The sequence below is a fragment of the Caloenas nicobarica genome, chromosome 10, assembly GCF_036013445.1.
Source record: "Caloenas nicobarica isolate bCalNic1 chromosome 10, bCalNic1.hap1, whole genome shotgun sequence".
Classification (NCBI taxonomy): Eukaryota; Metazoa; Chordata; class Aves; order Columbiformes; family Columbidae; genus Caloenas; species Caloenas nicobarica.
Window position 1 is genome coordinate 2,197,527 of NC_088254.1, and position 234,593 is coordinate 2,432,119.

Here is a 234,593-nt window from a genome sequence, read left to right on the forward strand (position 1 = left end):
CTGCGTTTCACCAAAACTTCGTCCCTGCGCGGTAATAACTCCCAGGAAAATGCTGAAAAGACTCGAAGCAAGCCCGCCCTGACAAAGACCAGGATTATTTGCTTCCTGTGCTAATTAAGCAAAACCCAGCATAACATCGCAGAGTTCTCTCAGTGTTTGGAGTGGTGTTTTCTTTGTACTTTCTATAGACTCGGAGGCAGAAGATGCGCAGCCTGCGGCAAGCGGAGGAGGACACTAAAGGGTGGAAGCCAGGAGCAGCAGCGGGTTTTCATCAGACCCCGAGGAAGCCGCACAGGCGGAGGGAACATCCCGCCTCCTCCGCAGCAGGAAAACCCCGCCGCAAGCAAAGAGCTGCCGCATCCATCGCACCGGGACAACAACAGCGGCGGCCACGACCGGCGGTTCATTCCATAGGCGAGTTCATCTTGTTGCTGTTGGGCAAGAGACAAGCATCTTGCTTGCGTGGCCGTACGTGGTGGCAGTGTCTCTACATCCCAGTGGCTTGGAAGTCCCTTTGATGTCCCCATAAACATCACACCCAGGCAGCCTCTCCCCTGCTAAAGCACCGCGTGCTTCACACATGGAACCCTCAATGGTCCAACCAGCTGCACCGGGAGACGGTTCCTGCCCCCAGGGTGGACAAAAGGTGGGACAAATAAGCAGCCACTGCCACCAGCTTGTGCAGGTGAGCTGGAAAACTGGGACATCTCAACAGTGGTTTTGGCTGTGGATTTTTTTTCTTTGAGTGGTTCTCCACTTCCACATGGAGGTGCTCAGCTGTGATCAGAGGAACCAGCGCAGGACCAGGGGGACACTTTGGCTTGACCTGTGCTTATCCAGGTTTTACAGAAATGTGTTTTTACCACCAACACTTTTCACCCAACAGCATCTACCTGTGCAGTCTAGCCAAGCATCAGAGGCCCTCTCCTCATCACCCCACATCCACAGAGATGCTATTTCACATGTAGGGATGGGCAGCACACACAGCTGTCCCTGTCCTCAGTTGTCTTGCCATGATGTCCCGTGCAAACAGCTCCAGCCATGCCATCCTGCCTGTAAATGATAGAAACTGCCACGTCTCACCAAGAAGATGCAGTAAAAGCTGCAAGGTGCTCACAACCATCAAGCAGGTCCTAGTGAGGGGGTTACTTAAGTGCTTGAGATAGAAACAGGTTGTCATCAGCTGAGAAATCAAGGTGGGACTTGAAATGACAACCACCTGTAGGCAATCTTGTGTTTTCACACAGTTGCTTCACATTTTCCAAGGGCTCCTTCTCACTCTTGAAGGAGCAGGTCACCGGCACAGGAGATGGGATGTAGGTGATAGCAGAGTGATGTCTCTCTCTGGTTGGCTTCTTGAATCCTGTATCTGCTGCCTGTTCATTTTGTGATCCTAGGACTCACCCATCTGTATAGAGGCAGCAAATTTCATTTTGGGGCTCGCGGTGGTTGTCACAGGGGGTACTTTGGGTCCCTCACAGGCTGTGCCACGCTCTGGACGAGGCGCTGGGTTGTTTTGCTGTTTCTCGCTGCTTACCTGGGACAACAGCTGAGCCTTGGTGCCTGTCCCAGGGCAGCGAGGATGCTCCCATGCCACGTCCAACATGTTTGAGGTACAGCAAAGGGAGGATTTCCTCTGCTCACCACGGCACCAACTTCTCCTCCTCCCGTCCTTGCCCGGGAGGCCCCACACGTCCCTGAGACACCCCTGCACAGCCCTCCATCCATCCCAGCTGCTCTGCCCTTAGTCTTGCTGGTTAATTATTCTGGGATTTGCAATGCTGGTCGGAAAGAGGCTACTAACCATGGGATGTGGAGAAACCCTGATTTCCAAGCGGGCTGCGCAGACCAGGTGGCCCCACTGTGCCGTGGGGCTGACACCGCTGTGGCGAGTGACGGGCACGTGCAAGTGTCACCGAATACTCTTTACAAGCCCTCAGATGAGTTCTCAGAGACCTTTCTGGCCACAGGGAGGAGAAGGCTTTAGGGCTGAGACGCTGCTTTTGGAATGGAGCATCACCCAAACATCTGGAGGCTTGTTAGAGCATCAGCCAGCAGTGGTGGGAAAGCACCTCTGGAGTCTCCCATCCAGCAGCCTGCAGGACTCTCACCAGCACTGGACTGGGTTGGTCCTGCCTTGAAAAGCCTCAAGGAGAGAGCAATCCCACCTCTCCAGGTGTCCGTCCCACCACCCCTGACACCCAACCTGACCCTCCTAAGCTACCATCCATGGCTGTCACCCCACGTTATATCATCTGCCGCTGTTACGGAAAGCGTAGCTCTACCATCTTTGTAACTACCCCTCTGGGAGTTGTAAGCTGCTAGTAGACCCCCCTTTGAACCTCCATGTGACGAGACTAACCCAGCCCAGCTCCTTGGTGATGCCTCACTGTCCCCATCAGTGGTTCCTCCATCTCCTTGGTGACCCCTCGCTGTCCCCATCAGTGGTTCCCCCATCTCCTTGGTGACCCCTCGCTGTCCCCATCAGTGGTTCCCCCATCTCCTTGGTGACCCCTCGCTGTCCCCATCAGTGGTTCCCCCATCTCCTTGGTGACCCCTCACTGTCCCCATCAGTGGTTGCCCCACCTCCTTGGTGACCCCTCGCTGTCCCCATCACTGGTTGCCCCACCTCTTTGGTGACCCCTCGCTGTCCCCATCAGTGGTTCCCCCACCTCTTTGGTGACCCCTCGCTGTCCCCATCAGTGGTTCCCCCATCTCCTTGGTGACCCCTCGCTGTCCCCATCAGTGGTTCCCCCATCTCCTTGGTGACCCCTCGCTGTCCCCATCAGTGGTTCCCCCATCTCCTTGGTGACCCCTCACTGTCCCCATCAGTGGTTGCCCCACCTCCTTGGTGACCCCTCGCTGTCCCCATCACTGGTTGCCCCACCTCTTTGGTGACCCCTCGCTGTCCCCATCAGTGGTTCCCCCACCTCTTTGGTGACCCCTCGCTGTCCCCATCAGTGGTTCCCCCATCTCCTTGGTGACCCCTCGCTGTCCCCATCACTGGTTGCCCCACCTCTTTGGTGACCCCTCGCTGTCCCCATCAGTGGTTCCCCCATCTCCTTGGTGACCCCTCGCTGTCCCCATCAGTGGTTCCCCCACCTCTTTGGTGACCCCTCGCTGTCCCCATCAGTGGTTCCCCCATCTCCTTGGTGACCCCTCGCTGTCCCCATCACTGGTTGCCCCACCTCTTTGGTGACCCCTCGCTGTCCCCATCAGTGGTTCCCCCATCTCCTTGGTGACCCCTCGCTGTCCCCATCAGTGGTTCCCCCATCTCCTTGGTGACCTCTCACTGTCCCCATCAGTGGTTGCCCCACCTCCTTGGTGACCCCTCGCTGTCCCCATCACTGGTTGCCCCACCTCTTTGGTGACCCCTCGCTGTCCCCATCAGTGGTTTCCCCACCTCCTTGGTGACCCCTCGCTGTCCCCATCAGTGGTTCCCCCATCTCCTTGGTGACCCCTCGCTATCCCCATCAGTGGTTGCCCCACCTCCTTGGTGACCCCTCACTGTCCCCATCACTGGTTGCCCCACCTCTTTGGTGACCCCTCGCTATCCCCATCAGTGGTTGCCCCACCTCCTTGGTGACCCCTCGCTGTCCCCATCAGTGGTTGCCCCACCTCTTTGGTGACCCCTCGCTGTCCCCATCAGTGGTTCCCCCATCTCCTTGGTGACCCCTCGCTGTCCCCATCAGTGGTTGCCCCACCTCCTTGGTGACCCCTCGCTGTCCCCATCACTGGTTGCCCCACCTCTTTGGTGACCCCTCGCTGTCCCCATCAGTGGTTCCCCCATCTCCTTGGTGACCCCTCGCTGTCCCCATCAGTGGTTGCCCCACCTCTTTGGTGACCCCTCGCCGTCCCCATCAGTGGTTCCCCCACCTCTTTGGTGACCCCTCGCTGTCCCCATCACTGGTTGCCCCACCTCTTTGGTGACCCCTCGCTGTCCCCATCAGTGGTTCCCCCATCTCCTTGGTGACCCCTCGCTGTCCCCATCAGTGGTTCCCCCACTGACGCAGAGCCTACCCAGCCTTTCCTCCCGGACCCACAACCTCCTTCGGCCTGTCCGTCCCCAGACAGCAGGGATGGCACTTGGCCAAGGCCAGGCTGAAGAGCAGCTCCCAAACCCCTCCATGCACTTGACCAAATGCCGCATGGCTACACTGGTCCTGAGCACCGCAAAGGTTCAGGGGGCAGAGAGCTGCTCCTGGCCAGTCAAGCCATCCAGCTTCCTGCTGGTGCCAGTTCTTTTGCTGTATTTAACCATGATAGTTGCAGGGCATGTCACTCCTCCTGGGAGAAGGGGATGGGCAGCCCTGGAGCATGTCACCAAGGTCATGGTAAGAGGTGTGAGGGCTCTAGAGCAACAGGAGGATGCTCGGAGGCAGGAGAGCAGCGGGTCACCCCATGTCATGGCCAGAGCGACCTCTCGGGGCAACCACTCCCTGCGCCAAATGGATCAAAACCTTCCCCTCCGAAACCCGGGACATCCCCAGGACTGATTCAGCAGCACCGCTAAAGGGCAGGAGGTGAAATCCTGGCAGGAAAATTGGCACCGCAGACTGGTGATATTTGAATACCGAATGATGGGATGCAAACAGCCCCATCCCGGGGGCTGCGCGGGTTTTCGGGTGGCCCGGTGGGTGCTGGGCAGAGACGAGGAGCGGTGGAACATCAGGTCTCATCCAACATCACATGCTTGGAGTAGCAGCTTGGAGGACGGCGGTGAGCGCTTTCAAACTTTAATTCCTTTCTGTACGTCACCACTCATCTTCTCCAGCTCGGCCTTCCCCCAGGAGGACGAGCTGAAGCTAACCGGGAGAGACAAGGGCTCGGAGGTGCGCAAATGTTTGCTCAGATGCATCACATCGCTGCAAAGCTGCTTTTATGGGCATTTCGGAGCGGGTCCTGGCAGCGCCGCCGCAGCCGAGCGCCGAGGACACTTCGCCGCGCCCCGTGACGTGAACCCACTGAGTTGGGCTTCGGACCAAAAAGGGGTGAGGAGAGCTGGTGTTTACAAGATTTGAATAATAAAAAAAAAAATGCCGCCAAACTGAAAAGCCTGGTTGGAGCCAGGAGAGGGAACAATAAACCCGAGCGCTTCTTTCCTCTGATGGGTTGCAGATGCAGCGTGCTGGCAATCTCCGGGTGGAAACAGAACGGCTGCGTGCAGGGCTTTTGCTGTTTATTCACCTAGGAAATGAAGACAATACTTTAGTCTGCCCTGAAACTCTTTGGTTTTTTGCCTTGAAGATGAAATACGGAGGAAAAAAGGGCAGCGCTTCTCCTTGCTTGTGCAGTGCTTGAACGGTGCGCTGTTATCTCTTTAGTTTCATAATTAATGTGTCGTTTGCACTGTCCGGGCACATTAATTATGGGGGAACAAACCAGTGCGAGCCTTTTATACAGGAATTTGTTAAAGCCCCCAGAGAAAGCCAAGCGCGTGGTTGCACGCCTGGCTCCGGCACCCTCCTGCACCAAACCGCTGCCCAAGGGACATCGTTCACTGGTCCCCAACGGAGGCAGAAACGCGGCTGTGCCGAGCGGGTGGCGGCTGTCCCAGCACTGGGGCTGTGCGATGTGCCCAGACCTTGCAGACACGTTGGAGCATCAGGGTCTCCCTGATGGAGACTCCAACAGACTCCAACTCCATCAGACTCCGTCCTGGACACTCCCTCCGTGTCCATTCCCTGCAGCTCCTTCCACCACCGTTCAGCCGGGAGAGCAGCCGAAGCCACCGCGGTGCTCTCGGGGGTCAAAATGCTCCCCGTTGTTGCAGCTGGAGCTCACCAAGGAGGCTCCAAACCTCTCCGGGCAGCCTGTTGCTGTGCTCTGGCACTCTCCAACTGCAGAAGTTATGTGCTGGTGGAGGGACGGGCTCTCAGCTCCACGGGGGAAGGCTCCCCCAGCTCCACTATCACCAGCTCTGTCAGCGAGCGCAGCTCTGCTTCGGCATCTGGCACTCGGCGCTGACAAAGTGGCACCGACGGTCTCCAGATCTGTCCCGGCGGTCGCGGTGAGCCCTTGCCAGGCCAGATCCTGCCCCTTCCCACCCTCTGCCACTGTTTGGCTGAGGTTTTGACGGGGTGTTCGGTGAGAACGTCGGCCCATGGGGGTGGCTGGAGCAGCAGGGACGGGACGGGGCTTGACCCAGGGCATTGAAACAGGATCAACGTCATCGGTGTCCTGAGCCCAGGACCCGGTGTCAGCAAACCCAGGTTGCCCAAGGTAGGATCACTCAACCAGGTGCTACCAAGTGGAGAAGCCATGTACCATCCTGCTCAGCAGACCCACCTCTGACCATCCACATGGCTTCTCCAGCCCTTCTCTTAATCCTCTGCTAAATTATCTTCGTACCTAATTAGCAGATGTTATGGATCATTTGGAGGGCAGAAATGCTCCCAAATTTTGCCGTTAAGCATTTAGAGAGTCAAGAACGGGCACATTTGTAACGGAGCTTCGAGCCCTGCCACGTGACATGTTCTCTGGTCACCACAGAAAGCATTACCCAAACTCTCCCAAGAAAAAAGGCACCCCATTTTCACAAAGGTTATTAACGTCCAGCTCTTCTACACACTGGAGACCTTGTCAAATAAAACAAAAGGACTTGTTGTGGAGGAATCCTTGGCAACACGACCAACATACACATGACCTTCTTACTTGGAAAACAAATGGCCCAAAACCCAAGAGAGGGATCCCACCTCATGCGGCACAGCCCGGCTCCCTGATGCCACCGCGGTCCCCAAAGCCTGACGGAGCAAACGGTGAGCGAGAGGGGACGTGCGGGACGAGCATCGCTCCGGCCTGGATGCGGCGCTTTCTCTGTGGCAGCCACAAGCTTGGAAAAGCCCTTTATCAGCTTGTTCATCACGTCCTTCCCCAGGACACTCCCTGCTCACACGGGTTCCCCTCGGCCGCCCCGGGGGTACGTGTCCATGGGTGGCTTCAAGGGTAGGGAAGAACCCTGCGTCTCTCCATCATCAGACCCTGCGTGCTGGGAAGATCCCAACCTACCAAGTGTGGCACGGAGAAGATCTGCTGACTCCAGCCTTCTGTCTCCTCTGGTCAAGGAGAACCCACGGTCTCCACCTGGAGACAGTTGCTGGCCAAGGGTGCAACCTGCTCTGTAAAACCCGGCGTTTTGAAGGCTGCTCCTCGGTCATGTGGATAACGAGAGGGATTAGCAAGTCAGGGGAGGATGAGAGCTCAGTGAAGCGTTGCCTCGCAAGAGGCGGCTCCGTCCATCCCGTCTTTGGGTGGAGAAGGGAAGGCAGAGGGCAGCGCCAGCAGGCAGCATGGCTCCGCCATCCCTCTGGGACACGGGGCTACGAAATGCACCCCAGCAGCACCCGTCCCAGTGCCGTCCGCACGCAGGGACGCTCACCGCAGCTCAGGAGCCTGCATGACCTGCGGGGTTTTCCAGGGCTCCTTGGCTTGGGCAGAGCACGGGGTTCCCGTCGGGCACAGCATCCCCATCCCCAGGGCACCCCAGATCTCACCCCTTGGAGCCTCAAGCCTTGGCAGCGAACCAAAGCCATAGATCTTCCCGATTCTCAGTGGCAGAAGCGCCAGACTTGTTTAAACTGGACTGTTTAGATGAATTTGTGTATGTTGGTATGTTGGACACCCAGCATGAAAGACTGGAGCTCATGATTAAAGTTTGGCAAAGCCTTGAAACCACAGAAAACAGAGGGTTTTATCATGGGAAGCACCGGTCCGTGGGACGAGCTATAATTATTTCTGTTCTGCTTCAACCACTGTGTGTAAACACCGAGGATCGATGACCGATTTTCCAGAGGTGGTCACTGCTGATGGCTTCGGCCGAGGAGACGGGAGGGGACGCGCCGTGGTGCAAAGTGTCCGTGTCCCTGCAACCACCATGCTGGGCTCACGCCTGCAGTCCAGGCATTTCCCCCAAAATTCCTGCGATTCCATTGCATCACTGCCCATCGCCAGCGCAAACTTCCCAGGAAAAATTCATTTTCAAGAAGGAAAAATTCCAGCCTTGGTGGGGAACAACAAGCAAGGGCCTGTGATGGAAACTGCTTTGCATCTTTAATTATTTCACCCCAAACTCCAGCAGCCCTGGCAGCGCCTCTCGCCCCGTAATCTCATTAGTCTCCTTGGGAACGCCTGCCCCACGAGAGCCCCTCTTGCCCTCTTATCACTCCCCGTGTATGTCTGCTCCCCTCCAGGCACCGAAAATTGCTCCTGGTGAAGCTCGGGGGTCTGGCGAGCCCCCCGCGCGCGCACCCTGCCAGGCAGGTCCCGGGAATGCCTGATTTATCGTCTTATGCCTCGTTGTGTTTACGCCAGGCGAGTTATTTAAAACGAGGAGAGCGAGAGGAGCCCGGGTTTTGTTTAAAAAGTCCAGCGAGGAGATTTGCCTTAAATAGTCAAGAGCCGAGGTTGGAGGGGAGGCCGCCCGGCAGCCCAGACCTCCAGGGTGGGAGCTGGCTGGCTGAGGGGAGGTGGCAGGAGTGTCCTGATGAACGCAGGGAATTAAACCACCCCGCGGGATCGCTCGCAGGCCCGGCTTTGCATGTCCTGTGTACACCTCCCCAACAAGAAAGACGTGAAACAGCAGTCTCAGCAGAAACGCTGCCGGTCCTTGCAAGCCAGCGTTCACTCTGAACCCTAATGATGGCAATTCTGGTGTTCACTCTGAACCCTAATGCTGGCTCCACGGCTAGAACTGGCGCAGCCGGCCCGCCTGGCACAGCTCCAGTGCTGAGCCCCCCAAGCAGTCCCCCTCCGGTCCTCGAGCCCTCCTCCTTAGGTGTGAGGATAAACGTCAGGCCACGCTGATGTAAGAGCATCCCGGGAGGGAACATCCCACAGGGGGACAACACAAGCTCAGTTTGCTTGGTGCTGAGCACAGAGCTGATTGCTCTCTATAAATACATCCGGGGTCAACACCAGGGACGGGGAAGAGCTATTTAAACTCAAGGGGGATGCTGGCAAAAACAAAAGGCTATATATAAACTTTCCATGAGCGACGCCAGGCTGGAGGGAAGGTTTTAACTCCTGGAGCCGGGAGGTGGAAGAAGAGCCCCCCAAGAAGTGGGGTGAGGCCATGGGATGGGGCCAGACACGTCTCTCTGTGGCCCCAGGGTGGGCAACCCCAATTTCTCTCCATCCCCCATCCCCAAGACAACAAAATCAGCGCCCAAGGCTGGCGACCAGCCTTGGCACAGCAGCAACAGCTCCCAACCCCGCTCCAGGCAGGACAGCAAGGGGCAAGAACCTCTTCAGATATTTTTCCACTTTCTCGACTTATTTGGTCATAATTGCTGATGAATTAATCAGAATAATGAGTAACTTGTTCGCCTCGAAGCAACGGTCAGCCGCTGCAAGGCAGAGCTGTTGTGCAAAGCCTGGCAGCCTTTGCCAACCCCGCCGTCTGTGCCCAGTAATCCCAGTTCCTCCTGCCCATCCCTGAACTGGGAGAGGAGGAGGAGAGGGGGGCTGTGTCACGGTGTCACGGCCCCAGCGAGCGGGCAGGCTCGTGGGACACCAACCTGCCTTTTTTTGCAGCTTATCTCCGGGGGACCTGAGCGCGGGGACGTCACCAGCTCTCGCAGAACAGCAGAACCATTTGCGGGGCGGGGGGGATGAAATATTCAGAGAGGTTTAAAGCAATTCGGTGTCTCCCGCGGAACATGCTGATGAATATTTCAGAGGAACAGGCACCCGAAGGAGGCCGGGAGCCGGCTGAGCGCTTCACCAAACAGCCGCCCCGCAACCGCGGCGGCCGCGGTGCGGTCGGGCAGGGACGCTGCTGGGGACAGCAGGTGACACCGGTGGAGATGCCCAACGGAGCAGAGCTGTGGGACAGCCCGCAAGCGGCTGGCCAGGCAGTGACCAAGGAGACATCGCTCCTGGAGGGGTCTGGGGTCTGCCCACACTGTGACAACACTGAGAGCTTGCTCCCATGCACGTGTCTGCCCATCCGTTCCACGTCACTTTGGAGTTGCCTCCCAGCAAACACCCCGTCTTCCCAGTTCCTCCCAGTTGACCTCCCTCCTGCTGATCTCCTCCAAGCAGCTCTGTTCCTGCCCTGTCAGCCCACGTTTTGGGTGGCTGTGGGGGGAAGGTGACAGCGTTTGGTACAGAGGACGCGCACGCCGCCGTGGGAAACCCCTCTCGCAGCACCAGCCGCAGCGATCTGGTCCTTCCCAGGCGATAACAGGAGGAAGCCGACCACAGAGACGGTGAAGAATGGGCTCTAGCGTGAGGCCCACAAACATACATCGCTGTAAATTAAAGCAGAGCTGCCCACATCGGTCACGCTCCCCAATCCCCTAAGCCACAGCCCCGACAGCAGCTCTGCCGGCACCGGTGTTGTAACAACCAGGGGAGTGCGCGGAGTCACGTCCCGGGCAAAAAGTTCAGGTCTGAGCTGGGGAAGCCTCTGGGGCAGAGAAAAGGTTTGAGATGCAACACCCAGGGATGCACCTCGGTGTCCCCGAGCTGAGCTGCCAGCCACCACCAGACACGTGCTCTCTTCGCTCCCAGCAAAGCCACCCGGGACAGGACCCCCATGTGCTGGGAAGGGGCTTTAATTCCTGCTGCATCCCAGGGGGAACAGCGGCAGGGCTGGGAGCCGGTGGGGCAGGGAAATGTGCTGCCGGGAAATTCGGGGCGGCAGGAGGGAACGCGGCACAGCTGTCGGTGCTGCCGCCGTGGGCTGAGCCGGCGCTGAAGCCACATTCCCCAGGGACAGATAAAAGCTACCGTAAAAGGGGAGACCTGTCACTGGGGCTGGCCTGGTTTGTCTCAGCACGCCGGGGAGAGCGGTGAACCACTCAGCGCGCGGGTGCCACCGCGGCTCCCGTGGCTGGGGGCACCTTATCGGCAGCACCCGCTGAGTGATGCCGGGGACGGCACCGACCCACCGGGCACCTCCGAGCTGCGTCCCCACACCGCGACGGCAACCTGCGGCCACGCGCCCGGCTGGAGCTGTCACATCGCGGCGGGGTCTGCCAGCTGCTGTCCCCCCACTCCTCATGCTGTCCCCACTCCACACGCTGTCCCCCCACCGCCGCGCTTCATTGGGAAGCTGCACTGGGCTCATGGGGGTCCCAGCATTTCCAGCCCGTGCCCACTCCCTCCATGCCCCTCGTGCACCCCAGGGCGGGCAGAGCTCCGGCGAAGGGAAGGCAGGAGGGAGCAGCCCCCCCAAAACAGCAAGAACGGCGCCCCTGGGCCCGGCAGGAGCTGCGGGGGGGGGCTGCCAGCTGTGACGGCTTTTGCTTACGCTGGGCAAAACGCTCGAGATCCATAAGCAGGAAGAGGCTTTTTTGGAGTGAACTGCAAAATATTGTCTTTGCAGGGCTAAACTCCCCCGCCCGTGCCTTCTCCTTGAAGTCCGGGCAGCTCTCGGGGAGAAGGTTTCCTTCCTCCCTACCCCTCGTTCCTCCCGCAGCCAATTAGTGAGCCGGGGTCGGGGGTCAAGGGGCTTCCCGAGTTCACGGCGCTAATTGCTGAACCACTGCCGAGCGGAGCCGGCGTCGAGCAGCGCACATGGGGCAGCCCCCACGTCCCTGGGACACTCCACGGACAACCAAGTCCCCCCCCGGCGAGGTCTCCGAATTTCCCCCATTGTCACCCATGGCCGGGTTCCCCGCTTGGTGCCCAGCTCCCCGCTTCATTCCTCCTTGACCTGACAGCCTCCAGCTGCCGAAGCGGCCCCCACGCATCTCTCCGCAGGGCCATCGCGGCTTCATCCCGCCGCTGGCAGGTCTGCGGGGCCGCAGGAGGAGCCCACGTCTCTCCAGCCCCATCTCGGCACCGCCACGCCAGCCCGGGCAGCCCCGTCGCCACCCCCACCAGCCGCCCCCTTCTCCTCCCCAAGCCGCGCTGCAGCGGGCCGGTGTCCGCTATCAAATATTCATGGCCCTGCGTGGTAAATAAGCATTATGAATTTATGACTTGCTGAATTAAACAGGCTCCGTCTATGGCCGGCTGCCGTTCGGTGAGGCGGAAGGAACGGCGGCGTTACCGGCACATGCGGCAGCAAAGGGCACCAGCACCGCTCCAAAAGCTGACCACGGTCACATCCAAACCAAACCCCGGCTTTGGGGATACCCACAGCCCTGCAGCCCCTGAGTGCTTGTTCCAGGCTCCTTCACCTCCTGGAAATCCATCACCGCCCTCTGTGTTTCAGCTCGTCCCGGGGCAGCCGATGGCGCAAACTTCCCCTCCGTGGAGCTGCGGTGCCTCGGAGCCGACGGGAGCGGGCGAATCCAGGCGCGGGTTCACCGGCTTAAACAGTATCGAGCCCAGCCCTACGGTTATGTGACTAACCGGGTTAATGAATAACACGGCAAGTGTTTGCCCAGTGCAGGAAAGAAGCACAGGATGATTTTGCTGGGCTCGAGGAGGCCAGCAGAAAGTTGCCCGTGAAAACCCCGGGCAGCAGCACCGGCGCAGGGAAGGAGCGAGGCTCCGTGTGCTGGCACCGTTGGAAGAAGATGGTTTTCCACGGCTGATAGCACACGTGGCACGCGAGGAGAGGGCGGCACCACTCAGGGCTGCCCCTGTATAAGGGTCAAACCCAGAGGGGGAAACATTTTTGCCTGAGCAAATACGGCACTTCACACCTCCCTGGCACATCGCGAGGCCAGGAGCGTCCGGCCGGTGCCACTGTGCACTGGCCATCCCGCGAGGCCTGGGATGTCCCCATGCCATGTCCCCTGGGACGCGGTGGCAGGGTGTCACCAGGCCCGTGCTCAGCAGATGGGACCCCCTGCCACACTGCTAATAAAGCAAATCATCTTCTCACGGCTCCCTCGTGGTGCCAGGCTGGGGCTGGCTCCTCGGCACTGGCACATCCTCTGAGGAGCCCGACACCCTGGAACGGCAAAGCACCCTGCGCTTGGGTGATCTGCTCCCCCAATCGCCCCCAGCACGTCTCCTCCGAGCTCCTCTCCCTCCAGCGATAACAGCCATGGAAGAGGGTGGCCCACGGGGCTGCGCGATCCCCGCCACCCCATCTCCCTGCCGCACCGGCTGTTCGGCGCTTCCCGGCAGAGCTTTGCCACCCAGCGCCAGCAGGAGCCACGCGCGCTCCTGGCACGCCTGGCTTGTCACACAGCCAGCCACGGCCGGCTGGGCTCTCTCACCGCCACCAAACCTCTCCCCGAAGACCCCTCCTCGCTGCAGTCGGTTCCCAGCACCGGGTGACGCTTCGCTCCCACCCCCACATTTCCCCCGCCATCCTCCCCCAGCTCCTCCCGTCCAGGACAGGACATTCCCAGTGGCCACGCGTGCCCCGGGCGGGCTGGGAGAGGCCACGTTCACACGGGACGGACCCCCTGAGGATGCTCCAGCCTGGCCACCCCCAGCCCCTCGCCGCCAGGGAAGAGCCCACGGGCTTCAGCCTGGGCCCCCCGTGCCCACCACAAGCCAGACCCGCGCACCGCGGTGGCATCAGCCCCTCTCCCCAGCCAGGCTGGGAGCCACAGGGATGGGTTTGGTGGGTCTGCGCCCCTCTCACCCCAAGAAGGTGTTTTGGGGGCTGCCAAGGTGGGGGAAGCAGCTGGGGAAGGGGCTGAGATGGGCAGAGGGGAGGGAAGGGATGGGGAGCAAGCTGGGGGGAGATCCCCCATCTCTGCCATCAGTGCACACCAGCCAGGGCACAGCCATGACTTTATTTTTTTTTTTTTTTCTGCTTTCTAATTACATTTTCCACTGGCCCTTTCAGGATAAATTGAAAGTCTGGCACAAAGGGAAACCAAACATGGGATAAGCCTTCCCCACGGGGATCCTGGCACGGTCCTGGCATCACCCCACGCTCCCCCTGTCGCGGGACCGCAGCGGTTTTGGGGCGCCAAGCAGGAGGCTGTGGTGACCGTGACAAACAGCGTGGCGTGAGCCCGTGTGCCAGGCCTGGGGGTGACACTGCAAGCTTAAGACACATCACTCCCTCCCCACCGACGATCCCACCTCCCTCGCTGGATCCAGACCTAGACAAGCCCAGGGAGCTTGAACACTAATTTCTCGAGCTTTTGAGGCCACGTAAAAAGCTTATTCCTGCGTGGCTGCGCTATTTAAAATTAAAGATATTGCTGACCCCGCGTTCGTCCAGAGAACGTAGTCCCAAGAGCCTGAAATCCCGGCCAGCACAACGTTAGTGGGATGCAACGCTCGGAGCTCGACGCAACTCGAGCTCAGGAGAAAAACGCTCGTTGTGAAAGAGTGACCCCAACCGTCGTGCTGGAAGGAAAGCTCTGCCACGTCCTGGCCCGTGCGGCGCCAGACAGCCAGGGCAGAGCGTGGAACCGCCGTGGGGAGACACGAGACAGGGACAAAAGATAGAGGCTGTTGCAGGTGACGTGGCCTCGTGTCCTTCTCTCGCAGGAGTTTGCCTGGGGGGGGGGCGAAGGAGGGTGGGGAGGAGAGGAACCTGGTTTTGCATTAGAGGTTTGAAGATATTTTTGAGACTCCAAAGTTAGAGGTGTTAGCGGGTGGGATTTAAATGGATCAATCTCTGTATTTTCACTGCCAGCGGCAGCGAGACATTTTGCTGTTCCTGGTGTCACCTTCCTGGGACAAGGAAACGTCCCGGTCCACACCTGCCATCTGTGCCCCTGCGAGGCCACGGGAAGATCATGCAGGAGCTGGTATAAACCTCATAAAGTGGTAAAAATGCAATCACTAGTGGGAAGGTAGGGAATGGAGGAGAAAGAGAGACGAAAAAAAAGGTAACGGGTGGGGTGATGAGTGACACCGAGGGGTGCAGAGGGAGTAGGGTGGCCATAGAGTTTGGTCTGGGGGACATCCCCACCCTGAACTGTTCTCCTCTGGCAATGGGGTGCGGCCCCCTCAGCATCGCTCCCACGCCTGGATCTGCTCCATCGCAGCCCCGTTTGGACACCCCCAGTGACCGGTACCAGCTGGGGAAATACCGAGCAGACTGGGAGAAAAATAATAAGCCCACCAAGAACCCCTGTCCTGAATAATTCCCCCTCCTTGCACGTATCCAGCCCCGCTGAGAGAGAAGGGAGCTGGAAACACATCGAGCGAAACAGCCGGGAGGTGGTGGCTGAGCTGAATATTCCCTAAAATAAAACACAGGGCCATGGGGCGAAGTGTGCCTGATGAGGCCGTGCTTGGGGACAAGGACGGGGCACTGCTAAGCCCACGTTCCCGGGGCTCTTAGAGCACGGTGACAGCCCCAGAAAGTCCTGGGAGAGATCTGGGGGATGAGGGACTCCAAAACACGCCATTTTTCAATCAACTGAGAGCAGAACTTGGCAAATAGTTTCAAAAATTCTTAAAAAAATCCCGCTGACAGAGCCAAAAGTGGCACTTCAATAATTTCCCAAGTATGCAGAGGTTTTAGTAGTCAGAGAAGGCTCCTCACTTAATAAAACGGAGGAAAATATTAAAAGGCACATGGGACATTTCAGCTGGTCCATAATAACCCGGCTCTTTGCTTCACGCAGCGTCCAGCGCCCGCTCAGACGAGGTTACAGCTGGTGGGAGCGACGGCTGAGCAGGGAAGGGGCGACGAGGGGTGCGGAGCATCCACACTGGGAGAGGGGCAGGAATATGTGCGTGGGACGCGTCTGCACACAATGCCGGCCTGCGAGGGACCGTGAGCCCGGGCTGGCGACGTGTGTCCCCCACACAGCCCCGCTCCTGGTGTCACACAGAATCCCAGAATGTCAGGGATCGGAAGGGACCTCGGAAGCTCACCCAGTGCAATCCCCCCGCCGGAGCAGGAACACCCAGATGAGGTTACACAGGAAGGTGTCCAGGCGGGTTGGAATGTCTGCAGAGAAGGAGACTCCACAGCCTCCCTGGGCAGCCTGGGCCAGGCTCTGGCACCCTCACCATGAAGAAGTTTCTTCTCATCTTTCAGTGGAACCTCCTGTGTTCCAGTTTGCGCCCATTGCCCCTTGTCCTTGGTTGTCACCCAGAAGAGCCTGGCTCCATCCTCCTGACACTCCCCATTCCCATATTGATCCCCATGAATGGGTCACCCCTCAGTCTCCTCTTCTCCAGCTCAGAGCCCCAGCTCCTCAGCCTTTCCTCACACGGGAGATGCTCCACTCCCTTCAGCATCTTCGTGGCTGCGCTGGACTCTCTCCAGCAGTTCCCTGTCCTTCTGGAGCTGAGGGGCCCAGAACTGGACACAATATTCCAGACGAGGTCTCACCGGGGCAGAGCAGAGGGGCAGGAGAACCTCTCTGACCTACTGACCACCCCCTTTCTAATCCCCCCCAGGTCCCATTGGCCTTCCCGGCCACCAGGGCCCAGTGCTGGCTGTCGTTTCGCACTCCCGGCTCGGAGCGGCTCAGCCTCCCGTCCCGGGCCATTCCCATGACCCGCTGCCCTTCCTGCGGCGCTGGGACGCGGGGGCGGAAGCGCTTTCCACGACGCGGGTGGAAGGAGAGGCCGAGAGCGGGTCCCGGGCTGGGAACGGCCCCCGCGCAGCGTTCCCCCCGGCCGGCCGCCCGCGCTGGGACCCGCTCGCGGCCAGAACTGCTGTGCCGGTGCCGCGGGGCTCGGGTGATTTCTCAACGTCCAGAGCAAGGCTGAGCGCCCAGCGGAGCCATTAGATGACATTTCGTACAATGCCCAGGGTTGGCTCCAGCCCAAAGCAGCCTCCTCTCCCTCCCGAAGGGCCAGCCGCAGGGGACGCTATCCAAAACCTCAAATCCAAATTATCCAAGCGGCAGCTTCCCTTCGAGAGGATTCACGAGTCCATCCCACAGGACCTGTGGGCTGTAGTGAGGCCATTACATCACTTCCCACGGGTGTAAGACCTTTATCCGTACCCTAAATATGTTAAGGTTGGACTCAATGATCCTGAGGGTCTCTTCCAACTGAAATGGTTCTATGATTCTGTGACCCTAAATCTGCGGGTGAGCCCCAGCAACACGTGTACACCCAACTTTCAGTGCTGTATTTGCGAACATCCTCCACGCGGGCAGCTCGTGAAGCCTTTTATCAGTGTTACAGATGACCTGCACATAAATCCCTTCCTCGGCTGTTTGATGGGCACTTTCTAAAGTTCCTTCTCGTGAAACATTTTGAGCTTTCCTGAGCTTGGGCTCGCTTGGCAGCTGGAACCGGAGCCCCGAGGACAGGCTGCCCCATCCATAAAGACACCAGCAACACAGCCCAGCTGTGCACCTCGGCTTGGTCTCCCAAAGGAACGACGTCTCCAGAAAGATTTTTACCTGTGGGGGTCTTGAAAAACAAGGCATTTGTTTTCTTGGGGACTCCTCTCGCTGGCCAATGCAACCAGATGAATCCAGCTGGAGTCACCTGCGACACAAAGGTGTTTGTCCCCAAGCCACGCAGAGCCCGGGGACGCCCTTTTCCTGTCTCCATCTCCTTTCTTTCCCCTCTCCATTCTTCGTGTTTCGATACAAACTCCCTGGAACGAGGAGAACGGCGCGGTAAGAGGTACGAAAAGGTTTGGCATCTGGACGTGTTCTGAGCTGACAAACCCTCGCCTCGTTTTTCCACTGCTGTTATAACAATGCTGGCAAACAACGTGCCGCACACACCCCGGCAGCCAAGCCGCCAGGACAGACGCGGGCAGGGGAGCAGGGAACGGCACTTCGGGCACCCAGAAACCAAAGAAACACGCTGGAGATCCTGCTCACCCACCTCGCGGCCACACAAAACCTCCCCGGCCGCGTTCCCCGCTCCCACGCGGGTGCACATCCCACCCAGTGCTAGAGATGCGCGGTGACAACCCCCAAAAGGGTTTGCGGTCTCCTTTGCAAGATAATGACCCAGCCATTCAGCATCTATCTTAAAAGGAAATTGCATGAGAAACACTGATTTTACTTTCGTTCTGTCATTTTGCTACCAGAGTTACAGGTGATCTAACTTTGGAGCTTTGGAGTCTCTTTTTAAGGCAGTGATTGTAAAAGAGCTCATGGCATTTTTCTCATTCTTATCACATCCGCTAAATTAAACTTGCAACTCCTCCAGAATCCAAGACGTTTCTCCCCCTCCTCACGCCCGAGAAGTGACTTCTGAGGTTGATTCAAATAAAGAATGTAATTTTGTAAGAGTAAACTAAATCACACCTAAAAAAACCAGAACACAGCCAACTTTGAAACACTAGAGGAAGGTTTATTTGGCGGGTTCGAAACAGGAAAGGATTGCAAGGTTATATTGTATGAAGCAACTTAGCTATCCATATTGTGAATAAATAATTGACCTACATCACTTGGGAAAATATCCGTTAGACGACAATGCACAGACTTCTAGGAGACAAGCACCTATATATATGTACATCCGCAATAAAACTATCCAGAGAACAGTTTTAGCAGTATTTGGAAAATATAAAGGAGCTCATTTTCAGAAAATCAGCTACTTGAGGGCTGGCAGCACCCTGGCTTGTGGTTAACAAGCTGCGGAGAGGAGCCCAAACCGCGCTGCGGGTCCCAGGCCGTGAGCAAGGCAGGCAGATCCACAGGAAAAAATTCCTTCCATCAGCTCTTTGCCTCCGTTTGCAAACGATGCGGAGGGCTAACACCCAGCCAACCTCAGCAGGGAGCCCCCAGCGATTCCACTGAGCCTGCAAATTCCTGCGGGGACAAGAAAACACGAGCTTTACGAATCCAACGGCACGGGAACGGAAACGCGCTGAGCAGAAACCTCGTGTGCACGGAGAAGGATCCGAACCCGCAGGTCTGGGGTTTTTGCAGGGAGCACATCGCCAAGCCCGGGCGGCCAAGTCCATGTTTGCATGTGTGACACGGAAAGAGAGGAATGATGTTTTACCTTTTTGCAGAGGATGGGACAGAGGCAGGATCAGCTTCTAGAAATATCTGCCTATCAGACCTCAACTTAAGCTTTTGAGTGATCCATTGCATTAAAACAGGCCCAGACACATTATTATGGGGGTGTAGAATTGAGAAAAACAAAATTATTAAAGCAAATGGAGGAGGTGTTTTGCCTGGACAGGTCCTCAAGCTTCTTGGCTCTTTGTTTTCAACAAGGGAGTTTTGAGACGGCGCTTTAAGGATTTCAGATCTGCAGGGACTCCAGATGTCCCTTCTGAGATTTTTTCATTTACGGTACAACCCCAGGTTAACATAAATGATACAAAACAAGCTCCCCCAGGACATAATTCTGAATTCTTTCATGTGAAATGTCTAGGAAGCCTCACTCAAATACTGAGAAATGCCGTAAGGAGATGCAAGGCTTTAATTTTCAGATTGTCCTTGCAATGTGCAGTCAGCCTGCGCTCTTACAAATGCAACTCCAAGACGCCTTTTGGGTTTTTGGCTGGACCAGCAGTGGCTCCCATCATCATCGCGCCTTTTCACGCCAACACATCCTTTTCCACAACCCCCTTTCCATTCATGGGAACAGATCCCAAACCACCAAAACCACACGGAAAAGTAAAACCAGCTTGCGAGCAAGTCCCGTTGCACAGAGGTAGGACACGGGCACGATTTCGGCTAAATTTGGGCAGCTCTGTTAGAAACACCTCCAGCTCCATTCACCCCATCTTCACGCAGCGTCTTCAAAGCACCAAGACACCCTGCAGGCACCTGTTTTTCTGCAGGGACAACACACGGAGCTGCCCGTTCCCAGCTCACACGCGGATGGCTGAAGGGACGTGAAACGAAAACTGCCGTGCCTGTATGAAACGAGCAGCGATGTGCCAGGAAAGATGAGCTCATTGAGAAAATAATTGAAAGAGCTTTTACAAAAATCAATACAAAGACCTAGCGGGGTTCAGATGTGCAATGACAGACACGACGCTTTCCTTTGCGCTTTTTTTTACCGATTTGTCCTCAGATTTTCCCCCCTTTTGTCTCTTGGTGCTACACACCAGTCCTGGAGTGTGACTTGCTCCATGGGAAGCCAAGGAAAAGAGCTGCGGGCACAGAGGAGCGGGGATGACGCAGAGAAGAGGCTACGGGCAGGTTTCCTTCGTGGGAAACAGAGGTGGGGAAACACAGGACCATTGATTTTGGCCAAGAGTGATCTCTGGACTTACCTCGGGAGGTCACCTCTTGGCCAAAAAGTCATTTGGACTACCCAGCTCACTTTTCCCAACACACCTCGTTCCCAGGTTCTGTTACACCAGAAGATTACGGGGCCGCTTTTTTCCCCGGTGTTTGCCGGTAAAACCACGACCTGCCTCTTCAGGGCAACCCATCCTGAGATTCTGTGCTTGGAGGGATGGCAGGTTTGCAGGGACTCGCTCTGGCACATCTTCCGCAGCACCATCTCACCCCGTGTCCTATCGTCCCTCTCTAGTGCCTGTAAAGGTGTTGGCGCTGGCCTGGAGCATCGATCAGGGCGCGGGGCTCATCAGTGACACACAAGTGACAGACCCACTTCGTGATGGGCCACCACGTCGTGTCACCAGCTTTCATCCCACCCCGCCGCCACCCAGCTCCACGTCCCACCCCAGCACGGCCCAAATTCACGCTGCACAAGGACAACTTCGATGCACTGGCATGAAGAAGGATGATGCCTCTTCGGAGCACACACTTGCTGTGATTTCTACATTTTTTCACCCTGGTCCAAGGCCTCGGACACATCGGTTATCGCCCAAACTAAGCTTGATGCTCAGCGTGCTCCGAAACAAGACGTTCCCTGACCTGCTTTTGTCTCATCACTAATTCACACCTAGCAGATTCTCAGCTCATGCGTGAACTCCACGCTGGCACCGCTTAACGGCTAAATATATTCTGACAAAGCTCATTAAAAAAAGAAAGCCATTGATGGCAGCGCCTTAAATCTGACCCCCAGCTTCAGGCAGGTGTGCCGAGGAATCAACTCGTCCTGTTGGAAATATAAAGGAAGGGCAGAAAACTGTATCCACACGGCTTGGAAGGAACCTCTTCTTTTGTGACAGATGTGACGCGCGCAGGAGACACGGGTTGGTGACGCTGAACAGTCTGAGAGTTTAAACAATGAAAAGCCACCTCTGCGGCGGCACCTCGAGGTGCGATTCCAGGCTGACGGCCGCACAGATGGGCTGGGGAATTTATCCGCTGCTCACCTCGAAACGCAGGGAGCCACGATCCCAGGGACGCTCCCGGTGCTGCCGCGGCTGAAACACAATACAGGCGTGTTGGCACAGGACCGCCAAACCGGCAGCTGGGCTGGGAGGACTGAGGTATGAAAACAAAATTCCCTGGCAGCATTCATTTTTATTTTTCCCCTAGCAAAACAAGATCCTCACTTTAAAAAAAAAAAAAAAAAAAAAGAAAAAGCAATCATAGAATGGGGGATGAAAAGGCTGCTGTTGAAAACATAATTACATTCCCAGATACGCGTACAGCCCTAGAAAGTTCTGAATGACACAATTCTCAAGATGTTTTTCTATAACGGCAGGGTATTAATTACATATAAAACTACCAACCCTTTTCCCTCTGTTTTGAAACCTCTGCTTGGAAGTGTTTTCCATGAGGCAACACCTTTCAAACGCAGGCAGCTCCGCAGCGCTGCTGCAGGAACCGCGGCAGAGGCTCCAGCTGGATGCGGCACCCACCACGCACCCCAACGCTGGAAAGTATCGTTTAAGAGCTCTAGAGCCCACAATTAATCACAATAATTAATGAGAATAATTAGGGAGATGCACAACTGCTGTTTGCAAGCCTCTAAAATAGAAAGGTTGCAGACATCACCTGTTCTCCATCTAGAATTTGGGATAATTAATCCTAAAACCCACTGTGATGAACAGCAAAGCTACCTGGAGGTGCCTGTAGCAAAAAAAAAAAAAAAAAGCCAAAAAACATGGCACAACAGCACTTTTCAGTGCTGAAACCCCAGGCAGGGCAATAAAACCATCTCCAGGCCAGGAGAGGACACGGCGGCAATGACTTTATAAAGGAGCGACACGGCGTTAGCACAACCCGAGCACAGCAGAACCAGCCGGCGCTCTGCCGGGCACCGGGCTAAAACCACCGGCAGAGCTCTTGGAGCTGCCTGGAAATGGCTTTTATTCGAGAAATAAAACAGGAGAGAAGTGTGACAGATCAGCGAGGAGAATGGTGACGGCACCGGGCAGAGGGCAGCAAACAGGGAGGAGAAGGAAAGCGGCGCAGGGCCTTGCAGAGCAGGGGATGGGAAAGGGACTGGGCCAGCGAGCAACTCGACGGGTGCTCCTGGGGTTCAACAATGCGACAAGTGACACCAGCGATATCTGGGCTGTTAGGACATCTCTCGCAGCACACGCCACCCTTCCCAACAGGGACACGCAGGCAGAGACACCCACGCCAGCGGCACCTCGGCAAAGCGTTCGAGAGCCGCGAGCAGCAGCCGGAGACCTCGCGCTTTGCAAACTTCCCTCGGCACAGATGGGGACATGCAGCAATTAAAACAAAAACAAAAACAACAAAAAAAAATCCTTCCCAGAGGGATATAAAAATAATACCGTGTACATTCCAGCTTCCCGAACAACAATCGCCCAAGAAGCCGGCACTGTGGGAAAGTCTCAGCTCGCTTTTCCTGGGTATTATAAATAGAACGCCGGCTGCGAGCGGGGCTTTAAACGCGGAGGAAGGGGGAAAGGCCATTTAACGGGCTGTGTTTGAACTCGGGCCCTGGCCGGTGTCCAGCTCTCTGCACAACAGCTGGTGGCTTCCTGCGCCGCGCAGGCCGCGCTGGGAACCGGGCGGCCGGGCCTGTCGGACCCCGGAGGCCGGGGCTCGCGGGGGACAGTGTCACTCGGGAACCCGCTCCGGTCCTGCTCAGGGCCTGTGTTCTCCAGCGTGTTGTGACCAGCAGCAGACGGACAGCGTGAGACCCGGCGAGTGGGTGTGAGACTTCCCCACGGCCCAACCTGCAGGGTTTGCATCTCAAGGGTGTCAAGGGCTTCTCTTCCAGTCTCTGAGCCCGTGGGAAGGTTCGGTGTCCACCAAGCTCTGCGGGACTGACTGGCACTGCCTGGTTCTCCAGGTCTTTGTCCAGGTGACTGTCCTGTCCCTTACAGGTGTGCTGCTCATCACGAGCCCCTGCAGAGCTTTGCCATGGGCGGCTCGACATCCCCTTCACCAGTTTCCTTATTTTAGCTCCTGCTCGTCTGGGTTATGAGCCTGCAGATCCCCAGGCCACCTTCAGTATAAAAAACTTCTCCTTCATGTCCAGCCTGAATCTGCCCTCCTTTAGTTTGAAACCATCACCCCTTGTCCTATCACAACAGGCCCTGCTCAAAAGTCTGTCCCCATCTTTCTTACGGGCTCCTTTTAAGTCCAGAAAGGCCGCACTAAGGTCTCCCCGGAGCTTCTCTTCTCCAGCTGAACCCCCCAGCTCTCTCAGCCTGTCCTCCCAGCAGAGCTGTTCCAGCCTCGGGTCATTTTTGTGGCTCCTCTGGCCCCTCTCCAGCAGCTCCATGTGTGTCCCGTCCAGTCTCTCACCCCCAGCACCCCAAGTCCTTCTCCTGGGGGCTGCTCTCCATCCCTGCATCCCAGCCTGGATTGACACCGGGGGCTGCCCCGACCAGGTGCAGGACCTTGCGCTTGGCCCTGTTGAACCTCAGGAGGTTCTCACGGACCCACTTCTGGAGCTTGTCCAGGTCCCTCCGGATGGATCCCGTCCCTCAGGCGCGTCACCCGCAGACTTGCTGAGGGCGCGCTCCATCCCTTCGCCCGTGTCAGTAACGAACAGCTCTGCGGACGCGCGTGTTTCCCACCACAGTCTTGCTGCATCTGGAATAGCGTGTCCAGTTCTGGGCCCCTCAGCTCCAGAAGGACAGGGAACTGCTGGAGAGAGTCCAGCGCAGCCACGAAGATGCTGGAGGGAGTGGAGCATCTCCCGTGTGAGGAAAGGCTGAGGAGCTGGGGATCTGGAGCTGGAGAAGAGGAGACTGAGGGGTGACCTCATTCATGGGGATCAATATGGAAAGGGGGAGTGTCAGGAGGACGGAGCCAGGCTCTTCTGGGTGACAACCAGCGATAGGACAAGGGGCAATGGGCGCAAACTGGAACACAGGAGGTTCCACTTAAATATGAGGGGAAACTTCTTCCCGGTGAGGTTGCCAGAGCCTGGCCCAGGCTGCCCAGGGAGGCTGTGGAGTCTCCTTCTCTGCAGACATTCCAACCCGCCTGGACACCTTCCTGTGTAACCTCATCTGGGTGTTCCTGCTCCGGCGGGGGGATTGCACTGGATGAGCTTTCGAGGTCCCTTCCGACCCCTGACGTTCCGTGATTTGCAGGAGTTGAAGGACCTTTTAGACGACAAAAACCCCGTTAACACGCAGACACGCCGCACCGGCCGTCCCGCGCTGGCCACGGCCAGGTCCCCGCTGACACTCCGTGGTTCCGTGTGCCCTGCCCACCCTCCTCACGCCCGCTCCCGCCCCCGGGGCCCGGCTCCCCCGCGGCGGGCAGAGCTGCCGGCCGCCCCGCACACGGCCCCGCCGCCCCCGCTCCCGCCACTCGGGGCACCGGGCGGGAGCCGGCGAGCGGCGGTGACGTCACTACGCACGGGGCGGGGGGGGAGGGGGGAAGAGGAGCGCAACGCGCCTGCGCGGCGGGTGGGCGTGGCGCGGCGCGCGCCTTTGTTTGGGGCGCGGTTTCCCAGGCTGCCCCGCGCGGGGGGCGGGGCGGGCGCGGGCCCGCGGGGTCAGTCAGAGCGCGGCGGCCACAGAGGCGGGCGGACGGACGCACGGACACGGACATACGGACACACACACACGGACACACGGACACGGCCCGGCCGCGGCGAGCCTGAGCGCAGGATGATAAACACCCAGGACAGGTGCGGGGAGGCGGCGGCGCCACCGCCGGGCCCGCCCGCCGCGGCCTGAGCGCCCCGCGGAGCGGCCGCCGGGCCCGGGCTGCGGGTGGAGGCCGGGACGGGGGGAAACGGGGGATTTGTCGCCTCTCCCGGGTTAAAATCTCCAGCGGGGCGGCCCTTCTGCCCACCCCCCCCCACCGGGGGGGTGTTGGGCTGGGGGGGGCGTCACCTCCGCGGGTGTCTGAGGAGATTCGTGCTAATGAGCCTCTTGCTAATGAGCGTTTCGCGCCCGGGAGGGGCCGCGTCTCCCCCCGCAGCCCCAGGGAACGCTGATCTTTTTCCTGGCCGCTCGGTTATCATGAACTTACACCATTTGGGGTTTTTTTTCTCAGCTGACCAAATTATCTCGCGTGTCTCTGCCTTGTTTAGAGGCCGAAAAGTGTCATTTCCTGAGCCTCTAGATAAGCGTCTGTAGAAACCATCCTTGTTTCTTGGCCGCTGCGTGTCTGTAGATGCCTGAGCCGTGCTCTTATTTACAAGTTGCTTTTTAAACCAGGTTCCTTAATATACGACTTGCGGTGGCTGGCAGCGTGATATTATTATGGGCGAAGCGCAACAGCATCTCAAAAGCCTATTTTGAAGAGGGGCAAAAAAAAGAAAACAAGGAAAAAAACTTCATTTTTGTAGTGCCAAGGGAGCTGCGAGGATCCTTCCATCTGATCGAAACGCCAAAAAGCAAGAAAAAGCGCGGGTTTTAGCCCCCAAATGGGTTGTTGTGAGGGCAGGGCTGGCTGCAGGTGCTGTGGAAGAGCCGCGGGGTGCAGGAGTTGCCGACTTGTCCTTTGCGCTGCCCAGGGACGGGACACGGGCTTGAGATGGCTGGAATCTTAGAGAGTTAAAATTATACCCGCCGGCTGAAAACAAACACGCGCTTCCAGCTCCTGTTTCAGGCAGGGATCCGTCAAGAGGCTTTTGCTCGGGAGTTTCTTCAGGGAAAAGCCCTTGGTGATCTAAATGCACCTTAATCTCAACCAAGCTGCTGGAAAGCGGCTTCTCCAAAGAGCAGAGAGGGCAGAAGGGAGCACATTCCTAATTTTTAAGCTATAAAGAGGCCTCGGGGAGCAGAGTCGCTGGTGCATGGATGCACGAAGGGCTCAGACTTTGTCGGGCGCTCACACGAACTTCTTCCCAAGGTGCTAATGTGCATCTGGAGGAAGCAAAACCCCGTTTAATTTCTGTTCCTTGTGCCAGACGGCACCGTCTTGCTCTGGGGACTCCCCCCAAGTTTTGGGGCTGGCCCACAGGTCTTGGCTAAGCCGGGCTTAGCAGCTGAAGGGGTTTTGTGTTTTGACTTCTGCATGTGCCAGAGGAAGCAAAACTGGGAAGTGCCTTGAAGTGCTTTGCATGTAAACTACAGCCCGTCTCTTTTTTTTTTTTTTTTTTTTGGTATTTTTTCCCACAACTACACTTCATTATCCAGCTTCTCGATGCCTTGGCGGCGAGTTGGAGGGAGCTATCAATAGTACATTGTTGGCCGGGGGGGTGGTGAGGGAGGAGGGAAGGGAGTAACAAAGCTGCCAACAGCTTTCTGGGGGTGGGGAAGTGCAGAGCAAAGTGCTTTGTCATGGCTCTGCACATCCACTACTCTGAAATACACACTGCTCCATTGATACCCTGCGAGAGGAGGGACCGAATCCACACAAAACACCACCGAGCAGTTGCTCTGGCTATTCCTGGGGTGCTTAAATGCCTCCCCTCCAAGCAGAGGCTGCTCTAGGCTACGGCAACGCTGCTGAAAAGCTCGGAGGAGGAGGAAATATATAGAGGAAAAATATTCGTGTTTCCTGAGTATTTTGGTGTGAGGTGGCGAGCTGAGATCTTAGCAAATTCCGCCCGCGCCGTAACTGTGAGGTATTTTTTTTGGCGTTCAGAAATGCCAGGTTTTGGCGGTTCACTTGCAGACGTTCCAGCGTCCTGCGGAGGCGGCTCAGGTGGTTCCCAGAGTGTGGTTTGGTCCTCGGTCTTGGATATTTCAGCATGTCTCCCTTGCAGAGAGGGATTAGAGCAGAAAAAGTCTTGGGAAACAGCTCCAGTGAGAAATTTTAGGACAGACAGTAAGTTGTCAATACATCTCCAGCATCTGTCTCTTATAGCCTTATTTCTCACTCCGTGTGCTTATTGAAAACCCTTTATTTTGGTGGTGTTTCCATAGCTTTGTGCTGGCGCGGTTCGTAATGGGAGCGCTGGGGAGCAACTGGTTTCTCGGCGTCGCTTTTGCAGGCTTTGTTGGAGGAATATTGTTGCTGTGCCTCGGCAAAGAGCTTCTGTGGCACCGCTAGAGGAAGCGATGCTCCAGGAGTGAAGTAATCTGCTTTCGTTAAGTTTCTAAAAGCAGATATTAAAGTATGTGTTCAAAGCGATCCTGAAAGACCTTGCGTAGGACATCCAAACAAACTTAGAAACTGCAAGGGAAACTTAATTTCTTGCTCTTAAAAGTAGATCTGTGGGGCGCGCTTGTAAACTTTAGGGTTTGAGTGAAGGATGCGTGTATGACATTGCATATGAAAATGTCAACTCGGGCGTTGTAGAGCGTGTTGCAAAAATACCTGAAGAATCGGCCCATTTTTGCTCCTCCTCATTTTGAAAGTGTGAAACTGAAGCCTCCTCCTGCGGGGTCCTGTTGTATTTGCAGAAGGTGTGTGCTGGTCTGGCCGCGCATCCCCCCCGTTAGCACCAGGTTGCTCGGCGCTCACGCCGCGTTCCCGGCCGCAAAGCCCCCTCCTCCGTTCCCAACAAAACGCCGCCGACACGACGTGGGCAGCGACTTTTCAATGTGGATATCGGGGCTCTAAAGCCTCCGACGCGCGGGGATACGAGTGGTGTGGGGTGGTGAGGAGCTGTAGCGTCTGAAACGTGATTCCTACCTATGTAACCTTGTTTTTTTCTCTCTCTTTTTTTTTTATCTTGCAGTAGTATTTTACCTTTGAGTAACTGTCCCCAGCTGCAGTGCTGCAGGCACATCGTTCCAGGGCCTCTGTGGTGCTCCTGATGCCCCTCACCCACTGTCGAAGATCCCCGGTGGGCGAGGGGGTGGCAGGGATCCTTCTCTTTCAGCTCTGGTCTACAAGGTGAGAAAGATCTCGTGTCTAAATAACGACCTGTACCCGCGTCGCAACTGCGTTCGGTTTCTTTCGTGGTCTGATGGGAATAAATGCAAACAACTTCAGGGTAAGAAGTGGGAGAACGCTTAATTTTTCAGCGACAGTTAATTTTTGGCTTAAGTATCACCTATTTATTAAGAAATCGGAGACCTTTCTCTCAAAGGTGCGCAGCAAATAATTCACTAGCCCTGTTCCCAGAGGCCTGTTTCAGCTATTGTACGTGGGGCCAGGATTATCAAAACATCAAACAACTTCTTAAAAGTCTTGCAAGAAGCGGGAAGCAGAAAGGTAAAATGCCGAGAACAGTTGATAAGCTCCTTCCTGTGCCCTGGTCCGGAAAAACAGAACTGTCAGCGTCTGAACTGACGCACGGAGGAAGTCGCGGCTTCACCGAGGTGCGGAGTTGGCGACTGCCTCGCAAACGGGGACATTTCTGGAACACGGACACCGGCTGAAGCAGATCGGGGAGGCTTTGTACCTGCAGACACTTGCTCAGGAGCACGTGGAGCTGCGCAGCTCTTGGTTTGGTGTTTTTTTTGGCCTCTTCACTCTACAGGGTCTTTCCTTCCACACGAGGAGACCTGGCTGGTCCTTGCTGAGGAGTAACAGGCGCTCATGTTGTGTTACGGGGGGAAAACATCTGCCTGTCTCCCTTTTGGGACACGGGGTTGCTCTCCCACACACCGGGGAGGGAAGCGCCATCGGATCAGGCAGCCTAAGGTTCTGCTCAGCTCACAAATTTGACTGCTCACACAGGGGTGTTGTCATAGGTGTTAGGCTTGATTTTTAATTACCCTGTGGGAGGCACACAGTGATGAAAAGATACAGAGACTTTTGGGTCACAGCAACCAAAGTCTCCGCTTGAAATTGGTGAGAGAACCACAGACCTCACGGCTGCTTCCAGAGGCCTTTTCTTTAATGCAGCCTCGGTGAATTTTTAGCACGCGCCTCACCCGCTTACCTTGTGAATAAATGTCACCCTCTGTTGCCTCTTAATAATAATGTAACGTCGGCTTAATGCCATCGAGTTGAATTGTCACAAGTGGTACAAAATCCAGAGAAGCAGCGGAGAGGTAGGAAAATTGCACAATGGGCTTCCTGACAGATAACAAAGATACATAATTGGCTTCAAGAGGGGCTCAGGACAACTAATTAATTCCCTCAGGGAAGGGATAAGAAATAAAGGACCCTGCACCTTGAACTCCTGCTTTGCTGTGCCTTGGACCAGGCAAGGGCCAAAGGCAGAAAACAGGCTCAACGTAGAAAAAAAAAGTCACAGTTTGGAGGTTTTGAAGGGTTTGGCTTCAGTATGGCCTCGAAGATTTTGGCGGTGGCGTGTGGGCAGGGGGGATGTCACCTGCGAGCCGCACCTTGGAAACACGGCTGTGATTCTTTCTGGGTCAGAAAATCAACCCCTTCTGTAACGGCACATCCCAGAGCAGGGGGGCTGGGTTGTGAGTGCTTTAAAATCCAACCCCAGACGGGGGTTCCTGGGACTCTGCCCCTCTCAAATCCTGCTGGAGTTGGACCGGGCTGAGATTTTCAGCCAGCGAGCTCCGCCGTGACCTGGAAAGGCACCCGGGCCCAAAAGCTTCGGTACTTTTTCCAGCTGTATCAGCTGCTCTGGTTCAAGGGGTGACCTTTCCCTGTGCAACCGCACTATCGATTCGGCAGCTGGGGCTCACCGTGGTCCTTGAGATTTTTGTGTTAAGAGCAAAGGAGTTTTACTGGAGCTGGGAAGGCAGCGGTGATCAGCGGTTGTGTGAACGGACATGCTCTGGCTGGCAAACTTGGCAGGATCCTGCAGGTGCAGCACATGCCAGCGCGGGTTTCTCGAGTCGCTTGGCCGTGGTGGATCATAACATCCTCTGTTCGGACGCTGCCAAGGCGCCGGGGCTGCCCCCGTCCTTCTCGGGACATCAGAGCTTGGAAAATGGAATTGTAACCAAGTGGAAGCTGCTCCTTGCGGCTCGACTTCCCTGAAACGGAGCCCGAGGCTGGAGAGCTGGTGGTTTCGGCAGCTGCCTATAAAAGAGAACCTGGTGGGGTTTTTTTTCTTCCCCACAGGGATTTTGCAGGGGTTGAACTAAACCCCAACGTTTGTTGCGTAAACAGGATTTTGCTTTCAGCAGCTTCCCGAGAATTCTGAGCTGCTGCTTCACAGGAACAGCTTCTCACCCCAGCATCTTGCTGGCTGGATGTCTAGAAATCAAATATCAGCTGCTCAAGATGGGCTGTGGAAATGTAATTCCCACCGAACCGGGGGAACTGGTTCTCTTAATCTCTGCGGTTTCGCTGCCTTTGGTTCGTGGGCTGTCGCGTTCGGGGGCTGTGAAGTGGCAAAGCCTCGGCCGGTTTGGAGCGCGGGGTGATGCTCCTGGTGACACGAGGGCCAAGCCAGACGGCTCCCAAAGCTTCTCCCTCCTGTCACGGGCTCCCCCTCCCGTGTGTCGCTCCCAGCTGCTTTTCTCAACTTCCTCGCTATGTTTTTGTTTTCGTGAAGTATAAGAAAAGCATCTGTGAGCTTTTCTGGAGAGGAGGATCTTTGCTGAAGCAGAGATGCGTTCTGCACAGCAACAACTGTCAAAGGCTCCTAGAAACTGGAGGATGTGCAATAATCCCCTTGTTGGTGTTTTTTTGGGTTGTTTTTGTTTTCTGTAGCACGGAGCTCTCACTGAGCTCAGATCTAACTCTTGCGGGTGGCTTTAGCAGCAGCAAGCCTGACTTAACTTGGGCAGCTGCCTGTGACTTCCTTCATGCACTTGGCTTAAAACTGGAGTAAAACCTGACAGCGGGCGCGACCACAAAAAACTTCTTTCAAACTCTGTGAATAAACTTATTTCCTACAGGATATTTATTCTGATGAAGTGTAAACTTGTTTTTCAGCTCAGCTTTGTGGGCTTTAAACAAATGGTGGCTTCCTCTGCTCCGCCAGCGTTAACATACTTGACGGCGTCTTCCTTGTCACAATAGTGAAACCACAAGGGATTTATTTTAATATATGTGGTTATAGGAATTAAAGCACCGGCACACAGCCTTGAGGAGCCTCAAAAGGTTCTCGGAGATATTTTTTCTGAACCAGCAATGCTTTTAATAGCTTAAAATACCTACAAGAAAAGATCAGCTTGAAAGGAGCGATTTTGGAGTTTTCTACCCTCTGACTGGGCACTGTTGGCTGGGATGTGTTTGTAAATGTTTCTTCACTGCAGATCCAAACAGAACTAAGTTTTCTTTGCTGTCCTGGCTCCCTGTGTGTGCCACGGTCACAGATGAGTATTTGGAGTTTCCCTGTGCCCTTCGGAGCTTTGCAGGTGACTTTGTAAATGTGAGTCTGTGTGCACCAGCCTGTACGGAGCAGTCGGGACAGCTCACCCTCCGCTGCCGACAGCGGCGACACCGTGGAACTGCAGGAATTTCTTGGATGTTTCGCTGGGGCTCCTTGCAGCGAAATGTGGAAATCGTTCCTGGGCAAACCGGCTGCCTGGAAAAATTGTCCGGAGGAGGAATGGAGCTTAACCACGAAATGGTTTTCTAGGAACAGCGGAGCTGAGCAGGAGGTCTCTGTGCGGTTGTGGTCTCTGGAAAAGGCATTGTCACAATCTCCGTATCTCTGTAGCTTCTGTCGCTTTTGGGATCCTCTGTGCTTTGTATTTTATAGAATCGTTTCAGTTGGAAGAGACCCTCAGGATCATCGAGTCCAACTATAACCCAACTCCAGCACTAACCCATGTCCCTGAGAACCTCATCTAAACACCTTTTAAACCCCTCCAGGGATGGTGACTCCACCACTTTCATTTTCTTCCCTTAAACCAGTTGGCTGTAAAATCTGGGAAAGCAATTTGTGGGCATCCCTTAAACATAAAGACCATGTTCAGGGTTGGGGATATAACAAAGTTGGTGAGACTGTGGCAGCAGATGCTCCGGTTCATGAACCGCCCTCCAAAGATGCGGCTGGGACCTGCAGTGAATGAACAGACTCGCTACCTAGATATTTAATATAATGTAAATTTGCAAAACTGCATTGCTTTGAACAGGAAAATGTGACTAGACAATCACTCCGAGGTCTGAGCACTCATTGTGGTGTGTGTCCCGAAGAGGGAAAAGTATGATGTTTGTAGTAATTTGCCATTTGTATCCCTCTAGTTATACTCCCCTGGCTGTTTATAATGCAGGACTTTACTTTTTTTGTTCTTTATTTTTGTGTTCGGTTAGAACAAAACAAAGTACTCCAGGTGGTTCAGAACAATAGCTCTGAACCTTTTGCGCTTGTGTAGAGCTCTGCGGCTCGGACACGAACCTCGGTGAGCTACGGCGAGTCTCCCGCTGGCAGCTTTAGTCTGTGATTCTGGATTTACAGGGCTGGTCCTTACTCAGGAGGGCGCTCCCATTGAAAACACCATCCCTTTGCATGCTCATTTAAGCACGGTTGCTCACCGTTTTTTAATCTACAGTCTCCTGGATAGTTTTCTTTACCCCTGAACCGTGTTTCATGAGCTCTCCTCCCTCCCCGGCGCAGGACGAGAAGATCACTGTTAACCAAGATGTCCCGGTGCACGAAGGGAAGCCTCATCTTGTCCACTTCCAGTACAAGGTCACAGAGGTGAAAACCTCCTCCTGGGATGCCGTGCTCTCTAATCAGAGCCTCTTCGTGGAAATCCCGGATGGATTATTAGCCGATGGAAGCAAAGAAGGGTAAGTTCGGCAACCCAGAGCTCAAGCCACGGGCTCTGGTCCTGCTCTGTGTATCTGAACTCTGTCCTTACTCCTGTGTCCTCCTGTCAGTCCTCCTTATATATTTTCCTTCCCCTCAGATGGGTTCCTGTTTTTTCAGTCCCTATGCTAATGAAAAATAAGCAACAGATTTGCCTGCTTTGGTATGGAAAAATCTACAAGCCTCTCTCCATTTTTTTGTTCTGCTGGCCACTTGGCAAGCTTCTTTTGGCGGCCGTTTTCCTCTTTTTTTCAAGGGGACAAAAAAATAAACCTCCATTATATTGATGCGCTCCTCATCAGTAGGTGGATCTGCGCTTGGAGTGCGGCCACGCAGGCGCCAGGCTGTGCCAGAGCCTCTGGTTTCTCTCTGTTGGCAGAACCGGGCGGTGTTTTGTCCAGACAGCTCTGCTCTGGGAAGGCTGTGTAAACGCAGCTTCCAGAGCAGCTCCCGCTGCCAAGCGCTCCCAGCTTCACCGAGTCCTCTGCGAGCTCACCCGAGTCCTCCTAAACCTCCCAGTAGGCTTCATCCATCAATTACACAAGCTAATTAAGGAAAAAAACCTCATTAGGCACCGTCAGTAAGTGCCAGTATTCTCGCTGTCTCACATTTGACTCCGAGTCCAGGTAAAGGTTTGTATAATTTCTGCAGTCGGCCCATAAATCCTTCAGCTGTCCGAGTTCCTAGGGAGCGGAATCTTCTGGGAGGGGATTTACCCGCCTTTGTCACTGTGACTTAAAGCGCAGTTCCCCAAGATTATTTTGAGCTGCATAAAACAGCCTTGGAGAGGCTATAATTAAAATAATTCATTACCGCATTAACAAAACCCTTGCAAACTTAATTTCCCTGCCTTCTCTCCTGTCCCTTCTTTTTTTCCCATCCTGTCCCCTTTTCTTTTCCTCTCCCACATCCTGTCCCCTTTTCTTTTCCTCTTTCTCTCCCGTCCCTTCACTTTTTTCCCCCATAAAGCACAAAACTTGCGGATCCCCCTGTGTATGTTGTGGCCTGGCCGGGGACCAGCTGCGGTTTTCAGCTCCTGTACAAACCCCGGGCTGGTGTGACGGGTGCGGGGACAGTGACCCGCGGGTGACTGCCAGCTCGTGGCTGCGCAGGGCCGGACAGTGCGGCAGGAAGCCCATTGTTCCAGCACCCATTGTTCGCTGGAAGGGGCTGTAAACAAGGGATCTCTCTGCCCAAAAACATCGGAACAGTTGATAATGCTCTGAGGCTTCCTCAGGCCAGGACTTCCTATCGCTGATGTTCCTTTGTCTTCTTCCTCCTTGGCAGGTTATCAGCACTGCTGGAGTTTGCCGAAGAAAAAATGAAAGTAAACTACGTCTTTATTTGCTTCAGAAAAAGCAGAGAAGACAGAGGTGAGAACTCGCCCCCGCTGTCAGGTTTGCTCCCTCGATCTAAACCGGCGCTGCTGAACCCGTACTAAAGTCTGGTAATCCCGAGGCCAGGCTCAGTAGACGCTGCCTACTGCAGGGAATGTTACATGCGTCGTTTTCCTAGTGTTCTTACAAAGTAGAAATAGGTTCTTATGGAGAAAATAAACCCTTTCTTGAGACAGAGAGAGGGAGTAGTTCTGGTTTCTGCAGCAGGTAGGCTTTGCTGTCCTGCCGTTAAATAATTGCTAGTACTCCCGTGGAAAGCGGCTCCTGAGCAACCTGGAGCATTTTACTGTCCAGAAATCGGTGACTGTTTCACCTTTGGTGAGGAGTGATGGTCTGAATTTGATACCAGGCTTCTGGGATTTGGAAGGAGAAACCAGGGAGAGGTTATTACACGGGAAATGACCTCTTGTAGCTTGTTGCCCTGATGTTCAGCTGCTATTTAAAGATCTCCTGGCACTTTTGCCCTTCCTAGACCTCCAGGTAATCCTGACCCTGGCGCTAGACGCTTTGGCTTAAGGAGGCTGCATTAGGATCTAAAGATAGATGTGTCGGAGGAGTGATTACAGCACGGAAGTTGGAGGAGATTTGTGCTGAGGTTCCGAGCTGTGGATGTGTCACTTTAAATCCTCCGAGACACAGGCGAGTAACCAAGCGATCGCCATGGCAGGAGTAATTCAAACCTCAATTCTAATTTTACTCTGCTGCTTCGCAAGCTGCAGCGTCTCCTCTGAAACAAAGCACGTTATCAGAGCTAAGCTGTGCTGAGTCCGCAAAGATGTCACTCCCTGGTACGATGCCAGGAATAATTTCCAGATTAAGTTCTTGCCATCGTGTCACTGTGACCGCAGGTTGCACAGGTAACCCCCGCAGCGGCTGCTCACAGGAGACACCTGATACTGGGGTTTGTTTTTAAAAACGGGCTCTTGGACTGGGCTTATGAGTTCTGGAGTGCTCCAGATCCTGGGTCCTTGTCTGTGCAGCTGGAATTTCAGCGCTGTCTTGAAAAATACGTAGGTGCTTCTCCATGTGGCTGGACGCTGATTGCCACAGGATGCTGTAGGGATGAGATGTGGCACCGGGGTCACCTCATGGACCACAGGGAAGCAATCGCTTCGTTACAAGTGAGGATGCATCTTGTCGCTGCATCGTGTAACCTTGTCTGACTGAAACAAGGTGTGTGGGCGCTTCTGGAGTCACCCCGCTCAGGATTTCCGTGCGTAACCCGCGGTGGCTTTCCTGGGGGAGCTTCCACTGAGCTCCAGCTCCTCACAGACACACAAAATTTCTGCCTAGACCTGGAGTGAGGAGATTCCCATTTGCTGCTGTTTGACCCACTCACGGAGTGCTGAGAGCAGCCGCCGTGCAAGTACGGAATAAAAGCTAAAAGCTTGGGCGTGCTGCAGGCGCGTCCTGGCACCGCTGCTTCTGAGGGGCCGGCACAGCCATCGCGGGATAAATGGGGCCGAACCTGCTCTGCTGCACAACCCAAATCCCCCTCGCGCTTAGTGCAGCTGTGGTGAACGCAGGCAGAGATGGAACCACCTATTTAAGAGTGCTGTCGGGTTAAAAATGGTTTTTTCTGTGCAGGAAGCTCTGGATGTGCTCACAGAGGGCGTTCGGTGCCCTTGGATATTTGCGGCTTCTTGGGTGACGCAGGTAGGGAGGATTATTTGGTGGTAACCGGTTTCCTTCTCTTTGGTAGCTCCGCTCCTGAAGACATTCAGCTTCTTGGGCTTTGAAATCGTGCGGCCTGGTCACCCCTCGGTCCCGTCGCGGCCAGACGTGATGTTCATGGTGTACCCCCTGGAGCAGAACTCTTCCTCCGATGAAGAATAGCCGCAGCGGGGGACTCCAGCGTGACCCCAAAATGCTGTTGAGGGGAGAGGGGGCGACGCCTCCTTCCTCGAGGAAAGGGAAAACAAGCTTCTGTTGGACTGAAACCGCATTTCTCATTGTTAGGTTGGCCTGTGTATCCTCCGAGTTGACTATCTCATTGAAACGTGTTGCCTAGAGAACTATATATCCACATGTAATCACCAAATAGTAAAGGGAGGTGTTGAAGGGGCGCAGGAGCTCTGTTGGGGTGCGCGCCGGGCCGGGGAGCCCAGCGCCGGTGCAGCGGCAGCTCCTCCAAACCCGCCTGGTCCTTTCCCCGTGTGCGCTCATCTGACCCACTACTTTGGTTTTTATTTTATTTTTCACTCAGACTCTTAAATAGACGTCGTGTTTTGGGTGTTAGGAGGGAGGAGATGTGCTCAAGTTTAACCTTTAACACTACATCAAAACCCCCGCATGTCTCCACTTTGGGGCGACTGATGCTGTTTAAACTGGTCCTTTTTTTTTTTTTTTTTTTTTTTTCCTTTTTAAATTTCTTGCTCTTCCAGCTTTTGTTTTAAGCAGTCTTAACTCCGTTCGATGTTACCACCGCACTATCACAGCGTTCATTCAATAAAAGGGGCATTCGGATGAACTTCACTCAGCTGGGGCTGCTTTTTTGAGAGGAGCGGAGCCTCTGGTGCTGCTGCGGGCTCAGAGCAGCGATACCTCTGCTCGGGGGGGACGTTTCCTTCCTGCTGGCCGTGCGACGGTCCCAAAGAGCCAAAAACCCGACGCCTTCAGCCCAGGGATGGGGCTGGAGCTGTCGCTTCTCCTTCCTCCTCCCCTTCCCAAAGAGATGATCTCGAACCTTGAGACACCGAGTTGTATCCAAACCAAAGGGAGTTGCGTGCAGGGGCAGGTGTGGATGGTGGTGCTCCCAGTCAGTCCCAGTCCCGGTAAGATGCTCTCCCAGTCCCGTGGGATGCTCTCGCAGTCTGGGGCTTTCCCGCTGCGCTGGCCGGAGCTCGTGTTCCACCCCGGCCCCTGCTGCCGCTGGTGAAGGAGGTCGTGCTCTTGTCCCCGGGCTGTCCCCTGCCTGCAGGAGGGTGTCTCTGGAAGCTACTCACGTGTGGCCTTATCCTCGTATGCGTTGTTGTGCTCTCACCCTTCTGGAGAGGGTTTTTTCAAGCAGCTGAAGCGGAGCCATTCCACAACCCTCACGGTCGGCGCGTCCTGTTTGGGGGAGAGAGGTGGGGCTGGGATACGAATTGGTGTGAATAAATCATCTTAAAGTTTGTGTCTCTTTTCCCTCCTTCCCCTCGAAAGAAATCAAAGGGCTGGGGGCTCTGCTCCTTCTTGAATAGTCTGGTTTAAAGTGGGAGCCTGGGCTGTGCTGCTGGGAATGTATTTACTGTGATTTGCTGTGCCCTGTGACGGGTATGACCCTCCCATCCTCTCCACACGCAGTGCAGAGACAGAGGAGGCGTCGCACCCATTCTCCGATTAAACCAACCCTGATTTCTAGTTCTGGCTTTTGAAAAGCCAAGTTTTATCCCTTCTTGGAGCTGGAGCTGCCTCAACCCCTTCCCTGGGCCAGGGATGTTTCTGCCACCGGTTCCTTCGCTGGCACATCCCGGGTGTGATGGAACCGCTTTGCTCCTTCTTTACCCGTCAGGTGGAAGGTCCCGGTCACAGGAATGTGATGCCAGGAGCAGCACATCTGCTTAAACCCTCAGACACCCCAGGGATGGGCACCCCCCACCCCCAAAAAATCACTGCCTGCAGCGTTTGGGGACAAAAGACCAGAACTGGGGGGAGCAGGAAGAAAAAGCCACCCTCACAGGTTTGTGATTGTCTCTTAAAAAGATTTATTCTCTCTCCTTGCCCGAATGTACAAAGGCAAGAAGAGTACAGTTTGTATATATATATATTTATATATATATATATATAAAAAAAACAAGGAACTTGGTAATAATGTACACTTTACAGAAGGGCAGAATCAGGAAGACTGAAATGAAAACCCAACACAGCAACGCCAATGGAAACGAGCTATAAACACCAATGGTTTGACGCCCTGGCCGGCCTGGGGGGGCACAGGGACCCCAGGCAGCGGTGACACCCCACGGGCAGGACCTGACCAGGAAACCCGAAAAAAGGTCAAACCTCAAACCTATTCTGCTGAAACCGTTGTTTCGTTTAACACCTAAAGGGAGATGCAACTGGGACCCAAGTGGGAAGGTGGGGAGCAGCCCTCGGACCCCCCCACGCCCCCTTCCACTGCCAGCGGAGCCGGCGGCCCCCACCCTGGCCATCCCCTCCGTGCCGTGGCTGCCCCGGCCGTGCCGGCTCTGCCGGCCCCCGAGGCCGGAGGTGGGAGCAGCCAGCGGGACCCCCAAACCCCCCTGCCCTGTCTCCGTCCCCGAGGGGCGCGCTGGGCCCGTCTCCTTGCCGAGACAACCAAGAGCGGAAGAAAAATGAGCAGAACGAGAGCGGCCGCCCCAGCGCTGAGCCCAGTGAGCGCCTCCTTTCCAACTGGGTAAAGCGGGATGGAGGGAAACGGAAGGGGAAGAAAACAAAACCCAAAACCAACAGCTTTCAAACAATTGCTTTTTACAGTATGTACAGAGCCCGGCGGGCAGAGCATCCCGGTACAGCCGCCCCTCGGGGCCGGGTGCGACACGGACACACGGACACAACCGAGACCGACGGCTCCCGGGCGGCGGGGGGAGCCGGGGCAGCCGGTGCTGCGGGGCCGAGGTAGCGTTGGCCTGGGGGGAGCCGCTGCGGGCGGGGCAGAGGACCAGAAAGCCCCTGTCCTCGGGCGGGGGGACCGGTGGCCTCGGCGCCTGGAGCCCCCAGCCCCGGTTCGGGGAACCAAGAGCTGGACGGGACCCGGCGTGGCCCCAGGTGCCTCTGACAGAGCCCGTGTGCTTGTTCCTGGCCGGGCTCTGCCCGCAGCCTGGGAAAGCCGATTGAAAAGCAGAAGGTGGATGCGAAGGGCGTCGCAGCTCTCGCCCCAAGCAGGGTGCGCTGCCCCGGGGTTTGGGGAGCGCTTTTTGGGGCGAGGGGGGGCAGGGGAAAGGCCGGGGGTTTGCAGAGTCACAGCTCAGAAACCAGCTCAAAAGCCGCGGGCAGGAGCTTCGGGCAGGTCTGGCCCGTGCAAGGCACTGGGGAGGGACCCTGGCAGGGGCTGAGCCCCCAGCCCCGGGGTGCGGGGGGGGCAGAGGCTGCTTTGCCGGGCCCAAGAGCAGCCCCCGGCTCCCCCAGCCCACCGCACCGGCCATCGCCCGCACACCGGCAGCTCCTGCCCACACACGGGTGCTGTGGGGTGCGGGAGCAGCCACGGAGCTGGGACAGGCTGCGCCCCACGTGCAGCACGTCCCCGTGCCCCCCCCGGCTGCCACCGGTCAGGGTGACACCCCCCAGCTCAAACCAGCCTCCCCAACGTGCCTGAGCCGGCGCTTCCCACCCCGAGCCGGTGAGTCCCGGCGAGACGCGGCCCCAGTCCCGCGGCGCTCGGCCCCAGCGCGAAGCAGCAGCTCGCAGAGACGCGGCGGGGTCCCAAATCCAGCGAGAAGCCTCAGTGCTTCCGTTTCCTCTTCATATGCACCAGGCGGGCGAGTCCCCTCCGTCCCGAGCGCTGGTGCCCAGTAGAATAAATATTTCCGCAGGTACCAGCTCGCCCACGCACCAAAGGGAGGGTGTGGAGGGGGGTCAGTGTGTGTCCGACGGGGGGGACAGGACAGAGTCTGCCTCAGATCACGGCAGGAACGTCAAGCGGAACAATTAACACCATTCAACTGATGTCTAACGAGTCTCCGGCGCTTCCCCATGTGAGCCAGTCACATGTCTCGTACAGCCCAGGCGTCCGGGCGCGTCATGTCCTGCCACGACCCAAGGGCACGTCAGCTCCCGCCGCCGCCAAACCCCAAACCCACTGTCCCCACGGGCACCCCCGGCCCGGCCACCTCCGCGGGGAGCAGGGTGGCCGTGCCGGGGGGACGGCCTTACCGGTCTCACCTCCGGGGAGGTGGGTACAGGGAGGGAGCGGAGCCTTGCTGGCTGGCGACGATGGCTGTGGAGGAGAGACCTGCGGAGGAGAAGCCACGTTAGGAGCTCCAGCCTGGGACAGGAGAGCCGGAAAGCGCTGGTTTTGGTCAAAGCAAAGCTCGGCACGACGGCTCACGCTGCCCAAAAGTGCCGGGGCAGGTTGGGTTCTCACCTGTTGCATAGGGCAGGTTGTACTGCGCCGGCAGCAGCGAGTACCCGAGGTGGTGGTGGTGGTGATGGGTGGAGAGCAGGCGCTGCGAGGGAGACGTGCGGGGCCGCTCTGTGCTCCTCTCTCCCCCGCCGGCTCCCCCGACGCTGCTGCAGCTCCCACCGCCCCCCACCACCCCGCAGCCGCCGCGGTCCCGCTCCTGAGACGTCTTCTCGCTTATCTGGAGAGGAGAAAGCAGACACAGGCTGAGGGATGCTACCTGCTACCCTGGGGCCATGCTGGGCACTCGGGCGGCCCCATGGGGATGATATTCCCCCGCTTCTTGCCCAAAACCAGGGTTTGCTGCCACTGTGTCATCCCAGCCCAGCCCAGGAGGAGCTCGTGACCCTGCACTGCTGTGGGATGGACACAGCTCCTGTGTCGCACCCGCCAGCTCCAGGGCTGGGGACAAGTGTCACCCAGTTGCTGCAGAGCCTGCAGGTTTGGCTCGTCCAGCCCAAAAGGGTTGTGCTGTGAGATGACTCCTCAGCCCCAGGATCCAGGGAGCATCTCGAAGCTCAAGGACAGAGCTGGCCAAAGCCAGCGCCTTCCTGACCCTCACCGTGGGCGATTTGCTCTTGTAGTGGCTGGCGTGCTGCTGCAGGATGTCCAGGGCCTTGGACTCCGAGCTGGATTTACAGCTGACGCTGGGGCTGGCTCGGGACTTGTCGCTGTCGTCGCTGCCGGACGCTTTGCTCCCGTACGGGGAGAAGGAGTAGCTGGAGGGGAGGTATGATCCTGGAGGAGAAAAAGCACTCAGGGCGTGAGGAACCTGCAGGCAGCACAGCCCTGACGTGTGCAAGGGGATGTCCCACTGCCACCCACCGCCCCGGCACGGGGACAGCAGAGAAGGGACGTCCCCGAGAGGAGCCCAGCTCCCTACCTGGGTAGTTCTGCATCATGACGGTGGGCATGGCCCGGTAGCTGGGGTGGTTGGGGTCGTAGGACTGGCTGTAGGAGTAGCCGTGCATGTAGGGGATGTAGGACTGATGCTGCGTGAGGGGTGAGGACACAGGGACGTGGACGCTGGGTCTGGGGTCCTTCCCCACCAGACGAGCCTCCTCGCCGGGGGTCAGCTTGCACTCGGAGCTGCCGCTCTCCTTCCCGTCCTCCTTGGACGCGGCTTCTTTGCTCCGATTCCTTTCTTCCTTCAACTTTCGGTCCCTCTCCTCTTTCCACCGCTCATCCTCGGTCTTGATGTCCGAGTACTTTGCTGGGTACACGTAGGTCCACATCCGCGGCTCAGCTTCCTGTAAGAATCAACCACCATCAGAGCAGCTGCCGCCCCCCAGCCCTGCCTGTCCCAAAACTTGCTGGATTTGGAGACCAGTGAACCCCACTCCCCTTCCCGGGCTCCATCCCCAAGGGAACCCCGTGGATTCCCACCATGAGCAGAGGACCACACGTGTTCTCTGAGGCGATGGCCCCAGCAAACCCCCACGGGCATTACCGAAGCACGGGAGGGTTCATCTGAATGTGAGGAGAAACTTCTTTGCTAAGAGGTGCCAGAGCCTGGACCAGGCTGCCCAGAGCAGGTGTGGAGTCTCCTTCTCTGGAGACACTCAAACCCACCTGTGCGATCTGCTCTGGTGACCCTGCGTTAGCAGGGCTGGGGTTGGGGGATCTCCAGAGGTCCCTGCAACCTCACCAGTCCAGGATTCCATGATTACCTGTCTGTACCAGAGCACGGGGTCCACCTCGGCTTGCCGCCCACACTCAGAGCCAGCCTTTGTCTCGCCGGGTTCCTTCCCGAGGTGGCCGCCCTCACTCAGCTTCACCTTGAGCCCCTCGGCGACCTGGCTGCCCGACAGCTTGCCCGAGTCCTCCAGCTTGGGGATGATGACGGATTTGGCCATGTCGGGACCTCCCGGCTCCTTGGCCTTGCTCAGCCCTGACTTGACGAGGTCTGTGAGGCTCGGGGCCTTGGTGAGCGTGGGGGGCATGGGCGGCTTTTGCTTCCACTCCTCTTTGAGCGCCGCCTCCCTCTCCTTCAAGCCCAGCTCCGCTTTCTTCTCCAGCCCTCGCTGCTGCTGCTGCTCCAGGCTCTGCCGCTGCTTCTGCTGCTCCTCGTACTGCTGCCGGTAGGCAGGGTTGGTGCTCAGCAGGTGAGCATGGTAGCCCTGCTCGTTGTAGCCGTACGGGGGGACGTAGGCGTACTGGTTGTAGTAGAGGGACTGCATGTACATGTTGGGACGCTGCTGGATGACCGAGGGCTGCTGGCTGGAGCCGCCGAGCTCCGGCTTCTTCTCTTCGCAGCCCTCGCTCTTCACCTTCACCTCGGGGTTCTCCTGCTCCTCATCCTTCTTCAGTTTCAAGGCCTGCGTCTCGGCCGCGGCCTGGCTGCCGGGGTTCAGCGGGCCCGGGCTGGCCTGGGGGTAGCCAGGGGAATAGTAAGTGTCGAAGCCTTGGTAGTAGGGAGACTCTTTGCTCTGCGCTTGTGGGGGGAAAAGAGCTTTTTTGGCGCCTTCCTTGACCAGCTGCTCGGGATCCTTGGCCTTCACGCTCTCCAGCTTGCCCTCACCGTCCTCCCCGGCGTCGGAGATGTCGGAGTAAGCCGGGCTGTTGGTCTTCACCGAGCTGGCCTCGGCGCCGTTCTGCGTGACGACGTGCAGCGGGGTGAGCGGCTGGGCCGGGGCGGTGCTCTCCAGCCGGCTGGCACCGCCAATGGAGGGGCTGGGCGCGTTGTCGCTGAAGCTGTAGATCTTATCCGCCTCGGCCTTGATGCTGGCGAGGCGGCTCTGGTGGGGGTCGGACGAGCCGTTCAGCAGCCCCTCGCCCTTCGGCCCCAGCTCGCTGGGCTCCCCCCGAAACGGGCTCTTGCCCTCCTCCGCTCTGCAGGCCTTGCCGGGAGTCAGAGGGTTTTCCGCCTCCTTGGGCTCCTTCTTCTTCTTGTCCTTCTTCTTCTTCTCCTTGGAAGGGGTGAGGGCAGGGTTGACGGCGAAGGGCTCTCCCATCACCGTGGGCTTGGGCTGGATGGGTTTGAGCTGGGGGCTGTTGGGCATGGTCTGCACCACGGTGGTGGCCAGGCCGGCGGAGGAACCGGGGGTGGCCGTGGCGAGCGTGGCCGTCTGGAAGGTGTAGATGGGCTGCGGGGGGATGGCTGGCGCGATAGGTCTGGCCGACTTCAAGCTTTTGGAAGGGATCTTCTCCGACTTGGCCCCAGATGCCTTCTTGGACTTGTCCTTCTCAACGCACCTCTTCTCCAGCGAGTCGAAGCCGTCGTTACTCGTCTCATCGGCCACCGACGGACCGTCTTCAGAGCCATCGTTGGACAGGGCACCTGGGTCGGTGTCTCCTTCCCCACCCAGCTTCTTCTTGCAAGGAACCTTGGCGCTGAACTTGCTGGAGGGGGACGGACTGTGGGGCTCCATCAAGCGCACCTTGGGGGTGGCCGAGCGCGCGGGCGAGAGCGAACCCTTCTGAGCGGCGGCGGCGCCGTTGCAGCTCCCGACGTCGGCGTGCAGGGCGGGCTCCTCGCCGTACTCGCTGTCCACGTCCGCCTCCAGCTTGCTGTCGTCATCCGTGTGCGCGTGGGCCTGGTGGTACTTCAGCCCGTTGATGTGCTTGTACTTCTTGTTGCAGTTGGGGTGGGGACAGTCGATGAGGATCGGAGAGGGGCAGTTTCGGTCGAGGACGGCCGGTTCCACCTTGACGGCAGCGGGCGGCACGGCCGCCGAGCCCATCGAGTTCGTGCGGATGCGTTTGCTGCCCTTGGAATCCTCCGAGCTGGAGTTGAGCTCCATGTCGGAGAGGGGTTTGCTCTTGCGCTTGGTGACGGAGGAGGGACTGGCCTTCACATCCTCGGCCGTGCCCGCGGGCGGCGTGCGGTGGTCCGAGGAGTTCTGGCTCCCTCGGCGCCCTTTGCTGTTGGCTCCCGCCCGCGTCTTGCTGCTGTTGCTGGTCCCTTTGCTGTCCGAGGCGGCCGCCGTCTCGTTGACAGGCGTGTTGCTGTTTGGGCGCATGCGCTTGCCCCTGCCCCGGCCGTTGCGCATCTCCAGGTCACTGGTGGGAGAGTCACAAAACCTGCGGGGAGGAGGACAGGGAGGTTTAAACAGAGAGACGGTCACACTGGGCAACACAATCCCCCTTTCTCCCCTCGCTTCCGATCCCACTGGCTAGGTCCCCAAACCAAACCAGGTCAATCTGCAAATGCTCAACAACCTCTAGCCTCCAGGATGAGGGAGCCTGTGACCTGGACAAGGAGATGTCACCCCCCACGGCAGCCCCACGGGTGTGGGGCAGAGCTCGGCGGGTGCCGGGGGCCCATACGTGGCCGGTTTGCCCGTGGACGCTTACCTGGGAGGTGCCCAGTCGTGCTGCGTGCAGTCCAGCAGCGTCCCCACGTATGTCTTGTTCCTCCAGGTGACGTTGACCACCAGCATACCTGCAAGACGAGGGGACAAAGTCAGACCCTGGTGTCACCACACGGCGTCTTGCCCTTCCCTGGGCATTGGGGCAAAGGGGGATCCCACCTCGAGAGAGGCAGGAGGAAGAGCTCGGCTCTAGGGCTGCAGGAAGGTGGATAAAGGCTCTTGGGGCTCTGGGGAGAGGTGAGATCCTGGGCTTGGGGTTGGGGGGACACCAAGACGGGTGCTGGAGCCCCCCAGCTCCCCCCCCTCTCAGCCTGGCTCTGATCAGTGTCCACCCACTCTTCTCCTTGAGCCAAAACCAGTGACCCCCAAAGCACTGCAGGCTCTGGGGGGGCCTGAAGAGCCACGTTGGCTCCACGTGCGCTCAGGTAGGGCGGGGAAGGTGAAAATCTCTGTGGAGCGAGGGCTGGGAACCCCCGGGGAGATCAGACAGCCCCAGCGAGGCTGTGACCCCAACGCGGCACCGCAGAACCCCAGCAAGGCTCCGACCCACCGTGTGCAGCCATGAGCCCCACAGCCCTCCGGTAAAGGCTGGTTTTGCCACTAGATGGCAAGCTGAGCTCAGCATCCCCACTCCACAGCCCACCCTGGCAGGAAAACCAACTTTGGGGGAATAATCTCGGTCCCTCTGCACCTCACGTGACACCCCGCAGCCTGGAGAACCATCCACGGGGCCACATCTCCTCCCGTCGTGGAGCAAAGGCATTGGGCATTGAGCAAACCTCCTGGTTTCAGCTTTTTCACCCCCATTTGAGAAGAGAAGCAGCCCAGCTCACACCTCATGGCCCCTCAGCATCTCTCCTCGGAGCTGGGGGGTCTTTCACAGCATCCCTTGGCTCTGGCAACACCTCCTCCTGCCGCGAACCGCTCGGATCTACCGCAGAACTACCGAGAGCGGAGCCTGTCGCCCTGAGAACATTTATCTGAGCAAGGTAAAAGCGGAGAGATTGGAAACTCGTTTGCGAGGGGTGATGAGCGCGGTGAGATATATGGCCGGGTGGCCCCGGGAGATGGATGGAGCCTGGAGCAGCTGTGCCTGAAGCACGTTGATAAATCTCAGCCCGTATCCCGCGGTGTGCCGTGCCAGCAGCCAGCTGCAGCCTTCAGGGGGATAATATACGGAGCCAAGGTCCAAAACGTGGCTCTGTTTGGGAAAAGAAATAAAATGTAGGTCTTCTCTTTCTCCTGGGAAATGCTGGGTGCTCTGGAAAGTGCTGGGGACCTGCCTTAGCACGGACACGGCCGGGATGCGATGCTGGAGGTGACACCGGGTAGAAACAAGCAGGAAAACAAACTGCTGGGAACCCCACGCAGGTGGAGATTGATGCATGAGATATTAGAAAGGACGTGCTGGCATTTTATTTTCCCCCGGTGCTGCGATGGCGGGCAGGAGATGAAAGGCGAAGGGCGAAGCGAGCAGCACGCAGCCGGCCCGCCCTCCAACGCGCTCCAGCCTATATTTAACCTGCTGCAACCAATCAGCCCAAATCCCCTCCTAATCCTCCAACAATAACCCAGGACAATTTAAACCCCAGGGATAGATCCTAAGCAGCTTTTTTCACCCGCCGTGTCCTCCTCTCGTGGCAAGATGATGAGCAGAGCAAGGGTGGGCAGGGAGGAGGTGACGTCCTCGCGTCCCCGAGGCTGCAGATGCTCTTGCAGAAGAGGAATCCCACTCGGATAACTCCAGCCCCACCTGGTTTCGTGCAAATCCATCATCCTTCTTCCATTAATTCCTCCTCCAGCTGCATCACGTTTGGGATGCTCCAGCTTTGGGATGCTTTAGGCTGCCCATTCTTCCATGAATTTTTCCTCCCACTCCATCACCTTTGGGATGCTCCAGCTTTGGCATGCCCCTTTCTCCATGAATTTCTCCTCCAGCTGCATCACTTTTGGGATGCTCCAACCTTGCCGTAAGCCCTGCTAAGCCTGGCCTAACCCACAGTGGCTTTGGGACACAACACCCAAAGGTGTTTCACGGCCATCATGAGACAGGAGAGCAGAGGACACCGCGGGGCAGGGGACAGCAGGACAAGAGCCACCTCGCCCAGCAAGGAGAGAGAGATCGGTCACCGGCCAAACAGACTTGGGGAAATTAATTTTGTTTATTGCCGGAGTCAAACCCCATTTAGCTCCCAGGAACATGCGGCAGAGCAGCTCGAGAGCCTCCTCATGAACAAGCCCTTTAACCCAGCACTCGGCAGCTGCAGCAGGAGCTGGTGGCGCCTGAGGCGGCTACGGACATGCCGTAGGGAGATGGACACCAGCACCAGTCCCGTCCAGAGCAGCATATTGCTCACCCTGTGCCGAAACAGCCTCTGCACAAACGCTTTGAGAGCGATAAGTGGTGCGGTAGCTCTCCTCCAGCTCCCACCAGCAGATATTAGACCCGAAGCAGTGGTGCAGGGAATGATGGATAATAAAGCTCAGCTTCCCCAGGCCGAGCTCAGGGGGTTCGCAGCCGGTGAGACCGGACAGGGGTGTGAGGCAGTGACCCCAAACACCAGCAACTCTCACGGTGCCGGAGCTGCCCCGTCCCACGGCGCGGCCAGACGATGCTCCGGGCCCGAGCGAGCTGCCGATCGCTGATCTGGAGACGACAGCGCTCGCGGCTGCGGCTGCCACGGCACTGGGAGACCTGGGGGCAGCGCGGTGGCTCAGCGACCTCGGAGGGGATTTACAACCGCTCGGTACTTTGGGAAATGCCATTACAGCAAAGGAGAAATCCATATTCCTGCTGCTGCCCTTGCTGCTGTAAAAACTCATCTCCCGTGCCTGGGTCTGAGGACACACAGCAGGGAAGACCAGAGCGCGTCCAGGGGACGGTGCAGCCCCCTCTGAAACCCCAGAGCCACCCCGAGCAGTGCAATCCTGGCATCTCCCCTTTTAAAACATCCCCAGAGGCACAGAACAACTGGAGTTGCAACCGAAGGCTGCGGGTAATGGCGAGGCAGCACCTTCAACATGCAAAACCATCAAATTTGGGGTCAGGCTTCCTCATGGTTACGGTAAAACCTTCCAGCGTGTCGGCCGACGGCTTTTTGGTTGCGAACGGTGCCAGGAAGGGCGAGGAGGTGGCGTGCTCGGAGCCAGGCAACACCGGCTCCGCGGAGGGGGACGGAGGAGAGCCAGCAGCTAACGAGGCAGCAAACGGAGCGCTGCTTTCCGGTGTAATTAGATCAGCTAATAGTTCCCGCAGACTGAAATCACACCTAACAGAATTAGGGCAACTGCCGAGACAGCTGCTCGCACCAACGGCGTCTCAATAAACCCGTTCCCTGTGCAGAGAGAACGGTGTCACCAGCGTGGCCACCAGGACCAGGACCAGACCCCGACCCGGAGAGCGGCGGAGCAGACTGATCACCAACGTTTGGTGATGCTCGGGAGGCCATCGCGGGCTCCCAGCAGCTTTTTTAGAGAGGGGAGAGGACAAAGCCGGTGTCGGAGGCAGGAGGGACGACGTGGGGCCTCTCGGAGCTTCATGCTCCCATCTCAGCTGGGTCAGCTCCAGCGTGTCCTTCCGAGGCTGCTGGGCTTTGGCTATGGGAGCCTTTCTCCCTGATTTTGCAACCCAAAAGCCATTTTCTAATAAAAGGGAGCTCTGGTCGAAGCACCACGTTGCCTTTCTCACCCCAGCCCCACGGGAAGGGAAGTTTTGCAACCGCCCAAGCCCAAATGTCCTCAGGTTGGATCAGGAAAGGTTCAGATTGGATATTAGGAAAAAATTCTTCCTGGAAAGGGCTGTTGGGCATTGGAACAGGCTGCCCAGGGCAGTGACGGAGTCACCATCCCTGGAGGGGTTGGACGGACGGAGATGAGGTTCTCAGGGACATGGGGCAGTGCCGGGGTGGGTTTCAGTTGGACTCGATGACCTTGAGGGTCTTTTCCAACCAAAATGATTCTATGATTCTAAATACGCTTTTCCCAGTGAGCACAGAGCAACGCAGATCCCAACATCCCGGGGCACACGGCGTTAACGCGCAGCAGGGAGAAGAGCAGCAGAAAAGGTCCACGTCAGAGCGATTATTGGGGGGTCTAAGGGGCACGTCCGACACAAATCTGATTTTCAAGGAGGCATCGCACCGCTGAGAAGAGGTGCCTGTCTCCCGAGAGGCGCCGGGGGAACCGCTCACGATGCTGCCCGTTGGTGGGGGCCTCGCCGGGACCCAGAAATGCCCAAAACATCCCGCTCGGAAAACTGGGACGTAAGTGGGAGCAGCTGGAATTCTGCACCTCCCCATGGCGACGGCACGAGGAGATTCAGGGATGTCACCCCTGGAGTTTGGAAGCTCCTCCCCACCACCGGAGAGGATGCTTGACGTGAGAAAGAGCTTTCCAAACCAACTGCTTCACCCAATCTCTCGCAATTAAGCGCTGCTCTCGTTAAGCTGGTGGAAGCAGGCGGGATCCGCACACCGGGATCCACCGAGCTGTGGGGAAGGATCCATCCCGGGGTCACTCAGAGCTGCCCGGCGAGGCTGCAGCATCGCGAGGAGTCGGGGAGAGGTGGATCCCTCTTGGTGGAGGTGCTGGGATCCCTCTGGAGATCTTGGGGATCTCACGCCTGCTGGAATCCCCTCGTTTGGGTTTGTAGACATGCCCTTGGTGCAGCTTTCTCCTCCAGGTCCTTCAGGCGCGGGGAGCTGCTCGCTGCAGCCCTCCACATCGCACAAGCTCCAGCTTTGGCCAGGAGGTCCGGTATCTCCTCCAGCATCGCCTTCGACCCCCCGTTAACGACGGGAAGGCAGGAGAGAGGGGCCAAGGAGACAGGGACGGTTTCGCCCTGACTTTTCACTCAAGGACAAGACACAACGCTACGACAGAAGCCAACGCATGCGGCACAGCACAAGTGACCAAAGGCACCGGTGGGATCTGTCTTCTGCACGGTTGGCTGGAAAAGTCATCACTCCCGATGGTGGCAACTGAGCAGCAGCCAGTGGAGAAGGACCTTTGTGCAAGTTCATCAAATTACAGCAGATAAAATCAGCCAGGCTGTGGGAAATCGCAGACATGCTCCAAACCTGCAGCTGGGAAGTGTGGGGTGATGCGGACAGACAGACAGACAGGCCACGGAGATTCGCAGTGGAGTGAAGAGCAGGAGAAAAGGGAGAAGAACCAGAAACCACCCCTGTGGAGCTGCCTCTGAACCAGGATTTGGGGGGAGGATGTTTTTGTGCCCTGTTCATCTCTCCTGGCACAGCCATGTGGGCTCCTCTGCCCACCATGAGCAGATTCTCCTGATTTCCACCCCAAAAAACACCAACCCTACAAGGTCCAAGCTCTCCTGGCTGCCTCAGTTCCAATGAGTTTGTTCCTACCGAACAAGACGAGAGGGCAGATGAGTGTGACACAGCTGGAGGTCCCCAGCAATCACGTCCCAGTCTCCCCCAGCATAGTCCAGGCGCTTTTCTCTTCCCAAACAGCCCATGTCATGACGCTTTTCCCAGCAGGAACAATTTTGGCGCTCACCATCACCACATCGAGGGCCATGGCAGCACTCAGTCCTGCACCAACCGCAGTTTCAAAACCAGTTTTCCCAGTAGGGAGAGCGGAAAGGCAAACTGGGCCCTGTCCCCGTCCTCCCAAAGCGGAGGGTGAGAAGGGAACCCCTGGTAGCAGCTCCTGGGAACATGGGGTTCAGTTCGGCTTCTGTCAGATAACGAAGAGCAGGCAGGAGGTCAAGGACAACACGTGCACCAGCGATGGAAGAGCAGGAGCAGACGTCCAAGAGGTCAAGGGCTGACGTGAACCATCAGTTGGCTTCCACCACCGCTGCTTTTTCTCACCTTGGAGCTTCTGGGCTCTGTTTCTGCTTCCAGAGCTCAGCTGAAGCCAGATCCGAGGCTGAGGAGCTCACCCCAGAGCAGAAACCTCCAGCGTCCCAAGGAGGGTGAAGGGACGGCCAGGTTCCAGCGCTCGCCGTGCTCCACCGAGCCACCTATTCATGCCCACGCCGCTTGGCAGAGCCCCAACAGCAACGAAACCCATCAAAGGAGCTGGGAAAACAAAGCAAGCTGCGCGCAGATGAGAAGAGCTCCAGCGGAAAAAAAAAAAAAAAACAACAAAAAAAGGTTCGATTGGCTTGGCAAGAGAAACGAGCGCCTGATCTCCCGCCGAGTCGATTTTGAAAGCTCCGCTGGGGTTTTTTAATCCAGCGGGAGATTTCTGCCGCCTCGCAGGGTTTGAGCGTTTTTGTGACAGGCCTGCGGGTTGCCAAGCAGAACCGAAGTCGACTCCGTCAAGTTCCCATGCGGGCTGGCATGGCTTCTCCTCCGGCATCGCCACAACAAGTTCGCTCTTGCAGAAAGACGGAGAAACCGCAGCTCGGGTTTTTACCCGCAGTCGGGGCAAGGAGACACCTCAGCACATTGGGCTGACACAAGTGTGATGGGAGCGGCTGAGGGAGCTGGGGGTTCAGCTGGAGAACAGGAGCTGAGGGGAGACCTTCTGATCTCTGACCTGCCTGAAAGGAGCTTGGAGCCAGGGGGGGTCGGGCTCCGCTCCCCAGGAACAAGCGCCAGGACCAGAGGAAACGGCCTCAAGTTGCGCCAGGGGAGGTTGAGGTTGGATCTGGGGAACAATTTCTTCCCCAAAGGGCTGTGGGGCATTGGAACAGGCTGCCCAGGGCAGTGCTGGAGTCACCATCCCTGGAGGGGTTGGACAGACGGAGATGAGGTTCTCAGGACATGGGGCAGTGCCAGGGGTGGGTTATGGTTGGACTCGATGATCCTGAGGGTCTCTTCCAACCAAAATGATTCTGTGATTCTGTAAGTTTTGGCCCTTTACTCCCTTTGCTGGACAGATAAAGGGCTCCTCTGTGTCCTGACCACCCAGACAGGGAGACAAGTCCAGGATGCCCCAACAAGCGACACAGCAGGAACATGGGAAGGAAGGGATGGCCGTAACTCCACAACGACACTGTAAGAGAGCACAAAGCTCTCCAGTGACACTTACCATCCTCCGTCTCTTGCCAGACGATGCCCTCCAGGTTGACGCTGGTCCCGGGCTCGCAGGGGCCCAGGCACTCGGGCTCGGTGGCCAGGGCCACGTCGCAGGTGTTCACTCCCACCGAGCGGGTGCGGACCATGATCTGCTCGCAAGGCGATGAGATGTCGTTGTTGACAACAGGGACGAGGAGGTGCAAGGGCAACACTGCAGGCGTAGACACCGGAGACTCCATCTGTGGGGAAGGAGAAACACGCCGGTCACTGTCAGGAATACGGGAAGGAGAGCAAGTATCAACAGGCATCTCCATTCCTGGAGAACCTCAAGCCTGGGGCTGCCAGCTCCTCAAGGCCTGTGCCAGCGGGCACTTCAGGTCCCACACCCGTCAGAGGACAAGGAGCTCGGAGGTGTCTCCCACCCTCCGTGCCCATCCGCACATAACCCTGAGGAGCCAGCGCTTTGTACTCAGCGATCACACCCAGGAGTACCCCCGCAGGAGATATCTGCTCTCCTGCTCAAAGAGTTTCTGCCAAGCTCCTTCCCCCAGGTAGTCATCCCCGCTCAGGATGCCTTTTGGCTACTGCTCAGATGTTAACACAGACTTTGGACCTGATGGCTCATTAGAAGGAAAAAAAAAATATATATATATACAGGCTTCTGCTCAAGTGGCAGGACAGGACAAACGAGTAGTGGTCTCCCTCCAGCGCCCATGAAAACCAACCTCCTCCTCCTCCCAAATCCTTCCTGTGACCCCCTGAAGAGGCAGATGTTGGGATCACATCCCTCTTCCCTGCGCAAGCCTCTGCAGAGCCGGATCCGGCCGATGGCTGAGCCAACTGAACCTTCCTTGTCCTGCAAACCACATCTCCCGGCCAGAACCGGGCTTGGAAAGCCAACAAGCCCATGCGCCAAGGGAAACCACGGCCAAGTCCCCCTGCGAGTGACAAGCCAAGGCTGGCTGCTCTGCCACGCCAGCAGAGCCCAGAGACGTTGGGACGGCTGATGGGCGGGTTTTGCTGTTGGCCAAGGGACAAGGAGAGTAGAGACCTTCCTGTTATAGAATAATCAAATCAGTTTGTTTGGAAGAGACCGTCAAGATCATCGAGTCCAACCATAACCCACCCCTGGCACTACCCCATGTCCTGAGAACCTCATCTCCGTCTGTCCAACCCCTCCAGGGATGGTGACTCCAGCACTGCCCTGGGCAGCCTGTTCCAAAGCCCCACAGCCCTTTGGGGAGGAAACTGTTCCCCAGATCCAACCTCAACCTCCCCTGGCGCAACTTGAGGCCGTTTCCTCTCTTCCCATCTCTCGTTATTTGGGAGAAGAGCTCGACCCCCTCCCTGCTCCCCCATCACCGAAACCGTTGAAACCGTTCAGCTTCCTTCCACTCTGCGACAGAAACCACAGCGCAGCACAGGAGTGTTTAATTACAGTTCCAGCTCTGCTAATTATCGCTCGGTCACATTCGTAATCTGCATTACGCCACGGCGCATAATAAGCAGCTGGCTGAGATCTCTCTAATAAGCAAGGCGGCTTGATGGGATTTCATATTTCACCCCACGCTGGAGCAAACACGGCCTCGTTCGGCAGCCGCAGGGGGACAGGGTGGCTCTCCCGCTCTCTGCCCAAAGCTCCACAGCAAAATAAAAAGGCCCAGGGTGGCTCTGCAAGGGCAGAACGGAGCCGCCTCACTGGGACACGTGAAAAAAAGCCCAAAGCCAGGCCGGAGGGAGAGGCAGATGGATCAATCCCTGAATTCACCCCGCTGGCGTGTGCCTTATCTCCCAGTGCCACAGCTTTTCATCCTCCGGCTTTACCGAGCAAGGAGATGCACCGGCTGGAGTTCCAGTTCCCTCTGCCGGGCCAGTAGCCGAGGGACACGCTGGCACTGGGGCCACCGGGCAGCAATTGTACCCTTGAGCAGTGGCTTTTGCATCTCCCCCCGCAAGCGGGGATGCAGCCGGAGATCTCCAGTCCCCAAATCAAGCCCTGCGCCTTCCAGCATCCAGCTCCAACATGCCGCTCCCCGAGGAAACGGCTTAATGCTGCTGGGTCCTAAATCTCCATTGCAGAATGGACAATTTATTCCTCTTTCCTTGCTGGGTAGGCTCTAAGATTAAACGCCAGCAAGTGCAAACGCAGCCGCTGCTGGAGGGAGTTGCTGTGTTTGCAGCAGCCCCTCCGCAGGAGTCGGTCGGGGAGAAGCTTCCCCGCGTCCGCGCCACCCACCCCGATGAAAGCCCTTTGTGTTCCTCGCCAAGGCTTTTCCAGCACGGGGAACGTGCTCTCGCCACCGCCGAGGACACAAGTGGAACGGAGCCAAACCCAGGTGGCTGCTCAGTGGGGAAAAGGCAAATGCAGCGAGAGCGTGGGGCGATGGCACCACGCGGGAGAGGGCGCCCAGGGGGTAATTAAAAACCTCCCCCTCGTCACAGCCCTGGCTGGGAGGTGGGAGGGACTCCCAGGTGAAGGGAAGTGTGGGGAGATGAGCACAAAGCAGCTCCGGCCGTCTCAGAGCGGCTTCGTTAGCACCGGTCGCCGTTAAGGGGAATTCACGGCAGCGACTGGCTACCGGGAAAAAGAGAAGAGGGCGCAACGAAAATAAAAACACCACATTGATTTTGATGCCAACCCCTAAACCACTTGCTCATATTTATGAGTATTTTGGTTTGCTCCTGATCATCAAAGCCGAGCAGGCAAGAAAAGTGCGTTTTTGAGCAATAAAAGCCAACAGGGACGCCAGAAACCCAAAGGAGAGGAATTAGCGGAGATATTTGTGGTGTATCTACAAGGGAACAAGCAGGTGGGACAGGGCACCCACCGAGCTGCAGCCCTTGGTCAGCGAGGACCTGGCCGTGGCCAGCGCGGGACCACTGATGCACTGAGATGGTGCTGGGCTACCAGCGTGTCTCCATGTTAACGAGGTTTTTCTCATCTAAAAGGTCCTTCAACTCCTGCAAATCACAGAATCCCAGAATGTCAGGGGTTGGAAGGGACCTCGGAAGCTCACCCAGTGCAATCCCCCCGCCGGAGCAGGAACACCCAGCTGAGGTTACACAGGAAGGTGTCCAGGCGGGCTGGAATGTCTGCAGAGAAGGAGACTCCACAACCTCCCTGGGCAGCCTGGGCCAGGCTCTGGCACCCTCACCAGGAAGAAATTTCTTCTCATCTTTAAGTGGAACCTCCTGTGTTCCAGTTTGCACCCATTGCCCCTTGTCCTATCACTGGTTGTCACCCAGAAGAGCCTGGCTCCATCCTCCTGACACTCCCCCTTTCCATATTGATCCCCATGAACGAGTCACCCCTCAGTCTCCTCTTCTCCAGCTCCAGAGCCCCAGCTCCTCAGCCTTTCCTCACACGGGAGATGCTCCACTCCCTTCAGCATCTTCGTGGCTGCGCTGGACTCTCTCCAGCAGTTCCCTGTCCTTCTGGAGCTGAGGGGCCAAGGCAGCCCCCCACCTTTACTGCTTCAACCAGACCCTCCTTGTTAGCGAGGACGAGATCCAGCAGCGCTCCTCTCCTAGTCGGCTCCTCCACCATTTGCATCAGAAAGTTCTCATCAATGCACTGGTGGAACCTCCTAGACTGAGGCTGGCTGGCTGAGTAGTCCTTCCAGCAAACATCAGGGGAGTTAAAATTCCCCACGACAACCAGGGCCTGTGACTGTGAGGCCGCGCTCAGCTGCCCATGGAAGGCCTCATCAACTTCCTCACCCTGATCTGGTGGCCTGTAATAGACACCCACAACAGTGTCACCCCTGCCAGCCTGCCCCTTGATTCTCACCCACAGACTCTCAACTTGCTCCTCATCTACCCCTGGACAGTACTCTATACATTGTAGTTGCTCTCTCACATAAAGAGCAACTCCACCACCATGCCTGGCTGGCCTGTCTTTCCTGAAAAGGGCATAGCCATCCATGACCACATTCCAGTCATGTGAGCTGGCCCACCATGTCTCTGTAATTGCCACCAGATCACAATCTCCTGACCGAACGCAGGTTTCTAACTCCTCCTGCTTATTCCCCACGCTGTGCATTGGTGTACAGGCATTGCAGGGACCGAGCTGAGCACACCGATTTCACCCCAGGGGATGCGAGACCTCCTGGTCTTCATCAATTCCAGAGCGCCGCCCCACTGGTGCAAGCCCAGCTACAACCCCATCCCCCTTCAAATCTAGTTTAAACCTCTCCAAATGCAGACAGACGATAAAAGCCAAGGGAGAGCCTCACTACCAGTGACAAACTCTTGGCTGCTGTGTGCCAGAAGACAAAACCCAGACCAGAAGTGCTCCATCTCAGGAGCGTTGCTCAAGGCTGCAGCCACCACTTCCCACGTCGCCGCATGGCTCAGCCCAACGTTTGGGAGCTTTCCTGTCGTCACTCTTGTTCTGCTCGGTCACCACATCCCCTACAGCTTTGGATTTTCAGAGCAGGACCTGGGAACGTGAGTTTACAAATCCTTGAAGAGAGATAACCAGGGAGCAGATCCATCCAGTTGGTGGATATATGTGGTGGACATCTCCAAACGCCAAAACCCCAGCACCCGAGTTGCCTCTCGTCCATTGCCAGTGACCTTGGCAGGTATTTCAAAGACTTCTCCAATCTGACCACCAAAGCTGGGTATGGAGAACCTGAAGACAAATCCCATTGTTGACATTGGTGCCCACCACACCTATGATTCAATCTTGAATTTACTTGCAAGCTGCCAGTCACGTCCCCCGGTGACAACAACCTGACATGACCCCAGGCAGCATGGAGGAAGCTTCAGAAGACTTTTGGATTTGTCTTGACCTTGGCAAGGAAGCCACCACCAAGAGCTTCCAGCAAAACCCCACGTGTTGGGAAATACCAGTGGCGCAAGCGGTGGGTCCAAGGATGGAGCAGAGAGTGTGGTCCAGGGCACTGATCCCAACGCTGTTCCTTGTTGTTCTCTCATGCTAGCTGGAGGTTGAGGTTGCTCACATGAAGATGTCAAAAAGCAAATCTGTTTTAGAAGAAAGTTTCCCATCTCTGGAAAAACACCAGCTTAAAGAAATGAAGTTATTTCTCCGGACCACGGGAACATGCTCAGGGAGGACATCGGGTTTCTCAGTCGGCAAATCCGAGCCCACAGGACATGAGGGCAGCTGGTCCAAGACAAAAAGATCAGCATTTCCAACAGCCCCCTCCAGCAAGGGGCAGTAAACGCCACAGCGAGGAAGGATTAATCCTTCCACGTGCCACAGAGCAGAGGGGGCTCAGCACCGCGCTCCCCAAATTCGCTCTGCAGAGGACAAGCAAGTGAGGGACCTCCACCACCAGAAGAGCCAGGCAATTTGGACGGGAACTCGGGATTTTGAAGGAGCAGCGGTTCCGATTTCCCCCTCGGATAACGCAGCTTGTCCTGGGGAGCCGGTGGGTAAATCCCCTTCCCTGGCCGGCAAGTCCCGGCAGAGCGGCAGCAGATGGTGGCCAGCACACCACAGCACGTGCTTTTCAAACCCAGACTCACCTTTATCTGGGTATTTTGGGGAAAATGTGGCCAGGGAAGTCCACCCCAGCCACAGATGAGCACGGCACAAAAACACAAGCCTGGACAAAGACTTCTGCACGAAGCTCATGGTCCTGTCACCAGAATCACTGACAACAGAGCCAGTTGAGATAACAGGTATATCAGGATGTGACGGCTCATCCCGTAACAACCTCCTCTCAAATTGGTGACAAAAAAATTATCCAAACGCCGCTCCCGGGCGATCCAGACAGTCGGATGCGTATCAACCCCAGCCAGGCTGCTGGAGAAATTCAAATATCACCCAGCACGACCTCCAACCAGCAGCTTTCTGTCCTCGGGCTGCCGCTCTCCGGCACAGAGGGGAATCAAATCTCTGCTCCAACACAACGAGTCTTATCTCGGCGCTCGCAGCGTTTCAAGATCAAGGGGAGGCAGACGCCGCAGAGCCACAGTCTTGCATATTACTGTGTCTTCAATAAAGCCAGGAATAGCATCCAAGACAGACGTGCTGGCACCAAGTCACCTGCTCCAACCACTTAGGAGACTATCAGATCTGCTCTAGGAAGGGAAAAAAAAAAAAGGTGTCTCCGGCAGGAGGGAGGTAGCGAAGAACAGCTATGAAAGGGGACAGTTGATGTGAGCGAGAGACACAGGAAAGAAGAAATCCAAGCTGGGACCTCCGTGGATTGATTCCCAACTGAGGACAGACATCTCCAAGTACCCCTCGTGTTGGCCAACCCAACCTTTGGCCCCTTCTCAGCCTCTCTGCTGCCATGCAGGGGCTGCTCCCGGTCGCCGGAGTCATCCTCACCTGTGGCAGTGCTGTCCTGTCAACAAGGCCAACACATGGTTGGGTTCTTAGACTGCTGCTCTGCCTCCAGCATCCCCTGCACCACCACCAGCAGCCACGTGGCCTTCAAGCCAGGATGCTAAGTGGAAGAACCACCACAGGGCAAAGTCTTGCTCTTATTTCTTTTCTTGCCCCCAAACTCAAATATATAACGAGGCAACTCTACCCAAGCAGAAAAAGGATCCTTCCCTGCCACAGGAGACAAAGCAAGCCCCTTTCTTGGGGACCTTCTCAACCACCAGTGCAGCCCACATCTCCAGTGTCCCCCTACAGACACATCTCATTGCTTTCAGGGCTGGAGGCCACCATCTCGTCCCTGGGACTGGCTCCTCAGCAAGATCCCAGCCCCGTGCTCAACCTTCTTGAAGATAACAGCTCTTCAAGTCCCCCAAGCCCCTCCAGCTCACGATGTCCACCTACAACAGGCTCCACCAGCTGCTCTCAACCAACCGCCCCCACCTTCGCCTTCTGCTCCATTCCCACTAGATGTTCACATAGGAAAGACCAGAAGCAAGAGGACCCAAGCCATGATGACAGCAAGGCAGACACATTTTCTGCCTTGGACCACATGAAATTCAAGCCCAAATCCGAGCAGCGCTCAGATGGCCACCATCAATACCAGCAGTCTTTGACCAGCACATCAGAGCAGGCAAAGGAGCAACACCAAAGATTTCATGCACGCCTCGGTGAATCCATCTCCTGAAAGAAGGACATAAATCTGGCAGGCCCTTCAGGAACCTCTCACCGCTGTGGGATGCAGCTCCAGTCACTACTAAGAGCTCACTGATCATCACCAGCTACACAAAACCCACCTGAAGGACCATGCCCATGCCAGGAAGACGCCAGCACAAGACCCAGCCAGCAGGTCCCACTACAGTTAGAGGTCCTTGTACAAACACCCTGGGCCAGATCCTTCTCGGAGAGTACCCAACTCCTTCACCACCCTCAAAGAGGTCAGAAAAACACGGTTCTCCCTATTTGCTGGGCACTAGGAAAGAGACTGAAAACAGGTTTCTGGAGGTGCTGAGAAGCAGCCTTCTACAAAGGAGTAACTACCTCAGTGTACAAAGGAAGGGCTATGGATGTCACCTATCTGAACTTCCGTAAAGCCTTTGACATGTTTCCCCACAACATCCTTCTCTCTAAATTGGAAAGGTGTGGATTTGATGGGTAGACTGTTTGGTGGATGAGGAACTGGCTGGATGGTCACACCCTGAGAGTGGTGGTCAATGGCACAATGCCTGGATGGACACCGGTGACAAGTGGTGTCCCTCAGGGGTCTGTACTGGGACCAGTACTGTTTAACATCTTCATCAACGACATGGACAGTGGGATCGAGTGCACTCTCAGCAAGTTTGTGGGTGACACCCAGCTGAGTGGTGCGGGTGACGCGCCTGAGGGACGGGATCCCTCCGGAGGGACCTGGACAAGCTCCAGAAGTGGGTCCGTGAGAACCTCCTGAGGTTCAACAGGGCCAAGCGCAAGGTCCTGCACCTGGTTGGGGCAGCCCCCGGTGTCAATCCAGGCTGGGATGCAGGGATGGAGAGCAGCCCCCAGGAGAAGGACTTGGGGTGCTGGGGGTGAGAGACTGGACGGGACACACATGGAGCTGCTGGAGAGGGACCAGAGGAGCCACAAAAATGATGCGAGGCTGGAACAGCTCTGCTGGGAGGACAGGCTGAGAGAGTTGGGGGGTTCAGCTGGAGAAGAGAAGCTCCGGGGAAACCTTAGTGCGGCCTTTCTGTACCTAAAAGGGGCCCGTAAGAAAGATGGGGACAGACTTTTGAGCAGGGCCTGTTGTGATAGGACAAGGGGTGATGGTTTAAACTAAAGGAGGGCAGATTCAGGCTGGACATGAGGAAGGAATTGTTGGCCCTGAAGGTGGTGAGAGCCTGGCCCAGGTTGGCCAGAGAGGTGGTGGATGAACCATCCCTGGAGACATCCCAGGCCAGGCTGGACGGGGCTCTGAGCAACCTGAGCTGGTGCAGATGTCCCTGCTCATGGCAGGGGGGGCACTGGGGGAGCTGGGAAGGGCCCTGCCAACCCAAACTCTTCTGTGATTCTATGATTCATTTTTTCCTCCCAATTTTTCTCCACCTCTGTCTTGCAGGTCTAAACCTCCAAGCCCCAGCAGCTGCTGGGCTCCAAGCAATTCGCACCAGGGCAAGTGCGCGCACCAGCATGCCAACTCAGAGCATTAATAATTAAGTGATTTAATTAATTAATGATGCCCATCCAGGCACAGCGTTCTTATCTTTGGAAAGCTGCAGTACACGTAAGTCAAGCAGAGGAGACACAGCTCAGGATTTACTAACGATTCCAGTATAAAACTGAACTCCAGTAAATTCAGAGGGGAGGAAATGGATCCGAGACTTGCCATGAAAACGAGCTGGGCTTAGACCCGCCTCATCCAGGGTTCTGTGGTGCAGGGACCACCCTTTTCCCCATCCATCCCAGTATCCACAGCAACTGCGCTGGTCACCCCTTCCGAGGTGAGAAGGGACAAATCCAGCCCACAGGCCACCGCAAACCTGAAGTCACTGTGCGGTGGGGATACGGAGTTACGGACATAGATAAATCAGCCAAGCGTTACCCTAAGGTGGCCATTCCAATGATTTACAAGGGTATCAGCTCCAAGATGCCATCTTAGCATCATTGAATGGTTTGGGTTGAAGGGACCTTCGAAGACCATCCAGTGCCACCCCTGCCATGAGCAGGGACAACTTCACCAGCTCAGGTTGCTCAGAGCCCCGTCCAACCCAACCTTGAACACTTGCAGTGATGGGGCATCCACAGCTTCTCTGGGCAACCTCTTCCAGTGTCTCACCACCCACGTCATAAAAAATGTGTTATGTTCAATCTAAACCTGCCCTCATGGTCTTTGTCCATGCAACATGGCCTGGGGGTCCCTCTAAGCACAGAGATGGCACAGATGGCAAAGCGGTGTCACCAAGCTGGCTCAGCTACGCTTGTCCTATTTTCTGCAGCCACTGGGAAAGCAGGTAATAATGTGGTGAGACCAGTTTGCAAAAGAGACCCGGAGGCAGAGCCAGGAGCAGCAAACAGGACTTTGCTCAGTCACTTCTACACCAAACCATCCCTGCGTGTCTCAACCCCCATTCAGCTGGGACAAAGTATATTCTGGACAACTCATGACCAAAAACGACAGAGAGAAATTGGAGGAAGTTCAGAGAAGAGGAACAAAACCAACAAGGAGGCTGAAGGGATTGGTTTGGAAGAGGAGATGAGAAGAGCTAAATGTGGATAACGTGGTTCAGCCACAGCTACACGGGGACACAGTCGGAATCTACAAATGGATGAAAACACCAAAAGGAGAGAGGAATTGCGCAGGGTGATGCAGAGGGTGACTGCAAAGAGGAATGGGATGAACTGAAGACGGGAACATTGAGAATGCTGGCCACACCTTCCTGGCAGTGACATCTTCCCTAAGCACACCAAGATTTTCCAAGGGGGAAAATCCTTCATCCTTCATCCTTCCCCCGCTCTCCTCCCTCTCTCCCCACGTCCCTTGGCTGGTACCACGAACACCCACATCTCTCCCCACAACACCCCCTCAGCCCCAAGTGCTGCCGACACCCCAGATCCCCCCGTGCCACGCTCTGAATCACCAACAGCCGCATCCGTGGCGCTCCCGACACTCACCGGCGCTCCTCATCCAACATCCAGCCGTTCCACACCTGCCCAACTTCAGACGAGGCACCAGCAAACCTCAGGCTGGCCAAATATCAGCAGAGCAGGAAAAAAAACCCTTCTCTCATCACATCACTCTACCCGCAAATGGCAGTCGGTGAGCTGAAGCAATTTTCTAAGCACTTCTGTGCAAGAAACCGAACAGCCTGTGGCAACCAACATTTGGTCCTGAAGGTCACGTGGACTTATCTCCAAGGCATAAGAAGTCAATGTGTGCGCTCAGTGCTCGGACCCAGAAATGTGGGTGGTGGGACGGAGATGACAGGAGGTCTCTGCATCTCCTGAGCCACCTGCAAAGCTCCTGGAGCACTGGGGGAGCATCATTTCGAGGACACCAGAGGACTGCAGCCTTGGTGGGACGCCGGGAAGCATCACATCTCAGTCCCCTGAGTGCAGGGTGCAGCCAGCTGTGGATTCGGGGGAAAAAAAGCAAACCCAACATCTTACACACGTGTCATAGCTGGTTATTCGCAGCTCCTGGAGAGGCTCAATTCCAGGGCGAGACACACATATTTCAGATGCAATAAGCAGCAAAGTCTAGGAGGACTTTCAGATCTATTTATCCCTCAGGCAAAAGGAGACATCTTCCTCCCATCTATTTAATATTAAAGACCTATTTTGGTATGATTTGCACGTCCCAGCCCTCGAAGGCTGCACGTTTCGGAAGCCGCCCGCTTGGCTCTCATCAGTTCTTTGTAGGTTTTGCTCAAGTTGTCAGGAGAAATCCTGGTGGTTTCCAGACACAAAGCCAGCTTGGTCTGACGGGAGATGATGGGAGGGGAGCAAACAAACAAGAAATAAGCCCAGCCACGTGATACACGAGGATGTGGGTGAGCAGGAGGAGGGTGGCACCAGGCCGGTGACAAGCGTGGCGCTGCCCTTTGGGGACGCCCACCTGGAGCAGCAGCTTCCAGCATCGCTCCTTGGGTTCTCCTCAGCAACCAAGACAGAAAACTGTCTCCCCCACTCCCCAAATCCCAGCTTTCCAGCCAGTTTTGTCAAAGATGCTATTTTTAAAGCAGCACAAGCCAATACTCCTATTGTGCTCTCCGGAGTCCCTCAAGCGACGACTTGTGCCCGTGTCCACCAGCTCCTGCTGGGAACACACAGCTGTCGGTGCCCGCAGGACCCAGCGGTTTAGATAAGAAGTTTTTCAAGCCAATTTGGGTTTTTTTAATCATTGAAATCAAGCCGCTGTCTCTCTAAGCCCCAAGGAGAACGATGCCCGGTCGCACCCACCGACCCCAAAGAGTCACGGAATGTGTCCGTATTGCCACGAAATCTCTACTGATGAGTTGTGAGGGGAGGAGGAACGAGCTTTGCACAGGCTTCCAGCACCTCCCATCACTCTGGATTTTAAATTCAGCCTCAGAGATGAAAAGCAGCTCTCTCTCCTTCGGCTCAAATGCCTCTTGGTGCCTCTGGTCTGATCAAAGGCAGCTGCCGGGAGGAGGGTGAGCTTGGGGGAACATCCTACCCCAAGTCAGGCCTTGCCAATCAGAGAATCACAGGATGGTTTGTGTTGAAGGGATGTTCCCAGCTCCCCCAGTGCCCCCCCTGCCATGAGCAGGGACATCTGCACCAGCTCAGGTTGCTCAGAGCCCCGTCCAGCCTGGCCTGGGATGTCTCCAGGGATGGTTCAGCCACCACCTCTCTGGCCAACCTGGGCCACGCTCTCACCACCCTCAGGGCCAACAATTCCTTCCCCATGTCCAGCCTGAATCTCCCTCCTTTAGTTTAAACCATCACCCCTTGTCCTATCACAACAGGCCCTGCTCAAAAGTCTGTCCCCATCTTTCTTATGGGCCCCTTTTAAGTGCGGAAAGGCCACTATGAACCGCCCTCCAGTCCAAGTCTGGTTTGTACCCACCGAGATCAATAACCGCAGCTTTGCTTGGAGTTGCCGCATCCGAGCCCGTTTTTAACGCCCCGAGCACGACTGTGTCGAGCCGGTGCCCCAGATGTCGGACACATCTGGGTTGCGGTGCTGGGAGGTCTCGGCCGGCGGGTTTTGTGCCGACAACTGAGCAGGGTGAGTGCAGAGGATCGATGGCTCTGGGGGAAGCTCGGCAGCCGAGCCGGGCCGTGTCTCACCACCCGCGGGCGACTGACGCGCCGGGGAGCGGGGGAACCAGGCTGGGGCTTGCGGCTCATCCCGGGCACCGCAGCACCGCGCCGCCCGCAGCCATGCTCAGAAATAGGAAAAACAGCTTCGAGTGGCTGCTTCAGCGGCTCCTCCAGAGTGTAGCGAGGGGAAGAACTTGGACCTGAAATCTAGAGCGACCCCCACCAAAGGGGAACGCCGACACCACCCGCGGCTGCAGCTTTCTTCCAGCCCAATTAAGCTCCGGGAAGGTTTTTAGCCTCTAACCTCACGTTCCTCAGCCTGCACACAGGGATACCCGCAGGTCACTGAATTCCAGCTAAAGAGAAATCATTCCCCTTCGCCACAAAACAAAGCCCGGTTTGAAACGAGGCAGCAAACGCCATCGCCACGGCAAAACCACCAGCAGCCACTGTGCCTTTTCCACCCAGTAGCACCTTTTTTTTTTGCACGTACATGTGCAAAAATGTGATGCCACGGCTGGCAGGCACACGGGTCAGGGCTGAAGGCCAAGGTTATATCCAGCCAACATGCTGGATTTTTAGCTGGCATCCCTAAAATAAAGCAAAGATGCTGCTAGAAATAGACCCACCGTAAGCAAGCCCAGATCTTCACTGATTTTATTCCCTGTGCTGTTGAAATTTCATTGATTCTTCAAATTAACAACCAGCTAAGGCAGAGCAAACCTGATGTCATGAAAAAGAGCATAATAATAATAAATACAGGAATATTAGCAGCAAGGATGCCACACTCAAGGCTCTCTGCCATGTATCAGCCTTTGTTGGCAACTGCAGCCCTGAATTCGGACACCCATCATTAAAAATCACCCATTCCCCGGGTCTGAGAGGGATCACTGAGCTCTCAGTTGAAACAGGTACCCATGGTAAAGAACACGGGTCCTATTTGGAATGACATGAGGGAGTCACAAGTCACCCCGACGCCTGTGTGAACGTCACCAAGCTCTTCTCTATGGCAGACACTGCAGCCACGTCCCTGAAAAAACATCCCGTAGCTCACGTGCGGACAACCAAGGAGCTTCCCCGACACAACGCAGCCCAGCGGCACAACTCGAGGACACGGTCCTTGGCCAACCCAACCCACTCCCACCAAGAAAGAAGAGGCACGGGGGCAAAAAAGGAGTTAGGAAGCAAAGTCCAGCAGTTTGGAGAAGCCACGGGGCCCCAACCCTGAGACCAGGAGGGATCAAACACACATAGGCATGGCCAATATGTTGGATCCCAGAGATGCTTCTTGGCCATGGAGACTAAAGACAAATCACTGCATCTGAAGGACACTGCTGCGGAGAAGAAAGGTGACGACCGCAGGGATGGAAGCCTTAGCAAAGTTGCACGGGACCAAGAAAGGACCAGGGGCTGGGAGGGATTCAATAGGATGGAAGAGTTAAACCTTTGCAAAACGCCAAGAAATTCCTCCCTTCACGTGGAGGAACATCACCACAGACATGATGGAGAAGGGGGTCTGAAGAATGTCCCTGAATAAGGTAACAGTAACCAGAAGAACACAAATAAGGATGCGAAAAGCCAAGGTGACGCCCCAACAGGATTCTAGTAGAAGAGAAAAGCCTTTCTCCATTATATCAGTGACCTTCCTTCCCACCAGAGCGGAGCAAACGTCTCCTGTGCCCTCTCTGGCCTCCACACCAGCTGCCATCCTCAGGGATCGCTGAGCCTGGAGCCCGTCATCCCCCGTGGTCCACAGCCCTCACTCTTCTTCCCTTGAAAGCCAAGAGACCGCAGCTCATCAGTTGTCCAGCTCAAGACACTCTCCCCACCCGTCATCGTCCCCCAGCCTGGCAGCTGGGACAGAGGCAGGAGGAGGAGCATGGCCAGCGTGGGGAGGCACTGACCCACGCAGACCTCACGGGGACATCAACCCAAGGCTGCGGTACGCTGCTCCAGAGCAGGAGACACCGGACGCAGATGAGCTCCTTCTACTAAAGCCCAACCGCTCGCCCACCCTCCTCCACGAGTCCCGCCTCGACACAGCCAACACTACCAGCTTTCCCATTGGGATATGACCATACTGGGACAACCAGTGCCATTAAGTCCTCCTGGGGACCAGGCCCAGCATTTCACAGCTGTACCAAGGCTGTGAGAGCACATGAGCCACAAGGATGTTCTGGACCATGGAGACCACCTAAAGAAACCAATCCCACCTCCTGCTTCCCCCGCACGGGTCTTCCTCAACCTGGGTAGCTTGATCAAGCTGCCACATAGACCATCACTCTTGCAAATCAAACCATGTCCCCAGGCAAAGGAAAAACCATGTTTGCTGTCACACATCAGCTGCAAGAAGCTCCGTTGGAGCCTGTTTGCATCCTTGGGAGCGGTGGGAGTCAAACAGGCACCTTCTCGGGCCAGGAGAGACATCCCGGCTCCAGCCCTGGCTTCCCCATCTCCAGGGCCCATATGGCCCAACACTGCGGGGACACACCAGCCACTGTGGGGACACACCAGCCCCCACGGTGACCAGAGCTGCTTTCCCCGGCCAGCAGCTCCCTCCTCCTCGCACGCAGGCAGAGGAACCTCGGAGGAGGGAGGCGAGCGCAGAGACTGCAGACACATCTCTGTTTTAATTGCATCAGCAATCGCTAAGCAATTAACAGCAGGGAAGAGGAGGAGGAACAGGGCACTGGGAGAGAGAGAAAGAGAGAGGGATGCAGCGAGCAAGGGGAAACGATTGACTCGTTCCCTAAGGACAGGGGCACTATTTACAGGCACAGCTGCAGTGGCCTCACCCGCTACATCCCGCTCCCAGAGCATCTCTTGCACCGTACTCGGACCGTTAACCTCGTTTTCTTTGTGCTTTAAGCCTCAAAGTCATCTCTTAGCCCCAAATGGAGGTCTCCGACCCTTCCGCACGAGCAAACCCTCCTGCATGCTTTCCAAGAGCCACGAGCTGTGGCAAAATCCCGGGTCAGACAAAAACTATTGCCAAGGACATGCAGGGAGCAGAGGTGGAGCCTCCCGGCACCGCACCGGGGCTCCGCTCAGCAAGGGCACCGCAGCTCCCACCCAAAGTGCTGCCCGGTCCCCATCGTCACCCGCGACCCATCCCACCCAGCGCAGCAAAGCACATCCCTGGGAGATGTTGTCCTTCAAAGCCTCCACGGCTCGATCCCGGAGATCGCAGCTCCCCAAACGCCACCTGGAAAGCGGAGCCGCTAGGATGCCAGAAACGCATCACGGATGAAAACCAGCAAACCAAGCACCAGGAGCCGTGACCAGCTCTGCTGCATCTTTAGCCACGTGGAGCAGACGCTTAAGGAAAAGCCCGAATCCAGCAGCACTGACAGCTGGTGCAAAAACCTTCAAGGACGGGGAAATCAAGCAGGAGCTGCTCATCTGATCCCCAGCTGGAAAAAAAAGGAATGCAGACCAACGAGGAAAGCATCCGTGGGAATTGCCCAGCAGCCGGTTTGCAGCTTTCTCACCTAACCCTCCTCTTCATGGCGCCTGGCAGCCCAGCCCGGCGATGTTGCCGCTCCAGGATGGCACAGGGAGCAGCGATGTCCCCGCCGGGCCGGCAGCTCCGCTCGCCTCTGCTCCCACCGTCGGAATAAAGCGTTACAGCAATTTCTTGCTCTGTTTAGCGAGTGCCAGGGACAGCCAGCACTTGCAAAGCTCAGGGCCTGACTGCATTCCCCGCTGAGCAATTCCTGCTGCAGTTCATCCGGGGACGGAAAATGGCTTTTGGTTCGTTAAAAAGCTTGTGCTGAGATCAGGGGATTCATCCCCCACAGCTCCCTACGATAGACAGGACAGGCTGAGACACCCCAAAGCTCAGCGCTGGTGACCCGTTGAGCATGGAGCCACGCAAAGCCGCCGGCCACATCCTCCTGCTCGTCAGCAAACCTGATGGTGGCTTCGAAGTCCAGCGAGCTGGGCTCCGAATTTAGGTGTGCTGGGAGGAAAGGCACGAGGAATTCCGTGCTGGAGAGCGGCAGCAGCTTCTCTCCAAAACGCCCACGGGAACAGCCCACTTGGCACACCCAAAGGAGACGTCACAACATTTCACTGCATCGATTTCACCATTTTCTAGAGAAAGGACCCAAGGCGCGGAGCCCGATTGCAGCGCACGATTGCTCCCAGGATTCCCGACCGACGGTTCAAACCCTCCAAGCTGGACACGCACCCCAAGCCTGAGCGTCAGGCAACTGCTCGAAATCCAAGCTTTGCTCTAGCAAAACAAAAATAAAAACATTATTCACCCACCGATCTTTGCCTTTTAAAGATTATGGGGTTGGGTGGCAGCCCCGGTGTCTGTAAGGAGACGCGCTCCACGCAGGTAAAGGGGCAAGCCAAGCTGCCAGCATGAAGTATAACAGAGTGATTTTCTCTGCTTATCCCTTGAGAAATCATGTTAAAAGAGGAAAGGAACTGGGCAGGAAGCCTTCAAGGACCACGCTTGCCCAGCAACAAGGAGCGACCAGGCAGCTTTGCGGCGGATACCGAATTTGCCAAGAACCAGGAGAGAGGCACGAAGCGCCGGCAGCGATTTCTAAAGCTGACGTGCCATCCCAGGTCACGTATTGATAGCAGCCTCGCCTCCTCCGCAGGCGGGGAGCCAGGCCGATTATCTGTCATATGCTGCAAGCCGCGGTGCCAACAGCCAAGCCGAGATCACCCAGCTTGTTTGCAAAAAAAAAAAAAATAAAATAAAACCACGCAGATGCAGGCAACAGGCTTTTGTTCAAGCCCGTGCTTGCCGGTGGTGGGTGAGCGAGCACATCAGCCTGCAAAAGCATGTAATGCCTGGGGGCTGATCCTCCCGCAGCTCCTGGAAAGAGCAAGGGCGAGTGGCGCCCGTGGGAGCAGCTCTGCCCAGGGCTGCCCTCCCACCCTGACTCACCCCAAATTTGGCCCCGGGGTTTTGGTGGCATTTCCAGGCTCCGGGAATCACACCGCGGGTGCGACGCTGCCCGAGGACGGAGCGAATTGTCGCTTCTCCTGCTCGCAACGGCAAAACAGCCTGGGCGAAAAAAACCAGCGTTCATGGGGCTGCTCGCACGTGGGTTTTGCAATTAGCCCGTGCTAACAAGCACACCTTAAAAAAAAAAAAAATCTATTTCGATAACTCAGAACTTCAAATTTAACATGGTATTTCCTCCAAATCCCGTCTCCTTTGCCAGACCAGAGGGATAAGCCGAGAACCACCTGCACCTGAGCCAGCCGAGCTGAACCACGGAAGCTTGAAGGACACGAGCTTCTGGAGCTGCCGGCTGCCAGCACCGTATTAACCTTTTCCTGCCTTCTGTTTTCCCAAATAATCCCCAGACGCGGGGACTCTGCACAAGATGCCGTCCGATATTCCTGAGGGAGCCACGAGGCCTTTCCAGCCTCAGGATCCGGAGTGGGAAAAGGTTCGCGGCGCTTGTTTGCCAGACCCGGCGAGCAAGTGTGATGCAAACCCCATCACCTCCACAGCCTGTTTCATCCAGAGGATTAAGAGAAGAAACCAAATTACGTGGGAGAGAAACTCAAGACACACAGATTGAGACTTTGAGAAGCGCTCGCTGATTTTTTTTGGTCCCTTGGGTTCTGCCAAATGCCTCGGAGGATGCAGATTTTCTGAGGAGGGCATATTCAGAGATCCTTCAAAACCAAGACGTGCAATAATCGAACCATCTAACCTAATCACTGACGAAAATACGACCCAAACCAACAATACGACCTTGTGTTTTGAAGGAATAAACAAGCCTGGAAGAGCCAAACTGTCAATGCACCATCAGTGTGAACCAGCGACGCAAAGATGTGAGGGTTTGGGGCAAGCATGCCTATTGAAAAAGCTTTATCTGAGATTTTGAGCCCATTTTGGCCCCACCAGCTGCACAAGCAGCTCATGTAGACCACAAGCAAGGCCCACACATGCTGCCAGGAGGCTCCTTGGATCCAAGGAACATCTTCACCTGCGACTTCAAACAACACGACGCACCGGGAAGCTGGCGTTGGGTCATTAAGAACCGGAATATTTTCCCACCTAAGATCCATTGCTGTGGTGGGGGAGGCTCCGGTGCCGCGGAAAATGGGACCAGGAGCTGAGGATGTAGGAACAGAAATAAAACCCCGGGGTTGTGAGCCAGGCTCCGTCCCAAGTCCAGCTTGCGTGCTACAAGTTGAAGAAGGGGGTTGTTTGCTGACAGATTAAAGGATTTAAGGGCAGGATTAACCACGGCTTTGCTGCTGAGGGAACCGGTGGCAAACTCGGAGCAATCCCATGAGCATGGGGAGAAGCTGGAAGAGGATGGGGAAACGGGGGACGAGCCTACGACGGCAAAACCAACAGGGACGGTTCACTTTGCGTGGGGAATTCAACCAGGAGCTGCTCTTCCAGGCGCTAACGACCTTTGTTTGCCGCTCAGTAATTATGGTGGAGTCCCACCACCTTCATGGGAGAGCACTGCGTCATTTGGGGAACCAAAGGTGCCCACACGCTGTAAAAGTGAGAACATCCCGGCCCTCAGTCGTGAGGAAAGGTGCCCAAAGAGAAGCGATAAGGAGAATGAAGATGGAGGTGATGGTCCTGGGCTGGACGTGACACCCGTCTGGAGCAGCACACAGCACCAAGAGCCAAGAAACCTTCATGTTTGCTGCCTGAGAGCTCCACAAAGTGTTTACAGCCAAATCAGGCTTATATCCAGGTGGACGTCACAGATAATAAGCAGGAGGCGGCAGATCTGCTGCTCCAGCTCGGCTCCGCGCAGGGGAACACGCAACTCGACAGGTTCCTTCCAGCAAGCGCAGAACGGCTGTCGACGGATCGATGGACTCGTCTGGTGACACAGGAGCTGCTAATCCACCCTCCCCAGCCAGCCCAGCCGCTCGGCAAACCTGCACGGTCCCCTTAAGAGAAAGCGCAACCGGCCCCGATTTAGCTGGAAGAGGGTGGGGATATCGCTGAGCCACCGTCTGAACCTTATCTGCTGCTTTAATACCTATCAGTGCTGATACAGATTAAAGGATTGGGCAGGATTACTGCAGGCAACCCCCTGCAGCCCGGGGTGCGGCACAGCCCCCGCGTTCCCCCTGCACCCCCACAGCTGCACGCTTGGGAGAGAAGGAGCCCACAAAAACGTGGCCGGGGGCTCCCCACGAGCCTTGAAACATCAACCCAATCGCCGGGGAGCGACACTGGGCTCTCCGGGAAGAAAACGAAGCCCAGCAGGAGTCAGGTTTGCTATCCCTGCGGTCACCTACCAACGCAGGCCACGTCCAGCAAGTCTTCATGGGCCAGCACCACCATCAGAAGGAACCAGCCCACCACGCTCCAACCACGGCCGCCCATCCCTCCTCCAGCCCAAAGCCCTTCTACCAACACAAGCGTTGGGAAACCGCCTGGTTAAAACCTGCTTTTGATGTTGCTCGGCGTAGCTTTTAATTGGATCATATCCCTGACCCAGTTCCCCACACGGTTGCACAAATTGTTGAGTATCAGTGTGGGAAGAGGTGGCCAGAGGCAGGTAGGACACGTCCCGGTGTTGCAGAGAAGCTCCGATGATCACGCAAGGAAGCACGAAAGCTCCTGTGCCCAAGCTCAGGTTGAACACGAACCTGGTGAGATCTCCCGTCTTCCAAGAGATCATAACCAAATATCTGCTGAGTCCTGATGCCCATCGAGGGGAGCAGGCTACAAGGTGGCAGAGCAGGTGGAACAGTCTACTCCTGATGTCCAGACAGATTTACGGAGGAGATAAGAAAATGCAAACTTGCATTTTGGGATTATTTAGTTGCTCGGCACAGCTGCGGTCTCAGTTCTTCACACCTGGCTTAGGAGGAAGCAATGCCCTGAGATCTGTGCTCGGGTCACATGCTGCTGATGAAAAACATACACAGATAAAAGATTCCTTTCCCCCCATGCAGAGAAGGTTTGAGTAAGAGGAAGGACAAAATTCACCACACTTCAATCCAAAATACACTGTAGGATTGTCTCTCTGTAAGGAACAAGATGAAGTGTCAAGACCTGTAGCTGGACTTTCACAAAAGCCCGATGACGAACCCACGCCGAGATTTTCCTTTGGGTCCAGAAGAAACGAGCAGCGTTTGCCCCCCGGGAAGGCAGGCGCTGCAGAAGCGGCGGCGGGTGCTCGGTGCTGCCGACAGCGAGAAACGTTTCGCTGTAATGGCCTCGCAGCCCCGCGCCAGGACAGGTCAATTAAACCCCTAAGAATTCTTGGCCCAGGCGGAAGAGCGGCTGCTCTGGGCGCCGCTGGGTTCCCAGCCAGCTGGAGCCCTCCGGCGAGGCTCCAGAGCTCGGATCGCGTCCTGCGCCGCTCGCCAGCACGGAGGCGTTCGGTCACCCTGGGGCTTTGAGGAGCCAACCAAGCTCCTGGTGCTTCCCAGAGTTCACGTTTCTAGAGCCACGAGGAGCCCCTGAGAAGGAACATGTTGTCCCACTGACACAACCTCTTCCCGGTTACGATCCAAACTGTTGGTCATGACATGAATCCTCCACCCGCTGGTGGTGGCATCATCCCCTGGTTGCACTTGCCCTCCATTCCTGCTCCCTCCAAAGCCGCTGGTTGTCCTAAAAAGAACCCGAGCGGCCCCATGCTCGAGGTCGGGCTTTGTGCGCTACTCAACGGGACACGACAGCCACCAACGTTCTCACCAGGCAAGTTCCACCTGCAAAACGTGACCACTAAGGCTTGACGTGCAAGCCACCAGCCAAGGGGTTCAGCAGAAAGCCCTCCTACAAGCACGCTTTTCTTAACAGCACCTTAAGAACTGGCTGTATTCGGTTAATTGTGAATTAATACAACCAGACCCATGTCCTTCAGGACAGGCGCAGTGCAGCTCAAAGCCAGGGGAACACGTTAAACCCCCTCCAGCAGATACAACTCCATCCCCTACAAAGCAGATGGCATCAAAACCAATATTTTGCTTTGTGGCCACGTAACTTTTGAGAACACAGGCCGCGTAGACCTCCACGTCTCAGCGAGGAACAAGCAGAGCTCCTTTTCTCCACACAAGTTGTCAAAGTCACAGCGTACGGACGCGTGATTATGAGCGCAAACGCTGCCAGGAGGATGATGAAGGGGCAGAGTTAAGGTTGCTGCACCCCGGCACTTCCCAGGCTGCACCACCCTACTTTTCTGATGGCTTTTCATCCAAAACCCTAAAGATTAGCCGTATCCCGTTGTCACCGTTGCATCCTCAACACTTAATGCCATGCCAGCCATCAGGCTCAGCGTATCAGCTTGTCACAGGATCAGACAGAATCTTGAAGGAGAAAGAGCAAGTCACAGAATCACAGGAACATTTTGGTTGGAAAAGACCCTCAAGATCACCGAGTCCAACTGTTAAGCTCAGTCCTTGCAAGGGTGAGGAAGATGCACGTCTGCAGCATCAAGTTCCAGACGGCTCCCACCAGCCGACCCCGGGCAGATCCTCCTCTCAAGGACTCGGTCACCTCAACCACCATCTCCTGCAACTTCCAACACCTGATCACATCATCTCACGCAGCGTGTGACAAACTCAAACATTAATTTTTAGTCCTGTAACCCCCAGCAGGAACAACCAGCTGGAGCATTTGGGGGCTTCCCTGGGTCGTTTGTTGTCTTCACCCACAAATTGTTTTACATGAGAGAGTCCCGAGAGTGGTACTTAGTCTCAAGCAATGATTATTTTTGGCAGCTTTATCAGAACAGTTCACACTCCCTTAACCTCTTCTTGGATGAAAGCACGTTTAGGAAAACAGTCCAGATGTTGGAACATCAATAAAACAAAAAGCAATGGTAGAATGGCATCTTGAAGAGCCTTTTACAAATAAACACAACTTTGGGGAGTTCTGCTGAGCAGCGCCAGGCCCACGCTCATAAACCAAAATCACATGCTCACCTCACCCGGAATAGGGAAATAAAAGCTGGTTTGGGTTACCCACCTGCAGGACACACACGCAGGAACCGCTCCTGCAACGTTCCTTCCCTAAATAGCCAAGCTACTCGTACCACTCCAGGGATTTTTAATCAAATTTTCCAAAATAACAATTTACAGAAGGAGTTACAACCGAGCCAAACCCCAAAATGAGAAACTTGAGCTGAGATGTTATGGGAAACTCATCATCAGCGGTACACAGGGTCTGGAGAGCGGAGATGAATCTCCCAGCACAGCAACAGGTTTGGACAAGTGAGGAGACACCCCTCACGCAAGTCTCGGTCTGAACCCGAACATCACCTACAAGGGCTTTGAGCCTCCCAGCAGCATTTCTCACTTCCAACAGCATTTACCGTCAACAACTTCACCCCACAGACCCACAGAAGGGTTTGGGTTGAAGGGACCTTCCCAGCTCCCCCAGCGCCCCCCCTGCCATGAGCAGGGACATCTGCACCAGCTCAGGTTGCTCAGAGCCCCGTCCAACGTGACCTCGACCATTCCCATGACGGGGCATCCACAACTTCTCCAGGCAACCTCTTCCAGTGTCTCACCACTCTCATCATAAAAACATTTCTTCCTTAATTCCAACCTAAATCTCCCCCCTTTCATTTCAAAACTGTTGCCCCTTGTCTCGTCACTACAGACCTTGGTAGAAACTCTCTCTCCATCTTTCTTATACATATTGGAAAGCCACAATAAGGTCTCTCCAGCGCAGCTCCAACTGCACAACCCACCTCTCAGCCTTTCCCCATAGCAGAGCTGCTCCAGCCCTCCCACCATCTCCACGGCCTCCTCTGGACCTGCTCCAACACGACACAACTGGCTTTCTGGGCTGCAAGAGCACACTGACAGCCCATGTCCACTTGGTCACCCACCAGTATCCCCACGTCCTCCTCCACAGGGTTGTTCTCAACCCCTTCGCCCCCCAGAGTCTGTATTGATACCGGGGGTTGCCCCAACCCAGCTGCAGGACCTCACGCTTGGCCTTGTTGAACGGCATGAGGTTCACACGGGCCCAATCCTCATGCCTGTCAACACCGACCTCTTGAAGAAACCCAACCGCATCACACAACAGCCCCAACCTGCAAGGCCACAATGACTACAAAGTGAGTTTCTCCAAGCCATGCTGGCCATCTCCAGGCCTGGGACGACTTCCATCAACCGCCCCAGAGGACTCTACCTCATTTCCAGCTGACAGCAAGTCTCTGGCACGTTGAAGACGACTGATTTCTCCTCTCACCCAGCTCAGGGGGTCAGGAATGCTAATGTGATCCCATTAAACAGGCCAGAAGAAACCCAACCCACCCGAGCCATGGCCCCATCTTCGCCCTTTCCATTCATCGGCAACCTCAGTTGTCAGAAGATTTCTCGGGTTTCTCTAAGTTCCTCTGCCAAGTTCTGATTAAAATCCTCCCCAAGTGGTTTTCTCTTTATTCGATTTCCTAGAACTGAGAAGTAAAGAGGACCTGAGTGCCGGAGACAATAGCCACCAACACAGCCGGGCCGGCTGAGCCTCCCACGCCAGCTCGGTAGGATCAATGGAAAATTCAAAGCGATTCTCTTCCCATCTCCTGTATCAGACCATCAGCTCCCGGAGGAGACGGGGTTTTACCAGCCTCGCTGGTTGGTGGGAGGCTGGAACCCTCACTCCACGGGCTGCCCAGGCCCCTCTTGCTGGACGCGGCTTTAGAGCCACGTTTGAAACGGGTTGACCAGGGACAATGGTTCCTGAAGGGTTTTGGGCAACGCACAACAGCAGAACAGTAAGTAAGGAGCAAAGCACAGCACCGTAACACGGGTCTCCATGCCCAGAAATGTCCAGTTTACCAAAACCCCAGTTCCCTGCCGCAACTCGACATGCTCCGCTTCATGGTGGTGGCTTTGAAAGAGGAGCCAACCTCTCACCACAGGCTTGGGATCTGCACCAACCTGGATCCCCCTCTTGCCCAGAAAATCTGGCTGCTCCAGCAGCCTGGAGGATGAAGCTCTTGGTTTCTTGCCCAGAAACAAGAGGCACCTGCAAGTCTGGTCGCTCTCGTTCCTGCGGCCAAAGGCTGGAGAGTGCCAGGACACCAGGAAAACACGGTGCATCTCACCCATGCCCTTGTCCCAGGGCCGGCCCTTCCCTGCGGGCAGGCGCATGCGTTTCACCCCAGGGCTCGAGCACACCGGGAGCGCTGGGTACGGAGGGGGCACAACGGGAACCCCAAAACAGCCGCCGTCCACACAAGAAAAAACAGAGCGCAACCTGCTGCCCTCCGCACCGCGGCCTCGGCAGGGCCCCGCAGAGGGAGGCGCTCCTGCCGGGGGCCACGGCCTAGAAATCCCCAAATTCCCATTTTTTAATGCCACGCGCCTCAGGGAATGAGCAAACACTGAACCTGCTTACAGAGCCCACACGGACAGGACACCCCGTTCACTACCATTGAATTATCCATCACGGGGAACACCACCATCTCCTGCTTTCCTGGGCTGCAGGACGGAGCTGAGACGGCCTTTTCCTGGGACGTGGCTCGTCCACAAACCAGGCAGCGATTGGCAAAGCCACGGCGCGATCGGTCACCGTGACGCATGCAGCCTTTGCTTTTTGGATACAAGATCCAGTCCCTGCAGAACCACCAGCTCTCCCCACTAGCAAAGGGCTTTAACTCTTCCTCCGGGTCAGGGCAGCTGAGAAACGTTCTGCTTGTGGCCGTAGGGTTTGTACCAAAAGGCAGGTTCCCTTCAAAGGGCCATTCAACACTCAGCCTCTCCAGCTCCCTTCACCCTGCACACAAAGTATTAATAGCCGGCCTGGAAGACCATAAAACACTAAATACCTCCAGAGTTCCTGTACCTTGAAATGTTAATGCTCAGCAAAAAATAAACCTTCCTGTTAGCAAACTGCTGGGCTCTGTGATATATATACACGATGCCTTCCTCCCCTCCCAGCCGCAGAACAGCAAACAGCACTCGAAACCCTAAAACGTCGCTCTGCCGACAAGGCCTCCTATAGATCCGCTCGTCTGGCCAGCGCCCGGCCGGGAGAGGCTTCGCCAGCACACGTGGCTCTTCTCCACGATTCGTTACCACCTCAAAGCGTGGCCTGGCGCCCGGCCATCCTCCCGCACAGGCTCCTTTTCAGCCCTGGCCTGTCCTTTCCTTCCCATCCTTCTGCGCTCCACGGCCGGGGCTCAGCTCCGGCACCGACGTCCCCGCTTGTCTCCTGCCCGCGCCGTGGCGGGTCACGGGGACACACAGAGACCTGGGGCCGCGGAGGGCAGGTTGGGATCCCCCGCTGCTGGAAACGCTTGCTCAGAGCTGGAACCATTGCGTTAGCGGCAGCTCTTGGTGCGCACGGTGCTCGGCGTGGGACCACGAGGACGTGGCAGCCCCTTCACCACGATGCGCTATCCTGGCCCCGACGCCGGCTTTAGCAGCACCAACTATCTTGGGGATGTCCTAGAGAACAAACTCCTTTCGGACAACACAACCCCACTGCCGTTCACGCACGGGCTGCTCTGCTTCCTCCAGCCCAAACGTGCTTGAACGCAGGACCGAGCCCCGGCGCCGGGTCCCGTTTCGCGGGCTGAGCCCCAGGCCGGTGCCGCCACAGGGTTCACTCCAGAACCAGCCCCCTCCTGTCAAACGGACGAGCGAGGCTGCTCCTGGCACGGGAGGCCACGTTCCTGCATCTCAGCGAGCGGAGGGAGGGATGGGGAGGCGAGCAGGAGGAGGCTGGGAACAGCCTTCGTTTGCATAGCACCTGGGGAAAAAAAAAAAAAATCACAACACTGCATTTACATCGTTAATTGGGGGAGCGAGCTTCCCAGAATGAAATTACTTGCTGACATGGGGAAAAAAAAAATAAAGGAAACACAACATCAGCACAGGATTTGTAGCTGTAATGGTGTGTTGTTCTCCAGCCAAAGCACTTGGGTGCTTTCCTCGACAAAGTACCTAATGGGGCATCTGATCCGCGCGGAAGATGCGGGAAACTGAGGCGCGGAGGCTCCAGCACTCAGGGAAGGGCAGCCCAGAGCCCTGACAGCTCCTCTTGGTCCCTCGGCACCGGACAAAAAGCGATTTTGAGTTGTATCACATCCCATCCCTTCGACAAGATGTAAAACGTGGCAACCTCCACGTCGTGACCAGAATTAATGCCGCAAAGCAGGCTTGCTCTCCATGGCGCACTTCAAGAGACCCCAAGTGAACGAGAGCCAGACAGTATTTTACAATAAATCTAGACACCGAGTTTTAAACTAATTTCAGCGTCAAGCACAGGGGGAACATCAGCGGATAGAAGCACATGCTGTTACCCCGCCGTACAAAAGCTTTGTGGTTAATGTCTCCCTGCAAAGGGATTTATCCCGCCCGCAGCACCGCTCAGCCAGGGGACAAGGGACCAGGAGAGGTGCTGGCCAAAGCCACCGCCAGCCCTGCGACAGGTCCTTACACCCCAACGCCGGCCGGCAAAGCCGTGTCCCCCGCTGCCCAGGCCCACCCGCGCTCACCCCACTAAACCCCTTTATTTCCACCAGCTCAGCCCCCCGCGCTGCTCCGTGGGCAGGAGTGAGTAACAGGGACAGGAATATCCCCAGCAGATGTTGTCACCAAATACAACATATCACCAGGTTGCTGGTGGCGTTAAATCATTTCGGAGCCCGGCGACGTCTTTCCAGCCCTGGGCTGTGTCTCCCCAGCTCTCCAGCTCCTACGAGACCCACGGCAGCTTTTCTCTTGCAACAAAATGAGGACTCCACGACCACCACGAGGTGGGAAAACCACAATAAGTCACCGCAAAAAGTCCATTGCAATCACCAGCTGCCTTTTATCCCAGCACAAGGACTCACAGGTGGGATGGATTTCAAAGCTCCAGCCCAAAAATCACCATCAGAGGAACACAGCACCGTGTTTTCACGGCAAACATCAGGAAAACAGCGGCACAAAGACGCAGTGCCTGCAGGAAACAGGGAAAAGGCGGTGAATCCCCGACAAGCCGCCCTGAAAAAGCAGAGGAAGGGACAAGCGGGTGGCGCTTTGCTCCCCAGCCCTTTCCAGCGGCTGGAGCAGCTTTGCTCATTAGCAGGTTATTCCTGGCACATCCCCCTACATCACCTCCCCGGCACAGCCGCCGGGTTTTGAAGCTTTCAGAGACGCACGAATCTTCCTTTAAAGCGATCTCACTCGGAGAGATAAATGGCACTGGGTAACTGGGGTCATTAGGCTAATGAGCAGCCACCGCCAGCCTGGAAGCAAAGTAACAAACATGAGTCTACCCAGGTCGATTAGCCTCAAAATCTGACCCATCTCCAGCGGTTCCCATTGCCCTCAGAGGAGAAATCAGGTCCGTGAGTCAGCAGGATCAATCACCCACCGGCCTTTTCATCAACATTTCTAATCGCAGCGTCAGATTTGCACCAGGATCCGGCAGTGCTGGTGGGTCAGGCAGCACAACTAACTCATCCCTTAACCAGTCCTTCCTCACGCTGCCAGCCGGGAAAGCAAACAGGGAGAGATGCAATTTTGCCTTCAGAGGTGGGATCGGCTGAAGCTCCCAGCCTGCTACATCCAGCGGTTATTAAAAAAAAAAAAAAATAATAAAAGCCCGCATATAAATAACCTCTCGGCAGGAGCCAAAACTCAAAGACTAACCCCATGGTTTTAAGTGAACGAGGCCAATTTCCTCCTTTGTAGCTCTTGACACGAGTTGGCCGTGTGCCCCCTCTCGCCTTGTTCCCGCGGCAGAAGCTCCGCGGCTGATAAGAAACCAAGCGGTGTCGTTCCCAAAACCTCCCAGCACGGCCCTGTCAGCAGCTCATCCCAGCACGGCTGGGGATGAAAACCACGGCGAGAGGAGCCGGCAGCTGCCCGCACCCCTTGTCACTGCACCCCGTGTCAACGCACCCCCGTGTCGCTGCCCGTGCCATTCCCTGCAGAGCGAGGGGGACACGGCGCTGGGAGGGCAGGAAAATCACTTTTCCCAGGTACGAGGTACGAGCAGGTCCCTACCCCAAGTGTTTGCTCAAAAAATCCCAGGGGAAAAGGAACAACAGAGTTGAGGCAGCTCTGGAGGGCTGGACGGAGCGAGCTTTGTGGGGAGCTCTAAGGGAAAGGGCGGTTTCACCAAAACGCCTCCATTGGGAAGTTTTCCCTCCCCAAAATCCAGCCGCGAGACAAGCAAACCCGGGCTGGGCGCTACCCGTCACATCTGGTCCAAATCACACACACGTCGCTGAGGAGGCCTCTTCATCCTCGCTCTGATGAGCTCGGGTCAGAGCCGCCTGGGTTTTGCTGAAGCCTCGCGTCAAACGTCTTGACGTTTGGGGTGGGTAAAGCTGGTTTGGTGCGTTTTGGGGGTTTTTTTGCAAGCACGGAAGGCTCGAGCCCTCAGCACGGCAGCTCCCACACGTCCCTCTTTCTTTGAGATACAAACCCAGAAGGAAACGCAACACCCAACGTGCAGAAATGTCCCCAGGAGGGTCTGCGGCCGCCTCCTGTTGGCAGATCCTGGGCAAATCTCACCTCTTCAAGCTGGAGTCATCTCTGCACATCCAACCCTCGCCCCTCCATCCACCACCGAACTTCATCCCTCCTACCAAAAATGGCTTAACAAAAAAAAAAAAAAAGCAGCACCATTTCCAAGGCCACACTGTCCCCCTGAGAACCAGAAATGTATTTTCACACCGCTGCGGTGTCCCCAGCCTTGCAGCACCCCCTCACGCAAAGCCTGCGATCTCTGCTCAGAGCTGTGTTTGGAGGGGGAAATTTGGGGTAAAAAAAAAAAAAAATGCACCCCTGGCTTTTATCCCTTATCCCATGGAGGGACACGACCGAATCCACCCTCCTCACCGCAGCGCACGTGACCCAGAGAGGCTTTTCAGAACTGCCGAGTCTCCAGCAGCTTCTGTTTGCCTTTCCCTTGTTTGCAGCAGCGTCGCATCTGGACGCTCGTCAGGAGGGGAAAAAAAAAAAAAAAAAAAAAGGAAAAAAAAAAAAAACCAATCCATGCGCCCTCCTCCTGCTGAACAACCTCTCAATCAAAACAAAGCCGGAGCAGCAGCCAAGAGCTGGGAGGCTCTTTTGTTTAATGCTGAACGTCCGTGGCCGGGCGAAGCGCCCCAGCGCGCGGGAGCCGGGGCGGCAGCACCGCGGCGCAGGGCTGGCGGGGGAGCGTTCACCGCCCCGGGGAACCCAGCCCGCGGGCACGGGGACGCGGCCAGCGGCACGAACCGGCTCGCCGAGCCCCGCTGCTCCCTGCACGGCCATTTTGCTGAGCGCGGCCGTTCCCTCCCAAACACCCCTGTCCCCCCACACCAGATCCAGGTTTGGTCCCCGTGCTCTGGACACGGGTCCATCAGCACATGCTCGTTTCTCTTGCTCCCGCTGGTGGCCCCAAAAATACCTTTTTGGGGCTCCAGGAGCTGCCGAATCGCAGCCCCAGGGAAACCTGCGCCTGGGGGCTGTCCCACCCCAGAGACCCTGGAAGGTCTCGGCGAGGTTGTTGCCAACAGGTTTCGTCACGATCAGCCCCATCCCTGGCGATGTTATCACTCGTGTCCCGGCGCGCTGGTTGCATCGGGTTCAAGGTGAGTACGTAACAAGCCAAGACATGCCACAGAGCTGGATACAGCCCAGGTATGCGCTGAGAAAAAGGGCGTTCGGGACATTTGGTTCCCAAGGAAAGCGGCGACCACAAGAGCTGTGGGGTCGCACCGGCAAAACATCTCCCACCAAGCCCATGGGCCACGTCCACCAGCAACACCAGGAACGGGAGCAAGGGTGATCTTGCCCGTGGACACCATGGCAGCTCCTGCAGATGTGAAAAACCCCAAAGCAAAGCTCCTTCCTCCACCCAGCGCAGACGGGAGGGCTGCGAAACCCTCCAGCGAGATGTTCAAAGAGCACAAAAGCAGAAGGAGGGGCGAACGGCGAGCGGTGGCACCGAAGCACCGCAGCAAGGCGAAAATACTTGTTGTTCGAGTGCTCTTTAATCCAGCCAGGGAGGTACAATGAAACCGCCCGGCCGGAGGCCGACTGCTCCACCGCACGTATGCACGGGAGAGAAGGTCCCTCCTGCTCCATCCCAGACGCGGAGCTGCCTCCCTGCCCCGAACGGAGCAGGAGCAGCGCCGGGTTACCCAGAGGACACGCTGCCGGGGACCAAAGGTTGGGCTGAGTCACGTTGCGGCCGTTCCTGTTTCGCTCTGAACAAGCTGCTCCTTTCCCAGGCGGGGTTTGTCCCCAGGCCTGCGGGAACCCGTCCCCGCGACGCGCTCGCCGGGAGAGCGGCCCTCCCACGGCCAGCACGTCCCTCTGCTCTGGGCTTGTCCTCCAGACCCGCTGAGCAGCATCTCTGCAGCTTTCAGGAGACAAGGACAGCACAAGGCCGCTCTCATCTCCATCCTCCACACCCTGCCCCGGTCACTGGCCCATCCCCAGACTCTTCTTCAAGAGATAAAACCGTGTTCCCAGACCTCACCATGCAGACACCTTTCTTCTCCTCGCCCATGACCTTCCCAACCCAAGGGAAGTCATCTCGCTGTGCCCAGGAGGCTGACGAACACGGCCAACGTTTCCTCCTAGACCAGACATGAGATGTTTTCCTGCAGATCCAGACCTTAAATCACTTCTCCAAATCGGAATGAGCCTTTATCAAGGTGGTTGTACCTGAATTGGGACAAGTAAAACAGCAGAACTGTTCTCGCAGGGTACGTGTGCAGAGATCATAGACCCACAGAACGGTTTGGGTTGAAAGAACCTTCCCAGCTCATCTAGTCCAATCCCTGCCATGGGCAGGGACATCTGCACCAGCTCAGGTCGCTCAGAGCCCCGTCCAGCCAGACCGTGAACACTTCCAGGGCTGGGACATCCAGAGCTTCTCTGGAGAACCTGTCCCAGTGTCTCACCACACTCACCATGAAACATTTCTTCCTGATGTCCAATCTAAACCCGTCCGCTTTACTTCCCTGGTAAAAAGTCTCTCTCCATCTTTCATATAAGCCCCTGGTATGTATTGAAAAGCCACACTAAGGTCTCTCCAGACCCGCCAGCATCCCCAAGTCCTTCTCCACAGGGTTGTTCTCTGCAGGATGCTGGAGTTGCCTTGATCCAGCTGTGGGACCTCACACGTGGCCTGGCTGAACTTCAGGAGGTTCACACGGGCCCAATCCCCGAGCCTGCCAACACCCATGATGTTTGGTCCCTGTCTTCATAATCCCCACCCTGCTTTGGCATTGGTACCTATAGATGCTCTCTGCACCCGCATCAGGGAAAGAAATAATAGTGAAAACACAGGAAAAGCCCCGTGGGGTACGACCAAAGGTCCAGGCAGCTCCCGTGGCAGCAGGGATGGCCGTGAAGGAACAGAACATCCCAGCACCTCAGGACACTTCCCAAAGCACCTCCCAAGCTCCAGCCCTCCTCAGGCTTTTCCCAGCCAGGAGACATTGCTCCGTACATCCCCACGACGGGTTCCTCCTCCACCAACCCGCTCAGCTGCCCCAGAGCATCGCTGAACCTCCAGCACCCGCAGCTTCTTGTAGTTCAAGTCCATCACGCAAAAGAGCAGCTGCTGCTCTTCCCGGTTTCCTTCGCCGGTTCTGCTGCTGGGAGGGATGAGGAAACAACGCAGCGTTTCCACACCACCCTTCATTTTACAGGCTTCACTCTCCTGCCCCAGGAGCCTTTCTCTTGACGGAGGAAGCACTGACCTACTTAGCAGCTCTTCTCCCACCACTGACCATCCCCACCACCCTTCTCTCCGTATATATTCTATATTTTCAGACGGAAATAAAAAAAGTAAATCTCCCCAACATCTCGCTGGTCTCAGCAACTCTCCTAAATCCACCGAGCGCTCTCCACCCAGCACTGCGGTCCCCACACCAAAGCCGGAACCCTCCCGGGGAGTCGCCGGCTGCAAACACGGGGACACGCACCCGACACCCCCCCAGCCGCTCTCCCGACACCCAGCACGTGGTGATAGTGCCAGGGCTGAGCCCCCGAACGCAGACGGTCGTGGTGCTCACAGCAAACGTGGGGCTGCCCCACCACGTGCAACCGGTGCGGAGGAGCTTCAGCTCCGCGCAACCCCAAAGCGTCCCCCCGCCTGCCCACAGGAATCACGACAGCCACCACGATTCCTAAAAACCAACCGAACTGAGCTGCCGATCAGGCAGGCACATCCACAAACAGCTGTGCAGCCACCCAGAGCCGAACGCCACTCGGACAGACAGACGGACATTCACCCTGTCACCGCACACCACTGGCCGGGCTTTTTGTGTCCCCCATGACCTGGAAAAGGAGCTTCGCTGGCTCGGCATCGCTGCTGCATGTTAGTGCAGAAGCAACATGTAAGGAAATCCCCCCCGCAACCCACCAGGCCAGGCTGATCGTCACCGTGAGCGGGACAAAGCCCACGTACCAACGGCGGAGTAAGAAACGAGGTGGAGCTCCTGTCAATCTCGTGCTTGCCTGCGCCCCCGCGTAGATCCCACATTTACTAACACATTGAGGTCTCCTTTTCTGCAAATGATGCAACCGGAGAGAAATAAGTTCCTCTGGGAGCTGTGGAGAGCTCTGACACGCAAGGTGAAGCCCCTGGGAAGCAGAGCATGGCGGCCAGACACGGTCCTGTCCTGGCAGGATCCGGCACAGGCCACGGAGACCACCTTCATCAGCCCCAGCTGCTCCTGCAGAGCCACAGAAGAGACTCGGACCCGCTCAGCACCGACGAAACCAGATCCTTGAGGGTTCGGCAGGATCACAGCCTGACGCACAGCGACTGCAGGCAATTTGCTGGTGCAAGGTTTCTAGAACACGCCATCGCCACGTCCAGACCCGTTTCTTTCCCATCGCCACGTCCAGACCCGGCACATCGCACGGCCAAAGCGTCCTCATGCCAGAACCAGAAGCACCAGCCACCCACCAGCACTGGCCCCCGGTGGTACCGGACACCCAGTCCTGCTGGGAGCTCCGGCTCCCCGTCATCCCCAGGAGCAGCCGTCGGAGCCGAGCGGCCACGCCACCGCCACCCGCAGCCCTGCACCTTTCTTACCTTCTCCGATTTCACCTTTTTCAGCTGCCGGCACTCACTTTCCCCGTCCTCCAGCTCTGACTTAACTCCCAAGGGGTTGAGCGCAGCTCCCGTGTCAATAGCTATACTCCCGAGCTGCTCGGCAGCAGCAGGCTCTGTCCCCTGGCCCCCATCGTACTGTCCCACCCTCACGGCCAGGGCCAGGGGCTGCAGCACGCTGGGCTCCTTCTCGGCCGCAGCCCCCGCACCCTCACCCCTTTCCTTCTTGCTTTTGGACGAGCCGCCCTCCTTCTCCTTCTTGGAGCCAGCCACGCTGCGAGACGCCTTGGCCGACTTCTCCGAGCCCTTCGGAGTGACAGTGGCCACCAAGCCACCCGAGTTCGCGCCGTCCCCAGAGCGTCCTTGAGTCTCCTTCTTGCCACCAGCGCCCTCGCCGGGAGTGAACAAGGAGGTCCCCGGGGTCGGCTTGCCACTGTCCTTGCCACTCTTGCTCCTTTTCGACTTGGATTTGCCCTCCTTGCCCTGCGGGCCCGGCACCGGGCTCACAAACTTGATGTTATCCGGTAGTGTCGCCACCGCGTTGGGTGCCGGGAGCCCCACCTCTTTGGAGCCCGACATTTCCAATTTCTGCTGATCCTTCTCCAAATCAGCGTCCAGGTCAATGATGAGATTCCCTACGCCAATGTCCCACTCATCCCCGCTGTCGTACGTCTCAACCGGGTTCGCATCGATTCCTTTCCCTCCGGAAGCTCCGCTGCTCAAGGACATCTTAGAGTTAACGGCCCCTCGCGGTTCAAGGCTCTTCCCTGCTCCAGGCCCTGGGGGTCACCTACTTCCTCGGGGGGCTTCCAGCGCTCGGGGTCTGCCCAGGTGACGGCATCGCTGCTGAAACGGAAAGCAAAGAGAACAGGGTTACACACAAAGAATCCCCAGGAGGGCAGATCCGCCTTCACGTGCAGGCAGGAGATGTCAAAGCCCCCCAAAAATATCCCCCATCGCAACATCCTGCTGTCCCCTCCCCGCGCCGTCCCCGCCGCAGCAGCCATCTGGCACCGGTCCCTCGATCAATAGCAGCCCTGGCAGGTCACGGCTCTCGGCTCCAACAAGACATTACTCACACGTTTCCCCGCTCGCCATTTCCCTTTGAATTATCGAGCGCTGCCCCGGGAGGGAGGATTGATTCCTCTCCTGCCGATGCCACCGGGGGGGAAGGGACAAGAGCCGCTCGCCGGGGAAGTCGAGTGCCTCGGTGGGAGATAAATCCCCAGCTTCAGAGCGCCCGTGACACTTGAGAATGGCAGTGGGAAGCACCGGGTGTCCATCTCACACCCCCAGGCAGCACGACACGGCTCCCGGCTTTAGGGTGTGAAACCCATCACCTCCAGCACCACGAGCAGCTTCAGAGGGTGGGAAAGCGAGGCACAGTTGCGCAGGTAACTGGTCTTAACTGGGAAGGAGGGGATCGACCCACGGCTGACCCTGACCAGCCCAAAATTTCTCCTCCCGGCTTAGCCGGGAGGAGAAATTTTGGGCTGGTCAGGGTCAGCCGTGGGCCGATCTGTGTTCCTGCTCCGGCGAGGGGATTGGACTGGATGAGATTAGAGATACTCGCTGAGATGAGCTAGTGGCAATTACACTGACAAGACATAATTAACACGCGAAACAGCTTCTTCCCAGCAGCCACCCAGCCAGCTCTTCCGAAATCCGTCCTGCCTGTCCTCGCCGGGCTCTGGTGCTGTTTATGAACAACGCTTCAAAACCAGGTGACTTAAACAGAAACGAGAAGGGAAAAAGAAAAAACAACACACACACAAAACCCACACAAACACAAATTTCTTCAAACCCCAGCAGGCAGGAGCCTGGAAAGCAGCTTCATGGTGCGTTTCCAGAGATGCAAACACTGTAAAAATGCCAGGGATTCTTTCATCAGACAGCCTGCCGCAGCCAGACCATTTTCCATCTGCTCCCCACAGCATCCTCGGCTCTGTACAGCTAATAATCCGCTCTCTGACAGGTCATTACGGAGATTTTTAACCCCAGGAGCTGGGGGCTAGCATGCAAGCTGGAAATGAAAAGCACTGACCTCTCATTTCAGCGGCACAGAAAGTGCCAAATCAGGAGATCACTTTGTGCACCGGAGTCGCTAACGGCTTCCCAAAGCTGCCCCACGTGCTCCTGTCGCTGCTGCCTCCTCCTCTTCCTCCTCTTCCTCCTCCTCCCGCCCCGGCACCCGCTCCCCAGCCCCGAGCTGGGGCATCCAGCCCGACCCCACAACTCGCCTCTCCGGAGCCCCTCTCCAAACCGCCGGTGGGGTCGGTGACCGGCAGTGACCATCGGTACAGCCCCCCTGGCCGCGCCGGTGCCCTTTGTGCCGCGGATCTTCAACCATTGCTTTGTCCAGATGGGCAAAGCCAGGTGGATGAACCAGATTTTTAGGTGGTAACAGCCCCATCCCGGCACAAAGTCGAGGCACAGCGTCCAGCGACAGCCCAACACGCGGGACCAACACACCAACGACCAGATGAGGATGAGGTTCGGCATCCAGCCTCGAGAGCTGCCCGCTCAAAGGGCCACGGTTGGCTCGGATCAGAGGGACAGACGGACAAGGACATGAAGGCGACGGACAATCCGCAGGGCTGTATTGCGACAGGCACAGCATCACCTGCTCCGCGCTACGCCGGCTCGGCCGGCTTTCAGCTCGCACCGGGGAACTCGCCTCGCTGTTTTGAGCATGCATATGTACATAAATATTATTTATACATATGAAATAAGGAGAGCAGACGAGCAGGACTTTGCTCTGAAACCATGCAAACAGCAGCAGCGTTTCCCAACTCCTACCACAACAAAAAGAAGAAGGAGCCCAGAAGTCCGCTGGGTTCCCGGCGATTAGCGAGCCAGGAACAATCAAAGGGTTAGAAAACAAGAGGAGAAAAAAAAAACTATTCACCCTACGGAGGAGGCGTCGAGGGAGCCCAAGCTCAGCTAACGCAGATGGAACCGCAAACAGGACGGACGAGAACAGGCGGGTTTGCAGGAGCAGAGGGAAGTCACGTCATGCTGAGAGCTCGGGAGAGGGACCGGGGCAGCGATCGGCCCTTTCCAACCCGCAGCTGGGGACCAGGGCCCCGGCGCGCGATCTGGGGGGCGTCTCCTGCAAGTCACCCGTGGCACGTGCCTCTGAGGCACCTCCCGCAGCTCAGACACTGAAATTCCCATCCCAATTCCCCATTTCTGTTCTCCAAAGAGCTCAGCATCTGCAGCCAGATGAGGGGTTCGGGTTCCTCTCCCAAGCAAGACCCCCTGACCTGCGACGCCACCGCTATGTCGGTCGGACCGACCGCAGGATCCGGAGAAGGGGTCCCCTTCCCACCGCCCGGTTTGGCAAAGCCGGAAAAGCCCTGGGTGCCATCCAGATCCTCCCCGTCCTCCTGCCGGGGAGAGCAAAGCCACCACAAATCCCAGCATCTCAGAAAACAGAGCAAAGAGATTGATTCGGCTCTGAACGTGTCCTTCCCCTTACCTCCTGCCATCGCGGGATTGATCCCCGTGCAACATGAAAAGCATGTGCTCACTTGTTGGCCTGGAGACCTGCCAACAAAGCGTTTTAAGAGCAGTCCTGGAGCGCAGATCCTACAAGGAGACAGCTTTCTGCTTGGGAATGCTGCGCACACACAGCACCAGACATGAATAATTCAGCTCCATTAGGTGCCGAGACCTCTACGATCCGCAGATACCGGCTGGGACGGAGCCAAGCATATTAAGAGACAAAACCTGAAAGTTCACTTTCAAACACACCTAGAGAAAGCTATTCAAACAGAATGGGCTCACCTTCAAAACGAGAGCGAGGAAACCGCACGAGCCCCCGGCTCTTTGTGCTAAAACCCAGGCAGGATGCTCGGCAGCAAACCCACCGAGCCCACGTCGCTCCGGCTTTCTCCGCCGCTTACCGGAGGCCAAGAAACCAAAAGCGAGGAAGGACTGAACGCCCAAGGGCGGCGAGATGCAGGAGAAAAGCTCTTCTCCTGGCAACGAGCAGCCCACACGGAGGGAGCCTGTCTCATCGCCATGTGCTCCATCCAGCCTGCAGCGCTCCAGCTTCAGCCTCTGGTGGCTTCCAGACATGACCGACTGCAATTTTCACCCTGATTAACTTTCAGGAATGCCCGCAAGAAGGAGCAGCAAAGATGACGGGGGGGGGTGGGAATAAAAATCCGCAGGACGTGGCGTTACCTCGGGCAGGAAGCTGGGGGTTTGGGGAGATGCTACCCCGGCCCCGAGAGCAAAGAGACCCCTGGGATGGAGCAGAAGGGGGTAAATGCAGCGCTGGCAGGCTGGGGAGAGCTTCACGGAGGAGATGTTGAGCCTCCCCAGTTCACCCAGGCCCTGAAGGGCTCCCCAGGAGCAGCACGAGGTGTCCAGGCCCCTGCTGGCAGCCGGCCGGCCGCTCTCCCCATCCGCCGCCTCTGCACAAGATCCCTTTTTGTTTCCTTTTACAACTAAAGAAACTCGGGGCGGCGGGGGGGGGAAAACGCGCCTGCCTCTCGCTCGGCTCCTACCGCCGCGTTTGTAATTCCCCAGCTGGGCTTGTTTGGGTTGGATTTTTGTTAAGTGACTCCCATGTCTTTTCTGCAGATTTCTTTTTAAGATGTTCTCCTCTCTCCCCACCCCCTCTCTCTCTAGAGATGAGGAAAAAGGAGGGGGGAAAAAAAAAAAAAAAAAAAGAGAAATGTTGAACGCGAGCCAGCTGGCACGCACAAGAGGAGACGGAGAAATCTGCACAAAGGAGCTTCCTCACTCACTTGCTGCTTTCAGCTCAAGAAATCACGCAGGGGAGGAGGGTTCGCTCTCCCCCATCCATCAGTCAAGCTGCAGCAGACAAAGGAGATTTACCACGACCCCCTCCAGAACTGCCACCCAACGGGGGCAGGATCCCCCCATCGCCTGCGCCCGGCAGGAGGCCGAGCTGTTGCAAAACACGCCGGAGTGCGGGGCTTCCAAACAAGCTGTTCGGTGTGGAACAGAGCGAGGTTTGGAACGGAGGAGCTGGGCTCGCACCAGGCGCCGGGACAACTTCGGTGGCTCTCGGGGCCGGCACCGGCGAGCTGCCAGGAGGGAGAAGCCTGAACGCAATTTGAATAAAATGGAGCCACCCTTCTTTTTTTTTTTTTTTTTTTTTAATATGGAGGTGCACCCCGCTGAGACTACATTTTCCAGCATGCACTGCAGGCCGAGCGCGGCGAGGAGCTCATGCCGGGACTCCCGAGTTTCCGTAGGCTGAGCCTTGACACTGGAGATGAACCTGACACGGGGCAGCGCTCGAGTCGTGAGTCATTTGTTGGCGTTCTCGAGAAAAGCCTGAAATACTTGAGTCCAGGAGTTACGAAAGCAGGACGGACGAGGTCACGGGAAGATGCGCAAGGGGAGCAAAGGCCTCTCCGGTGGGGGTGGCCGGGCAACCGCCCTACCTGGAGCAAAGCTCAGGAGATTGAGTAGTTGCAACGCTCACCTGCTACCAAATACACTCACCTGCTACCAAACACACTCTCGAGTGTCAACTTCACATTCATCATCAGGCGAAAAAAATGCAGCTTGGATCAAAACTCAACCCCGCATCCACCTCCATCCGCCCACGACCTTTACGGCAACGTTCGACAATACTACGGGACGCAAAGACGTCCAGCAAAATTGCAGATACAAGATAAGGGCGCACGGTGCCAGATCTCAACCTGGCTGTGTTTGAAAAAACACTTCAGATTAGCTGAGGCTGTTTGCTTCTTCTTGACACTTCTTTAACCCCGGCGCCCAACACGCATTCAGGAGAAACTCCATGTAGAGCTGGAAAACCCAACGTTCTCCAACACGGCTCGATGGCGAAGCCGCCCTCGGCACACCCCAAGGAGCCAAATGCAACTGGCGGCGATGTCGCCGGCACACGAAAAGGGGGACATGAAAAGGAGGAAAACGTTTCAGGCCCTCTTTAATGTCACAAAACAGAGAAAACTGGAACAAGTTCCCCTTGAATCCTCCCATCACTCTTGGAAGTGTCATTCAAAGTCGCGATTTTTCACTTGCTCGCGCCTCCAGAGGCCCCAGTTCTTCAGATTTACAATTATTTCATTTTGATGTCTCTCAATCCTTGCATTTTTTTTTTTTTTTTTCCGAGCTACCTACATCTGTACTGAATGAAACACGACTCGGATTTCCTCTGCCAACACACGGGGAAGTCTAGAGCTTTGTATTTCAAGAAAACTAACAGCAAGAGAAACATCCTTGAAGCGTGTGGTCCCTGGCTCGAGCAGGAGGGGCATCAATACCTACAGACCCACACAAAGGCTCCAAACATCGTTTCTTTCCCGTGAAGGACAGGAGGCAAATGTCACCTTCTCGGTGCTCCTGCTTGTCCTCTGCTGAACACATTTCTCCAGTGGGAAGCTGAGCAAGCACCATCATTATACGTCAGTGGGAACGTACGTGTCAACACGACTCAAGTTGTAGAACTGTAGAGTAGATCAGGTTGGAAGGGTCCAACCTCTGGTGGGAAAGGGAGCCCAAATGAGATTTTCCACCACCCTGTCCATTGAAAACCTGCAGCATCGGGAACTCCACCACGTCCCTGAGGAGGTTGTTTCAGTGAACGATTGTAGAGTTCAAAATCTGAGAGCTGACAACACCCCAGAGCCCGCTCAGCAGCCCCAGCGCTCACATCCACATCCAGAAACATAAACTGGTGCCCAGCGCTCTCAACACTGGGCTGTACTGGGAAAGAGGAGACCAAAACCCACATGCACGGGAGAAAAAGAATTCGGTGGGTAAGGTGAAAGAGCTGGCTTTCTTCCTGCAACCTCTGATCTCTCCTGAACTAGGTGTACTCAACAGTTGTGTCTGCACATGCGGAACTCCACCACGTAATCGCCGTGCCCAAACCTGCAGGCCAAGGTTTACCAATAACGAGAATTACAGCCCCGTCTTCACCCCAAACCAGCGTCCCCATCCGGCAGCACCCAGAGGCATCACCACGGGGTTCGGCCGCCGAGGGCTGACACACGGACCGGTGGCAAAACCAAAAAGCAACCCTGTGAGCAATAACCAGCCAGGATTAAGCGGGGAGCGCTCGGGATGAGTCTCGGCTAGACAAGCCGGCGCTACGGCTCATCGGAGACGCTGCCGGCAGCACCAGCCGCGGCACGGCCGCTCTCCCAGCACCGCAAAGCCCATTCTCGTTGAAGCCGGCCAGCCGTGCTGCTGCCAAAAATAACACGAAACACTCAAAACGGGACCTCTGAGCAAATTTGTTTGGCACCGAGCTCTGCAACGCGATGCTCCCCATAGGGACAAACCTGGGGGTCAGTCGTCCCTCGAGCGGGGAGCTGGTTTCCACCGGGAAAGCAGAGCAGCCGCGCGGATTTAAAACCGGTCCGGTTACACCCTCGCTAAGCCCAGCGCAGAAGTGGAGTGATTTACGAGAGGCTTAAAGAGATTGGAATCAGCGGCCTGTCCTCACGTGCAACCTAGAAGCGGGGTAGAGAGCATGTTAAAATAACCAAAAAGGCTTAGAAATTTCAGATAAAGCTCTGCGTGGGCTGGAAGATTGCCAGGAGTCTGAGAAATTCAACAGCCAGAGGAAGCAGCAAGATGGATGTGACCAGGAAAGATCCCCCGAGCATCAGTCACGGAGACAGGAAGAAAGAAGAGCTGGCGAAGACCAAAGACAACCATGGGGCATAAATAACCACGGGGGTAAATGTCAGAAAAATGGAGCTCGGCCTTTTCCCCAGCTTGCCCAACACTGTCAGTTTTGGCAGCAGCCCAAGCTCCATGGTGCTGGTGAACCTACCAGTCGTACCCTTCCCTTTCGGGGCTCTGGAGGCACCAAGGCTCCCCATGTCCCCGTGGTGGTCCCAGTCCCAAACTGAGGCTCCCGTGGTCGCAGCCGTCTGGCTTTCCAAAGAGGATCCTCCTCCACGGAGCTACATCGGGAAAGGGGAACCGCAGAGGCGGGGAGGGCTCCGTGCCGGTCAGCATTGTGGCTCTGTCTTCTCCATCCAAAGGAAGAGCACCGGAGTGGTCCCAGTGGAGCGAGTCCAGTTGGAACAGCAGGAACATGTGCCAGGGGAGGGTCAGGTTGGACATGGGGAAAAGGTTCTTCACCCAGAGGTGCTGGACACTGGGACAGGCTCCCCAGGGAGGTGTCACGGCCCCAACCTGACAGTGTTCAAGAAGAGACTGGACAACGTCCTCAGACACACGGTGTGACCTGTGGGGTTGTCCTGTGCAGGGACAGGAGTTGGACTTGTTCCTTGTGGGTCCTTCCAACTCAGGACGTTCTATGGTTCTACGAGTCGAGCGATCCCGGTGGAGCAATGCTGCCGGTCACAGCCCCACCTCGACAGCAGCAAACATGGAGAGGACAGACAGACGCGCGCTGCCAGGGCAGGGAGAGCTGCTGGGTTTTATTTTTTCTCGGAGAAGAGCACACAGGCAGCCTTGGCCATTCCCCAGCCTTCAGAAGAGGACGAACATCCCTCTGCTGCTCCAGAAATGAAGGAGCTGCCACTTCACCTATTAACGCCTTTAATTCCCTTCATTCAATAAGCAATTAGGGCACCTTGGCTGCACCAGCTAAGGCTTCATTTGCAGCGGAGGACGGGCCGGGCGGCTCTAATCTCTCTTGCTGTCAAAGCCACCAGCCTAGGAACGATTTGGGGAAAAACGACCAGGCTGCAAAATAAAGGAGGAGGGAAGGCGCCTGCCGACGGGGACCAACGCAAGCAGAGCGAACGCCGCGCCAAGAAATCCCCCTGTTTTTCTTTCCCCGGGAGGGATAATAAATAGGTGTACTTCACAGATTAATAAAGCGCATTTGCAAAGCTACGATATCCATCAGAAAGTTGCTAATTCACGCTAATGACCCATTGCAAATTGCCAAATTTTGTGAATTAGCCAGCATGGAAAGGAATACAATAAAAAACCAGTGAGGAGCATGCATCAAAGTGTACTCGGCTTATTTTGGTCGTTGTAGTTCACTTTTAATTACTTGTGGTGATAGGGAAGGAACAGATTAGACGTGAAACCCAAGCAAAAATAAATGGGAGATCTTCAGGACAAGAAATTTCATCTCGGCATCGGCTCCGACGTCTTTGGGGAAGGAGCAGAAATTCTCCTGGAGATTAGCAAGACGTAGAGTCATTCCACACCTCATTTTCACTCCTCGAGAAGCTGAAAAGCAGACAAGACTCTTCCCAAGTCATCCTTTCTCCTGTTGGAGGAGCACCGGGATAACCCCGACCCAGATCTCTGCAGTCGCGCGAGCCACGAACGCTGCGTTTAATCGAAACCACAAATGGGCTCAGCAAATTTCTCAAAATCCTTCTCAAACTGCCTGGTTTTGTTAGCAATAAATCAGCGCAGCCACACCGTAAACAAGGAAATTAATTGTATAAGTTGAGTGCTTAATGTTTAAATACAAAATATCAAGGTTCTCCTGAAATTATCCTTATTCATCCATAAAAATGCACTCGCATCCTCTTTTATACCCGCACACATCTGAGCTGATGTGGAAGCGGCTACGTCAGTGATTTTTGTGCATGCGAAGGACGCGCAGCTGCAGCAAAAGCAAAACAACCTCTTGGTTTCACCTCAAAACCCGATTTTTCACCAAAAGTGAAACAGGCGTTTCCTTATAGGAAATTATATCAATTGAAAAAAAATAAATCACACAAGCAAGTAGAGTCACAGAGCAAGTTTCCCGGCTGGGCCATTCTCTATTTTCCTTAGACCAAAACCTCACTCCTTCCTCTGCGCCCACGTCACGCAAGGCACCGAAAGCGCATTTTCGACGCGTGGCAAAAGCAGCCGCGTCCCAGTGGGATCTTTCTTCCTTCCCCGTTCCTCGCGTGAGCCGACCCGGGGCCACCAAAGCTCCGGTTCAGTAGCGACATGTGGCCACCGATGGGCTCGCAGGGCAACCACCTGGTGCAGCCATCCGACTTGTGACTTTACCAAATAAATTCCTCGGGGAAGGGACCAGGTCTCCCCGTACCTAGAGAGCCCACACGTGCGTGACTTGCGCTCGTGGAGCATCAGAAGTGTCACACGAGGGCTGCAGACCATCCCCAGGCGCTTCGGAGACACCGGTGCCCCTCAAAAAAATCTTTCCGCAAACCATCGGCTGCGAGGAAACACGGGGTGGGCTTGCGAACAGCCCCGCGACTCTCGCAAACTCAAGGCTGGGGAAACATCGGGCCGTATTCTGCAGAGATCAACACGGACTTCACCTGGACCTCAGGGGGAAACCAGCCCGTCTGCAGAGCGAACCACTCGCCGAGTTCACCGCGTCCAAGCGGCCGAGCGCGGCTGAAGTGTCACCAGCCCCTGGCAAGGTCACCTGCGGCCCCAGCTCCTCTCGGCGCGTGACGCGCCCCCGGCCGTCCCCTGGCCACAAGCAGCAGTGTCAACACTCAAAGGGCAGAGCTGCCCCGAAACAATATACCTGGGACCATAAATACCAGCTGATTTACATAATACTCTGGCTAAAGGGGACAAAGAGGCTTATTGCGTTCCAGCTGGGACTAGGATTGCATCAGCGCCCGCAGGAGCTAATCCCAAGCGCAGCCGAGTCCGAGCAAGGTGCGAGAGCTCTTCCTCTTCCAGCCGGCGCAGAAATCCCCCTTTTGAGCCAGGAAATTCTGAATAAATCACAGCGTCGAGCACAGGACAACGCTCGGGTCCCCAACCACTGAGCCCCGGGATCTCCAACCTCCGGCACGACTCACGGACATTGACGCTGTTTCCGTAGGATGCCCAGAAGTGCTAAATACACAAGGCAGCTTCTGGTTTTCTTTAATGTATGCAATTAAAAAGATAGTGTAAATATAATCTGGAGGCAAACTGCAACTCAACCCTGGCCGGTTCTCAACAAGAACAAACCAGACGGAGCGAACTCTGGCCCTTCCTTCTTGTTCACCCATAATAAAGACACACAAGCTGTTAGTAGCCTGAGAACCCCTCAACCGCCTTTATACGTTGCGAGCCCTTTTTTTCCCCCCTCAAAAAGGCACATTTTCAGCTCTCCTCACGATTTCAAGGGAAAACCTTTAGAGGCAGCAGAAGCTGTGGCCACCGACGTCCAAGTTGGGTGCAGCGAGCGCAAGGGGACTTTGCAACCCCGCAACTGCGGAGAGGGAGAAATTACGGACACCCAGCACGGGGATACGGACAGACAAACGTCCCGTATTCGCAGCAGCTTCTCCACTCCCCCCCCAAAAATAACATTTTCAGCACGCGCAGAGGACACCACGACGGGATAACGTGTATTAAGAGATGCTTAACGAGCAGCCTAATGGCGACTCGCAAAACACACAGACCCTCCGCTGCAAACCGAGCGCCCAGCTTGGAAAGAGGCAAAAAAATAAAACAACCCCCACGTCCTGGCCATACTCAATTACAGATCATTACGACTTGCTTGATAATTAATTTCCTCCGGTGGCTCTAACTGGCTCGTTGTCCTGAACGTGAGGCCAGTTTAGGTGAAACATTAAATCCTTGTCTTTTTGCAGCAGCGAGACGGCCGAGCGCACGTCTCCTTCCTCAGCCAGCTCTACCCAGAGGAGAAAACCTGCCTGGATGAACGAGGGCAGAAAAGGGCAAGGATTTTTTGTTTCCAGAGCGAAACGGCTCCAAAATAATAAATTATAAATTATTTCTGGTCAAGAGCTAATCGATAAAATAAGGCGAGGGGATTTTTCAAGCGCCGCGTGTGTGCAGCCGTGTACTGCCAACAAAGAGCTAGAAATGTGCAGCATAATCCGAGGCCAGAGCCATCCATCGCACAAAGCGTGGAAATAGGTTTTCCTGAGGATGTCCAGGCGGTGAGCGCCCAAACCAGCCCCGGCGCCGAAATCCTTAATGTTCTAGAGGGGGGGAAAAAGGGCCTGTGAGCTCTGTGGTGAGTGCCACGCAAAACGTGTGTGTCCAGCAGCTCCTCCGAGGGAAAAGGCCTTCCCAGAACGGGGGGAAAGGAAAGAACAGCGGAAAAAAAGCTGGAGGTGGAGGGGAGCCAAGTGTGGCTCACCAGAGCTGAACCTGTGACCTTCCCCGGGGTCGCTCCCCGCTCCGCGCCCACGTTGTCACCTGCGGTGTCACCCCCGGGACGGACCCTCGGAGCTGGTCACCCAGCGGGTCCCCCCACGCAGGGACCCCCCCACGTCCTGCAGCTGGGTTTGCCCCACAAACACACACAGTCCTGCCCGCCAAGGGCTTTTGGGAACGGTGAGTCTTCCGCCAGTCGGCCCCGTGAGGGGCTGCGTCCCCACACACCCCCCCAGCGGGGTGAACAAACCCTCGCAGGGTCCCTCCGCTCCCCAAACTCCGCACGAGGAGGGGGGGGACAAGAAGGGGACAAGAAGGGGACACCCCCACACACACACCGGGACACAGCCGAACCCCATCCCGCGTCCTGCCACCCCCCGGCCCCACCGCACCGTGCGTGGTGGCCCCGACCCCTGTCCCGGCCCTGACCCCCCCGCGGGGATCCCCGACCGGGACACGCGGGTCCGCACGCCCGGCCGGGGGATCCGCAGCCCGGCGGAGCCGGTGACCCCGCGGCCGCAGGGGGGTGACCCCGCACCCCCCCCCGACCCCCACCCCGGGGCGGGGCGGGGGGGGGCCCGCTCCCAACGCAGCACGGGAGGGGCTCCCGGGGTCCCGCGGAGCGCGGCCCCGACGCTCAGCGGGGGGAAGCGGCCGAACAACGGCCGCGGGGGGCGGGCGGCGCGACCCGGGCCCAACGGTCACGGGGAGCCGGGCCCAGGCCCAACGGCCGCGGGGGAGCCCTCCCCGCCGCCCCCCGCGCACGCCCCCCGCACTCACCCGGCTCCGCTCCCCTCCCCGGCGGCCCTAAGTCTCCTCCATGGGGCCGCCTGGCCGCTCGCCGGCAGCTACGGGCCGGCCGCCGGGGCCGCCATGCCGCCCAGCCGAGGGCCGCGCCGCGCAGGCCGCGCCGGTGTCCGCCTGGCGGGGCGGGGCCGAGGCCGCTCGGCTCCGCTCGGCTCCGCTCGGCTGCCGGCGGGCGCGGCAGCCCGGAACCGGATCGCACCGGCGGGCGGAGCGGAGCGGGGCGGCGCGCCGCAAAAAGCGGAAGGCGGAGCGCAGGAACGGAGCAGAGGGAGGGCGGAGAGCGCCACCCCCGGCGGGGAGGAAAACTCCGCCCGCACAATGCGGGGTGGGGGGGGGGGGCGCTGGGAAAACGCGGAGACTGGATTTCTGCGCAGGAACGGCGCGGTTTTTTTCCACCTCGGAAAGCGGGGGTGTAAATTTTGGGGCGTGTTTCACACGCTGTGTGAGACTCCGTGGCTGGAGAGGTTCCCCCCCAGTGTTGCGCTTTTGGGGGCGCTGGGCAGCAGTTCAGCTCACCCAGGCGGTTTTCGGGCTCGGAAGGACCCGCAGGGAGCGGGTAGGGGGGGTCACCACCCAGGGTACACCCTGGGGTACCCACACCCACCCCAAAACCCCACAATGTTGTGTCCCACACAATCATTGTTCCTCCCCAGGGGGGTCTCCGGTGCTGGGCGGACAGAGAATCTTCGTTCCCAAAAGCACCCCAGTCCCCAGGGATTGTCCCAAACCCTCCGCGTCCGACCCCAAAGCTTCAGCACCAGCCCCAGAGGAAATTTCAGCTCACCCCCAGCCCTGGCCCCAGGACACCCCAAAAGAGATGAAGAGGAGAAACTCTTATCACTACAGAGGAGAAACCGCCCCCGCGGGGCACAAACCTGAGATGATCTATATCAACAAATTCAGGCCACTTTTTACTAAAATTTTTTTAAAGCGCTGGGTGAAAGGTTTTGCGGGCGCTCAGCGCTGATTTTCAGCGCATCCCAGACCAGGGATGCTGCTCCGGAGGGTGGGAAAACCAGCTCCTGCCGGGAACACACACCAACCCAGGGCCCGGCCGGTGCATCAGCGCTCCTTCCCGACTAAACCATAAATTATGTCATTAATACAGGAGGAAAATAAAAACACTGCCGGGCACCGCGGCTTCGTTGGAGGTGATCTGAGCACCCGATGGCGCGTTTTGCCGCGAGGGTGAGCGCCACGATCCAGCCGGATGCCCGCGGGATGACGAGGGGGAACGTGACATCCTTGGGGCTGGAACCCGCAGGTGACACGCAGCGATGTAAAGGACGGGGAGGTGACACGGCAGCTGCCGCTCTCACCGAGGGATCCTGACGGGATCCTGATGTCCCGGGGGGGGTTGGTGGAAGATCCCACTGTGTCACCGAGGGCGCTGTGGTCCCGGGATGAGGAGCAGGAGCTGCGGCACGTGGGACGCTGAGCGCTCCCGCCGCCCCGGTGCTCGGTGTCCCCAGCATCCCGCTCGCCCCAGGCCGTGCCCGGCAGCTGGGACGCCAGCGGTGTTTTGTGGAGACGTTGTCCGCCATGGAACCGGCGGCTCCTTCTCCATGGATCTCTCTTCTCCCTGGAAGAGCATCTTAGGACCACCTTGGCCAACCCCTTCCACCCCCAGGAGAGACGCTCCAGGCAGCTCGGGCAAAGCGACCTCCATGTCCTGCCTGTCTTACCCGGCCACCAAGGCCAAGTCCTCTCCCGCCCCTGCTCCCCACAGCACCAGGACCCCTGGATGTCACCCCAAGCTCCCTCATCCCCCTCCGGCTCCCCTCCTACGGGCACTGCGGACATTTCCCCTTGTTTTCCATGGCACAAGAAGAAAAACACGTGCAGGGAAGTCACCAGGGGTCCCAGCACTCTACTGGTGCGACACGAGGGACAGGTGGACACACCAGAGGAGGACAGAAGCGCTGGGGCGTTCTCTGTGGTTCTCAGTCCCCCCAGAGCAGGGTGGGCTCTGGGGAGCGAGGAGAAGCACTCGGACCACGTCAAGGCAGAGCCCGGAGCGATGCGGCACAAAGAGCTCACAGCCCAGCAAACACCAGCGCGTAACGCGCACAGACACGGCAATGCGGGGAGCTGCTGGACGCGAAGGGTGGAAGAAAAAAGGAGAAATTAATCTTATTCCAAAGGCAGGGTGGGTTTTTAGCTCGTGCACACAGCTGCTGGGCAGGGGGGGCGCAGCTTTTGCAGGGTGGCTGCTGCTTCGAGACAAATCGGGAGATAAGGACACGCATCCGTGGAGCCCAGCGCTCACCCCGAGCCCTCCGCTTGTTTGGAACCATCCCCCTCACGCCCCATTTCTCCCCCACGCCTCAATGTGTCCGACCCCAGCCAGCCAAAAGGCCCCGAGGGGCACATTTTGGGGAGGGTGGACGCTGCCAAAGCCACCTCGGAGCTGCGGAGACGGGCAGCGCATCCCATCACACTCCACCTCCCACCGCCCGCAGCGCAGCGTGTGACTCGCAGAGCTGGGTGAAAACACGTCTCTTTTAATGCTTTTGGAAAACAAGGGGTAAAGCAATACCTAAGAGCGCTCGGGGATCCATCTTGCACCCGCTTTCCAGAGCCAAGGACCATCCTGTCACCCTTCGAGGACCATTTGTCACCCTTCGGTGGCCACCGGGTGCTGCGTGGGAACCCGTTGCCGCTCACCCCATCGCTTTCTGCTTCATTAACCCCTTCTTCGCTCCCTGATGGATCTTTGCATCCAGCTTCCCTGGAAAGAGGGGAGAAAAAAACCGCAACAAACCCTCATCAGTCTTTATTTTTAAATGCTATTTGCAATGCAAATCAGCTGGAGGCAGCGAGGTCTCCTCGTTAGTGTGTTCCTGTCACATTGGATTATCGCGCTTGAGGAGCCCGGCGCTTCCAGCCGCCGTGGTTTCCCTCCGCAGGCACGACACCGCGGAGCCGGGGGCACAGGGACGCCGAGGAGGGGGAAATTCAGCGACGAGGAGAGGGAATTAACATCCCGCCGTGGCCGAGGGGGGAAATCGATCCCTTCGCTCGCCCGCGGGATGGATGTCGCGTTCGGAGGAGACGGGGGAACATCGAGCACCTCAGCCGGGTCCCTCGGGGGGAGCGAGCCCGGTGTCACCCCCCGGGGTGACACGCAGCCCGTGTGGTCCCTGTGAGAGCCGCGATGCTCCAGCCCCAGCAGATCTCATCCCGGGCTCCAAACCGCTCCCACTTTGGCCACTGCTCCAAAACCCACCGGTAAATGCCCGTGTGCTGTGAGAAGCGGGTGCTTGGCCAGAGAAAATGGCTCCAGACCAGCCAGAAACCATCATCTTCACTTCAAACCAAGAAAACGTCTCCATTTCAGCCAAACGAAGAGTCCGACAACGCTTTTCCCAGGAGGGGGAGGTCACAGAACTGCTTCGCTCACGGATGTCCCGGCAGGACAACCCGGCCTCCCTGAAACCGGTTTCTCCTCCTTCGGCGTTAGTTTTGGGCCAGCCTTGGTCCTGTCTGACCTCCAGAGGGAAGCTCAACGCACCAAACCCACGACAAACGCAAAAAAAAAAAGTGAGCGAGGGTTGACAAGTCATCATGCCGCAGACTCCGAAAGCGATCGGGAGGCTCCTCGGCTCCATCAGCAAAAATAAAGCATCACGTGGGTAACCTTTAGGAAAAGGCTAAAAATCAGGCAACAGCCCCTGTGTCCCTTTCTCTTCCCGCTCAATGATTTAAGGATTCTCGCCTTGCGCTGCAGCTCGTCCTGGTTGGTTTTTTCCCCATCCCCAGGGTGCTCGAAACAACTAACTTGCAACGGAGAAGCATTCGGATGTCACCGCGGTGAGTTCCGTGCTGTCACCTGGCAAGGAAAACGGTTCCAGCTTGGCTTCCCAACATGACAAACTGGCATTTTGTCATGGCTTGAGCCAGGCTTAAATGAGCCCAGGGCACGCAGAGAACTCAGGTGGGGCTGTGAGCCAGTGCCTTTCCCTTTGCTCTGCATCCAGCTTGCAGAATTAAGCTTTCGACCGCCTGGATGTAATGCCAGCTCCTCCGAAATCAGTGCCTGACCCCCACGGAAGGTCAAAGGCTTCCCTGCTCCTTCCCCCAGCTGTCACAAATGTCACCTGGACGGACAACGTCCCCTTTGGGGAACGTGCAGCTTCGGAGCTCTCCCCGCCTTCCTTCTAGGATAGACCAACCCTTTTCCAGGCAGGAGAACGTCACAACACAAAGGAGACGACGGGAAAGAGCCGTCCCGTGGAGGACGGTGCTGCCCGCAAGATCTGAGCATCGTCTGTCACCATGGGCCCAACGCACCTCGCAGACATCGCTGCAAAAATCAGGGAGGAAAGCGAATTGTTTCGCCCTGCTCGATAGGCCCAGCAGGGCAGGAGTCAGCCCAGCACCCAGGGAGAGACCGATGCTGTGGGAGAACGGAGAGGGGGAAGAAAACCTCAAAACCAACAAAAATAACCCCACGCTGTGCTTCATAACCCTTATCAACCAGTCCCGAGAAATCCTGCCGCTAGAGAACTCCTCCCAGCGAACCGCGCTGCAAATGAGACGGAAAACCCGGGCATCAGCTCTGCTAAACGAACAGCCAAGGCTATTTCTGCTTATGCTGCTTTTAGCCCATCAAACTAATTTTTCCCGTCCCCTGGAAGCGCATGTGGAGCCACCTCCAGGCTGCGTGGCGAGCAGGCCGCTCACAAGGCTGTGGTTGACCACAGGCTCATCCCGCGTCCCTCCTTCGGCCTTTTTTCTGGCAGCAAGAATAAGCAGCAGCCCACAGAGGGGCTGGTGGCTCGTAAAAAGGGACTAACGACGCTGGCGAGCGCGGCACGGGCAGATGCTGTGGTGCTTCCCCGCGAGCTGTGCCAGGACGTCCCGTCCCGCGCGCCTGCGGATGGAGAACGTCCATCTGGCCCCGCAGCTCATGCAGTTTGGAGGAGCTGGCGCAGATCACAGAATCACAGAACGTCAGGGATCGGAAGGGACCTCAGAAGCTCACCCAGTGCAATCCCCCCGCCGGAGCAGGAACACCCAGATGAGGTTACACAGGAAGGTGTCCAGGCGGGTTGGAATGTCTGCAGAGAAGGAGACTCCACAACCTCCCTGGGCAGCCTGGGCCAGGCTCTGGCACCCTCACCATGAAGAAGTTTCTTCTCATCTTTCAGTGGAACCTCCTGTGTTCCAGTTTGTACCCATTGCCCCTTGTCCTATCGCTGGTTGTCACCCAGAAGAGCCTGGCTCCATCCTCCTGACACTCCCCCTTTCCATATTGATCACCATGAATGGGTCACCCCTCAGTCTCCTCTTCTCCAGCTCCAGAGCCCCAGCTCCTCAGCCTTTCCTCACACGGGAGATGCTCCACTCCCTTCAGCATCTTCGTGGCTGCGCTGGACTCTCTCCAGCAGTTCCCTGTCCTTCTGGAACTGAGGGGCCCCGAACTGGACACAATATTCCAGATGTGGCCTCCCCAGGGCAGAGTAGATCTGCCCGAATATCATGTCCCGAGCCAGGCTGGTGCCAGACGCGGATCAGCTGCAGACACCAGCGCTCTTTGTCGAGCGTTTGCGGAGACAGGAAGAGGCGTTTGTTTGGAAGGAAGCAACATCTGGGGAAAGGGGAACTGAAGACAAAAAATAAAAAAATTACAGACGTATTCGAGTCATTAAACAAACACCTACAGATCAAAGAGGACAGGGCAAAGGTTGCGAACTCATATGGCAACGGCGAGCGGAGGTGGTGATGACAGCAGGCACGAAACGCCGAGGGGGGCATCTGGGGAAACTTTACTACTTACAGATCTTGAGTTTTCCTTTGATGGGAAACTTCACAACCATCTCCTGGGGATTTGTGCAGATAAAGACAAACGGGGAGCCGGACTCCTGGCTGAGCTCGGGGTACTGTGGAACAGACACACACACAACAGGGTCAGAGCCGCTCGGCGGTCAGGGGCAAATCGTTATTGGCGAGATGGCTTGTATCTAGGCTGTGGCAGCTCGGACTAAACCAGTTCAAGAACTTTTAGCAAAAAAAACAAAACCCAATTTTTTGGGGGGTCTTAGAGCGAGCCCCTCGCTAAGCCTCTTCTCACTGAGCCACGGCCAGAACTTGCTCCCTTTTCGGATCTGCTCACTGAGCGCTCTCACCCTTTTAGAATCACAGAACAGTTTGGGTTGGAGGGCCCTTCCCAGCTCCCCCAGTGCCCCCCCTGCCATGAGCAGGGACATCTGCACCAGCTCAGGTTGCTCAGAGCCCCGTCCAGCCTGGCCTGGGATGTCTCCAGGGATGGTTCATCCACCACCTCTCTGGCCAACCTGGGCCAGGCGCTCACCACCTTCAGGGCCAACAATTTCTTCCTCGTGTCTTTTCAGCCCCCTTTAGCACCGACCTGTGTTTTGCTGCATAAAAGTTGTGGTTTCACCCCTGCCTTAAGCTGATCTAAAGTGTGGGGTGTCCATAAAGCAGCGCTCGGGGGCCCTGCCCTCCCAAACTTGTCTGCTCATCACCTGCTTTGCGCTGGGACAAGCACAGGATGGATTTTGCAGCCCGATGCTTTCCCAAATTCACCTGACCAGGGATGCGGGTACTGAAGCCGCTGTCCCAGCTCTGGCTCCATTCCCACAAATCTCAGTCCTAACGCAAGGGCTTTGAGATCTGGAGAGAACACACAGCCCTTGGGATTCGGCTGCATCTAAAGGGTAAGCGGCACAAAAACCGCTCGCAATGCGCCAGGTCGATGGCTCCGAGACGCCGGCCGTCCCCGCACGGGGCTGGCTCTGTATGCGGAGGATACGGAGAGAATTGGCTGTGATGAAGATGTGGAGGAATTTTTTCGGAAGGGTATAAATGGGTTGTTTCATTAACCACGGGGAAAAAGAACAACAAAAAAACTACTCAGCGAGGGAAGTGCACTGAAGTCCTGTCTGAACGCAGCTCAGCCTCACCGGCATGTTCAGAAGCAAAACGCAAAACGGTAATAAAAAAAAAAATGTATATCCCACCCATGGCTTCAGATTCCCTGTTGGCTGCAGAGCTCCAGCCCGGGAAACCCTCTTCAAACGGACTGCGGAAGCGGTTTTTCCTTCCATGGGAAAACCGCTTGCTTTTTATTTTTTTCCGCTGCGCTGCCTCCCTCGAGCAGATCCATCCCGGCTGCTGGAGGGGACAGGATGCCAGAGCAGATGGAGCAGCGTGTCCTGGCAAATCCCCCATTTGTTCCTAACAAATGACTCCTGGGCTGTGTGTTTGCAAAGCTCTCACCGACCTGCCAAGAGGAGTTGGGATTTGCCCCGGAACAGCTGGGCCTGGCAAGGGGAGCGGGACCGCGGCGCTGCAGCGGGGCTTGGCAGCCGGGCCAGCGGTTAGGGCAGATTTACAGAAGCCTGACATGGATTGGAACAACCAGGGAAAGCGTTTCCAGCCCCTCTCGTTTTACAACAGCGTGAAAGAGCCGTGCACCGAGTGAGAGGGAGATGGACGTGCCCTGAGCTGCTCTGTAAAGCAGAGAGAGATCTGCGCCACACACAGCTGACCTGCTGTACCCATCTGGGGCTGGACGGGCTTCTCCCTCTTGGTTTTTTTTTGGATGAGCCACGTTACTTGACTCATTTCCACCGCTCCACGCCGATGCCAAGGATTTTCATCTCCCATCTGCGGGGAAGGAGCTTGGAAGGTGAGAAAGAGCCAAAGCGAATATCCCCAGCCAGCGCCTGCTGAGTGCGAAACACCGGCACCGCGTTATTGCTCCCGGCGTGACGCAGGTGACCGGTGGCCCTGGCGCAGCCGGAGGAGTCGCCCAGCAGCTCCCACACCAGCATGGCCTCGGGATGTCCCACCATAAAGCTGTGGGACAAAGCCACCGTCCAGACCTGGTGGCAGAGGGGCCCCGTCCCCTCTCTGCTACAAGGTTCAGGCAGTGGGTCCTTCGGGCAGGTTTTGTGTCCGGGACCGGCGCGTCGCAGAGGTTCTGCTGCTCCCCAAAGCTCCTCAGCCACCTTCTCCCAGGAGGACCTGGACATCACTGTGTTGCTGGACATCACCGTGTCCACATGTCCCACTTACCGGCCCTCAAAAAAAACAGCCAGGGTGGTTTCTCCACTGACAGCTTTCACCTGAAACCAGAACCAAACCTTCAGCTCCAAAACCTCCCAGCTCGATGCGATCCCGAGGCCAAGGCGGATGCCACAGCTGCAACTCGGGTCGACGCCTCCACGCCGCAGCCTTTCATCTCTGCTCCCAGGGTACGTTTCTGTGCCAAATCCTTCCGTGTCCTGCCTCCTAAAAACCTCCGTCCTTCCTCTGGCATCTTGGTCCCAGGAGGCAGGAAGGAGCCCCTTGTCGAGTTGTACATTTAATGCTTCCTATTGTACCCACTCTGGAAAGCTCTGATCCTGTCCTGGTGAACAATAAAAGCAGAATATTCCTGCCGGAGCTGAGAAAAAGCCGTAACCCTTTCTTCCGCCTGGAGAAAAGATGCTCCCAGATGGAGAAACTGGGGCTGAGCCAACCTAATGGCCAGGCTCCCCTCTTCCCCCAGTCAATTCAACTCGTTCCCCCTGCAGAAATTTAGGGAGGTTTTGGGTAAAGTCAATTTTCTGCCAGGTTAATGGGCTGAACTGCTCAAAGAAGGGGCCAGTGAAGCAGGTGGCCGGGGCCTGGTAGGAACCAAGATTCCTCTTAGAATCTTGCGAGAGGTGGGATGTGCTCGCTGCAGCTCCTGAAACCGCTGCTGCAAACTGAACAGAGACACAGGGAGATGCTCTTCTGCTGCACGACACGTCGCCAGGACCAAGAGTGCGTTTAACAAGCTGCCAATGTTCAACTACCACAGAATCATTTTAGTGGAAAAGACCCTCAAGATCATCGAGTCCAACCATAACCCACCCCTGGCACTGCCCCATGTCCCTGAGAACCTCATGTCCGTCTGTCCAACCCCTCCAGGGATGGTGACTCCAGCACTGCCCTGGGCAGCCTGTTCCAATGCCCCACAGCCCTTTGGGGAAGAAATTGTTCCCCAGATCCAACCTCAACCTCCCCTGGTGCAACTTGAGGCCGTTTCCTCTGGTCCTGGCGCTTGTTCCTGGGGAGCAGAGCCCGACCCCCCCTGGCTCCAAGCTCCTTTCAGGCAGGTCAGAGATCAGAAGGTCTCCCCTCAGCTCCTGTTCTCCAGCTGAACCCCCAGCTCCCTCAGCCGCTCCCATCACACTTGTGCTCCAGAAACCACCTCCATGGACCTCGTTCTGAGAAGTCACTGGAGTTGTTACTATTTCCTACCCAAAAATCTCTCCCTGTTTCTATTGCGTCCCCTAAACTCGACGTCCTGTACGATCACCATGAGTGACGTCGCCTGTAGACACCTCTGCACTGCATCTACGCTGTCTTGTCTCATCACCAAGACCAAGACGGCCAGCGTGGCTGAACGGCAGGACTCCTCCGCCTCCGCAGCTCGTTCTGCGGCTCAGCTCGGACACCCGGACCCACCCATCCTGTGGCAAAGATGCTTCTCGTGTTGGCAGCTCCTCAGTTGACTTACGCTCTCGGCAGAGACGCTGCCACCAGGACACCAAACACATTCGTCTCCGTTACATTTCCAAAGCTGCCTGAGTATCTAAGGGGTAAAATACTCATTTCTCAATGTTTCTGCTGGAAGAGGTCACTCAAGCTGCTCTACAACCTGCAACACAGCAAGTTTAGGAGACGGAGAACAAATTTAACCCCAGCTACTCCACCCCACACTGCCCATCGGCACCTCAGCAAACCTGAGACTTGTAGTAATAGCCCAAAAGCCGTATCTAGTCTGCTAGAGAGAGAAGAGAGATCCTGTCCTCGGGAAAGAGCATCTGAAGCAGCAATTTTTTAAATAAAAGGTCAATTTAGAGGGAAACCACATTCCCTCTCCACAAGAGACCAAGAATCCAACCCAGCCAGGAGTCTGATGGGGGACGTTCCTTCCTAATTTCAACGGCACCCATCGTTATAACCCTGAGGGTGCCAATAAAGCAGGTGCCCGTACTCCAGGCTTTGACGTCGTCTCTACCCGGAACCAATTCAGCATTGAGGAGAAGGCGGCTACAAAGTCCCTCTACAACAAACAAAGTCCAGAGCCTCGAGAAGGAGAAAACCCACACTCCTCCAATTCTGAAGATGCGCAGGGAAGCTCGAAAGAGAGGGGTTATGCAATATAACGATGGTGTAAAAAGAAAAAATAATAAATGATTCAGCCTCTTCTCAGGCCTTCTGCCACCTCGGAGCGGGTTGGCGATGAGGCGGTGGGCGAGCAGCCGGCACAGCTCACCAACTGCTGCTTCAGCCCACTGTTTGTGATCGAAAACCCCACGTACCTCTGCGCACAGCGGTGGCTGCGCAGCCACCGCCCTCCTCGCTCATCCCATCCCCGCGGCCGCGCCGCTCGGGATGCAATTTGCTGCTGACAGGTCGGCAAGATCCGGCTGCAAAGGGATTAGCAGGAGAAAAAAAATAAAGAGAAAAAAAAAAAAAAAACAAAGCAGATCTCAAGGCAGCTTAACACGCTCAGAGAGAGGCTGAGGTTAAATGCAGCGTCTGAGTACGAGCTGGAAAAGGGAGCTGAGCAAAAACAGCCACAGATTCACCCTCGTGCTGGAGCCGGCACTTTGAACACACATTAAGTGACTGTCAGATGTCCCCAGCAGCCACCCCAATCAAGCTGTGAGCAGGGCTAATTGCTAACGAATGTTCCCTACGCTTCGTTTTCACCGTCCCTCACCTCCCGTCACCACCAGGAATAGCAGCAGGGCTGCCCGGCCGCCCCACACCGCAGCCCACGGCGCAAGAGCAAAGGAGGGGATGAGCCACGATCAAACACGAATCCACCTTCTCTGGCTGTTGAGAACAACAACAAAAAAAATCCTGCTCATCTTTCCCCCCGCCAAGCAATCTGTTAAAGTCAATATTTTTTTCCCTGACTTGGGTGAAGGCTGCAGCGGGATGCGGGGGCCGTGTGGTGACAACGTGGGGACCCTCAGCTCGTCCCGATTCCATCTCAGCACTGAGAAACAAACCAAAAGCATGGAGAAGGGTTGTTCTGAGCCCCTTGATTTCTTCACCCTTCCCGATAAGCTGCGTTCGGGGTGCCAGGAGCCCAAGGCAGGGGAATCGAGAGAGAGCGAAGGAAAAGGTGCCGGGGGATCCAAACCATCGCTAACGAGACGAGCTCTGCTCAGCGCATCCGAAGGACAAAGGCACCACGTGCAACGGCGTCACAAAACCACAACGCTCCCCGGCAGCCTCGCTAGCGACCTTTCCAGAGCATCTTGTGCTCTCATTAAAGGTCTCCGGACACAAAAAGAGGAGGAGGAGGAGACCCAGGGTGGGAACAGCCCCACGACGAAGCCAGAGCTCTTCGTGCCCATCAGCAAAGCGCGGCCGAGAATCGCCCACTGGAAGCCGTCGTCCTTCATCGTGTCCCCGCCATCCTCTCCATCACGCCGTGGCCGTGGGGCAGCGAGGAGGCGGTGGGGACGTTCTGCGAGGTTAATAATGGAAAGGGTTGAATCATTTTCCTGGCGTGGGGGAGCACAGCTCGCTCTGCCAGGACACCAGCTCCAGCGTTTCCCCACTGCTCTCTGAGAGCTTCGGAATAAAAGAGGCAGCGCTGGAAAGCAGCGCTGTCTGGAAAGAATAAAAGCAAGCGGAGCCCATGTGTTGGCAAGAGAGCTCACCGTAAAAAAGCGTTCAAAGGGAAAAAAAAAAACCAAAATCATCTTGGCAGAGACGGCGGCCCCTCTGAAAGAGCAGGGCTGCTGCACCGGCGGCGATAAATCAGCGCTCCCCAGCAGGCAAAAACACGCGCCGGGCTCTTTCCCGGGATGAGAAGCCCCTCGGCCACATGCGAGGGAGAGGACGGGATGTGGGACACCCCCGGGAGCTGGGGACAAACGCCATCGCCCCCTTTTCTGGGTGATTTGTGGGAAAGGCGGATCCGCTCCTCTTTCATGCCTCATAAGCTTCATAGCCGTCAGACTAACGTAACAGGTAATTAACTACTAAACAGCCATTTTCTCCTCCTCTCCGGAGGGAAATTGTTCACCAGCCAGCTAGAAAATGTTTCTTTAGTGGTTTGCAAAGGGGAAAAGAAAGTGGGGAGTTTCTGGCGAGCGCCGCAGCCCGAGGGGCATCGGCAGCGATGCCGGCGACGCGGACACGGGGACGCAGGAGAAATGGGGCCGTCGGAAACGCGAGAGGTGATGCTGATCCGGTTGTTGGTGCTGCTGTTGGTACCACCATCAATAACCCTCAGATACCCTGTGGACCTTTGGCTGCGGCCGATCCAGCGCTCGCGGCTCAGTTATCACGGTCTGTCTGCAGGCAGGAGTTAAATATTTAACATCCAGAGGGGAAAGTGAAGAAACCGCGTCCTCGCAGGGTGCAGAACCAGCCTTGGAGAAGAGCTGTGCCACGCGGTGTCCATCCCTATCGCTTTTCCAAGGGTCGAAGTGCTGTTTCCCTGTCAGACGGCAGGAATCTCCACCGCCTCTTTAAAAGTATGTTCATTTTGGGGGTTCTTTAGCCAATCTTCCCAACCCAGCCTTGACCCAAAGCGCCGCCGTTTGCCCAAACGTGACACCCGACCGGTGACAGGAGCCAGGAGATCCAGGTTTGTTCCCGCTCTGTGTCACCTTCTCCTCAATCAGACCTTTTGGAAAGGGCTTGCAGAGCACCGAGCCCTTCGCCGTGAGGTTCGAGCTCCCCCGTGACACCATCTCGCGTCGCACTTTCAACTCGGAGCACGTTTTCCAGCATCATCTTTTAAGGACCTGTTCCCTCTGCCTTCGCACAGGCCAACCGGGCTTTTGGCCCGGGAAAAACATCAAATTTTCCTAAACAGAGACCCCGAAGCAGATCCAATTTTCTAGAAACACCGATTTTTCTAGCCTGAGGCAGAAACATCCAGGCACCCGAGAAGCTCTACACACTGCTCTTGGCCACAGAAGAGCCCGTGGATGCAGAGCAGCCGCTCCACAGAGGCCGGGTTAGAAAAAGGATACGCACCAACGTTCAGGCCAAATCAACAGAATGAGCGAAAAGAGAATAAAAAAAAAAAAAAGGCAGGATCGCAAAGAAACACAAACAAAAGGCGGCAGCCAAACTTTTGTTTGAAAGCCTGTCAGGTCTAGACTGCAACGTGTGAGGAAGGAACAGCTCGAAACCACAGCTGCTAATGGTTATGGATTTGGCAATCAAAATGTCTTTTGTTAAAAAAAAAAAAAAGGAAAAAAGGAAAAAAAAAAGTTAACTGCCTTGCTATTGAGGTTACAAACCGCAGCCTTGATGCATTGTTGCAGTCAACATCCTCCCCGCTGCTCCTGAGCGCTCGCAGCTGCCGCTGGCACAGCCCAGCTGGCACGGGCTCCTTTGCGAGGATGCGCGAGGGATCGGGTGGTCCTGCCGTCCTTCCCCTGCCTCCCCCAGCCCCGGCACCATCGCCGGGACAAAGCGGATCCAAGGAGGGATCGCGCCAGGATCCTGCGCGCCGGCCGGTCCGACCCATCCGCTGGGTGTTCTCCACCTCCCTGGCTCCGTGCTCGGATTCAAAGGGCAGGGGAAGCAATTAAAGCGTAATAACAGCACTTTGAAATGCAGATTTAATATTCCAGCTTGTGCGCTCTGATTTGTAAAAGGCTGAGCAGTCTGCGGGGAGAGCTGGGGACTCGGCGGTGCCGGCAAACGCACCCACCCCGCTGGCCCTGAACCTGCGGCCACCAACACCCTCCTGCAGCTCAAATCCCAGCCCGAGAAACCCCCGCCCGCGGCAAACCCGACAAGAAGGGCTTGAGATGTTTATAGGGAGCCTGAGGAAACCGGGTGGACTCGGAAAAATATTCGGTGGTGTACGAGGCGCAGCTGAAAGAGCTGTTTTCAGCCTCCCATGCCGAGGGACGGAAACCTCAGCCCCAGCACTCGCGCCGTGGGATGAAAACGGGCGAGGAGGAGGAAAGAGACATCAGGGAGAAGATGAGAGGAAACCAGGGCACCTGCTGCTGCTCGGAATGCCAGCAACCTGCTAGATACGGCCAGGCATGTCCAACAGCTCCATCAAGTCCCTTCAACCATCAGAGCTGCAAAGCAAAGGGGTAAAAACGGCGCAGCACATGACGGAGATCAGCCGAACTTCGGGGAAAACGCAATTTTGGTAAAAGCAGCCCTGCACTGATAAGGCGCCCGCGGCCCTGCCCGGGTCTGCTGCAGCAGCCGCGTCTCCCCGAGGCTGGATCCCAGCGACGTGACGGGATTTCTCAGGGCAGGACCAGGATACGCACCCGAGCGACCGGTCTGATGGGGGTGACGAAACGGGTGACACGCTGAGGAAAGCGGAAGCAAGTGGAGCCCTCGGGCATTCCTACATTTGCTGCGGTGGTTTTACTCTGCAGCTGGCAGGTTCCCTGTCGTTTGGGGACATCAACCAAAGGGTGGTCACAGCTCAACCAGAGCAGCAGCCAAGCTCCAGGTCAATTTGATCAAACGCTCGGTTTCAGGATTAATAAAAACCAACACCAAGAAGATGGCAAGTATCATAAGTGACCACATTTGAAAGGAGAAAAAAAACCCACCTCCCAGATCACTGCCTAGTCTGCGGAGATGGTAGCAGAGGCTAAGTCCACAGTCATCATTAATTAAGTCATATGCTTCAGCCTTGGCTTCGTTTTTTCCCCTGGGTCTGGGAAAGCAGAGGAGAGGGCAAGCTCGCCTCTATCATTCGATTCCTTTGGCATGTTAATGCATTCCTAAATTAATCATCATCGAGTGACAATCTCTCCTTCATCTTAACAGCCCGAGCAGTGGCCTCAGAAAACCTGCTGGCTCAGGCGAGGCAGCTGGAGCCTCCACGGGATCTCCGCTGGAAACCAAAGTGCTTCGCATCGGGAAAAACTCCCCCGTGTTTTACCGGCTCTAATCCGAACCAGCTGCTCCACGCCGCTCCCAAAACCACCAACCGGGGGGAATCGGTGCGGCGAGGAACCGAAAAAAGAGACGCGGCATCCCCGGGTCCCCGCAAGCAACACCTGATACCACTCGGGCTGGCGGAAGATAAATTTGGCTTCGGGGAACTCGGGGACCTGCCAAGTTCAAAGGCCCTTCACTGGTTTGCAATCATGAGCAGCCCCCCAGATGGCTGCAGGCGGAGGCAGAGCTGATTTGGCCCTCAAAACCCCGCGGAAAAGAGGGGCAGGAACAAAACCTTGGGATCGAGGAGGCAAATCCGGCGTGTGGGGAGCAAGCGGAGGCGCCAGGGCAGCCCCAGAGCCGCACAAACCAGCCAGGAAACCTCCCCTTTGGGGACCAGGTCCTCATAAAAAGTTTCAATGTATTAACATTTCTCATGTTCTTTGAAGCGCACGTCAATGCGCGTGTTTGTGTTCCTCCCTCTCGTTAACTTCTTTCTTAGGAAAACATGACCAGCGGGCTATTGTTCCTTTATTTGGAGATAATCTCAACATGCACTTTCTGCAGTTTAAATATAGACAATTTCTACCCTTCTCCTGCACTCCTGTTTGAGAATTTAAGGTAAGTTCTGGATGCTTGGTGCCCAAGCCTCATTTTTTTTGCTGTTATTTTCACGGGGGAGGGCAAGAGATTAAATGCAAATTTCCTGAGAGGGAAAGATGGAGCCTATTGAAATGATAGCTGCAGTCTCGTGGCACAAAAATAGCTTAGACATGTTCCCTTGTGCAGATTTAGGACACTAAGTGATCGCCTAGAAATGAAAAATAAACACTTTACTCCCGTCAAACATAATTACCCAATATTTCAAGCCGAGATAATAGCTCCATCTCGATACCGGCGTGTGTGCACGCTTGCATTCAAAATAAGTCCAAACACACCTATCAACGACTAAAATAGCGGCAGCAGAAATGTTCCTTTTTTCCAGTTGAAGTAATAGTCTCTCAGATCAAAGTCATCAGCAAAATGAACGCGGACTTCGGAGCACATTAAAGCGGTGTAAATGTGAATAGTTCCCATTTGCTCCAGCCCTCGCCAGCCCCAGCGAGCGCGGCTGAAGTCACCGACACCTCGCGCGGGGAAAGAGAAGCAAAAGCAGCTCCGCGCTCTGCTCCAGGTGCCGGTGACATCAGCCCGGGGTGAGGAAAAGCCGCCGTCAACGCTCAGATCTCAACGGGGAGGGGAAAAAAAAATCCAAAAATACCAATTTGCAGGTCACCTTTAGCGCAGTAACAAAGGGATCATTGTGGTCTCGAGCAGGGTTTTTTGGGTGGCTGCCACAGAGAGAAGGAAACGAGCCCAGAACGAGGTGCGAGATGCGCAAAGCTCCGCTGGAAATATTGAGATTGAAGAGCGACGTGGAGGGAGCTCCGGGCAGCGCAACCACCCGCTGAATTCGGAAACAGCTTTTGCTGCTTTGGTTCCCTGCGATCAAACCAGGCGACACTCGATACCTGGGCTGGACTCTCCAACCTGATAATAACTCCTGCTCCCAGAGCAGCTTCGATCCAAAGCTCGCAGCTCGGAGCGGTAAAACGAGGCGTAAAGAAGCTCTGCCGGGGAAGCGCCGCTTTATTTTCCACGTGGGAAAGAGACCCAGGGGAACGGATTAAACCCGTTCACGCAATTAGCGGCACAGCCGGGATTAGGGCGATGTCATCTGACGTGCCGTTGATTTTAATCGCAAGGACGTTCCTTCTCAGCTTCTCCTCCGCTCCCTGCCAGCGACCGCAGATCCCGTTGTCATCGCTTCTCCTCACGATCCGCAAACCACTTCAAAAACATCAATCAGTCTTCGAATGCTCTACATAGGGCAGAGCTGCGAGACTGACCCTTCCGAAGGGGCCACGCTGGGCCAGACTTACAAATAACGCAGCTAAATAACCGGTCTCTAAAAATAAGAGAAGCTCCCGGGGCAGGGACTGAGTCTGCTGGTGCAGTGAAATGGGGTGTCGCTGCTTGATTTGGGGTTTTTTGAGCACAAGTTTAAAAAATATATATATATTACATGAGGACAACGATAGAAAAATACCAGCAGGGTGCCACTAACATCTTCATTAGCAACCTGAGAGAGGATGCGAACAGCGAGGAAATTAAATCTACAGACGGTACTAAACAGGGAGAGGGTGACAGCATCAAAAGGACTGGGAAACAATAGAAAAGTCACAGGAGGGACGAACCAGGAAGAATCCCCCTTGGTCACAAGAGTCAACACAAACTTTGCGGCTGCTGGAAAGGGCAGAACCACCATCAAAAGCCAAGGAGCACGTCAGGGAACTATTTCACCTTGGGGTGGTGGGTATAACCTGCAAACGGGGCTTGTGAAATGATTTACTCTGGAAAACGCAGACGCTTCAAGTAGGAGCTGAGAGGAGGAACGTGTGAGACAAAGCGCAGCGCCCGAAAAGAGCTCGGCGGTGGCTTCACCTCTGAGAGGTCTCTCCTGCTGCATCGCATTAATTACCCACTAATATCCTGCAGATCTTTCGGATATTCCAGGTTCTTTGCACGCCAGAAGTGGTGAAAACTCATCTTCCTTTCCCTGTCACCCTGAAGCGAGGGGGAATCTTTGTACAGCAAGAAACGGGCAGATTATGCTGCTGACAAGCGGCTTTGGTGCTGATGAACCTGGGCTGAATCACCAGCCTGAGCAACAGGGATTTCCTACTCCCAGCCACATCCAACCCGGGCTTCTGCGCTGGCGCTGCACATTTTCCTCACCTTGCTAGCACTCACAATTAAATTAAGCTCAGCTTCCTTCAGACGCGCTCACTGCTCATCACAATCCACAAAAACACACATTTCCCCATAAAGCAGCTTCAGAAGGATGCTGAGATCTCTGAATTCAATCTTAGCAGCTAGGGAAATGAACGCTGCATAAAGCGATCCTGGGGAAAAAATGGACAAAACCATTGTAAAAAGGCAACAGATTAGGAATTCTGAAGAGTTTGCAATACGGGAGCAGCAAAAAGGCAGCGAAATATGAAGTGCCGTGGCACCGTGGTATTGAGAAGAGAGGAACATCTCTCGCCGGCACTTCTGGTCACGGCACTCCTGGAATATTCTGCTCTTCCCCCAGCGCCTCTGCGGCCGAGCAAACTGGGAGGAATTTATAGACAACAGCACTCACTGGGAGGCTCCTCCATGGGAAGATTAAAAGCTTGTTACCTACAGCTCAGCTTCCGGATCGTAAGGAGCTGTCGCAGCCATTTTACCAAGGCCTGAAGAACACAAGGACGAGGAGGAATTGTTGGAGAGAGAAAAGTACTCGTGAGAGACCACAACATATTTCCCACCGTGTTACAGACAGAAGGACGAGAATCTCTGTTCAAGACCAAACACCAAAGCAGCGGATGCTACAGAAGAAAAACCCACTGCTGGCCCCAGTGTCCTTTTCTCTTCGCCCTACAAAGCCGAACGCTCCTGCAGATTTCCGCGTGTTCCAGTCCCAAAGCTCCCTCTGCTGCTCGTAATTCCAACCTCTCCCCCTTCCGCCCGCAACTGAGACACAATCTCATCAGAAATATTCTCTTCACCTCTAGTTCCCAGGCATTTCCCTCTAGCAAAAAACCTTGCAGGCTCTGTAAGTTAATAATATTAACAAAACCCAATGCTCCGGATTTTTGGGCGCAGAGTCGGTCGCAGCATCAGCACTCAGACCTCAGGAGGTCTCCATCAAAGCGAGGTCGACACCATTCAGTTGAGGTTGCTCGTGGCTTTGTCGTGTCAGGTCTTGGAAACCTTCGCGGGTGGAGCCAGCACAACCGCTCCGGGCAGCGCTCGACTGTCCTCCCGGGGAATTTTTTTTCTTAAGTCACACTGAAACCTTCCCTTTCAATTTATGACCCTCCTGCCATGTACGACGCCAAAGAGCCTGGCTCTGTCTCTCTGTAATACGCAATATTCACCTTTCTCTAATTATCAGGGTCCTCTCCTCATCTCCCTCACCTTCCCAAGGCAAGGGCGGCTCACAGAGACGTCTGCCAGCTCTCAGCACAGCTGGATGCACATCTGCACCCAAGGACTCATAGGGGTTGAGATTTCACAGGAGATTCCTGCGTCAACCCCCCTTCCCTGCAGGTCTCTCTCCTCCTCGAACCACGAGATCTTGCCGGCCGAAGCCTGAGGCAAAGAAAATCTCAGTAGCTCAACCTAGTCTGTGTCCCTGGTCTCCAACTCACCTGCCACATTCAAAAAAGGCCATTTAAGCATCCTTTGGGAGTCTTAATCCACTGTAATCTCCAGCTGCTCTCCAAAAGCAGCCAAATGGGTACATGATCCCTCCTAATCCAGAGTCCTCCCTGCGACGGGAAGATCAGTTATACCCAGCGGTAGCAAAAAATTGCTGCCTGCCTGGGCAAAACTCAGAGTAATTCTTTCTATCAGGACTCCGGGAAGTTTCAAGAGAAATCAGCGCTTCGGAAGTCACCCCGAGGTAAGATGTAAGCTCTCGAGTTTGCCAAATGAGGATGAAAACCAGAAATCCAACATTAAGGTTCCTGTTTTCCGCAGCCCCACGTGGCTGCAGCCTCCTGGCACACATCCATCCGCGACCGGCCTCGGCCCTTCAGCCTCGTGTGGGTTTAATTCAGCAGGCGTGAGTCCTTTGTGAAAAGAGTTTCAGCGTATGTGAGAAACCAGCTCCAACCAAACCACCTCGCTGCCAGAGAGGCTGGGGATGGATTCAGGCTGTATTAGCCCACCACTCCCTTCCATCGATGCCGAAATGCGTTCTCTCGATACATTTGCTTTCTAGCCATACAAGTCACGACTTCTCCCATCACAGCCAAAAAATCTCCGTTCGGCATCTGCTCAGAGCATCTCACAGAGGCGAATTATGCAACTTTAAAGCTTAAAAAGCTAATGCAAAGCTCCTGAAGGTTTATTTGCTGTACTCACCTGCTCGTTAAACTGCTCTTGCGATAAACAATCGGTCACATCCACACAGCCCAGGAGGCATCCTGAGGGATAATCGCTTGGGAATTCCACGTCTGCATGAAAAGAAATCTCTCTGAAGGCAGCGCACCTCCCCACACACAGCTGGGGCTTCTGACCCCCGTGCCCTCCCTTCTCCTCCACACACTTCTAATTTTTGAGGCACAAGAAAACACACAGTGACTTTAACACCCTGTCGTTCTTTTTTTCAGCACAGGATATTGACCATGACAGGAGTAAGGTTGGGAGATTTAATTACATATCCACAGAGGAACACACAGTGCAGGAAGAGCCCCTTGCCCCGCTGAGGGAGCAGACAGTCCTGCTGGGTGACATTTAAACCGGGTGACACGGCACAAACAGGCGGGCGGTGCAGCCACCAGTGTCCTCCCACCCACGGGAGAGAATAAACATCTTCCCGAGAACCTGCAGCTTTTCCATCCTGATTTCCACAAGGTCGGAATATATGAAAATCCTTTAACATCACCGCAAACAGGCTGAAGCACAAGCTGCTTTATGCGCTCGACGGCTTGTTGCTCGAGCCGAGGATAAAACCAAGTCCTTCGCTGTCAAAAGCTATCGCAGAAATCAGATGTTTGTGCTCAGAGTACACGACCAGCTAAAGGACAGAGTTCAAATCTGTCACCATACCCATGCGGCTGGCGAAACACAGCGAGGAGGAAGAGGATTTCAAGACCAGAAGGTTAAAAAGCGAAGCGGTAATAACCGCTCAGCAGAGAGGGCTTCCTGACACTCATGCTCATGACGGGGCTCGATGTACCAAATAACCCCAGGATCCAAGGAGAGGAGCTCACCTTTGCGGAGCAGCATTCTGTAGGTGGCCTGCAGTTCAGAGATGTCCTGAGGGGAAGGTCTTTTAGCAGTGGCTGCGATCCATAACCGCCCTCTGTGAGACGTGTACCAGGTCCTGCCCTCCACTCTGGAGAATAAAGCAGAATTTAAGACTTAAATTTCAGCAGAAATCACCCACATGGACAGATTTTACGACAGAACGCTTCCCTCCACAATTCCTGCTGCTGAGCTTTGCCATGACTATTGAAACTCGAGCAACATGTCAGCGCTACGGAGAAAAGCTGAGACAGGCAAGAAATAATGCCACAAGCAGAGCACGGCCTCGCCGCAAAAAAGACATCAATCCCCTGCCAGTATGGCAGGACGCCGGACGTGTGTAGGACAATCTGCTCACACGATTCCCTCACAAGCTCGAAAAGTTACGCACAATAAGCGTGCAATCGAGGGAGTCATCACGGACCACGCATGTGCACAGAGCGGTCGGTAGTTGCAGCTCCTGAGGATCCCAAGCACCTGGATGCGGAATCCGGACATGTTAACATTTCTAGCATCTTTAGCTTGGGAAGTGGAAAAGATTTGCTCTCTAAAATGAAAAAATTCTGTGAAGGAAAGGGGGAAAAAAAGGCTAAAGGAGATTCTTTGTTCTGCGTTAGTGAGAGGTGAATTAACGTGCCTGGGATGCTGGGCAGAAGGAGCTTCTCTTTGTAACCCGATTCCAAGCCCAGAGAGGGAAGGTAGCGGCAAGGGGTGTGTGCATGGGGTTGTTTCCTTAAAAAAAGCCACTGTTGGCTTCTTTATGACAGACAAAAAGAACATATTTCACATTTTCAGCTTATTTGCCTTTCCACTTCCAGAAAGGTACGCTGTGACTGTGCCACAGAAATCTCAGCCTCTCGCTAAATTTAACCAATGTGAAGAAACTTGTACCTTCCAAACCCCCAAAAACTGATTCTCCGGCTTCTCAACCCATCAGTCCGCTGGACGAGGAAGCGCGGCTGCCAAACCTGGAGCTACCAGCAGGTACCAATCACCGTCCAAAGTACAAAAGTCCCCTCAGGAACACAAACTTTCCACCTCACCTACGAAACAAGAGTTGAGCAGGGTATCTGAGGGTTCAGAGCAGCCCTTTACCTTTTGATTCCCCTGACGAGCAAGGACGCCCAAGGCTGGTGCACGCTGAGGCACCAGCCGTCGTCTGAGATCTCCTGCAGCTCTCGGTCCTGGATCCGCAACCTGCTCCGCTCCAAGCCGGGCTCGTCCCCACCATCCAGGGAGGGGAGGCTTTTCCTGGGCGGGAGCAAACCTGTTTGGTCCACCCACTTCAGCGAGTTCAAAAGAAACGAGAAAAGCGTTAGCACCTCTCTAGGAACGACATAAATCAAGTGCAGATCCTATTTGAAGTTTTACTTCATTGAAAGGCAGAGGTACTACTCTTTTTGGGATCAGCCTTCCCTGCAAGCTCGCTGCGCTCACATGCCGTGCTCGGGCAGGAGAAAAAACAAGGTGGTGCTCTGCCCTGGGCGGCTTTTCCTTGCTGTGCATCACAGCTAAACCATGGATTTAAAAAATAAATCTACCTGCTGGCGTTTCAGAGCATTCACAGGAAGATACAGTTTTCAAAACATATTTACAACGATCAACACTCAAAACAGGGAAACATCCAGCCCCCAAATGCTTAGTAGGCACCAAGCAACCCACGACTGAAGGGGAATTGGAGGTTAGAGATGATGCCCTTTGCAAATTGATAAACCTGGCAGCAAAGGCTTCATAAAGAGCTGAAAAAGTGATGCAGCCTTAGGCTGATTCACAGAAATTCTTGCGAGTTCCTGAAGATGAGAGGCAGGAGACTAAAACCCAGATAAAGCAAACCTCCCAAGAGCAGGGAACAGAGCAGAGCATCGGTAAAGCTTCTGGCCCCAGCTCAGATGGTTAATGATGATCTGTCAGACACGGAGGAGGAACGAGGCACTACAAACATGCCAGATACACAGTTCTTAAGCTCAGCTCTCCCAATGTTAGTCCTTACTCTGGTACAAATCATTCAACCTGTACTGACCAAAGGAGCAGGCTGAAGAAGACGGGGATTCACCAAAACACCAGAATTCAGAGCCGTCTTTGCTTCTGGGCTCCCCGCTGCCTCGCTCAGCGTGCCACAGTTAATGGCTTCGATGGTTTCATCCAGCCTGCAAAGCACAAATGAAAAGCGCGAAAATCCCCTGCATCCCCGGCAACGTCTCCCTGCTCTCCACACGCACATTTCTGACCCAGGGCGTCTTATCACCACCTCTCCTAGCCGAACGATTTCCTCGCTCGCTCCGATTTCTAATTGGAGCAGTTAAATCTACTGCAGAAACTCAGCCTGCTTTGAATTTGAGACGAATGGGTTCTGTTGAGATCGGCATTCCACAGCATCTCTTTCCAGGGTGGCTTTATCTTTAACAGACACACCAGCTACCGAAATCCTGCGCAAACCTCGCTCAGCTGGGCTTAGGAGGGGATCTCAGCAGAGCTGTGCTGGAAGAGATGATGTGCTGCAAGCCAAAACAAACCCTCACAGAATCACAGAATGTCAGGGGTTGGAAGGGGCCTCGAAAGCTCATCCAGTGCAATCCCCCTGCCGGAGCAGGAACACCCAGATGAGGTTACACAGGAAGGTGTCCAGGCGGGTTGGAATGTCTGCAGAGAAGGAGACTCCACAACCTCCCTGGGCAGCCTGGGCCAGGCTCTGGCACCCTCACCATGAAGAAGTTTCTTCTCATATTTAAGTGGAACCTCCTGTGTTCCAGTTTGCACCCATTGCCCCTTGTCCTATCACTGGTTGTCACCCAGAAGAGCCTGGCTCCATCCTCCTGACACTCCCCCTTTCCATATTGATCCCCATGAATTAGTCGCCCCTCAGTCTCCTCTTCTCCAGCTCCAGAGCCCCAGCTCCTCAGCCTTTCCTCACACGGGAGATGCTCCACTCCCTTCAGCATCTTCGTGGCTGCGCTGGACTCTCTCCAGCAGTTCCCTGTCCTTCTGGAGCTGAGGGGCCCCGAACTGGACACAATATTCCAGACGTGGTCTCACCAGGGCAGAGCAGAGGGGCAGGAGAACCTCTCTGACTTACTGACCACCCCACTTCTAGTCCCCCCCAGGTCCCATTGGCCTTCCCGGCCACAAGGGCCCAGTGCTGGCTCACGGTCACCCTGCTGTCCCCCCGGACCCCCAGGTCCCTCAAGGAAGAAAAGGACATAAACCTGCACCCTAACATCAGAGGTGCCCTTCAAGGGATCAGCTTGCTCTCTTACACCCGCTCCTCTCCATTCAGCCAGACCACCGCCCGCGCGGATTTCCCCGCCGCGTGCCTCAGCGCTGCGGTTCTCACTCACTTGCTGTGGTACTCGGCCATGCTGGTGTCTTCCTCCAGGACCTGCCGGCCGGCGAAGTCGATGGTGACTTTCCTGGCGAGGCGGGAGGCGTGCCGCAGCTCCCGCAGCTCCCGCTCCCTCCTCTGCAGAGCTTCCCGCTCCTGCTTCGACAGCCACTGGTTGGAGTCCGTGGCAAAGTAATCGGATTCATCGTCAATGACCTGCGTTCGACGCACGCTGTGAGAAAAAACAAAGGCGAGTTATCCCGCCAGGTCATTGATGCTGTTTCAGGAGCATCTCCCAGCTCGTGTCTTACCTCGTTCTGTCAAATTCCAACAACTTGTCTTTGTGTTTCACGGCCATCTCCAGGCCTGCTTTAAGCCGCGCTTCTTGGCGAGGCAGTAAGTCTTTGCTTATGGTGTCCAAATTCCCCGAACTCTCAGCGCCTGAGACAGAAAACAAATCACAGCTCAACAGGCAGTCATTTCAAGCCCAGCCTTGGTGAGCCTGGCTGCAGAAATCGCTCCTAAAACAAACACCACTCATGGAGCTAAAAAACGAACCTTGCACCAGTTCAGCACCTTTCCAAACCAGGTTTATCCCCGATTTTGCCTCTAGTCCCTTTGAAAAAATCCTTCCTCCAAAGAGAAGGAAGCATTTAAATGCTACAATGACAACATGTTGAGAGAGAAGGTCTTGCTCTTCAGTTCTCCTCCACCCCTCCCAACAATTTGGGCTGTTTAAATTCCACCCACCACCAGCTGCAGGCCCCGAGTCCCCTCCTGGAAGCCAAATTCTCTCCCGAGTGTTGTCACCTCCACAACGAGACTCTTGGTCGCGTTAAATGACCGACAGTCACCAGTTCCAGAGCAAACCGTGTGGCTGCTGCCACCGGAGCCTCTCGCAAACGAAATCCTCCCCGGATACACCTCAGTGGGTTTTTCAGACTATTTGTTAGAGACGGAGAAATCAATTCCCGGCAACCATCTCTTCTTCTTCACCATTTCTGGCCAGGAGCCAGAACCCAACCAAAGGGAGGGGGAAAAAAAACAAGCGTGTTCACATCAAAGCCACGACGGAACAAACCGATGGATTTCGCAGAAGACATCACACAGGCTAATGCCTTTATTTTGAGGAAACACAAGAGCCTGTATTTCCCTGTCATCGCTGATCCAGTTTTTCACTCCCAAGACAAATAATTACCCACATTTCAGCTTTACCCACATTATCCTTCAGAGGATAAGGCTGATAAATTGGGGAAGAAAAGGGGATCCTGAAGTACAACGGGATCTATAAGGGAAGATTATAAACAGACCAACTCCATGATCAGCTGTTGCTCTCAAGGACTTACAGGACCTCCCACCATCTCAGCAGCTCTAAAGAGAAGTTGACATCGAGACCCAGAGTAAATATTTTCCCGGTTCTTCAGCAAAGTGTGTTTTTCAACCAAGAACACTGTGACCTTGGCTGTGTTTCAGCTAAACTCAGACAAACAGGTCTTCGCTGGGAGACTGGGTATTATTTCCTCTTGCTTTCCTTGGCTCTGCTCCTATTTTTAGCTCCCGAGATAAGTGTTAGACAAGAAGAGCCATTAGAAAATATTCCACACCACCTCTCTAGACCCAGCGAATCAGACGGCAACACATCACCGTTCCACAGGAGCCTTATCCTCATTTTCAAAGACTGCTACGGCAATCCAGTTACTGTGATTGATTGAGGAATGCCTAACGAGCAGCCCTGGGGCCTCTGGGTAAGGAAAGGACGTTATCCGCTGCCGTTTGACACACACAGCTGTCACCTCTGTGGAAGCCCAGAAACGCTGGCGAGCGCTCCCAGGGGGGACACAACGTCCTTCGAACGCCCACCACAGCCAGCGTGCAGCAACCGGGGCAGGAAAGACTGAAGCAAATAAAGTTCACAAACTGTCCTGGCAATTTACATCCCAGAGAAACATTTGGGTGTCCGCTCCCAAGAGGGAATTATCGTTAGACTTTGCCAGCAACTCTTTATAATTTGGATGAATCACAGAAGTGTTTTCATTGGAAAAGACCTTTAAGACCGAGTTCAACTGTTCCCCCAGCCCTGGCACTGCCCCATGTCCCTGAGAACCTCATCTCCGTCTGTCCAACCCCTCCAGGGATGGTGACTCCACCACTGCCCTGGGCAGCCTGTTCCAATGCCCCACAGCCCTTTGGGGAAGAAATTGTTCCCCAGATCCAACCTCAACCTCCCCTGGCACAACTTGAGGCCATTTCCCCTTGTCCTGGTGCGTGTTCCTTGGGAGCAGAGCCCGACACCCTCCATGCTACAACCTCCTTCACCAGCTTTGTTGCTTTTCTCTGAATGGGTCTGGACAATTCACACTCCAGGACATGCACAATCTCATCCCTACACGGTTTCAAGGCGAGCGTAGCACAGGGCTCCTGCTGTTGCACTACTGATTGGATTCGTTATATTACAGGTACATAATTGCTACTGACCCGCCATGAGCTTCTTCAGCAACTTCTGGCTCTTGTTCGAGTCCCGTTGGAGAATGTCCTGCTCTTCTTTAGTGCACACCTAAGGAAGAAAATGAGGACTTAGGAAGGATCTCGCGTGCTTGAGCAGCTTCAGAGCCTCAGACAATAGCTCAAGGTAAGCTGTTTAAAATGGCCATGACAGTCCACGCCTCCTTTCCTTTGGTGTTATTTATGCGGGGAGAATTTTGAAAGCTCATTCTTTATTCATGAGAACTGTACAGTTTGGTGATTCTTGGTGCTGTGGATGACCACATTTCTACACGACCTCAAACTGCACTCAGAACCTCTCCAAGCAGCTGAACAACGCTTAGCGCAGAGATCCTCTCTCAGTTGGCCGCTTCGAGTTAAACAAATCTTTAAAAACAGCAACGGATCTGATTTGAAACATTTTCTTCATCCAACCAATCTTTTCCTCTATCTTTGCTAGAGGAATCTTGATCTTGAGAGGCTAATTCAGCCCCAAAGCGCGAAGCAAACCACGTCACGCTCCAGCGCGGCAAATCAAAACCGCCTCGTTACTCACCAAAGAACCACAAAACAAGCAGGGCCCGGAGCCCTCCTGCTCGCAGACGATGCGCCCGCAAACCAGGCAGTTGTTGACGAGCTTGTGCTTCTGGCCCAGGCACTCGCAGGCGTGACGCCCGGGGATCAGGACGGCCAGCTTGTCCTGCCCCTCCTTGGTGTACAGGCTGACAAATTTGGGCTTCTTCTTTGAGGAATTGCTGCTGCTGCCTGCGCTGCTGCTCTCCTGTGCCTGAGAAGCGAAAAATTAAACAAACAAACTGCACTCACGCTGCAATCCCAGCAGCAAAGGGAAAGCACTGACCCTTGAACAGGCTGGGAGACTCAGACCAGCCTTATTCCGCCTAGCTGGAGCGAGACTTGGCCCAGACCCCTGATTAAACGGAAAAACGAGCTTAGGCCCGCCAGAAAACCTCCGAGGAATCTAAACAAAGCAAGGACATCAGGATGTTGCTGATGCACTTGATATTTGCTGCCTCTGAAAGCTAAAATCGCTTGGCAGGCGCGCTGCACATCCTCCGGACCCAGTTCTCAACCCACAGGTATTTAACAGCTTCCAAGAGCAGCTCAGTGACGCCCCGATTGATTTTCAAGGGCTGCTGAGGTTTGAGCAAGCCCCTGTTTGTAACTCTGAAGTCCTGTGTGCGCCTGTCCCCAGAAACAGCTGGTGGCAGCAGGACCCCTTGGTTCACAGCCAGCTCAGATTTTGTTTTCCCCGCACTGCGTGTTCAAATATTTAGCTGTGATGTAAATTCTTCTCAATTAATGACTTGGCATCGGTGAATCTGAGATTCACCTCTCCGAGTTTCAATCGGAGACTGCGCTAGGTCAGGCTTCGGGGCAGGGATTAAGCTTCAGGTCAGGCTCAAGTAGAGAAACTCTGATCAGAAACAAAGCAAGATTAATTTAGATGCTGGCTGGATTAATAATATAACAGCGGAACTCTGCGTTTTCTCCCTCAGACCTTACACCTTGATCAAAGATACAAAGGGTTCCTCCTCCCACTTGACGTCTCCAGCAGGTACCAGCTGAGAAGTGAATTATTGAGAAGTTAATTGCAGGAATTAATTACAGCACAAAGCTCCCACTTTTCTCTTTTTTGTCTGCATCAGGACACCTCTTGCCTTGACTCTTTTTCCCTGCTCTCAACAGCGTTTCCAGTCCCCCCCCAGTTCTACCCAACTGGTTTTACTGCCACTGCCAGATGCAGACACTATTGTTAGGAAAAAAATAAACATATAAAGCAAACTTTGGCACAGCTTGCTCGATTTTCTTTTTAATTAGCTCAGAAGATAACCACAAGGAAACGGAACCCCGCTGTCCATTTTTAACCCCCAACTCAAAACCTGTGGTTTTTTAACCTTTCAAACAAACACTTTTACAAACGTTTTAAGCAGTTGCAGCTTCCTTGCTACAAAACCCTCAGTGGAAAAACGTAACTTTAGGTTCCACCATTTATGCCCACTGACTGTTGGAAACAGTTCTGCTGGCTAGAGAGTAGATCTGCTGCAAAAACCAGCACATAGAAAGCCACCTGCCCTACGGCCGTGTGCCGCTTGAAAATAGTAGCATTTCCTGGGGTTTAATATTTCTGTGCTCATATTTTGCAGTTTCTTTCACTGCAGCTCAGACTGTTTAGGAACACTGCAAAATAATTTCCCCACAAAACTGAACAGGGGAGGCCAAGGGCCAAACCTGAGCTGCTGTTCTGGGAAACAAGCACGCGCTACAGCGCTCAGATTCCTCGGTCTAGCGCCCAAGGATTCCCCTCGGAAGCAGCCTGAAATATTTCATTTACCAATTAAAGCTTTCTTCAGCAGGACTGAAGGACTTAAATACAGCAAGAAGGAATGTTCTAACCACTTGGTGGCTTGCTTAATCCCTCAACCTTCACAGCTCTGATTTAAAGAAATACCTTTTGTCACTAATTACAGCATCTATTTCCATTGTCAGCTTGTTCATCGAGGCTTCTTGTGGGGGGAGTAAAATCCATTTTGACACAGTCGCTACCTGACAATTATTTAACGTATATCGCACAGAAGCGGTGCCATATATAAGACTGTCTTGTCTTTTTTTTTTTTTTTCAGAGAGAAACAAGCTTAGAATCTTAGAAGCCGAAGCTTAGAAACACAAACACACTTTCAAGCGCATAATCTTCTCCATCAAGACTCTGATTAACGAAGGATTCGTATTTCCGAAAGCTCGTTTCCACTTTCCGATCACATCTTTGGCTGAAGCGTTTGATGTCACCTTTCCTTGCCACCCAAATTCGAAGCATGTCCCCAGCACCCAGCGACACGCAGCCTGCCCTCGCGTGCCTCACACGCTCACCTTGGCCAGGTCCAGGGGGGTTTTTACTTCCTCGACATGTGCGCTTGGCTCAGTGTACGCAAGCATCTCCTGCTTGTTCCTTCCTTTGCGTTTACTCTTTTTCGCTTGGTCCCCAGCCCGAGGTGCTTCCGAAGGCTCTGGAAGTGCGTGTAAGCACAAAGAAAGGCTGGGTAACTACGAGTGAGAGCAAGATCACAGAATCATAGAATTGTTTTGGTTGGAAAATAACTTAAAGATCATGGAGTCCAACCGTTCCCCCACCCCTGGCACTGCCCCATGTCCCTGAGAACCTCATCTCCGTCTGTCCAACCCCTCCAGGGATGGTGACTCCAGCACTGCCCTGGGCAGCCGGTTCCAATGCCCCACAGCCCTTTGGGGAAGAAATTGCTCCCCAGATCCAACCTCCACCTCCCCTGGCGCAACTTGAGGCCGTTTCCTCCGGTCCTGGCGCTTGTTCCTGGGGAGCAGAGCCTGACCCCCCCTGGCTCCAAGCTCCTTTCAGGCAGTTCAGAGATCAGAAGGTCTCCCCTCAGCTCCTGTTCTCCAGCTGAACCCCCAGCTCCCTCAGCCGCTCCCATCACACTTGTGCTCCAGCCCCTTCCCCAGCTCCGTTCCCTTCTCTCAACTCGCTCCAGCACCTCAAGGCCTTTCTTGGCATGAGGGGCCCAAAACTGATGCCAGGATTCAAGGTGCAGCCTCATGTCCCTGAACTCTTACTTAGTAAATGAAAATGGGCTTTACACTGTCACAAAGAACAGAAATAGGCTGAGTCGTGGGCATTCGTGGCACATAATTGTTTATAAACAATAACTGAGACAAGCTTACTTGAGACTTTAGCTCCTTCCTCCCCGTCGCACTCACCATCCTTTTTCCGGAACGTGGGTACAGGCTCGGAGGGCAGCTGGGATGATTTCCGCCATCTGGCCAGAAGTTCTTCCACAAACTGACTCTTGTTCCCATCAGTCCCCTGAATGAGGTCAATGACATACTCCCGGATCTCGTCCTCGTTTGTTATTGACAAGATGTACCTGTGAGAGGGCGGGACAGAGAAAAATGGGTAAGGTGGCTTTTGTTCTGAGAAAACCAACAGCCTAATCACATAGGTATGGAATTTACCTCTCCAGATCAGGTTTCTGTAGAGACCACAGTAAGAAATGGGTTTATGTGGGGTAAGAAATGGGCCCCTCATCATCAGAAGGACATTGAGGTGCTGGAGCGAGTCGAGAGAAGGGAACGGAGCTGGGGAAGGGGCTGGAGCACAAGTGTGATGGGAGCGGCTGAGGGAGCTGGGGGTTCAGCTGGAGAACAGGAGCTGAGGGGAGACCTTCTGATCTCTGAACTGCCTGAAAGGAGCTTGGAGCCAGGCGGGGTCAGGCTCTGCTCCCCGGGAACAAGCGCCAGGACCAGAGGAAACGGCCTCAAGTTGCGCCAGGGGAGGTTGAGGTTGGATCTGGGGAGCAATTTCTTCCCCAAAGGGCTGTGGGGCATTGGAACAGGCTGCCCAGGGCAGTGCTGGAGTCACCATCCCTGGAGGGGTTTAAAAGGCATTTAGACGAGGTTCTCAGGGACATGGAGTAGCGTTTGATTTGGGTTATGGTTGGACATGATCATCCTGAAGGTCTCTTCCAACTTAAACGATTCTGTGATTCTATGAGTCAAATTCCCAGACAAGCGCTTTGGGGAAGCCATGTGAAATTGTCAGACGGGCACTTTGAAAAATCCTTTGTGTGTGTTTCAGTGAAAAGATAACGAGATACATTATCTTTCTCCCCCTGTTCCAGCGCAGAGTGACACTCTCCCAACCCTCCTGCCAAATGCTAAAACATGCACCGTGAGACTCTGGTTCTCACCATATCACATAAAAAAAAAAAAAAAAAAACCAACAACAACAAAAAAAAACACAAACCAAAAAGCTTCTGCATAAACACAAGGAGACAACAGCGTGCCCTCAGAATCATAGAATAGAAGCGTTTCAGTTGGAAGAGACCCTCAGGATCATTGAGTCCAACCATAACCCACCCCTGGCACTGCCCCATGTCCTGGGAACCTCATCTCCGTCTGTCCAACCCCTCCAGGGATGGTGACTCCACCACTGCCCTGGGCAGCCTGTTCCAATGCCCCACAGCCCTTTGGGGAAGAAATTGTTCCCCAGATCCAACCTCAACCTCCCCTGGCGCAACTTGAGGCCGTTTCCTCCGGTCCTGGCGCTTGTTCCTGGGGAGCAGAGCCCGACCGCCCTTTGGGGAAGAAATTCTCCCAAATTTCCAACCTCCACCTCCCCTGGCGCAACTTGAGGCCGTTTCCTTTTAAACCCCTTCCCCACCCCGCCACAACGACCCTGTCCCGTCACGGGGCACCCGTCCCAGGCACAACCCAGCGCAAAGATCCCCCGAGAGCAGCTCGGAAAACACCGTTTCCCTCCGTGCGGCCCCACGGGCGCGGGGGGGGGAACCCGGAGGCCGCGCAGCCCGGCCCAGGGGACGAGGGACCCGCCGGGTTCCGGCGGAGGGTGCGGGACCCCCGGCCCCGCTCACCTCACCACGTCCTCGCCCACGTCCAGCCCGAAGTCTCCGCGCAGGTGCTGGACGCACCAGGCGAGCAGCGCGCCGGGCGCCGCCATGGGCCGCGCGGGGGACCGGAAAGGGCGGCGCACCGCGCGCTGCGCCGGGACCGCCCCCCCACCCCCCACCCCGGGCAACGCGGCCGCGGAAACTCCGTTCCGGGGTGTCCCCGCGGGAGCTGCCCGGTGGGAAGGGAGCGGTTGGGGTTGGAGGGACCTCGTCCAGCACAACCCCTGCCCTGAGCAGGGGCACCGTCACCGGGTCAGGGCGCTGAATGGCACAAGAGAATCACGAAGAAAATTAAAAAAAGCAGCAGGAGATGAGTTCAAGGAGGTTCCTCCGACAAGTTAATTAACCGCGCTTTAGCACTGAAATACAGTGATTCCTTGTGAGTCGGAAAAAAAAGCGTTTGGTGGGGTGGGGAAGAACCTCCCGACCTGGGGATGCACACGTAGCACATATTTTCCACCTAAGAAGGTACTTAAACGGTGTTTTGCCCCAGCCTTTGAAGTCTCACTTGGGCTCGAGATGAGACAACTACAAAGCCTGCGGTGTCCGCTTCATTACAATGAGATGGTAGAGGTTCTGCAGCTTCATTTCGTCACTGAAACTTGTTCTTTTAAGGTCTAGGAAAAAAAAACAAGCTGCCGAAACCGGCCTTGCACGTGACAAACGGAACAGTTACGAGGTACCTCAGGACAGCCAGACCGGCCAGGATGGAATTGCCACGGGACTTGGGATTTAGCAGCTTGGACCAAACTTGAGAAGAGTCGAATTCTTTCATTACGCTTGCCAGAACCGGCTCTGCCAATGGAACAATATTATCAGCTGCATTTTAGAGGATTTCCTCTCATTTGCTTTAATAGACCTAAAGAAGCAGAAGTCAGATCTACGCGGAATTTTGAGTCACGAGAGCCTCAAGACCCAGTAAGTCTGAGACGCTGGAAACTGCTGCTCTTCAGAAACCTAAAGAATTTTATCCGAGCGGTAATAATTCATGTGCCCGTCCTTGCGATGAGGAAGACAAGACAGATTGCCTTCAGGTTAGTTTTTCCTGTAGCGTGCTCTGCGGTAACGTGAAGGGAGAAAGAGGACAGAATCTGAATGCGTCCTCTGACTGATAACTCGGAATCCAAAGGAACGCCGAGGTTGGTTTGTTGTTTCCACCAACAAGATGTTGCCCTAATTACAGGCGCAACAGAGAAGCATTCAAGAAAAAAACACAAGCAGATTTCAGCCTCAGAAGTGAACTGAATTATAAACCGAGCTCCATAGCAAATCGCTATGATGGATGTGATCGTATTTTGCAGCCTAAAATAAACACCTTCAAGAAACATGGACTTCAGACTGGTTTGCCTCCCAGAGTTCAAGTAGGTTTCTTCTATAAATTAATTAACCGCGCTTTACCACTGAAATACAGCGGGTTGGAAAAAAGGAGCAGCTCTATGGAAAGCAGAGTTTTCTCGGCATCATCATGAATCGCACAGACCACCAGCTTTATCAGGAGACATTAAAACACGTACGTGGGACAGCACCTGCTCAGGATATTTAACAAATGACGTGGCCTCCCCTAATGTACCGTGTGTGATACGGGCAGCTCAGCTTGGAACAGTTACAGAAACACAACGGCTCCAGAAAAACCAGCAGATTCAGGACTGCAAAGAAACCTTCAATTCTTCTTAAACAGCTGCAAGTTTCCCAGCCTAAAGGAATGTCATAATATAATCATAAGGAAAAAAAAATAAAAGGAGCAGGATAGCAGCAGCAGACAGGAAAACAGTTTTCCTATTTCACCAATTCCCGCATTAAACGCCAGCAGCAGCAAATCCAGATTATTCAGTTGTCTCCCACGCAGCAGGAGCTCTCAGGTTGGAATCACTGTCGGCTCTTCAGTCATTATCCGATGGGATTTGCTCCCAGACCAGCAAAGCTAAAGAGAAGATTCAGAGCGGTCAGAGACACCTCTCCCATTCTAAACAGATCTTACGGGAGGAACGACGTCTGAGGAGCCACGAGAAGACGATGGGAATCTCACACTGATTGCGTTTGGCTGGTTTCCCAACTTCTAGAAATGAGTGGCCTTATAAAAGGTGGGGAGTGTCTGATGGACCACAAATCAAACAGGTATTCAGGAAAGGAGTTCAAATATCTCCTTCCTCTATTAAGGAAAAATGTCCAAGGTCTAGGAGGATTTAATAAGGAATATAGGGATGAAGTAGGCACAAGTTTGAGGTTTTACCTCTCCATAGAGTCACAGGATGGTTTGTGTTGAAGGGACCTTCCCAGCTCCCCCAGTGCCACCCCTGCCATGGGCAGGGACATCTGCACCAGCTCAGGCTGCTCAGAGCCCCGTCATGTGTTTATATTTGTGAAAATTTTCCAACAAAGACGCAAGTGCAAAGTTTAAACACCTTCAAAGCAGCCTTTAAACAGTGGCCACATGCAAAACAATCATGCAAAGCAACCAATTGATTAAAATTACTGGGAAAGTTTTTAATATCCTAAAAATTTTAAATTACATTGAGAAGGGTTATGGTACAGAGGTGAGGAATCATAGAATCATAGAAATCTTTCCTTAAAAATTGACTTACCCTCAAAGAGTCCATCAATAATGTCAAAACTAGCACAGATATCACATAATGAAAATTTATAAAAGCTGGTCCAGGCCTGAGGAATGTAACTTCTCCAAAAGAGAAAATGTACTGGTCTCATAGGCGTCCAAGGAGAGGAAGGAATATTTAGGCTCAGAGTGTTGTAGTGCGCTCTGTAAGAACCAAACAAAAACACATCACAGAGTAATAATGTGTTTTTCTTGCTCACGTTTCACATAGAAATAGAAGGGAATGGGGAATTATACCATCATTAAAGACGATCTCCAGAGGTCCCTTCCAACCCTGACCATTCTGTGATTCTGTGATTTAAAAAAAAAAAAGCAGTAAAAGACTGATTAAGCAAAACACAGTAGGATGAACATTACAAGAGGAGCTGCAACTGTTGGAAAGGGGGGGAATGTGTTTGGGACAAACATCGCTGAGACGCTGAACACACTGGAGCACAACGTGATTTATTAGAAAAAGGGTATCGGGAGTGAGGTTCATGAAAAGCTGCCAGAGTACAGCACAGCGAGAACCTCCCATGGTGTTTGCGGGGAGCAGCCGCCACAAAAGGGCCCCCACATCAGGGACAGCCTGGTTCAATTTGCCGCAACGCGATCTTGTGCTGAAATCGGGCAGCGGGCTGAGGCGAACGGGCTGAGAGGAACTGGGAGCAGTGGCTGACATGCCAGAGGCTGCGCTGCCATCCACAGACCTGGACAGGCTGGAGAGTTGCGGGGGGAAATTTAATGAAATATGACAAGGGCAAGTGTAGAGTCTTGCACCTGGGATGGAACAATCCCAGGTTCCAGTATGGGTTGGGGAACGAGCTGTTGGAGAGCAGTGTAGGGGAAAGGGACCTGGGGGTCCTGGGGACAGCAGGGTGACCGTGAGCCAGCACTGGGCCCTTGTGGCCAGGAAGGGCAATGGGACCTGGGGGGGATTAGAAGGGGGGTGGTCAGTAGGTCAGAGAGGTTCTCCTGCCCCTCTGCTCTGCCCTGGTGAGACCTCATCTGGAATATTGTGTCCAGTTCTGGGCCCCTCAGTTCCAGAAGGACAGGGAACTGCTGGAGAGAGTCCAGCGCAGCCACGAAGATGCTGAAGGGAGTGGAGCATCTCCCGTGTGAGGAAAGGCTGAGGAGCTGGGGCTCTGGAGCTGGAGGAGACTGAGGGGTGACTCGTTCATGGGGATCAATATGGAAAGGGGGAGTGTCAGGAAGATGGAGCCAGGCTCTTCTGGGTGACAACCAGCGATAGGACAAGGGGCAATGGGTGCAAACTGGAACACAGGAGGTTCCACTTAAATATGCGAAGGATCTTCTTCATGGTGAGGGTGCCAGAGCCTGGCCCAGGCTGCCCAGGGAGGTTGTGGAGTCTCCTTCTCTGCAGACATTCCAACCCGCCTGGACACCTTCCTGTGTAACCTCATCTGGGTGTTCCTGCTCCGGCGGGGGGATTGCACTGGGTGAGCTTCCGAGGTCCCTTCCGCTCCCTGACGTTCTGTGGCTCTGGGAGCTGAACGACCTGAGGGGAGCGGCGCTGAGGGGCGCGGGCCGAAGGGCGGGCTCCCGGCGCGCTCCCATTGGCGGGCGCTGGCCAATCGCGTGTGGGCGCGGGCTGTCCGCGCGGGCAGGATGGCGCGCACGAAGGCGGCGGCCGGGCCCGCGCCGTTCCGGAAAGGTGCAGCTGGGGGGGACCCGGGCCGGGCCGTGGGGGGACGGGACCCGCCGCCGCTCACCGCTCCGCTCTGCCCGCAGTGCTGGCCGCCCGCGCTCCCCGGAAGGTGCTGGGCTCCACCAGCCTCAACGCGGGACCGTCGCCGACCGCCAAGAGAGGTGAGAGCGGGGGCCGCCGGGGCTCCCCCCGCTCCTTCCCGCCCTCCCTCCCCTCACGGCCGCTGTCCCCTCAGGCGACGGCCGCCGCGGCGGGGGGAACCCGGTGTGCGTGAGGCCCGTCCCCGCCTGGCAAAGAGGCATCGGCGAGTTCCTGCGGCTGCCGGGGAAGGAGAACCGGGCGCCCGGCGGGGAGGCGGCGGGGAGCAGCGGGCTGGGAGCGGCGGACAGGACGTAGGTGTGGGCGTAACGGCGTGGGACGGGCTGGAGGGGGGAAGGCAGCTCCCCTTTATCTTCTCTCAGTCCCCATCTCCCCCCCCAGCCCCTTTTGCCCCCCCAACCCCCCCATTATCTTCTCTCAGGCCCTATCTCCTCGCCCAGCTCCCCCTTTGCCCCCCGCTTCAGCTCCCCCGTTGTCCCCCCCGCCTTCAGCTCCCCCGTTGTCCCCCCCCCTTCAGCTCCCCCGTTGTCCCCCCCCCTTCAGCTCCCCCGTTATCCCCCCCCTTCAGCTCCCCCGTTATCCCCCCCCCTTCAGCTCCCCCGTTATCCCCCCCCTTCAGCTCCCCCGTTATCCCCCCCCTTCAGCTCCCCCGTTATCCCCCCCCTTCAGCTCCCCCGTTATCCCCCCCCCTTCAGCTCCCCCGTTATCCCCCCCCCTTCAGCTCCCCCGTTATCCCCCCCCCTTCAGCTCCCCCGTTATCCCCCCCCCTTCAGCTCCCCCGTTGTCCCCCCCCTTCAGCTCCCCCGTTATCCCCGCCCCCTTCAGCTCCCCCGTTGTCCCCCCCCTTCAGCTCCCCCGTTATCCCCCCCCCTTCAGCTCCCCCTTTGTCCCCCCCGCCTTCAGCTCCCCCGTTGTCCCCCCCCCCTTCGGCTCCCCCGTTGTCCCCCCCCCCCTTCGGCTCCCCCGTTGTCCCCCCCCCCCCCTTCGGCTCCCCCGTTGTGTCCCCCCCCCCCCCTTCGGCTCCCCCGTTGTCCCCCCCCCCCTTCGGCTCCCCCGTTGTCCCCCCCCCCCTTCGGCTCCCCCGTTGTCCCCCCCCCCCTTCGGCTCCCCCGTTGTCCCCCCCCTTCGGCTCCCCCGTTGTCCCCCCCCCCCCCTTCAGCTCCCCCGTTGTCCCCCCCCCCCCTTCGGCTCCCCCGTTGTCCCCCCCCCGCCCCCTTCAGCTCCCCCGTTGTCCCCCCCCGCCCCCCTTCGGCTCCCCCGTTGTCCCCCAACCCCCCCTTCGGCTCCCCCGTTGTCCCCCCCCCCTTCGGCTCCCCCGTTGTCCCCCACCTCAGTCCCCATCTCTCCCCCCCAGCCCCTTTGTGCCTCCCCCCTCAGCCCTCCCCATGCAGCACTGGGGCTTTCTCAGGAGCATTTTTAATCCTGGGTTTCCTCTCAACTTTGGAAACAGCAGCGCAAGTCCCTACAAACCGAAATTGCAACGCGGGGCAGGGCTGGAGGAGGCGCAGAAGCGTGGTGCCATGGGGCTGAGGGGCAGGGAAGGGGCGCTCGGTGTATTTGAGAGGCAAAACGCAACACGGACAGGTTTTGTACGCTTGAGAAGTTTCGCTGGCCTGGCTTTCAGGACGTGCTGCTTGAACCCAATTTTCACTTCCTTTAAAAAAATAACAATTTCAAAAGCCGCCTGAAGCGCGCCGGAGCGCTCAACCCACCTGCAGAGCAGCTGCCGCTCGCTGGCATCACTTTAAAGTGTTCACCGGTATTGTCTGAGTGTGGTCTGGGGGAGACATTAAACAGCAAAATCCCAATAATCCCAAGAGCTGTCGGTGAGTGGTGTGCTGAGGGCTGTCCGTGTGTCCTGGGATAGAAAAAATTGCCACTAGTTTCCCTCCTTTGAAAGTACAATTTATATTTGAAGGAGCAAGCGACCGCTACGAAGGCGACGGTGTGTCTGTGAACCTTCAGATTGTCACCGAAGTGACATTTCTCTAAAAGCAGTTGGGTGAAATGCGGCGTCTCCACGGACCTCATGGGGCTTTTCTGGGTGCAGTAACTGGTAGTTTAGGCAAATTTTCAGTGCTCAGACGTTGGTTTGCAGACAGATGAGAGCGCTGGGACCCTGTCAGCTCTGTTTCTGAAAAGCTCAGGAGGCTGCTGGTGACTTCTGTACATCAGAAATGGAATTGCTCTACCAAGCTGACACTTCAAATCCAAACTTGTAGGCAGCAGCTGTGTGAAACATTGTCTTACACCACTCTCTTAATTGGCAGGGTTGTTTTTCACCATCTAGATAATCCTTGGCTAATTCCCCAGAGGAATTAGTCCTGAATTGTCATGAAGGACAAGCAAACAAACGGAGACTTTTAAGCGCATTTTACCTTTTGGAGAAACAAAATCTGCGCCCTGTAGCACTGCCAAACTTTCTTCTGTTTGAAATTTGTTTGGCTGAGGAAGGGCCGGGTGGTGATAACCCTGCAGAGCACACACCGTATCACCATCTAGAACCATTTACAGCTTCTGGAAGAAGCAAGAGCTTTACTCCCTGAGCTGCGCAATGGTTTTTTTTCTAGTCACGTTGGTAAGTTAGGTTGAGACTTGGGCATAAAATAGGAGTTAAATTTTCAGCTTCCTAAAAATTGTGTGGATCTGCGTGCCCTGTGGGTCGAGAAGGACATGCAGAGGGCGACTGATGTTTTGTGGGCTTTTCCATTTGAAAGGCCAGTGTGTGCAGCTTAATCCAGTCCTAACACCTCAAGGTGCAGTCTGGGGCTAATTAGACTCATTTGGGTCACGCAGCCTCTAGGAAAAGGGCGTTGTTAGTTGTAGCCTTTCGAACAAGTGTTGTTTTTGTTCCGCAAACCCTTTTGAACTGGTTGCTTTTTCCAGAGCTCGCCCCCCACCACCAGCCCCTGCAGACGACGGGGAGTCCTCTGAAGAAGAGTTAGACCCGAGCTGAGCCCGACTTAGCGCTAAACCACGTGTCTCCCCCGCTCGAGCTGTTATTTGTATTATTTGTGCAGCTTTTTAGGGTTCCTGGCTTACGTTCAGCTGTCGTACAGAACTACGAGAGGCTGCAAGAACACTGTAGCAAAATGATGGAGAAATTAATATATTCCTTTTGAAGCTTAACGTTCAGTGCAAGTCCCTGGGTTTTAATTTTTATCTCGGTTTCCTTGAGTTCCTCGGTGACTCCTGCGTATCGCGCGGCTTTTATCTTTTGTTTGCCTCCTGCCCGAGACTTCTGTGATTGTCCTTGTTCTGTTTTTAAAAAGCAGATCCTCAGTTTTCTAATACACTGAAGCACTCCGAAAAATACATCTGTGTCGTGTCTTTATTGAAGTAAAAACTGTTAACGACGATCTCTTGGTCTGAAAACTGGATTTGAAAGGACGCCAGTGAGGGCAGGTATCACTTGCTACGATTTAAAGGTGAAGTTGGATTAAAACAAACAGAGTTGTTCTAATGAATCAAAACCCTGAAAGCCCAGGGAGCAATAAACTGCTAAAAAAGAAAGAAAACTTATGACTGTGAAGAGCCTGAGGCTGCCACACAACTTGGGGGGTAATTTATATGAAAGATTAAGTGGAGTTTGGTGGATGGGTCTTGGTCTCAGGGGTTCTGCTTCTGCTCTTCCTTGGAAGCCCCACAAATGGATAATTTGAGTATTGTGGAGCTGATGAAAAGGCGTTTGCACACGAGGAGAATTTATTGGCAGCTCTAGTGTATTTATCCCGGGGAAAAGGGGTTAACGCCGTCCTAAAAAGTGCAAATGAAGAGGAGGGGTTGTCACAGAACAGCAGGTAATGTTCTTTGAGAAACAGCAAGAAATTCGCTGGAATTTTTAAAAAGATGATGTAAATTAAGAAGAAAAGTCTGTGTTGTAAAAACCACAGACTATTTTGCCGTGATGTCATGCAGAATAACAAAAAAACCTTGCTTTCTACTTATTTTTTAGTGAGGGGAGGCAGAGCGTTAGTGAGATAACAACCGAGCAGGTGGTTCTGTAAGTAGCTGCGTGAGATTTTAATATATTGTTGCACTATTGACATCTATTGCTACAAATACTTTAATATATATATATAGCAAAGTTTAACGTGGTAAAGTGGGGTCACGTACAGTGCTGTAAATAAATTTAAGAGAAGGATAAATTGTTTGTATCGCTGCACTCGGTGTGACATTGCACCTTATAACAGATTTTCCCTGGGAAATGGGATTTGTCATCTTACAGCAAGAGGTACAAGGGGAAAAATCCATTGTAAATCCAGCCAATTATTATTACTACAAAGAGGTTTTCGCTTTTGAGCTCATTTCTTGTAAGTTTAAAGAGTTATTTGATGCCAATGCTCTTTTGGTTAAATCCGTATAAACTCCGCAACTCTGATTGTTTTTTTTTTTTTTAATGGGTTAAAAAGAAGGGAATGCAAAAACCAGATGGAGCTGAACGCCCTCCCTCCCTAATTAGGATTTTCAATTAAATTTATAAAATAGAGAACAGGAGCAAAAGCAAGACCCAGCACTGCCCGATTTTTTTAATCTCAATTTACTAACACACTTAGAAGTAACCTCTTAAAAAAATAACGAATAAATACCCAGAGCTGACAATAGATGTCAGCAGTGTCTCCGGGTAGTGCTGAGCCGGGCAGCGCTCACTCTGCCCCTTAAATAGATTTATTTATATGTGTTTATATTATTTAGGTAGTGTGTGGGGAATATAGAAGCATATGGATGAGAGGCTGAAATTGCTCGTTATCTCGCCAGGTGATTGTCCCTGTGGGGGGGATGCAGCTGTTGGGAAACCCACCGTGAAACCCTGGGGACCTCGTCCCTCACATGAGGGGCTTTCATCTCTTCTTGTGACTTTTTAAAGCTTTTTCTTCATAAAATGCTGTTACCGGACTGTGACGCGTCCCACGGCCGCTTAATTCCGCCGGCTTTTTTATTTTCCGCTCCTCGACATCAAACCTCCCACTGCGGGCGCCGCAGTTTTGGGTTCAGACGCTGCCTCAAGTCGTCAGAACACAATTAATTTTGAGAAATATCAAGCTTGTCCACGTCTATTCCCGCTCTGGATTGACCCCGGGACCTTCTCGCTCCACACGGTCGTTCCTCTTGTGTTGCCGACAAAAAATTCGCTTTAATCTTTGGTTTTAGTTTGATTTTTGGCTTTTTTTTGTTTCAGGATCCGAGGTTTCTTTCCCCGCCCTTGTGTGGGGCTGGTGCCTCCTGATCCCCAACAGGAGCCTCATTGTCCCTCCCGCCGCCCGGACAAAGGGGCATTGTCAGGAGAATCCGCCTGTTTAATATTATTTCCCCAAAGAATCACTCAAGATTAAAATTGTTTGATGATAATTTTTCAGAATGAAGATATTCCTCAGGAGTTCCTGGCTGGTTAAGAGCAGAAATGGGGGAAAACTCCAGCGGCGATACAAGATGGGGTGATGCTAAAATTATTCTTTTTTTCATTAGCAATATCACAAAGAAATAAGAAGTGCAAAATATCCCAGGGCAGCGTTAGACATGATGCTGTGAAACAGACTGTTTAGGTGGCTGGATTAAGCCATTTATTTTATTTTTAATATCAATATGTCCGACTTAAAAGGTATAAATTGTAACCGAGTTGGCAGACTGCACATATATAATAAAATAAAGAGTAAGCAAAACAGAAAAAGCGAAATATTAGCAAGTTCTGCTAAAACTCGGCTTTATTTTCTGCTTAATTATGGCACTAGGGGAAAACTTACAAGCCTGGCCTCAGGAAGTGGGGGAAATATGTAATTTTAACGTCTAAGTTCTGGATCTAACCACATTTTCCCGGTGGTTTTTCACGATTAACCCGCGGGCCTGGGATGTTTTGAGCCGCCTCTCGAAGATTCGAAGCCACGACGGCTTTAACATCTTTCTTTTTACCTTTTTTTTGGCGGCTATTTTGCCGTGTTTTCCCCCCTCTCGCAGCTTTTGGCGGGGCGGGCGCTACTTCCGCCTAGCAACGGAACGCGGTTGCTAGGGCGAGCCCGCCGCCGCCGCGCCCCGGAAGCGCTCGGGGGCGGCGCGGGCGCGCTGTTGCCATAGGGCGGTGCTCGCCGCGGGGCGGGGCGTGGGGATGAGCGCTTCCGGGTCAGGGCCCTCCCCGTCGAGCGCGGCGGAGGGAGGAGCCGCGGGGAGCGCAGCGGCGGGGCCCGGCCGGCCCAGCCAGCCCAGCCCGGTACGGGGAGCGAGCGGCGGCGGGGGAGCGAGCGCGGGGGCGCCCCGGGAAGGGGACTGGGCCGCGGCTCGGCCGGGTTCGCTGGTTCGGCGGCGGGGGGAGCGCTGGGGCCGGAGCCCCGGGGAGCGCGGCTGCCGGCGGAGTGGAGCTGCGGGGCGGAGGGTCCCGCCTGGGCCCGGGGCGGGGGTGAGGGGAGGCGGCCCGGGGAGGGGCAGCGACCCCGGGCGGCTCCGGCGTGTGTGTGGGTCTGAACCCGGGGTGTCGGTGCGTCTGTGGGTCTGCCCCCGGTGGGTCTGGGGCTCTGCCCCCGGTGGGTCTGCCCCCGGTGGGTCTGCCCCCGGTGGGTCTGGGGCTCTGCCCCCGGTAGGTCTGCCCCAGGTGGGTCTGGGGGTCTGCCCCCGGTGGGTCTGCCCCGGGTGGGTCTGGGGGTCTCCCCCCGGTGGGTCTGCCCCGGGTGGGTCTGGGGGTCTGCCCCCGGTGGGTCTGGGGGTCGGTGGGTCTCCCCCCGGTGGGTCTCCCCCCGGTGGGTCTCCCCCCGGTGGGTCTCCCCCCGGTGGGTCTGTGTGTCTGTCCCCAGTGGGTCTGCCCCGGGTGGGTCTGTGTGTCTGTCCCCGGTGAGCTGAACCCAAGGTGGGAGCGGGTGTGGAACCGTCCCCCGCGGGCTGGGGCGGGCTTGGGGGGCTCTCCCTGAACCCCATTGTGTTCCCACCTCTGGTGGGACGAAGCGCCAAGTGTAACTGGGCAAATCGGCAACTTACTTGTGGGAGTTCCATATTCCCCTGGTATCTGGGGAACTTTATACACGGGCTGTTTGGCACAGGGTGAAATTGGAAAGGTTGAGGCTCGTTGTGCGAATTGCTCCTGGGTTGTCATCGGCCCTTCCCAACCTGTTCCACTGCTGTTGACCGTCCTGTCCCTTCTCAACAGCCCCTGGACCTTTCAGTCCGTAGGAAGCGTCATTGGTACCCACAGCCCTTGGTCCCCGTGAGCTTTCCCACCTTCCCCGGCTGGTTAGGGGCTCACGATGCCCTGGTCCAACTCGCGCTGTCACAGGTGTGATCTCACACCTGATTTATTTTCTTTTTTTTAATCAGTGACCTCATGCGTATGTGTAACTGGCTGATGTTGCCACTCCCTGAGTTCTTCAGGACTTTTCCTTCTCTCGGCTCCTGGCTGGCATTTACCTCAATAAACCAGCTTTTCTTTAGTGCTAGAGACAGGTTATGGTCGGACTCGATGATCCTGAAGGTTTGGAAACTGAAATGATTCGATGATTCTCTCTCTCCCCATTTAACGCTGCGTTGGGAACTCGCTCTCTGCTGACCCACTGGGAGAGGGCGATGGGAGAACTGAGAAGCCTGAACTTTGTTTCCCTTTTATCAAATATTAGCCGTGCTTTTCCCACAGATACATTCCAAAAATTACAAAGAACGCCTTTGAGTGATGAGTTTGGAGAGATCGCTCTCTTTGGGCTGCGGAAGCTGCTTGCCCGTTGTTGAAGTTTTGGAAGCGTTGCCCAGGCGGGGAAACATTACTGAGAGGAGAATTTAGATTTAATTACTTTGGGAGATGCCCAGAGTGGTTTTATCCATGTAAAGCCGGGTTTACACAGGAGTGCTTTGAGTCGGGGATGAGCTGGAGATGCTGCTGCTGATCAATATCAGCCAGAGTTCTTGTATGGGGAAGACGATTGCTGGCGAGGTGTGATCAGATAAGTGAGGAGCTGGAATTGAAATATTGTGGTGTTTAGCAAAAAATAATTAGTAGTAGTAAAAAAAAAAAAAAAAAGGAAAAAGTACTTAGAAAATTGTAGAGGATCATGGTGAGAACTGGCCAGGCAAATCTCTGTTCTGTGCATTGAAGTACCTGCTGCTGGTTGGTGGTACCACAGCACAGATGATATTGCAGCTTTTTGGCAAAAATATCGCTGAGTTCAAGGAAATACGAGACTATCCACTTGATAAAATCAGGGCTTTACTCTTATGCCTTGCATACTTTGTTACATACATCTTCAGACGTTTTTCTGCCCTGAAATTGCTCTTTTTGGGCTCGGCAAAGTGTCCAACTGGTGCATTTTTTGATTTTTTTTTTTTTTAAGAGCTGTTGGGCTGCGCAGATGAGGACGCTCAGCTCTCTGCTTTACCCTGCAAGTCCACAGCAGCTTATTTTTATTCCGGCCTAAAGTCCTGGCTGGTTTAAGCCAATTTGGGCTTTTCAATGCGTTTTTCCTGTGGAAAGCTCTTCTGGTCTCCTCTGGCCACGACGGCTGGAAACACGGTTCTCAGGCTGGGTTTATGTGCGGCCGGTGTGTACCCGTCTTGTTGCCTCTTGGCAAATCGGCTCTTCCCTCTTCAGTGTGTTCAGAAAACACCCGCCTCGTGGTGGTTTCTTTTCCAGCTGCGCACACCGACCGTGCAGTTGCTTTTTTCCAGGGTCCGTGTCGACCTCTTGGAGAGCAGTGTTGGGTAAAGGGACCTGGGGGTCCTGGGGACAGCAGGGTGACCATGAGCCAGCACTGGGCCCTTGTGGCCAGGAAGGCCAATGGCATCCTGGGGGGGATTAAAAGAGGTCAGTAGGTCAGAGAGGTTCTCCTGCCCCTCTACTCTGCCCTGGTGAGACCACATCTGGAATATTGTGTCCATGTCTGGGCCCCTCAGTTCCAGAAGGACAGGGAACTGCTGGAGAGAGTCCAGCGCAGCCACGAAGATGCTGAAGGGAGTGGAGCATCTCCCGTGTGAGGAAAGGCTGAGGAGCTGGGGCTCTGGAGCTGGAGAAGAGGAGACTGAGGGGCGACCCATTCATGGGGATCAATATGGAAAGGGGAAGTGTCAGGAGGATGGAGCCAGGCTCTTCTGGGTGACAACCAGTGATAGGACAAGGGGCAATGGGTGCAAACTGGAACACAGAAGGTTCCACTTAAATATGAGAAGAAACTTCTTCATGGTGAGGGTGCCAGAGCCTGGCCCAGGCTGCCCAGGGAGGTTGTGGAGTCTCCTTCTCTGCAGACATTCCAACCCGCCTGGACACCTTCTGTGTAACCTCATCTGGGTGTTCCTGCTCTGGCGGGGGGATTGCACTGGATGAGCTTTCGAGGCCCCTTCCAACCCCTGACATTCTGTGTTTCTGTGACTCCTCTGCACATGTGTTTTTTATGATCCACCCCCTGACGGCAGCGGGACGGCCCGGGGGTCGCTCTGGGACGCCGTGCGGGGTCACAGGTAATTCCTCTGTGCCACTGTCCTTCATATCAGGACCGGTTTGGTGTCTCTTGGGTCATGGTGACAAACTAACACCCTGTGTCTCTTTTTGTTTGGATTAATGAGTTTTTAATACCATTTCTTGCGAAGTCGGAAGCCTGCGGCCTTGCCTTGTTCCTGTCCATCTATGTTACTCTTCCGTAGGAGTTTTTATGCAGTTCCAGTTCTCTCTTTGACGACAGTTCCACTTTCTACGTCAGAATCGCTGATGGAAAAATATTCTGGTGGGATTGCTCAGGCCCACGGAGGGTTTGCTACCTGGGTGAGACAAACACAGCCACTTGCTGCCTTCCTCACACCAAAATTGCCCCTTTTTTGTGGTTTTCAACTGGTTTCCAGCTCTTGCGAAGCGATCAGCCGCTGCGTATTTTCAGGTTACCAGATGAAATCCTGGATAATGCCTTAAAAAGTGCTCCCAGATGAGCCCAGGAATCCATCTGGTTCAGTGTCCTGCTCGTCAGTAACCAGCAGCAGCTGCTTGGGGAGGGGAGCACACAAATACAGCAGCTCTGATCTGGGGAAATGCTGCTTGATTTTCCTATCTGCAGCAGTTTATGGCCTCCCTCAGCTGGGTGTAGCAATATTTGAATTTATTAACCTTCACGCTTCTCTTCGGCGGGTTCGTCCGCTCACTTTGAACCGTCGTGATATTTGCTGCCTTGCACAGAGTCGCGACGCTGGAGATAAGTGTGTCACTCGTTGTGTCACCTACAGACAAGGAAGAAACAGCAAACGAGAATGGGGGTGTCCAAAAAAACAAGCAAGAAACAAATTCGGAACACATTCCAGGCTCTGCTGTAGCCCTGGTGTCCTATTGCTCAGCGTTGCCTTGAGTTTGGTCTCATCTTTTTTAAATCGGGGTGGTTGTTCCTGATGCGCTTTGTTTTGAATTGTATCACCTGCTCCCACCATGAGATTTTACTGCAGTTCCTTATAGTCATTGCTCTTATTTACTGCTCGCCTTGAATTATTCAGGGAAGCAAATGTTGTCATCTTAGTATTGCCTCTTGCACCACTCAAGTGAGCTGAGCAGAATTTTTTGGCAGGTCCCCCCTGCTACAAAACTGACCAGTGACGCTTTTCTTCCTCCTTCTTTATTTTTTTTAACTAGTTATTTATGTATGTGAAGGACTTTTCCTTTTATCCTATACCTGAAGGGTTGAACAGACCTGAGATGAGGTTCTCAGGGACGTGGGGCAGTGCCAGGGATGGGGGAACAGTTGGACTTGATGATCTTAAAGGTCTTTTCCAACCAAAATGATTCTATGAGCCTATGAGTTTTGGTCTCCAAAGAGCTTTGAAGGATCTCGTCCTGTAGAATGCTTGGTTTTTGTTTTTTTTCAATCAAGTGTTTCAGCTGCCTTTTCCTTCTTCATGCGCTTTGCCTCTTGCAAAAGCAAAAGAGAAAGACGGCTCCCGAGACATGACTTCATTTTATAAAATGCAATTAGCGCCGCGTCCGTTCCTCGGGACGGCGCGGCCGCCTGGTTTGTGGTTGCTCAGATGCCTCCGAATCGCTCTGTGGGAGCTGGTGCCGGCGTTGTCCAGGTGCCCTGGTGAGAATTAACCAAGAAACTCCGTGAGGAGCTTCCCCGTCCTCCTCGGTTGTTGCTGTCACCTCGTCCTCTGCACTGTCCTTTGTCACCTTATTTGCTTGGCTGGCGTTACTGGGGTTGGGCATGGAGGGCAGAGGTGGCCAAGCTCAGCGCGTTGGGCGTAAAAACACAATTTTAACTTCTGAGAGACGTTGTTTAACCCAGTAATACATCATGGGACTACTAATACGTATTTAGTTCCCTTCCTGGATGTTCAGCCTCGCTGTGTGGCTGGGTTGGCTTCTATTGCTTCCTCAGGTTGCTCGGTGAGGCCCCACACCAATTTCAGCTGGAATCGCCGCTTTTTTCCTCTGCTGCTGGCGAGGAGACGCTTTACGCTATCGAAGAACTTAGTCTTGATGTTCTATATCGACCCGATACTCGCACAGTTCACGCAGAGGCATTTGAAGTTTCTATTTAACGCCGCGTTTCCTGCTCGTACAACCCTCTGGTGACAGCTGCTCCTGGGTGCCCGAGACTGGATTTTTCTGGTTTTCAGCTTGGAATTGTGATTTACAGGGTATTTCTTGCTGACACAGTCAACTTAGATTGCTCGGGTGGTGACGAAAGCTCAGGTGCTCAAAGTTTGCTTGGTCCTCAGAGACTCTGAACGTCCCGTTGACTCGTTTGCCTTCCACTGTGTTTTGGACGAACTCGATACGTCCACGTTATCACTATAAAACAGGCGTTTGAGTTTCTCCGTCTTCTAGATTCTAGTGTTTGTGTAGGAATGCACTTGTGCCTTGGTTTCGTCTTTCCATCTTATTTTATTTGTACTGTATTGATTTTTCCAGCTTCCGGGCGTGTGGGGTTTTTTTATGTGGCTAATTCTAGTCCCATCTGTAAGGATTTTTGGGGAGATGAAGTTCTTCTGAATCAGCTTCTTTCCCCCAAAAGCTGCATCACCCTCCAATACATGTTCCTCTGTATCTGCTGGCTTTCTGTTCTTCTGAAGTGTTGGAGGGGCCTTCAGTCTTGATCACAAGTGCCATTGTCCTGGTGCTACTTTGATTCATTTAGTCCTCATTCTTGTACAGGCTTCCAGTTGCTCAAAAACTTCAATTCCTAATGAAGCCAAGCCTGAGTGTGGGAGCAATTCTTTGAGGTCACGGAACAGTTTGGGTTGGCAGGGACCTTCAAAGCTCCCCCAGTGCCCCCCTTGCCATGGGCAGGGACATCTGCACCAGCTCAGGTTGCTCAGAGCCCCGTCCAGCCTGGCCTGGGATGTCTCCAGGGATGGTTCATCCACCACCTCTCTGGCCAACCTGGGCCAGGCTCTCACCACCCTCAGGGCCAACAATTTCTTCCTCGTGTCCTCCAGGCCAGGCTGGACGGGGCTCTGAGCAGCCTGAGCTGGTGCAGATGTCCCTGCTCATGGCAGGGGTGGCACTGGGGGAGCTGGGAAGGTCCCTTCAACACAAACCATCCTGTGATTCTATGGAGAGGTAAAACCTCAGACTTGTGCCTACTTCATCCCTATATTCCTAATTAAATCCTCCTAGACCTTTCCTCTTTTTTTTTTTTTTTTTTTTTTTTTTTTTTTAATGGAGCAAGGAGATATTTGAACTCCTTTCCTGAATACCTGTTTGATTTGTGGTCCATCAGACACTCCCCACCTTTTATAAGGCCACTCATTTCTAGAAGTTGGGAAACCAGCCAAACGTGATCAGTGTGAGATTCCCACCGTCTCCTCGTGGCTCCTCAGATGTTGTTCCTCCCGTAAGATCTGTTTAGAACGGGAGAGGTGTCTCTGACCGCTCTGAATCTTCTCTTTAGCTTTGCTGGTCTGGGAGCAAATCCCATCGGATAATGACTGAAGAGCCGACAGCGATTCCAACCTGAGAGCTCCTGCTGCGTGTGAGACAACTGAATAACCTGGATTTGCTGCTCCTGGCGTTTAATGCGGGAATTGGTGAAATAGGAAAACTGTTTTCCTGTCTGCTGCTGCTATCCTGCTCCTTTTATTTTTTTTTCCTTATGATTATATTATGACATTCCTTTAGGCTGGGAAACTTGCAGCTGTTTACGAAGAATTGAAGGTTTCTTTGCAGTCCTGAATCTGCTGGTTTTTCTGGAGCCGTTGTGTTTCTGTAACTGTTCCAAGCTGAGCTGCCCGTATCACACACGGTACATTAGGGGAGGCCACGTCATTTGTTAAATATCCTGAGCAGGTGCTGTCCCACGTACGTGTTTTAATGTCTCTTGATAAAGCTGGTGGTTTGTGCGATTCATGATGATGCCGAGAAAACTCTACTTTCCACAGAGCTGCTCCTTTTTTCCAACCCGCTGTATTTCAGTGCTAAAGCGCGGTTAATTAATTTATAGAAGAAACCTACTTGAACTCTGGGAGGCAAACCAGTCTGAAGTCCATGTTTCTTGAAGGTGTTTATTTTAGGTTGCAAAATACGATCACGTCCATCATAGCGATTTGCTATGCAGCTCGGTTTATAATTTAGTTCACTTCTGAGGCTGAAATCTGCCTGTGTTTTTTTCTTGAATGCTTCTCTTTGTTGCGCCTGTAATTAGGGCAACATCTTGTTGGTGGAAACAACAAACCAACCTCGGCGTTCCTTTGGATTCCGAGTTATCAGTCAGAGGACGGATTCAGATTCTGTCCTCTTTCTCCCTTCACGTTACCGCAGAGCACGCTACAGGAAAAACTAACCTGAAGGCAATCTGTCTTGTCTTCCTCATCGCAAGGACGGGCATATGAATTATTACCGCTCGGATAAAATTCTTTAGGTTTCTGAAGAGCAGCAGTTTCCAGCGTCTCAGACTTACTGGGTCTTGGGGCTCTCATGACTCAAAATTCCGCGTAGATCTGACTTCTGCTTCTTCAGGTCTATTAAAGCAAATGAGAGGAAATCCTCTAAAATGCAGCTGATAATATTGTTCCATTGGCAGAGCCGGTTCTGGCAAGCGTAATGAAAGAATTCGACTCTTCTCAAGTTTGGTCCAAGCTGCTAAATCCCAAGTCCTGTGGCAATTCCATCCTGGCCGGTCTGGCTGTCCTGAGGTACCTCGTAACTGTTCCCTTCGCCACGTGCAAGGCCGGTTTCGGCGGCTTGTTTTCTTTTCCTAGACCTTAAAAGAACAAGTTTCAGTGACGAAATGAAGCTGCAGAAGCTCTACCATCTCATTGTAATGAAGCGGACACCGCAGGCTTTGTAGTTGTCTCATCTCGAGCCCAAGTGAGACTTCAAAGGTCTCACCTTGAGGAGGCTCCTGAAGACTCGTCCTTGGTGTCGCTTTTTGGCCGGGCCGCAGGAGCGGGTAACGACGCTCTGGTTTGCGCTGGGAGGGAGGGGCTGGGGGCAAAACACGCTTTAAGTACCTTCTTAGGTGGAAAATACGTGCTACGTGTGCATCCCCAGGTCGGGAGGTTCTTCCCCACCCTGCCAAACGCTCGCTCGGTGGTTGCCGTCCCATTTTGCGAACTGTGGGCTCCTGGCTTAGCATCAGTGCCAGGTTGGATGGTTTGGAGGCCCTCGGGTTCTCTGGATGTTCATCCTGCAGCCACCTCGGCAGCTGGTATCACTTCCCAGCTGTGCTCTGCTTGGAAAGCTTTGGACAGGGCTCTAATTTTCTGCACAGTGTTGGCAGCACCAAGGTTTCCATTTTCCTGGTGATAGATGCCACCCCAGCCATCGTAAATCAGAGTTCGGCCGCGCTCCGCGTCTGGGGAACGAACATCTCTGCTGAAATAGGGCTTATTCTGTGGTATTAGGCTCCGGACCAACACACAGTCCTTTGTTTTTGTCTGAATCTACTGGACGCAGCGTTGGTACGCGGTGGTTTTTAGCGTTTCTAAATGTTGGTCGTCATTGCGCGGGCCAGAGCGCCTGCGCTTGTCAAGATCCGGAGCGCGTGTTTTGGACCCGCTTGCTCTGTTCTTTCTGGTCTCCGCAGAAAAGCGAGTGCTTCGGCATGAAGGGATCGAAGGGAGGGTTTGGGGGTAACTTGTTGTCTCCTGCGGTGACATTTTGGGGTTTTGGGTGGGGGACCTGAGGGTCTCGGTGTCCTCCTGGCTCAGGATGCAGCGGGGCCGGGTTGGATGGAAGAGCAGCTGTGTCTGGGGTGACCCTCAGGTGTCCAGACGACCTTCTGCGGTACCGACTGTTGGCAGAGACTTGAGGGATGAAGGGTGACCGACACGTGTCTGGTTGGACCACAAAAACTCAACATCTAGTGCAAGAAATCTTGTGCTTGTTTGGACTCGGTGCAGCCATCGTGGTAATCCTAGTTTTGTTCCTGTGATTTTGCTAATCCTCCTTTTGGTTTCTTGCACCAAAATAGGTTCTTTGGACTCTCTGGAGGCCTGCGGGGCTGAGGCAAATAGTGTAGGTATTCCCCACCGGTGTCTTGAAACCAAATTCTTTAATTTTCTGGTTTTTCTCTGAGTAGCTTCTGTTGAACGCTTGCAGGGATCCCAAACATTGAACATCAGTTGAGTTCAGAGGTCCATCTGTGGGCCTGTGGCTGATACTGATCCTAAGACCCACCAGAATGAAGCATCTGAGTCATCACCGTCTTTTGGCCTTGGAAAATTATTAAATGTTCGCTAAAACTGTTGGCTGTGCCACCTTTTGGTAAACCGGGGCTCGTCTTCGCAGACTGTTCAATGGGTGTCTGCTAACATTTACAAAAACATCAAATAATCCCTGTGATCTTGTGGATCTGCTCTTCTATAGCATGTTCTAACTGTAGTGAGGCGGGTTTGAGTAGGAAACCTGCTTGCTGAGGAGGTGTCTAAAACACGCTTGTGCTGAAGCCCCATCTGTTAAATCTTCCCGAGCTCCCGTCTTCCCGGCGCTGACGTTGAACGTAGTAATAGTTTACACCAGCCGTAAAACAGCATCGCAGCCTCCTGGTGCTGGTTTTGTGCCGTATCCCAAAACGTCTCCTCTTGGAATTGAGATCGGGCGCCCCGTTAACAGCTTTGAGATCGTTTGCAATTGTATGGAGTCAAGTCTTGCCGGGGGTTCACCCTTGGACCAGTGCTCAACACCAGCAACTCAGCCTCCTGGAACCAAAGACTTGCTGGAGGCACAGGCAGCTAAATTGGGTCTTCTAGCAAGCCAAATATGACCTTGTGTTCCAACAGCTTTTGCTGCTCGTGTCTGTATCAAAACGTAAAGGCGGATTTTCTTTAAGGCTCCATGACGCCAAAAAGCTTTTTGCATTGGATCATGGGCTGCGATGGATCACGGTGGTGATTGACCCCGTATCTGGATGCAGTTCAGAAGGTCTACAGGTGATCTACCGGTTCGAAGCGATCCTCACCGCTGGGTGGTAAGGATTCAAAGATGACAGATGCCACTTGGCACGTAAAACAAATTATTTGGTAATGATCATTTCTAATTGGCAGCTGCGCTGAAGATTAGGGCTTGAAAGCAGAAGTTGAATCGAAGCGGCTTCGCACAGATGTGGTTTCCGAACTGCGAATGGTCACGCTTGTCTTTGAGGTGAGGGTAAGTTTATCTATACGAAATAGCACTTTACTCCAGCTTTTGGGAGAAGCTTTTAGCGCGTGTGAGACGGTGCGCAGAGGTGGCCGGTTCTGGCAAGCGCTTTGTTGTGTGGGTTTGCCTCCTTCTGTGAGGTGAGACTTCTCCTCCGTGTTCGACTTCAGCAGCTTTTCGGTAAAACTGCTTCTAATTAAATCCGTAATTCATCCGAGGAGCGTAATGAAGATGCCCTCAGTGTGTAATCGGGCTTCTGGAGCTCTCCTGCCATCCTCCAAAAACACCAAACTTGTCTGAAGTTGGTAGCGTGCTGCCTGCTCAATGGGACAAGCTGTTGCTGGAAGTCGAACAGGATTTTCCAGCGTCTGCCGTGCAGTGAGTTGTGTGGTGTGGTTTGGTTTGGCTCGTGAAAAAAACTCTTTTGCAGGCGAGTGGGCAAAACCCTTTTTGTTTGGCGTGGGCACAGCTCATGCGTTGGGACCGTTGGGATTTCTCCTTGGTTGTTGTTGGCATGCCAGCCCCTTGCTTGCTACAGGTAGTACTCGTTGTTGTATTTTTTCGAGGGCTAAAATATTGATCTGATTAAGAAGTAGGACTGTTGAGGAATACGCTGAGTGAATTTTAATACATGAAAAATCTACGGGGTTGTGCTTTTCTGGTCGTTGCATCTTCAGCGGAGCTGGAAAACGGAGAGAGGAGGGGAGTGGAGTTGAAGGCAGCGGAGCAGCTTGTCCTGGGGACCCTAAAATGCCTGAGACTCTCAGGGTTCGAAAGATTTATTGAAAAAGTAGGCAAGAAACTTGTGGATCTTGTTGTGGGAGTTTGTGGAAGTAACACCACCATCTGTAACCAGCGGCTGTGGATGCTGGAGCAGAACCTTCCTGCTCCCTGGAGCATCCGCGATCATTGCGGACGGAGACAAACACTAGGAGGACATTTCTCTTTTCAGTTATTCCAATTTTATGAACGTCTGCCTTTCCAGGATACTGGGGCAGGGTGTGGTGGGGATATTTCTGAAAAATCTCTGGAAGATCACGTGCGGATGCTTGCAGGAGGGAAATCTCGAACTGTTTCTCAGCATGTTGTACATACAGATTCAGATTCACCATACGACACACGCTGGTTTACGCGTAAAAGCGTTTCAAGGTGGGATAGGCAGAAATTGAAACTAGACAAATAAAAATTCGAAATAAAGGATGAAGAGAGTAATTGAATATGAAGTCCTCGGTCCCTTTAAAAGGGGAGAATTCTTGAAATTCTGCCTTTTTTCCCAGCAGAAGGTGGGAGGAGGTGTTGATAATGCTTCTGTTCAGCTTCCCTGGTGTGGGATGGGGACCGGGAGCAGCCAGGCGTTGCTGGCAGGCAGGACGAGTGAAGCGTGCACACATTAATGTCCTGCTCTGGGTCACACTAATTACGTGATGTATATATAGTGATTATCACCGTGCTGTTTTGCTTCATGGCCGACCAACCGCGGGTTGCTTTGGTTTTCTTTCTCTGCTTGCTGATCAGCGCCTGCTAAAAATTGAGTTTTAATGAGAAATTAGACTGCTAAACTAGTGCTTTTTAGCACGGTTGAGGAGCCTTTTGTGCAGTTTTGTACCGAAACGTGAAACTTGGTGTTGCGATACCTTGCTTGGTATTGAAACGTCCTGTTGTGGGGCGCTGGTGCTCGTCAAACCTGTTCCTGAGCTGCCCTGACTCTCTCGCCTGGCACAAAACTCCCAGGTATTGTTGGGTTGGTTTTCTCCTGTTGTTGTAGTGAGTTGGAATTGGCCATGAATGGGTCTGATGAGGAGAAACCGGCAGAATTCCTGCTGGGGGTGGCTGTGGCTCTTTGGTTGCTCCATCTGGAGAACACACTTGGGTTTTCCTTCAAAGATCTTGAACGTTCCAGACTGGAATCATCTTCCCACCTCCAATTTAGGGTTCTCCAATTGGTTTGTCTCCAATGTAGGGTTCACACATGAAGGAGAAGAACCAGGAGGGACAACCAGAAGCTCCAAAGAATCCAAAGTCTTTGAGAAATCTTGAGGAGCAGCAGAGGCCTTGAGGATGGAGACAAGTGGGGCTTTGCTTGGAAAGTGTCATCTCTTCTCATTAGGGGGCCACTGGTGTCACCTGAGTACTAAACTCTTCTAAAGAGCATTAAATTAAAAGCCTGTTAATGATTTAGTGAACCAATGTGAGTGGAGGAATGTGGAGCAAATCATTTTTGGTGGCCTAACAGAGCTTGGTTACCCTTTTCTTCAAAAGCACACGAAGAACTCAAGAGACTCATCTTCAGATGTAAATCACAGGGATCTTGCAAGAAAACTCCTGAAACTAATTTTTTAAAATTGTTTTTAAGGGTTATTGTTGGGATTGAGCCTGGAAGTGTGAACTTGACCATGTCTAATGAGACAAATGCCATTTGGGATGACTTGGTTTAGACTTGACTTAGGAGGGGTTTCCTTCTCAGAGGGACTGGGAGTGGAAATGTTCCTTGTGCATCTGCTGTAAGAATTTAATCTGTGTGACTCATGTTTCCCATAAAGGCATCCTCAGAAAAGGAAAAAAAAAAATCCAAAATATAAGCAAAGTTCGCTGTGATAATAGTAACACGCCGCGTGTGATCCAGGTGCTGCGTTTCGGAGGTGGGCGAGCACGTTGTAGAGGCACGTGTGACGATTTCCGTCAGAGGATTCCCTGAAGCCTCTTTCGATAAGACAGCGAGAGTTCGAGAATCCCACTCCTCAATATTTATCGTCACTCGATATTTAATCGAGGTGGCTGCTCTGCTTTGGGTCTCCCGACTCGTGGCACCAGGACGGTTACTCGGGGGCATTTTGTTGGGTGCCCTTTGCTCTTGGTTTGAGGGAATGTCTCTTTGCGATAAGAAAAAAAGAGTAAAAAGCAAATGTTTTGCGTTAAGACGTGTGCTTGTTTTTCCCAGAACCACATACTATCTTTCTTCCAGGCTACTCTTTCTTGCACAGTATCTGCTGGGGTGGGGGGGATGGTTAAATCATCTAAAAGTGAAAAGCAAAATCCACCTTGGGTGGGATTTCCCAGTTAGTTTGGAGCTTTGGATGCTGCGTCCAACAGATCAGGGTTTCGGGAGCGGGGGCTGGCGCTGAAAGGATAAAATATAATAATTTTTTTCCTGAGGATCCCCGGTGGGGCTGTAACATCTCTGTGCTCGGGCTGAGATGTCGCTGGATCGTGTGATATCAAACGATTGCTCGCCGCTGCAAACACGCGGCCTCGCTCCCTGTTGGGAACATCTCCAGTAAATGTCGGCAGCGAAGACTTTACGTAATGAAATTTAATTTGGAGTAAGCAGGACCCTGTTGCGGCCGAGTCCAAAGACTGAAAGAATTTCATTTCATGCTATTCCTGTGTCGCGAGCGGACTCTACCTGCACTTGCCTGCGTTTTCTCTACATTTTGTAGCCTCCTTGTCTTATATGAGGCACCGTTCGTCGCAGACTGTTGGCGTCAGGTTTGAAGTCTTCAATATTTTGCTGTTAACAAAATGTAGGTTTCCTGTTATGTGTTAAAATACGTGCAGGAGCTTTGCTCCAAGTGCCGTCGTTAAACCATTCACCTTCTGCCCGGCTCTTTTCCAGATGTTGAAGTATTTATTTTTGGTGAAAATACAGAAAAATCTACCCAACAAGGCATGACTCTTCCCCATTTGACATTCCTGCTTTCCACATTTTGAGGGCAGATGGCCTTAGTTTGGGTTATTTCTGCTTCACTGCTGCTCTGCTGTCCCCTGGATGGGGGTCTTAATATCTACCGGTAATTGGCAAATAATAGTAATACTGTGTATTTTTTCACAACTACTTGGCACATAGTGCTGCTGATTTAGTCTATGCAATCAAAGCTAATCTCTTTTCTTTAGGAATCTGCTGATTTGAGGTGAGGCTTGATTAAAGATGCTCTGTCTAGTTTTCTCCCAGCCACAGATAGTACCTGTGAAATGTCTAAAAATGTTAGTACCTCTTGAAATTTTGGAACCGTCTTACTATTTTGCGGGTTTGTTTTTGCTGGTTTAAGTGTTCTGGGTTTTCTTAAGCTCTGGCTAAAGGTCCATATGAGAGGGGAACAAAATCCTGAGCTGTGAGATGAGCCGCGTGGTGTTTAACCCGGGACTGTTTGCGTCCTTCTGTTGTTCAGAAAAATGATGTTAAGAGGGAAGGCAAACCTTTTCCTAGGCAAGGCTCTTGGATGCTTATATATTTGACTTGGAACAGAAATACGTTTAAAGCTTCATGCCAAAACTACCTGGCAGTGTCGAGGTCTCCTGAAGAGGCTTTTCTGCGCACCAGAAATGATCTACAGAGACCTTATTTTTTCCGTGTGCGCCTGGAATGATTTGCTTGAAAATCTACTCGCCTGAGCGTGTGTTGATCCGGGTCTGATGGGTCAAACAAGGCCCTTGTTTCTGGAGAACTACACGTTAAGCCAAGTTCTGCTTGTTGGAGCTTGATACAAGTGCTGGAGTGTCGTGTTTGCTCCTGAGGTTTTGTTCCATCATCTGATGCCGGCAGGAACCACCTTACCTTTTTTTGCCATGCTGGATGGTGCAAAGACTTTGGAGCAGGGCAGTGACTATTAGGTTGGAATTTTAGTATTGTTCCTGTGCTTTAATTTGGTAGCGCTATAAATGCCTCGAGCCTAAAGACAATGAGCTTGTTTTGAGCATTACCCAGAGTTTTGTGCTGCTCACTGGTCATAAACTGGTAATGAGCTGAAGTACAAAAGATGCAGAAACTCCCAAGAGAACTACCAAGGAATGGGTTTATAGTCATGGTCCTTGCTGCGGCAGAAGCAATGTCCTCCGGAGGCCGAAAAGTGCCTGTGATATATCCCGAATTTTCAGGTGTCGTGCCTCAGAAATCATGTCTCTCAGTTCAGATTTCCCTGGAGAAGATGGAAGACCTGGTTGAGTACTCTAAAGCAGCAAATACCATCTCTTAATGAGCTGCCTTCGGGCATGTTGGTTTTTACTCTGAAACAAGTTTCTCGTCTGCTCCTTGCTTTGAAAAGCAATGGGGAAAAACCTCGAGCAAGGCTTAAAGCTTCTGATGGAGCCTCATTCTCTCTCACCGACAGCTGGAAGAGGTTCTGGGGGTCAGTGGGATGGTCAATGTGACAGTGTTCTCTGCGATGGATAAAGAACCAGCTGGATGGCTGGGACCAAAGAGTTGTGGTGAACGGAGCCAAATCCAGTTGGTGGCCGGTCACGAGTGGTGTCCTCAGGGCTCAGTATTGGGGGCAGTTTTGTTTAATCTCTTTATCAATTACATGCATGAGGGGATCGAGTGCACCCTTAGTAAATTTGCAGATGACACCAAGTTGGGTGGGAGTGTTGATCTGCTGGAGGTGGGAAGGCCATACAGAAGGATCTGGCCTGGCCGGATCGATGGGCTGAGGCCAATTGTCTGAGGTTCAACAAGGCCAAGTGCCGGGTGCTGCACTTGGGTCACAACAACCCCATGAACGCTGCAGGCTGGGGAAGAGCGGCTGGAAAACGACCTGGGGGTGTTGGTGACAGCGGCTGAACATGAGCCAGCGGGTGCCCAGGTGGCCAAGAGGCCACCAGCATCCTGGCTTGTGTCAGGAATAGTGTGGCCAGCAGGCCCAGGGCAGCGACCGTCCCTGTGCTGGGCACTGGGGAGGCCAAACCGCGAATCCTGGGGGCGGTTTTGGGCCCCTCAGCTCAGGGCTCAAAATGGCGGCACCGGGGTGGCGGGATCACCTCAGTGCACAAAATGGCGGCACCAGGGGCACCCAAATCACCTGAGGGCTCAAGAAAGGCCTTGAGGTGCTGGAGCGAGTCGAGAGAAGGGAACGGAGCTGGGGAAGGGGCTGGAGCACAAGTGTGATGGGAGCGGCTGAGGGAGCTGGGGGTTCAGCTGGAGAACAGGAGCTGAGGGGAGACCTTCTGATCTCTGACCTGCCTGAAAGGAGCTTGGAGCCAGGGGGGGTCGGGCTCTGCTCCCCAGGAACAAGCGCCAGGACCAGAGGAAACGGCCTCAAGTTGCGCCAGGGGAGGTGGAGGTTGGAAATTTGGGAGAATTTCTTCCCCAGAGGGCTGTCGGGCTCTGGGTCGGGCTCTGCTCCCCAGGAACAAGCGCCAGGACCAGAGGAAACGGCCTCAAGTTGTGCCAGGGGAGGTTGAGGTTGGATCTGGGGAACAATTTCTTCCCCAAAGGGCTGTGGGGCATTGGAACAGGCTGCCCAGGGCAGTGCTGGAGTCACCATCCCTGGAGGGGTTGGACAGACGGAGATGAGGTTCTCAGGACATGGGGCAGCGCCAGGGGTGGGTTATGGTTGGACTCTATGATCTTGAGAGGGTCTCTTCCAGCCAAAATCATTCTATGATTCTGTGATTTTATCTGAATATCATGGCCTTCAAGGGCTGAACAGCAATGCTACTTGCTGGCAGCGTGCTGAGAAGAGGTGGCTTTGCCATGGTTACGTTGAGTGATGCAGAGGAGCGTGTCCTCAGTACAGGTGTGTAGCACCTGTCCATGCCCGGCTCCAGAGCCTCCAGTGCTTTGTATCCTTCTGGTTTTGGCAGCCTGTAGAATAAATAACTCTTCTTCTTGAAGCAAGTTGCCCGTCGGGAAGCAGAGCATCCTCATGGAAGCATTTTGCTTTACTTCTGCATGGTTGTACGAAGCCAAGGTCTGTTGAGTTCAAGCCGAGATGTCTCCAAGGCCTAGCTAGTGCCATCAAGGAGATGTCGCAGGACACGGTGTCTGGAAGTACTAATTAAACACAAACAGAGTTTGCATATCTGTCAAAAGGTAGAAAGGGTGTCTCTCTTGCTTTTTGTGGTTTTGGACTGCCTTTTTTATGGTCATTCTTTCCGTAGCAGCTCTTCCAGCTGCCTCAGTCTTCCCTTCAGGGGGGACGTGATTTCCTGGTCCTTCATCACCTCCGGCTTTGGGCAGCAAGGCTTTCTGGAAAAGACTGGAGCTCGTTACCCTGATAAACCAGTGCTCCAACCGGGCTGTCCACATATTCCGGCTTGTTAGCCATTGCTTTTCCTTCCTGCGAGAGAAGGCTTTCTGTATCACGCCCTGCTGGCTGCTAAACCAGGTTCCTGGGCTCTGAGCCGGGTTTAACGTGTGCTGCACCCGTGAGCTGAATCCTCTCATTACTCTGGGCTTCCAGGTGGAAAACGGGCTCTGCCTTTTGAACCTCGGGCGCTCTCAAGATGCTGGAGTCTCGTCTATGTGAAAGAGTCACGTTTGCTGTGCTGCAGGTCTAAAAATCTGTTAAAAAGCGTTTCGTATGAGGTGGGGATGGGTTTTGTCACCTGGCTTTGCCAGTAGAAGTGTCAGAGACTGACCCGCACGGGGAATTTTCTCACGTTACACTTTAACTCCACCGTAACGTGCCTGTTATCTTGTTCTTCGAGCAGAACGTGAATAATATCTAACCCCGCTTTGAACCTGAGCTTTAGGATAGCATGAGATGGTTTATTTACTTTTATTCCTAAAGCAAATCGTTGTACCATAGGGTGAGTTATAAATAGTCTTCTGTTCAGCTTCCTTGTTGGAGACACCACCTCTTAGCAGAGGTCGGTATTTAAGTAAAGAAACTGAGGCAGTTTCTGGCCGACGAACCCAATTTAGAATTTTTATACCCAACTTTTGTTTTTCCTTCTGAGTTGAACGGGGGTGTGTTGGAAGTAGCAGAAGAACAAAGCTTTGCCAGTTAAAGGGTGTTCAGCATTTCAATATGTGGCCTGTCCTGTTAATGGGATACTCTGTTCTTTGCCCAAGAGGGCTTTTAGGGTTGCAATGTCCGGTGACTAAATCATCTGCGATCCTTCTTTGCCTGTGAATACAGGTGCTGATGTTTTCTTTCCCCTTTCTCGTAGGGCTTCGTTTGGTACCAGTTTGACTGGTTCTTCCCTGCTGCAGCCTTTAACCCGGTCAAATCACTGGGAACGGCTTTAGCGTCGAGTAGAACAAAAGCTTGCCTTAAATGCCTTACAATAAACTTAATATTGGGGGATATATTCACCTGCCTAATGCCTTTTCATTTGAGAGCAACGGGCATCACTCAGCGCTCATCCGCTGGGGCAGTGGAGCAGTCGCGCCTATTCCTTGCTCAGGTCGTTGGCTTCGTTCAGGGCTTGGTGCTGGGTAATTGTAGACGAGGATTAATTAACGAGAGCTGGTGCGAGCTCGTGGTGGCTTTTGAAGTCTCGCACGACGCCGTTGAGCAATCCTCGTAGGTTCTTGAGGACAGAAATCACGAACGGCATTGGAAGAGCACTCGCGGGCCTTGGACCGGACGGACAACAAGCTGCTTGACCGTACAGGGCAGGGTTGGCCCAACTCCCGCGTGCTGCGGTCGAGCGGCATCTCTTGCCAGCGCAGCGACCGCCGCTTCACTCCGTCTTGGCTTGACATTGGAAGACGCAAAAATACTCTGGTACAGGGTTTCCTTCTGCTGTGGTCGGGGTAAGGAGTGAGCATTTTTCCCCCGTTGCGTTGACAGAACAGGCCGTCTGAGAGGTTACTATGGACCCTTAAACTCAATCCTTGCTGTAATACTCAGGAAAATAAGGATAAAAGTGCACTTAGAATCCCCGTTAGGTAGTGGGGAGCCTGGTTGCGTCGAGCCCGTTGCTGAGCATCACGTGTGAGTCTGACGCGGTATAAATACTTGGGTGTCACAAGAACGTGGCTTCTCGGTGATGGTCACAGCTCCTCAGACCTTCAAGCTGCTTTTTAAAATGTTAATTTTTGTCAGAACAATCCATGGGTTTTCTCCCAAAGGAGGTTAAATGCCCAAGGTGGGAATGCAGAACGGAACAGCGTGTCTTTAGTCACCCGGTTTTCCAGAAATAGTTTCATTTTGGCTCAACCTTCACATCCATGTTACAGCACGCTCCCCCTTGGAAATCCTGTTTGGGCCCTGCTTTTGGAGGGGTCATTTAAGGGGGAAAAAGGCACAAATGAAAAAAAAAACACACCGCACCCTTGTGCTTCCTTCTGACCAAAGCGCCTGGAGCGTTGCAGGGGATGGAGCCGGCCCAGGATGCGGCGTCACGGGTGTTCAGGTTTGGGAACCTGTTTCCCAAGGTGGGGAAACAGAGTTTACCAAAACCAAAGTCACCCAAGAGCCAGAAACAGCTGTATTTTAAGAAAACGCTGTCATCTTCTGAGCTAAAATTCACTTGATTGCACGGAAAGCTATTGGTTTGCCTTGACATGGGGTAAGGAGAAACACAAGATTTTCCTCTGAGTGGTGTTTGGCTCCATTTCACCCGCAGTATATGGAAGCTGGCGCATCGAACCGAAAACTGCAAACATTTATTTTATTTTTAGCGGGCTAAAGCAAGATTGAAAGTTTCTCGTATGAACTGCTGCATTAAGACTTTTCTAAAACGTCCTTTTTTTCCCCAGGTCGGCCACAGGTATGAGCGGCTGGCTCTGCCGTGATCGCCAAGAAAACACAAGAATTGAGGGAAAAAAACGTGTGGTGAGTATTGTATGGCTTGATATTCTGGCACATCTTGGCATAAACTCAAATATTCCTTCCTAAAAAGGCAAACAAACCAACCATATATGAGGGAAAACACTGTAAAATCCGATCCGTCCAAGCTGTGGCAGGATGAACCAAATGCAAGTTGCTCAATGCTTATGCCTTATTTCTGTTTTAATACATTTTTTCCTCTCGATTTTGCCGGCGTTTTTCACCCGAAGTAGCTTCTCTGGGAACTCTGCATCCCTGATTTGCTCTCCCTGGCTTTATTTTTAGCAGCGTACGTGTTGAGCTGAGAAGTCGATGGCTGCAACGTCCCTTGTCGGTGCTGAGTGTCCCCAACAAGGAAACTGGGGAGGATTTGAGTCAGGGAGAGTCCAAAGTCTTTCCGAAGCTTCTCTAAAAGTGCTTTAACTTTATTACCAGGAGGAGAGTTGATGTGCTGTGTATATAAGCGTTTATTCCAGCGCGACACGTGAAATATGGCCCAGGTTGCCTATTCTATTACAGCCGACCTACGAAACGAGGAGAAAATTCAAAACTGAAGGTGTTGGGGAAATTTTCCTCTCCAGAACAGAGAAATCAAAAGGAATAACATTTGTATTTGGGAATGTTTGACTCCAGCATGGATAGATACCTTGATTTCATGAAACGAGCAACAGTGATGCAAATAAAACAGCAAGTGTTTGGATGGGATTCAAGTGCTGACCTTGAGAGCAGCGCAAGTCGCTGCTTGGCAGGAGATTTATTTTTTCTGGATATACGTAATGAGTGTGAAACTGGCACTGGATTTGCTTTCCTGGACTTTTGAAAAAACATCTAAGTAGTGACAATCTGTTTTTCTGTTCAAACGTAAGCCAGCACGGACTAAGTGACGCTGATTAAGTAGCTGGGGTGTTTTGTTTGGGGCCGTAATTGTGGATCAGCCTTTGGGAACAGCGTTTCTACGGGTGGGCAAAATCACGTGACAAAACAAATTCTTTCTAAGTCGTCATTTCCGTTTTGTGTTTTGGATGTAGAAAGCTTAATGAGCTCTTGCCTTTTGGTAATTTCAGATGAGGGGGTGTGGACTGATGGACAACAGTTTCACGCTTTCAGTAGCTTCCAGCCCGGAGAAGAAATCTGTTTGTCAATTTGACTTGACGCACTCTCTCGAATTATTTTGCAGTTCTATGCCCTAAAACTGATTTATCATGTTGGTGCCAGTAGCAGGAGAGCTGTTAATTGTTTGAAAAGTCTTCAGTTTGAGCGATTCAGCCCAGTGCAGTACAGAGCTTTTCATATCTTCATGCGAGTCCAACAGAGACTGTATTCATCTCACAGTGCTTCATTTTACGGTGTTTTGTCTCAAAGATAAGCCCCTGAAGTCTAAATTTTTGCTGATGTGCTGTTGCGCAGTTTCTTTTGTGACTGAAGTCGCCGGCTTGTTTTCCTTCATCCTGCCTGGAAGATGTCTGCAATCTTGGGAACTTTATTTTAATCGGACCAACCTATTTCCACAGGGTTTGGGATCATAATGTGCTTTTTCGCTGGGGTGAAGCTTCTCCCCGGCTCACGATGTCTGATTTGTTCCCTCCTCGCTTTGTTTTCAGCCACTTACACCCAAGGATGTGGATTCTTAGCACAGACCATTAGGCAGCATGAGTGCTGTTAGTAAATGATACAACCAAGAGACCCATTGTGTCTTTTTTTTAATCTGGTAGAAGTTGATAACGCATTCCTGAAATTCTTTATCAATTCTGAGACGCAAAAAAGTGCTGCTTTCTCAGCCACGGATCTTGCTCCCAAGCTGCCGACACTTGTATCCCGTTCCTGCCTGCTTTTCTCTTTTGGTATATTTAAATTTCTTATTTAAAGAAGCTCTGGTTCTCCCATTTCATGACTTCTTGTCCATCCTTGTCTATAAAATAGCACCTTGACTCATGTCGCTACTCGTTTGAGGAGCATTTGTGTCTTCATCTATGTGTTCCCAGCCCCAGGATCCCAGGCAGAGGTTCCCAGACCTGACTTCTCCCCAGCTCCAGTGAAACCAGTGCTCCCAGTGCCGCCTCGGCGCTCTGGAATGGCACATTGTCCACGCGGGCGAGGAGTTGGCCTTGTCCTCCAATGTCCTTGGTGACCACATCCAGCTGGAGGAATCTGCATTTAGGAGCCCATTTATTTTTTTCCTGGATGACACAAATGACCAAGAGCAACAGCAGCTGCTGGTTGAAAGGTTGAATTTTGTTTTAAACCAAGCGGTGCTGGAGGAATTGAGCTGGAACCGAAGTCTTGGAGCCTATCTTGAAAAAAAAAAAAAAGGAGGAGACAGCAGCAAAAGCCGTAGGTGCCTCCTCTATTCTTCTTGAGAGCAGTCGTAGCTAAAATATCCTTCTGTACGCGAAGCTTTCTAGTTGTATTAGTCATCCTTCAGGCTTCTGGATTATTTGAGTGCTGAAGCTCTCCTCAAAGAACAGCAATATCTATTTGGAGAAAGGTACATCATGTGAAGTGCAATTCCAGTAGATCAGAGCTACGCAGCTTGAGGTATTGTCGGGAATGTCACCTCTCGTGCGGCTTCACGATCTGTAAAGCCCGGATCAAAAATCTGGCGTCTTACAAGGCTTCTAGTTGGTCTTAGGAACTCGAACGGTGATGCCGTCTGAGCTCCTGCTCAAAATCACCCTTCAGTTGTTGGATGTTGGTTTCCAAACAGTGCTGAACCCTGAGGAAAAGAGGACAGTGACCAAAAAGTGCTCGGTAGTGTTAAGGAAAAATATTCTATAGTAGGTATGGGTGGAGGGGCCCCAACTCAAAGAGTTAATGACCAAAACCATCTTCTATAACTCTTCAACTTGTACGGACTTGATCTAAGTCTGAAAATGCCTCGAGCTGAGCTGGTCTGTTTTTAAGCTGTAATTCATCTGTCTCTGCTGTTTATGGGAAATCTTCAGGATAGCTGCTAGCTGCAAGGTTAATTACAATATAGCAGGGTTATCTTATCACAAACTTAAAGAAAACCCAAATATTCATGACTTTTGTAGTGTGTACGGGTTCGCTTCATTGGATTCTAACCCAAAAATTAAACGTGGGGTTTGATGTAGCGTTTGAGATCCGTGGACTGGCAAAACCCTCATTCTCCCTTATGCAGTCTGGCTTTTATGTAACTTATTATTTCTGCTCCAACGTTGCAGATAGTCTGGTTCCTCTAGCAACAGCCACCAGATGTTTAGCTGAACAAGCCTTAATTCTTTAAAATTGACCTGTGAGAAATGTGTGAAGGCGAACGCGGGGGCGGAACAATTGTATGTCAGCATGGTTTCCATTTCCTCGCTAAAAACCCAGCGCGAGCCTTCACCGTTGCATTCGCACGGCGACGGATCGGGATTTTTCGCGATACGCTGTGAGGCCTTTTCCACGGTTTTTAATGTTTCCTAAACTGCTGTTGGGAGGGTGGGGGGTGGCATCAAGCTGTCTTACAAGAATTAGCATTCCTTGGGCAATTAGCATGGTATGGACTGAGTATCTGGCGGATACGCCGCCGTGCCGATCCTGCCGTGGGTTCTGGTTGCCAGCCAGGCCTCTCACCTACCTGTACGTCTTCTGTGATCAACCCTTGGGCTTCACTAGACTCACTTTATTCCATATTTCCATGGGAAACCATCTCTTGTCTCAGTTTCTCAGCTAGGTGAACGAGTGCCCCAGTGTTTTACTGGGAAATATGGGGTGAGTAGTCCTGATAGTGACCACAAGGAGGTCCAGGCAGCTCTTGTCTCTGAAACGTCCCCATTCTAGAGCCTCGGGTCACACTGGCTGTGCTGGTTTTGCCTGGGATAGAGTTAATTTTCCTCGCAGTAGCTGAGGGATTACTTAGCAAGTTTGCTGATGACGCAAAATTGGGGGGAGCTGTCGGCGCTCTGGAGGGCAGAGAGGCCCTGCAGAGGGGTCTGGACAAACTGGAGAACTGGGCAATCACCAACCGCTTGAAGTTCAACATGAACAAGTGCCGGATTGTGCACCTGGGACACGGCATCCCTGGCTGTACAGACAGACTGGGGGACGAGATGCTGGAGAGCAGCTCTGCGGAGAGGGATCTGGGGGTTCTGGTCGATGGCAAGTTGAACATGAGCCACCAGTGTCCCTGGAGCCAAGAGGGACCTGTGTCCTGGTGCATCCAGCACAGCACGGCCAGCCGGGCAGGGAGGGGATTGTCCCGCTCTGCTCTGTGCTGGGGCGGCCTCACCTGGAGCATTCACTGCGTGCAGGGCTGGGGACACAGGAGAAAAGGAGATAAAGCTACTGGAGAGTGTCCAGAGGAGGGACATGAAGTTGGCGAAGGTTTGGAGGGGAAGCCGTATGAGGAGCAGCTGAAGCCCCTGGGTTTGTTCAGCTGGAGCAGAGGAGACCGAGGGCAGAGCTCATGGGGCTGCAGCTTCAGCAGGGGAGCAGGAGGGGCAGGGCTGAGCTCTTCTCTCTGTGGCAGTGACAGAACCCAGGGAACGGCAGGAAGATGTGCCAGGGAGGGTCAGTTGGACATGAGGAAAAGGTTCTTCACCCAGAGGTGCTGGACACGGGAACAGGCTCCCCAGGGAGGTGTCACGGCCCCAACCTGACAGTGTTCAAGAAGAGACTGGACAACGTCCTCAGACATACGGTGTGACCTGTGGGGTTGTCCTGTGCAGGGACAGGAGCTGGACTCGATGATCCTTGGGGGTCTCTTCCAGCTCAGGACATTCTATGGTTCTATGAGGAAGGGGGGATGTTTGGAGTGATGGCGTTTGTTTTCCCAATTAACCATTGTGCACAATGGAGCCTAGCTTTCGTGGACACCTTCCTGCCATGGGAAGCAGTGAATGATTCCTTATTTTGCTTGTGTGCGTGGCTTTTCCTTTGCCTATTAAATTATCTTTGTCTCAACCCACAAGTTTTCTTTTACCCTTCTGATTTTTCTCCCCCATCCCACTGCGAGGAGTGAGCGAGCAGCTGCGTGGGCCTTAGTTGCCAGCACTGCTCTGCATGAGAGAAGACTGCACAGGGACTCTCCTGCTGGGGGGGAGTGATCCGGTACCTGGATTTTTGGGTCCGTTTTCTCCTCTAGGTCTGCAGAGACTAGATAAATCCAAGCTGAACTGTGCCATTTCCCTTCACGCCAGGAGCTCTCGTGGTGCGGTTTGGACGCGAAGCTGCGTGCCCTGGACAGCCACGGTGGCTGTAACCGTGGCCACCTGGCTGGACCTTCCGTCAGTCTCTGAGCAGCGCGGCTGGTGCAGGTGCGATGTGGCTTTTAAGAATCTGAATGCGTGAAAAGCCGCACAGATAATCTTCAAAAATACATTTATTAGTCTTTAACAAGTCCGTACCTGAGAAGTACGGATTGGGAAGAGAAGCGCAGCTCTGCAAATGGCTTCCACGTTTCAGAGGTCAAAGGATCTGCTGGTTTAGATTAGAGATGCTTCTGCTGGAAATAATTCTTACCTAGAGCTGGAAATGCTTCAGGACACACTGCAGATGCTCCAGTCTTCACAATTAGTGATTTTGCTACATTAGCCTTCCATTTGGTGCTATTTCAGAAGATCTAGGTGCCTTCCCACAAAATTTGGACACAGCTGGAACAGGAGGTGTTATATTATAACTTAAATATCCTTTTCTTCCATGGATATGTGGGACTGGTACTCAAAGTAGCTCCTCAAGCTCCTTTCCCTTGTGCTGTTTGTGTCAGGTTCATGTTTTCAATAATTTTCCAAACTCATGCACAGGGATATTTACAGTAAGACCTTCCTAAAATGAGCTCACGGGCCACATGCTCCCTGGTCACCTGCGGTGACCTGCCGTCATCCTTGCACAACAAGTTGCGCTTCTTTCTCCTTTCTCCTTGCTAGATAACTCCTTTTCCAAATGCTACCAAATCATTTTGCTTACTAAATACGTGCCAGTTTTGAAATTCAGCATTTCCCATCCTGTTTTCGCCTGGTGGGATGGGGGCTGTGCCGCATCCTGGTGTTTCAAAACCACGGAGGATGTGGAAGCTGTTGCTCCTGCAGGTGACGCAAATTAAAGCCTTTCTGTTCTTGGCGTTCTGTGTTATACAGAATAGCTGATTGACTATTAAAGATGTCGCCGTGTATCGAAGTCACTATAAGATCAAAGCCAGAAGCAGGGTACATATGGAGCTTCGACTCGCACCCAAACCCGGCGGTTGTGCTCTCATAGAAGCTGTTTCTAAGCAGTGCTCAGTCTCACTGATTGCTTTCCTGGGAAAAAAACACCACCAGGAACACTAAAGATTATTAATTATTATGATATGGATCCAATCACCACATAGGTCAGGTATAAGGTCCTTATATACGTATATGAATTGATAGAATAGTCATACAGTATAACAGACTTTTCCTTAAAACTATGAAAACCCCATTGCTAACGTGCACCTACTGCAGTAACCCAGGAAATGGGATATTGTGCCAAACGCGCCCTTTGTGCATCTTGCTGTGTTTGCTTGTGCCCTGATCGCAACCTGCGTTTTCATGGCATGAATTTCTTCCGAAAAACTCTCAAATGTCCTTGTGGCCCCTGCCGGTTTGCGCAATCTGACCGAGGAGGCTCAGCTGGCAATGACATGAATTTTCTTTCGCATGCGATGACTCGAAGGGATATTTTGTAATTGGAGACGGGGCCATTTTCAGGTTTCAAACCACAAAAGGTGACTTTTCAAAAAGGGTGCCTGATGTACAGGCGAATACTGGGCATCGTACAAAGATGCTATCAAGAGGCGCTGTCTTTCCTTGTGGAAGAATTGCCTCGTAGGCTGAAGGATTTGGCTTCGTTTTCAGCTTTCTCAAGGTTATACTCTTTGCATGAAAGGGGAACAAGCAATTAATCTTGAAAATATGCTTTAAGGATAATGCCCAAGGGTGGTCTGCAGTTATGGGAGGATTTCAGCAACGTCTCCTTAGAGGCTCAACTTTTTTCCTTATGTAAGTGAAGATCTGGCCATGGGGAAGGATTTAGGTGGGAGGTTGGTGCCTTTGGGAGGACACAAAGACACTTCTTGGTTTAGATCATGATCTTGAAGTTAATCGGGTGGAATAAGGTGTTGTCTCTCTGCTTGATAAGATTGGTGCTCATGGAATGAAAGCTAAAGCTCGGCGTGAAGGAATCTGCGAGCTGTAACCAGTCCAAGGCTGTGGGCTGCAGGGAGGAGAAACGAGGAATGTTATCGTCAGGACGTGCTTTCTTGGGCTGCAAAGCTCCGGGAGTTACCTGTGGTGCATCTCTACTTCATTTGAAAAGATAAACTTAAGTCTAGATGAGTGTGAAAGGGTAGAACAAGCAACTTTCTCTTCCAGCTCCAGGAACTAAGGCCTTCCTTGGATAATCACTCCTCGCTTGCCATTTATTTCTTTGCTGGGTGTTGACTTTAGTTTCTCCCGTTGCTAATCCAGAGGAAGCCATAAAGTGCCTCCTAATCTTTGCACCAAACTCACCTGAGCTCCCTTAATCTTATCACAAGGACTGGTTTTGGTTCTTGCGAAATCTTTAGGCTTCTCTCTATGCCATCACTAGTTTTTGAGTCCTTACCGGATAAGAAATATTGTAGCACGGAGCTGCGCTTACTACGGCTTCTTCTGTTTGCCTGTGTCCTTAAACCTTCACTTCTGTGATCCTGGAACAGGGAGAATTGTCGATCCTGGAACACAGGGAATAAATGACATGGAGAACCGCTTAGGAAACGTGGTTTCAGTGTTCAGATAATCCAATATCTAACAAGACCCAAGTTGTGAAGCTTTTCTTGTGGACAGGGATGAGCGGCTCCTGTCCCGTGTATGTTCCTTGAGTTACGCTCCATAACCGAGCTTGAGCTTCATTATTTTCCTCGGCGAGGGAACACGTGGATCTCTCTCCTCTGGCTTTATCGGAATAGCTGGAGAAATTTCAGGTCTTTGAATTCTTTGTGGAATGGGATTGAAACACATGAATGGGTTAGAAGCTTGCAGAACAGGGATACCAACCCGTCAGTCTAATTCCTTGAGGAATGGAGCACAATATTTAGTTTTATTAACTGCAAGGCTTTACTCTTGTTCATACTAGGTGGTATTTATAGTTTTAATGGTATGTGCCTTGCCTTTCCTTCCTAATAGATTGCCGGCCCGCAAGTGGGTGGAAGAGTTATTTGTTTTGGCACAATATTTGCTTTCCACAGGCTTGTCTCGGGTTTACAGCAAACAGAGGAGCCGGGCCGGGAACTGTGCAAAGTCCTTAACACTGCGGAAAGGAGAGAAGGAGGAAAAGTTGTCGTGTAAAATTGCCTCTCTGAGACTGAAACGTCTCCTCTTTAGCTCGTTTCTCCTGATAATTTGCACGGCTTTGCCTTCAGCTGACATGACTCCGTCAAACACGACGTGAGCTTGAGTGTGTCGGTGCTGCTCGTTCCTGCTGCTCCACATGCAATATATCCTTATTTTGGGTGCTGAAGAACTCCAGTGCTGATTTTTTGGCACTGGGGAGGTCAAGCATGGCTAGAAGTAACCAAAACAGCAAGATGACCTGGAAAAAAGGTAGCCAAGGTGTTCACTTACTGTTTCTTGCTCTGAAACATCAGCGTCGGGCGGTGGGACGGTGCTGAGATGCAGGCAGAGGGTTATCGGTAGCACAGCAGAGGTTGGCACCAATTAAACCCACCCCGTGGCCTTAGCACAGCGTTGTCGCCGAATACGTCAGGCTTTGATAATGAAAATAAACGACTCCAGAAGCTGGATGTGGCTTTGGAGCTGTTGTTTGCAGCTGAAAAATGGGGCTGCAGGGTCACCTTGCTGGTGGGGACACTCACTGCCCGCCCTCAGGCTGCCTTTTTGTGCGGAGGACTATCTATTTTTGCTTGGAATGTTGATTTTTGTGGGTTGCCGGGTGTCCTTGCTGGCATGAACACCCTCGCTGGCATCTTGGGCACATTCTCCGTTCACCCGGCGCGAAGGTTGGGGTGATGTCTGGCCACCTGGATTTGTCACCCTGCATCCAGGGTTAAGGTGACATCTCGTAACCCGGCTGATCCTTCGCAAATTGAAATTTGCCCAGTTACTGTGTGCTTAAGGGGACAAATTTGATGAGCTTGGTGGTGCGTGAAGGCAAACGCTGTCAGCAGGACGGGGATAGTCAAAAGAAACCTCCAGAGCTTGTCTCAGAACTGGTTTTTGTAAAGAACCTGCGTCTCGTTGAAGCACAGGTAGAAAAATGATGGACACGGGACAGTGCTTGCTAATAAATCTGGAAGAAGCTGAAACACCCATCAAGCACGTGAAGATTTTTAAGCCGCTGTCAACTTGCAACCTTTGGATTTGAGGAAGAAAAAACCCATAAAACCTCAAGTATTAGAGTTTTTTTCAAGCCATGTCTCTTGCTCTCTGGACTTGTGCTTGGCTTTCCCCTGCGGGCCGGTGACCTGGGCTCCTTCCTTGCCACATCGAGGCACCAACATTTATTTTCTGTGAACAAACACAACTGTCCAAGGTGTATTTTTGGATTATTATGCCTAATTGCGCTGAGGAAGTGCAGGTTTTTATGGAGCTGGCGGTGTTTGTGTGGGTGTAGCCGTTCTGGCCTCTTGCGGACACAGAACGAAACCAGTAACCGGGACTGGACCTTGCACTGGGTGGAGCTGCCAGAGAAAGGAGTGACCTTTGTTTAGAAAAAATAAAAATAATTAAAAAAATAAAAAGGCAAGGGGGCTGTTCTTCTCCAGCGGGTGCTTCGCTTGGTCCGCGCGTAATTCTTGGTGTCTTTCAGTCGCGTAGGCAATCCGGATCCATCCCTTCTGACAGCTGGACGGCTTCATCCGGATACTCTGGAAAAGTGTTATCTTGAATCTCGGAGAGAAAGGAGAAGGTGGTTCTTTATACGCTGTAAGGATGCTCTGCCGTAGGACAGGGGGTTTGTTTTTAAGGGCTCGCCTTGGGTCTGTAGCGCAGCCACAGCACTGACCTCACCGAGTTTTTATAATTCCATAATGGGAAGGGAAGACAAATCACTGCAGCAGTTTCCAGGCTTTGAGTGTAACAGTGCCTTAAATATTAAACTGTCCGTTTTTAGCAGAAGTGAGTTATACCGGTAAAAACTTCACCCTACAAAAAATAGAATGAGGCGACGGTGTGGAACTGGGACGCTGGCAGATTGGCTTTGAGATTTGTTTGCTTAGGCTGAGGCAACGTATTTATTAAGCCCGAACGAGCAGGATTTATTATCCTGGAGTCTTGGTTCTTACCTTCTCGGCTCCCTCGAACCTCTGTGCGTGGTCGCGAGGTTTGTCACCCCCATCTGACAGCAATTTGCCTCCAAATAACCAGCACATGAAAGGCTGGGGGAGATTTCTCTCTGTATCTGGGTCTCAGGTACATAGTTTCCTCTTGGAGACGTGGTTGAGTTGCGAGCTAAATGTGTAGGTAACGTCAGCTGAATTCCTGCCAAATGTCTCATTGTCTGCAGTGACAGCGCGGGCTGATCCTTCAGCCCGCAATTGCTGGGAAAGGCAGTATCTTCAAGCAAGGAAAAGGTGAAGTTCAGGCATTAAAACAAAAAGACACATACATTAAATCATTAAGCATCAAGTTTTCTTGCGTTTCCTGTTACTACACCGCTTGTCTCACCTTCTGGCATCACCATTACTGTTTGGTTTTTTTTAAAGATGCTAATATTCCAGCTCACTGCCTCTTACATCACTGGGTTTCCGTTTCATTAAGCAGCTCTTAGGAGGAGTTTCTGGCCACGAGCAGCCTGGGGACAGGGGCCAAGAGTTGGGGACAGAGTCCCCTCAAGCTCGGCAGAGATCTGCGCTCCCCGCTTTCCACGGCCGGGTGGCCTCAAAGTTCAGCTCCACCGACTTTTACCTGCCTGAAATGTTGCTTTGAGTCATGGCCCCTTTGAGGTTTCTCTTTTCATCCTCACGCGAGGCTGTGCAATGGTAAGAACAACTTCTTCAGTTTCTGTGATGCTGGATATGTCCCCAGGGTAGGTCACAAATATTCTCTTCTAGCCAAATTTGCTTTGCCTGGTTGCTGGTGTTCATCCCTGAAGACACACCTGAGATGGATCTTGTCTGATTTATGGTGTGTACAGGTGCTCAGGGCCTAAACCCTTGCATTGAATTAGATATTTGCATCAAGCTTCTTTTCTGAAGGCACCTCCTTTTGCTGCACCTTCATAACTTCACTCCTGTGGTGTGGAACTGGTATTTTCTCTACAGCTTCACTCCTTTGTGCAGTGGACACTGCGGGTGCTGTTACACTTGTATTTAGGGCTCAATGCTCTGAGAAGCCCGGCTGATCTTCCTCCGTCTCCTGAGCATCACCGTGAGGATTTACACTCCCAAGGTGCAGCACACGCGATCTTTTGGGCTTTGCAGCCGTGTTTTGGACATTGTGTTACCAACTTGCTGATGAACACCAAGTGGAGAGTGTGTCATCCCAGGTCTCTGCTTGACCTCGTTTCAGAGGCTGAGATCCTAAATCTGACCAGTGGTTTCGAAAGCTCTTTTTAGGAGCTGATAGGAGTTTGGGCAGATGTTTGGTGTCCTTGATCTGAGGCGATAAAGAAACTGTTCTGCTTGTTTATCATCTGCTTTTTTGAGGCATATTGAGTATTGGTGGGACAGGGGAGGCGAAACCTGGTCCCATCAGTGCCAGAGTCGGGTTATGGTTGGACTCGATGATCTTGAGAGTCTCTTCCAACCAAAATGATACAATAATTCTATGACCAGGTGGTCACAAGCCAAGTCTGGGGACCTGGAGATCTTCTCAAGTTGAGGTACGAAGAACCTACGTCTGGATCCTGCTTCATTGCTGGTTAATAATGACACCGTTTTGATTGATACCGAGTGGCACTCGGCACAAATGAGGGAAACACAAACCTGATGAGCGCCTGTGTTTGCTTTGACACATGGCCAAATGCTTCTCCGCCCCGCTTTGAATTAGTCAGGGCTGCCCGTCAGCTTAAGCTGGGCTTAACCAACACAGCTTCTACCTACCCTTGGCTGTCAGGGGGTCTTCGGTTTTCTTTGACCCCATCTCCTCAAGTTCGTGAGGACGTTTCTTCTAGTAAGAGGCTTTTCCTTGCCCCACACGCACCGTGAGTGCTGTCTTGGCTCTGAACTTGATACTCACATTCCTTTCTGAACACAGAAGAAGCAGTTGATGCTTTGGATAGCGCAAAGGGTTTTTTTGGTGTGTTTAACCACCACATTTACCGGTGTCTTCAAGCTCTCTGAGCCTGTCTGCAATTCATCCTCCAGGCTTGTCTTCCTTGCCAAGCGGAGCGCAGATAAAACAGTTGTACGCCGTTGAGGTGCATCTGTGTTAAATTACGCTATAAATCTGCAAAAGCCGCGTTGCTCCCCCACCCCGAGCCAAGCCCGGTGCGGAGCCCAAGCCGCTGTAGTGGTCTCATCCAGGACTTTGCTCGTCGTTGATACCAGTAACTGCAAATTACACCCCTCAACCACCACAGAAACACCTAATCTGGGTTATGCTTTGAAGACGCATGTGGCTGTCTAGAAATCACCTCTTCTCTGGTAGGTTTTGCCCCTTTCTTCTTCAGACCCATCGCCTGGAAGGAAGGGAGTGGCGTAGGTAGATCTGAGGCTCTCTTTTTGCTTTTAAGCAACGTGGTATTTTAAGATTTAAAAAAATACAGGTATACGTGGCGCGTGGAACATTTGCAGGGTTCTCCTCCTGCCCCAGGTCTGTTGCAGACCCTTTGCTGCCGCCAGGTTTTTCAGCATCCTCACAAATATCCATTTTTGCAGGAACCTGGTCTTCTGTACCCGTACCAGCCTATTTTCCACGCAGAGATGGTATCTTAGATATCACTGCCAGTTTTTGAGAAGCCTTTTAAATGCTGGATTTTCAAGCTGGGGTCGGGCACTCTAATATCAAGAGGTAGATCTTCAACATTTTGGGGATGTGCCGGTTCCATCCTGGGCTGCTGAGGATGCACCAGCTGCGTGTGGGCTCAACACCCGCGGCGTCTGCAGGAGTTTGCTGCACATCTGGCGTTTTGTCAGGGTTTTGCGCAGAGGGCTGCGTGTCTGACTCGTGCCGCGAGGCTCGGAAGGTACAGGGGAGCTGATCTGGCAGTTGCTCTTCAGGCTTTTCCCTAAAAAAAATTAAAATATGCAGAGCTCAGGTTTCATGAGGGGATTTTTTTTCATTTTATTCAAGCGTTCAACTGTTCGTTTAGCTGTTCCGGCATAACGCAACTCTTCCTAAAGAGCACTAACCCTCTTTTTCTAGTGGATTGTGGTCTCTAGTGCTTTGTTAAATGTATAGGAATATGTATACATGGCTTGAACCCAAGTGAAGTTGATGAATCTAACTTGTTGCACAGTTTCCCTGAAAAATGGTCTATTTTTTGTTTTGACTCTTTGTGTGGAAGAACTAAATTACTTTTTCCCTCCCGAACATTCCTGGCTTTTATGCCGAGCTTGTGTAGAGGTTATTGAGAACAAAGTTCAGCAATAAACTTGGATTGCTCTTGGTGAAACAATCAACCGAGACCCGTTTGGAAAAGCAACTTGCCGACACGTTTAGTTGAGGATTGTACAATTAGCATGTTTTAACAGGTTCACAAGGTCTTCGAGGAAAAGCCCTCATGGAAGTTCACTTCCCTAAGATGGAAAATGGTACAAGTTCATTTGGGTTCATCCCTTCCTGTACAAACTAATTGCAGGATGTCAGCCCGACGGTCCCGTGCGTTTGTGAGTAACAAACGAGTGCCGTGATCCGCGCTTGTCCGTCCCTCTCCCTTCCCCGCAATTTAGACTTAAATACCATTTGTGTGCCTCATCTTGTAAGGCTTTTTTTCCGCCCGCGAAGCGCTGAACAAAACCAACTGCACAAGCTGAAAGATTAAATTGTGGAGTTGGATGATTCCGCTCATAATGTTTAAAAGGCATCTGGAGCCTTCAAGGTTGGAAAGAACGTCTCCAATGTGGGACATGTGCCGTGCACCCATAGCTCTGCCGATGCTCTTACCGGCAGGATTTTGACCCACTTTTTTCAGTTTCTGTTGTTTTGCGCAACGTCGAGGCCGCCGAAACCAGGTCGGTTTGGTGCCGTTTGGGAAAGCACAGATCATTCTGATCTCCTCTTTGCGGAGTTGCTACCAGGGTAGTTGAAACACTCTCCTGTAATAGGAAGCTTTTTGGGGGAGTATGTCCTAGCAGAAGATTCTCTAGGTAACCACAAAGCTCTTGAGTGGGAAAAAGGCCAAAAAAAAGTATATGATGGCTGAGTGGAGATCGTTGAGCCTCTGCGTCCTCCCTTCCTACCAGCTTGTGCGGGTAGCCAAGCACCAGGTCAGACCAAGGTCAGATATTTGGTTTTCTGTTGAGTTTTCTCCTTAGGAACAGGACACATCTCACAATTCTTTTTATTTTCTCATTAGTACAGCAGCAACTCTACATGGGGTGGTTTTGGAAAAAAGAAACTTTTGCTGGGGCCAGTCGGAAAGTAGCATTGGGCAGAAGCAGGACAAGAAATGGAACGTCGTGGGAAGGAAGGGGTGATGTGGTGGGATGAGAAAGCTCAAAGAGTCCTGAAGCCAATGGAGATGTGTCCACGTAGAGAGCCAAGCTGTAAGTGAAAGGTTTACTAATTGCATTTTAATACAGGAATATTGATGCCTGAGAAGCTGTTGATGTGTGCAGGGAGGCAGAGGACGTGAACCAACTCGGTCCTCTAAACTTCAGGGCGTAAGCGAATAAAACGAGTTGGCAGGTGCTGAGAACGGGAGCGAACACGTCGTGAGTCCCAGTTTCAAGATATTCCTCATCAGCTACATGCCGGCTGTTACAGCTTTTCCAGAAGCTGAACTGTTTGTCCCCATCGGTGGCAAATGGCACTTGCCCTTGTTGAACCTCAGACAATTGGCCTCAGCCCATCGATCCAGCCGGGCCAGATCCCTCTGTATGCCCTTCCCACCCCCCAGCAGATCAACACTCCCATCCAATTTGGTGTCATCTGCAAATTTACTGAGAGTGCACTCGATCCCCTCATCCACATAATTGATGAAGAGATTAAGCAGAACTGGCCCCAGTACTGAGCCCTGAGGACACCACTCGTGACCGGCCACCAACTGGATTTGTCTCCGTTCACCACAACGCTTTGGGCCCGGCCATCCAGCCAGTTCTTTATCCATCACGGATACACCATCCAGGCCAGGAGCTGCAGCTTCTCCAGGAGATGCTGTGGGATAGAGTGTCAAAGGCTTTACTGAAGTCTAAGTGCACAACACCCACAGCCTTTCCCTCATCCACTAGTTGGGTCACCTTGTCGTAGAAGGAGATCAGGTTGGTCAAACAGGTTCATTTTACCATCGGATCCCAGGAGGCCATCAAGCAGGTCATCAAAAGAGTCTGAAGCAAGACAAATGAAACATGCTGCGGCCGGTGAGCTCACCAAGCTGCTGGAAAAAAGCTCCCCATGTCAATCAGGCTTCCTCTTTTGAGATTCCCCCAAAACAAAGGTTTGGTCTCGAGCACCAGCAGCCCAAGGCCTTCCTTGCCGGTCTAGAGAGAGCTGCCAGGGCCAGGACTCCATCCGCTGGTTTATGGATGTAGATTTGGCTTTGCTTAGCCAGAAACAGGATTTCATATCAAGCCAGCCAGCTGCTTTCCCTTCAGGTAGTTGCCGGCCACAAGCAGCACCTCATCTGTGAACTCCCACCCGATGGTATCTCAGAGCCCCCGGGAAACCCCAAACGTATCAGGGGCTGCAAGAGGCCTCTAAACCAGCAGTTAGGGAGCAGGGCAGGGGAAGAACTGAAATAAATGCATATATCCTCCCTGGATTTGGGAAGAAAGGAATATAGGACTGCAAGAAGCAAATCCCTTTGATTGGAGAGGCTGGTGAGTATCTTTGGGTCAGGAACGACACGATGCACTGAGCTGCGTTCCCAGCAGATCGAAGCACCTACGCACAGTGAAAAGAAAACAACACCAGTGTACGTACACCTTCATCTTTTCTCGGCTTGTGTAGGTGTTTAAAAGGCGTTTAGACGAGGTTCTTAGGGCCAGGGTTTAGGGTTATGGTTGGACTTGATGATCTTGAGGGTCTCTTACGACCGAAATGCTTCTATTATTCTATGATTCTAGTTTTTACAGAGCAGGAGGGTGGGAACTGCTGGTCTCATATCCGTACGCTTATAACATGTCAGTTGAGAACTCTCTAGGACTTTATATTCTCTAAAATCATGTGAGAAGTCAGAGAACTTGTCTGGAAAGCGCTCTCCAGATCAAGAGACTCACCAAAAGCATAACATGACCCAGACGCCTGGGCTGGCCGTTGGAAAATACAGCGAGAGGGCACGTGCCTGGTCCTAAAGCGACAATTTTGGAGTTGCTTTGAGAAACTGGGTTCCTTTTTCTATAGAGAGCGGGACGACATCACCCATCTCAAAAGAAAATGACACTTTCTTAAAGATCTCTACTTAAGGAGAAGGGAGTTGTAGGGCTGAACCAGTTCTGGTTGTGAGGGTGACGATCCATCCGCCGAGCATCTGCAGTTTGATTTCTGGCACGTTTGGACTCCCTCGTGAACCAGAAACACACACGGACCGGGATTAAGTCCGCTTGATTGCAGCTGAACAAAGCGGGATTCATTTGCGATTTCAGTTTGGGCAGATGTTTGGAAATTGTGCCTCAAAATGAGACTTCGACAGCTCTTGTTCTTCTCATGGAAGGGTCTCCGGAGCATCTCGAGTAGGTCAAAGACGTTTTCAGCGCAAGATAAACGAGCTTTTCATTTGAAGAGCTGGAGTCAGGATTGTTCTGGTGTCACTCTTGCGTTGTCTTTTACTACTGCTGCTTTCAAACTTAAGCACTTAATTGAGAAAACTGGGTGCCTATCAGCAATATCTGTGCTGCAACAAGTTCTCGGTACGCGATAAACCTTCCTTCATGCCACGGCTCCCAATGGCAGCCACCTTCAATGCTTCTGGAAGCTCATTTATAGCTCCAGCGCTGCCGTTTAATTGATGGAGATGACGCCGTGATTTCAGTCTCAGGTCCTAAGTGTTTCAAAGTGTGTAGGATACAAGGTTGGTTTTTTTTTTTATTTAGCTAACTGCTTTAAGTAATTTCCTTTCGAGCCTGTATCTTTCATTAAATAACTGTTCCCATGTCTCCAGCTACATTGCAGTGAAATGCAGGCTGGAATCGGACTGAGTCACCATCAGGGAAACATCTTCATGCAGCTTTGCTCAAATGCGAGTAACTTTCGAGGGCGATTTTGCTGAGTGGGTGGAAAGGTAGGAAGGAAAATCGTTATGAAAAGGTTGGAATCATGGCAGGAAATAGGCCTGGCGTTCTGAGCAGTCTTGAAATATTAATGCGACTGACTTCAAATTACAATCTCGTCTTTGTTCTGCACTTTCTTAGTCCTCAAAAGCCACATTTGACGCCATATTTTTGTTTTTAGCAGGGAGTAGCAGCAGCGCATTTGCACAGTTGGATGTTCCAACAGCCGGGATCTGCTCGTAGCGTTGGCCGCGATAAAGAGGTTACCAAACGCTTTGTTCCCTCGGTCATCGCTGATCCACGTTGCTGTTTGCAGGAGGCTTTCAGCTGCGAAAAAGGATGTTTAATGTTCACAGACTGCCAGGCATGACCTTTCCATCCTTTTTCCCTGGGGAGACCTTGTACAGCTGGGGAACGGGGGAAGGATGGAGGTGCAGTAGCTTATAACCATTAACATCTTATTTCCCAGGCCGGCTTGTCTCGTCCCCGGCCGTCAGGGTTGTCTAGAAACCCTTTCCGGTGGTTTTAGCTTGTATTGAATTTTCTTACACTTTTTGCTGGCTATGTAACTGTTAGCTGACTGAGGAAAAAAGGCTTAAGAAAAAAAAATATTTGCAAGTTCATCAAAATTGTATAATTCCTCCTTCCCTTGCTGTAATCAGTCCCCGTCGTGCAGATTTTGCCTCTTTTTGTTACGCTTCTGTGACATCTGTAGTTGTTGCCTATTGATTATCCAGCCTTAATGAAAATAATGACTTTGCTCTCCAGGGGGAAAAAAAAAAATCCTCTCTGGCTTTGGTAGGATCAAGTGTGTTTTGGAAGGTTCTCTTAGTGATCCAGCCCCAGAAACACTCCGTCATCCTCACGTTTGATTGCTGTTCAGCAATACATTTCCTTAGTTTCAGTGATGGTCTATTTTTTATTTAATGTTGTTTGTTTTGGAGCAAGTCTGTCCTGGGGTGGGGTCAGATCCCAGCGCTTCTCCGGTATCTGATAGAGCATCGTCATCGCTCCCGCAACCCGCTTTCACCGAGTGAACCCGACTGCGCTCGCGGCTCCAAAACCAGCTTTGAGAAACAGCGTTGGGACGGCCGCCACCAAAAACCAGTTCGTCCTGTTTGCCTGTAACGGGTGCTCCCTGCTTATCCATACGCAGTTTGAAGAATTAAATCTTGCATTAATTTCAGGTGCAAGTAAAGTTCTGTACTTCTAAATACTGAGTTTCTTGTATGCGAGCATCTCCAACTCTTCTGTCTCCAGCCAGGCCAGAGATGATTAAATCACAAATGATGTTTCACACGTTATTTAATACCACATCGGGAGCTTGACGCTGCAGCTTCTGCGTTGGCAGACGGGTGGTTCGGGGGGTTGTTATGTTGCACGAAGCATCTTTCACGTGTATGGATGTTTCTTTACACTATTATTAGTTCCTCAAGGTCTTCCTAGCACTGGGGAGGGACCAGCATCCTTCCTGGGAAGGTGAACTCTGTTCCGAGTTCTGTCTGATAGAGAAGCCTCCAATAATATACGAGCAAAAGTAATTGTGAAGTTGTGCATTCTCTATATTCAATCTTTGCTTTTTTGCAGAATGATTAAAAAAAAGATCTAGGGAGGAAGCTCAGGATGGGGAGAACTGTGCAAACATACAGAGCTGCAGATGGAAACGGGTAGAAAAGATCAGTTGTGCTAAAGATAAGTTCAATATTCAGCAACTGGAATTTCCAACCACCTGCATTTCCTGGATCTCATATGAATGATTTCTGCCTTCTATCCAGACGCCTTAGATCAACCCAAAAGTTTCCAGAAATAAAAATATACCTCAGTTCAAGGCTGGGCAACACACGCTCATATTTCAAGAGGGCGAATGCTTTCGTTCCATGCCACCGCTTTGCGGATGGGTAATAATTCCCATCTTTTATTTTTGGATGACTGGAAGCAGACAGGTTGGCTTCATCGTCTCACGGAACGAACAGAAGAAACCCTCGCGAAATCCTCTACAAATGCGTTGCCGCAGGACGACTGAGCAATCGCCTGAGCGGCTTCGGAACCCTCGTAAATACGGTTGTTTCTGGGTGGATCTGATGCTGTTCGGTTGCTGATGTCCTTCCACAGTGACTCTTGTGTCGGTGGTTTCGTTTAGCACTTGCTGACTTTCGTGCAGGCGTCCATGCAGGAGTAGGGCACAAACCTCGGGCCTAAAATTATTCAGCGCTCTTCTTTCAGACCTAGAAAACTGTGAATGCAACAATGTCCCCTAAAGGAACACAGTCCCCTAGGTATCCTGGGCGATGCTGCCAGGTATTTATTCTGGTTCTGGTTATTAATTTTCTCTAGGGCACTAGTTTCAATTAGCAAATGTATCTAAGGTCAACTTTAAACAACTGATGTAAACTTTAAACAAATGATGTAAAATTTGACTTTTTAGAGTGGTAGATGCACATAACTTCCTAAGCACTTCAGTATTTTCTTCTTTTGGCACCTTTCATTTGCCACTTTCTATTTTTTCTCTGGCATTTGTGTAATACTTTATAAACGTATGAAGTGAGAAGAAAACAAATTTTACACTTCACAGGTGCTTTAAAGGCGGGACGTGATCGCCGGGCAGTTTCCACCTGATGTGCTGGCGGAATTGAAATTGCTTTTGTTGGTATGTGCGGCGTGAGTCCCCATAATTTCAATAGCAAGCGGTGGATGGGCAGCACTTTTATGTCTTTTTATAGGCTTTTTATCAGAAAATTGTTAAGAAAATTGTTAATTTTCTCGAGGCCAGGAAAGTTCTGGACGTTGGCCCTGCTGTACATTCCTTGCTTGGTATTTTAAAGTGGCGATTTTGATTTCATCTATCCTTTCTTCTTTTCCCTAGGTAAGGAACCAAAAGCAACTTGCCTTGATTGAGTTCTCAAGAGCATCATCGACCCTTTGGTACATTATCAAGATGCATTAGGAAACTGGACACGGTGCCAAACAGACTCCTCGCGTTTCCATGACTCTCTCGGACCCTGACTTAGATACTTTGGGATATATATTTCTATTTTAAGGAGAAGAGCGCCTACTCCGATTCCCTTCTGCCGGCTTGCTGGCGGAGAGATTTCCCTGAGATCATGGACCATCCGAACAGGGAGAAGGATGAACGGCAGCGGACGACGAAGGGGATGGCGGGCAGGAGCGGGCACGGCTCTCGCCCCGGCTCATCCACATCCTCGGGCGTTCTCATGGTGGGACCCAACTTCCGAGTGGGCAAGAAGATCGGGTGCGGGAACTTCGGAGAGCTCAGACTAGGTAAGAAGGAATTGTTTTAGTGGCCTGCGTTGTGCGGATTAGCGTTTCACCACTGGAATATAAACACGTAAAAAATCTGGCTTGAGAAACGTGTGCGCTTGTCTTGGTTTCCCAAGTGTTGAGCTGCTGCACCTGAAGCTTCGGACTCAGCAGATGTAACCGTTTGCGTTATTTTTATTTGCGTCCAAGTGAATATGCTGGAGAGGCCAAAGATGCAAATTTTCAACAATCCCAACAATGAAGAGTGTTCTTAGTATCATTTTGGTTGGAAGAGACCCTCAGGATCGTCGAGTCCAACCATAACCCAACTCTAGCACTACCCCATGTCCCTGAGAACCTCGTCTAAACGCCTTTTAAACCCCTCCAGGGATGGTGACTCCACCACTGCCCTGGGCAGCCTGTTCCAATGCCCGACAGCCCTTTCTGGGAAGAATTTTTTCCTAATATCCAATCTGAACCTCCCCTGGTTCAACTTGAGGCCGTTTCCTCTTGTCCTATCACTTGCTACTTGGGAGAAGTTCTTACCACTGAACGTGGTGAAAAAAAAATCTCCCTAACTGCCTAGATTGCTAAATTTCCCTCTGATTTTCTTGCTAGGACACCTTATTAAAATAACGGGTGAGACTTTTCCTTCCCTGTGCCCTAATTTCAGCCCCATCGCCCCCTCCCCGATTTATCCCTGTTGCTGGCGACGAGCGGGCTGTGCCGACCGCCCATCTGCCTCTCGGCCACTGAACCGCCCCGGCGGCCCCTGATATTTTATTTTTCATGGTCCATTGATCTTCAAACCACATGTCTTGCAGCTGGTCGCCCAAACAGATGGTTACGCTAATGCATCATTTGCCGAGGATGACCGAAGAGCCCAACGTGCTGCAGCGCGTTGGGCTCTTCAGTCGTCCTCGGCAAACGATGGTGGTTATTTAAATGAGGTGGGGGAAGCAGCCACTGTTTTTAATTACACACCCCTGACCTCCCCATGTGTGGTTTTTGGTGTCAGAAGCGGCAGCTCATGATGGTTTTGAATCTTGACTTGAAACGGTTGCGTTTCTCCTACCGAATGGATTGGGTTGCTGTGGCCTTGAAGGTGCCGATAGAAATGCCGTTCGCCCAGAACTTGGGAGGTATTTAGAACTGAACTGAAAATCGTTTGTGCGTCAGGCACAAGGGATGATAAATAAATCGGTGAGGAAATTGCTTCAGGTAACGCATAATTACTGATAATATCTTCATAGATTCCTGCTCAGAATCTATGTAATCTTACATGAATCGACGTAACCTTTTATTCTAAGGTTTGGTTATTGCATCTATGTGATATGCCACTTCTCCCCAGCGTCAAGAATGAATAGATAGATAGATAGATAGAGAATATCTCGGTATATATATGTGTGCGTATATATATATAAAATATATATAATTTCTTGGTAAATGGGCAGTTTGGTTTCAGGATTCTGTCGGAGAAGTTTTATCAATTTGCAGGAGCAGAAGATGCTCCAAAGGTGGAGAGAAACAAAGGGCAAGGACAAAAACTCCCACCTTCGTCAACAGGAGCATCATGAGCAGCCAAAGAGAAGTTTGGATCCTTACAGTAACGTAACGTGAATATTTTATTGCATTTTCAAAGCCATCCCAACAGCAGGATCCCCGTGGAGATGCTGAATTGGTTTGTAATCCGAGTTCTGCTTCGAGGTTCAGCAGCTCTAGTGGATCCCTCCACTTCAACGGCTCTTGCGTTTATCCTGTTTCCATGGCTCTTTTTCACCTTTCTCAAAATTTTACCCGTATTGGGTTTCTGACTAATGTGGAGTTTCAAAGCATGGTCTTTACAGAAGAGATTTCACTCCTGAAGAAGTAGATTTACAGAGAAATTCAGCTTTAACTATGGAAAAAGCAACACCTGTCAGCTGAGTGGCTGATTTTTTTTTTCAGTACACTGGTACATATTTTGTTAATTCTGGTTGAGTGAGTAGCACTCTGGATTGGGCCAACAAGCCGTATGTACTGATAACAGCAATTAAGTGTAAGGTCCTTACAGAAGCTGTATTACTTTTATTTTTTTTTTTAGACTCCTATTACTTTTTGTGGGTCACTAGAGCTTTGAGAACTCCTGTTTGCTCAAATATCAGGTATTTTCATTGCACAGATGTGATGCTGATTATCGCCGGGGGGGAGGAGAAGCAGCGCATCTGAAATCCGAGCAAACAAGTCTCCGATAACACTTTTGTCCTGCAAAGATGAACGACCTGCCTACTGTGTTTTGGCTTTTTTTTTTACGTGGCTTCGGAGAAATTAAGCACCGGTGGATGGTTTTAGTAACACACGAAGAACAAATAATTCTTTTGGAAGCAGCACAGTTGGATTCCAGCCTGAAATGGGAAGATTTTATAGCGAGACTTTGGTTACCGGGTCCTGGATCTGCACCTCGAGCTGATACGAGATCCAGCATTACATAAAATACCTGAGAACGGGCTCCCCCGGCTGTAAAACCTTGTGCTCGCTGCTCAGGAAAAATGGGACTTCACCTGTTAAATCTAGCGCTGCAATAAACCACGGCTGTAAACTTCACCAGCCGAACCTACAAACCACCTCCATATATCAACTCGTGGACTTACCCTGTGGGTATTTCTTGGATTTACCCAAAATCTTGAACCGTGAGCCATGTCAGGGTTAAATAAGCGTCTTCAAACGTCTCATTTTTCCCGATTTTTGGCACCCTGATTTAGTCAAGCGTTAAATAGTAATGTAAAATTATTCTGGTTTCACTAGGTTGAAGCATTTTCTAAAATAAGCTTTTAGTTCTGGATAGACCAGGGGCTCATGTTAATGCAGAGCTGTAGACCGGAGCCCAAAGCTTTTTGCTTCAATGCGAACTTTATCTGACTTTTTTGAAACAGCGCCTTCAGTCATCATTTTAAAATGACTCTTAATGCAGCTTTTCTCCCTGTTTGGAGCCCAAAAAAAAGTGTTAGGAGGGCAAAATCCTGTTTGTAGCTTGCATGCTCCTGCACCAAAGGGATTTTTAGAGACATCTGCGTTTTCATGTGCTCCCCAGAGAAATTGCGTAGGGTCCAGAAACCAGACACCAGCGTGATTTATGCACAGATCTCATGAAGGTTCAGCATCTCTCAGCAGCAAACCCCAAAAGTAGAAGAAAAGCTGCTTATTTGTACGTCGCCAAGTCAGAGCCAGTCGATGAGGTCTGGGAAAGTGCCCCCAAAAGTGAGAACCTCCCGGGTTGAAGCCAGGAGCTCGGCTTAAAAACAATAATTTAAAAAAAACCCAACAATGATGATAGCATCTGATATTGGGACTGGTTTTCTCTCTTTTTCCCAAATAACAAAATCGTCGTGTGAAAATAGCACAACTGTTGGATGTTTGCTCCGTCGCCCAGCCCTGACCCGTCATCCAAATCTATTGCCCATCGAGCAACAAGCTCCAAGGAAGGGTCAAAGTGTTTTTTCTGTCAATCGCGAGACGTTTTTCACTTGTAGCTCTTGACTCTGACCTGTGGGAAGAGAGCACGTGGGAGGTGGATCAGCTTGGGCTCCTCTGCGATCCGTCCGTGTATTCGGCTTGAGAAATGGGCTCTGTGGAATTTCCCGCACAACTCAATGTGTTGCTTCTCGTTTCGCATCTGTCGTTCATAAGTGTCGGTGGAACTACCCAAAATTGAGGCATGAATTTAATCACTGCTCCATCAAAAGCTTTGCTTGAACTCCAAAGGCTTTTGTTAGCGCGGTTGTATCGTCTCGGGTGTATCACACATCTCTGGTCTTGCTCAGATAAGATGCAGCTTCTATTCAAGGCTTGTTTTACCGCATAGATTTGCGTTCTCCTGTGAGCAAAACTACCTTTAATCTTCCATTTTAGCACCAGTGCTGCCTCGTAGAAGGAGGGAGGATAAACCATTACACCTTGGAGAGCATGAGAGCAAAACCGAGAGGTAGGTCTTGATGTGGAACAAGCCAACAGAGAAATTTGGGGATTTGCTTTGGTGTCATCACTGGCAAAGCAAACGCCTTGTGCTGCAGCTTTAGGAAGGGTTTGGAGTTCAGCAGCTGCACCCATTTGTACCCCCGTGTGCTCAGAGCCTCCCCATAGTGTGTGCTCTGAAGATGATGAGCTAAGAATTAATTAGTTCATTTACCTTTGGCTGCCGGCCTGACATCTCAGGCTCGTGTTTTGCTAATCCCAGTTTTTTAACTGGGGAATTTCGTTACCAAAATTATCTGCTGTCTAGTCCTCAGCCTTACGAACCATAATTGTGGCTCTGAAACGAGCTTGGAAGAGCCATTTTTCCACAATATCGCTCTCCTACGTCGGCAGGAGAGCACAAGTGTTGCTAGAAGTGTTGTTGTCATCACTCCTGGCTGGGGAATCTCCAAGGTTGCAATGGAGCTCCTTGCAGCAGGGATCTGCAGGGGACAGCATTAAATGGTTTTTTTCTGTTGAAAGCATCTAACTTTATTATGTATTTTGCTGGCGCTTCCCTTGGGCTGGCTCGGTGTCCTCAAACGGAGCATCTTGATGGACGTTCAGTCGTTATCGTCGGTGGACGAGCTGCAGCTGCTGACGTGACTCCTGTGCTGGTTGCTAATCCGGAGCAGATAATTTAAGTGGTTTTTAGGCCTCTTCCCTTAATGTCCTTGCCTGTTCTCTCCTGAGTGTTCTTGATGCGACTGCAAAACCTCCTTTGTTTCCAGACTGGCCGTAATAGCTTTTATTAAAAGATCTAACAAAATAGTCAGGTCTTTTTCCAACCACCCTGTGTTGCAAGGGTTGATGCTGAAGCTCAGCTTACACATCTGCTTGCATCAAACACCTCCTCTAAGGATATTTAACCTCACATTTAAATGCCTGTCCTGCCTTAAACAGGCACCGCCAGCTACTGTAACAGGTTGAAGCTTTCCGTAAATTTTTTTGCCTTCGTGATGGGTGTTAAAGCAAACCTGGGAGTCCCTAGTGCGAAGTTCAGGGGCTGGAACAAAAACTTCAAATGCAGCAAATATGAAGCTGTTATAAAATGAAAAAATGGTGCGTCCTTCCCTGTCCTGGACTTTCTCAATAGCTGGTCTGTTCTTCTGAGCATCGGTATCTATTACAGGATTGGAAAATAAATGCGAAGTAGAGCTGGGTGAAGCTTGATGCCACAGCTAGACACTGATAACCTCCAGTAGAGATCGCTGCTGGGTTTTGGAGCGACACGGTCACTCGATGAAAAGGTGACTTGTGCTGTGGCGGTGCGAGGAGCGACGAGCGAAGAAATTCAGCGTTCCCTGTATAAAACGCCGGGCAGCTTTGTGTGGTGGAGTCTTCCCTACTCAAAGGGGACTGGAGGAGCTCAGAAGGCGGCAGAGATGATGGGACAGATGAGGTCTGAGCATCCTTCCCCGCTGAGATCTCTTCCAGCAGAGTTTGCTGTCAACCACGAGCCACGTAGAGGAGGTGAAGAGGGAGCGGTCGCTCGAAGCACGAGGCAGATGAACTGGAAGACGTTGACTGAGACGACAAGTGGCAGCTTCGGAACGCGCCGAGAGATGCTCCTTGACGCGTCGCTCGGGGTGCCCGGGGCTTGGTCCACACACCAGACGGGTTCCTGGAGGGAAAATTCCCCTCTGGCTGCACCACGCGCCGTCTCACATCGCGGAGCCGCGGGGCGCCGGCCTGCGCGCCCGCTTGCTTAAACCCGGCCTAAGCTCCGGCGCTCACCAGAGCTCGTATCAAACCAGACACAGCTGTATTTTGAGGTCCCGAGAATGGATTTTGTTCTCTTAGCGTATTTTTGAACGTCGTTGGTACCGTATTAACGACTGTTATTGGCCCCGTTAGGTTCCGAGGGCTGCCGCTGTGCGTTTCGTACGCGCTGCCTGCGCAAAGGGGAAGAAATAAAAGCTGCGCGTTGGTCCAAGGGTTTATTTTCACGAGCCTCCTCGCTTTGATAGGTAGCATGGTTAAGCTAGCGACGCTCCCTGTAGATCACGGCATAAAATCGTTCCGTGTCCAGCAGATTGAAGACATTTCTGAAAGAAATGATGCTCCGACTCCTCATGTTTTGTTCCCCAGACTTTTTTTGGCGCCGTGCGGGTAATAAAACCTGATGTGTCTGGGATACCTCCTCAAACGCTTGCGTGGAACATTAAGTGCTGCCATAAAACACGGTTACCTTATGCTGAATGGGAAATAGTGTTTGCTGGCCCTGGCGAGCTGCTGCGGCTCTTTATTTTGAGGTTTACGCTTTGTTAAAGGGATGAACTTCAGTGCGGAACTGAGAAAAAATAAAACCGCCGTCAGTGCCGCTCGTCTGCCTTGTCTCTCGAGCTGGGAGTGTTGAATGTGGAACTAAAAGAGTTTTCTTTTTCCTTCACAGGTAAAAATCTCTACACCAATGAATATGTAGCGATCAAACTGGTAAGTAGAAGCTTCAGATGTGCTTAAGTGGCTTGGACTTAGTTTTGAAAACCGACATAAAAAGCAACTTTCTCACTTTGGGCTTAATGCTGCTCTCCCCGTCAGCTAGAATAACTTATTTAAACAAAGATAAATTCTTGAGAACCCTAAAAAGAAAGAACCCATTCCTCCACCTGCAAAACATTTTTGATACCTAAATGATATCAAAAGGAAAGGGAAAAAGGAAAGGAGGTGTTTCAGTTGTTGAAATTCCCTTCCAGTAATCTGAGGTTTTCAAATCTGATGTGATTTTCTCTCATCCATCCGCTCTTCTATCACAGTTCCAAACCCTCAAATCTGAAGTTAAAGTTGTAACGCTAATTTGCTATTAGCAGCAGACGTGTCTGTTTGCCCAGCTGCTGTTTTTTTGCCAAATGACGGGAGTAATTTAGATTTCAGAAGATCAAGATGGACTCGGCGCGTTAATTCCAGTCACATTCAGGTGCCACAGATTTGCTCTCTCTAGTGTTCTCCTCATGGGATGCGCAGTAGATTAGAAAATAATTCGAGCTTTGCAGGAGGGGCTTGTTTTCAAGCCTGTCGGCAAATGTCAGAAGATATTCCTTAAAATAAATAAACACCGAGGGCATCCTTGGTGTGGATCCACCTCGGGCAGGACGGGTGCTCACGTTTTAGGCAGATTAGAAAATGCGCCGTGTACACAGACGAGGTGTTTTATAGACTCAATAACGCTTCTAATTTGCTTTCAAAGATAATCCCACGAAGTAACAGCATTGGAAGGTGTAAGGAAGGAATAATCCAGGAAAAAAGCAGCTGTATTAGTCCAGAGGATGCTGCATCTCTCAAAACAGCGCCTAGTGACCCGAAACCTTTCACTAGCCCAACGTATGGCTTTACCTTTATTCCTACCTTAACGTTACTAATTTTTTCCAGTAGCATTTGTTCTTCTTTTATTTTTTTCCCCAAAATACCTGAGTGTTAACAAGCTGCTCTTCAACACACTCCGATTTTATTTGCCCTGTTGTGATTCATGCTTAAAAACCCCTGGTTTTTCATGTTCGAAGGACCAGAATTGCCGTCCGGTGGCCGTCCAGGCGTTCACGTCCCTGCTCCATTTTTGCGAACATTAATGAGGGAACAGTAGACGAGATTGGGCTTTTTTGGTCTCCTGATTTCACACCATGTTCCCCAGGAGTAAGAATTACTGAGCCTCAGCAGCAGCCAATATGTTTGTCTTATGCCTGTACTCACTGTGATTTTCTTTATCCTTCAAATAATTCACGGACTAGCGGTCGAGTAGCTGCGTTCAATGTGCTTGGAGGCAACGTTTTCTCTTTTATCTGCTTCGCTGGACCAAGTCAAAACTGCTCCGAGTCCCTCTACCCATGTAAAATCATCTTCTGCGACTGCTGCCTCAGCTGTTCGTGCCTCCTGTCGTGGTTTCAAAGCTGGAAAACGAGAGAACGATGTGATGGAAGCCAAAGAGCTGATCAGAAAACGCTGTGAAGTATCTCCTGGTTTCTCTTTTGGGCTGACGATTGTGCTGTGTCTCGGAAAACTGCTGGTGGTGGAAAACACCAACTGGCATGTGGTGTCAACATGTAGCTCCTTGTCCCGCTCTTCAACTGAACGTTATTTGGTTAAATTCACGGAGGAGTTTGTCTTCTGAAATACCGTTTGCTGGTTTAATCTGAGAGTTTTTACTGCCGAGTTGCACACAGTAGGAATTAATGTTTATAAATAAATAAGGGGTGAGTGTCAGGAGGATGGAGCCAGGCTCTTCTGGGTGACAACCAGTGATAGGACAAGGGGCAATGGGTACAAGCTGGAACACAGGAGGTTCCACTGAAAGATGAGAAGAAACTTTTTCCCAGTGAGGGTGGCAGAGGCTGGACCAGGCTGCCCAGGGAGGTTGTGGAGTCTCCTTCTCTGCAGACATTCCAACCCGCCTGGACACCTTCCTGTGTAACCTCATCTGGGTGTTCCTGCTCCGGCGGGGGGATTGCACTGGATGACCTTGCAAGGTCCCTCCAATCCCTGACATTCTGGGATTCTGTGAATTCCCTACCCACATTAAACCAACCCGTTGATGTACAGATGCGGCACTTCGGCCGTGCCCTCCCCGAGCGATCCGAGCTGTGGATTTGGCACGTCGGGCTGTATCAATTCCGTTATTTTCGCTACAAACACAACGTCTGCCGGCATCCTCCAGCCCTCGGGACAACCATCTGTGCCGGCATCACCTCGGGAGCTGCCGCGTCTCCGACAAACACCCCAAGCTCGGGCTCCACAAGCGCCTTGTGCTGATTGCCCTGATTTGCTCACGAGCAGCCTCACATCCTGATGTTAATAATACATTAATCCTTCTACCTTTATCCAAATAGTTTCTTTGGATAAACAAACTCTTTCCTGAACAGGCTGTGTTCCCGCTGCCCTAAATCCCTTTGCCATGCAGGTGTCTCTCCCTTAAGCCGCCACTAACAATTATCTTAATTTAAATACAACTTCTATAACAAACTTGTTTTTGCGTTGCTTTATTCACCTTCAGTACAGGTTCAGTTTGGCCTTCAGAATAGTTTTCACCGTTGTTTTCTAAGTCGTTGGTTCTATTTGACTTCTGAAGCTTTTAAACATCAGAAGGTGGAGAAGCAACCAGGAGCAATTTGCTGGCAAATGGTGATGAACAGCTTGGCTGGAAGTCGAATTGCCTGAATTCCTGTCCAAAAATCCTCCTTCTGACTCAAAAAGAAGCCTTTTGACATGGAGTTATTCCACCAGATCGAAGACATTGTCTCAAACTCTTGTCCATGCCTAAGATGCTCTCGCTCTAACTTGTAGGAGCTGATGTGAAACACGAAAGGACTTTTTTTTGTGTCGGACTTAAGGGTCTCTTTTCTGGGCAGACTTCTAGACGACGAGTTCATCAAATCAAGGGCTATTCAGCAGGTTTTTGAAATTCTAACTTTGGCGCAGTGCTACAGATTTTACGTAGTATTTTTTTTTCTCAAAAGCGAGGAAAAAGGCAACGTCCAAACAAGAATTGAGGCCAGGGTTTGTTTCCGTCTTCAAAGGTTCCTGGGCAGCAGGTGAATCCACATTACTGCCTGTCCAAGCGCACGGGTTTATCGAAAACGTAATTACTCAAGTCTCTTAATCCTCTCCATGTTAACTTTATATTTTGAGAAGCTTTATCGTCTTGCGTGCTAATGCCTTTATGGATCACGCGCATTAAGTTTTGTGCGTAAAGTGCAGATGAGTAATGGTTGAGAAATGCAATGTATTGGGTGCATTGCAGAATTATCCATTTTTTTAATTCTATGTGCGAAAAATAGGGTATTCTTAAGTGCTTTGAGATGTTTGACTGGTACCTGCTACTGCAAAGGAGACTTATTCCTACGTTTCTAACAGATATCTGGCTGCGTTGTAGCCCTGCGAGCAAGATTGTAGGTTTATACAAGCGTCGTCTGACTTAAAACACAGATATATGATGCAACATTTTTCAAAAATATAGGCCAGTGACCAAACAAAATTACTGTGGGCAACCACAGTCTACAAAGTGAACTCGGGACTCGATCTTTTCCAGCTTTGCCTTTTCCTCCTGCCCGTGTCCGGGGTCGTTCTCCAAGCACCAGGAGCTTTGTGGAGCGATTCTCGAATTTCGCTGCCGCGAATGAGCTTTGTACTCGTTTCAATAAAGTTATTTCTCTTCCAGAGCGCAGATCGCAAGTCTTATTGCTTTTTGTTCTCTGCTTGTTTAAATTGACGTCTAATAGATTTTCAACCTAGGGTCTTTTACCTTGAAACTTGAAGCATTATGTACAGTCATAAATCCTCAAGTATAGGATAGAACCTTTTTCAGTCAAACTAATTTTAACTGAATATTTTTTTTCTGTTCTAGGAACCCATAAAATCACGTGCACCGCAGCTTCATTTAGAATACAGGTTTTATAAACAACTCGGAAGTGCGGGTGAGTAAACCTATCTTAAGCTTATAGAAAGTTTGCGATTTCTTTATTAAATCAAACGTCACCGTCATATTTGTCGTGCAACTCAGGCTTGAAATTACTGATCTGGGCAAATTCTTTTAGCTTCACACAAGTTTTGGAAGAGGTTTGGCTGGAAAAACATGATACCGGGTAATTACATGGACCTAGAAATGTGGATTAATTAGGATTGATTAATGTGGGAAATACCCGTGTGTGTTTGTAAAGCTTTGATGGAGGGAAAGTTATTTATGTATCAAATGGCAGATTTCAGAAATAAAAGAGTCTTAAGACTTAGGAAATTGTGGAAGAAACATAGAGCGTTTCTAATAAAAACCTGAAATACTGTTTTGTTGGTATTTAGTAAATCCAGAAGCCCATGAGCTCAGTATCGTCTCTGTGACAACAGTCTACAGCAAATAGGAGAATAGCACAGAACAAGCCAAAAGTAGCTTTTTTTTTTTTATTCTTATGATTTTTCTGGCAAACTCGATTTCCCTGATGTAGGAGAGCTTGTGTCTGACAGCGTTTGGACTTTTCTTTCCCGAATTTATGGTCGCTCTTTAAACCCGTATAAATTTCCAGCAAATGCTGTTTCCTATGCCAAGGGTTCCCACGGCCGTGACCAGGAAACCTTTCTGCAGCAAAGACCTTCACTGCTCCTTCTCTGCCTTGATCATATATTGACCCGGCTTTCGGCAAGTTTCCTACGTTACCGGAATTTTTTTTTTTACACTTTCTTCTGATTTTATTTTTCGTGTTTTGTCAGGATGGACGTACCTTCTACTTGCAGAGGATGTGCTCTCATATTTCCAAAATACAGAGTGGAAGATACATCTGCTCTCGGCTCATAATATGCCATACCTGAGCAGTCATCCTGTATTTTTCCTTTTTCCTTGTTCCAATTAATTTTTCTAATCAGTTTCCTTAATTTTGTGAACACCGGGTGCTATTGCACTCCACATTTTGTGGCGGCTTTGCTCCTTATGGGATGCAAAATCTGGGATGCAGGAACCAAGCAAGTTGTCGCTGTTGGAAACACTAAACTATTGTTGTTATTTTTGTTTTAAACCTACTGAAATCAGGTGTTCCTTTATAAGTGTTTTGTATTCCGGTGGTAGCACCTGTGCAGGTGCACAAAGCTCCTGATAGTTTAATGTCGTCACTTAATTCGCTTTTGAGACTTTGGGCGTTTCTGCCAAAGCCTGTGTAGGAAATACATCAGAAGCAGGTTCACAGAATAAATAATACACTGAATTTTGCTCTTTGCTCCCTACTTGAGTTCGGCTGATTCATCTCTGTGATAACCCTGTCTCTGCTGACACATGAATTAACCCCAATCTGCTTTTTCTACACCTGTTGTCTTCCAACCACTCTTTAAAGGTGTTAGTGAGGACTTTTCCAACTGATCACATGTTGGCTGTATTTTGGTTAGATTAAGTATTTTTAATGGGCTTTCTCCTGTCCCTAATGAATCCAAACCTTTCATCCTACGCCGCTTTTTCCCTACGCGGGGCGTTTCTGCCCCATCTGATGCTGCGCACGCGATTTGGTGTGAACCATGGGGGTGTCCTGTGCAGGGACAGGACTTGGACTCGATGGTCCTTGCGGGTCCCTTCCAGCTCAGGACATTCGATGGTTCTATGACTTCTGTGTGTGCTGCCATCAGACACGGAGATCTTGCCTTCAGGATCTCTCTTCCCTTCATCCTAGACCGTCTTCTTGAGCCTTTTTGCCGGCTTTTGTCAAGAAGCTGTTGAGAAGCCTCCTGTTGTGTTTAAGGAAGTCCTGTTTTGCAAGGGACTAAAAGATGCATTACCCTTAATAGAGAGCATCTGTGTGTTTCCCCCAGTAATGGTATATTCGTGAATCGGAGGCTTCAGTGGACAATGGCATAGCTCAAAAAGGAAAGGAATGGAAGATGTAGCTAAAATGCCATAATGCTTCCCAATGAATCCATGGACTCGCCTCCTAGGGACTGTGGTATATACTAGCAGAGCCACATCATATCAAAATAGACTTGAGGTCAGAGATTATTTTCCTGTTCTGGATTTGTAAAAAAAGTCTAGTACAGTGAGGTCTTGTTGCCCTGCGTAGATTAATAATAATAATAATAATAATAATAATAAAGGTAACTGGAAAATCACAGCAGGGCTTAGCAGAGACCAAAAAGAATGAGGAAGGCTAGGATTTACTTCTCAATATGTACGAAAGACCTAAGGAAAGACGGAACAATATGGAGGGAAATGACAGAGGTACATTATCATTTATTTATTACATGTCTCATCCTCTGTGTGTTACATACAGAAGGAAAGTAAATAACACAATTGAAAGAGTGGATGCTCAAAACTAAGATGTGGAAATGCTCTTCTGAGCACACAATTATATTAGGGCACTCTATGAACTTGGAAAAGTGTAAGAAAAAGGAAGCAGAAATTTAACACGTAGAGATAGCTAAGAAAATCATGGTTTCAATGCTTGAGAGTATCTCCAGAAAGAAAACAACAACAACAAATCAATCAATGAACCAACCAAAAAACCAAAACAAACCAACAAAAAAACCCCCACAAACCAAAAAACTTAAATTTTTACTTTAATTTCTATCTCTTTGTGGTCCCGCGGGCATCGCAAAGCCAACTCAGATAATGCCATTAGAAACTCTTGTGCTGGAATTTTGCTAAAACAACTGGAAAGGTGCCAGGAGCTCGGGTGGAGGATGTGAGCTACACCTCTGGTCCCTCCATGAAATTGGAAGTGGAACAAAAAAATTTTGGTGGAATCAGACTGCCAGGACCAGGGAATCTTCACTTGGTGTCTGCATGCCACGTGGAGAATTAGCAGAAGTCTGTAAAAACAGATCACTGCTAAATATGTGCCAAATTTGGGGAAATAGATGGGTCTGTTCTCAGTGATGTTGTTAATCCCACGCTCCCCTTAACAGTCCTTGCTTAAAAGCCTGAACTGCTCAACAGTCCAGCGTGAACTTCCAGTAAGCACGGCTGGTTATTTGAAATTATCGTAGACTCGCCGAATTAAAGACTAGAAGCATCTGAACCCGTGGTGTGTATGACTCAGATGAGAACAACAGTAGCGTTGCGTGTGACACGCTGTTCAATAAATTAGCCAATTAATCCTGCCAAATAACGGGGCTGACTGCAAACCTCCCACCGTCGGGCTGAGAAGACGAGGAGCAGCGTTGCCGCAACTGCTGCCGTCAGCTGCGGGTACAACCAGATGGTCTCCGAGAAGTCAAAACTGTCATCACCTGCAGCGTTTGGAGAAAAAGGGTCTTTTGCCTAATGAGAAGAATTTTAATGGTGATTTTTTTCCTGGGTGTTCAGAATATTTTTAAAGTATATTACTCTTGGATACTAATTGTATGAAAACTTAGGGTGGAAGGGACCAGTTTACCATGGGTCAAGTAGGAAACTTCTTGTACCATGTCTTTGTGTCAAAAAAGATATTTCACCTCTGGTGTGTGACTGGATGTGTCCATGTGAAGCTGGGACCAGCACGCTAGCGTCGCCGAGCCTGGAGGGAAGTATTTTGTGCCAAGAAAATGGTCTTGGATGCTAAAAACTGCAGAAAGCTTGGCCGCGACTTGCTCGTGATGTACCCAATCGAGAAGCGCAACCTCCAGACTCTTCCTTTTGCGGGTTCTTTGTGGCTTCCAGTGCCACGTGCTCCGTCAAATGGATGTCTAAGGACATTCTGACAAGGCACCCAAGTTGCATCTGTTTACTTCCATCAGCACCAGCTTCTTCGGCTGCCACGCGGTTCCACTGAAGATCACGAGTTGGCTTGGATTAGCTGAGGAGAACTCTGGATTTCTTGTGTCTCGTCCATCTTGAGCCAAATTTCACACTAGGTTCAGATATACAGTGCAAAGTTTGACGAAGGCATCTAAACTGTATTAATGTAGCTCCTTTTGGTGCTTCTCAGAGTCGCTCAATACCAGCGGGTATATCAAATGGATTCAGAAATAGCTATTGAGATAGTCCTGGGTCAAAAGAACCAACTAACAGGTGTCTCTGATGCTCTTCTACAGGAACTGAGGCTATTTCTGATCTTTCAATGCCTCCCTGTATTAAAAAAACTAATAACCCCCTGTAATTTTTTACTTCGCCCCCTGCATGGAGCGATATTTGCTATAGAAGTGGGTTTTTGTGATTCTTCCTTGAACTTTTCTGCCCCCCTAGAAGAAGAGGCCAGGGCCTGCTGCACCGTGACCATCTGCTGGTTTCTTCTGCCTCGCTGGGGAATTAAATATTTAATAACCTAAAATAGCGTACGACTGCTTTACCTTAATGTAGGCACTGAAACAAAAAAGAAAGCAAAGCACAGGCACCGAGTCAAAGACCTGATGGTCAGTCCGTAGGGTGTCTTGGAGGAGGAGAATTCCTTTAGGTTTTAGGTAATCTGGGATGTGGTCCAAGATAATTGGAGTAGTTTTAACAGTATCTTTGCAAACGATTTGTGTTGCTCTGTCATCAGTTCTCTTAAGATGTTGGTGTCCTACTGAACTGTTGCTTCTTTTTGTCGTAAAGTCTACGTGAACACGCACGGACATCCTGACGTAGAAGATTCATCCTGCCCTGGGCTTTCCCCAGGGTCTCACTTTACCGGTGGTGGCACAATCTGTGGGCGTCAATCCTAAAATCTGGGTATTCCCCAAAATTCGGCTCTTGTTCTCTGACCCTCTTTGAGGAGCGGCTGTTCCGGGTGTTCCCCTCCTCCTGGAGACGTTTGTCCCCTGTGCTTCAAGTTCGTGGAGGAAAGACTTAGATGCTTGTCACTCATAAAAAATCTGGAATAATCAGGCCCTACGGTTGCAGGATGAGGAGCTGAGAAGCTCCATCCCCACCGCAGGCTGACATTTGGGTGTCTGGTTCCTCTTAATATTGGGGTGGAGATGCTGGTGTCGGCTGAGCAAAACAGAGATGTTATATTTGGACCATAGTCAAACAGATCCTGAGATGGTCGCGTTTCCTGGCACTGTCCCAAAAGGCGAAGCTTTTGCTTTGCTCAAACTGCCCCCTGCTCACCCAGCAGCATCCCAGGACCGTCCTGCTTGGTTTGGGGTGAATGAAGCAGTTTACGGGGCTCGCAGGAGCCCCACGAGGCCTGTTGGGCCACCCTCAGCACACCAAGGTCTTAGCGGTTGCGTTGGCTTTGTCTCATGGGCTCTTTTTGCTTATTGACCCAGTTTGGGTCTTTAAGACTGATTCCAGTTCAGGTTAAATTCACCTACAACTTCATAGGGGAAACATTTCCAAAGTTGTTTTTGGAAACTCATCATTTACCGGCAAGTAGTGCCCATATTTCTGTGTCTTTGATGTTCACTCTTCGGCAGCTTTTGGCTCGAGCCGCTCTTTCTGGTGTGCCGTGTGGCCACACGGGAGCACGTGGCCACACTTTTAGCCGTGCCCATCCCATCATTTGGGTTTTTGGCTGCAATCCGCTGCACCTCCTACACGTCTCTTTGTATTTCCAACCAGAATTTTTTTTATGATGAGGATGGTGAGCCAGCCCAGGTTGGCCAGAGAGGTGGTGGATGCCCCATCCCTGGAGACATCCCAGGCCAGGCTGGACGGGGCTCATGAAGTTGAGGCAAACATCTCTGCAAAGCTTTGATTCTATTTTTTTTTCCCCAAAGTATGTTCGTCCCCTGAGGTTTTTCTCAAGGCCGGGGAGCCCACTGCTGCATGAGCATTACTGCATCGTTTGGAGCCCCGTTCCTCTCTTTCAGGATGTGACCGTGGCTGAAAAACATCTCCAGGCAATCAGGAAACTGCCCTTTAATCTTATACCTCCACGCAAACAAATAATTCACTGTGGTGCTGGGAAGCATTGGCTTCCCCGCAGTGACCAGGAGATGTGCAGGAATTAATTTTTTTTTCCTTATTACATTTTAAAGCATCTCTGGCATCTCCCACACCATATGTAATGCCCTCCCTGGAAGCTCTGCCTTTGGAAAAAAGGATCAGGGCTTATTTTCAGGTTCCTTTTGGCCGCGCCGAGCTGATGCTTGAGCTCCCGTGTAGCGACAGCGTGAACGAGTCCCGCAGTTTTGATTCAGTAGTAGCTTATTTTTCCATGGGATGAGTCACGCCGGCCCCCGCTCCCTCGCAATCCCGCCCGGCACGTCTGATTCATCCGGGCGGCAACATGCGTTGAGTTTCGTGCAAGAGCTCGGCCCCGGGATGGGGAGGTGACATTGGCGGCTGGATGTCACGTGTAACGAGCTCCCGCGGTGGGAGCGGAGCAGAGTGCGATGCGCTGGAGGATCCCGGGAAGGCGAGATCTCCGCAGCCCACGCGTATGGATGAGTCACAGAACACACTGAGTCAGGGAAGGGGACGTCGTTTCTTATAGAACAGCCGTGGATTCTGGGGTTTTGTTTTAATTCTTGCTCTGTAAACAAGTGCACCTCGAATGAAGGATGGAGTCTGCGTGTTTGCACAACTTGCAGTCTGTTTACTTGTCAGAGGGTAGGAGCAAGGAAAAGGAAGGTGGTATAAATAACCGAGTCTTTTACATAGTCTAGTCAATATTTGCATATATATTTTTCAATGTAGCTGAGCTATCTGCTGCTCCACATGTATTAAATCAGCTTTTCAGGACTGGCTACGCCGAGCGTATTTTTCTCACTCTCCTCTCGCTTTACTCTGGACCCACCTCGCGCTTTGTACGTACCCGTGTCCTTTGTACAGAAACTCTTTCCATGCCGGTTGCACAATGCTGTCGTTCACCCGGCGGTTAGGCCGGGGTTGTTTCAGCGAGACTCGTCACTCGGATGGATGTAAACACGTCCCCGTGGCCAAGCGCTTTGCCAAGATCGGGTGTTTCACGGGGAACTCCCTGCTCGACGCTTTTCCCCGTGGGAGCCCGAGTAACCCCAGGCCGCGTGAGTGTGGGCTAACGTGAGACATCTACACCCCTGGTTAATTAAGGAGTGCAAACAGCATTAGCTGATGCTGCGGTCGCTTTAATCTTCAGAAATCCCACTCGTATTTGCCACCTCGATGGAAACGCTGCGGCGGCCGGGAGCTGAGCTGACAGATCGCCCCATGGCAAGGACTCGGTGATCTTAAGTGTCTCTTCCAACCAAAATGATTCTATTAGAAAAAAAAAATGCACCTTCACGTCCTGCTTCATTGTATGGAAAGGTTTGTTCGTAGCTGCTGCGCTACAACACTGGATGAGCGCTGCAGCCGCCTCCTTTGAAATAAATGGAAATATTTTAGAATATTCAGTTACTCCAAGTATTTAATAAGTGACTTATCTGTGCAAGACGATACAAAACTGACGCCCATTTGCACGGAAAGCACCTTGCGCCTTCGGGTCGCATCTCATATTTAATCGTCTCCCTGTTTCAGATCCCTGTGACAGACCCTGGTGCTTGTTTGAAGCTGTTGGGCTAATTTTCCAACAGCAAAGGAAAACTCTTCTCCCTTCGTTCTCGAATCTTGCAAAGGAACGTGGTGGGTTTGAGGTGCCTCATCCATCTGAAAATGGCCTTTTTAAACAAAAAGTGCAACACGTGGAGGTCCCTCGCGCCTAAGGGATGGTGATCGGCAACTTCATTATAAAGTCAGGATAGTCCAGCAAACTTTCGAACTTGAGGGATCTCTGACTTCAGAGCTTTTGAATTGCAAAATAAACCGTGGATGACTGCAACACACCCAGTTAAATCCTGCCTGCTTTCAAAGCTGCCTTGCTTGTGATCTCCGGAGAATAATATTTTACTATCTAAAAATACTTGGGGTGGTTTTAATGTGGTGGTTCCCTTGTTAGGAAGGGCTTCCTGAATGTGCACATTTCAGCATCCCTTTTAACAGCCGAAGTTTTGGCTTCCTTGGGCTAAATTCAGGCTTTGTCAATTGGAAGCTATCAGATGCTTTTAAAGCAAGCCTATTAATATTTGAATGCGAGATCAGGGCAGTTTCCTTTTCACATTTTGAAAAGTCCTCCTGCATCCGGAATTCATTGCGGTTATCAAAATCAAAGCCGGGTGACACTGGGATGCTGGGAAGCTGAAAAATACCTTTCTTGCAGACACTTTGCCTCAAATCCTGACACAGTGGTCATAAATCTGTAGCGATCGGACTCATCGGAGTCATTCCAGGTGCATCGTTGGGGAGGTTTAGATTCGATATTCCGAAAAAATTCTTCCCGGAAAGGGCTGTCGGGCATTGGAACAGGCTGCCCAGGGCAGTGGTGGAGTCACCATCCCTGGAGGGGTTTAAAAGGCGTTTAGACGAGGTTCTCAGGGACATGGGGTAGGGCCAGGGTTGGGTTATGGTTTGACTCCATCCTGAGGGTCTCTTCCAACTGAAATGATTCTGTGATTCTGATGGACGGTGACGTTTACGGAGAGCAGGTCGTGTGATGTGCTGCTGGGTCAAGTGCTGTAAGGATCCCGCTGGGCTGGAGGAGTGGGACAAAATATTTAATTGCAAAGGTGTCCATGCTGCTTCTGGGGCTTTCCAGCAAACCCTGAGCTGAGACATCTTATCTCAAAGCTTGCCGGCAGCCCAGGTTGTGTTTGGGACTTTGGGCACCTCGGCCGTTCGAGCGAGGAGATGAAAACACTCCACGGTGGAAGAGAAACTTTGGAATTCAGATTTCCGCTGAATGGAAAAGCCAGTTTGGCAATTAGGGCTGCGATAACGAATAAGGACGTAGCAACTGGTTAACCTTGCTTGTGCCCCTTTCCCAGCCTTCTATGAACATTTCTCAATGAAACTAATTGAGGTCTGGAGCCAGATTCATTTTCCGGAGGGTTGATGTGTCTCATATGGAACCAATTCCCTTTGGGAAGGTGGGTGTCGGGTTTAGTGGGATCCCTTTTGTCTGTTTGTGCTTCCTAAGCGCCAGAAGCATCCTGTGCATGCTGAAGGGCTTAAGGTGCTTGCGCTTTTAAGAGAAAAACGCTTGAGCTGTGCCGGGGAGGTTTGACGCAAGCAGATTTCTGCTCTATAGGGCTGTTCGCCTCCCAGACCGGCTATTAGAGTTTGCCTTTCTGAGCTGTGCCCTGCCTGCTAGTCAAAAACCTCCTCCCACCTCCAAAAGATGAGCAAGAATCTCTGCTTCCGAATTTGTCATGGGTCCAGCTACACCAGAACTTTTCAGCGAGCTCTGCCCTGAGTGGAGACCTGCGGGTTTGTAATAATTTTTCTGTCTGAAAGTGGCGCAGTTTCTTCCTTCCGAACTCTGTTCCCACCTGCTCCGCTGTCTCAAGGTGCAAGAGATGGTATCTGGAAGGAGGACGGGATTTAGCACTTCTGAACGTCGGTTTTGTGGGCGATTCTCCTGTAACAGGAGGGGATGGAGGTTTTTGGTTGGGCTGGAAGGACCCTGTAGGTAACGCTTTCCTATAAATCCGTTAAAAACCCCTTTTTTCCTCAAAATCTCTTGATTTGTTGTGGAGAGCTCATGCGTTTGACTCTCAGCATCCATCACTTACTAGTTTGATGCTATTGCAGAAGAAAATGTCCATCCTGGGGCTTTGTCATCAGTCCTGGCAGGTCCCGTGACGATGCTAAAGCAACATCCCTGATGTCCTGAGCATCATTTTGCTCCTGTGCCCCAAAGCTGATACTGATATTGTCATCTGCTTTATCCAGCTAAATTTGACCAGTCTGAGGTGTCATCCAGGTGTCATCCAAATGCTGCTGGATCATCCATGAATCCCTGTACGTGCCAGTTTTACTTTGTGTTGCTGGGCCGTCCTGGCTAGAACCCATCCCGGTCGCTGCACGGGGCCGTGAGCTGCAGCTGAGCAGTAATTCAAGCCATCAAATCCCCTCTGTGTTATCATCGTGGCCATTCCACCCTATTGTGCAGCTGCCCGACACGCTGTAAGCTGAAAGTATCGCTTGTGCCATAGAAGTTGGGGAACGAGCTGTTGGAGAGCAGTGTAGGGGAAAGGGAGCTGGGGGTCCTGGGGACAGCAGGGTGACCATGAGCCAGCACTGGGCCCTTGTGGCCAGGAAGGCCAATGGGACCTGGGGGGGATTAAAAAAGGTCAGTAGGTCAGAGAGGTTCTCCTGCCCCTCTGCTCTGCCCTGGTGAGACCACATCTGGAATATCATGTCCAGTTCTGGGCCCCTCAGTTCCAGCAGGACAGGGAACTGCTGGAGAGAGTCCAGCGCAGCCACGGAGATGCTGAAGGGAGTGGAGCATCTCCCGTGTGAGGAAAGGCTGAGGAGCTGGGGCTCTGGAGCTGGAGAAGAGGAGACTGAGGGGTGACTCGTTCATGGGGATCAATATGGGAAGGGGGAGTGTCAGGAGGATGGAGCCAGGCTCTTCTGGGTGACAACCAGTGATAGGACAAGGGGTAATGGGTGCAAACTGGAACACAGGAGGTTCCACTGAAAGATGAGAAGAAACTTCTTCATGGTGAGGGTGCCAGAGCCTGGCCCAGGCTGCCCAGGGAGGTTGTGGAGTCTCCTTCTCTGCAGACATTCCAACCCGCCTGGACACCTTCCTGTGTAACCTCATCTGGGTGTTCCTGCTCCGGCGGGGGGGTTGCACTGGGTGAGCTTCCGAGGTCCCTTCCAACCCCTGACATTCTGTGATTCTGTGATTTTTGGCCGGGAAGAGCTCTGCCTCCAGCCGATGGGCTCCAGTGAAGATGAGCCCATGAAGGGCAGGGGCCATCTGAGACTCAACAGGATCGAATCACGACGTTTCTCTGGACATCAGAGGCACAATTCAGCAGAAGTTTTTTATTATTGCTGCTTTCTTAGCGTTTTTCATCTGCCAAGAAGCAGCATCTTCCTTGGCAGCGCTTCTGGAATTCAATTTTGTGCTGCCAAGTGCTCTCGTGCAACCGAGTTCTGTTGCTGATTTTTCTTAAGCTTCCTGTAGCTTATACCTGTAATGGAATTAACATGCAAAACTTGTTCTCAAAAGGAAAAAAATGCCATCGCAGAGCATTTAGTCATCTCACCTTTGTCTGGTAAAAACATAAGAAGCCAAAACCTGCTACTGAATTCCCTCTCAGCAGGCAGAGCTGACCCAACACGAGAACTGCACAGCCGAGGAAAACCAAATAAACCCAAATTCTCTTTGGTATTAACCAGCGGAACCGAGGTGTCCATCACGGGCGTGATCTGGCGTTGCACTGACCGGCAAAACTCACTCCGATATGAGAGCTTAACCCTCAAGAAATTAAAAGAAAACCTTTCGGCGAAAACACAAGCTCCGCGCAAAGAAATCCTGAAAGTGAATCAGGAATAATGACGTGAAACAAAACCTGCTATTTTCTCCCACCTCTGTATCGCAGGCGTGTGCGAAAAGGTAGATAATTAAGGTAGAATTTAAGGTAGAACTTCTTGGGGTGGTTTAAAAGCACTCTTCTGAAATTCTGTGCTGGTTTGATCCTTCTCTTAAGGTGCCGTCTGATGTGCCAGCTGTCACTGGAACATTGCAAAGGGGATATCGATATAAAATCCAGCGGTAATGTGGAGATTTGAGTGCAGTCGTTTCCCTTGAGCCCTCGAAATGGGAATTCAGTCTCCTGAAACTTGCCAAAAAAAGCAATTTATTGCATTGCACTTTATTCTTTTGTCTTTGTCAAGAATCGAAACAATCGCGCTTGACTGTAGTTTACTTGCTACAGCTGAAAAACTGCCTGTGAATGGGTGTTTCTGGGTAAAATTCCCAGGTTTTGCAAGTCTTGCTGCAGTTAAGCCTTTTCAGCCAGGGCTGATTCTCTTCCCAATCTTTTTTTTTTTTATTATTATGAATACAAAAGTGACCGTCCTCTCGATACCCTCTCCGAAATCGCTTCTTTGTGTATGTGAGGAGCTGTTAAATACGAGCCGTGATATCAGGAAACCAGCTTGCGCGACTCAAGGAAAACGAGATGCCGCCCCGTTTTAATAACCCAGCAATCGTGCAAATTATTTTTCGGCAACTGGAGTAGAAGTCAAACCATTTGGAATTTTACCAACAGCGAGAGCAAATATGTTCTTCCGTCTGTCCTTCCCCTGTCTGTTTTTCTTCTGTTCCTTTCCCCGTTCCTTTTTTGGTAGGTTCAAATATTAATACTACTCAAAACACAGCGGGGGTTCAAGAGATTCCTGAGAAGATGCACAAAACACGCTGAGTTTTTGGGGTGAAGCCGGTGTCTCGGAGGCCACGCTTGATGTCCAAACCCCTCGGAGATGCGAGGACCATAGTTGCCAAGACCATAGTTCTTGCTCTAATTTTTTCCTCGTTTGAATCAAGCAAAGAGTGAAAAAGTTCTACGTAGTTCTCACTAAAATTCACAGACCAAGTGTTTTCCTTTTCTGGGGAAAAGAGGGTGAAGATATTAGTCTGAAAGACTTAGTCTCCCTACTGCGACTGTCTTTTTGATTATACGGAAAAAATAGCTTTAGGTAAGAAGACCTATTTTATGATTATTTGATATTAAAAACTCCATTCATTTGTTTAGCAAGATTCTTCTACTGCACCGTAAAAATGTTTGTAATCAGAGAAGACTTGAGAGGAGATTCTAAAGGAACGTAGGTATTTATCACAGTGTGATGTTATTTTTCCCCTTTAAGTCACAGGAATCTTTCTTGTAGGATCGTTAAAAAAAAAAAAGTGACTTTGAGTTGTGTGTTGTTCAGCAAGATAAAAATGTAACTTTCTAAAGGCACGTAAATAGGATTAACCCTGACATGTGGTCCTCTCTAGGTGTGTGAGAAGACACTTGTCTCGCTAATTTTTCTGTTTCAGTGCTTTCTTTGACAATGGATTTAAAAATTCTGAAACTTCTGAATTCTGTCTCCTTGTGGCTCATACTCAACTGTTGCATCTCCGGTGTCATCTTTTCCTTTTAAAAGCTCGATTTGCTCCGTGGTCATCCACGGAGAAGGTATCGATCGACTTCTGAGGTTCTCCATTGCTTCATCTCCAAGTACCCCTTGGGTTTGGGGAGGGTTTAAGCTGCGCCTAATCCCCGTCCTAGCAGCAGCGCCGCGGCCAGGCGGGGTTTGGGGAGGTTTGCTGTGCTTTGGGCTGGGGAGAGGAGCAGCTGGGACTGGTTCTTGCTAAGCCGAGCTTTGCTGAGCGCTGCATCTCCCAGAGGAGCTAAAGCCGGCGGTGACCCAGCGGTGTCCCAGGCGGGGACACGGGAGGTGACGGTGGGACGCGGCCAGACGCTCCGGACAGGTCCAGTTGCTCTTATAGAATCACAGAATCTCTTCACCCTGTTCAAGATGAGAGAACACTTAAAGGTAGACTGTGGGCTCTGAAACCAGCATATTGAATTTTTAGGTTATTTCCCTAATCCATTGCCAGTTCAAGGTTCGTAAAGTCTTGGCGCGATTGGCAAGATTGTGGTGATCCCTGTGCTGTCACCCCCTTTTCTAACTCAACACAGCTGCAAGTTGGTGCTGGAGTCAGAAATTGCTTTTTTTGCTCATTTTGCACCCCAACTTGCTGGGTGCTTTCTTATAAAATACACGAGAAAATACTCAAATCACCCAAAATGTCTGTCCTTGGCCAAACTCCTCCAGCAATGGATGAAGGTGAAGGGCTGTGCTGAAAAGATTTTACTTGATACAAGACATCTCTGGAACATGTGCAATCAAATATTTTAAAAAAACATTTAAGGTAACTTTATTCCAAGTAACAAGCCAATCTTAATTTTAGGGCCATGGTCTAGTGCCAGAGTTGGGTTATGGTTGGACGCGATGATCCTCAGGGTCTCTTCCAACTGAAATGATTCTATGATTCTGTGAACTTTTCTCCCCTCTTTCTAGTTTTGAAGCAGATTGTTCAGAAACCTGAAGGTCAGAAGGAGCCTCCATAATTCCAGCTCAGACATAACCTGTTCACCAATGCGTTTGGGTAGATTTAAACCTGCTTTCAAGGGTGTGTTTGAAGAGGTTAAAAGATGAGATGTTGGCCCAGTTGCCGTTGATAGCAAAGCTTCTGTCTCGGATGGGATTTTATTCCAATTTGAAAATTAAGAGAAGGGTGGATCCTCATTAGTGTAATCAGCTTAAATGGGTTGACTGCTCTAAAGCAATTTGTTTAATTTGTTTGGAACATGTTTAATTTTAGCTGGAGATGTTCAGCTCTCGCACAGTTGCTATTTCTGCTGTTTATCGTGTAATTTTGCGTCCCCTGATTTGTCAAAAGAAACTTTCTGAATGAGAATATTGTGACAATCTACATCCCATTCATCAGCGCTGCTTTAAAAATCTCGCCGAACTTTCTGTGCGCTGGCGCTGCTCTTGTGTCTCTGCGCCCGTTTCTATGAAGAATAGTCCTTGCTGCGCACATAAAGTGTGTTTTTGTGTCGAGCACCAGCCGTTCGTTTGATGTTGGGTTGCTCCCCCGTCGCTCTGTCTTCGGGTATTTAATTTGGGGTTCCTTAGGAGCATCTCTCTAAAGCCTGCACAAAGAGAGGTTATGAAATTCTCCGGTAATTCTTCTTGAAATTGAAGCTGTCGGCTCCTCGTTGTTCAACCACGCCACATCTAAGGGCGGTGGAAACCAATTTCCCATGGGGGGGGGGCAAAAAATAAATAAATTAAAAAATCGGCGATTCAGACGTACGAGCATCGTTCGGTTTTCACAAGTCGCGGTTGTCTCCTGGCGACTGGGTGTACGGGGACTCGGCTTTTGCGGCCGCACTGATGGAGGTGCCACGTTTTGTTTCCTGCGCTCGCTGCCGTGTCTCTTCTCGCGTGTATTTTGGGCTGCTCGCTGTGGCACGAGGTTTATTCACGGCCCCTCCTGATGTACCCAGCGCATCGGTACGTACTCGCTGCCCCTTCCACGCGGGGTGAATGCTACAAAGTCCGAGTTCTCGTGGGTGCAACCTTTGCGTGGCGTCTCTGCCCGTCGTGGTTTCATGACCCGTCCTGGAAATGGCCTTGGACCGTCTGTAGGACTCTCACATCGGGACTAACGTGGCTCTTTGCAGTCTGCTGGATGTCTGACGAGTTTTTAGGGCCTGTAAAGCATGTGGTGACAAGACAATATGACTTGAATCTGCCAGGATGCTTGGTGTTGAGATGGAAATATGCTGCAAAGTGTAGTTCACTGGTGTTAATCCAGCTCAAGATATTTCTGCTGTTAGTTACTCTTGTGTTCAAGCTCAAACACCGAGCTTATTTTGGGGTTGATCCGACTGATTGCTCTGGCGGAAGCAAAGCCGGAGTTTTCAGCTTTGATGTCTGCGTTTGCCTCTCGTTCCAGCTGCAGAATCGCAGAATCACAGAATGTCAGGGATTGGAAGGGACCTCGAAAGCTCATCCAGTCCAATCCCCCTGCCAGAGCACGACTCTTTCATCTCCAAAACGCTGCGCTGGCTTTTCGCTGCGCTCAGCTGGAATTTTTTCCAAGACGTCGCGCTGCTGAAAGAGCAGGATTTGCCTGTGGATTCCAGCGCAGCGATCGGTCTGTTCGCTGGGCTGATAAATGTTCTACGAGAGTGAGGGTGGAGCGGGGCCTTGGATGTGCAGCCGAGCCAAATCACTGAAGTCGTTGAGCAAATTCCAATTACTTCTGCTTGCAGCAGCCTTCATGGTAATAGGAGAACCTGCACTTGTTATGGCTGGATTTTTCCCCCTTAATGTGTTGGGTTTTTTTCGTGCCGTGGAGCAATTCCTTGTTTAGATGTTATTTTGTACATTAATTGTGTTCAACCCATCATGGTTTGTATTTCAAGTGTCGAGTTGACCCGTTGAATCCTCAAGACTTTTGCTCTGCCCATGGCTTTTTGTCCTGTGCTCCTGGAATCCAGATCTGCTCATCCAGGACAGGTCGTTTCACCGCACCGCAGTTCGCTTTGACCTTTTCAGTCCTCTGCCGACGCAATTGCTCGCCATTAAAAACCTCAGGTTCCTCTACCCAGGCCGAAGAACGTTTTTCCTCTCTCAATCTCTTTTTTTGGCAACATCCTTCTTGAGTATTTACAGCTCTGCTGGTGAGATTGGTGAAGTTCTTGCGGTTCACCGTGGCGATGGACTCGGCGGGACCACGGTGCTTGTATAGAGGCCAAGCTTGGTCCTGAACGATGCAGATGGGCTGTGATTAAATACAATTTTATGCAGATTTTCTTAGGCTGCCCCTTTTTACTGTTCCTAAAAACAGGTCCAAAGTTTGTCTCAAGTTTGAAATCATCCTGTTTGAAAAATCCTGCAGGCATCAGACATCCGTTAACATTGACATCAAACTCAGAACTTCTCTTCCGAGCTTCTTAAAAATATGCTAAATATTGATTTATGTTTGAGTGAGCCGAGGACGCGTTATCCCGTTTCCCTCGTAACTCTGTTTCAGTAACTGGTGTGGAGCTGAGCAGCCCCAGTGATGCCCCGTTGGGTCTGGGATGTGCGAGCGATGCAGCCCGGCTCTGAAAATCACATCTATTTTACAGCGTTTTCCTCCTCGCGAAGCCAAGAGGTAAGCTCTAGACTGCAGAGCTGGCGGAGTCGCTGCTGAAAACCCTTCGAGAAAAATCGAGCACTCAAAAATATGCCAGAAACTTATAATGTCTCCTGTAGACTGGCACTTAGGATGGTTTTTTTTAATGTTCTTCATTCTAATGTCACCTTGCAGGAGCCCCCACCTACAGCAGAGCCTCCCTGAGCTTGGAAGCTGGTTCTTACTCTAGTGGGAATTTAATTTCAATTGTGATGCTGTAAATTCACTCCTTTTCCCTTGCTCTGGGAATGGGATTCTTCACCTTCCTTAAGAGCCTTTCCGCAATTTTATTCTCCGGTATTCTTTAATTAGCACACTCCTAATCCGGGTGGTTTCCTTCTTCATTTGCACTTTTCAAGGCTGTTGTCCTGCTGTAGAAATTATAGAATCATAGAATCATTTTGGTTGGAAAAGACCTTTAAGATCATCGAATTCAACCGCTAACCCAACACTGCCAAGTCCACCTCTAAACCGTGTCCGTGAGAACCTCGTCTTTGTCTTTTAAACACTGTATATATATCTTGAATTTATAATAGTTTTAAACTTGTCATAGAATATTCTGCTACTGTTTTCTATTATTCTCTATTCTTCTAATTATTCTCTAAAATGTAGAGATGATGATCTTGGTATTAGAGGTAATGTAGGTTAAGACTTTACTCAGCGCTCAACCATGAAGTTACTTCAAGACCTGTTGTGGTTGTTCGAGCCTTCAACACTAACCTGATGGCATTAAATGATGGTTCGTGTTGGTTTGGGGATATCTGAAAACGTTTTAGAGCTGCCTGGGTCACATCCCATCATTGCTCAGCTTCCTGAATTGCTTCTGCATCAAACCATCGTCTTTTCTTCGAAGACTTAATTGCCGTTGATGCTCCCTAAGACACGAAGCTCTGGTAGGAGCCGTAGCTCCCGAGACCAGGTTGGGTCAATGTTTTACACAGGACACAAAACTCCGGTTAGACTGGGAATTCCTGCAATACTCTGTAATTTCTCCTTAACACGTCCCGATGACTGATACCTAATACGACTCCCCAATAACGAGATTAAACCCATCCTCCGGTAATCTTTGTCAAGCTGCGTTTTGCCCTTTTTGAGTAACATATGAGAGCATAAGTTCCATAATATTTAAGCTTTAGTCATCTCAGCGCCGCATTTATTGTATAGTTGGCAAGTCGATGAGCACTGTTGGGCGGATTAACGAGGCTTTCCTAATCCCGTTAGGAGGACGGAAAGTCATTGCGTTGCTGACACTCTACAGCCTTAGCGTTCCTCTATTTTAGCACCATGACCAAGCAGGTACCAAACCCTGCACTTACACAAGCAATTTAATCACAGAATTAATCATTTGGTTTGGAAGAGACCCTTAACATCATCGAGTCCAACCATAATCCTGGCATCTGACAATTAGCGAGGGGTTTTTTTACCTTTAATATTGATGTCTTATGTAAATATAGGTGCGCATATGCATTTACTTTAAACACGTTGTAAAATTTGTAATCGCTGTCCTTCAAGGTCCCGTGCTATATAGCTTATGGACCTCTGTGTATATATAATACAGAACCTTTACACCGAACGGCAGGACATCGTACCTTCCTGTATTCAAGCCAAGATGTTGTTTTGACATAGGACAAAACCTCATATTTTAAAACAACCCCCCTTCCATTGTGTTGTGGAACTGCTTATGAGCTGTAATCTGGAAATATATATATATATTTTAAGGAGGTGTTACACAGCTTGATACCAATGCCGAGACACCGAGCGCCTGTGCTAGATGCTGATTAGAAAAACTTGCAGTTAGTCCTGTGCTTAATTCCTCCCCGCGTGGGCTGGTCTGATTTTTCTTTATGCCTCAAAGGTGGTTCAAGGAGCTCTGTGCGGCTCGGGGAGCGTTCAGGCACACAGGCTGGGTTTATTTTCCCTTTTTTTCTGGTGCCTTTCAGAAATCTAATCCACACCAAAAGCCACTGGCAGCTGAGGATAAATATTGCGTGTTCTTGCAGAGAAATCTGCTGGCGGGTGGGAAGGGCAGGTTCTGCCTACGACCCGTTGGCTGCCGAGAGTTTTTACAGCAAAAAGCTTTGCACGTATGTTTAATGACTACAATAGCTTATTTTGACACAGTGATGGGTCAAAATTGAAACCTTTGCCCTCTCTTAAAGGAAAACTTTATTTTTTCCCTTTGCTCGTGGATATAATAAAATTGGTGTAAAAGGCGATGGGTGTGTATTATCTTGGTTGAAAAAACGGCCTTTTTTGCACATTTCTCATTTTCTTCCTGACCGTGCCAGCCCACATGTGGGGCTGTGCTCTGCCCGGTGTTTAGTGTGACGTAGGGAATTCCGTGTCTTCTTCCATGAAATCCAAGCGTTTCCGCTGCCAGCGCTCGGCACTTTCACATGGCCGTGTTATTGCTTTGAAATCCATTTGTCTATTGAAGGGTGAGCAGAGCCTGCGCCGATTTGGCCTTAGGTTCATTCGCTGAAAATTGCTTGGCAAGATCAAACAGAAAAGACGCTCAAGAGGTAAAAATAAAGGCTTTGCCCAGCGCAAGCTTTACACGCAGGACGGATATTGACTGATTTCAATTCTTTCCCTGTTTTTCCAGCGGAAGGGCTTCCCCAGGTGTATTACTTCGGGCCATGTGGAAAGTACAACGCCATGGTACTAGAGCTGCTTGGGCCGAGCCTGGAGGATTTGTTTGACCTGTGTGACAGGACGTTCACTCTGAAGACGGTGCTGATGATTGCCATCCAGCTGGTGAGTGACAAATTGTGGTTATGTCAGGCCTAGATGGAGGATGGGGTTGGTTTAACGTGAGGTTCAGGGGCGGCTGTTGGTTGGAGAGAGAAGCTCCTTCCATCGTTGACTCACAGAAGGGTTTGAGTTGGAAGAAACCTTCAAAGACCATCTAGCCCAAGATGTCCAGGACATCTTCCACTAGACCAGGTTGCTCAAAGCCCCATCCAACCCGACCTTGAACACTCCCAGTCACGGGGCACCCACAACTTCTCCGGGCAGCCTGTTCCAATGTCTCACCGCCTTTGTCATGAAGAATTTCTGTCCTATCTGAACCTGCCCTCTTTCAGTTTAAAACTGTTGCCCTTCATCCTGTCCCTACAGATTTGAGTAAAAACTCTCTCTCCATCTTTCTTATAAAAGGACGTTTCTCAGGTTTGAGAAAAACTCTTGAAGGGAAGGTCAGATTATGCTTATGAGAAAACTTGTTCCTTGCGTAGCAGAACCAGCGAAGCCGGATTCCTGCGGCCTTGTGTCCTGTGTCCCCTACACACCCCTGCCCCGATACCTGCCCCAGCTCCTCCCTCTGTTTGGACATCCCCACAACACCTCGTTTCTCACCCGCTCCCCAGGACACAGGAGCACAGCACCCTCCCACACTCCTACCAGTTTTACTGGTTTGGTGCTATCGGGCTGCTCACAAAACCTCCCCAAGCGGTGGGAGCTGAGCATTCCAGGTCTCCCCCTTGGTCAAATTTGGTCAAAATTGGAAAGGAATAAATCTACGGGCAGCATCACGAAGCCTCTAAAGAAACTCAAGCTGAAAGCGGTAGCTTACGTTTGTGTTTGCCTTAAGAGCGGACAACGTGAAAACCGAACGTCCTGAATGCGGTGGGTGGACTTCCAGGGGTAGGGCCAACCAGGTCTCGTTGGAGTTTGACTTTCTGGTTTCCAAGCCGTGGTCTGCAGGTGCCCAAGTGGCACAGCAGAGGTGGGACTGGATATTCACATTAGGTATATTCCCATTAACAGATCTGTGAGAAGAAGTGTTGAAGGAGAGAGAAGACGGTGAGGGAGTGGGGAACACAATCTTTTCTAAATAAACTGACGTTTGCCACGGCAAAATCTCAAATGGAACATTGAGGTCGCAGATGCCGAAGCTGGAACAGCACCTGCCTGGTAGTGGGTGCATGAAGTCGTGCTCCTACAGCTCAGGGTCCGGTTTTGTTGCCTTTGAGTGTTCCTTCATCAGTGGAAAACCAATTTATAGTGTTGGTTTTGATTAAATCAAGTGGCATCGGATGGCAAAGCCTTGGATACAGCTTGTATGACCTTTGGGTTGTAAAGATGTAAATGTAAAGATGTAAATGTAAAGATGTAAATGTGTTCCCGTGAGACTGCTGAGGGCATCAGGACTGTCCCATCGTGTCCTTTTGCCCAGCCCTGGGCTTGTGGTTGAGCTCTGTGCTTGGAGGGTCTTCATTGGCATCATCTTGTGACATCAAAAGCATCCAGGCAGGTGGAGGTAAAGAAAAAAAGAATATGAAAGACCCAACAGCTTCTGTGTGTGTGGTGGCAGCAAAAAAGCAGGTAAACGAGTCTTTTCAGGTGCTGCTGAGTGTGTCAGTTCATCTGACATCCGTCCAGATTGTTGTCCTGGCCGTATCTGCTTTGCCGTGAGGTTTTAAGGAACAAAAAAAACCCCTTTTTTTTTCAGGTTGTGTAATTGCTGTTGCCCATTTCAACAACTGAGCTTCTCCAGTAGCAGCGACAAATCAAACGAGCCAGTCGAGCTGTGTTTGAAAGTACGGAGAGGCGAGGAAGCGCTTCGTTCCAGCTTTAGGGGTTGCGTCTTCATGTGAATCGCCTCCCACCGCAGCTTTTTGTCTTCCCACCCGCTGCCGTGTCCTGGAGGCGACTCGGAGCGTGAAGAGCGGCTGAGGCGCAGAGCATCTGCTCCGCTCCGCATCCCCCGTCATCCCTCAGGAATAACAGCTCTTAACCGGGAAACCCGTTTTCTCGGCGCGTTGGAATAAATCACCGCTTAGAGGGGAGGGGAACGGCAACACGTGCTATTACTGTCTTTAAAGAGCCTTTGAGCAAGTCCTATTTTTTAAGACTGATTTCAGCTGCAGTCAATTTTTTTCCTGTCTCCCGCCCTCCCTGTGCAGCGGGTTTTTTATTTTTTAAGGAGTGCTGCCCCCTCCTGCCTGGAGCTTCTTTCCGAGTGGCTCGGATGCAGCAGGTTTTCCTTAAAAATAAGGTATCTGACCAAGCTCTGGAAGGCTCGTTAGGCTTCCTCGTTAGGCTCTAGAGTTAAGATCTGTTCGGAGGTGGAAGAAGTTTCTTTAGGACAACATATAGTTGCTGCTATTTCTTCTCTTAATCAGGTGTATAGTATAGAAAGGTGTGCCGTGGACGGGGACACGCCGTTCTCTCTGATGAACCGGAGAATTACATTCTTGCGTTGGAAACATTTTGGTAAACTAGTAAATAATCCTTCCTCTTTTTCATACACTTGATGGAAAAGGCTGGCGTGTGATTGGGAGTGTTCTTTAGCTTGTAAAGATACATAAAACGAGTAAAGAATCAGCAACGTAAATGGTCATTAGGAAGTGCTGAAAATGTTTCAAGAACTGCCCTTTTTTGGCAGTGTGGGGGTGTTTCAATAGCATGTGAAGTTGTAGTTTTAAACGTAGCTTGCAGGACAACTTCTGGCCTGGATGACTTCTTGGTAGCCACCTCTTGAACCCGGCTGGCCCGTTGCCGAGGGGGCTCGAGGGCGGACCGTGCCTTACGTGTCATTTTGTGCTGTGCGCAGTATTGCAAATAGACCCCCCCCCAGTTCTGAATCGTTGAACTGGCGTCGTAGGTGTAAAATAACTGCATGACATGCTCACTGTGCTGTCGGAATAAACCGAACGCTATTCGTACTATCAGTTCAGTCACTCGCACTTGATCAGAACCAGCCGTCCTTCTAGGAGAGGTGAGTTCTGCAGGACTTGGTGGCACAAAAGATCCCAATTAGGATGAGTATCCTATTTGCCTCTAAGGACTTTTTATTAATACTATTGCACACTGGCTTTTTGTCTCCTATGTAGACAGACAGCTACACAGTCATTTCCAAATTGCTTGATTTACATATACAAACAGCAGTCATTTCTATTTACACTCCTGTGTTGAGCTACAGTCACATATACTCTGAATCCAGGTGTTACATCGAAGTAATAAAACGACAGAGTTGAAAGGTGATGTAGTTAGATGAATGTGGTTTGTCGCGTGGGGTTTCATAACAAATTCTCTTAAACTGCCACATCAGTAATAATAGCCCTCAGGATTTTTAAAAGTATTCGGTTGGTGCAAAAGTAGTTGCCGTTTCGGACTGTGAATTTTAAATCGTTAGAATGGATGGGACCAAGTGATCACAGGCGTGTGGAGCTTCCAGCCAAGTGGGGATCCAAGGTCTGGAAAGAGAAAAAGAGACCTGGATTTGCCAGCCGGGGATGTGTCTGGATTCAGAGTGAGAAACAAAGGAGCAGTGGGGGTCTGTGGACCCAAGGGCGTGCGGACTGGCGCTCTTTAGTGCCAAATTTGGAGTTTGCGCTGGTTTTGTGACAGTAAACGGGTATGTGGCCTTTCCAAACAAGCATCTTGCTTAACGAAGCCACGGCATGCGCGGGACAGCCGTGGACCAAGCAGGACTTCACGTGTTTTCATTTAAAGCCTAAGGAAAGAAATGAAAAGGTAATAAATGAAATGAAGTAGTGAATTATTTCCAATTGGAATCATCTAAGAGTTAGGAACCCAAAGGAGAACTGCTTGCTGACCCGTTTGAACTTCATCTGCGATAGATTTAGTTTCAAAAGCAATATTAACGATGAGCCTCTGCATTTCAGAGGGGAAAGGACCCTCCATCACCTTGAAAATGGGGTTCCTGCCCTTTTCCCTTCCCTTCTCAGTTGTACCGCCAGAGCAAAGTTAGGCAAAAGCTGAAAAATATTCCAGCCATTCCGAACTGATGAGATTAATTATTATTTTTAGTCAACGTTAAGGATCGTAAGGCCCAAAAATCCCCCTCCATGAAGAATCTGGCGTGTCTCATACAACATATGGGTCGAGGGAGGGAGGTGGGAAGACACCGAGCAGTGAGGGAAGAGCTCTTGGTAACCGGTTTATTGTGTCTAAAATCAATGCAAAATCAATGCTGTTCCCCGTGGAATCCTTCCAAGAGCTGGGAACAGTTCAGAAACGGCCTTTGCGGTTTCTGTCGGGATAAAGTCGGGGAGCGCAGACAAATTCGTCTTCCAGCTCCGCATCGGAGGATGCGACCCGGCTCCCATTGTAACATCTGCCTCCGTTGGCTCTGTCCATCATTGCGTTTCTCGTAGAGTCGCCGAAATCTGGGACGGCACCGAGCAGAGGGCGGGCAATGGGCTAACGAACCACGCGCCTCGTTAGCTGGGAGGGTGCGGTACCTGCTCTGCTCCCAAATAACTCTCCCCTGGTCGTTTTGCAGATCTCTCGGATGGAGTACGTGCATTCCAAGAACCTCATCTACCGAGACGTCAAGCCGGAAAACTTCCTTATTGGCCGGCAAGGCAATAAGAAAGAGCACGTCATTCACATCATAGACTTTGGCTTGGCCAAGGAGTACATCGACCCCGAGACCAAAAAACACATTCCTTACCGGGAACACAAGAGCCTAACGGGAACAGCAAGATACATGTCCATCAACACCCACCTCGGCAAAGGTCGGTGCGGCCCCCGACGGCCGCTCGGCTCGCGGCTCTTTGATACCCTTTGAGATATTCGTGAGCTGCTCGGTGTCATGATGCTGTATACAGGCTATTTTTAAAATCTTTACAGGCTTTTAAAAAATTTTTACAGGCTTTTGAAAATTTTTTATAGGCTTTTTAAACTTTTCCATCCCCCCTTTTGAGGAACTGAGACAGCTGAAATGGTGGAAGCCTCGTAATTATAGGTTTTTTTAGGAATTAAATAACCAGTAGCAAGCCTGCACTGATAAAACGTGAGTAGGCAGGGTAGTAATTGCTGTACTAAATGGTGACCAAAGAGATTTTTATAGCTCAGCTCTGGACCGGTACCTTCCAGTTTCAGTTGTTAGAGCTGGACGTTCCCTGACCTAATGATTGGTCGGAGAAAATTAATGACTTAATTACTTTTAAACCTGGCTTTCATCTCCTCGCTGCCTTCTTTCATACCAAGAGATTACATTTATGTGGCTGAAAGGCAAAAAAAAACCTTATTAAATGTTTATATTCACTTATAAGCGTGGTAAGACAACGGAATATTCCGTCTCTGCCGGGGGGTTTCGTGGGGCTGATGTTTTGCAGCCCAAGTGGAGTCGGTCCCTTCATGTTTCAGGACGGATCGAAGGGAAGGAGCCTGGTTGCAATTTTTCTGAGAGATGAGCGCGCTCAACCGTCTTCCCGAGAAGTTCAGCTGCATCGTTGCACTTAATTACCCAGGACATCCTCTTTTTTTTGCCTCTTTTTAGAGCTAGATCAGGGTCACCTGCAGCCTCTGGTATCCTCCCTTGGGTTTTTTGATACATTTTGGTAGATTATTTTAAGGATGCTTTTTCCTTTGGCTCAAGGCTGTTTTCCCCTTCCAGCTATAACATCTGCATGGCAAAAGCAGCAAGGAAGAGCTTGAAGGAGCTATTTTTGCTCAGCTCCGGCACGATGAACTGCAGAAGCGATTGGGAAGGGGTTGGCACTGTGCAATGCTGTCATTCCCTGCCTGTTCCTCTGTCACTCAGAGGAATCTCATGCCTTCTAGCTGATCTTTATGTATTTTACAGGTTTTTCTAATAGGTTTTTGCACAGTATCTGAGCTACAGACAGCGAGTGAACCTCCCTGTGATAACTTTATCTCAGCAGTAGGTGCAGCTGCTGATCGAATCCATTCCTGCAGCTGCAGCATCGATTTGTCTTCTCTTCTATTTCAGAGCAAAGTCGTCGAGATGACTTGGAAGCCCTTGGCCACATGTTTATGTATTTCCTCCGAGGCAGCCTGCCCTGGCAAGGACTGAAGGTAGGTTTGAACTTCAGCTTTTGCCCTTTGAAACTTTGGTCTCTGCCCAAAAATGATGGGGGAAACATTCGCAAAACCCAGCCAGAAACGCCGTCCTCTCCTTTGTGTCCTTGAAGTCGAACGATAAGGCGTTAGCTTTACCTACAGGAGAGATTTTAAGATATATATATTTTAAGAAATGCATCACCTGGCACTTCAAGTTACAATTAGCTTTGCTGAATTGGTCTGAGTCTGGGGAGAAGTCCCAATAGAGGCTGATGAGCAGCTGTTGAGCAGCTTTGCCGTAACGTGCAGATGCCCCAAGCGACTGGGACAGGGCGGTTGTTGATGAAATTCCAGTTCCAGCACACACATTTCCCCAGCTGCATCTCTGAAACGTGTTCATAATGGCAGCAGTTTGGTGGGTTTAGATGTACAGGTGGACTTGGGCTTGAAAAACCGGTTTTCTGGCTGAAGTCTTGAGCTCGGCTTCCCTCCAGAGACAGGGACACTCGGTGCTCGGAGGTTTATGATATGTTGTGTAGGGCTGCAAATGATGGAGCTGTGGCAACAGCAGCCCAGGTCCACCAGCTGGACTGATGAGCAGCGAGTCGTTCACCGGCTCCACAGCTGCTGGTGGCTCCATCTTCCCTTCTCCAGCACTTTCCTGATAATGAAGCGACTGTGTTCAACTTCGGAATTGCAGGGAGCGGAGGGATTGGATTTGATCAGGTTTATTAATGAAAGACAATAACTCCAGTTAGTGCTGTTGGAGAAAATAAATCAGCTTTTGGGCTCACAGGCTCTCAGCAGAGCTGTGGTCAGACGCAGCGTCTTGCGTGCTAGACCTTGTTAAGCTGCTTCGTCGCCTTCTATACAGACTTAGTCTCAGCTTAGCCTTATCAGACATGCGCCAGAAACATTTGCAGCCATTCATAACATCAAAGAAAGGGGTTTTCGAGCATTAAAGTGATTGAATCTCTCCTGTTTTCAGTTCACACCTTTGCAAGTGTGTGTTATTCGGTTACATATTTTATTTCTAGCTTAGTTGAACTTATCTGCTTTAAATTAATCCTGTAAGTTATTCTAAATTAATTCCAGGTTTAGACAAGGTTCTACAAAATTTCCTCAGTTCATTGCTGAACTTGAGAAGAATTAGTTCACTGCTCTTGAAGTCCTGCATTTTTTTTTAGCTCCAAAACCAAATATAGACTCTTTAGCTTGATCTAGAATATGGCATCTTCAGACTTCTGGGTTTCCTCAGCTTACACTTTTGGTCTATACTGTCAGTGCTAAAGGCGAGAGAGAACGTCTTATGATGCTAATTATGCTGCTGACAGGTCTAACGGGCATATTTGAAATAAAGGCAATAAAACTCATTCTCAGGGTGCCAAGTGGAGCAGAGTTCTCTGCTTCAAGAGGGATCGAGGTGGGAAATCTAACTGATAATTGTTTCATTTTTCTTGATAACCAGATGTTTAATCAGTGATCGTCACTTTGGGGGTGAAAGAAGAGGTAGTGTAGGAGTAGCATGGGATTTAAGAGAAGTGTGACTGATGTAAACGTGTTATTTGCAGTCTTTTATACACAATAAAAACCCAACGTGCCCAAAGTGCCCTTGCGATTTATCTCCTTTTAGAGTTGTTTATGAAAGTGATGAGGTTGCCAGTGGCTCTAAGCCTGGGACTGATGTGCGGTCGTAGTATGTGCAATTTATTTTCTTGTCCCGTGAAATCTTCCCTATAGGGTCCTCAGGACTGGGCTGGTAAGAAATCGGCCTCGTAAGACACTAATGAGTGTCCTTCCTTTCAAGTCCTGAAGATGTTTTGAACGTGTCCTTGGATATTCGGTGCCGACAGCACGTAAAATGCATGGCGAGAATTACAACAGATAGTATTCCTGCTAGTGTAGTCTAGGCTGCAGTTTATTACAAGTAACATCTCCTGATACCGCCCAGAATCAGCATTAAATTCTTTGTTTTTCTTCCCACACAGCATGTCGTTTATCACATGGTTGAACTCTTTCTCCACAACTGTTTTGTCTTTGTGCGCTACAGGCTGACACCTTAAAAGAGAGGTATCAGAAGATTGGGGACACAAAGAGAAACACTCCGGTTGAGGTTCTCTGTGAGAACTTTCCAGGTAAAGCCCTGATGGGACCGTTTGCCCGCAGCTGGAGGTAGACACACCATGTTAAATATGACGGTTCTGAGCTCCTCTGGCAGAAAATATTTGGGTGATGTGTATCCATGACGTTGTTCCTCAAGCTGGTACACAACAGGAGCTGCCGCTATAAATTACCGAGGCCTGAGGGCTCGTGGCTGTGGCTTCAAATTAGAATAACTCTTCCCATCAAGGAGGCTGGACATGGCTCAAGTGCCTCGTGTTCCCACTTTGCTTCCTTCCAAAAGAGGGTGTCATTATCTCCCCTCTCCCAAGTGACGGTGTTGGATCTACTGAGTTAATTCTTGTCCAGATTGAAGGTTTTACAGGTGTTAAAATTGTAGGTGGCCAGCTTAGAAGATGGGGTGATGTGTCTGGCCTTGAATTCCACCTTCTGAGAGCAGTTTTAAGGAGAGTGTTACTAAAGATGTGCTTCTGGCCAAGCCCAGCACCTTTTCTCCAGCTAAACAAAAGTCCACCTTGGAGCTGGGAGAGTGGAGTACAAAGTTAAAGCCATCCCTGGGTACCCAGTGGCCTTCACAGAGTGGGAGTTTTGGTGTTTTTTGAAATCCTGACACCAGGGAGAGCCCGCAGGTCCCCACAACCAGCCCCGTTCCTGTAGGAGCCGTCGTGTCGTGTGGCGCATTCCCATACAGGAGTTAATCGATTCATAAAATCATTGAGGTTGGAAACGACTCTCAAGATCATCGAGCCCAAATGTTAACCTAACGCTGCCAAGTCCACTGCTAAACCATGTCCCTAAACATCGTGTCGCTGAAATAAAACAGCTTGAGTAGAAAAAATTATGATCATAAGCTTGACTGTCTAAAAAAATCTCTGAAGGTGCTCTGGTGAGTTTGAGGAGCATATTTCCAGCGTGTGTGTGTCGGCTTCGAGTGGTTTGTAAGTGCTGGAGCTCATGTGCGAGCAGAACTGACGCTGCTGCTCTTTTCCCAACAGAGGAGATGGCCACGTACCTCCGATACGTCCGGCGATTAGACTTCTTTGAGAGACCAGACTACGATTATTTACGGACCATCTTCACAGAACTGTTTGAAAAGAAAGGCTACACCTTCGACTATGCCTACGACTGGGTCGGCAGGCCGATTGTAAGTTGTCCCCACAAAATGCAGCGCTTTGCCTTCCCGCTGATGCTTCCTTACCACCTGAAAATTTCTAATAATTGCAATTACATGCCAGTGAGCTTAGGATCAAATTTTTCACTTGTGTTCTCCACCTAACGTACTGAGATATCCTGACGTTGCGTTCAGGGTTTTTTTGCAGTTTCCCTAAGGGGCAGAAAGTCCCTTCCCACCAATTTGGCCTTGTCCTGGTGGAGCATTCAAACCTGATTTTCCCACCTGTGGCAGTGAACATGACTAGACTTAATTTCCTCTAGTCTAGCGCAGGATTTGAGACCAGTATCTGAAGACATCCATCCTAAAGCAGGAGAACACACTTGCTAGCTCAGCACTGAATGGTGGAAGACCTCTGTAACAGTCAAGTTCTCACCGAGACATACGGGAGATCTAGGCAGGGCTCTCATGGAAGTTCAGTGAACAAAAAAACAGTTCTAAGCTCAGAAGATCTTGGGTCTTACCCTACTCCAGAGGCTGGACCAGCTCTTTATAGCACACGGCAACGAAATGTGGGAGTAACCAAGCCTCGTTGAGTAGTTCCGTGACACCAGGTGGACCATAACTGTGATCTCATTGCATCGCTTCAATTGTCAAAAGCCATTTGTAGTCAAGAAGATCTTGGCCAACAGATGCGTCATGGGGAAATGTGGTGGAAAAGCCTAAAGCTCTTCCGCTGGCTGCCCGTCGCTTGCATTTGGTGTCGTTCTGCCGATCGCCTCCTTGCCAACGGCCGCTCACCGCACACCGGCATCTGTAAATTAACCATCTCTGGTGCCAGATCAGATGCCTTCAGTGCTAAACTCGGTACTGTTGCTGGTGATTTACCGTCCCAACTATATTTAGCGTCACCAATGTTTACTGCGCCCAGAACAGTTCATAAGAAATCATTCTCTTTGTGAATCATGATTTTTCTCCTCGTTTTTCTTTAATTACGAAGGCAACTGATAAAAAGCCCCTCATAAGACAAGCATGCGATTGCTGACAACTGCAGCGGTTGCTATGGAGATTTTGGTGGTGTGAGCTGGGATTATGACTTGGGGGAGAATAGAGCAGATGAAGCTTTAATTTTAACACATCCTGTTCCTGTGTTTTTAAAACGGTGAGACAATGAGATGAGGAAAACAAGTTTGTATATCTTCACTTGTAATAATCCCATGTGAGGCACATTAGGTGTGATCTGATGCCATTACAGATACCTAACTATATCTTTTAAAGTAATTTTTGTGCAAGACCTTTGGTGCTGATGTCCAGCATCAAATCACAGGGATTTTATAGCCCTGGCTCTAATTTTCCCTGGTTATTTTCAGTACTTTTGGGCGGCGTTTTGACATTTTCGTGCTTCTCCCTGGTGAGAGCCAGCCTGACAAATCCAGATTGCGCACGCGTGTGTCCAGAGAGCGAGAGGCACCTTCATCCTAACGAGCGCCTTGTTTTCCAGCCGACTCCGGTGGGATCTGTTCACGTGGATTCTGGGACGTCCGCGATAACGAGGGACAGCCACATCCATCGGGACCGGCCATCGCAGCAGGCGCTTCGCAATCAGGTGCGTTGTTTGTGGCTGCTCGGGCAGCGCCGCCGTGTTGGTCACCTCTCCAAATTCCTCTCGGGCTGGAGAAGCTCAAAGCCATTAGAGGTGGCCGGGGCTGATTCTTGCCTCGGTCATGGCGAGCACGATTCCTGCTTAATTTAGAGACTGATTTGAGCGGAATTTTGTCAAAGCAACAGGTTGTGAGATACTGTATCGGCCAGCAGGACTCCTCAGTGGAACACAATTTGGAAATCGGGCGTTTTTCTGTAGTTTGTGGTTAAGCTCTTTAAGTCAACCTGGTCAGACTACCTGGCCAACCGTGTTCTTTTGGGTGCTTTTGCTAGTAGCGCATGGACCATGGAGCAGACCACAAGCTGTGGCAATAGTAGTCTTCCTGTGGACCGTGTGGCTGCGATAAGGATGTGTGTATCCCGGGTACGCGCAATATGTGGTAAAGATGTGCGTGTCCCGTGTACACGCGATATGTGATAAAGATGTGCGTGTCCCATGTACCAGGATATGTGATAAAGATGTGCATGTCCCAGGTACGTGCAATATGTGCTAAAGATGTGCGTGTCCCGTGTAAGCACAATATGTAATAAAGATGTGCGTGTCCCAGGTACGCGCAATATGTGATAAAGATGTGCGTGTCCCGTGTACACGCGATATGTGATAAACATGTGCGTGTCCCGTGTACGCGCAATATGTGATAAAGATGTGCGTGTCCGGGTACCCGCAATATGTGATAAAGATGTGCATGTCCCAGGTACGCGCAATATGTGATAAAGATGTCTGTGTCCCGTGTACACGCGATATGTGATAAACATGTGCGTGTCCCGTGTACGCACAATATGTGATAAAGATGTGCGTGTCCGGGTACCCGCAATATGTGATAAAGATGTGCATGTCCCAGGTACCCGCAATATGTGATAAAGATGTGCATGTCCTGTGTACACGCAATATGTGATAAAGATGTGCGTGTCCCGTGTACGCACAATATCCTTCTTGGGGTGTCGCGTTCACAGCATGGGTGTTGCAGAACATAAAGAGCATCAGGGTAGGGTCCCTCTGGGAGGCTGGGTGTCATCAAGTCATTTTGGTTGGAAAAGACCTTTAAGATCATTGAGTCCAACCGTTAACCCAACAGTGTCACGTCCACCATAGATCATAGAATGTTCTGAGCTGGAAGGGACCCCCAAGGTTCATGGAGTCCGACTCCTGTCCCTGCACAGGACAACCCCACAGTTCACACCGTGTGTCTGAGGACGTTGTCCAGTCTCTTCTTGAACACTGTCAGGTTGGGGCCGGGACACCTCCCTGGGGAGCCTGTTCCAGTGTCCAGCATCTCTGGGTGAAGAACCTTTTCCTCATGTCCAACTGACCCTCCCCTGGCACTTCTTCCTGCCGTTCCCTGGGTTCTGTTGTTGGTCGCTAAAGAGAAGAGTTCAGCGCCTCCCCTTGTGAGGAAGCTGTAGACCGCGATGAGGTCTACATGAGGTCACCGTGTCCCTGAGAACCTCATCATGGTCTGAAGGAACTACCAGTTTTTGAATTTCCCCATTTTTTCCTTTCTAGTTGAAATACTTTCTCGGTGTTGAGAGTCTGGTTTTTCCGCCTTAACAGAACTGGTGAGAAGTTGAGTAGATGTCCAGCCGCCGGCTCCTAGCTAGAGCTGTTGGTGCCCGTACCTGCCAGTGAGTGGTTCTGGGCTCGCTCCGCTCCTCTAACCACCGTGTGCTGCTCTGCTCCCGCTCAGCCGGGCTTTGTGGGTGCAGAATCGAGCGTGAGATGTCATAACCTGTCTGGGCTCAGTTTTCCTCGCTCCGCACAGCCGGGCTCGGGGTGGTCAAGCCGCTAACGTAGACTAGAATACATCTAAAGCCATCAGGATGAATTTCCCTCATTAGAAGCGTTGCTTGTAGGACGTGGGGTTGTTTGCAGCGTGTGTGCAGCCCTCTGTTTATGCATGCTGATGAGCGTGGACTGGTTTGTGAGCACTAGTAGAATAATCTGCTTTAATATATTGCCTGAGTAATGCATTAACGAGCCCCTTTTTTGGGTGGCAGTCTTTAGTTGTCCGCTTTGACAACAGACCTTTGTGCTCTGGGTGTACGAGGCGTCGTTGCCTTTAACAGCCAATGACACCTGCCTTCATTTTCAAGCACGTTAGTTCCCAAATTAGAGTACGTAGCCCCAAGAAATCTGTCATATTCCCAAAATATGACACAGGCAGCTTTCAGCCTTTGTTCTTCAGGTAGTCTTGATGCTCTATTGCATGGCAGCTTTTGTCATTTTTTTTTAATCTGACCATTATTTAGGATGCTGAATTATTTACTATTCCAAATATGCTGGGAAAACCAGCTTCTTCTCACCAAAAACATAAACAATTCTCTACCAAGAGATGTTGCTTTTAGGGAAAAAATAGAAAAAATAACCATCTAGAGCTGTGAATTGGAGGCATAGGTCTGGGTCTGCCTTGACCTCCGGATTTAATTGGCTTATTTTTGTTCCGGGTCTAATAACTGCACATTCTCTTTTATAATATTTGTTTTTCCAGTAAAGACGCTGATGAGAGAGTAATCTCCTTTTTGTAGCCTTTTCCCCTAGATACTTAATTATGAAAGCCAGGTGAGCTCTGTCCCCTTGTCCTTGGCTGCCAGGCCTGGCTCGCGGTTCGTTAGCTGGTGGAAGGTGATGAGCGTTAACGAGCCTTAACGAGAACGTGATTCTCTGACATTTCACGGTATCACTCGGGTTGCGTTGCAAGCCCAGCTGATCCCGTACTTGGCTGGAGAGCCAACAGAGCAAACTCTGAGCCTTTCCTGAACCTTTCATCCTATTGGATAGCTGCTTGTGGCCTTTTTATTCTCCCTTTTTATTTTCTTTATTTTTTTTCTCTTTTTTTTCTTTTTTCTTTCTGTTTTCTTTTTTCCTCTTTCCTTTTTTCTCTTTTCTTTTTCTTTTCTTTTTTCTCCTTCTTTTCTCTTCTCTTTTTTCTCTTTTCTTTTTTCTTTTTTCCTCTCTCCTCTCTCCTTTTTTCTTTTTTCTTTTCTCTTTTTATTTTCTCCTTTTCTTTTTTCTCTTCTTTTTTCTCTTTTCTCTTTTATTTTTCCTTTTTTTTGTTTTCTCTTTTCTTTTTCCTTTTTTTTCCTTTTTTCTTTTTTCCCTTTTCTTTTTTTCCTTTTTCTTTTTTTCCTTTTTCTTTTTTTCCTTTTTCTTTTTTTCCTTTTTCTTTTTTTCCTTTTTCTTTTTTTCCTTTTTCTTTTTTTCCTTTTTCTTTTTTTCCTTTTTCTTTTTTTCCTTTTTCTTTTTTTCCTTTTTCTTTTTTTCCTTTTTCTTTTTTTCCTTTTTCTTTTTTTCCTTTTTCTTTTTTTCCTTTTTCTTTTTTTCCTTTTTCTTTTTTTCCTTTTCCTTTTTTTCCTTTTCCTTTTTTTCCTTTTTCTTTTTTTCCTTTTCCTTTTTTTCCTTTTCCTTTTTTTCCTTTTTCTTTTTTTCCTTTTCCTTTTTTTCCTTTTCCTTTTTTTCCTTTTCCTTTTTTTCCTTTTCCTTTTTTTCCTTTTCCTTTTTTTCCTTTTCCTTTTTTTCCTTTTTCTTTTTTCCTTTTCCTTTTTTTCCTTTTCCTTTTTTTCCTTTTTTTCCTTTTTCTTTTTTCCTCTTTCCTCTTCTCTTCTCTTCCCTTCCCCTCCCTTCCCCTTCCTTCCCTTCCCTTCCCTTCTCTTCCCTTTTATTTTCTCCTTTCTCTTTTCTTTTCTTTTCTTTTCTTTTCTTTTCTTTTCTTTTCTTTTCTCTTTTCTTTTCTTTTCTTTTATTTTTTCTTTTCTCTTTTTTCCTCTTTCCTTTTTTCTCTTTTCTCTTTTTTCTCTTCTTTTCTTTATTTTTTTCTTTCTCTTTTTTCTCTTTTTTCTCTTTCCTCTATTCTCTTTTTTAATTTGTTTCTCTTTGTTTTCCTTTGGTTTCTGTTGGGTTTTTTGGTTTTGTGTGTTCTTCTTGTGGCTCCCCTGTAGCTCGGAGCAGGGCTGGATCTCACGTCCGCGGCTGGAAGGAGCAGCACAAAGCCATGCTGGAGACTCTCTGCTTTTCTCCTTCAGCTTTACTGCTGATAACCTCGTGTTTCTTTGCTTGAGCCTCTTCTTCTTCCAATTCCCACTTCACCTTTGAAGCATTTGCTGAAATTTTTGATACGGCGTCCAGGGAGACACCTTTGAACTGTGTCCCCTTGGTCACTTCAGGCTTGACTGTGTCCTCTGCTGTTGTCCTGAGGCCGACGGGGATCTAACCTGTTCGCCCGACGCTTCCCGGGCTTAGGAAACATTCCTGCGGGCGCTGGGTTGGTTTGGGTGCTCCGAGCTCCCCCTGCTCTTAGGTGAACGCTGGAGGTGTTGTCATCAAAGCTGGGTGACCCGTAAGGACCTTCACACACAACTGCCAAGTGGTTCTTTCAATAAGACAAATGAAATTCTAGTAATTTACTTGTCTGAAGTTTGCACCGGTTGGGGATAAAGAAGAAATTGTTAGCAAAGGTTTCTTTATCTACTTATCAGCAGAAAACCAAAAAGCCACCAACCCTCTCTCCAGTCAAGCAGGTGTGGTGGATGTTTCCTCCTGCACCGTACTGGTGAATCAGTGTGTGGAACTGGCTTTTGGGGAAAGAAACTTGGCTTTATGTTGCAAAAAAATACATATTTTAGGGAGGCCAAGCTTGTGTATCCAATGTCGCTGCCATGCCAGGTGCTCTGTGTGTGCGACCTGCCCGTTAAACATAGTGCCGGTGTGTTTATTTCTGCGCTGAAACGCGTGGAAACGAAGCCGCGTAAAGAGAGAATTTCCTGAGTAGGTCTGAGCTTTCTCTTGGTTTAGCAGCTAGAGGAGAAGAAATCACCGCTGAAGTGAAGCGTGAGGCGCGCTTGGTAAAGAGAAATTTCAGCCCAGCTTAAAATTTAAATGCCTCGCTTTTTGCAAAGAAACTAACTCACTAACAAGCACCGCGCTGTTTCTTCCCCTCATTCACCTTGTGCCCTCTCTTCTCTTTCTCTCGTGCTTCTGAACTCGTGGGCAGGCGTCATCGGATCGCCGAGGGGAGTGGGAGATCCAGCCGAGCCGGCAGACAAATACCTCCTACCTGACGTCTCATTTGGCTGCAGATCGGCACGGAGGATCCGTACAGGTACCCCTTCCTCCTGACGTGTACAGCCTTCGCGTGGGAATCTCTGTTAAATCCCCCAGATTCTCCTCAAATTGCAGTAGCGTCGTGGTTGGGAGAGCGATTTCACAAGCCGGTCCTGTCCTGTACGTAACGCCCAAGGGGTTTTGTGGGACCCGAGCTGCGGTGGCCAACGTCATTGCTGTTACCGCTTCGATGAACCTTTTCACAGAATCCCAGAATCCCAGAATGTCAGGGATCGGAAGGGACCTCGAAAGCTCACCCAGTGCAATCCCCCCGCCGGAGCAGGAACACCCAGATGAGGTTACACAGGAAGGTGTCCAGGCGGGTTGGAATGTCTGCAGAGAAGGAGACTCCACAACCTCCCTGGGCAGCCTGGGCCAGGCTCTGGCACCCTCACCATGAAGAAGTTTCTTCTCATCTTTCAGTGGAACCTCCTGTGTTCCAGTTTGTACCCATTGCCCCTTGTCCTGTCATTGGTTGTCACCCAGAAGAGCCTGGCTCCATCCTCCAAGAGCTATTTTAAACTCAAATTTGTCAAGTTGAACCCGGAAAGGAGGATCTATGAGCAGGTCTGGTCGATAATGCACTCCTCGTCCCCGCCTCGGAGATGCTCTTAAGCAGTAAGAGGCAGCTGAAAGAAGGTCCGTTGTTTATAAACCCCAGAAATGTTAGGAAAATAGTTGAGCTGTTGCAGTTCAGGCTTGACAGGTGAGATTTTGGTGGAATTCCTGCTGCTTCATGGAAATCTGGGGGTGTCAGACTCGAGAAATGCACAGGGAGTGTCTGGTGTGAGTCATAAAACCATAGAATCGTTTCAGTTGGAAGAGACCCTCAGGGTCATCGAGTCCAATCATAACCCAACTCTGGCACTACCCCACGTCCCTGAGAACCTCGTCTAAACGCCTTTTAAACCCCTCCGGATGGACGCAGCGTAAGAGCACGGTGGCTGCGCGGCGGATCTCTGCGTGGTTGCAAAGGATGAACAGACAGCAGTAAAGGTGGCACTACAGCTACATTTTTAAATCCCCAAAAAAACCACTTCTGTTTCTGAAGCCGTAGCTGCCTCTGGTTGTCACACAGGCTCGCTAAGGGAATCTCTTGCTCTGCTGCCAGAGTAAGATGGCTGGACGTGCTAGAGAGAAGATGCAAGAGTCATTCAGGCAGACAAGAACTGTCTGATGTCGCTGGCGAGGTGAAGGTTGGCAGAGCTTTGTCTGCAAGAGCTGGATCTAGTGCCAGACACACCGCTTGGGAATTTGGCTCTGGTGAAATGCGGATTAGTGCCTGGAGTGGGACGAGAAGTGCAGGGTGCCCCCAAGTGAAATGCAGGTTAGGTTGAAATTTTTACTTATTCCTGATATTTGGTTGGATTCAATATATTTTTTTACTTGATTAGCCACGTTCCTTTCTTAATTTAAGGATATTTTACTGTGTAGCAGAGAAACCGAAAGATGAGGAGAAACTAACGTGTGTGTAGCTCTGACCTGAGACGTGAGCAAACAGTAGAAGTGTTCAGGGTCAGGTTGGACGGGGCTTCGAGCACCCTGGGCTAGTGAAAAATGTCCCTGCTGACGGCAGGGGGTCGGACTGGACGATCTGTAAAGGTCTCTTCCAACCCAAACCATTCAAATAAGTGTTTTTATTGGGATTGTTTTACATAAAGGGAATAGTTTCCTTGCACAAAGCCGGCACGTGCTGTGTCTCCCCACGAGCAGAGCTCTGTCTGAGCAGTTTACACACCTGTATGTGCCACCATAAGCATTAAAATCCTGCTTATCTGCAGCCAAGGACATGAAATGTTCTGCTGTGCACGGCTGCTGGGCTGCAAATGCTTAAATTGTTTCTCGACAGATGCCCCAGCTCTTGCTGAACCCTTGGACGGTCACTCGCTTCAAGGGGCCGTTTTCCTTTAGGGCAACAGTTGAATTTGCCACATCAAGATGACGTGGCGGCACATTAAAAAAAAAAAAAAAAAAAAAAAGAGGAGGAAAATCAAAGCCTTTTGTAAAATGAGATTTATCAAGTTGCTAGAGAAAGCGAGGGAAGATCACTGGGAACAGCGCGATCGCGTTTCACAAACTCGCGTGGGAAGTGTGGGGGTCTGGAGAAGCCGGGTGCACCCGCGACGTGATGGGTCTGGGGAAGGGGTGTGAAGGGAACCCGAAGGGTTGTCGCTCGAGGGGAGCTCTGAAAACCACCTCCAGATGGAGCACAGAAGGGCCAGCCGAACTGCCGTCCCATACAGGCTGCTTTGGTGGTTGTCCTGGCAATAATGACCCAAAAAATCAGGTTGTTCTCCTGGCAAACACGGAGCTGCTGGCAGCTGGGAGTGTAGATTGTCGTCCCTATAATGGAAATGCTGAAGCGATCTGTGCGAGTAAGCGTGACGTGTGAGGGGGCTTTGTTAACGGGCCGCTTGTCTGCGTTTCAGGTGGTTAGCTCGACCAACGGGGAGCTGAACGTGGACGACCCGACGGGGGCACATTCCAACGCGCCCATAACAGCGCAGGCGGAGGTGGAGGTGGTGGAGGAAGCTAAGTACGTGTGCTTTATCAACGGGCTTCCCACTGGTGTGGTCATTAATCCTCCCGGGAAACGAGTGGGGACGTTTACCCGTGGTGAAGTACTCGATGCTCATGTCCCGTGCCCTTTTCCTTGCATATTGCTGCTTTTGTGCATGGTGCCTTCTGTGCTGCTGCTGCTGCTGCTTCTTTTTTACACTTGTCATGGCTGGAGAACGTAACTCTTATTCAGAGCATGTGTTGCAAGATTGACAGTAGCACAAATACCAAAATAATGCGAGTTGATTTCAGGGATCCCAGTGAGCGTCGCCTTTTCCAAAAGGAGAACGCGCTGTACGCTCGTGCTGAGTGTAGGAGTAGCTCGAGCGCAGCTCAGGGAAGAGTTTGTTGGTCTGAAAGTTAACACTTGATTTCTGGCTGCAAGAAGTGGGTGCTGTGTATCCAGAATGGTCCTGAAGTACCCCGTGCAGGGACAGGTAGTTCTCTCCCTGAATTCTCTTGATCCAGCCCAACAGAAGCTGATAGAGAGAAACCAGAAGATCGTGCTCCCTCTGAGCCGACCTCTCCCGTAGCTCATGGCCAGGAGTGAGAACTGACATACAAAGTCATGCTTTGACCATTTTGGCCTCTTTTGCACATGTGCTGTGTCTGGCACCATCACGTCACCTTTTGCATGATCCTCCACATGGGACCTTCTCACTGGCCGTGACCAGAGCAGGAACCGTGTCATCCTGACGCTCCCCGTGCGAGCGGTGAACAGACCCCGGTGCTGCAACGCTGCCCACCTGCCTGGTGATAATTTGACCGGTGTCACTTGTCCCACGTTGTTCGTCTCGAGTCTCGGTGGGAACTTGTTCGGAACGGCTTGTGGAGGGGTGAAAAGTGGCAGTCGGGGCTCCTGCTCTGTTCCTGTGTCCCTCGGGACGCGCTTGCGCGTGGGCGCGATCCTGGCAGCGACGTGCCCGAGCAGCAGACCCGCTTTGTCCCCCCAGCCGAAGGAGCACACCCTGGTTCTGGTGCAGGGGGAGATCTTGAGGCGCAACGTGCGGGTTGGGCGATGTTCCTCTTAGATTGGGTGGCGTGGCGTGCAGAGAGCAGCACTTTGGTGCCACAGGCTCTGTCTGGGTCAGACTGAAGTGGGGGCCCCCTCAGGCATGTGGCTTGGGGTTGCTCCCAGGATGGGACAAACTGCCACCCATAACACTTTGGTCTCTCTCCAGCCCTTGCGGTGCCAAATTGGTTTTGGAGGTGCTGGGAAGCAGAGCAGAAGCTGCTTTGCGCTGGAGAGGTTTGGGGTCTGTTGTAATTCCCAAGCGTAGCCCGCTTCGTTCCTCGTGCCGCAGGGAGGGCTGGTTCATCTACCCCTGCGTCTGTGAGCATTAAACCCCCTCGGTTCTGTGGGAAGGGCAAAGGACTTTTGGATTCTGTGGGCCAGCAAGTGCCAGAAGGAGCTGGAGCTCTGTGTTTCGAGATGAGGGGCAATAGCGGAAAGGTCTTTCCCGGCAGTGCCGGCAGGCAGAGCTGTGCAATGCTTCTGCTCTGGAGATAAGCTGCTGGAGATAAGCTCCCGATCCTGGCCACGGGTTTCACTGCAGGGCAGGTCCCAGGCGTAGATCCACGATCTGGAGCCGCGGGGGGATAAGAGCAGGTTCGTCTGCCGGTGGCCCAGAGCCCCTTTCTGATCCCCGCCCCAGCTCCAAACCTCACGGTGCCTTTGTGGAAAACGGGGTTTTTGTCGGAGGCTGGAGAAGGTGGAAGGGCTGGGGGGCGGCGGGCAGGCATGGTGTGTGTCTGCCGCTCTGCACTGCATGTTTGCATGGCTGCAGTGACACGCTTTCATCCCACCTCTGTGAACTAATTGCTCTTTCTTCCTTTCTGTGTTTTTTCTCTACACTCTCTGTAGCTGCCTGAAAATGCTCAACTTGTGGTGAGTCCCTCTCTCCAGTCCACATGCAAGGGGGAGCGGACCAGACTAGACAAGGGTTGGCAAAACCAAACCCACCAAACTCTAAAAAGGCACAAAGTCAAAGCCAACCCAGAGCTGTTTGGATTTCAGGACAGTGCTGAGGACCACATGCAATGTTGAGGAGGGTGCGGGCTGTGTCTGAGCGGCCGCATTAGGCCGAGCGATTCGGCTGATCTCTCAAAGGACGCAAAAAATTGATTTTAATAATCTTCTGTTTGGCTTACCACCTCCCCCAAAGCGTTACGTCCGTGAGCAGATGATGTCTAATGGAGTTGGGCAGAGTCGGGACTAGGCTTGCCGAGCGTCTGGCAGGAATTCCTCACGCAGACGGTTCCGAAGGGAAAACCCCGCGCGGGGTGTTGAGGGGAAGGGGCCGGTTGCTTCCTCGGGGGGTTTCCTCTGGAGAAGCACGGGCCAGGGCCTGTGTCGTTAGGGAGGATGGAAAGACGTGGCCATGGAGGCCTCGTTAGTGACAGAGCCCCTGCTTGGAGAGCCCTGAGCAACCTGAGCTGGGTGAAAGTGTCTCTGCTCCTGGCAGGGGTGGGACTGGGTGAGATTTGAAGCTCCCTTCAACCCAAACCGTTCTATGATCCCAGGGTGGGTGGGAGAAGGCTCCTTTCTCCAAAAACCCTGCAGCTGCAGCCGAGGGTGCAGGTGAACCGGCTTCCCCAGGAAGGAAGGGGCGGAGGGGTTGGGATTAGCACTGATCCAAGCTCAGTTCAGGCCTAAGTACGGTTTTATGGGGGTTTTGAAACCACAGCTGTAGCGTCCCGCTCTCGAGGTGTCCCACGGAGATGTTCCCCCCCTTGTCCCTTGGGGAATGCACGTACCCAGTAAGGGCAGGACCAAGCGGAGACTCAGCTGAGGAGCTGGTGTGTCCCAGGGAGGGTGACGGGTGGGAATCGCTGCGGAGCGAGGTGACAAAGCCCGTGTGCGGCGAGGAATGTCCTTGTTGGATGGGAGACTGACCGCCTCTGCCCTGCTCCCATAGGCATTGCCTCCAGTTCCTCTGGCATCTCCGGCTTCTCTGTGTGTCGTAGTCTGGGGCTGTTCTCTTGGGCATTGTCTGCATGCAGAGAGATCACGTTCTGTAATTGTCAGCCTGCCTTATCCTTTTCTTTTGGTGTTTTGCCTCTGCCTGTCTGATCTGCCAGGACTTCCTTCCCTGAACCCTTCCCCAGACCTCTGAGTAACAGCCTAAAAAGCCAGTCGCAAGGAAAACCAGCCAGAATCAGTCAGCTCCCTCCGTTCGGTGCCCGAGGAAACGAGCGCTGCTCAGCCCTCTTCTTCCCTTCCCCACTGCATGCGGAATCATAACTCCTGCATTTTCCATCCTCTCTCCCCATAACATCCCCCCCCCTCACTCACCGTTGCCCAAGTCATGAAGGTGGCTGCTGTGGGAGAGAAATACTGTGACAGGTTAGAGCAGGAGAGGGGGGCAGGTGGCCCGGGGCAGTAAAGTGCCAGAGCAGCCCTGGGGTGTTGGGGTGAAGGTGCCAGCCAGGGTTGGGTGGGTAGTGACGGAGTCATCACGTGTCACTCGAAGCCCGTGTTCCCGCTTTGTGTTTTCTCTCGGCTCACATCCAAACTGGGCCTGTTTGGGAACCTAAAGACAAATCGCGGATGTTAAATTCCCCGCGCAGACCAGAGGAACGTGTGGCAGGAGGTGTCCCCCCCCGGTCTTGCCGCGGCTCTTTGAGTTGGAGGGGTTTCGGTCTCCCCAGCAGACGGTCTGTGCCGGCAGGTTTGGCTCACAGGGCGCTGGCGGTCACCCCAAAGCTTTTGCGCCCCATAGTAGGGCTTGTGCATGCAGGGACAAGCACTTTCTGGGGTGCGAGTGAGAACAAATCCGTTCCTCCAGCTCTGGGAGGACAGAAACGTAACGCCGACATTTCAGAGCCACAGAGGACCCAGGGGAAAATAATTTGGAGGAGCTGTTAGAGTGGTTTTGGATGCTTTTTGTCTGGCTGTTGGTAAAAGATGCTCGTAGGAAAAAAAGGGTCTTTGCATACTCAGATCTGCTCCTGCTGCTTAGCCAGGCATCCCTTCCACCAGCCTGAAAAAGCAGTCTCAGCATCACCCGGGCTTCTGCGGAGACAGAAGGAGAAAGACACGTAGCTCAGGAGCAGAGCTCGCACAGAACCAACGCTTTTCTTCTGTGCAGAGCATTCCGGACGGCGGGCTAGAGGATAGAAAGGTCGAGTCATTCTGTAGGAAGCCAGCAGGACTAGGAGACCCGGGGAACCGCTTTCAGTGTGTCCCGCTTCGCACGGTTCAGCTGCGATGGGTGTTTTTCTCCCCTCCTCAGCCTCCACTCTCCATCCTTTTGCTTCCCCTGCTCCCTGGGCGCTCTGCATCCCCCTCGCATCGGATGGGGGAAGAAGCGGAGGGGTCCTGCACCCCGGCACTGAATGATTTAGCCGAGGTGCAAGCTCTGATTATCGTGAAAGGTTCAGTAAAGAAACCTGGTCCCTGAGCCAGGATCTCTTTGGAACTTGTCTTTTTAGTGAGCGGTGGTGAAAACCCGTGCGTGTCGTAGCTGGGAAGAGCAGCCAGGGCTCGCCGTCCCCGTCCGTTTCCTCCGGGCTTCGCACAGAGGGAGCCGAGCGGCTGGCTCCTCGTTTTCCTGCTTTCCCACACGGCTCCTCGTGTTCCTGCCCCGGTCGGGAGGGGACGCAGCGTCCCGCTGTCACCTTTGCTGGGCCGCGAGTCCGAGCTGGGGGTGTCAACCACCCTGCAGCACCTGCCCAGCTCGCAGACCCCCGGCTCTGGCCGGGCCCCGCGCGCCGAGGCGCTGTTGCATGCGGCTGAGCGGAGGGAAGGCCGGGGCGGCGGGGAGACCGACCGGGGTGCCAGGGACCTTGCCGGGGTTACGGGCTCGGGGTTAACTCGCCTTGTCCTTTGTGCCCCAGGTGCTGCTGCTTCTTTAAGAGGAAACGGAAGAAGACGGCTCAGCGCCACAAGTGACCGGTGCCTCCCGGGCCTTGCGGGACCCACCGCCTGCAGCTCCTGCCCTGTCTACTGGAAGGGGCTTCTCTTTAGGGGGGAGGAGGAGGCATAGGAGGAAGAGAGAGAGAGAGAAAAAAAAAAAAACACGAAAAGAAAAAAAAAAAAAAAACAACCTAAAAAAGTGACATTTTAAACCAAAAAGAGAAGAAAACGTTCCAAAACAAACCACTCTGGGGTGGATCTGCTGAACGGTCTCCCTCGTTCACTCCAAGCCTGAAGCTCCTTGCGGGACCAGGACTGTGGCTGGCTCAGGTCGTGGTTGCAGGGAGGGGGGCTGGCTGGCTGACCCCCCGTCCCCTCGGCACCGCAAACCTGAGGACTGCGCTTAGCTCCTGCTCACCTCCTCCCCTCGCTCTCCGCTCCTCCGTCCTCCTCCCTCCTTAATTACGCAAAGAAACCCCGTGGGCTCGCTGGGCCGTGCAGAGGGCAGGCGGCGGCGCGGGGCGCGCGGGAGGAGGGCCCGAGTGCCGCAGCGGTGAGACGGGTTCCCTTCTCGGCTCCTCGGGAACGGTCACACTGTCACGTGCAAGCTGTGAGAAATTTGCAATCTACTGTTCCAGTTAGGGTTTATTTTTTTTCTTTCCCCGGCTCCCTTGACACCTCCCTCCTCTGACGGTAACAGAGCAATGTGGATTGTTTTAAAGAAGCTGACGTCGTTGCACTTTTTTATTATTTTTAGCATTTACAGATGCACATTGTATCTGTGGAGCTCTGCCTGGTCGCGCGGTGCCAGCGCAGACAGACATTCAGCCGGGGAGACGACGGGGCGCAAAGAAACGCCCTCCGAGTGGGGATGGCGCCGACATCCGCGCGACCCCGGCGCCGGCCCGGGCTCCGCGTGCCGAGGAAAGCATACTTGAATTTCCAGTCGCCCTTCCCAGCTGCCGCTGAATGTCCCCACCATGGTTTCCTACACCGTGCCTGACCCAGCCGGCCGGGAGACGCGAGGCAGGAGGGAGCAGCGTCAGCTTTGCTGAGCTGGAGGAGTTTGCACTGGTTTAAGGGCTAGATCTGGATTAAGGTAACCAGGAGGCAGGCGTTTCTCAGTGCAGACAAGCGGGCAGCCTTCTCCAACCCCTCCGGTTGCGAACACGTACTTTCCGCAACAAAACGTGAGCAGGAGCAAAGCTTCCCCGGCCGGGGAGAGGATAATTCACTGCCTTAACGCTGATTTCATCTCCGGATGGTCAGATGGGTTTGACTGGAATCGCCTTCACGTCCTCTCTGCGGAGAGGGGCACGTGGGACGTCATCCCGCCCCGCAGGAGAAGCCACGGTTCTCACACGCCGCTTTTGA

At 52.4% G+C, this 234,593-nt stretch overlaps 6 protein-coding genes across 13 annotated transcripts; 3 read left to right on the plus strand and 3 right to left on the minus strand.

Annotated features, from left to right (window-relative positions):
• Positions 1–24,506: 24,506 nt before the first annotated feature.
• OAZ2 (ornithine decarboxylase antizyme 2) lies at positions 24,507–37,057 on the plus strand. Its single transcript, XM_065641944.1, is given in 6 exon segments — positions 24,507–24,696; positions 27,646–27,721; positions 27,723–27,803; positions 32,353–32,528; positions 33,835–33,920; positions 35,647–37,057. Coding segments are annotated over 6 exon segments (573 nt in total). The 5' UTR covers positions 24,507–24,676; the 3' UTR covers positions 35,781–37,057.
• Positions 37,058–38,080: 1,023 nt separating this feature from the next.
• Positions 38,081–97,379, minus strand: ZNF609 (zinc finger protein 609). 3 transcript variants are annotated; one of them, XM_065641436.1, is made up of 10 exons: positions 97,267–97,379; positions 84,421–85,281; positions 51,345–51,570; positions 44,317–44,404; positions 41,691–44,043; positions 40,904–41,270; positions 40,583–40,758; positions 39,985–40,201; positions 39,783–39,852; positions 38,081–39,646 (listed from the first exon to the last, which is right to left on the minus strand). In XM_065641436.1, exons 2-10 carry the CDS (start codon positions 85,165–85,167, stop codon positions 39,640–39,642), a joined length of 4,251 nt encoding a protein of 1,416 aa, XP_065497508.1. In that variant the 5' UTR covers positions 85,168–85,281; positions 97,267–97,379; the 3' UTR covers positions 38,081–39,639. The 3 variants fall into 3 exon arrangements, with proteins under 3 accessions (XP_065497508.1, XP_065497507.1, XP_065497509.1); XM_065641435.1 differs by having other exon boundaries at positions 84,421–85,284; XM_065641437.1 differs by having other exon boundaries at positions 38,082–39,646; positions 39,774–39,852; positions 84,421–85,284.
• Positions 97,380–99,777: 2,398 nt separating this feature from the next.
• Positions 99,778–129,399, minus strand: TRIP4 (thyroid hormone receptor interactor 4). Of its 4 annotated transcripts, none has more exons than XM_065642031.1 (13): positions 129,262–129,399; positions 127,589–127,755; positions 126,728–126,864; positions 124,398–124,628; positions 123,836–123,914; positions 121,672–121,801; positions 121,377–121,592; positions 120,062–120,188; positions 119,137–119,324; positions 118,008–118,132; positions 117,157–117,248; positions 103,076–103,178; positions 99,778–100,024 (listed from the first exon to the last, which is right to left on the minus strand). In XM_065642031.1, the coding sequence occupies exons 1-13, from the start codon at positions 129,345–129,347 to the stop codon at positions 99,957–99,959; spliced, it is 1,749 nt and encodes a 582-aa protein (XP_065498103.1). In that variant the 5' UTR covers positions 129,348–129,399; the 3' UTR covers positions 99,778–99,956. The 4 variants fall into 4 exon arrangements, with proteins under 4 accessions (XP_065498103.1, XP_065498102.1, XP_065498104.1 ...); XM_065642030.1 differs by having other exon boundaries at positions 127,553–127,755; XM_065642032.1 differs by having other exon boundaries at positions 126,728–126,901; positions 129,262–129,350.
• Positions 129,400–133,501: 4,102 nt separating this feature from the next.
• On the plus strand, positions 133,502–136,893 carry PCLAF (PCNA clamp associated factor). Its single transcript, XM_065642083.1, has 4 exons — positions 133,502–133,562; positions 133,640–133,717; positions 133,792–133,948; positions 136,542–136,893. Exons 1-4 carry the CDS (start codon positions 133,517–133,519, stop codon positions 136,609–136,611), a joined length of 351 nt encoding a protein of 116 aa, XP_065498155.1. The 5' UTR covers positions 133,502–133,516; the 3' UTR covers positions 136,612–136,893.
• A 2,900-nt stretch (positions 136,894–139,793) lies between these two features.
• CSNK1G1 (casein kinase 1 gamma 1) lies at positions 139,794–233,397 on the plus strand. 2 transcript variants are annotated; one of them, XM_065641411.1, is made up of 14 exons: positions 139,794–139,857; positions 159,596–159,671; positions 179,795–180,210; positions 186,575–186,615; positions 190,514–190,583; positions 209,641–209,792; positions 214,288–214,522; positions 215,743–215,828; positions 217,864–217,948; positions 218,930–219,078; positions 220,547–220,651; positions 225,693–225,800; positions 228,232–228,338; positions 233,201–233,397. In XM_065641411.1, the coding sequence occupies exons 3-14, from the start codon at positions 180,033–180,035 to the stop codon at positions 233,253–233,255; spliced, it is 1,371 nt and encodes a 456-aa protein (XP_065497483.1). In that variant the 5' UTR covers positions 139,794–139,857; positions 159,596–159,671; positions 179,795–180,032; the 3' UTR covers positions 233,256–233,397. The 2 variants fall into 2 exon arrangements, 1 of the variants encoding a protein (XP_065497483.1); XR_010606723.1 differs by lacking the exons at positions 228,232–228,338; positions 233,201–233,397 and adding an exon at positions 222,260–222,330 and having other exon boundaries at positions 225,693–225,768.
• LOC135992341 (uncharacterized) lies at positions 227,804–232,365 on the minus strand. Of its 2 annotated transcripts, XM_065641412.1 has the most exons (4): positions 232,301–232,365; positions 231,657–231,894; positions 231,119–231,354; positions 227,804–230,709 (listed from the first exon to the last, which is right to left on the minus strand). In XM_065641412.1, the coding sequence occupies exon 4, from the start codon at positions 230,138–230,140 to the stop codon at positions 229,133–229,135; it is 1,008 nt and encodes a 335-aa protein (XP_065497484.1). In that variant the 5' UTR covers positions 230,141–230,709; positions 231,119–231,354; positions 231,657–231,894; positions 232,301–232,365; the 3' UTR covers positions 227,804–229,132. The 2 variants fall into 2 exon arrangements, with proteins under 2 accessions (XP_065497484.1, XP_065497485.1); XM_065641413.1 differs by lacking the exon at positions 232,301–232,365 and having other exon boundaries at positions 231,657–231,935.
• Positions 233,398–234,593: the final 1,196 nt, after the last annotated feature.

Coding starts and splice junctions, on each gene's coding strand:
- TRIP4 (XM_065642030.1), bottom strand. CDS start 129,347: ATGGCGGCGCCCGGCGCGCTGCTCGCCTGGTGCGTCCAGCACCTGCGC. Junction 123,915..124,397: donor GCTTGTTTTGTGGTTCTTTG/GTGAGTAACGAG, acceptor TTTCTTCCTTAG/GTGTGCACTAAAGAAGAGCA. Junction 100,025..103,075: donor CAAAGGAAAACTCAAGATCT/GTAAGTAGTAAA, acceptor CCCTCTTTCCAG/GGAAGCTGGATGCAAAGATC.
- ZNF609 (XM_065641436.1), bottom strand. CDS start 85,167: ATGTCCTTGAGCAGCGGAGCTTCCGGAGGGAAAGGAATCGATGCGAAC. Junction 44,405..51,344: donor CTGGCAAGAGACGGAGGATG/GTAAGTGTCACT, acceptor CTCGTCTTGCAG/GTATGCTGGTGGTCAACGTC. Junction 40,202..40,582: donor ACAAGAGCAAATCGCCCACG/GTGAGGGTCAGG, acceptor TCTCCTCTCCAG/ATAAGCGAGAAGACGTCTCA.
- PCLAF (XM_065642083.1), top strand. CDS start 133,517: ATGGCGCGCACGAAGGCGGCGGCCGGGCCCGCGCCGTTCCGGAAAG. Junction 133,563..133,639: donor GCCCGCGCCGTTCCGGAAAG/GTGCAGCTGGGG, acceptor CTCTGCCCGCAG/TGCTGGCCGCCCGCGCTCCC. Junction 133,949..136,541: donor CTGGGAGCGGCGGACAGGAC/GTAGGTGTGGGC, acceptor TGCTTTTTCCAG/AGCTCGCCCCCCACCACCAG.
- LOC135992341 (XM_065641412.1), bottom strand. CDS start 230,140: ATGCAAACATGCAGTGCAGAGCGGCAGACACACACCATGCCTGCCCGC.
- CSNK1G1 (XM_065641411.1), top strand. CDS start 180,033: ATGGACCATCCGAACAGGGAGAAGGATGAACGGCAGCGGACGACGAAG. Junction 190,584..209,640: donor TAAACAACTCGGAAGTGCGG/GTGAGTAAACCT, acceptor CTGTTTTTCCAG/CGGAAGGGCTTCCCCAGGTG. Junction 209,793..214,287: donor TGATGATTGCCATCCAGCTG/GTGAGTGACAAA, acceptor GTCGTTTTGCAG/ATCTCTCGGATGGAGTACGT.